The sequence below is a fragment of the Brienomyrus brachyistius genome, chromosome 3 (genome assembly GCF_023856365.1).
Source record: "Brienomyrus brachyistius isolate T26 chromosome 3, BBRACH_0.4, whole genome shotgun sequence".
NCBI classification, from domain to species: domain Eukaryota; kingdom Metazoa; phylum Chordata; class Actinopteri; order Osteoglossiformes; family Mormyridae; genus Brienomyrus; species Brienomyrus brachyistius.
In genome coordinates, this window is record NC_064535.1 from 5,357,544 (window position 1) to 5,622,713 (window position 265,170).

Below are 265,170 nucleotides of genomic sequence, written 5' to 3' on the forward strand. Positions count from 1 at the left end.
ACCATCCAGGACCTCTACAGACAGCGCTGTAGGAGGAAAGCACAGCGGATCCTCTCTGATCCCAGCCATCCGGGACCTCTACAGACAGCGCTGTAGGAGGAAAGCACAGCAGATCCTCTCTGATCCCAGCCATCCGGGACCTCTACAGACAGCGTTGTAGGAGGAAAGCACAGCAGATCCTCTCTGATCCCAGCCATCCAGGACCTCTACAGACAGCGCTATAGGAGGAAAGCACAGCGGATCCTCTCCGATCCCAACCATCCAGGACCTCTACAGACAGCGCTGTAGGAGGAAAGCACAGCGGATCCTCTCCGATCCTAACCATCCAGGACCTCTACAGACAGCGCTGTAGGAGGAAAGCACAGCGGATCCTCTCCGATCCTAACCATCCGGGACCTCTACAGACAGCGCTGTAGGAGGAAAGCACAGCGGATCCTCTCTGATCCCAGCCATCCAGGACCTCTACAGACAGCCCTGTAGGAGGAAAGCACAGCGAATCCTCTCCGATCTTAACCATCCAGGACCTCTACAGACAGCGCTGTAGGAGGAAAGCACAGCGGATCCTCTCCGATCCTAACCATCCAGGACCTCTACAGACAGCGTTGTAGGAGGAAAGCACTACAGTCACATTAAACTCACCTTTGTACACAAGCAGGATTGTGAAAATACAGGCACTCTGTTGTACTACAGTCTTTTACAAGTACTTGCAAATCACTGTGTACTATGGACCTTGTTATTTTACCATCTTATTTTACTATTTATTACTGAACTATTTTGCCACTTCGGTTTATTTTCCTTAAGTGTTATTTTAGTGTGCAAACTTGTGGGAACTCTGAGTCCAAGAAATTTCATTGCCGGTAATAATGTTCCCTTGTTATCTGTATATGACAATAAGCTTGAAACTTGAAACTATTCTTATGCTTTGGAATTGACAACAGGGGCTCACCACAGCACACCAGCGCAAAGCTGCGTGTCTGTCATATGTGACATAGGTATATCGGGGTGGGAGGGGAGTGCCAAAGGCCCCGAAAGATGCATAAATCTGCCCCAAGCCGCACTTTAACCCCAGGGTCTATTCGACATCATACCTCTGGGATAAGAGATGGGGGCGGGGGTACAATTCCCAGGAAATGCCACAGCTACCAGAATTGTTGTCCCACCCGCTTTATGCCTGTAAATATATCCTCTCCAAGGTTCACCGTGGCTGGTTCGCACCGACGGGGGGGCTGCGCCAATCCTGGTGAGGCACGGCGTCCTGCAGATTTCATCTCGCAGGGGTAAGATGCCATTGCGATGTTTATATATTCACATTTATTCATCGCCTCTTTACCCGGAATCCCTTATCCAGTGCTGGGTCGTGGTGAGACTGGATCCTAATCCAGGAAGCACAGGGCATAAGGTGCGAGTCCATAGTGACCCACAGACTCCCCGAGAGACAGGAAGGAGCGGGGAGAACATGTGAGGCTCATGCCCCCCCCCCAATTTGGATTTATTATAACTACTATTTTAAAATAGAGCCTGGCTCCCATGGCAACATGGCGAATGCTGGCACTGGCCACCAAGGGAAAAGGGTTCGAGGGCTGCAGGGCCCAGCGTGGGGGTGGGGCTTCTGCACTGGGGCAGGAGAACTTTACTTTAATGGAGACGGGCAGATCCTGAGCAGAAGGATGCTGGGCTGACGCTGGTAGTTTTAAATCCTGCGGGGGCTGCAGTGGGAGGGGGTACGCGCAGTGTGGTTCTCCGGCTGATTTACACACACACACACCTCACCAGAACCGGGGCCTCAGAGAACGGGAGCACAGTGTCAGCAAAGCGGGGTTTCCCAGCCTCTGTCACCTGCCAGGGGGGGCTCACCACGGCCAGTCACCCCAACCCCACAAGCTCTTATCACCATCTTCATAATTTTCGTCACCGTGGCTAAGAGAGACCAGCGTCCATATAATGCACCGAGCCTATAAGCTAACACACCTACAGTGTGGGGGGGGGGAGTTATTTCAGGTGTGCTGTTGTCGTCTGCAGCAACGACAGTGTTTGTGACAAAGTTAAAGGACCCGTTAGGACTCCTAAAACTCTAATTAAAAACAAATACAATCCAGTGAGGAGAGATGAAGCCTTATCTAGTCAGTCCTGCAAACAACGCTTACGCTGCATCTCAGGAGCGGATCACACTGCGAAGAACCTAAACAGCGTCAGACTTTGCGGAGATCACACTGTACGCGGTAAGAATAACAGAAAAATTTGTAGCGTTTCTAGGGGTTTGGTTCTGCAGACAACAGTGCTGATCCTAAATCAGTTGGTAAACACAGCTTAGCTTTAGTTAGCATGCTAACACGACTGTATCTAATGATCCCCATTCTGTTTATGGCTATGGCAAGTGATGTAACTTACCGGGAATATTAAGTGAGATTAGTCCGAATCTTTTTGACACTGACATATTTGCCTTGTTGAGAACAGTACACACAAGTCCATATAAAACATTAAACCGTTCACTAGATAGGTTTCTATTTGTGATGCTAAGGGGGTCTCTTAATGCTGTTCTAGGTTTTTTTTGTGAGGTAGTTTCTGCGAAAACGCATCTTTTCCTGCTCCTGAAATAATGGATTTTTGGAGATATATGGTGATCATTGGACCTGGATGATATATAACATACAGCGAGTAATAAAATCCTGTGTATTTATTTTATTGATGCGAACAAAGGCCTCGGTCCAGGCACCGTGCTGATCCACCGTCATTCGGTGCACATCTGCAAGGCAGACGCTGATGCTGCCATGCGGCTCATCGGGCAGCTGTGTCTGTGACCGGAAGGTTATTGGTTCAAATCCCAGGGTCACAAAAGTGATGTCACAGTTGTCACAGCCTCTCTTAACCTGGAAATTGCCTAGTGGACCCTGACTCTGCCTGCTCCACTTTGAATTAATGCATCTCCTAAATAAATAAACCGCAACGTAATGTAAACCTGCCAGTTAAACAGTAGAAGAGGTACATCCCTGCTGCAGCGCATCCACAGGGTGGTCAGTTTGAGTGGAATCAGGCCGCGGAGCAGGAGACTGATTATGACACCAGGTATCGACACCGATGGCTTTGCTGTGTGAGCAGATCATGGGCACGGAGAGCTGGGGTCAATGCAGCCAGCAAGCCAAACAAACTCATCAATCATACAGTAATATACTCGTTGCATTAAAACACAGCCCAACAGTCATAAAAGAGGCAGCAAATTTCAGCACTGCAAATATACACCATTAAAATTTACACTTAAATTTTCCGAAAGCACTTGCACAGCCGCTAAAACTGGGATCAGGCTCAAATGAGCCAAAAACAGTATGCAAGGACAAGTTAGAAATGTCTTAAACATGTAACACAACTATATAAAGTCTTTACCTACTTTAAATTCCACTTAAAATGACATTACAATGCTGGTATCAGATTGCAGTGAATTACTTTGACTTGCGTGGCATTTTAAAGGTTGCAGGTCAATGGTTTGCTTTCTTGGGAATCGACTGTAAGAGCCTGCTGAAGGTCTTTGCTATTGACCCCGTTAGAACATTCAGGAGAACTCCGCTGTCATGAGACATTAGGCTGGCTTGGGTGTTGCTGCACTGTCCAATTACAGCTGATGGATTGGCCCAGGAGTATGCCTTTGCGTCTTGTAAGAGAGGCATCCGATAAACAGAACTAGCCTAGCGGTTATACTAGATCTGGGTGCTTGTGAGATTCTGGGTTGCCTTCCCTAGCTGTGTGTGTCTGTGGGCAGTTAGGCGCCGCTACGGTTTTTGTACAGCCCAAAAACGTGTGCTGGTGATTTTTGGCTTTAAATTGCCAAAAGGTGAGTGTAATTTATTGGTGGTTAGTGCACAGAGGTATACAGTAGGAGGTGGAATCTTCCCTGTTTTTGAGATACTTGTTTCTTACTGTAAATAACTCATTATTCAAATGTTAGTGATTTAAAAACACATTCTCTTCTGTTATGATACTGTAAAATGTGTTATTATTTTCTTACCGCCATGATTTTTTTAGCCAGTGTAAAAACACGCCTTTGGTTGAAGGACTTCCCAGGACTTGCCTGCTGGCCTCTGTGGAAGGAGGGCTAAAATGAACACAGCAGGAAAACAAACTTTCTGCCTGTACCACAAACTCACGAAGCGAAAACAGCCTCACCGAAATCGCCGGGTAAAACCACTTCAGTTTCTGTCTGTGATGGGATGCATCCAGGACCCGGAACATTCTTGTCGGAACACGGGAATAAACAGAACAGAATGTGACAGAATCTTCGGTTGCTTTGGTTATGTTCTCCGCCTCTGCCTGGCCGATGGGTTGTCTGCTATTACCTTAACTGGCAGTACCCTTCAAAATGGGACGACCGATGACCGACATGCTTAATTAAAACATTCCGACAAGGAGACTACAGATGAAGAGTTACAGACTAAGATTACAGATGAAGGCGTGGGCTGTTGTGTCGCTGAGGGAACCGGCAACAGTCTGCCGCGTCGGAGTGAATCGCTAAGGTCTGCAGAATCTCTGGTTAAAACCTTCTGAGCTGGAATCGGCTCCAAGCTTTAAGCATGACAGGCCATTTAGTACGAGCGGTGCACAATATTGCTGACACTCACAGACACCTACATGCTGCTGCTATTTCCTGCAAGGGAAAAAAATGTGCCAGTTACTTTGTTGCTTTTTTTGTGAACCGAGTTCACTAGTAACTAGATAAAGAATCCGGGCACCAGTTCAGTGACGGCGGGTCTTTCGGACTCTCCTGCATATTGGGGTCACGTTCCAGCATTCGCTGCTCTACATTTTCGCACCAGTAAAACGACGACTTAATTAAAGCAAATATCACTCTTCCAGGGGTGTGACCCCAATCCATCGAGTGATTTTGCAAGCATGGATTTCCATCTTCATTAGGATCGCGGAGGAGAGGAATTATGGGTAATGGGCGTTTGTCTGGAGCACATTCATGAGCGTTTCGGAAAGGTGCTACGTGAAGAAAACTGGATGGACGGGAGCTGATGGGGGAGAGAAGAGAGTGGATGAGGGTGAGCTTTCAGTAGGAGCCACAAACGCCTCCTTTGACAGCACTGTCCAGCTGTGACAGCATCTTCATCCCATCTAGGCAGTGTAATCGCGGTTCACATTAGCATAAACAACGTCCCCCGTGGCCTATCTGTCAAACTATTTTTTTAAGCCATGGGGAAAAAAAGAAGAAACCTCCCCCCCCCAGAGTTTGTCTGAATTATTGATCGACCACGAGGCCACCGTGAGCGATGACACGCCAGGAGAGGAATACCCAGAATCCCCCTCAGCGCTCCTCTGAAGTTAGCCGTACGCTAAGAAATTGAAAAATGCAAAAATAGTGCAGATGAGATTAGAGATAATTGAAATCACCTCCCAACACCCCCTGCCCCCCCCCGAAAAAAAAAAACCTCAAACATGAAATACAAGTCAAAAACAAAATGCCCTCCATGTCAGGGAGCCCCACAGCTTGGAGACTGGGTGAATTTTATTGGAGAATTCATTGTACTGAGATTGGGCTGTGTCAGGGCTGCCGTGAGTGATGGCGCTGGTGCTGAATTGGATTATCTGCGTTCATTTCGGGTCTTTTCACCCGGGCCGACGGCTCATTTTGGATTCAGGGGTCGAGGCGCCATGCCGCCCGACGTCAAGCACCTGGGATGGGAAAAACCAAGTAGCAAATATATTTCACTTGGAAATTGCAAATCAAAAAAAGAAGAGATGGGGAGGTGAAGTTCATAATGGGAGGGGTTCTGTGAGGGGGGGGGGGGCTGAGCCAGTGAGAGAGAGATTATCAAAGGTGTGAACTTCAAAGACGGCAATCCAAACGTGAGGTAAAAGCTCAGCCACACTTTTCAAACGGTGGCTGACCTGAGATACCATCAAAAGAAAAAGAAAAAAAAAAATTTAAGTGAAGCTATGCAGCCCTGCTGCACTTACACAGCCTGACCAGCAGGGGCAAAAAAACCCGTCAAGGTGACGTTATCGACTAGCTGCCAGCAGATAGCATTTGATTCCTATGATTCACCTTAAACCCACACAAGGCTGCAACATAACATACAGATTACTCAGTACAAGGCAGGGAGCTTGTGAGCGTAGGACATCAGAATAGAACACATAGAAGCAGCCTGCCATAATAAACGTTATAAATATCAAGAAGACGGGATCTAATATTAATATTGTGAATTATAAACAACAATAGCAATGAAACAATTAAAAACAACAGGTGGAATTAGACCTGCAGAAAGATCAAAATTGATTTCCAGATCTGCAGGATATCCATCGAGGTACCGCACAATTTGGTAACTCCAATCAGGCGCCGCGTGTCTTTGGACTGCGAGGGGAATACCCAGAGGGAACCCCACGATGACACGGAGAGAACACCAACGTCTTTGTGATGGAGTGACGCAACAGCGTAAGATTCGGGGGGAGGGGAGGGGCAGGATGTTGCGGGCCAGACCCCAGATTCCCACCTCGGCAGGTGGGCCCATTCCCAGTCACCCTGTCCAACCCCCCAGCATCTGATTTGGCTTCCTGTGTATTTAGCTTGTGCTGAAGTCCAAAAACGCTTATTTTCCCTTTTACACTCTCATTCCATTCCTGGTTCCACACTCTGGACCTGACTGGAGCAAATCTGACTCATTTTATTTAATACACACTCTTATCCAAAGCAATGTACAGGGGATGGACAATGAAACTGAAACACCAGGTTTTAGGCCACAGTAATTAATAATTGTGGTGTGGGGGCTCCATTTGCAGCTATTACAGCATAAATTTGTCTTGGGAATGACAGATACATGCTCTGCATAGTGACCAGGGGGGGTTTGACCACAATGTGATGCTGGGGGAGGAAAACGTTTCCTGAGTCGCTCCCCCAAAACACCCAAAAGTAGCTCAAAAATATTCAGATCTGGTGACTGTGCAGCTGTGGGAGATGTTCAGCTTCACTTTCATGTTCATCAAGCCACTTTGTCATCAGTCTTGCTGTGTGTATTGGTGCAGTATCACGCTGATACACGACACCATCTTCAGTTTACAGGGTTTGAATTACTAGGTGAAGATGGTCCTCCAGAACGGTTCGGTAGTTCTTGGCAGTGGAACTCCTACAGTATCTAGTATGTAGTGGGCCTAGGAAACGACATGATATTGCAGCTCATACCATCACTGATCGATCCCTGTGCTGCAGTCTGGGTACAGAACAGTCTGGGTGTTAAGCCTCTTTGGGGCTTCTCCACACTGCAAGAATCTCTGATGTGGGTAAGACAGTGAAGGTGGACTCATCAGAGAACAATACATGTTTCGCATTGCCCACAGCCAAGATTTGCACTGCTGGCCCCATTGAAACCGATGTTTGCCATTGGCACGAGTGACCAAAAGTTTGGCTACCATGCGACCATGGACATTGACCGGTGCACAGTTCTGGCAGTAACAGGAAAGTTGAAAAGCACATTTAATTCTGTATTTTAATTCCTATATTCTGTTTTTTTGGATAGAATCCGGGTTAGTGCATCCCTTACAGACAGCTTCCTCTTATATCCAGGGTTCCTCCTGTGGGATGTGGTCCATCCTTCGTGGTGGTATGCCGACTTCACCCTGGATACCGATATGGCTCTTGATACGCCAGTGAGACACGCACCAAGAATTTGTTCTCTCTTGAACTCTGATATGTCCCCTGTTATGTTGTGTGGGTCGCAATATAATACGTATTACTGTGCTATTGCTCTGCTAATTCAACCTTCACACTCTGCTCATACCGACAGAATGTGCAATCAGGGAAGATTGGCCGCCAGGCCGCGCATATATAGGCGTGACACCTGAAACATTGTTATGGCCAGTGTTTCAGTTTCATTGTCCAAAACCAGTACATTTTTTAAGAAAGCAGGGCCTGCTGACCCAGGGATTTGAACCGGCAACCTTCTGTTCATAGACACGTTAAATCCGTTGAACCACACCCCTGTGACTCAGCTGACTGTGCGTTTTCAACTGGATGGATACAAACAACAGTGTCTCCACGCTTACGACAGTTCCGCTATGCGTGGCTTCCCTCAGGAAAACCACCACACTAATTAGTTAATTGAAATTAGAAATATATGGTAATATGCTCATTGTTCAGTCGAGCTTTGTGATTGGACAGTCAAGCACACATTTGCATAATAGTTACAAGCCATCTTCCCAGGGTGGGAAAAAATATATATGGCAGAGCCATTTAAATCTGATTTACTACTGATTGTTAAAAAAAGATTCATGCAAGCCTTGCTCTTCTCGTTTCCCTGTCACCGCATTGCAGCTTCAGTTATTATGTAAATGATCACAATAAATCTCGCTTTATACGGCGTCCCCGCGGTGGGAAATGAAGACTGGATTTCCAAAACACCACACATTCCTGCGCATTAACAGAATCTAACTGGCCAAGCTGGTGCTCCCCCCCCCCCCATTGCTGTTTCAGAAAAGCAAGTACATTGCGCTCACTGTAAGAACAGTCGCACGACTGGCCGCTCAGATGCCGAGGCTCGGACAGGATTGGCTGCTTTCCAGAAGTAGCTAATCTGGTGCCTGCTTTTGACAGCGATGGGCGGAGACTAAGGATCGATAGGCACCGCCCAGGCCATCCACTGTCAGCCACCCTGTCCAAATGACTGATAAATAAGTCATAAAACCTACATCAGTTATTTATGACATTATAAAGAGACTGCCTACACCACCCTCAAAGAAAACAAACCTCCAACCACCAGAGAAAATCACCCCTATATATATATATATGAGTGCAGCAAGTTAATTACAGACGCAATCATGTGACTCCGACCACCGGCCACAGTCAGAGACACTGGTAACGTTATAAGACTGACACACTCTCTGCTCACCCTTCCCTACATACAATGGCTCTCCACGGCTCCCAGCATATCCCATCATGCTCTCCTATATCATATCTGCCGACACAATTAGAGCCAAGAGCAAAACTTGGGGTCTGACCGCAGGGTAATCCATCCAGCCAGGCGGTTAAGGGCTGTGCTCAAGGGCCCGATGGGATTCAAACCAACAACCTACCGATCAAAGACACAGAGGCCTAACCTGCTAAGCCAATCATCTCCCCCAGAGGGTGTGGGTCACATGATGTCCTGCCCACTCCTGTCTCCCTTCCTTTACAGGAATGTGGTCTGGGACAGAGTGCTGCATGCAGAGACCTGATGTATAGATTGTGCTGAAACATATAGCTTGTCACCATGACAAATGTGGAGTGGGGGTGACTAGGGAAGGTCTCTCGCTGCCTCTATGACAGGACAGATTTAAAGTGCAGGTCCCATCCCAGGGGTGAGATGCCTCCCCCCTCCCCCACTGTCGTTCTCTTGCCTGGGGTGTCTTCAGTCTTTGCGCTTCTGCTGAAGGTTCTCAGAATTTCGTATTACTAGGTTAAAATCCTCTCTTTGCCACAATCATTAAAATCCCAGAATGCAACAGGATCTGCAAGTGTCAAAGGGGAGACGTTTGTGAGCATGTCAGCGCTGTCGGTTTTAATCAATCAAAATGTAAATTAGGGCATTACCAGAACAATCTGGAAAATCCTGCTTTAACTACGTAAGGGGACTAATCTGCGGAATATTGCTGAATGAGGATTGTCGGGCACACTGCAGATCTTGGTATGAATAGCAATGCACAGAAAAGCTTTGACTTTGATTCTTAAAATTAACTCCTAGAGGAGTGCAGAGCTCAGTGCACAATTAAGCTCGTCGTCAGGGAAGACCACCGCGAGCCGCCACGACCTCGCACTAGGTGGCGCCCACACCTGGCAACCCCAAAGTATGGCAAGAGCGCCGTCCAACAGGGCAACCCGTGTGTTAATTAAGTCACCCACGGCAGGCAGCGTCCATATAATAGCCTTTAATAAATCACCCACTAATTCGGCACTGTTGCCCGAGACAAGCCGCAGTTCCTGCTGGTCATTTGCTTCAATTTAGTCAATCAGCCCCGTCGTTTGTATCAGCGGGACTCAACTCACACATCTACCAGATTCCTTCTTGCTGAATTGGATATAAGGCAGTTAGGGTAAGAGAAGCGAGTACAATGAACACGTAGGTAACTAGACGGCAAGGAAATCCAGTCCAGCTCCCGGAGTGGCCACATGCAGCCTCTGCTGAGAATATAATCCCAGCTTCATCCTCCAATCAGAATTCACGTTAAATGTGTAAATCTTCAGGGGGAACCTTCATTAGGCGGCACGGCCGTTAAATGGGTGGGAGGTGGAGTGTCAGATGTGTCAGGAGATGGATGTGCAGTCATCACCATCAGCTGTTTATTAGAAAACAAACAAAAAAAGAATCATTCTTCTTAATTACCCAGAGGTAACAGGGAACGGCTTGGCAGTAAAATTTACAGCCCCGACCGCAGCTTTCAGCCGCCACGCTTCCCCGAGCCGTTCCACTTTTCTGCTTTTTCCGCTGGGAAGTGATCATTTTATCCCCCAAACTCTGCACGTTTGCTAAATTTTATGGTTCATTAAAGAGCTGAAGTGACGCTGGAGCCGTTCCAGCCTCCATAATGAGTTTCTGAAAATGATTGTTTTTAATTTAATAATTTACTATTTATTATTAGCCTCTGATGTGCATTGCAGGCACCCGGGTTGTATAAACCCAGAAGAATGCGACAGTTTAAATGTGGCTCTCGGAGGTGTAGTAACCAAAGCCAGACTGCAGGGGTCACTCCTCAGGGTGGCTTATTAAGCATCCTTTTGGTTTTATGAGCATAGCGAGCAAACTTCTACCCTGGGACTACATGTTCCTATAAAGGTGTTGAACATTATGGGATGTTTTTTTCCCTCTGCAGTTGGCATAGCAAACCTGCATCATTCAGTCAGCTGCTATTGATATACATATAAGCCCTGCTTTGATCTCCCAGTGACTTCACTGATTATAAACTGGGTGTCAGCCACACATTCCGGGGTCCTGCTGTTTATAATGCACACCTCCATATACCCCATTCCTTCACGGAATACAGGGTTCGCCAGAAACCACTGCTGCTTCCTCCCGCTTAACAAGCCTCCTCTTCCTCCTGAAGATGCGGCAGCTTCGCAACGTCGAAATCTGCGGCGGAGCGAGTGCACATGGAAATCCCCTCTGCCGTAAGTTCCATTATGTGGAAATGGATGCGTCTGTTTGCCTGGCACCGAGCAGGTCCCGGCTGAATCGACGGGGGCACACGGCTCCGAGAGTGAGCCTGAAACCTTAGAAGTACATGTTTCACAATTATTTTCATCTTAAAGAACGGCGCCTCTGGACCTCAGTTCTTCTTTCGGGGTCATGAAAATGCCTAATTCTGAGCTTTATGCGTCATTCTCAGATCGGGCGATCAGGAGCACCAGCTTGAGCACGCCAGGCCCCGCTATCACAGGCTGATGAGAGCTTTGAACCAAAGCGGCTGGTCTAAATCAAACCGGCGCTCGCTGCCACCTTCGTCTCCCAACCCAAGTCCTCATCCAGCTTTCCTGCTTCCTGGGACCTCCTCCAGGAAAAGGAGCACCCCATCCCCACTGCGTGTCGATGCTCTTTTCCCCTGCACGTCCGCATGCAGGGGGGGGGGGGGCAGAGGTGGGGATTAGTATTTAGATTTCCCTCCGAGGTAATTTTCCACATCAGTTGCCACCCGCTTCCTCCATCGCCCAGGTGCGCAGCAGCCCCGCCCTAGCTGTATGTATGACGTCCCCATGAGTTTCTCTCAGGTCCTTCTCATCAATTTGAAGAATGGGTACCTTCCACGGTCGTAGTTTGGAGTAAGATAGTTTAGCATAAGCTGCCGGGGGAGGGGGCGGGTCAACACGGAATTCAGGAAGTCCCCGGTAAGCGCTGAGGGGGGAAGAGGGGCGTGTCGGGCAAGGAGCATTAATCACAGGGAGGGGGTCTGTTTTCCAGAGCCATTTCTCAGTGCGTTAAAGCAATTGCTCTCCACAGTGTTACCCCCCCCCCCCAGCTGGTGTGCCTCTGGGAAGTGGGGGCAAGGCAGTGTGATTCTGCAGCGGAGCGCAGAGCTCAGAACCTCAAATGGGACGAGTGAAACAAACACCCAGCACCACCCAGAGAGGGGAGAATTCAGGCCATATAAACCATGTGTGGGATTCCAAAGGCACCAGTCAGGAGACTTTTGTCCTCTGAGGAATTTGTGGTCTCTCTCAAACCAGGAAATCCACAGAAAACATACAGGGATGTGTGATGCCTTAAGTGTCTGATGTTCCCAGAAAATCCCCTGTTGGCTCGATAAGTAAGAATGAGCTCTCCCATGTTTCAACTAATTAAATTAAGTAATAAATCAAAAGCAAAGGCTTGTTTCGGTATTTAGCCTCATTCAGCGGCCAGACTACTAACTGACTGTTACCTTCATCGGCTTGAACTGTGAATATAGAATGGGTGAGGAAGGAGGGGGCAGGACCCGGGCCTTCCGCCAATCACAGATGCTGTTGCTGCGTTTTGGTAGCCAGTAGCATCCTGTGTAGCATCCAGCCACAGAGGACAGGAAGCCATGCAGCGTTAGACAGGAAGTGAGACCCTCTGCGAAAGCCAAAAGGAAAAATGGAATGAAATGTGCGAGATGGAGAGAAAGAGGGAGAAGGGGATCCGTATGGCAATGGGGGTATCTCCGTGGACAGGGCCTGGTCCTGCTGTCTACAGACCCTGACAGCGTGTGGCCTATTCGGGGCCCGAAGAATCACTCCGACAGTCAAAATGCCATGCAGCCAATAAGAGGCTGTGTCACCACTCATTTACTCATCAACATAGGTTGCCCCGCATCCTCTGGCCGCTGTTAGTGTACGAGGTGACTATGTCCACTGTTGAGACCCTGGAGAGAAAGATCAGCTCTTTCCTCCGAAGATGGCTGGGCCTGCCACGCAGTCTAACTAGTGCAGCATTATACAGCAGAAGCAACAAACTCTAGCTTCCTTTCAGCAGCCTGGAGGAGGAATTTAGAGTTTCTCGTACAAGAGAGGCACTTGTTTATCGAGAATCCAGCGACTCCAGAGTTGCTTCAGCAGGCATTGTGGTGAAGACTGGCAGGAAGTTCAGAGCTCAAGAGGGGCTAGAACTGGCAGAATCTCGTCTAAGGCACAGGGCTTTGGTGGGCACGGTGGCCGTTGGACGAGCAGGGCTGGGGTCATTCCCACAGCCACGGTTCCACCGGGCCCAGGGAAAGGACAGACGCCACCTTGTCCTGGAGGAGGTACGGGCAGGTGTTGAGGAGGTGAGGACCAGCAGGATGGTGAGCATGCAGCAGCAAGGAGCATCAGCAAGATGGGAAGGAGCGCTGGGGAGGAAGCTGACCTGGAATGACATCTGGAAGGCAGAGCCACAGCGTATCAAGTTCATGGTCCAAGCTGTGTACGATGTGCTACCAAGCCCTGCTAACTTATACGTCTGGGGGAAGTGCGACCTTTCAACGTGTCCCCAATGCCCAGGAAGGGGCACATTGGAGCACATCCTTAGCAGCTGCCCAGCAGCCCTTGGAGGTGGACGCTACCGCTGGCGCCATGACCAGGTGCTGAAGACAGTAGCTGAGACCATAGCTACTGCAGTGGCTAACAATATACACACCCGAAGCCGGAGGGTAGTACCCTTTGTGAAAGCTGGAGAGAAGCCACGACCACAGTCAATTCCAACATCCAGCCTACGTTCATCGGCATCAGACTGGGAACTGCGAGTTGACTTGGGCAAGCAGCTCAAGTTTCCAGAGTATGTTATATCAACCTCATTGAGACCAGATGTAGTGCTGACTTCTGTCTCTTCTAAGCAAGTCCTCTTATTAGAATTAACAGTCCCTTGGGAGGACCGCATGGAAGAAGCCAACGAACGGAAGCGGCTTAAATACCAAGAGCTCATAGAGGAATGTCGGAGAAGAGGCTGGAAAGCCCGCTGCGAGCCAATAGAGGTGGGATGTCGAGGCTTTGCGGCTCGCTCCCTATGTAAAGTCTACACCTTACTTGGCATCACTGGAGCTGCAAAAAGAAAAGCCATCAAGTCCACCACAGAGGCTGCAGAGAGAGCCTCCAGGTGGATTTGGATGAAGAGGTCTGAAACGTGGGCCAATGCTGCTGGGACACAAGTTGGGGCCTGATCAGCCCTGGCTGGGTCGCCTGAAGGAGGGTGTCTGATGTTGCGAGACCCGAAACACCCAAAGATCTCAGGAAACATCACTGATGATGTGTCCCAGGGCATCTTCGGATGTATCTATTCACCTTTTTAACTGGCGTGACCAGTGACCCCCAGGAAGAGACTGGGTGACAACCAAGTAAGATTGGTGACAACTGGAGAGACAGTGACAGCACGGAAAGACGGCAGTCGGGGCAGGAAGGGTTAGCAGCCCAACCTGCATCTCCTGTGAGGGAGAACCCAAAATAAGCTACAGATCAACCCACAGATAAACACCCCCAGGGGAGCCCGAGAGGGGGGGAGGATGAGCACCCCATTAGGACGGACCTAATGACGACAACTTCTGAAAACGGAATATCGACGACGAGCAGATGCTTTTGCGGCAAGGTCTGCAAGAACGCCCGAGGCCTAAAGATCCATCAGAGCCGGATGAAATGCTTGGAGCAGGAGAGCGCAGCACAACGCACAGGAATAACGCCTGGTGAGACGCAGGAGGAGCCTGGCCCGGAGACAACCCACAGTGCCCAGAACCTCCAAGTGCCCAGCACTCCAACTCCCAGCAGAGTAGTCCAGAATCATCGTATTAAGTGGCCTCAAGCGAAGCAGCATGGGCTGTGGCAGCAGTTTGATGATGATACATCTAGAATTGTCAACTCAACAGCAAAGGGAGGCGTAGAAAGCCGACTGAAGTACCTGACCACCATTATAACAAGTTTTGGGGCCGAAAGGTTTGGCGTCGAGCAGGCCAAGTCCAGTAAGCCCACTTACATCAACAACCGGAGGGCAGACAAAGTCCACCATTTACGAAAAGAACTGCGTACACTGGCAAAGCAGTTCAAGGTAGCAGATGAAGAGGAAAAGCCACCTCTCGCGGAGCTTCGACACACTATCCGGAAGCAGCTTAAGACCCTGCGCAGAGCTGAATGGCATAGGAGACGGAGGGTGGAGAGAGCCAGGAAGCGAAGTTCCTTCATAGCCAACCCCTTTCGTTTTGCTAAGCAGTTGTTGGGTCAGAAACGAAGCGGACGTCTCGAGTGTTCCCAGGAAGAGGTGGACAACTTTCTGCACAACACCCTCAGCGACCCAGTCAGAGAGCAAGGACTTGGACCACAGACAGCCCTTAGGGTCATGCCAACCCCTACAGTGGAGTTTAACACCTCAGAACCCACTTGGAAGGAAGTCCAGGAGGTGGTAACAGCAGCCAGAGCCAGCTCCACTCCAGGCCCCAGTCAAGTACCCTATAAGGTGTACAAGCGCTGTCCAAACCTCCTCAGAATTCTATGGAAGTTGCTGCGAGTGATTTGGCGGAGGGGAACCATTGCAGACCAATGGAGACAGGCGGAGGGTGTCTGGATACCAAAGGAGGAGAACTCAACCAGGCTGGAGCAGTTCCGATCCATTTCACTTCTCAGTGTGGAGGGGAAGGTCTTCTTCAGTATCCTTTCCAGAAGGATGACAGACTTCCTCTTGAAGAACAAGTACATCGACACCTCAGTACAGAAAGGTGGCATTCCTGGAGTTCCTGGCTGCCTAGAACACACCGGAGTAATTACCCAGCTGATCAGGGAGGCACGAGAAGGGAAGGGGGACCTGGCAGTGCTGTGGCTGGACCTAGCTAACGCATATGGGTCAATTCCCCACAAGCTGGTGGAAACCACTCTGGACCATCATTACATACCCGATAAGATCAAGGACCTCATCCTGAACTACTATGGGAACTTCAGGTTGAGAGTGACATCAGGGAGCATAACATCCAATTGGTATCGGCTCGAGAAAGGGATTATAACTGGTTGTACAATCTCAGTTATCCTGTTTGCCCTTGCCATGAATATGTTGGTGAAGGCAGCTGAGATGGAGTGTAGAGGCCCCCTGTCCAAGTCTGGAATTCGTCAGCCCCCCATTCGAGCCTTCATGGATGACCTGACAGTTACCACTACGTCAGTGCCTGGATGCCGGTGGATCCTTCAAGGCCTGGAAAAGCTCATTTGTTGGGCTAGGATGAGCTTTAAACCAATCAAATCTAGGTCCATGGTCCTGAAGAGAGGGAAAGTGGTGGACAAGTTTCGCTTCTGTGTGGACGGTGTAACGATACCAACGATCACTGAGAAACCAGTCGTAAGCCTAGGCAAGGTTTTCGACTGCAGCCTCAGAGACACAGCATCGGTCCGAATTACCATCAAGAAGCTTGAAGCCTGGTTGTCCACAGTAGATAAATCTGGCCTTCCTGGCAGGTTCAAGGCATGGTTATACCAACATGGCATTCTGCCCCGCATCCTCTGGCCGCTGTTAGTGTACGAGGTGACTATGTCCACTGTTGAGACCCTGGAGAGAAAGATCAGCTCTTTCCTCCGAAGATGGCTGGGCCTGCCACGCAGTCTAACTAGTGCAGCATTATACAGCAGAAGCAACAAACTCCAGCTTCCTTTCAGCAGCCTGGAGGAGGAATTTAGAGTTTCTCGTACAAGAGAGGCACTTGTTTATCGAGAATCCAGCGACTCCAGAGTTGCTTCAGCAGGCATTGTGGTGAAGACTGGCAGGAAGTTCAGAGCTCAAGAGGGGCTAGAACTGGCAGAATCTCGTCTAAGGCACAGGGCTTTGGTGGGCACGGTGGCCGTTGGACGAGCAGGGCTGGGGTCATTCCCACAGCCACGGTTCCACCGGGCCCAGGGAAAGGACAGACGCCACCTTGTCCTGGAGGAGGTACGGGCAGCTGTTGAGGAGGTGAGGACCAGCAGGATGGTGAGCATGCAGCAGCAAGGAGCATCAGCAAGATGGGAAGGAGCGCTGGGGAGGAAGCTGACCTGGAATGACATCTGGAAGGCAGAGCCACAGCGTATCAAGTTCATGGTCCAAGCTGTGTACGATGTGCTACCAAGCCCTGCTAACTTATACGTCTGGGGGAAGTGCGACCTTTCAACGTGTCCCCAATGCCCAGGAAGGGGCACATTGGAGCACATCCTTAGCAGCTGCCCAGCAGCCCTTGGAGGTGGACGCTACCGCTGGCGCCATGACCAGGTGCTGAAGACAGTAGCTGAGACCATAGCTACTGCAGTGGCTAACAATATACACACCCGAAGCCGGAGGGTAGTACCCTTTGTGAAAGCTGGAGAGAAGCCACGACCACAGTCAATTCCAACATCCAGCCTACGTTCATCGGCATCAGACTGGGAACTGCGAGTTGACTTGGGCAAGCAGCTCAAGTTTCCAGAGTATGTTATATCAACCTCATTGAGACCAGATGTAGTGCTGACTTCTGTCTCTTCTAAGCAAGTCCTCTTATTAGAATTAACAGTCCCTTGGGAGGACCGCATGGAAGAAGCCAACGAACGGAAGCGGCTTAAATACCAAGAGCTCATAGAGGAATGTCGGAGAAGAGGCTGGAAAGCCCGCTGCGAGCCAATAGAGGTGGGATGTCGAGGCTTTGCGGCTCGCTCCCTATGTAAAGTCTACACCTTACTTGGCATCACTGGAGCTGCAAAAAGAAAAGCCATCAAGTCCACCACAGAGGCTGCAGAGAGAGCCTCCAGGTGGATTTGGATGAAGAGGTCTGAAACGTGGGCCAATGCTGCTGGGACACAAGTTGGGGCCTGATCAGCCCGGCTGGGTCGCCTGAAGGAGGGTGTCTGATGTTGCGAGACCCGAAACACCCAAAGATCTCAGGAAACATCACTGATGATGTGTCCCAGGGCATCTTCGGATGTATCTATTCACGCCATGGGTAACGGGAAGTGATCTCCCAAAATTGCTAGTATTTTTTAAGAGTTTTTTTTTTTTGCCCCAGTCTTCCCTACGGACGGACGTGTCTGCACTGACTGGCCCTATTTGCCGTGTGGGAAAAGGTTATTGAATATAATTAGACGTGCGTGAATTAATACAGCCATTCCATCGAGCGAGCAGGGCACATTCGGCCAGTTAAATATGGCCCGTACATAATCGTGACAGCTGTCATATTTATAGAGCCGATTCTGACCTCAAACTTGGTTTTATAAGCTCCGTTTTATGAGCTGGAGGAAGCGGCACAATCGTCACATCCCTGGGGACCGACACGCTGCTGTCTGACTAGGGCCTGTGGAAGCAGGCGATGCCGCCATATTGAAATGTATTAACAGTATCTAATGGTACCGATTGCCAGGCTGAGTCACAAAATGACGCGATTTGAAACCTTTTAAAGCCCGTTTGCTTCTCCCGAGTCCCAAAGCCGTGCCCCGGCTGATTATTAACAGCGTTGCTTTGTTGTGGCAGACGCGTCAACACATTAGCATTTCCGATTGATGCACTCGGCTCACGGCAGGAAATGCTTGAATTGTTTTAATAGCACCGTATTCCCCAGACGAGGCGTTTGAAAAGCCATGTGCCATATTTTTTTGTCTCGGTACATGACAGAGAGGCCTTCTTCTCAGACAGCACAATAAATATTCATAATGGCGGCATAATGACACAAACAAGCTAATATAGTGAGATACATGACCAGACAAGCGAACTCTCATCAGTGTCTGCTTTAAACAAGCCGTCTCTAAATTAAGAGATGGATGGTAATGTAAATAAATCTGTTCCGAGATGGGAAACATAATGAAATCCCACCAAAACGAGCTAGACTGCGACGGCAGCCATGAATTAATTAAAAGGTAGCTTAGGTAGAATGCGAGATACTGAAGCCGGACACGATGTGGCTACATGCGAGTGGCATGAGATTGATAAGTAAGCAAATGACCGACACGGACAAACAGAAACGCCCGGAACGAGGCCCAGCCCTTGAATGTCCTCTGCTGGGGAATCAACCAGGATTCCATGTAATAACATCCAAAGCAAGTAACCTGATTAAAATGCTACAACACACACACACACACGCACACACACACACACAGAGTCGCAGACACTCCCTTGCATAAAATGTAAATTCGGAAAGCAAACGATGAAATCTGCAGTGTTTTAGTACAGCTGTGCATAGAGAGGCTTTACGTCAGACATGTAGCTCAAAAACGTCTAGAAGAATAAGCAGTGCGTTGCGGCACAAACCAAGCTACTGGATTAAGTACCTTTCGAGTTCTTGGCGTCTTTCGCAGTGAGATTATACGGCAATATGCAAATGACTGCCTCTCATTAGCGCCCTTCCAGAAGGAGACAGACGATCTCGCTCATCTCACACTGTACGACTGTTTATAAAACCGGCACTCGTCGCTGACGTGGCGTTACTGCGTTTTAACGGGCTGCTTGGAGGCCGTCCCGGATCGCCAGGCCGTGGGAGGTGATATCCGGTGTTATTTCCCCAACTAAATGAATTTGAGCAGAAGACCCTCTCAAAGGCAGACACGGTGTCACAATTATCGAAACGTGGAGTGTTCCCCAGACGCCTGACAGACACAGGCACCGCGTTCGTGCTCGGACTGCCCCCCCCCCCCACTCAGCGGTGACCCGGCAGAGTGACATCCACGTGGCGAATGGCAAGTGTTTAAAAATGATGTGACTTCGCCATGACAACAGAGCGCTGACAGAGGCCGCCAGTGACAGACGCTCTGCAGAGAACAATGTGGGCGGCGGCTAAACAGGGCATGGATTTTTGGGGGGGGGTGGCGGGGGTAAGTTAATGTGGTATAATGCTGAATATGCACGGCCTACAGCAAGAGTGATATTTAAATCGCCTTTGAAGAGTTTCTCCTTCTGTCCTACGCAGGAGAAACGTTATGTAACCACAATCTAATAAAGGAGGGGATACTTCATAGCTCTAAGCTAACAGCAAACACTTAGAACAAACCTCAAACTGCAAACTGCCCATTACGGGTCATTTTAAGGTCTGTACCCACAGCCGAACTGGCTGTTCGCTGTCACTGCCGGTTTTGACCTGGTTTTGCTGGAGATGCCAGTAACCAAAGGGAACAGCTCTTGGTTAAGCCCCAATGCAGATATGCGACGGCCAAACTAGGGCCCCCATGGGCAGCATGGGGTTGAGGGGAGGTTCTTTCATACCCTGGGGTGGAAGCAAACCTGCCCGTTTCAGTTTAAGACAGTTTTTATGGTCGACTTAAAGCTATGCGTACGGAGAACATACAGTACTCTCCCCACACTGTTCCATCTGTCACAATGCCCTGGCTTCAGCTGGAGACAAGACCCCCAAGCACCCCTCTCTGGTATTTCTAAAGGGGCTGTGAATGTTCCTCAGCATTGCAAAGTCTCCACAGAGCTCAGGAGAATCTGGCTGGGGTAACGGGGACGGCTTCTCTGCTTGAGGGCCACCTTTACTCACAGATGAGTTTTATGTGGCTGGTTATTCCAGTAAATTTCTCAGTAAGATCCACTCACCCAGTTGTGACTATAACAGGCAGTATCGGGCATGGCATGGTGAAGCCACTCTGCTGATGCTGGGAACTGAACCGACAACCTTCTGATCACTGACACAGCATCCCCTCTTCAGGCAAGTGTTCAGCTAAAACAGTGATTTTTGGGGTTTCATTAATTTATAAAACAAGAAGTGGGTTCAGAGGATTCCACACTTATTTTTAATAACATTGCATTGAATAAACCCTGTGAGAAAAGGCACCTGCACAGAAAAACCAGCCCAGATACGCAGCTGCCCAGACACCCATTTATCAGCTGCTCTCATTTTTAATCAGCGGGTGAACAGAAATAATAAGGAAACGCCTTCTGTGAATCGCATCCAGAACGGAAACAAGCGTTTTCCATGAGGGAGCAGCTTTCATGCTGCCTCCCCAGAATACAAGCTGCTGTAACACTCTAAATGCTACACCTCAAGTTAACACCCAGACGTTGGAATAGGCAGGGTAGTAAATAAATAAGTAAATCAGCTCCGCGGTTTGGGATGAAAGTGCTTAAGTAACGGCACGCGAACAGTCTTTTGTCTGAAGGGGATGCGGGGACACTGAAAAGTGGCTTTATTGTGGAATTTGAAGACGAGCTTTTTGAGAAATCACAGAGCGTGCCGTCAGAGCTGCGATGCATTATTAACGGCAGTGCGCGCAGTGCACGCAGTGCGCCGAGCCCCCGGTTCGTATCCGTTCCCCCTCTCTGCTTCAGCTGAATTTGCTTTGCTGCTGATACAAAGCCAATCATTCAAGCTTTAAGCAGACAAAAGCAGGCTGCAGAAGCACACTGGGAAAGGAAAACAAGAGCATTTTCTATCTAGCTTTTTGTTTCTATTCAAAACAGAAGCACGAGCTCTGCAGTGGGTTGGTGAATGGCGTGCCTTTCCTGACAGACACTAACCAAACGTCCTGCGGAGACAAAGAAGGTGAAAATAGTCAGCTACATCTGAAAAAAGTTTACATGGCATTTCCATTTTTTAAGGAGGGTGGTATTAGAGGAGCTATAATTCATACACAAGGGCCAACCATGTAATTAGCCAATGGTACATTCTGAATTGCTGAGTGACAGGGGAAGAGGAACTCCAGGAGCCAATCACTTTCGCCACTGCCCCATGTGGTCCCGCCCCGGTGTATATCCCTGCCTGCAATGTTGCAGTTGGCGTAAAATTAATATCCGGGGGATAGGCTCTGGTACCTCTAATGCACTCTCTGTCTCTCTCCCTCTCTCTCTTTCTTGTTCTCCACTTCCGCTCACATGAATCAATCTCTATTACAAAAAAAAGGGCCGCAGATAAGAATTAATCTGACTTACAGCTGGATTTAACGGGCGGTTAAATTACGGCCCCAGAAATAGCTACAGGAAGCACCTGGCTGTATGAGCGCCCTCCTTCTCACTGCCAGATGGGATGAAAAACGATTATCTCTTATGGTACTTGAAAAATTCTCCCTCACAGCTGTGAGTTACTCTGACATAATTAATTTGGTCCTAAAAAAAAAAAAAAAAAGGTAAGTGTGGCAGACAGCAGGGAAGTAGCAGATCCGGCAGCCCAGGACAGTGTGGTGATATCTCCCACGAGGGCATTTTCGGGTCAATCGCTCCACAATACTTAATCATGTAGCTAGGGGGAGGGGCATTTTCCAGTGTTAACCCTCACTGTGGGCTAATGGATAAATTGCTAACCTCCCCGGAGACCAGTAGGGGGTGCTCTCACAGCAGCTGACAGCCAGGTATATCTGGTCTGGCTTAAAACTCTCACGCTACAGTGGATCGATATCAATTATGTTCTAGTTCAATTTCACAAACTCGGTTGGTTGTTTTTTTAAGACTCTTAAGCGTGGAACAGCACAGCTAATAGATGTAAGGCGGGGGCGGGGTTATATGATTCATGCCCGCTACACGAGCGACGAGGTCGGCCTAAAATAGAGCCACATGGCGGGAGATCCATCAGCAGCCTCTGCGGATGTACCGATGTTTAAGTTCATTAACGCCATGCAGCACGCCAATGCTGCTCAAAGCCTGAGGCCCTGCTGTCTAGAGCACTCCGGGCTGCCAGGGACCCCATTAGCCAGCCACGAGAACGCCGAGGTCCGCTGTGCGTGGGCCACACTTTCTGCTGCGATGAGCCGCACAAACACGTACCACACATCCATACGGATGTAGAATTATTACTCCACACAATTACTCCACTAGATGCATTCTTGGAGACAACACTGGCCTATAGGGGGCGCAGTAGTTAAAAAAAATCTTAAAATGTCAAGATCTGAAAGACTTATATATCACACTACAGGCAGCATGTGGCAGAAAAATCTAGCAAACAATGTGACAGTGATTAACGATATAACGAAATGCTCCAGTGGGTTACTGTAGCAATTCCCTGCATGTACACAAGTGCAGGGGTGATTTTTGACTGATGAATTTCACACCGGCATAGGCGTACCCACAGGCCAGTTCCTCGTTATCCGTTCACACCTAAAAAGCACACATGGTCACTAAGGAGACACACTATTCTCACATCGTGTTGCAGTTTCCATGGCATCCAGTCAGTGCTGGTTAATTGTTAAGTTTTGAGGAGAGGATTGGTACGACATTCGAGATACGATTTCATCATTTCAAAATATCATGAGTACAAGTACAGCGGTGGGGGTGAAGGTGCGGGAATTAATCTCTCTTGGAGAACTTTCCCTTAACCTGCCATGTTAAACACAAGTAACACAAAAGTATGAACATATTATTTAAAATACTCTAGATTTTTTTCATTGTTTGTTGTTTAAAGATAGAGCAGATGATTTTTAAGGCGATAGCACATATTGAAGGCTGGTGAATTACATACCATTGGAAGAGCAAAAAACATGTTTAAAAATATACATCTTTCACTATTAGTCCATTAAAAAAAAGCATTTCAAAGCCCAGAATCGAGGTGCATTGATAACACAGAACATCTTTCATTTATAATACATCAGTCCATCTAGCTATCCATTAATCTACTTATCCTGGACAGGATTGAAGGTTATTTAAAATACATTTAAACCTAAATATTACAAAGAGATTTAGCAATCGACTGTAACAAAGTCAAGATTCCGGCAAGTCCCTCATAATTAGATTATTGAAGATTTTTGAAAAACGTAAGCGTGAAAATCAATCACTCTTTACGCTCGTGAGGTGACAGTGAACTTCAGAGCTTCGAATTCATCGCACAGCCGTAACATGGAGGACAGGGATGAAAGTCTCATTCATGTAACATTTATACATATAAACAGTAGTCCTTTAGTTAAGTCCTGTTCATAGTTCATAAAACAGCTGGAAACCACTAATCACAATCCTGCTTCGGGCGTTCAGTACATCGGGGGTGACCACTGAGTAAGGAAAAAGTTCCGGGTATTTATCCACAGCAGCGAGGAAACAGCCTTGTTCGAGCGTCATATCGCTACCTACTGTTGTGTCCAACTAGCATTGGCAAGGTGGAAAGCATACAGGCCTTAATCGGTGTGCTAAAATAGCTTTGTCATGCTTCAGAGTAAAGCTTTACGATAAAAGATTGTAGCTGTGGAAACAGGAGGAACCAAAAATTAAGACGCTTAACACACATGGACAGTGACATCCTCCCCGGCCCACATACCGAAGTGCTACGCGATTCAGATGCGGCTTTATATCAGAATCACAGAAGCACACATTTCCGCTTCACGCGAGAGAACGCACTCGACGCACTGTGGCTTGGAACGCTCTGCAGAGCCGGCTGCCTGGCCTGTTACACGGTGCGCTGCGTTTGACACAGTTTTTCCAGCTACAGGCATACGGTAAAAACGCCGTTGACGAATGCAAAGCTTTTCCTACTAATATTTTGCTTTAACACTTTCAGATCTTTCACTGGCCACCTTACATATTTGCAGTTTATATTTATATACAATACCGCTAATATTTTTTCTAGAAGAAGACAAACATACAAACCCAAGTCCTTTCTAATGTCTTATTTTCTGTTACTGAGCCAGTGTGAGTGGCATCATTGGCTGTGGAGCTGTTTGTTATTGACTGACAGGATCTAGCTCGTTCGGCACCCCTCCCCCCCCCCCCCCCCCCTAGCTCCCAGCCTTCCAGCGGAAGTTACCAAGCTTGACTGAGCAGATGAACATGATAGCACCGACAGGGAAAGTTTGGACTGGGCCCTTTGATCAGTATTCGAGTCAGACACATGTTCTCTCCACTCCATCAAGCTGGGATGTACACAAATCATGCAGATGCCAGCCAGTGCAACCACAGGCTTGTGATGGTGAGTTAGATGCTACAGTGAGTGGAGGATGTCAGCTCCATCCAGGCTTCCTCAAACCCGGCTTCACCATCCCAGTCCCGAGTCCAGGCGCATGGTACTGGTCCAGTCTCCCAGCATTAATTCTGCCCGGTTCTGTCCAGCACTCTTCCAAGGTGCTACTGCAGGATGTCAGACCTGAATCTGAACCCAAGCTCTTTTCTTGGCACCTTAACTGTTAAGTAAACAAACCGTCGCTTTGGGTAAAGCGGCAAAATTAGATTCGGGGTTCCTCGCCAAGATGTCACGGGTCTACGGCACCGAACCGAACCGCAAGAGAGGTGCCAAGCCTCTCTGCTGTTAAAAAACATCATCGGCTTAATTAGGAGATAAAATATAAGAACCGTGAAAGTAGAAACAGAAATATTGACTAAAGCTTTTTACTAAACTGTCAGTAAATAGTTACGATTTAGTTGAATTCGTTCAAATTGTCATTTATTTTTCAGTGGCAAACCCACGCAGAGCAGTTTGAACCCCTGCAGTGCATTATAAATAGTTCTGGAAGCACAGAGCAGGTACAGAACTCACATCTTTTCCAGAACCACAACCGGAGAATCTACTTGCTAATTAGGTTTATATATTATTAAGGCGTATAAGGAGCTTCAGGGTAGACTTTCCTTTTTTATTTCGGCACAGAGGCTCATTTTATTTCAAAAGAAGGCTGTAGGCGCCCTGGAAACGGCTCTATTTTCGTATAATACCCACACTGCGGTGGAATAGCGCAGCTCTGCACACCAGCATGGGATGGAAACAGGGAACACTTCCTAGGACCCCTGCTTTAACACGAAACGAGCTGCCAAGCATTTACCCACAATCCTTTGCAGCTACAGATCTCAAGCAGCTAAGATGCTCTAGGGGACAGGATATTTATGCCAGTCACCCCCCCCGGCCCCACTCTGAGTCACATGTCAGCAGAAGGTAACCTCCTGCTTTAAGCGGGGGTGTGGGCAATGCCCGTGTCATGCCCTGTTGTATCCATAATTGAGTCTCTCAGCCTGAATCCAACAGCCACGTCCCTCAGGGCGGGGCAGACTGATTAGCACCAATTAGCATCCACACCTGGCTCATTCTCTTTATTGACCCCCCTGCCCTCGTGTTCAGTGTCAGCCATTGTTGCTTCCCTTTGAGCTCTGTTTGCTGTCCTGCCTTCCCTGTTCCCTCCCTCCCTTACCCCTTCACTCCTTCCTTGTGTTCCTCATTCTTCACGCCTCCATAGGACTGACCCCCCCTGCCATCTGACCCCTTTAGACCTGTGACCATGGCTACAAACTTTGCCTAACAATTCAAATACCGTCTGCCTGATCTGGATAATAAAATCTGTCAGCTCTGCGTTACGTGGGTCCCCCAGGTTTATGTCCTGGCTGGGTCTGACACTGACTGCATTTATAGGTCAAACATCCATCCATCCATCCACCCATTTTCTGTAACCGCTTGTCCTATTCAGGGTCATAGGGGGTCTGGAGTCTGTCCTGGATGCTACAGGCACAAAGCAGGGAACAACCCAGGATAGGGTTCCAACCCATCGCAGGACACACACACTCACACACCGTTCAGTCACACAGGCACACCTATGGGCAATTTGGTAATTCCGATTAACCTAAGCATGTTTGGGGGGGGGGGGGGGGAGCCGGAATACCCGAGGAAACCCGCATGACGACAAGAGCAGAACATGCAAACTCCACACACATGGACTCCGTGCAGAGAATCAAACCCAGATCAGTGCTAGACACCTGCATGCTGCCCCGAGGTCAAACAAATATGACTTTAATATTAAGATTGACTATTTTGATCCTTGGGGGGAAATTCTGGTGCATACAGCAGAAGGAACATAATGCAGAAACAGACAGTGTCAAAGACGAACCAAGTACTGTAAAAAACAATGTAAACACGGTACAAACAGATTTACAGGGTACACAGGTGAAATATCCTGAAAAACAGAATATTGAAATACTACAGAAATAATTATTATCTAAAGATAAGTAAAATACATTAGCACTTTGGATAAAGGTGTTACCTAAGCAACAGAACACATAGGGCTTCTATCACACTGCACCTTCACTGAGTGCAGAAAGGATCATGATCCAAGTCTGGTATAGGAGCGTTTTTAGCAGATTACATCTGCGTTTCAGATGATGGCCTCCATGTTATGCGCTTCTTGGGAAGGGGCTGTGAGCAGAACGGGGTCACCTCCACCCGAGACACCGCTCTGCCGGGCGACGTCACACCTGCCCCTTCCCAAGACGTCGACTGAGATGCAGGTACGGCAGCAAAGCATTTTCACCCCGGTCACACGGCCAACATCGTCCGAGGCTTTCATGCGTGAAGTCTGGAGGACGCCAGACGGACAGTTTAATCAGTGAGGCATTTTAATATGCAGACAGAATCTTCCGGAAACAACGCAAAATATGAGACGAATAAAGAGGACCTTGTGGGGGCAGAGAAAAACTCTCTCACCGCATAACACATTGAGTCCTTGGGGGACGTGTTGTTTGTTTATTCAAAGCAGAAGAAACACCCGCCAGACACTGTAATTCAGCTCCCAGAGCCGCCTGATTCGCTGTGAACAGTGGGGCTTCCTGTCACATGACGTCCGATAAAGGGCGCCGACCAATCACACTCCTGGAGATGACCCTCCAATCAGAGGTTTGCTCAGAATTCCCACTGAGCAACTGCATGTGGGAATTGGCCTGGAGTTGTGCTTCTCAAACTTACTGTACCTGAAGGCTGGCTGGGAGACAGAGGAGGGGGCAGGGTGGGAGGGGGCCGCGGGGCAGGGGGGGAGGGGGCCCGCGGGGCAGGGGGGGAGGGGGCCGCAGGTCCTGGCTGAGTTGCCAACTCTCATGCATCTGGCGTGATACTCATGCTTTCAGACTCTCATGCTCACGCAAGAAGTCTTACGGCAAATCTATATTATTCCATTATAAACATAAGCTACATCACAAGTGTTGGGGTAGTTTATAAACCCCAAAGATTATTTGCAAGGTAATGAAACTGTTATGCATGTAAATGCGTGTGCACGTGGGTGCAGACTCGTCTCGAATTGAAAATCTCACTCCAGCTGTCTGACCAAAGTTGGCAGCCCAGTGATGGTGACACGCCACCGTGCCCTTTGGAACAGTACATATCTGACGGCCTTGTTGGACCGAGACAGACAGAAAGACTAAGAGATGATGCTAAAAATAAATGATTGAATAAACAAACAAACAAATGAGCGCCCTCCCCCGCTGTGAGGGAAATGACACAGCAATCAGAGGGCGCAACAGGACGCGACGGTGATTAACACTTGCCATTTTTTGGAGGCGTATATAAATGTATAATTAGAACATAAAAAGGTCTGAAGTACCTAATGCATCGCCGTACTTCCAATTAATTCTAATTCATTTATATGGGCATTTCATTCCACCCGCCTCTCATTACGCACCGGCAAAAATAAAACCCGTATTTTTTCAGGAAACTACACGAGCCAACTTCAGCGGCTTGGATGGGCTACATGCTTGCGGTAATGCGACTGCTCGCTCGCCCCCCCCACCCAACACCCTATATCATCATCATAGCGGCAAGGGCAGGCGTTAAAAGTTTGAGATAACAGAAGTCGCTGGGAAGCAGCGGAGTTGGCTCGAATTTCAGCGGTGAAAAACGTGGCGTTTTTCGCACTTGGACTGGCGCCACCCAGCAAGAGCCTGCGCGATGTGCCCGAGCAGTACGGCGCCCCCTCGCTGCATTATATCGCGGGCAGATGCATCGCAGGTTGCACAAAACAGTGGGGGGGGGAAAGGTTGCGCTATCCTGGTCCATTTTCATTAACCGGAATCACGATTTGCATCTATTACATAAAAGTTTAATAACCGCTGCACATCCACGTCTTTAACCGGCAGAGATAACGGTGAGGACGGACTTATGAAACACAGAGCCGTATTATGCAAGTTCCACCATAGTTGACACAGCACAATGCATCTTTTATTCAATAAATAGGTCAATGCAGATGAAAACTGAAATAACTAAAGCATCTGATTCATTTTAGACTCACTAACTTCGCTGCAAGACAATGTGCACGACTGGACCCCCCCCCCCTTCCCCGCCCCCAGATGTACGGACGTGCTCCTGGCTGGCAATCAAACCTGGCACCTGCAGAAAGTGGAATGACATTCCGAAGTCCATTTCCCTCTTAAAATTCACATTGTGCCATTTGGGTGCTATTACATTATATAAAACAGACGAAGGTGGCTTTAGGGGTCAAAGCAGTGTTCCAGCCCGTAAATGCGCCATGAAGGCCAATGACAGGAAACCAGAGTGAAGAGTCAACAGATTCACAAAACAAGCTAAAATCAACGGAAGGTCAGAAATGTCTGTCTGCAGTAGCTGCAAGCCCTTAAAAAATAAGACAGAAGAGTTTCTAAGCTAATTAGAAGGATAATGGCCCACAGGAGCAAAGCGGAGGTACAAAGGCAGACGCCAAGTCATCATAAGACTTTGTAAGTCAGGCGCAGGTGTAATTTCGGAGAAGTTCCAGTCTGGCTTCACCACAGAACCCCGAGAGAGTCAGGCACGTTTTGGAAAGGTCAGGCTTCCTGCGGGGCGTGTTTAATGAGATGTATGGGTGCCGGCGCATGTTTCAACGCAGCCGCAAAGGTCATCTAAACACCGGGCCAGCTGAACAGGCCTCTTTTCCCACAATGCAAAGCACCACAATTAGCGTTTGTCACTCCCCTACTGGGCTCGTCTCCTGCAGCATGTACTGTTCAGCAGTTACACACGTGTCGAGTCTTCGCCATGATCTACGGCGTGACCCACAGCGTGACCTACGCTGTTGGAAGCATCTGTATTTGTGTACTGGTGCGTCTGTGTTGCTCGGCCATGACACCTCCGACGCAGCAGGTGATACACTCACAGTTCTGGACGTTGCATTTATCGTCTTTCCTGCCATGTATTCAGCTGTTGAAACATGTAGTATCCATTTATCTGCTGCTGGTTATATTTGTACTGCTCCAACTTTACCGCAGACAAATTTGAGAAAAAGTCGAGCTACGATGTTGCTACGCTGCCTAAGGTGGTTTAATGCCTGATTCTATGTATCAAATGGCAGATATAAATAGCATTTTGATCAGCAGTTCATCTGTGTATCACCCTTCTTATGGTCTGAGTCTGCGAAACGTGTAGGAACATCTGGGGAGATGCGTGGTCAGGTTGTGGCGTTGGTCTGCAGCAATGCCGTACATACACAGAAGTAAAAATCAGCCTTAAGACAGGGATCTTCTTGAAGACCACGGCCGTTTTACCTCAACCGGGAAAAAAAAAATGGTTGAGAATTGTTAGGTCAGTGCAGGGAAATCATAACGCAGTTTTAACCAGCAGAACTTCCCCAAATAAACCACTGCAGTCACATTAATGGGCAATTATCCTTCTGAAACCCAAACGCTGTAATTATTGTGCTTGACACTTATCTTCCCCTAGAGGGCGATATGGTTAACGAGGTCAGCATCGGTCAGTAATTCAGTTAGCATGTCGAATATTTTTATGTGGCATAATTCCCCCAGAGAAAGCACTACAGCAAAAGTACTTCCTATAAGTCTCTGAAGCACGTTGGTTGGTACTATTTGGTTGGGTACGGTACTACACAGATGGTAAATTTCTGTGAGCAATGTCACACCCAGGGAAAAACCAATAAAAACCCTAAATGAGCCCTTGCAGAGGAGGTGGCCAAACACGAGAGCAGAAACCCGTTAAATAAAACGACCCTCCATCTCCACCACAGCTCCCCCACCGCCAGCCTATTCCCCAATTTTCCAGTGGGAGAACCTTCATTGCGGGCCAGTTAATGAATAATAAATTTTAATTCATTCGTATGTATTAAGCGAAGTCGTACCCGACCATGGGAGAAGGTAGTCTGATGCGTGTCAAAGGAGATTTCTTGTCAATGGCAACATTTATATGCATTCCTATAATCGGCCCATTCCGCATGAACAGATAACTTAGTTATTAGCCTGATTACCACGACTGAACAGCTCAATTCCCCAACAGTGGAGGATAGGCTGGAGCTCAAACCCACCAGCAGAGTGCAAAAGCCCTCCTTTTGTGTTCAGAGTTATCAAGGTGTAGGGTTAGGGTTTGGATCCGCTCCAGTCAGGCTTGTCCTTAAAAGTCTTCGACTGGCTGAATAATCACACACCCCCACCACCTCGACGGAATGGCGGCTTCCCCGACTGTACGGCCGTGATGAAGGGCTGCAGTAAACCCCCAAGTAAGCTATTAGGTCCTGAAGGCTGGCAGACGACGTTCCTGAACCGCCGGCTGATTAATGGGTTTGTTCTGAGGTCATGCCGAGAGGATGTGATGAAGTGTGGAGGCGGGACCAAGCTCCAGGAGGTCCGGGGAAAGGGTGGGGCTGACCTCGCAGGGGCAAGCAGGCCGGGGGTAGGAGGACACACAAGCACGCACATGCTCGGGGGGGGGTCTTGATGCTATTGATGAAGCAGGATCACCTTGATTCTCGGAATAAAAAGATTCCAGGATTCCAGGTCTTGACTGACATGCAGGAAATGCATGCGATTCCTGGCGTTCCGCTAAAGGGCCACAACCCGGAAAAAAATTACCTGCATTCTGTTAACCTGCCAGGTGGAAACTCTGGAGGCCCAAGGTACTGAAACACTCAATAACATCACAGCGGATCTACGTATCGGTGTCTGCCTGTCACTTCTACTGAATAATACTCATACATTTAGCCATTTATATGGCCCATATAGCTTAGCAAAGTAATTATGGCTAGACATTTGGGCTACAGCGGAACACCTTGGGGTTTTCAAACCAGCTGTCACTACCTACACTGAGGGGGCCGAGATGGTACAGCACAGGGGGGGGGGGGGGGGGGGGGAGAGAGGCAAAGTAAGAGCCAAGACATTCTCTACTGCATGACATTAAACAGGAATTACCTGCCACTTACACCTCAAGGGATCTGAACTTCAACACAGAGGTCCAGTCAAAAGTGACACTGCTGTGTAGCATCTCACTAAGCAGCCCCTGAAAATTCCCCCATGTCAGCGACTAAAAGTAGACAACGAGATGCATATTAATAGGTTTTAGATGAAGCTGTTCTTAATGGGACTTGTACCTTCTAACTCATTTTTCCTTGTCAGGCTCGTTGGGCGCCCAGGAGGCGAAACAAGGTGAAAGATCTTGAGGTTGGGGTACATCCTGGATGGGGTGCTACTCCATCACAGGGACACATACATAAATAATTATACACTCCGGGCAATTTAGAGAGAGCCTGTTAGCCTGACTGCATGTATTTGGTCTCCAGAAGGGATTTAGGGTCCCAGGCAGGGCTGCCCATAAGGGCGGGGAAAGAGGAAAACTTTCAGGCGGCAGACACTAGGGGGAGCCCATGAGAGTGCAAGCACAGAGAATGATGCTACCGCAATAGGACAGAATAATATGCATCTCTGAAAGGAGACCGGGCAAATATTATTCAAGGCCAAAATGATGTCAATAGCATTGTTACCAAGCTTGTAAAATGTAATTTGCACATGTATTAAGTATCTGAAATTCCCAGAGGTAGAAAGCAGGAAATTACAGGTTATCAATTTAAATGGCATTTAACTGATGCCAAATATGGAATGAGGTCAGTTCAGTTCACACCACAGGGTGTTCGATAAGGAAGCGGCTCCTGGTTATTATTAAGCCAGATTTGCGGCACATCAAATCATGACTCGGTTAATCCCTCGAAATAAACATTTACATGTGAATGGAATTGCAGGATTATGCTAAATTAAACTAGTAAGAGAGGTCAAAGCCCCTTTCATGCTGTCCTCTGTTCCCATGCAGCGAAAGGACTGATGATCATTACTTAGCCAAAAACTGGATGCATAAACTAGGAAACAGGCAGGACCTGTAGGGGGCGATATAAAAGCAGGCTGCCAGTATGCATGGTGCATCTGATTCATTGGCGCAACTAGCAACTAGTGTCGACCAATCACATTCCAATTGAGCTTCCCTACAGTGCTGCTCTGCTTTCCCTGCGTGCAGAACTTTAGCAGAAACGCTAGTGGCACATGGTGTTTAACGAAGCCACAGAACGGAAAAGATTTTAAATTGATGCAGGAGAAAACGGCACAGCCTCACTAAGCAGGCCCCTCGGTCTGCAGGAAAGCGATTCAGTTCAGTGAACTAATGGCACACGTGGGAGAGCCCCACACAAACATTTTGTGCTGAAGGTAAACAGCAGCACATCTGTAGAACAGTGACCAGCAGCGGGAAGGCAGCCAACGGGCCTAACGGGTGCCTGGGGTCAGTGATGGGCAGTTATCCACTCAGCCAGCAGAGGGCACTACACAGGGGTCCTCCCTGGATGGGGTGCCAGTCATCTGTGGGGCACATATACGTTCATGCACTAGAGAGGCTAAATAACCTCACAGCATGTCCATGGACTGTGGGAGGAAACCAAACATAAGACAAGGAACACATCCAAACACCACACGCAGAGAGAGTAGATGCTGGATTCGAAGTCCTATCCCAGAGGAGTGAGACCACAGTGCTACCAACCGAAGGACAATAACAGCCTTAAGTCACCAACATCACGGCAAAAAAATAAATGCACTTGTTGGGAGGCTGAGCAGTGAAATTCCATCCATCATCACCTGCTGGTCCTGATGTTACTCCACCCGAGAAGTTATCAGCCTTGGAGCTCCGAGCTTCTCCAAGCAGAGGAACTAATCAGTCCACCCCCGACAGCCAGTGATATCTCTGACCACACAACCACACATTCTCAACCCCCACTGTTAATTCCCTCAAGTTGCACTGAGAGGTTTATTAATCATTCAGACCCCCCCCCCACCCAAAGACCCACTCTTGACTGGTAGCAGTATTGGCGAATACTTGTGCTGTCGGTGGTGGGAGTGGGCGGCACAAGGTTCATCGGTCGACCCCATTGGCCAGGAGCCTGCCCCCCCCCACCCCAATCAGAACCACTAACAGCATCTTAATCATCGATTCCTGCTGCCATCCAATATAGTTGAAGGATGTTCAGCATGTTCATTCCCTCCATTTCCTGGGTAGGGCCACGTTCCCGAGTCACCCAGGGTAACCTGCTCGATACGCCCACTGGTTGTACAATTTTGGAGGCTATAGTTGGAAGTAGTGGGAACGTGGTGGTGGGGGTTGAGGTGTTGGGTGACTAAGGCTTCCCCATCTCTAGCAGAGCAGGAGACCTCGCAGGATCACGTGCAAGTCTGCATTATTTATTAAGCACCTTGCAGCCGGAAGACAAGGCCTGCGAAGCGGAGAGCAAGGGCGTCCGCTCCACCCACCAGAAAAAAACTCTCCCCACCTTCCTGACAGCCGGTGGAATTCGGTGAGCTGTGGGCGTTGGTGAGAGGGAGGCAGTGCCTGACTTCGGTGAGAGAGGTGAGTGAAAGTGAATCCAAAATAATAAATCAAAAGGCTCCCACCTCATCACAGAACTAACACATAGAAAGTCAACGTCTGTCGAGGTTTATGCTTCACTGTTCATGACAAACCCTAAACATACACCTATCTAACCGCTTATCCTGGTCAAGGTTGTGGGGTCATTTTTTAAAATATTTTAACAATTATAAATACAATGACTATAAAATTAAAACTACTGACCCTCTTATGAAGCGGGTTGAGGTTTCTCTGATCCAGACGCAGTATTTATCAGAACATCGATGTCAAGACGTCATCACACTCAGAATACACATTCAGTGCCCAAACAGAGAAACGTGACGCGAGGTGCTGGAAAGTATTCAGCACAGTTGGGAGGGAAATTAACTCCTTTGCGCTTCCAAATAAAAATAAATACCTCAGGCACACAAGTCAAGCATATCTCCGCCCACATCGCCGTGGCAACACCCTCCACCAACAGCACTGGAGGGTATCGGCAAGTTGCTACGGCGATAAGACAAGAACGATACAAGGATTCTTCCATGGCTTGGGGGGGAGGGTTGTAGTGCCTATGCAGAACGAGCATCGCAGTACATCACAGAGGGACTACACCTGTTGCAACACCCTCAGGTAAGTAGCATTCACATTAGCATGGAGACCAGAAAGCAAAGACTGCATGGATGCATGGAACTCAAGTCAGTCAAGGCCCCAGAGTAGGAAGCTGCTCAAGGGCCTGCTGCCCCTACAGTGTGCAGTGGGGCTCGTGGCTGCAGGTCCGATTCTGCAGACTGACAGAAACACGTCCAGGAGATGAATAAGTAATGGAGGCCAAACAAAGACAATCACATGCCGTTCTTCAGCGAACGGCAGCAAACCCCTAAAAATCTTAAATGCATGAGCTTGAGGTTTATGGAGGGAGGCGGAACCTAGAGGAGGTCGTGTTCTGCACATATTATTAAAGGGTACATGGGCTCAGACCACCAAGGGAACTTTAGCTGCAATTCAGTGGGGTGGGGGGGTTAGGGCATTGAGGTCATCAAAATATCTCAAACCATTCAACCATTCCCCTGGTACTCTACCAGAGTGTGACTGGAAAACTGTACGCTGTTAAGTCAACCGCACACTTGAGGTCAGTGTAAACCCAGCTTCACTCACACACACACACACACACACTCTCTCTCTCTCTCTCTCTCTCTCACACACACACACACACACACTCACACACACTCACTCTCTCTCTCTCTCTCTCTCTCTCTCTCACACACACACACACACACACACACACACGGAGGGAATCCATCTGAAGTGCAGCCCCTGGAAGCCACAGGGAACTTTCCCACCGAAACAAACACACAAGCTCAGGCAGTGCTGCCGCTACATAATGAGGCCTCATCCTACACACTTTTAAAGAGAAATGTGGATAATCTGTCAGCCTCTGTAGCCGGGTAAGGAGCCTTTCTGTCACCTGTTAGAGTCTCCCCACTGTCACCCTTTAACCAAACCACAGCCTACAGAATGTTCCGACGTTCCAGAATCCGCTCTGGGGGAACGACAGCCATCAGTGTCAGACTGGCAACAATGGGCCGCTGAGATGAAGGTGGGGCGGTACCTCTGGTCCCGCAGAAACCTACTCAAGTAGCATCAGCGAACACGCTTCCGATGCGGCAAGTGCCAAAAAAATAAAAAATCAAACCATACCATTCCCAGTCATTCAGATCCATCTGCCTTCCTGTCAGCTTTGTATTGCCCACTAGCGAGATCGACGACGACACAGAAAAATACTACAGGTCAGTTCATTCAGTGGCATTCTGTCACATATTTAATGTTCAAGTACCAGGTTGTAAAAGAAGCACAGGCACAAAAGCACAGGATCGTTAGACTGAAGCTATAATATTTACTTTGATCCTGATAGTTTCGCATCTGTCTTATGAAAGAGGCCCTTAACCTGGACCCTACCAAACAGATCCCTACTGAGGGGGGTGTTCTTCCAGTTTGAACTGGAACGAGTATAATGCAGGCTCATCAGACTCCCCTATGATGGAGGCTACCATCTTAAAACCTCCGAGATTATAGTAAAACAAAAACAACAAACTACAGACAGAAGGAACAGCAAAAATCTCTCACAGCCTGAAGCAGCGCTTCACTAATGCGACAGCCGAGGAAGTCTTCCTCCCATCCTGCATTCAGCGCATTTCCATAAATAACGGCGCACCTCTTAATTCAGCGTAGGATCAACGCGCTGCGCTGATCCGACAAGCCCCGCTGGAGAACCTTAATAAGAAACATTATGCATTTTGCCAGTTTCTGGCCGTCCACTCGTACATTTGACCCAATTATGCCGACTTCAATGTTTTGCCGACGAAGTCGAGGCATCTGGGTAAAAACACTTTTACGCCCGCCACAGAGATAGCGCGCCCCCCTGGATTCACGGTCTGTCATCATTCGCCCCCCCGGATTCACGGTCTGTCATCATCCCCCCCCCCCGGAGGAAGCCACCTGGCAGAGGAGTAAAGGAGTAGAGGCAGGCCGGCCAGCGTTTCGTACCCGATACCACATTCACAGTGGAGCCACATGCCCCCCCCCCCACCAGGAACCAGCCAGCTAATAAACGAAAACAGAGTGTTTCCACCTGAGGCCTTGTCGACTCTAGCCAATAATATCAAATTCAATTTGGGTTCCAGCATTTTCTGGTGCTGAAGGGTGGGGGGGAAGCAGAGACATGGAGTAATTCTATCCATCTTCTAACCGCTTATCCTGAGCAGGGTCACAGTCGGGGCCTGGAGCCCATCTCAGCTGTAGATGGAGCAGCACGCCCCGGATGCAATACTAGCCCATTGTAGAGAACATACACTTATAATCATATTCGACAGCCAAATCCCAGATAAAAATTAGCTGAACTACACATCTTTGGATAGTAGGAGGAAACCCAAGTGCAGGAGGGCATATGAACTCAGAAGTGCGATTTTACCCCCCTACTCTGGGTGCAACTCACTGCGTCTCTTTGGATAGCTGAGAAAGGTCTTGGAAGGTTGATCCCCAAAGTGATTTTTACTTAAAGCAGTGCAGGCTACCTGCCCATCTCCCTTTCAGGACCTATTCTAAGGACACTCTCAGGCCAGACCCCTGATCACAATGTGTCACAGTGTAGCCAAGATCATTTTCATCCAGACTGGATGTTGGCAGACCTCACACAAAGGACACGTCACAAAATGGAGAAAGGTTGACAGTTGTATTTGTAAAAGAGGGGGGGGGACTCTACAATTACCCCCACCCCTTACTAGGAATATACAGTCATAAAGGAGAAAGATTTTGCGATTCACCCCTTTCAATTTTCACAACAAAGACTCTAGAGAATGAGTCACATACTTTATAATCCCCCCAGTTTAATGATCACTGAGAAACAGCGAAGGCAACAAAAGCCCCAAAAATCCTGAACCTCGATGGGGGGAGAGAGAGAGAGAGACATAAGTTAGGGTTTTAACAGGTTTTCTTTTCCTGGATGGATAATAATCGTGAGGAAGCTTCTCTTAAGATGAAAGGCTACATGCACAGATCTCATCGGCACTTGTACAGAGTCGACCTGTTGCCGCATTCCCCCACAGTAAAACACATAAGTCTTAGTCACATTAAGCACACACACACACACACACACACACACACACACACACACACACACACGCAGTTCTTAGGCGTTCTCGGCCTCTTGGGGAAGGGCTCTCTTGGCGTCCTATATCTAAGAGCTTATGCCGGCCTGGATACCATCGGCATGTAAACGCCTAGAGCAGCCTGATCCTTTCCCAGCGCTTGATGGATTTGTCACGGCGCAGGGGAAAATTATCGCTACTTCAGGTGACAGCCACCGATGCACGCCAGATAGCAGCCTAACAGCTGCCCGGGCTGACATACTGCCGAGGACGTGTCAGACAGCCTTATTTACCATCGCGGCATTCAGCGCCTCCTAATTAAAACCCCCTACGTGTCAGCGCCATCTGGGCGCTGAAGTCGCGCCTGTAATTTGCTGACAATGTATTACAACCCAAATCGGTTGTGTTTTGTCTCTTTTTTTCTCCCCCCTCGGTGCCTTAATCACTACTGAACGGTAAATGTCACGCTGCGACCCGAATTGCGGCTAATTCATTCGTATTCATACCTAAATATCATGCTCTGCTTTGCAGGATTGTGGCATAGGGGATCTCTCCTCAATTATTCAGAAGATTTATGTATAATTAATCCAAAGTCATGGCAGCTGGAATTATTACCTATGTGCTTAATCCACCGGGAAAAAAATGAAATACGACGGGCAGTCAAACGTAACTGTGATGATTAATTAAGTGCAGCAACGCAAATCCCGACAGTGACCGTATCCATTCATTAAAACAAACAGGGTAGTTTGTAATTATCTTATTTTCAATATATTTGATAACATATAGTGTTTGTCAGTAAGCACAATAAATCAGTATTAATATGAGATAATATTTAACAGGGGCTATAATCATGACATTTCATAAATTCTATCCCATTACTACATTAATTTTAAATTCATTTCGGAACTAGGTTTACTTAATACTTTCCATTGGAACATTGTTTGATGTGACACGGTGCGTCCTACTTACCTCTCGTACTATTCTATTCCAAAAATCTCAGTTAAAACCTTGTAACGACAAACAAGCATTTGGTCTTTGGATCTGGGTGCCTTTCATAGGCCTACGATAAATGTAATGCTTAGTCGCTGTCCGTGCGTATTTAAGGGAAAGGCTTGAGCCGGAGTCCTTCAAGTGACCGTGATCTAGCAAAAGCGATTATGCGAGTGTAAAGAGTATTTTACGCTTTATTGATCATCATCCTCACCCTCATCAACGGAAATGATATAGCACTTTTAAAAACAACATCAGGCCTACTTCTTAACAGTGGTGCAGCTATATCACATCAGCAATTCAAAGCTGAAAATAAAGTCGATACAGGTCTCTACACAGGGCTAAGTAAGCTCCGAATTGGCGGCGTCGGCGCACGCATCCTTTTCGAGACGCTTCCACCGTTGAATTTATTATTAAATGAATTGAAGTTTAACAGGACAGCCAACTCAAGCCTCGGCATGCGACGACTCGCCATATTAGACGAAAACACAGGTTCCCTCTTGATTACCAGAATTAACGTTTCATCTGACTCACGATTACAATTAAAATCAAGTGTGGGGTTGGATATTTCTACATTGAAATCATTCGGCATTTCGTGGTCTCATCATCAGCTAATTCCCCACAATAGGCCCAATGTTTTTCTCCCAAATTAAATGAATGACAGGATATAATTATTAGTACAAACGCATCGTGCGCCCCCAAGTTTCGATAAAAGCAAATATTCTAGTTTGGATTTATACAATAGCACCACCTGGTGGCCACATTTGGTCATTCTACATTAGTGTAAAAGGAGATACCGATTCACTTCTTGCCGTGACTTAACTATCTAAAGAAAGCACTGCTTTTATCTCTATCCTTAACTAATTCCCACATGCCCGTGTGTATACAAATCGAGGGTCTTTATAGTAGCCTAGATCTTCGGGGGTCGGCGTGAGCAAAGCAGCGGCGCAGCGGGACCCCCCCTCCCCCCGAATTGGGTAATTCAGCGCTGATAACCTTCTGGGTCGCCCCAAGTGCACGCGTGTGGCGCCGTTGCTGCTGTCGACTGCGGCGCAGATGCTCCTCGGGGACTTACAAATGCATTGTGCTGATTATCAAGTCTCTACTGAACGGGGGGCGGCTTATCTTATTACGTTATATCAGACAGTCCGCTGATAAGGAACTGCTAGTATTACGGTTATGGTTGGTGGAATGTATTTCAGAGGACATTGAAAGAGACAGACTTTATTTATTAAACGAAGTCATAAGGTTATTTCCCTATAATGGCTAATTTTATTGTCGTTTTAGTTTCCCACGGGAAAAAAAATCTCTCATTTCCTGCAAAATAATGCCGGAAATATACTACTGTTCAGAGGACTCACATTAATTATAAAATAATATACATTTTATGTTATGTGTAGAAATTGAGCACTGGTCCCCCTGCTGGAAAGGACAGGTACAGCACCAATGTAACGAGGCAGGCTAATCAGCGTTAGTAGGCTAGTGCTATTTAAATTCATTATAAAACTGCTACCAAAATAACTACCCGTCAAGGCGATGGCATTCTCGATGTGCTGAAAATCACCACATTCTCCCACACACTGAGCTCCATACCCCCCATACCCCGCCAGTCACCACACAGAATCACGCGTACATACATAAATAGAATTAATACAGGCATAGACTTAAATATGATTAGTACAGTTCTTAAGCGAGGAGAAGTAGGTAAAACAACTGATGGAAACTCGGAAGGCAGTCAGTAAAGACAATTTCTGGATCTTAAATCTGAATCTAAATTGCATCCGCTCTCTTTTGTAGGTACGTAAAAGTGCACAGATGCCCTAAGGAAAGAACCGTAAATGAGCATTCGACTCTGAATGATCTCAGTTGCTGCGATTACTAACACGGAGGAACTTATTAGTCTTCTTAAATGGTTCCTTAAGTGGTAAAGTTAATCAAAATCGTCAGTCGCCGTGATAATGTGATTCTCCGAAATTTTCCCGTTCCAGTGAATCCTAGAGAACTTGGCATGAACGGTCTAAGCGCTGCACTTTAAGATTATCTTTGCATAAGTTTAAATACGGCGATAAACGGTATTTAATAAACGAAGTTTAATAAACGAAGCTGCTAAAGAAATTAGACAAAATTAACAGCGACGAAGCAGTTGTTAAAGAAACGAAAAATAAACAGGCGTGCAATGGGGCAGTATTGCGATTCTAAAGTTCCCCCCACTAACAAATTTACAGCGGAGAACGAACAAATTAGTTGGATGGTTTGTGAAAATTGGAGAAAATTGGATGGTTTGTATTCGGGCTCTTCAGACTCTAAGAAAATGTATACATTTTACATAGTTTATTGCAAAATATAAAACTGTTTTTGTACTATTTGAATCAAACTGAAATAATCCAGTTTCGCAGTAAGAAAGCTTTAAATTGTCTAATACAATAGGGCTTTTTCATACAATACAGTTTACCAACGTCAAATAACAGGATTTCAGTAACCCATAACGGGATAATACATCCCAAAAAAGGCTGTTTTATCTCGGTTTCCACATACAGCATTTACAAGGGGAAATTTCCGGCAATTATTCTTTTGGGGAGTGAAGCTCATAGAACGAGCGTAGCATGTGATGGGGTCGCGGGGGGGGTGGGTGGGTAGCGGGCTCTTTATTACTGCAGGCGGAGCTGTCCCGAGTGGTCATGTAGATTAAAGAGTTTCAGGCTGAATAAAACAGATTAACACCGAATCAAATAAAATTCTATTTTTGCCTGGAGTGAAAAAATAGGGATACGAATGTTGGGAGACGGAGTCAGTGACTATTTCATTGAGGCAGTTATATGACAGTTGTCGCATTTGTTTTGTCTGTCCACCGAAAGTAATACACTGCACTCTTCTGTTAAATAAAATGTTCATTTTTAAGGTACAACAATTCATAACTAGACTTACTAATTTGGTGCCATTTTAATAAAATCGTAACATAAAAAGCAATGATTTCGGTAATTGCGATTTTGAAATCACGGAGAAGTTTGTTTAAGGTCAAGTATGTGGCTGAGAATTCAGGAATTACTGCTATAGCACAGTAGGTGGCGCTGATGTGCGAGATGCTATGCTGGAGAGCTGTCCGGTGCTGAAACCGGCAGACTAGACTGTCTAATTTTGGGATTCTCCCTCCTGGTAGATCTAAGGTGATTATATTATTTTTCATGATCCTTCTTCTGTATGGGTGTCTTTAGCTTTCTTTAGGCTTTAGTGTTATTTCTGTGTCTAGCTGTATGACCCGAGGTTAATTGTTGCATCTTAAATTGTCTGATACACAAGTCTTGATACAGTTATTACTTGCACTAGCATGTAAGATGCTTAGAAGAAAAGAAGACTGACAAATAAATACATATAAATGTAATAAAGTACTCCAGCTAGCCATTTTAATATTAATTACTTTTATTAACCATGTTTTAAGTACAAAAATATAAAACAGAAAATGTGAATAAAAAAAGAGATTAAGACGAAATGAAGAAAATGAACTCATCTACAAATGTCCAAACCAACATATACTATCAAATACGACAAACTGTCAACACAAACTGTGAGGCTGCTGTAGAATACATGTGTTCCGGCGTAAATGTCCCACATTTATTGCTGTTAGTCGCAGAGAGACTTAGTCACACACAGCAATGCAGTTCCAGACCGACACCAGAATAAAAGACTAAGACATGCTGTCCGAAAGGCACGTGAGGTCTAGGTCCTACAACTAACGTTAAAACGCGGCAATAAATATACAGCAGAGTCGAGTTAAAGCAAAATGAAATAATTCTTCTTTCATTTTCAACACGGCGAAGAGGTAGCAGGTTTGAGATGCATTTCATTACATTTAGTTTCTGTCCTTACTTTTTATTCTTGGAATTATCAGAACCAGATTTGGATGATCGGTGTCCATTTTGCACCAGTTGGGTTTTATTTTTTCTTCCACAAACATGAAGTAAACGCGTCTTTCTCTAACTTAACATGAAAACAGACTAAGTGCTCAGAAAATTCCCTTCGTTGTCCGGCCAGTGATATAAAACACACCAGTTCATGAGTATCACGTGACTTCAGTACAGGAAATATAGCATAAAGAACAGCTACCTTAATCATATAAAAATAATATCATACAAAATGCTTCTACAAATTGCGCTGCGACTACAGGTTTGGTCCATGAAATACGAAGCTAAACATAAACCTATTTTCTTCACGTTTCATCAATTATGGCTTATTTTCTTGCCTTCTCTGTGATTGTTGGAGTTGCGTGCTGAAAGCCAGTTCCGCTAGAGATCCAGTCAGAAAGAGAGAGTTCTCGGCATGGTTCCGCTCTGGGTCCGGAGAAGGTGCCGGTGGTTGCTATGACAATATGCCATACACAGTCGTAGGGTAAGTCACGGACTTATTTCAGTACATGGATTCTTCAGCAAGCTCATCTGCAAGGAGAAGTAGGAAAACAAGCCATGAGAACTTTGAAACACAGAAGCTACTGTCACCTCGACTACAATAAGAAGAAATATGAGAACGTTCTCGTCAGGTGTATTTACCAACCTTGCTGGAGGCTACTGTGCAGGTAGCGGCTGAGTTGATGCAACTCATTTCCATCCTCGTGGCATCCGGGCCTCACCAGGCAGGGACCTAGTGCAGGGTGCATGCTGGGAAATTGGTCCAGGGAGGGTTCTCCCAGCAGGGCGGTAAACAGGGCAGCAGATGCCTGGGAGATCAAGGCATCCAGGGACTGCTCCCCGTCCTCCACGTGCCCCTCCGTGGAGTCTAGGTCTCGTAAGATGCTGTAGATGACACCTTCGTCCAAGATGGGCTCGAGTCTGGGCGGGTGTGAGCCCACGTCTGGCCAGTCGCAGGGGGGTACTGGGCCTTCGCTGAGGGCGGTGGGCTTACCGCTTCCAGGGGCCAGACCTATGCTGCGATATGTGTCAAAGCTATTAGCCAGCGAGGAGATCTGCCGGGCCAGGATGCTAATTTCGGCCCTCTCCCGCTCGCTGTACTGGAAACGGCACTCAGTCGTGGGTGAGGAATCAGGGGTCAGCACAGGGGTGTCTGAGACGTCCTGACGGACTAGGAAAGGGCTGTCTCCCCCTGGTGGTGGGGAGGAGAGCCCGAGGTCGTCAGGATGAAAGGCACGGTCCGACGAGCCGTCAGCCACATCCAGCCCCTGGAGACCGTCTGGGACCAGATGACTTCCTACGGGGCAACTGGGAAACTCGTAGGAGGGAGATGGGCAGGACTCCGGCGACTGAGCCGCAGCAAAATGGCGGAGGCCAAATGTGGAGTCCATTGCGGCCTGGAGAGGATCTGAGGCAGGGAAGCAGCCCGATACCCCGGAAAAAGTGGCCTGACCAGAGAGGTAGGGAGGAGAGCTCTCTGGAGGGGAGGGCAGGGTCTCGGCGTAGCTGTAGGCGTCCAGGAGGAAGTCGGACGGGCAGTCCTCCTGCGAGGCCGGAGAGTGGGAGGAGGCTGGGCTGTAGGGAGGCGTGGCGGGGAACACAGTGCTGCTCGTCAGCACCCCCTGCTGGCTGCCGTCTTCTGCCGGATTGGTGCAGATCAGGTAGCAGGCGCTGCTTTCAGAGACCCTGCTTGTCTTTGGCTGTGGCTCCTCTCTCACGCAGCAAGCTTCCCTCTCCCTCTTGAGGACCTTGGTGACGGCATTTCCGTGACACTGGGGGGGGTCAGAGTGCGATGGCTGAGGCTGTTTCGGAAGCAGGGGGGTCAAAGCGCTGGAGGCATCGCTGTAGATCCTCTGCTTCAGAAAACCAGCCTCTGTTTCGCTAAAAACAAATTTTTGAACAAATAATGAATCTTCCACTCACCTTCATCGCAATATGATACATCAATCTGTTCATATTCAGTTACGTCTTTCTTACCTGACAATATAGTTCATGCAGCTCACTTCCTGTTTCCCAGAATCCTTTGTAGCTCGAACATATAGCCACACCCAGGAGAGGTTCCTGTGTTGTAGTCTGAGGACCATCTCGACCAATGTGCTTTCATCACCTTCCACTGCAAAATGAAAAGGAAAACATTGTCACCCACATGCTACCTTATTGCTACACACCAAATAAATGTCTTAACCACAATTTGGCTGTCAGATGATGTAGTTAGACTGTTGTTTTTCCTCAGTTTCTTTTTGCAGTACAGTAGTCAGATAATAGTACTTACACAGACTCTTGTGTTTTGATGCACATGAGGAAAGATCTTCTGGGTGAAGCAGGCCGTACCAGGATCGACCAATCACCTCGCCCACTGAGTAGCCCAGGTGAAACAGCAGACTGTAGAAATGGTGAGAGGAATGTTTGAAATACTACAACCAGGATCCAGGCTGTAAACCGCAGTGTCCGGTTGTGTCATGCACCCGGGGATGCTGTGTGAGATGCTCACCTCTCAGGCACGTAGGCGAAGGACATGTCAGGTCCATGGAGTGTCCGGAAGGGCTCCGCGGAACAGCGGGGGTTACCGTCCCGCCAGCGATCCGCTGTGGGGGTGCAGAGGGCCACGAAGGCCAGGTCGGGCTCCTGGCCAGACGGGGAAGCGCGGGGAGCAGCCTGGAATCGGCCCCGGACCAGCATGGAGCAGCTGCTGCCGTGCCGGAGCCGGAACGCCTTGGACATCAGCATGCGGCACACAAAGGTCCTCTCTGCGGGGGACAGGAGACGTCACCGTGGTGATGAGGGGGTGTTGATGAGCGGAGCGATCATGTCGTTCATAGCAAGCAGGCAGACATGTCGTACCCAACGAACGCCTTCATAATGTGGTTGTTACTATTTATTACATTGTTACTCTCTATTATATCACTGTTCTGTACTATGCGGCTCCTAGGATTTCAACCCTCCTTAAATTGCCTTTAAGTTTAACCCACTGATTGCAGGTTTAATAAACAGTAACTTGCTAGCAATGCAATGTGCTTTAGGATTTAAAAACATTAGCTTGATCATAATAAACAAAAACGAAAGTGTTTCCCGCTTTTCCTGGGGGGTTATGTTACCTTTTGCTGGCAGGTCTTCAGTCTCCAGGTTAGATTTCACAATCTCCACATCTGCGTTGTCCACCATGTCGTAGACAGTATCTCCCTGAAGCACATCCACCTTAAGGGAAAGTGAAATCATGTAAGTCCTAATTAAATCTAAATAAAGGTATCTGAGATTGTTTACCCGCCATTTGGTCCACCTACCATTGAGTATCCCAGGTAATCGGCCACATTCTCAGACACATAAATCAACTTCCCCTCTCTGGAGGTGACCACTATGAAGCCGGACAGGGCTTGCAGGAAGTCCTCGTAGGGCAGGAAACACCTGGACCCATCAGGCTGCAACTCTGATGAGGACAAGAACCTGAAGAATTAGCCAAGCCTATGGATGGCGATCAGGCAACATGACCCAGCTTGCAGGAGGCTCAGCGTACCTCGGAAGAAGATGGACTTCCGGATGAAGGTACAGATGGCCGACATGGAGTGCAGGTAGGAAAGGCGCTCCTGGTCCTCCAGCGGGATGGGCAGGAGGGCCCGCATGCTCCGAATCTCGCTGTTGATGTGGTCACGACGGGCCTTTGATGCCCCCTTGGTGGACCTGTGAGAGACCAGCATGTCACGTGATGCCCGAGGGACTCGCACCGCTAATGCTACCACGTCAGAAGAAGACATCTATTCCTCCTGGAGGTTGGTCCGGGACAGTGGGCTTGCATCCCACAACCCCAGGCCGGGCTGAAATATTTTTGTCGGTGAGAAAGAAATTGGGGCGGCTCTGGATCCTTAGGACACCATCCAAGCCAGGAAGCCCCCAGGCAGAGTGGAGAACAGACTCACACTGATGTGTCCAGCATTGTCAGAGGCCGCTAGCTTTATGTAACGGACGCTGTGAGTGGGCGTCACTGGTGTCGCTCTTGCATGCCCTTAAAAGGCGCCCCGGACCCTACGTCACATTTACGATGCAATGACGCACCTCCAAGTCCCCCCCCCTCATCCAAGTGACCCTCGCTTCCCAGTTTTGTCCAGGAGAGGAACAGCACTGAGTCACAGTGATTTTCAAATCACTCATCTAAGGGGTCCAATACAACATATCACCATAATCTCTAGCTCTCTTATTTTCAGGCACTAATTTCCTGCTATTTAAGTCGTCGGGCTGATATGTAAAAGTCAAAAGTCATAGCAGAAATAGTCCATAAGTAACTGAAAGAGGAATCTTCAGTTTGTGATCTAAGTCGAGATTTTGATAGCGTTGTACCATTTTGGTGGGGGTACACAGAATTTTAAACTAATCCAATACAAAATCTATACCCCCACTTTAAAAAAAAAAAAAAGCAATAGTCAGTTATAACTGTTACGCTAGAACGGTGCGGTTTTAAACGGGCGGTTCCGGCACGGCCACTAGGCGGAGCCTCCACCATGAAACGGAGTCGCCGTGCACATTCGCCGCGGACTCACCGAAAGCGCTTGCAGGAGACTCTCCGGGTCGCCGTGTAGCACCGGGACGAGCAGTGCGCCGGTCCGGGATTCGCGCTGATCGGACTATGGCAGGACTCGCAGCACACCGTCATTTTCACTCTGTCTCTCTCTCTCTCTGATTTCCTTTAAGCACCAAAGTGAAAAAAATAAACAGGACAAATAAGAAAACATTCCCTCGCATAAGATGAAAGACCTTTAACTGTTGCAATATCTGTTGCATTCCTTAAATGTTTTTTGCACAGGAAAAAAAACACATTACATTGAATTATCCCCCTTAACTAATGATACGGGAACTGAGCTTAAAAAAATATAATCATAACAGCCTACATAACTGTTAATAAGCATCAGCATGCAGCAGCCAGAGCGCAGAGTCCCTTACCTTCGCAGGAAGGCTGCCCCGATGCCTCTCTGTCCTGCCTCCGTTGTCTCCTCCCTTTTATAGGCAGGCTCAGGATTAACCTGATACCTTTGTTTTAAAATCTGGCGGTGCGTAAGAAAAAAAGCGCCTAATGTTACTTCTTGTGACGTAACGACAACTGACGGTGGGATATTTTTAGTTATCCCGACTCTAAAAATAACTCCACTCAGACGCTAACCACCGCCTCCCCTTACAGAAACATAGTGGGCATGCAGCTCCAGTAATAAAATGCCCATTGATCATGTGTGCAGAATCGGTCCAAAATGCAGTTTAAATGAACACCCAGAAATGAAAAGGCGCAAGTTTAAAGCTCCTCACCTGCCCGTAAGAAGCTGCTGTGCCGCCATATCACGTAGGTAACGAAAGAGGGACACAAATTAAGAATGATCAATCATGGTAATTCGCCGGTAAACTCTGATCAGAAGTTAAAACAACAGGTCACTTTAGCTCGTCGGCTTAAGGCAAACAAACACGCAAGATGCATGCGAGTGAAAATCGTGAGTTAGTTAAGGACGCGAGTATCGAGTACAACAATATTGTTGCTGGGGGTCCAATTTCATGAAATCATTTAGCCCAATTGTAATTTGCTGGTTTAACTTCTTTATATGCTTGCATAATACGATAGGAGGCAAAAGCTTGATGAATGGGTTAATTTAGTTAAAAATCTTGCAAATGGACCCAAGTGAATAGGATGCTACGACTAAATGATTCAGTGCTTATCATTATTATTATTATTATTTAAATTACTTAATTTATGTCATTAATACACGGAGTATGTTTGTATAATGGAATAAAATTATTTAGCTTCAAAATTAACGACCTCTGACTGTGTTCTTAGAATGGAGGCAGTAATTTTACTTACTGGTATAAATCAATTTTGACCAGTCGTTATACAGGCAATAACGGAGATAAGAGACACCGTCGCGAGATTCCTCTATTAAATCTCATTGTGACTAATCCCGTCCGACAAAACCGTATTTGCAAGTTTGTCATGAATCATTCATCACTTGGCTCAGCATCTGAGCGCTATTTTTAAGCTAATTTCATACCTGGCCTTATTATTTGTGATGTCATCGGATCGCTGGTGTATATCTACCCTAACCGAAGCTGTCCCATTTGCTGAATCAGTGATAAGATTCTTTCATGTCATGCAATCTTAGCCACTGGAGCTGATAATGGTGTGGTGATGTAATACCAGTATGTGATTTATTAGTGATTTACAGGGCTCACAGCACACACAGGGCTGGTAAGTCCATTAGGGGGTCTAGCTGGCCGTCATTCTGATGGTCTACATGCTTCTTGCACTGTTTTGTGGTCACAGGTTGGGGTTAAACTTGCTTCAGGGTCCACATGAATTTCAGTCGACACTGGTGACACACGTATCAGACCTGCACCCCCAGTCACGTCAGTTTCCCTGTAGAAAGGTGGTGATTTTGGGGGGCGAGGGGGGTTGTGGATGACGCTTTATAGGGTACTCACAGTCAAGTTTGTTTCAAGTGCCCTCAACAGGCAGTGGCGTCGACGGGCAGTCACCGCCAGGTGAAGTCAGGTCCGACGGTGGGGTCTGTAAAATATCAGAGTGAGGTGAGGACAAGGATGAGGGGTTCACGAGTAGGAGAGGGGGCCCCCACAGGAGCCCAGGGGGTCACGGCTGGGATTGGAGCTCAGGTGGACGCTGGTGTGGGTCATGGGGCTAGAGTATTGGGTTAATTTCATGTTACGTTTCTTATTTGATGTACATACAGTAACAGACATGTTCATTGCCATCGGTACCATTGATGAAACTGGAAGGTTATGACAGAATGGAAGTAACTTTGTTACAAGCTCTATTATTACAAGGCACAGTGCTATATTAAAGGTTAATAAGCTTTTTGCTTATGAAATCCACCAGGGAATATCACCTATTGCATATGTACATCTCTTAGATACAGAAGTACTTTTTTAGTATTAATCTGTAAGAAATTCCACCGGAATAAAGAAAATACAGAGAAGTATGACCAAATCTACATCGCCTTATTGTTTGTCTGTCGGTTTCAGCATTTGACAATCAGAGTCCGAAGCACTGATTCACAGCGAAAACCCAGAAAGCATCTCAGAATCGCCGTAGCCCCTTCCTGACTCACCGCCGTCATTTTTCGACAATCGAAATTTCAGTTCCCAGAAAAGCATGCGGGAGGATGTGCCCACACTCTCAAGTATCTGCTCCTCAGAAAGTCTGACTGAAGACAGAAAAATGGAAGATGAGACATCAGAAGAAAGAAAGAGACAAAGGTGAGGGTAGGGTGAGAGATAAATGGCTTTTTGCGGACGCTGGAAGCGCGTGGCTACTACAATGGCCAGGCCTGCAAATTGACTTTCAAGAGTTCTAATGGTTATTTAAACCAAAAGGGAAATTGTCAGGCAGTTTTGCGGGCCGTCTCCTGGCAGTAACACTTGAGCCGACCCCTTTGCTCCGGGGCCAGACGGGGCAGCAGTGGACCCGCTTCCTGTGCGCCAGGCCGCGGGTCCCTGGGTGACCCGTCGTCTGCAGCCTGCACTTAACGCCGGAGATAACGGGACCTTTATAGCGGGAGTCTGGTGACAGACATGAGCAAACTGCCAGGCCGGAGAGGGACAGGGGCTCTAGGCTCGCTGGGATTGGGGGCTGGGGTCCGTTTGGGGGGTGCTCGGCCCACCAGGGGCAGGCCAGGGCCCGTGCCAATCTGCATGGCCAGACAGTGTGGCTGCCTTGGGGCCCGGGCTCAGATAATGCAGCCCCCTACAACCTGCAAGGACACCTGGGGTTCTGGCGAGAGGCAGCACAGAGGTTGCGCAAGCGGAGTGATGTACTCCATCAGCCTGGGGGAGAGGGCCAGCTTTATCTTTACAAGCAGTACAGCGGCATCAAGCCGAAAAACAGAAAAAAGGGTCATGTGACCTAAGGTGGGATGAAATGCTTTAAAAAAAACAAAAAGTCAAGTTGACTTACAACGTAACTGGCTTTTCTGTTTATCTGCAATCTATTTGCATGCTAAATTAAATTATCAGAGAACACTTCGCCCCCTCCCCATTAACATATACATTTTGCTTAGGCGACAGCACCAGCCCAGATTCTGCCCCCCCATAGGGTGTGAGAGCTGGGGCATTAATGAAGGGGACAGAGCAGGCTTGCGCACTAGGGCCCCCGGTGACAGCAACTTGCACCATCCAACCAGCCTGATTTATTACCACACTTGAAACGTCACTCAGACCATCCACGCTACCCCCCCCCCCCCCCAGCATGACGCACCCCACGCTCCTTGCCAAAAGTTGGCGGAGACGTGACCATTGCCTGCCTTTCATTTGATGAGTCCCGTCTGTCGAATCCTGCAGGTCGATCACAATCTTTTGGATTTCCATCTTGCTGACTCCGTCGTGGGAATTCCAGGTCACAACAATCCATAACTCACCCATACAGCAGTGATTTTATCCAATCCGCTAAACGGCTTCCCCTGAGGGTGCCGCGTTTGGGGCCAGCCACCCTGTCGCTAATTTCCCCCACCCGCTAGTGTCAATTCAACACCCAGTCATTAAGCTGACAGAGGCTGGACCCTTGGCCAACTTGGGAGGGTAACACGAGACCCCTCACAGACGAGGTCTGTCAAGATGCACCCCAGGCGTCCACTTAACCTTTAACTTCCATGTCCTGGCCCCAGCCACTGTGGTGTGTGCTCATGAGCGCCGCCCCAGTGGGAACAGTGCTACATACCCCCCCCCCCCCACAAAACCACACCCATTCCCAAACATGGTACCTTTAGAGGAAAAGTAAACGCACACCAAAGTGCAAATAAAACCGCATCCATTTTATTGACACAATTTCAAGAGCATATTGCACAATAAAAGTTTTATTCAATCTTGGTGGGACATATCTCATTTTTATTATATAAATGTAGAGCAAAAAGCCTGTGACCGCACACCGAGACCCTGTGGGACTACAGAATACCGCCCACTTCCTGCCCAAGAACTGTTAATGCCTGTCTGTGGTTAGAGAGTCATTACTAAATTCACATATGACAATAAATCTTTAACAAATTCACCCCACACATTTTCCTGAACAAAAATGTTTCAAAGTTGCCGAGCACCAGTTGGTTAACATACTCACAGAGGTACAAAACACACACTACAAATTTCAGGGGATAAGGATTAAAATGGGGAGGAGAGGGGGATTAAATTAAAAAAAAAAGAAAAGAAAAAACCATGCCAACCGCCTGGACGACTTGAGCGGGGTCCAAACGGCCCGCTCATTCTTAGGAGGAAGTCTTACTCGATGTTCCCTCTGCCCAAGTCCACCTGGCCTGGGCGGCTGGTCCATCGCTGTGGGACACTCACGTTTCCGCCGCTGACTGCCCACTCCTCCGCTTGTCTGAGGTGAATGTGCAGCCGTATACATGGCCAGGGAGGCAGGTGGGGCGCGATGGTCTGTAGGGGGCAACACTGCTAGGAAATGCAGGAATAAAGGGAGCAAATCATTGAGCAACACAGGTCTTCAGTCTCATGGCACGTGCGCCCAAGGACTCGGTGGTGCACAGCCAGTCCTCATCCTCCTGATGCTGTACCTGCCCTCATGTGTTTGGCTGAAATGCGTTTCCATGATCGAAATCAGAGCAGGAGATTAATCGCAAATCACTTTCATTTGGACAGAGAATAGTCTGTTTTGGGGGGGGGGGTTGGTGACACAAGGGCAAAATAAATGGATTTACATGTAAAGTGCGGACCAGGGTTTGCATCACTACATGCCAGACCATGGGTCACGGGGAAAAAAAAAATTAATAAAAAGCAAACAGGAAACAACACCAGCATAGGAGAAGGTCGCCACGGTGACCGCAGAACCAAAACAGGATTTGCCGCGATGAAGCAGGAAAATGAGACGGGTGATAGACACAGCCACCCGGCGCCTTCGAAGGCAGCGGCGGCAGGTTGTCATGGCGAGTTTGCATGACTCTGCCTCTATATGAGGGTCATCGGCTTCAGGAGGTAAGGGGGGCGGAGCCAGAATTCTGTGGCACCGGCTGACTTGCAGGAAGACGCCCTGCAAGATCTCCACGTCCAATTGAAAGGGGGGGGGGGTCCCCTTCTGCCCGCCAGTGGCTACCAAAAGCTGGTAGAGGTAACAGGTTGAAGGACAAAGGCCCAGACTCCAGAAGCAACAGCTGGACGGCACCAGTCTCACGTTCGGCACCCCCCCTCTGCAGAGGGCGGAGCAGCGTCTGCGTCCTGGTGCTGCCGATGGTGCACGAGGGTGACACAGTTTGGAAGATCGTCTCACTGAGGGCAACAGCCTCCAGAAATGGAAAATCACGGTGCGGTGGAACGTGTACTGCTATTGGACAGGAAGAGGGTGGGGTTTTCTGTGTGCTGCCCAATGAACTCACACCTGGTCATTCAAAACACACCTTGCTGCTTTAAAAAAAAATAATAAAAAAATTAAATAACACATCCACTGGCTACTTCATCCAAAGACATCTGCAGGCGTCTGTGAGAATGAGGAATAGAACGACATGAAGCACTTCCACCGACATCCCTGGTCCAGTGTCCTCTGAAGGGGGACGAGAAATACTGAAGGATTCTGCAACACCCTACTGATCCAAAGACCCGCAAACTAGAAACAGCGGATGTGAAATGAACAAAAAAAAATATAAGAATAAAAATAAAAAAAAAATTAAAAAGGGACAAGCTCCACGACCGGCAGCACGCAGACAGGCCTCGTCCTGCCAGAACCTGAGGTGCGGGTCGGGTCGGCCCGGGCCGCTCAGCCGTGGGACGAGAAGATGGGTCTGCTGATGTTGCTGTTGGTGGTCATGGCCGTCAGCTCCCACCTGGGGAAGGAGCAGGGGGTGAGAGGAGGATCCTTATTTACAGCTCCGCCCCATGTCAGGCTGGAGGGGCCAACCTTCAGACGGCCCCCGGTAAGTGTCGCCGCAAAACCAGTACATTGAATTATGAAACAGGTTGGAGAGCAACATCTGGAGGGTGGTCCTGACAGCACATACGTATGTTTATCAACATCAACACCGTCGAGGTCCCACGAGAAGCACTTATCACCCTGCAAACACACACACATACAGATAACTGGCAGATTTATGATGCTGGTGCTCGGCGTGTGTGAGTCTGCTGTGTCATATCAGTGGACCTGTTTGCTTTGCTATCTGTCTGTGAAGAGGGCCGCCCCCTCCAGGCCAGGAAGGCGAGGAGTCTGTCTCTCTCTCCACCAGGGCTAGCAGAATGGGTCCCAGTCACCTGGCAAGTGGAGACTGAGCGGCAGGCCTAGTGTTAGCCCGCGGTGGGCTCAGGCAGGCATCCCTTCACTTTGGACTCCCAAAGTTCTCCCGAGTGCCATAAGGAGGCCATTTGTACTTCAGCATCAGACATCGAGCCTCAACAACATCACATTACAAAAGTACCCGCTGAAATAAAGCCGTGGCTGGGATGTAAACGGGCAATAAAGTTTAAGGGCAGAGCTCGCGGGCGCTTCCATCTTACCGGATGTCATGTGGCAGAGCCGACTGATCGAGGCTGTACTGAATAACGGCTATTTTGCATAATGTCTTCAAATTAGGGCCTGGAAAAAAAAGAAAGCCAATAAAAGTGAATGAATCATCTGCACAGCCTTTTAACAGGCTATTTTTATCACGCCAGTCTTTCATAAGCCCGGCCCATTTATTCCGGTTCGTAAGCAGCGCCGTAAACCAGCGGTTCCGAGAAGGACTGGATCGAAGAAGAGCTCAGCTATACCCCCCCAGCCTTGGCCCAGCCCAGTCTGGCGCTCTGCCTCCCAGAAGGAGGCCACGGAGGCTACCGACACCGGCCCTTCATCCCAGCATCCTCTGGGGGGGCAACGGGCAGATCTCCAAGCTGCCGCCATATGGAAGGCAACGTGAGAAGTTGGCACAAAGTGGCTGGGGGGAGGGGGCAGCGGTGGCGGCACGCACAATGTGTTCTTACCCCACCTGCCACCTTGCGCCCGCAGGTTGGTTTCCTAACGCCCACGCACAGATACGCTACCCCCACCCTCACCCTGTCCGTGCTTCTGGCCCCGCCTCAGGCTTGCAGGAATTGGCTTTATTTGGTAACGGATCCTTCCGGAAGGGGGTGGGGTCATGTGCCTGAGAGCAGGTGACCAGGAGGTAAAGAGAGGGGAGGGGCAGCAGGGCCCAACCCCGGCTGCAGGGTGGGAACCGTCATTGGACCGTTAGACGAGGACATTAATAACCAGACTACGTCTCACGGAAAAGCGCATCCCTGGTAAGAGCCAGGAGGAGGAGGTGCAGGTACTCACTGAAGTCCAGGATGTACAGGTCCGAATGGTCCATCAGGTTGAATTCATCACCCATCCCTTGTTCCGGACACGGGCTGCAGGGACACCGGAGTGCAATGTGGGTCAGGTGTGGTTCAGATGGAGCCACGTTCCGCACCGTCGCCACCGCGCCTTGCCGGATAACCAGGTGGATGTTGGGGCTTGTCACAGTGGTGTCGGACCCAGTAACACCCGGCGACCGCGCTGATTAATGGAAAATGCCCCCCCCACCCCAATCTCCAGCCGCGTATTCTGAGTATGTGTCAACCTGGCAGGACAGACAGGAAGCGAGTGCTTGGGGGGGGGCGTGTCCACATCCTGTCGCTATCTTTCAGAATAAAGTATGTGTTCTTCTGCTCCTGAAACCTGCGCGCATCCCCCCCCACCTCGTCCTAAGCTGTAGTGACTCACAGCGCCACCAGTGACTGCCCAAGCATTTGCCCAGCAGGGGCAGACATGAGTCACCTGGAAGGTCCTTTCGGAGGCATGCAGGAACTGGAGTCATGTCCAGACTCACTGACATATACATAGAGACAGACACCTACAGGGGAGCAGCCAGACCGACTGACACAGACAGACAGGAGCAGCCAGACCGACTGACACAGACAGACAGGAGCAGCCAGACCGACTGACACAGACAGACAGGAGCAGCCAGACCGAATGACACAGACAGACAGGAGCAGCCAGACCGACTGACACAGACAGACAGGAGCAGCCAGACCGACTGACACAGACAGACAGGAGCAGCCAGACCGACTGACACAGACAGACAGGAGCAGCCAGACCGACTGACACAGACTGAGAGACAGACAGACTGACTGACACAGACTGAGAGACAGACAGAAAGGACCGAGCAGGCTCACTGACACAGAAACACAGAGATGAACAGCCAGGCTCACTGACACAGACAGACAAGAGCAGCCAGGCTCACTGACACAGAGGCAGACAGAAGGAAGGACAGATGGACACACAGACACAGACATACACACATACATACATACATACATACACACACACAGAAGTAGCCAGGCCCAGCTGTCATTGATGACCGCTCCAGTTTTAACACTCTGCCCATGAAGATGAAAGGGAGCTCTGGTCAACAGCCACATGCTCCTGTGTGCCCCCCCCCCCCCCCCATCCCAACAATCTCCCAGCCGGCTTTTATCACCCAGGTACAAATTCAAGAACAAGCGCCAGTCAGAATGAGGGAGTGGTAGTGGGAGGTCTGTTTTGGGTCCCCCCCAGGGGAGATCAAACAGAGAGTGTGGCCGTGTGCTTATCTGGTGTGCGCCCTCTCCCAGCCCAGTTGCGTTGTGCAGGAAGCGGGGGTCCCGGCCACATGGTAGCCTGTGGCCGGCTGATAGGCCAGCCTGTGCCATTATCGCAGCACATCTGTTTCCTGCCGAAACCAGAGGAGAGCCGGAAGACAGACACCTGTGTGGATCCAAGAGGGACCCCCCCCTCTCCAAACGCCACAGCGGGAAGGCTAGGAAGTGCTGTTGGGATCACCGCCATGGAGTTACATCCAAGCACTCGCAGAGAGAAGATTTCAAGCTGTAACGGACAGCCAGAGTAGCGCTTGGTGAACTAGCAAACATCACCAGCCAGTAACCCTGACCATCTACACCACAACAGTTCAGAGACCCCCCCCAAGCAACGCATGCAGAGATGCCTCCTACACCTAAGAGACAATTTGCTTCCCTTTACCACCATGTTTTATTTGACAATGCTGCCCATCACGCTGCCCCCTGAGGGGAATCTGATCGAGGTTGGTGGTCGCCTACAGCCATGTTCCTACGAGAACGGCTGCGGTCACAACCCCGCATCGGACAGGGCAGCCAGCACTTAGGGCTTCGTTCATTAACTGCCTCTGTGCCACCCCGTGAAACCCATGACATCCAATCCACTGACAATAAATACGGCTGTAAATATTCCCCCATGACACGGAGCACCTGACGACTGTGCCATAAATTGGAATTTCTAATGGACGTCATTCCCTTGTCCCTACGGTCGGATAAGGAGGCTATTTATAAACATGACACCTCAAAGCGATGCAGCTCAGAGGCAGGAACACAGGAGACCCAGGCACGCGTGAATCAGGGCGATTCAGGCCCTCGGAGGGACGCCACTCCCTCTGCCCCAATGCCCCCTCTTTCAGTCTTACTCCAGGATGTTTTAAGGCTTTTACGTCGCTAATCTTGCCTAAACAAATGGGGGGGGGGGGGGGGGGACCTTCGAGTTAAGCGGTCCAGTAAGAAGTGGGGAAGGGGGTGTCCCAGGGGACCAGATGGGGAACTCATTACGCCTCACCTCCTCCAACACCCCACCACAGGAGGTCACCCACCCCGGATTACAGCAGGACCTTTATCAGCCGCGCCCTGAGACTGTGGCCCTGCGCCGGACCGGTGCGGCCCAGTGGGGTCGGGCGCTGCATTAGGGCAAGTGGGTATTTATTTAGCCTTATCTTCGAGGGCACAGCGCGGTGTTAATCAAACGTGCCCTATGAACTCACTAAACACCCCCCCCGAATGTTGTTCTGCCCCGTAACCTTTCAGGACAGGGGGGGGGGGGGGGGGCTGGGAGAGGGGGCACTAAAGGAATTTATTGTTGTTGCAGAGGAAATTGATGCAACCCCACAATAATTCAAGCCTGTTGTTTTAATCCACTAAAACTATGTAAACAGCGGTTCAGCACATGCTCCCTACGTCCACTAAGCATGGTCCAACATCATCCATGTAAACAGAACCAGCAGCAGCATCACCATCCCCAGCATGACGTCATAGCCTTAGCAGAGTACCACCTACAGCAGTACTCTCAGCATGCAGGGCTGGGGAACGTAGCATCCTATCTGCATCGCACACGGTAACACGCGCTCCCCTTTACACCAGAGGCGCTTGGTTCAGTCCAGGCACAGCGTCGACACTTTGTGGAACAGTCCTGAGCAGTCATGCAGCCATCAAACCCGTCAGAGTCACGGAGGAACGCCTGAAAGCCTGTGCACAGCCCTGCTTTCACGGGCAGGACCAGAATCTGTGGAGGTGTACCTGAGATGGACCAGAGACAGCTCAGGGATGGGGGGGGCAACAGAAGCAGGAAGGCCGTCGGGACGCACTGCTCACGCCCGTCATAAAAACACCGTTAGATGTGAAATTGACCAGAACGTTAACAACACGTCATGCAGGACAGTCACCGGTCACCCCCCTTCGGTTTCCCCTGGCTGCTGTGAGAAGCCCCCCAGGTGTGACTTTCCTCTCTCTCCTGGTGTTTGATGGCCTGTGTCTGTGACGTGATCAGAAGAGAGCCATCGAGCGTAATAAACGGTGCTCCCCCAGGGGGGACACAGCATGGCTGGGCTGCCACTGTGAACCCAGCCTTCAGCATTTCACACACAGCTCGGGGAGGGAGGGGGTCTAACCAGGACTTCCAACTACAGGCGATTCCTTTTCCCAGCCAATTTCCAGCCCATTAGGCCCCAGCGATGTTTACAGGGACCTCAGGCAGGCAGTGGGACAAAACGGGGAGGAGAATCACCATCCTGCTCAGGGCCGTCTCGACCCGACACGCTCTCAAGCTGTTACTCGCCAGCCACATCCTCATTCCTGCAGCAATGTGATCCATGCCCCCCCCGATGACCTGTGCCCCCCCCCCCCCCATACACTCCAGCTCTAAGGAAAGTCATCATGCCCAATAACTTCCTGTAGAGTGCCTTATCTGCTGGCCCAGACGTACACTGTTTGGTGGCGCGTGTCCTAGTGCTGTCCTCATGCTGCACACCGGCAATCCGCAATACACAGGGCACGTGTGTGGAAGAGCAAGATCCTGGCAGAAAGAGACATTAGTCATGGAAGTGTAAATGGGAATGGCTGCCAGTGGCGAAGACTCTGACTGGTCAAGTGAGATCCTGGGCATGGGGTGCACAGTGCTGCACTGGGGTGTCCCTTACTGCAGGCCTCACCCATCACACTCTGCCCCACCACATCCATTGCGTCCTCATTACTCTGCATCCGAAGCCACATACTTGTTTGCTATGTAGTAAGTGAAATATAGTATGCAATGTGAGCAGTATGCCTGACTCCTCGGTATGGATGAGACCAGTAGAGGATCAGTACAACTGTAGCTGAAGTACAAATGTTAGTAGAAAACAAGTTACATAAGTTGACTTGAATAGGTAGTTTTTTCTTTGATAGAAATTAAGAACAATCTATTTATTTTTACATTTTGGGGGGCTCAACTTATGTCAACTTACACATCTGGGTCAGGCAGTATGCAAGATGGTGACCACGGCCCAATAACATGCGTACTGTTGTCATGCATACGTATAGTACACACTATATTAACGGCCGATTAGCAGGCTTCTAACAAAATTCAGTATACTGCGCAAGTATGTGATTTCAGACATACTCTACATTCCTGTTTTAGAATGTGGTCATTGTTGACACACCACAGCACACAGTGCACAAAAACATGTTCTCTGCAATTAACCCATATGTGACAATGTGACATGGCAGGGGGCAGCTAATTCGGCGCCTGGGGAGCAGTGCTTGGGGACGGTACCATGCTCGGCGTACTTCAGTAGTGCCTTGCTGGTCAGGGATTCAAACCTGCAATCTTTCAATTCCCTGTGCTTCCGTAACCATTAAGCCACCACTGCCCACAGTGTTTTATGGTCAACAGTGGTCAAAATACTGTTATTGTAATGGGATGGCTGGCGTGCAGCAGGAGGGCAGTTGTCGAAGAGGTGCTATCAGACAGTATGTGTATCTGGTCTAGCAGATAAGGCACTAAGGTTTTATTAAGTGCTCAACTGCTCAAGACAGTAATTATAATGTCTTTCTCATTCGGTCCTGTTAAAATCAAAATCGATACAAACCATCCATACACAAAGAATATTACAAAGTAATAAAGTCACTGTTAAAGATTTTCAATTACCATAAAAAACAAAACAAAACAAAACAAAAATGGGAACAAAACAAAAACAAAGAAACCATGTGACTCTGGGACAAGACCCACCCTCTAAGTTACGCATCTAATTTACTGCGTCTTTAGAACTCGGCTGGGTATCTTCAGCCTTCTAAGTTAACTCTCCTCCCCTTCACATTCGCCACCCGGACTCTAATATTGTTGTAACTTATCTTTTCATGCTTGTATTCACTTTGAGTGACTGTCATGTCATTTCTGATTTACTGGTGTCACTGTGTGTGTTGCTGCTGTATTTTGTGATGTTCCCTTGACTGTCCTGAAAGGTACCTATAAACACAATGCAGCGGCAGCGAGCTGCGTGCCAAACGCTGCTTCAGACACCAGATTTCTATCCCCTGTCTAACAGATGGCGGTCTTCCACAGCCGTGCCTGGGCCGAAACGGGAAGAGACAGTTTTCCATCGTAAATGATCTGAGCCGTACCCACGCTGACATGGCGCTGCTTACTTGCAGGACCGAAAACGTGATCACATCAAGCTGGTTGCATCACCACCCTCTCTGATTGGTCGAAATGCAATCAGTGCATTTCACAGATACCGATGATCTGCGTCCGTATGCATGAATTACAGGGGCAATATGTAAAAAATTACATATTCCATTTTGTATTCATTATTAGTAGCACCATGCATTGTAATGTATCGATGTATGAACATCCTACTGAAAGCGCAACACAGTGATTCTCGTAAACATGCTAACAAAAATGAATGAGAATAATGATATATACCCTGCGAACAGTAGATAAGCATCTCTTCGAAATGTCACGTCACTCCGTCCTCTAAACCTGGCAACACCTTTACCGAGCCAAGCCTTTTGCAGTGGAAAAATCAAAGCCAGCTGGAACTGTACTGTAACTAGTGTCTCTTCAGAGTACGGCTCAGGTACGGTCTGGTTCCCGTATGGCAAAGCGCAGAGAAAGGCTTAGGCCCTTGTCTGCTTCCCCTTGATATCTGGGCTGTGCAGGTGAAAGGTAGGTGTCAGAGTGTCTGTAATTTTACTGCAACGAATGCAAGACATCTTTCCGCATTATAAGTTAGCGCCAAGGGCAAAAGCAAGACAATAAAACGTCATTATTAAATACTAACTTACTATTGTCCGACCCAGATTTATTCTCTCAATCTATGAGGCCCCAAAGCCTCCCTTGCTTGTCCTATCTCTGCCCCCCCACCAGGCCTGGACTGGGGAGTGGGGGGGGGAGGGGGGTGGATTAAGGTGCCGGTGTGGAGTTAAGCTTCAGATGAAGCCAAAGATGTCAGCTGTGGGCAGACACATGGCTGCGGGGTTAAGATTAGCGAAGTCGAAATGACAGACAGGTCTGAAACTCACGGCTCGGGGTGAAACCTGAGACCCGAAATGGGGTCTAGGTCCTGATGTTTGCTTCCACTGCAAGTGGGAAACAAAAGGGAAAGACGGAAACACCGGGAAAAAGTCGGGGGGGGGGGGGGGGGGTAGCGATCTACAGCATTTGTACGACATCATTTCTCGGTGGCTGCTTTATCAAAACATGGAATGACATGGTCAGGAAGTTTCAAGTAACAGCAAGTCTTGCAACTTTATGGAGGAAACGGTGCGGTTTCAGCGACCGCCAGGCTCACGCCGGGCCGAAGCAGGAGGGCTAGCGGACATCCAGGCCACCGCTAAGGATGGCTGCGTGCAGGAAGTGGAGGGCGGTGTCCTGACGGCAAACAGAGCTTGTCAGCCTCTGGTCGGCACGTCACACACCACTGGCGTGAGCTGGACACGTGTAGCTGGGCTTTCGCAGACGTCTCATTTAGTGCCGCATTTAAAACCTCGTTAGCGGGGGGGGGGGGGAGTGAGTACACATAACCCCACCAGCCTTCCCTCACCTTCACCGGCACCACATATACACCCACTTCCTGTACATTGAGAAGTTGAGGAGGGGTGTTAAAGGCTGTACGGAGAGAGCATCTGGGGAAGAAGTTCCCCGCCCCGATTTATCCAGATATCACCTGCATACATGATGGAACTTCTGTCACTCACAGGCTGACCCAGAGGTCAGAGCCAGGCGGGGTGGGGGGGAGGCAGGTGATGGTTAAGACAGCAGAGTTTTTTTTTTGTGCCAGACGTTTGCTTCCTAAGGCTGCAGCATTGCTGTCCGGTGGGATTAATGAACGACAGTAGAAACTGAAGATACGAAATGGAAAACTCCAGTCAAGGTGTAGAAAGTGATCCGTCCCTAGTTCCCGTTTCCTCAAATGTAAACAACACTTGGGGTGGGGGTGGGGGGGGGGGGGGTCAGAGACCAGCTGCCTTACAGGCTGCAGCCGTGCGTCTCCGTTACATTCACAGCACGGTATTTTATACACGTTTTCTTGAGTCACGCTACCCTGTTGGACCAAAACTCACCTGACACTCATTTTGTGCAAGCTCATCAACAGGTCAGGTACTCCCAAACAAGACATAAAGTCCTGGCCCCTCTTATACATTCCTTATGTTATTAGCACCTCTGTTGCAACATCACAGCGAGCAAAAAAACTGCAGAGAAGACTCACTCGATGAGCCCTGAGTGAGACACGTCAAACTCGCCTCTCAGGATGCCCAAGAAATAGTGGGCCATCTCAAATCATCTCCCTCTGCCATCTAGTGTGCAGAAATATGCGACACAAGAGGCGGCGTCCGGTGACGAGGCAGTGAGTCACAGTGGCTTCACCCTCTGAACCACGTCACCGCTGCCTCTCTGGAGAGCGTGCGGGGCGCACACGTGGCTCTGCGAGAGTGCCTTGACAGATTTTTTCACGCCCACGGACCTGGATGCGGCAGATGGTGCCCCCGCAGCCCGGAATGGCAAAGCTGACCCGATCGCTCCCTCTCACACACCTTCTTTCGTGTCTATTTTTGCCCAAACTGCAGCACTTTTAATTCTCTGCAGGGATTGAGAAGGGAGTGTCAACGGATCCCTGATACAAACTCCGCCAAGGTGATCACCGTCTTCACACGCCACAGGTGCCGGCACTAACAGCTGGTCACTGCTACACAGGGATGCATTATAATTGAGGACTGACATTCGCAATTCCACCTGAAAACAGCGCCCCCTGTACGGCCACATGCTGTGTGACAGCACTAACTTTGCCATCATTGCTGGAGTCTAATTTCAGAATAAAAACACAAACCGAAGAAACAGCCTCGTGGTAAACTGAGGGGCAAGGTCACGGGGTCACCATCGCAGAAGCGACACAGCACTCACAATCCCAGGGTCACGACGGCGTTGACAAATTAGCTGGACAATTCGCGGCCACAAACAAACAAAGGTCGCAGAAGCAAGGCATGCGGCTGAAATGCATATGGGAGTTAACCGATTGCACTGGACTGGTCCCAGTGGCTGGCTGGCTTTAGATAAAGCCCTGGGGCTTGGTAATCCAGGAGTTCTTAAGGCTCAATTTGCAGCTTTCATCCGCTAATCCACCATTAGTGCCCTCGGCCCAAAGCACACAAATATACAAGGAGGCGCACAGTCACTATGGCCAGCGAATCAGCGGCGGTAGGAGCAGGTCGCAGCCAACCCCTCGATGATGATTCTGCTAAAACTGGTTTTTAAGCGAGGAAAATGAACAGCGCACTAACAAATCACAGCAAATTAAATACATTAAACTCTAAATTATTACTGAATTCAGCCAATTTGAACTATTTCCAGGACGGTCTTGTTATTTACAAGTGTTTCCTGTCAGACTGGGCCTCCCGTTCCACCTCCAACTGTGCCTCGATGCAAGCTGACGGCTTTGCTAAACATGTGACGTGCTGACGCAAAACCCCGTCGGTACGTCTTTAACCGGCACAACGACACCCTCCCTGCCATGATTTTTTCACCGGAACGCCAGGAGTAATAAAAAAAACAAAAAAAACAATAAAAGTCCCAGGAAGAGTGACCCAGCGCCGTCGCGGCCAAGCTGCCCTCTCACAGCACGCCAATCTGTCGCGTCCCCGACAAACATCCTGTCGGACAGAGAATGCCCTGTTCCCAACCCCGCGGAGACCAGGCGGGGCTCCTGGCCTCAGCACCACGTGAGGCGGCGCGCAGGAAGGGCGATGACATCATGCTCACACGCGTGTGTGTGTGTGTGCACACCCACGGCACACTGCACAGCGTGACAAGCAGGGAGCGTATCTGCGAGGTTATCGCTGCCCGCTTTCTGCGAACTTGCACTATTCCAGATTCGGGTGCTTTGGATTAGACTGGTAAATGGTCCTCTCATACCTACGGTTGAATTACGTTAAAAGTGTGGCGTGGGTAATGGCCGCTTTGTGCTTTGCTAACTGTTGCAAGACTGTATCAGTACAGAGGTTATGGCAGCATGGCTGAGGCCAGTAAAGAGCAGCAACTCACAAAACCCCAAGGGTAAATAATGGATTGGCAGATACCACGCATCACTACAGTAAACCCCACCCTCTCGCCATGAAGGCAAAGCGCAGACAAACTCTAGATGGCCAGTGTGTGGTCAAGCCGAACGCGGAGTCTCCCCCGGCCATAAACGAGTTCAGCAGAGCCCAGGCCCCGCAGCTGGCTCAGGTTTCGCGCTCATGGGGAGGGGGCGACTCCCAGGGGCAATAAATCAGGACGTCCGGCAGAATTTCACGCCCCTCCACTGCTCAGCAGGCCTGTTTACACTGCTGTAAGTGGCGCTGAATGGCTGCCACTAACACCTAGACTGCTCAGGCCCCATAGGGACTGTGAGCACGAACACACACACACACACACACACACACACACACACACACACACACACACACACACACACACGACGAGTCATTTATATTTACTGAAAATGATAAGCAAGAACACTTAAAAATAAATCAACCCTTTAATTACACATGTACAAGCCAAAAAGCCCCAGCTACAACATTAAAAAAATAACCTGACTAAGAGACTTCCTGTCAACTGACTACAGGTATTCACTTGCACAAAGAAGCTATCGAATAGTGCATAAACCCACCCCCCCCCCCCCCCCATGCCCCATCTGCCGCGGGCACCGAAGGCCAGTCACCGAGCTGCCCCAGGTGCTGTTCTGTTGGGCCTCGATCTAACCCCTTTGAACACAGTGGGCTCGCGGTGTTAACGCTTTTATTGTGCTTCACTAAAACAATAAATTATCGCGCTACAAATTCCTGCGCTTAAGTAAATATCATAAACAGCAGTGAAATATCAAGCGAGGGCGCTCTGTCTTGTATCAGTCTGAGAGGGCGGCGTTCCCAGGAAACAAAGGGCCAAAACGTAAATCTGAACGAGTGTCGCAGGCCGACCGGACGCAAGGTGCCCGCAACGCGCTCCTCAATCGCGGGGTCGCGCAAACAAGCTGTTATTTGTCCGCCCATAATCGCTTCGCTTATTTCAGTGACGTTTCTCCAAACACAAATAAACACCCGATGTGGTGTCTGGACTGTTTCAGCTGTGGTGGATGTAAGGAATTATAAATACAGAGAAATAATGGAAGCACGGTACTTTTCACAGAAATTTAAACGTGAAACAAACGAAAATGAACGACACACACCCCTGCAGTTCAGCTTGACGACACACAAGCTTCCCCAGGTGACAGAAGGTGAGCAAGCAGACCAGGTCATTTAGGCAGGGGGGTGGGGGTGAGCTTTTACTTTCTCAGCCCCAGGGTAAATAAACGGTGGAGCTGCAGAGCCTTGTGCGGAGCAGTCACCCCAAAGGAAGCAGGCGGGCGGGCGGGCTGAGCCTCTGTGTGGTCCGCTCACACCGGGCTTGTCGGGATCGTGTTCTAATTTGTACAGTAACTAGAAACAACGCACAAGCAGGAGAAGCACGCGGGGAACGGGGTGACAGACGCACGGCTGGGACCTGCCGCCCCACACGAGGCCATTCCCAGCCATCTTTCCAGCCAAAAAGTGAGAGTTTCTTCAGAATCCTTAAGGATGGGATTCCATGTATCACTGCTGAGTGATGCATTATAGTTCTGAAGGATGTACCTAGGAATTCTAGGACCAGACAAAATGACATCTTGCATATGATTTTATGTATTGACTGTAAACCGTAAAACCTCACCACTTTGATTTAAGGGCCTGCTGTCAACATAGGCTTCACTGTCTGCTGTACTTCACTGTCCGCTGTCACAATTGGCCTGATAAACTTTAACTTCAAGAGTGTGCTAGCTTAAGTATAAAGTGAGCTGCTAAAAAAATTAATTGTGCTCGTTGAAAATTATACTTAAAAAACCCTCTACATTGGTCACTAAGTTTATAACACGCAAGACTGAGATAATTAACTAACCACTGAAAAATAAACAAATAAACTGCCAATACAGGACTGGCTGCTCAGCAGACTGCACCGGCAGAGAGTGCTGGAAAAGTACTTCTCAGCTCACCCATTAGGAGAAGCTTGCAATAAATCTGTGGGGTTAAAATAATCGTTTTCTTTGCCTCGTCAACTTAAACCCCCCTGCTGTCACTGTTGGACAGGAAATCATGATTCCTGAAAACAAACTCCGCTCTAATCCCAAGAGGAAGCCATCAGGCTGAGCCAGCCCCAATTAATAATGCCCGAGTTTCACTCTCCTGTCCCGCCTGCCCAGACCTCACTACTTTCCCTAATCCTGTCCAAGCAGCCCGCCCCCGCCCCCGGCCCCCACTCCCCCACAGCATAGTTCCAGGTGTTCTACACTAACTCCACGATCCAGTTTCTCCTCATTACAAAACGCAAAAACCAAAATAATCTTGCCCCCCCTACTCCAAACACTTTAAGATTCTTACACGGGCCTGACTCTTAGAAGAGCCTGACTCTTCTTAAAGGCTGAAAAGCCCAGCCTGACTACCGCAGGTTGACCGTCCCGCCGTTTCCATGACAATCCCTCTCACATAACAAATAGTCGCTGTCCCCCAGCAGCCATTTTCCCAGGCTGCTCCGGGCACCAGCAAACAGCCCACGCACAGGAGTTTCAGGTTCTAATCGGCTAATAACGAGGGCTGCGAATGGAGCAGGGGGGCTCCCTGGGGGGGCTTATCAGGGCGAGCGTGCCATGGCGGAGCTGCAGACAGCTAATCCCAGCACCGCTGGGCCCAGCGGAGCGCCCGGCTCAGTGGGGCTCAGCTGATAACCCCACTACGCGTCCATGGGCCGCTGATAACGGGGGTCTCCTGGATGGTGCCCAATGAGGGAGGCAGGGGGCCAGTCAGAACTCCGGGGTGGGGGGAGCTCTGCCATTAGCTACCTTGTTACACGGCTACTGGGCTATCAGGGCGTCGGGGGGGGGGGGGGGGTTCTTAATTAAGCCTTACTGAAGACACCTTTCCCAGCCATTCTGGAGGCAGCAGCTCACGCCCCCCCCCCACCCCTGTATCACAACTTGAACAAACTTCCATACTCAGGTTACGACAAAAGTTTAAGAGTGAATACAACTGAGCTAAAATAATAATATATTCTGTACAATGTTGTAAAAAAAAAACAGGAGATTGTGGCACTTGGAGTCACCAGAAGGAATGATGTGCAGTCTGCATATCAAAGACTGGCCAGCAGGGGGTGTCTTCAAGTATGGCATAGTGCACCTATGAGCCCTTTACCTGGTTCCACCAAACAGGATGATCTTGTCTCCCACCATGCAGCAGCACTGACGCCTGCGGGGGCATGGACCTTTCCCCTTGGGATCCACCTTCTTCCAAGAGAAGCTTTCTGCAGACAGAAATGTACGCACACACATTTAGCGTGGAGCCTGGGGGGTCTCTGACAGCGACGGGTGCTGAGTGTGTGAAGGAGTCAGACACCACAGCCCTGGTCGCATGGCACAGCTACTGCACACCCTGAATCGCCCATGCCCCCCCCCCCTAGCATCGACGTCACACTTCACAGACGGCTGCCCTTTTGCTGAAATGATGCAAAATGACTGGGCTGCCACTCACCCAGCGATGCCAAATAAGGGCCCAATGTGCTTAGCCAAAGCAGCAATTCGGCGGCGTCATGCCATCACCATGGTAACACAGCATCTAATCCAAGAGCACGTCACCGAATGAGCCCTGGGCATCCGTGGGAGCTGCAAAGCTACAGGATGACTTACTTTGCTTAAAAATGGGTCATGGGCACAGGCATTTGCCGAAGGCTACAAAAAAACCCACAAATAAATAAAAACACTGGCATGGGACACTTGGAAGAGAACTATATACACCAGCAAACCATTTAGTGCTTTTACATTAAACTGATTTAAAACAAGACAGGAACAAAAGTAGGTTCTATCTACAGGTCCGCGGCATGTAACAGAACAAATGGGACACCTGTGCTTTTAATTCTACACCATGTTCAAGAGCAAAGGGTGACAGAGATTGGAGGGACTCCATCTTTTTAATAACGCGTGGGCGGGAGTCTAAGTCAGCAGAATGAGGCCCGGAGTCCGGCGGCGCATCACTGCGAGGGACCGCAGCGTCCAGCTAAAATTCTTCTGAAATCCAGAATGTTTAACCCAGTGTTTAACACATATTGTGCTCTTTTAACCCGCTGTAAAACTCTTGGAGCATCAGGGCAAAATGCCACAGCTAGATCGGCGCAAGGACCTCACGGTGCCAAACCCGCCAACATAGACACTCACAAATCGAAGATCTCGCAGCCGAAAGCCGAAGGGGCCACGGCGACTAGGGGGGCAGGATTTTAACGGGAGCCTCACTGACCTGGATTAAACTTCCAGAGGTCATTGAAGTGGCGATCCAGGCGGGCGTTGTAGCCTCCAAAGATGAAGAGCTCCCCGTTATAAGCGACTGCAGTCAGGGAGGAGAGGGAACACAGACAAGAGTTACCCACTCATCCTCAGAACGTGGAAACAAGCAACAGGTTAAAGAGGCCTTGGGCAGAGCCTGACTGTATGGCACTGGGTGACCGAATGTCTGTGAATGGGCAAACAGGCCCAGGTTATCCTGCTGATCACCAACATACAGACAAACAATCATATGCTAGGGGCAAATTAATCATGTCAATCACATTTACATTTATTTAGCCAACATTTTTATCTAAAAATGCAAGCAGGGTCAGACAGTCTCTATGGCAAATGGGGGACTTTGTTCAAGGGCCCAACAGTGAAATCACTCTGCCAACTCTGGGATTTGAACCGGTGATCCATCCGATCCACCTGATCGTGGGCACACCACCCCTACAATTACCCTAGCTGCAGAAGCTGGAGTACCCAAAGTCGTCCCACATCACATAGAGAGAGTCATCTCAAGTCCAAATACACAAACCGGAGGCAAGATTCGAACCCCTAACCACGAAGAGGTGAGGCAGCAGTGCTATCCCCTGAGGAATGCCGAAACAAATTAAGAGAGACCTCAAAAACTGCAGCGTAAAGCCTGTGCCCTTCGTCAAAGAGGGATCGACACCAGCTATCTGACACAATCACATGCGCCGAGTCCTCAGCGAGGCGACCCTTTAGATGACCTTGTTGGCCTCACAGTTCAGGGTGGGCAGTGGTAAATCTCAAGGAGCTGCCTCACCCAGCCCAGTGATGGACCTCGCTGATCAGAAGGGTTTCAGATAAGACGAGGTCGACAGACCAGCTTCAGTTATGAGAACAAGGCTAAGACGCAGTCTGGCCGACAAGCAACAACCCCTCTCCTGGAATTTCACTGTATTTTCTAAGGCCAACTGCACAAGTTACCCAAGGTTACACAGTAACTAAGAGTTTTAAATTTATATGTGCACAAATTGACCTTTCTACAGCAGCCATATTTCTCAGAATTATTCCTAACAATAACATTGACTATTACTGGTAATGACTTTTTGGAGTAATCATCTGTGCCACTGTGGTGCCCCCTAGTGGTGAGACTGTTTTGTATTTACATATCGATCTAAGTGGCTTTGAAGAAAGCATCTGTAAGTACGAAATGCAATTCCAGAAATTAAGTCTCGCGAATGAACATAAATCTCAAACATGATCCAGGCATTGTATGATAAATATACATAACTGCATGAGTGTGCATTTGTACACGTTTGAGCGCACGTGTGTTATTCATGAACAACAGCATATTTTCTGTGCATGCGTTGCGCCACCCACAGGCTGAGTGGCTCCGGCGTCCCTCGGGTAGCAGCTGTGTGGAGGGGGAGTCCAGCCAGCAGTTGGTGTCTGTGTCAAACACCTTGATCTTGTTGCAGTAGATCTCGTTGTTGGAGTGGAAAGGCCCGAAGCGGTCGGCCCGGCCCCCGAACACAAACATCTTGCTGCCGATGATAGTGGCAGAATGAAAGTCCCTCCAGCGAGCCGGCGTACCCTGGGTGAGAGGAAAAGGAGACAGGGAGCATTTTCACCTCACTGTTAGCCACCTCCAGCTGTTAGACGCAGGCCGATCAATGCAGAGCCATTTATATCATCCTAAACTTCATAAATCATTCTTAAAACAACATTTACACTTCATAAGAATTCATCGTACATTATACCTATTTTCCAGAAGAAGAAAAATATCATACACGTTTATTCTCTCCCTAGAAATAACATGACAGACAGTAACTTAGGCAAACAGTGCCATCTGGTGGCCTTCTTATGTAACAAACTTGGCAGGAGACCAGGCCTAGCTGAATAACCTGTCAACGAAATAACCGGCCACAAAGCAAACGGTCCACGCCTTTTGTTTACTGCTTAAATAGACCCATATTGCTAAAAAGATCAGCCATTTCCAGAAAGGACGAGGAATATACATACAAACAAAGCATAAGGAAGAGTGAATCCATGCAACAAAGACTGAAGGAATGTAGAAACCTGTATCAGTTATAAAAAAGAAAAAAGAGCCGCAAGATGTGACAGCCGCCACAAAGACATCTTAAGACATGTCACAGAAGGACCCTTCCCATGATGCCGTGTTTCCTCCAAAACAGCCCAGCGGCTGCCGGGAGCAGCCAGACCTACAGTAACGAGCTGCAGAATGGCCGTCAGGCGGGGCAGGAACACGTGCTAATCCGTTCTGACAGACCGCCAGAGCCCTACAATCCCACACAGCACTGCGGACTTCAAAGCCTCAACCAAGCCCCGCTGGAGCCCCAGACCCAGGGTAGTGAAAGGATCCCAGACAAGGGATGTGATATCTGGTCGCAAACCTTCTAGGCCTCAACTCTATGGTGACACCACTTATTGGGAACCCTCCACACCACCACTGCCAAAAAAAGCTGTTAATATTCTTCCACAAAAAGACACCTCAAAGTTTCCACTTTCCTGCTGCAGGTTCTGGAGAAACAATTCAATTCTAGTGCCCACCTTCTGATGTCAAGTAACCAGCTTAATTTGCTGGTGCGATGGTCCACACTGCTCACAGGCTGCGTAATAACCTGTCTGCTCGTGTTAGTTTATCTCCTCCGTTGCGATTTTTAAGTCTCAATGAAAAACATATTTTTATTCTTTTGGCTTGTTGCCCCTTTAATGTTCTGCTTAATTTGCGTTTATTTTCATTTTATTTGTTGTCTTTTTAAATGTATTTTCTTTCTTGCACTTTATAGCACTTTGGTACAACTTTGGTTGATTTTAAACAGGTCATTTAAATAAATCTGCCTTTGACCTGCATTCAAAGACAGGAACAAACCGGAGAGGGCCTAGAAATACCGTGACCATCCCCTGCCGGATGACCGCTTTCACCTGAACCCTGGTGACACTCACCTTGGCATTGACCAAAGACCAGGTCACGGTCACTGTGTCTAGCTTGTGGATGTCATTAGAGAAACAGTCAGCCTGTAGGGGAGAGAGAGGCATGGGAATAAACTGACATGTCTTATTCCCTCTCAGGATATTCTGCGCTGTCAAACATCATCAGTGGGCGCAAGTTATGCCCAAAATCTACCTACAAGCTGCTCATATCCACCAAAGATGTACATGGTCTTCCCCAGGACACAGGCCGAGTGCCCATCTCTCGCTCCTGGGATCGTCCCGGAAACCTTGGGTGTGGACCACCTGTGATTGTCTGTGGCACCAAGGAGAGGGGGGGGTGAGGGGGAAATGGCCTTGCATGATGTGAAAGAACCTGTAGGTCCAGTGGCTTCTTCCCTGGGGCACCGCTGTCTGCCATTCTATTCTACCATGCCTTAAAGGCAAACAGAATCTTGAACAGATTGCATTGTGGGTACTGGCAGAAACTCACTGACGTTGAAGGCGTAGAGCACGTTGCAGGCCCCCTCTGTGTCGTTGCGCCCCCCCCACAGGTAGATAGTGTCGTCCACCAGCACGGCTGTGTGGCCGTAACGCATGTAGGGCACCTCCCGCGCATGCTCCCTCCCGCCAGTGCGCACAGGTGGCAACTTCATCCAACGCAGTGACACTGAAAAAAGAAAAAACAGAGGAGGAGCTGGGTGTGGGGTCGTGAGCACAGCTACACCCACATTCACCTGACACACCACTCACATTCCAAACATGTCTCTAATGAGGATTCTAATTAGCAGGGAAGCTGATCAAAATGTAAAGAACAGATGTCAAATTCTTGTACTTTCAGAAAAGGACACAATTTGACATGCACTCGAGGACAAACTGGGTCACAGGTAGCTACTGCTGCAAATCGACAAGCCAAAGCTAAGACATCTGCTGCGGCATTGAGGTTTTAAGGTGGGGTTTCTGTGCTGAGCAGAGGTGGAAGGTGGGGGGTTGGGGCGAAGACACAGTCATGATATGAAGGCAAGTCGAACCAGGGCCCCAGACAGAACAGCAGCACCTGCACAGGGTTGACACCTGCAGTGAGGCTTGGGGACGGGGCGGCTGAGGCCTGGTTAGAGCAGGAAGCAACTTACGAAGTCGAGCTGGCTCACCTGCATTGAAGACGTGGACGTCGATCTGTCGCAGCGTCTCGTAGTCCTCGCCAGAGCAGTAACCCCCGAAGGAGTAGACTCTGTGGCCCACAGCCACCGCCGCGTGGTTGACCCGCCGCGGTCCACCCTCCAGGTGCACCGTCCACCGCAGCATTCCACAACCCTCACCCCCTCCCTCCCCCCTGCTACGCTGGCTCTGTGTAGCCACTGGCTAGGCCATCAGCTCCAGGGCGGGCCCACACATCATCCTCACCGTTGACCCTCAGAGGCAAAGATACAACGGGAGCCAGCCGTGTGCTGCGTTGTGTAAGTGCAGGAAGACTGGGGGTGTGCAAAGAGATTACTGCTTCCCGCTGGTGCCTGCCCCTTATCTGCCCCTCCTGGGTGAGAGAGCGAGAGAGAGAGAGAGAGAGACTGAGAGAGCCGTCCTTTGAGGTGATGTCACAGGAAGCCAACATCTATATAAACTTTCGACACCGCATTAATTTGCAGAAGCGGTGTGCACACGGGCTAACGGGCACCTTGTCGATCAACTGCTGTTTGCCTGTTTAGGGAGCCACATACACAATCCTGCTCTGACTGGGGAACAGCAGCAAAGCTGACATTTTCATGCTGGGGGGAAGGAGCTAAAGGCCAAAGGACGCACCGATTTAATCCAGTAAAAGTAACAGCTGCGGCATCTGGGGCAGCGGACCAGGGAGACAGGGGGACAAAAAACAAACAAAAAAAAAAACTGAGTATCAAATCTTACACGACAGATAGAAATAAAAACAAGCCCACAGGGCTTTTAGAGAGATGACTTCGGGTGCATAGATGCCACCGAACTGCGGAAAGTCCACTATACAATGTATTACAGAGTCAAAATCAAACAATTCTGAACTAGGACATTAAACCTGAAAACCATTTTTCTGATAGGTGAACGATCCATGAGCTGGATACTGTTCTTACAGAGACTGTTGGGATTCATTATTTCTGTTCAGCTATCTGCACATGCACAGCAGCATATTATATATATATATATATATATATATATATATATATATATATATATATATATGAGAGAGACAGAGAGAGAGACAGAGAGGGAGAATGAACCTAATCGTTCATTGGCATAAAATGACCCAACAGATCCAAATTGCCAGCATTTGGAACCAGTGCCCGTTGTTCAAAGCAGCCTTGGGTTCCACGGAAACACAACAACACAGGACAGAGGAATGAGCTGGTGGCAGGCCCTTCATTCTCAGCCGTGGGAGGCAGAAGAGACCCCATGGCCTAGGACAGCGTCCTTAGGCACACGAAGAACAGCTTCATGTAAAGGGGCTCCACACAAATCCACACATAGAAAAACATCTTATTTGTTACTGAGCTAGCAGTCGATTTTTCAGCACTGCACCCATACAGGACCTAAAATTTCCATACTCATTTCCACACAACAAATCTAGAACGAATAGCTCTTGTGCTAATAATGGACACCAAACTATTCACCGGCTAAATAACATGACACAACCAGAAAAACAAACGCCAAGGGACTACAACCCTCCACAGCACCCCTTAACGGACACTAAGCATATAAAATCAAGCCTTGGTTAATAAATATCCGTGCAGGCGAAGCGCCTAAACTAACAGATCAAAGCTGGAGATCAGTGAGGTCGAGCGTCCCTGCAGAAGCACCATATGAGCACCCCCCTCCCCCTCCTCCCAGAAAATTGGAGGCAGATGCTTAAATTACACACGGGCGGACTTACCGCGAGTTCAGCTGAAAAGCGGAGCCACAAGGTGACCAGAGCCCAAGAAGGAGGGAGGGGGGAAAATAGCTGACAGCGGCTGTCAGGTCACGAAGCAGCCTCGCTACAGACAGGTGGAGAACACGGGCTGGCACGAACCAACTGTTCAAGTGAACCTCAACCTTCTCAGTGCTCTTAAAAATAAATGCTGGCAGCGGGCGTTTCGCGGGCAGACTATTTCCAGCACATCTACCAGGCTGTCCTAACCCATATCACAAAAGCAAGCCTCGAGCTGACATGTGACATGAAACGTAGGCTTGTCCATCTGTACAACGCTGTGGAAAGCCAGTTGTTATTTCCTTATACAGACTACGCACATACACACCCCCTTGGGTTACACCCTGTCCTAAACGTTCTTTAACAGAAACAGTTTATCGCGATGTGCCAGAGTTCACTTAACTTCAAATTTGATAAACCCGTCCTTAGTGAAAGACCTGACAGCTGACCTGACGTATTAAACAGTACTGCTGGGAATTTGACCAAAGAACCAACTGACGTATTATACACCCGATTATATTTAACCGACCATAAATCGCTTTAATCCTCCAGAAAAATGCCACCAGACTTCAGTAACCCTCTCCTGGCGTTGTATGAAGGTAGGGAATAGGATAGGAACTGGCTGATTGTGAGGGGTGAGCAGGGTATCCGGACGCTGGTTTTAGGAGATCACCCGCTGCTGGTTTTGGCAGTGTCACGCCAGACAGCTGACCAGGCAGTAACGTAAACAAGAGAAAGTATCGTGTGCCCCCCGCCTCCACACTTAGGGCGGCATGTAGCGGGCTAGGCGGTAACCGAAGACTTCAGCTATTCCCCAGGACCTAGTTATCCGCGGCCGCAGTCCCGCAAACAGCGCTCACTCGTTCGACCACGCTAACTAGCCAGCTGCTAGTTACCGACGGGGTTTCATTAGGACTCGGCTCAAAATGCCCAGTTAGCCGTCTAGCGAGCTAATGCTGCGCACGCGAGCTCCACGGCTAACGGTGCGGCTCCCACGCCACAGCGCGAGATACGCGCACGAAAACCGGGGCATAAAATGCTTACCTGTCGGTCAGCCGCGCTCTCCACCAGCCGCCGTGTCGCCCGTGACGTTTTGTTTACCGCCGAGCTGTTGGCAATATGTAAAGTTATCGCCAAAACAGAAAAAAATCAATATACTACTAGCACACGCTAGCGAGCTAAGTACCCGGAAGGCTCAACTTATCCTTTTGAATATCATATCTTATGAACGTTTATTCATGTGTTATTTTAAAGTCACCATCGACTGAAATATTTTTATTGTTTGAAATACTTAGCAACACAAATCAATTACAATTACTTTTTCATGGAAATCGGAATACTTCACAAAGAGTGTGCGCGAGCAATTCAACGTTGCATTATGGGTATGTATTTTTAGCGACAGCAGAGTAAAGCGGGAGAATGAATTTCAGAGCGGGTAAAAACTACAAATACAGCCGTGCCTCGAAACAAGGCACACGTGACTTGACCCACCCACAAACCAGGAGAAACGGCACAGTTGGATTGGAGGAAAGTGACGAGTATGACAGTAAAGGCGTTTCGTTTATGAATAATTTGGGCAAAATATTAATTATGTGTATTAAAATATTTGGTTATGTTCAATAACCTGAGTACTTAATTTTCATAACGATGTTACTTATATGATAATTACTTGAAAATGTTTGGAAAAATGTATGCTTTTTTAAGGTGATTTTTTTATGTCTACAGTTGAAAACGTTCATTTTAAATAAATATTTAATACTTATGAATAATGAAGTTATTCTGGATATTCAGCTGTTATGGAACAGTATGACATGGGACAGATGTCAAGTTCCTGAATTTTCTGAAGAAACATGAACAAACCGGACATGAATATGACACTGCTGTTTCACACACTCACCACTAGTGGTCTCCCAAATACAAATTGGTAATAACGATGAAAGTTAGTGCACATGAAGTTGTTTTTCGTTATGATATAATTTATTATGCGCAGTCATTAGATTAAAATGTAATGGCGTAATATTAAAGGTGGCAGCGCATATAACTCGTATATTGTTTTTAATCAATAACTGCACCCACATATATGCTAAGCTTATTCTAAGACTGCTTTAAGGTCACTGTCTTTGTGTCAATTATATATAACATATATTTAAATATTTAACACCCACTATTGAAACTAGGTCAGCATAAACCTTGCGCGTCACGTTGTAAGTTTATTCTTTTGTTCGTTTTTGCCAACAATAATAGCATCGCCATGAACATTTCATATTGCGTCAGTTCACCTCGGTAATGTTGCTGAAATTCAGAAATAACATGGTTTTATGCGTCAGCCAAAGAAGTGCAGTAATAAACCGAAAACTTCAGCGGCAAAAATAAACCAGGCAACTAATGAAATAAAGATTAAGCGTGAAGCGATTTTTGAGATACCATCAGGTGGTTCTTGCTTGCATGGTATGTGGTTCCTGCAATAACTTGCCAGCGGTAAAACCGGCACAACAGGCAGAGTTCTTGATGCTCTTATTGTGCTCATTCCAATTTCATTCCAAACCATTCTGATCTGCAAGTGCTGATATCTCAGTCAGGCTGACTTGCATTATAGTACCGTTTTCCACTGTGTTAAACTGACTGGAAAAATAAAAAGGCGGGGGACCTATAGTCTTTGGTAATCTATTTTTGGTGTTGTTAATTTCATCATTTCCAGGGGTTTTTAGTTCACCCACTCAACACATTGCATGAATTGCATGACTGTGTGAGCTAATGGCATTCACATCACTGCACACATGTAGCAATTTACGCTGGAGAAAAGCACCATTTTCAGACTCACAGTTCTCTGTCTCCATCACAGTCATGCACTGTTTTAGGAGAAAATAATGTCTCTACATAAGAATGCGGGATTACTTCGAAGCGATCTTGTGATTCACATGCTGTGCATGGTGTAACACTAATTTTATTTTATTTTATAATTTTTTTTTTTCATTTTATTTTGAGGCAAAGCCCACAATTACCAATGAAATGCCTGGATTTCAGGGTAAGTTGTAGCAAATCAAAAAACAAGTGTGGGGCGAGGTTGAGTTAGGGAGGTTCAGCTGCCCTTGGGGGAGCGATCTGGCAGTCCCCACCCAGACTCGCTACCCGCAGGCGGCTGCCTCATTGTGCCCTTGCATTCCATCCCAAGTCAGCTGCATGCCGCATATACAATGGTCAGATTGTGCTGCTGCCCCACCCCAGACAACAGCCGCCCGCATCCTCAGCCCCGGCCCCCTTGGCCAGCTCCTTCTGCCATAATGCTGACACAAAAAAAAAAAACAAACAAAAAAAATCTGTAAAATATCTGGGCGCGGCATTCTGCCCCTCTCACCGCTACGCTGCCCACAGTCACGCAAGGCAAAGAGTCAGCGGTAATCAAGCTAATTAGTGCACCACAGATTCCACACACACACCAACCGAAACTACCCTCACACATAATAAAGCTCTGTAGCATGTACATCTACAAAATGTACATCTACTCTGCTAACTGATACGTTGTATATAACATAATATGAACATAAAGTATATATATGATTCTTTTATTTTTTTCCTGAAACCCAAACTAGGTTAAGTGTTTGAAACACGGATGAATGAATGCATAATTTAACCAAACGTATAAACACAAGAATAAGCCATCATAAAGGCACAGAACTTTAAGTAATTCTGTGATTTATGTATTCTGTATTACATACCCTGCAATGGTTTGTTTGACCACCTAGAATATTTAAACAGGTTTTTTTTTCTAAGACATTTTCTCCAAGCATGGCTCATATTTTCCTGCCATAGACTCTTGTGTAGCACACAGCTGTCATCTTAAACTAAAGTGAAACGTGTTTTGATATTTTGTCTGTAACAACCCAGTAAAGTTGAAATTAATAAAATATTGCATTGGCTTATATGTTCACCCAAAAGGTGCACAAGGAAACCAAGTAATTAAGTAACAAAAAAATAAATATGGCAGCAAATTAAATGGGGATAATGCTTGATTAAAGGAGGTGTGTGTTTTGCAGTGCGGGCAGATGGTTCACAGTTGGTATGTGGCTCCTGCAATAACTTGTCATATTTAAAGCAGGACGAACTGAGGATGCTGATGCACCCTAGGCTCGTCCTCCCCTGCCCTGCTGCAAGGTGGCGTCCCTGCCATTCCTCAGCCCTCCAGCTGGTGGCGCTCTTACAGATCCCATCTACTTTTCTGCGCTAATGGGCCAGCCCACCTGCTCTGTGGCACCTGTTTCATTTTTGTGTGCTCTCCCTCACGCTTCACGCGTCTGGCCTTGGTGGGCTGTGACAGCACATGTGCCTTAGTGTCCCTTTAAATGCGACAGATGCGATACTGCCCCCCCCCACCACCCCATTTCCCAGCAGCGAGTCCCTTCTGCTCACCAATCGTGGATTCCAAGGCAAAGTATGCAGAAAAATAACAACTGCAGGCATGACAGTTGCTCGTGCGCATGGGATGCCTGTTCCCTCTGCAAGCCCGGTGACGAGAGACCTCTGAAATGCTTTGTGGCAGGGAAAAATACAGCCTCATCTCTAAAACGGCCGGTCCAGTTACCCTTTCCCTCCAGCAATAAAAGGAGACTTTCACCACAGAGGACTGTAAATATCACAAATAGACACTTTCACGGAGATAGCTATTGCTTTCGCTCTCTTAGCGAGGCTAATTTTGTGGGTGAGTCCAGAAATGATGAAAAATGCACTCCGCAATCCACCCCCCATTCGCGTTTTTTGAGCTTCAGCTTTAAGGACCAGAGCTGTCGTGGGTCTTGACCCAGCTAAATACTCACATCTCGGACTGTAAGGACCCACGACCGGCGCTCTGCTTCATATTGGATCATTCGCTGTATGAACTTTATATCCTGTGTTTTTAAGGTTATTTACACATAGACGACTGGGTCAGAGCATCTACAAAATGGCAGGTCTTGGGGAGTGTTCCCGGTATGCAGTGGTCTGTACCTACCAAAAGTGGTCCAAAGAAGACCAACCGGTGACCAACTGGCAATGGAGTCATGGGTGCCCAAGGCTCACTGATCCATGTGGGGATTGAAGGCTAGTCTGTATGGTCTGATCCCACAGGAGAGCTACTGTAGCACAGATTGCTATAAAAGTTAATGCTAATTATGACAGAAAGGTGTTGGAACACACAGTGCATCGCTGCTTGCTGCATATGGGGCTGTGTAGTCATAGACAGGTCAGAGTGCCCATGCTGACCCCTGTCCACCACCGAAAGCGCCTACAGAACTGGGCAGAAGAAGGTGGCCTGGTCTGATGAGTCATGTTCTCCGTTACATCATGTGCATAGCCGGCTGTGTGTGTGTCGTTTACCTGGGGAGGAGATGGCACCGGGTTGCACTATGGGAAGTAGGTAAGTCAGTGGAGGCAGTGTGATGCTGGGTGATGTTCTACTGGGAAACCTTGGCTGCTGACATTCATGTGGATCCTACCTTGATGTGTACCACAGGAGACCTTCGGAGGTCTTGTGGAATCCATGCCTTGATGGGTCAGAGCTGTTTTAGTGGCGTGAAGGGAATCTACGCAATATTAGGCAGGAGGGTTTAATGTTATGGATGATCAGTGTATCTTCAGTTATAGGTTTGATTGATATGTCGCACCATCACTTGCACCAAAAGAAATTCTTTGTACTTTTTTTGTACTTTGTGAATAAAGATTGTGATTCACTAAGACTCGACCTGGAACCCCATCTGACCCAAAGCTACCCTACCAGAGAAAGATGTAGGTATAGAAGCAATAGTCAAGATGTAAAAATTTAAGAGTGGAGCGAGAGTGATGCATCAGATGTGATTATCCAATCACAGTCCAGCCCTGCTATTCACAATCCCCCCCCCCCCATCTCAGACAGGACATGTGGGAACATCTAGTGCAGGTCAACACAGAATGGAAATGGGGGAAAAACATACAGAGTTGTAGTGATTTTATGAATCAGAGCTGCAGGAGCCTGTAGCCAGATGTTCCGTAGCGCCAAGGCTCCGCGTGGGCTGTGTTTGCAGTGGCCCGGTCGCACTTGGCCACGCTCCTCGCAGCGGAAGCTGACGCTGCGGTCAGAAAGGCGGCGGGGGCCGACCATCTCCCCAGCAGGAAACGATGTTTCTCCGACTACATCTGAAGAGACGACGAGCTGCTTTCCAAAATAGTCCCTTGTGTTTGAGAGCGGCGGGTGGGCGGGGCCAGCTGCCATTCGGGTCGCAGGGTCACCGGATGGGGAGCCATCGAGGGCTCGTGTGACAATCATCTGCATTCGGTGCCCCGATCTGACTTTGCCTAACTGGGTTAAGTCGAGAGACGGCACAGTCCAAGATGATGTCATAAAGCATGATCTAATTCTAATGTGAAGGGATTAAATCATACATTTCCCTTTAATTCTGGGGTAATTAAATGAACAGTGCCCTTTTTTTCATTTCTTTTTGCGCTCGGTCTATGCGTCAGCTTCTTTCACACGGAACCGCATGACCCTGTGCCGTTTATGGAGCCAAACCTAAAGCCACACTTGAGGAATCTCTTGAGCGCCCTCTATCGTCACCAGGTGGCATCACTTGTGCCGAGGTTCCAGTGCAGGACAGAAAGGCTGTTCAAGCTAAAGATGAGTAAAAGGAACCTGGCAATGCAACAATAGGATCTGCAGAACACCAGCGCTACCCCTGATAGCCTAAAAATACATTGGCATTTATTTAAATAAAAATGGGGAATCTATTTTGAATTGTTTAGCGAGGCCACACTGGACAATGAATGAGAGGGTGGGGGGCAATGTTCCTCTCAGAGGTGTTAATATAGTTCTTAAATTATGGCGGATGCCAAAGGCGTAGACTGAGTCCATAGAAAATAACAGTTTTGCTGAAAGTGCATGCCGAGGCACTATTCTGTTTCGTGTCTATGGGACCCTCCGCCCCCCCCCCCCCCCGGCACAGCTGCTGAGAGAGACAGTTGCTGCGGGGGTCACTGGCTCACCCTGCCATCTGTCCCAGGCCAGACTGTGACCACCGGCCACCTGTCGGCGTTGCTCCCAAGGGCTGTCATCATCTCCTTCCTGCCTCATTATGACTCCCAGTATTCCTGTGCAGGGGGGCTGTGGGGGGGGGGGGGGGGGGGGGCTGTGTTCCGAGCCTCGGGGTCCCACCTCGGGCCGGATCATCTCAAAACGGCATTCCTAAGAATTCCTCCCTGATTCCTTTCACGCCCATCTCCGGTTTTTCATGTTGTCTAATACTTTTTTTGTGAAAAATACAAACAAAAAAAACCCCACCCAAGCGCAACTTGCAAAGCCAACTGAAAGAGGGACAGTTTAAAATGTGCAGGTAGCCTCTATGAAATACTAGAAATACCACAGTAAACACGGCGGATGCTCCACACAGGGTGAATCTCATCATGCCTACTTGACTGTACCTGTGTTCTCATGTACCCATTTTACATCGTCTTCCGCTGCCGAAGACCAGTTCCAATACTCAGGAACAGAAGCACAGAGGATGGTAAAAATCCCCGGATGTCATTCTTGCTCCGCCCCAAATATCAAAGATCCATCAGTTGCATCCTCGCCAAACGAGACCAATCCCATGATTCACTGCACCCCCAGTTTGTTCTTGGGAGGTTGGCTAACAAGCCTGGTCTTGCCAAGACCACAAGTACAGTCTTTGCGTTCTTGGTATTGAGATTCACCCATAGATTAAAGTCACAGGGGATGTCCTAAGTATGGCTCCTGCTTTGAAGGGGTAACTTCTGGGTAATCCCCCCCCCCCCACATTCTCCCAGTTAGTGTTGCTCTGGGAGCAGAATGATGGTGTTCCTCTCTGTTCCTTCCAGGTTTCAATGATGTCAGACACTGGACTGTAAAGCACGACACACTCCAGACCCCATCACGGGGGCCGTGGGCTTACGGCTAATCCCCCCCCCAGAACTTTCTACAAGGCGCTGACTTGTCTAACCCCCACCCACCCCCATCCCCCCTTGCCTCCATACAGTATAAAATGAATTTCGGCTTGCACATGTCTGTCTGGAGTTTGCATTTAAGACACACTTGTTAAAAAAATATATATATATATTTTAATGAAAGTTTATGACCCTCATTCCCGGCTCCAACTGACATAATAAATGACATAATAAATTAATAAATAACAGAATTAGACTAATGGTGGTTGGTTCTGTATGGTTCTGTGGTGGTACCAAGTCATGCAGACTGAAATCCGCATCAGGCTGGCATCCACATCTCCTGCCCTAATAATTTGAAACGTACGGTACCAGACGGTCCGAGATGTGCAGGTCTTTGCAGTCGGTAATGGCGGATGGTTAACTCCGGTTACCTTACCATCTTTACCACGGAGGTTTAACGCTTGCTAAAGGAAACGCCGCCATGAAGGCTGCAGAAGAGCCATGTGGCGGTTCTGCGGAAATGGGGTGACGGTAACGGGGTAAGAGGGCCGAGCAGACTAACACAGCTGTGAAAGTTTACGCGGTTCCCACCTATTTACATATAATTGGACGCTTAATCCCCTTAAGCGCCTTGGCTGTGCTGAAGCATTAAAAAATATTTGCGACACCCCACTAACACAAAGCCATATATTACCTTATAAGCGGCCTATCTGTCTCTCATAACCTCTTATCCGGTACTGGGTCACCAATGGAGGAAGCACAGAGCACCAGTGCATTACTGTATACACAGAGAGTCACACCTTATAGGCTAGACTGCAGTGTTTCTCAGCTTAGTCCTTGGGGACCCCAGACAGTCAATATTTTTGCTCCCTTCCAGCTCTCAGCCAATCAGAAACACAGAATACCTGTTACAGGTATGTTGGGGGCGAGGTTGAGAAACACTGGGCCAGAGAAAACCCAGGGGAGCACAGAATGAGCCGATCCACACTCAGAGCCGGGAATCGAACCCACAACCCTGGAGGTGCTAGCCATTGAGCTAGCCTCCTTTACAGGGAGACACAAAAACGTCACGGTGCTCAGTTTCAGCAGCGGAGAGCAGGGAAGTGCAGTTACACCTCATCAGTGAGGCCTCATGCCAGCATTTCTGCTCCTAATTAAAATTTCATACCTGTTTCTAAAAGGGAGCAAGCAAAGTCGATTTTTTTTTTCATCTTCCTCAAGCTAAAACAAATGTCTATAACACATGCTGGTTCCAGGAGACATGCCCGTGTGTTCAATTACCGGCCAATGTGGAGTCCGTAAATCATCTCCGCATCAGGAGTAATGCCGCTTCATAAAAGCGCTTAGCGTTTTCCCCGCCTACCACAGGCATGACATCATGGGTCAAAGGCTAAAGCCCCCCTATCAAAGTGATTCATGTAGTGTTTGGAGGGAAATAAGGTACAGCTCTGGCTCTTGTTCCTGCAGGCGCTCCACCTCTGATATGTCAAATTGCTCCCTGCATCCGGAGCCTCTGCTGTTAGCCCATGATGTCACGCAGTCTGGGCCCCAGGGTGCTGTTTTAAGGGAGTAACTTCATCCGTCCAGATTTCCTTTCTGCTTGATTGCTACCTGAAGCCTCCCTTCCAGTCGCGTGCAGTAGAAACCTCTGGGACGATACAGGTGTTTGACACTGGATTAGAGTTAATAAGCCGTCCAGCGCTGGGGAAAAGGCTGCGGCCTGTTAAATGTACCGACTGTTCCGATTCGTTTCAATTAGACGTCTGCCTCTGCAGTGAATGCCACAGAAAATGTATGTGCAGGGTCTTTCCAGAAGGGTTTGTGCATGCACACGCTGTCATCTGTGATTTAATAGTTCCACGGGGCCTGGCTACTGCACCCCTGATCTTATGCCGCTCTTACTGTTTACCTGATAGGAGAGAGGACTTACTGGCTTTCTTTCCAGCAAAACTGTCCACGTAGTACAATGAAGGTCACCTGATCACTGCTTATGGGGGCCTCCAAGATACACAGGCTGGTGTTACAGACTGAGCTGTCTTCCAACATTAAAGGTCTTGTTTTTTCTTCTTAACTTTCGGTCACAGGACAGCATTGTCTGAGACAGGGTTTGTTTCCTCAGACATTAACTTTGCTTGATTCGCACAGCTCTTGCTGCCTCACCTCCACAGATCAGCTTGCTCATGTAGCCTGAGACTCAACCACCAAAAAGCAGATGCCCCCCCCCCGCCAATGGTCTCATTATGCTGGTGCTGGTGCCCGCCGAAGCCGGGAAATGTTAAATAATCAAACCGGGTGGTCCCTCGTCGTCACAAGGACAGGGTACCCCTCACTGGCACAAGCCGGAGCTGCCGATTCTCATGCACTGGTGCCGCTGCAATTATGCTGTCAGCCCCGAGTGCACTGTGGGTGGGTCTGCGGGTCTGTGGGTCTGGCCGTCCCCAGAGCGACGGGCCCATAATACCGACCTGACACTCAACCTCATGTACACTGTCCCTGATCCTGCCCGATAGATAGATAGATAGATAGATAGATAGATAGATAGATAGATAGATAGATAGATAGATAGATAGATAGATAGATAGATAGATCGATCGATCCAGAGGGAAATAACAGAGAACAAAGCATCAGAATACAACGAAATTAATTACCTTGACATTTCTGCATAGATGATCAATAATTTGAAAGATTTCGAATGTGAGATCTGTATACAAATGAGCCTGTACAGCAATCAGTACATTTTCTCTCTGTGTGTGTACATACATATGTGTGCTCTACAGAGGTGGAAATTTCAGGTCCAGAGAGTACAAATCCAGTCCAGGATTTAGTTTCAACCAACCAGTGGAGTCCTCTGTGACTGTGACTCTTTATACTCAGCTGTTGGTTGAAACTAAATCACGGTCTGGATTTGTACTTTCTGAAATTTCCACCTATGGTGCTCTATTTGCAATAAGGGTGCCTGTTAGTTTGTCTTGTATCCAAGACACCTTGAATTTGCGCCTTTCTGAATTGTTTGCATCCACATGGCCCCCCCAGAGTGCTGGACGGTCTAGAGGCAACTAAAATGGTGCAAGATGAATGCCGTGATGGGTTTACACTCTGCTGATTCACGAGGCCCAGGCCAGGAAGGTGTCTCACTCAGCTATGCCTGTGAACAATAAGGTATTACAGAGTGCTGTGGTATTTCTCTGGTGGATGATGTCACCTCTGTGCCCCCCCCCCCCAAAATAAAACAAAGATAAGAAGAGCAGCCGTATGAAATGAGATCCCACAGAACTCATACTACAGGTGTGTGACGACGTCAGCTATTGAGTATGCTGCCCCCCCCCCCATGCTGCTGTACAGACCCCCAGACCCTCCGGCGCATGATCAAACGGTGAGGTCATGGTCAAGGTGGTCTCTGATGCAAGGGTTTCTGCAGAGGTCCATCTCGGAAACAGGGACGGTGCAGCCAGACTGTCCATCAGCATCTTCGATTCTCCTCCCTGTGAAATAACGTTCTCGGCTAGCTTGGTATGACATAACGCCTTTTGTTCCTTTTCAGCAAAAAACATTCCTCCTTCTTCCTCCCTCCCTAAGTCACAGCATAAATTCATAGAGGGAGTAAGTCACAGCATGAATTCATAGCGGGAGTAAGTCACAGCATGAATTCATAGCGAGAGTAAGTCAGAGCATGAATTCATAGGGAGAGTAAGTCACAACATGAATTCATAGCGGGAGTAAGTCACAGCATGAATTCATAGCGAGAGTAAGTCAGAGCATGAATTCATAGGGAGAGTAAGTCACAGCATGAATTCATAGCAGGAGTAAGTCACAGCATGAATTCATAGCGGGAGTAAGTCAGAGCATGAATTCATAGCGGGAGTAAGTCACAGCATGAATTCATAGGGGAGTAAATCGTGTTTATGCTCCACGGCCGCCCTTGCAAGGAGAGGAAAGAATGTTAACATAGGTGAGGATACTAGAGGGCTCTCAGGGTCTGGACAAAGGGGCTGGAATAGAGATTTTGGAATTTCAGACAATGTAGGTACTTGAGATATTTCATCTGCAAGCCCAGTCCCCACTTTCTCCGGCGTGGCTGTACCCCCCGGCATCCTGTTTTTGCAAACGTGGCCTGGCTCCACTGCTCACGCCCTTGACAGACCGAATTACCGCCCCATAGCCCCGCATTGCGTGAGCACTTGCCGTTGGCAGGCAACACTTAAAGTCTGGCTCCTCGCCGTCTGAGCGCCGAAATGAAAGGTCCCGCAACTGCCGGGTGCTTGTTTCTCGCCTTACACTGTTTTCACGAGTCCGAAGCCAGGCCGTGCAAAAAAGATCACATGACCACACACGTGAAATATTACTTATGCATGTGTAATTCTCTACCACTGCAATGTAAATAGTGGCCCAATGCGTATCTTTGTGACCACGCACTGGTTTACTACCCAGAAGATGGTTGGCTCCCAATTCAAGGCACTATCTGACTGTTATATTGACTATAAGTCTAGAAATTAATTTGTAAATCACAGTAGTTCTGTAAAAACTGGATCAGGTTTTAGGGATTTTTACAGTAATTGTTTAAAAAAATCTGGGCGGTAAGAGGAATCATTTTCCCTCGACATCTAATTTTCATTTGAAAAGCCAGAGCTAAGAAGCCAATGACTTCCGAAATCACTGTGGCTACTTGTGGGAAAAGGTGACCACAACGGGGTGAGGCACGGGCGCCGGTACTGCAGGACTGAAATGCTTTTATTAATACAACCATACATAAATCCTGAGCTGGACCTTTGCAGAAAGATTAACAAAGAGAACTTGTGAAAACAGAGATGAAAACACAGCAGAAAAACCACTGCAGAAATACAGCAGTGCACTTCACAGCAGCTCATGGGAGTTTTACTTACATGTCTGAGGGCAGACGGGACCAACCAACCAGAAGCCTCCTCTAATTGCTTGGACCCGCCTCCTCTACAATCTGATTGGTTATCTCTCTGAACCAATCACTTTTAGTTCTGCCCTCCCATGAGCTTCACACACAAAGTGTCTTACTCTCCTTCTTCCTTTACCCATTTTTAATCTCTGAAAGTTAATGACCAGCTGTCATTAACAGACAGTTTGCATGAGCTTCTACATGTTCTTAGTGGCAAGTCCCACTGCTTCATATAGGAAGACATCCCACCTCCTTCCCACCTATTGCTTTCAGGGAGACAGATGAGGAACAACCATGTAGGGGGGGGAGAGGCTTGGGTGTCATTACAATAATTTTCATTCCAAATAACACCCCCCGCTTGGGAAATTTTATCGGGAAATTCCAGAATAGTTGCTTTTTAAAATGCCGCAAAATATACTGCGCATGGTGATATAAAGTCTGGTATTACTACTTTGATGGTATTAAAGATGACATGCTGCCCAACCCTAAGGCTGGCTGAGGCGGTAAAACCTTTTGCCGGCTATTTTTACTGCCACTGAACGATAGATTTCTGGGATATTGAGCATCATCTGTGTCAGGAGGCTGCTGTCAGTTTGTGGGAACTTCTGGGAGAGGTGGGATGTCTGCGTATGTGAGCACACATCACAGGAATGTGTGGCTGGGGGCGTCTGGGAGGGGGGGGGGGGGGTTAGGATGATTCCAAGGGACCTTAAGTGACAAGGGTGCTAAAAACAATTTGGAACTTAATCCTTAGTGGCACCCCTGTGTGTTACTTGGCGGGCAGGAGTGCTGTGCCTGTGATCAGATGGTCACAGGATCAAATCCCAGCGATGGCCGTGTGATGTCACCACTGGGCCTTTGAGCAAGGCCCTAAACACCCCCCCCCCAATAGCTCCAGGGACTGCCTGACCCTGCTTTGAATAAAAGTCTCTGCTGAATAATGTAAGTATAACAATATGCTACAGAAGTGAGGTGCCAGTGCCCTACAGCCGTCTACATTATGCTTCCATTAGTGCTTCACTTGCACCTGTAACGGGGGACTTACTGGGACCCCGAGGAGTCTGGGTAAAAACCATCACACCTCAGGGCTCCCGAGACCCAGAGATCTGCGTCCTTTATAGAGACTGAAATCCGTCACTTTAACCGCACAGCCTCATTTCCTGAGTGCATTTAACTATAAGAACATGGAATCTATACCAAGGCTTCACACCCAAGAGTGAGAGCAAAAGGATTGGAATAAAAAAAATGAAATAAAATGTTGACAAACTCACCCCCCTTTTCTCCACAATTTCGTTTTATGGGGGTCTTTCACCATGACATAATCACTTATGCTGTGCGTTCGATGGCAGCCCTTCGGAGTAGCTCCATAAAGCACATCTAACAGTGCCTACCGCCAGCCAGGCCTAGGGGCAGTTTAGCGTGCTTTTACGAGCACTCTGTGGCAGAGCCTGGCCGCCTTTCCGCATGGTGTGTTTCCCCCATGGCCCCCTCTACCCAAAGACATAAATCCCCCCCTTAATTATCAAACGCCCTGCCCTCCTGACTCCTCCACCCAAAGCCCACACTAGGTGCCTTTGAAAGCTTCATTTAAAATGCAGACTCGCAGTAGCGCACTACCGCCATGTCCCTCCCTCGTCATCCCGCGGCACTGTAGGCGGGTGTGTCCTGTTTATTTTTTTTAATTCTCTCCTCTGGTGGACCACCTTGCGCACCTGTGTCATGTGACCTCAGGCTGACACAGGTAAACCCCCCGCCTCCCCCCCAGCCATGGATTTAATAAAACCCACGCCAGCATGGAATGGCGTCGAGACCAAGAGCTAGGGGTTACGCCTGGGCAGGGGAAGAGAGCAGGAATGCGAGGAAACACACTGTCTGGAAAAATCCGGAAGGTGTTACGGTGGTCCAGAGCAGAGTGAGCGCTGGACCTTGGCACCTGGTTCACATTAGGTGCTGTAATATCCTCACAAGCTGCAGGAGTGTACTCCCCTGCTTTTCGCCAAATGTTTACGTGACAAATGTAAAAATAGATTCCCGTCTGTTCTGAATAAATGAGGAAACACTGCTGGTTATTTTAACACCACATTAAACCATAGGACCCTTAATTTTTCAGTCCACAACCCCAGAAATAACAGCACCACAAACTTGTGACCCCCATTTTGCCAACTGGACATGGGCAGCGGGGGGGGGGGGGGGGGTCCTCTCAGTAGATCAAGCGCAATCAACTGGCTGCAGTTATGGTTAAAATTAATGAGGGATGATGCATTTTGCTTTACAGTTTCGAATATTTTATTAATGTATTCTGTATTCTGTAAATATGCTTGCAACCCCCCCACCCACACTTTGTCCAGCAGCACAGAAAGATACATGGCAAAGGATAATGCAAGTAACATTACAATTAAAGGTTAAACAGATTAATGAACAAATGAGACTACTTTACAATAAGACTCCCCTTATAAAGGGTTTATGAATGGTTTATAATCAAGTTATTATTTGGGTTATAACACTGTGTGAGTTACTCCCATTTATCAGTGTAAAGTGGCACAGAATAGATAATAAAAACCCCGTGTGATTCAGTGTCTCGCTAAGGTCCGGCTCTAAGAATATTCAACCTTTCATTTCTGAGTAATGCTCAAATTAATTCACTGACTAATAAAACTGTAATGACTACGCAACCAAAACCAGCATTTTACAGAGAAGATCACACTTAGTGCCACTGGAGCATCTATATCTCTATTTTTTTTCTTTGTCAATTTCAAATAACGATGATTATGGTAATGATGGGCAGGATTTTGTTTTAAAGCTCGTTTATAATGGCAGAAAGTGAATTGTGTCATGCAGTCAGTGGGATCTGGATTATTTGATCTGAATTGTTTGCATCATCCTCTGTTATGAGGGTCAAATTAGTTTGTATGGATTTTAACTGTGACTCGGATTTAGATTTGGGTGGCCTGAGAGGAAGACATGCAGCCAACTTTGGTCGGATTGACGTTTGGGTTTGAAAGAAAACAGACTTTGTACATCTCTGGATTTGGCTATATGGCAACTGACAGAGCTGAAAATAGCCTCAGAGTCAGCACCTGGAGTAAGGAGATGTGATCTACAAAAAGGGACCTATGGTCCGTCTGTCTCACTACAAGCACACACGGCCCGTAAATTGAGGCTGTGGGTGACTCAGTACTGAAACCAGAGCTCCTTGTAATGCCATCGCCAAGACGAACTCGATCACATGGTATACTGGTGTGATTCATCTCTATGTGGCTCCAGCCATGCTGAGGGGGTCAGCGGGTCCAGGCCCACGGGGCCCCGCGGTGACTCCACCGCAGAGACAACCTCATCTGCAATTTGGCACCAAGAAAAGCCCGGTCTGTGTGCATGTTTATTGCACCGAGTGAAATGGATTCACATGCTTTAAATGAAGGTTGCTCTGTCTCCTGGTAGACATGGCTGTCAGGGAACAGGCTAATGTCTCTGACCATAGCATTCTTTCAGAAAGTTCTAGTTACCCCCAAGCTCGTGTGAAGGCATTGGGCTCAAGCTACCCTGTCAACTGTGGTCCTCCTGTCCTGGTAACACAAAGAGACCAGGTGCTCACACTGAGCTTGAAATGAAGCAATGCTCCAGTCAGAGTACAGTTACATACTTCTGCTTTTGTATCTTGTGTATCTTGCTAAAGGTCCAAAGAGAGACATTACTATTCTGCTATGGATGGGATTCAAACCAGTGACCTTCTGATGACATTCATAGAGGCTTAGCCCACTGAGCCACCCAACAACAAAAAGAAACCTAATTAATGGATATTTTGTTGGATGTTTCTTTCCGTACTATTTCCACCCCTGTATTCTCTCCTATGCAAGCCCCACTTACCCCCCCCCCCCACCCAAACACACACACCCAGCACCGCTGCCCCAGTTAGGTCCACAAGTGTTCTGGTGTGAGCTCGGCCGAAAGTGTCGTCATGCGGGAGGACAGTGGGGTCAAAGCTATCGATTTTCCCCAACATTTGTCCTTCCAGGCAGCCTTTCACTTAAGGCTGCCAGCGGAGGGGGCTTCGACCTTACATTCGCCAGAAGCACTCGACAACTGCTCCAGGGTCAGGGGGTGGGGGGCTCGCAGCTGGAGAAGGAGAAAACCCAAGAGCAGGACGCAATCTTCTCCTGCAGAGTTCGTGGCCTCCCGTAGAAGCAAGACACGCTCTTCAGGAGCTCCTGTGCAGTGAGTTTTCTGTTGTGGTTTTGTTCAGTTATCATAAAGAAGATTTTTTTTTCCATTTTAGAAGAGGCTCTTTTGTCGCCTACAAAAAAATGAATAGCTTTCAAAAGATTGATTTGTCGCATTTTAAAGAGATTTAACAAGACATACTTTCCCAGCATATTTTATTTTTCAGGAAACTTTCCGTAGTGGCAGATTTCTTGCCGCTCAGTTGGCATAATGATGTTGTTTTGTGTTTATTAGTTTGCCATTTTTCGTTGTGTTCCTGTTTTCATTCTTGTTTTTGGTGACGGTCTTTAAGGTATTAACTTTATCAGTCACCATCCCTGCTCGCCTCTTGTCGTCTATCCTTCTGTTCTTAGTTACCGAGGAAGTTTTGACAGGCAGAGTTTACAATCTCCTCCGCCTCAGTCACTTTGCACATGCTCTGACAGAAAACAGTGACTTAATTCCTCTCTCTCTCCATTCGAAACATCCCCCACCTCCCCCCCCCCACCACGTTTTTTCCCTTTTTTTTCACCCTGCGCAGCCAGGAAGCATGCCAGCAGTCCTGCTCTTCGTCCGCTCCCTGCTTATCAGGCTGCTCAGTAGCAAATTAGCGAGCTCGGCCGCACAGCTCATCCGGCGAATCCTGGCCGCCGCCGCTGCCCACCTCGGCTCCCTGCTGCGCCGCATCTGGGACCGCATCCGATCGCAGGAGTCGCGAGAGGCCATCCTGTCCTGCGTCCTCTGCATACTCAGCATGAACAAGAAAGTGGATAACTGAGCACTTCTCTGGTCATCCACCCTCTGCTTGCTGTGGACTTTTGGAGGGAGAGTGAGGAGAGAGGCGGACGTTTATTTTTAAATTTGCTTCATTTTTTGTTCTTTTTCGGGGTCTCCTTCGGAGGTGTGATTCAGAAGCATGTCTGAGAGTATAGTGCGAAAGGTCCAGCCCTTCACCATCGGGACCAAGCTGTCCATCCCAGCTGTAGCCAAATGTCCAGAATTCACTGATCCCTTTTTGCCGAGCCAGCCGCTGGATAACCGGAAGCTGCCCCGCAACCTGAACGACCGGGTATCTCTGTTTCTGGGCCAGGCTCGGGCGCAGGGGGGCCACGCAGAGAGCCGCTTCTCGCCTGTGGCAGCCAGGGTGGCGCAGGTGGAGCGGCAGCGGGAAGAGCCGACCGAGGAGGACGACGTCAACAGGAACGCCGTTTCTCCCACGGTTGCTTCCAGATCCATCCGAAAGATCACCATCTCGGGAAGTGGGGAGACTTCTGGGGATGTGGCCAAACTGCCAGGGGCGCGGGCGTCCCCAGAGCTGGAAAAAATCAACAACAACAACAACAACAACAACATCGGCGTCAAGGGCATCCCCAGGATTATAGGGGTGACCTGTGAAAACAAACCTCATTCTCACTTCAAGGTACAGACATCACACTCTTGTTTTCTGCTGATTAATACTTCAGTTTTGCGGCTTCATCCCATTACCTTGTTCACACATAAACCACATGGCTAACCTTTGCCAGAAACTGAAGTAAAGTATCCTATAAAATATAAAAGATCAATAAAATTCTATATGTGTTATATATGTCAAAAACGAAAAAATATGGATATTTACATATTGTTCTAGAGTTGTTTTACAATAAAGTGGGAAAATATGCAACACGTACTATGTTGACAATATGGTCTATGTTAGGTTTATTTACCTGGGACCGGTATACTTTTATAACTGGTTGTAGAGTGCTTTTATCTGTACCTGCCTGGGAGGGGGGGGGATCAGTTTTTAATTAAGGAGATAACAGCGACTGTTTGGTGTATGTGTGTGCCGAACTTGTTCATGTTTTTTGGCTTGTTATGGGCATTTTGTGTGCAGCTGCGTTGTGCTGGTAGAAAATCATTAAAGCTATTCGGAAATTGAGGATAATGCATTTTGACCTTATTAAAAACGTACGGTGCTCAGGTGAACAGCTTAATAAAATTACCTTTACGGAAAAAATGACCGAAACAAGTAAAAAGCGATACTGTTCAATACATTAAATACGGTGGTGGAGAGCAGAGAGAAGCCGGACTAGGGGCACCGTCTACCCCACTGCCCGCTGCTGACCTGGTGCCCGGTGCTACAGTTTATTACGCTTGTTTTCTTCAAATTGCGGCGGGATATTTAATCGCAGCTTGTTTCGGGTCCGCCGGAGGGATGAAAGCTTCCTGCGCGCAGATTTGCTCCCGAAAAGACGCGCACCATTCGGTAAATCGTGCCTCACACACCCGGGGCGCGCGATCTGTCCTGTTTCCCCCTCATCCAAGCTGTCTAGCAGACATCGGGGAAAAGGCAGCTGCGAAATGCCGAGGTTCCCCGATGTTCACATTGAAAAGCCATGTGTTGTGGAAACGATATAATAATAATAATAATAATTATAATAATAATAATAATAATAATAATAATAATTGTCAGGATAATAAAAACAATAACAGAAAAATTAACGATATCTACGTTGATGTAAAATATGAGTACTGTAAAGGATGAAATGATTACACTGACGTTATATAAACTAAAACAGACTCACACTAATTATTAATAAATACCATAAATTGCGACAAATTATAAATCGTTACAAAGAATTATGAAAGTTAATTAATTAATATCTAACATTTTCCTAAAAGTGACCTTATTTAATGTAAAATGAAATTGGTGTTTAGACCTGTCCCTAGGGGGGTTTGGAATAGACTGCAAGCACAAACCTCATGCCTACATTTCATATCTTACATATTCTCAAGAAGACAAACTTTTGCGTGGAGCCGTATCAGTTAGTTACAGAAGCCAGAAAACATCACATCCTTGGGATTTGCTCTGTTTTTTCCCACCAAGTTTCCCAAAGCAATAAGAAGTAAACACGAATAGAGAGGCAACTTTCCAAGAGCTGAAATTTAGCCACAGAAATACACGGATCGTCGGAGCGGGTTGAATTATAAACAATGCTGTCATTGCGATGAGATCACCGGTAGGTTTTGGATATTCAAGACAACAGCACATTCGAAATATGTGTAAAAGCCCGTAACGCACCACGACACAAAGACAAGGAAGTTAAAATAATGACGAGATCGAGCTTAATATTAAAAGACAGATCAGGCGCGTTTATGGACGTTAAAGGCGAACTGATAATACGCAATCGGGTATTTCCCGAAGTTGTGAGTAAATGGGTAAAATTTCACAATTGGCTTTTCCTTTATTTTTAAGGACATTTTCACGGAAACACACTTCTTGGAACGGAGCTCAAAGAATTTATTTTCTTTATATATTATCTTTTTCGCTGCTCATCCAATTAACCTACGCAAAATACAGCTTTGTGTCCGATGTCGTATGATTAATAAAACAAGTTAAACTGAATTGTTACACGGAAGAGAAAAATTCAAAAGGAGAAAAAAAAACATCAGAACTACTTTTGCATTTACTGAAACATTGACAATCACGTGTCTATATGTTAGGCTTTAGGTTTTTAATTTTTCTTTTCTGTTATCTGCATATTGAATAGAGCATTCTCCACAAAAAAAGGCCCGTAACGTCTTCAGTTAAGTTACAGCCCTTTTCCATTGAATATACTGACATCCACGGGACATTAATCAGTGAAGATGTCATGCTGAATGCACATTTGTTTCACAGGTTTTACTCAGGAAAGACGCTAAAGATGAGCAACAGAGTCCGACAAGCCAAGGGGGGATTGGATTACAGCCCTCTGGGGATAAAGCCAATAAGGTACAGTACAGCAGCACTGCACTGGGGCCAGAAAGTGGCACAATATCGTTTTCACCACTTTATGTCATGTGACTTACAAATAACCTCACAGTATTCAAATATATCTTTCATCTCCACCACAACTTTGACATTAGCTTTTTAAATATATACAAAAATGTTATATAAATATAAAATACTTTGAGAAGGACAGTCATTATTTTGTAGTCAAAAGGGACAAGCTTTCTCCCATGTTTGCGGTATGTCGATGTTCTGGATCTTTCCGAAGGAAACATCTGTGGACTCAACCCTAGCACAGCTTGCTATGTGTGTGTGTGTGTGTTTTTTTTATTTTTCTTGATTAAACTTTTCATTATATTGTGGTCTTCGCAATCACAGAGGAACGAGCTGATACCTAATGTCTGGCTTGCTGGCACGGGCTCTTGGGTTTCCGGCGAATCGTATTCAAAGTGAGCACAGCAGAATGGCTTAGTGGGCAGCACTGTGGTCTGACATCATCAGGGTCAAAGGGTGCAAATCTTGCCCCCCCTCTGTTGGGTTTGCATCTCTCCATGTCATGTAGGTTGGCTCCAGGTATTCAGGCAGCCCTCCACAATCCAAAGGTGAGCAGTTATGTTACTTAGCATGCGATTGGCCACATTGCGTTCACCCTGCAATGAACTGGCCGATCTGAACTGGGATGGGGTCCAGGCACTTCTGACCAAGATAAGGAGCTGGAAGATGTGTGTTCAGTTATAGCCAGGTGTACATGTGATCGTGGCCTTTAGGAATGCAGGAAGTGATGTAACAGTTAGGATCAGCTAGCAGGCTGAAGAAACGCCAACTTTTCAAAGCTCTGAGAGACGGGACTCTGTGGTAAACCAGTGGTGAATGCTTGTGGTGGTCTGGAGGGAGAATTAATTGAAAACAAACAGTTTGCCCTTTGATTGCTGTGTGCTGTGGTTTGACCACCTGTGATGCCATTGGAGGAGGGGCCTTTGGCATGCAGAGTGTCAAAGGCAGGATGAACTCAACAGGACGCCACTGAGAATCCGGGGCTTGAGTCATCGGCGACCCGAATGAGTGTTTCCTTCAGGCTTTACTGTGTGCCACACTTGGAATAGGGATGCCTTTCTTCCGTACGGAAAACATGATGTCAGGATGAGTGTCTAAGAAGGACAGGACACAGTGTGACTGTAAAGGAAGAAAAAGAGGGGGGTCGGACCCAACTTCGTACAGAAGCATGCTGTATGGCGGCACAGTAAAATGCTTAGATTCATTCTAGAACAAGGGGATCCATTTTCATTCCCTAACACGCAAGGACGATGGGCAGGCACGTGTTCACCACCTGCATTATGGGAAAACACCGAAAGGCAACCGCTGAGCCAAAATGTTGGGTATAAAGTGGCGCTCTGAGATGTCGGACTTTGTGTCGTGGTGCCAGATAGCTGACAGATATGTGCACGGTGCTGTATAGCTCTGGAACCTGCCTGTGTCACTCAGACCAGATGCTTCCTGCATGAAAAAGCCAGGCGAACTCAACAAAGGAAATGATATCGGCCCAGTTAGCTTGTCCCCAGCAACCTCTCACATGGCGTTGACAGTAATTTCTCCTAAGTAGGACTTGAGGCCTGTCTCACACATGTTAGCAATGCTGTTTGATTGTGCAAAAGGTGTAATTAAGGGTTTAAATGGACGTTCTAACGTTCCCTCCCATCGAGGTGATTACGGCCGATGCCTGGCTGCCCTTCCGCCTTCCTGGGTCGGCACTCTGCTGAATATTAGCAGCCCTGGCTGGGCCCCCCTCTCCGGAGAGGGAGGTCGGGGCCCATCTTGACCCGGCGTGTCCTCTCTCTCGCATTTCTCCATCCCGCGCAGTTGCCTGGGCGCAGATGTGCAGCTCTCACGGCTCAGAAATGCGTGCTCCTTTAATATTTGTGGAAACCATATGCGGAGTTTGACAAGGCGCTGGGGTGGCGCGCAGAAAATCTGGAATCTCTCACCGGCCCCCGTCAGACGGACCGGCCCAGCCTCGGGCAGGAATGTCGGCGTGTGGGAGATGGGGGGGATACAGGAGAGGGTGTCCTGAACTTCTGGGGGGGGGGGGGGGGGGGGGTCGCATACCCACAGTATAAATGGGGACATTCTGAAGTCCGGCTAGGGAGTGGACTTGTTACTTTGACAGTCCTGCTGTGCAGCTCCTGAGGTCGGGCTTGACTTGCATGCGTCCATCCAAAACCGCGACCGACGGTCCTCAGTGCGGTTTGTCAGGCTGGGGTGGCCTGCTACCGCGGGCTGGAAGGATGCAAGACCTCAGCTTGGAAGAAATTCAAAAATAGAATCAAAGGAAAATTAATAATAATAAAACAAAGATTTTCCTTGCTGCTTCTCCGTAGCTGAATTAAGCAGTGGAGCGGCCACTGGCATGAGCCTGCCGGATGGCGAAACATCGTGGTGGAAAGTCACTGGGTCCCGTGCTGCGAGAGAGCGCTGTGTACCGGCGCCCACTCTGCCGGGCGCTCTCGGGCCCCCGTCCGAGCAGGGGGGCACATCTGGAGAGGAGATGGATCCAGTTCGCTTCCGGCCAACTTGGAATCCAGCGCTTTTCTGGTGTAAACGGTTGTCTGGTTAATCAGGGGCGAAACACGAGCGGTGGCTGGGGGGGGCAGGTGTCAGTCTAGGCGTACGTGTGGCCTGACATCGCGATACCGGCCACCCCTGTCAGTCCCCCCATGTCCAAAATTTATTTGCTGGACTCCTTCTTTTGGTAACTTTGAACGGGAGTTTATCAATTTAAAAGCCATTGCTTTTGTAGTCCAGTTCTTGGGGAAGCCCAGACCGCTCACATTTTTGCTCTCTCCCAGCTGGGAGGAAGCAAAAATGTGGACTGTCTGTGGGTCCCCGAGGGCTGGGTTGAGAGACACTGATAGAGCCGACCCGCCCCCCCGCAGACACCTGGCACTGCAGCACGGAGGCAGAGCCAGCTCGATCTCTCGCCCGCTCTCAGGGATGGCGGCATTCCCACGGTCTGTAACAGCACTGAAAACCACGCTGGCACCGTCGTGCAGCTGGTAACCAACCCAGATGATTAGCGAAGGCGAGCGTGGCTTAGCCGGTAGCCGGCCGTGACATCATCAGGAAGAGCCAATGACGAGGGGGTGGGGGGTCGCAGCTCTTTGGAAAAATCCCCCCCTTTCTCCTGCACGCAGAGCTTTCCTTCTCACCCCCCCCCCCCAAACCAATATCCCTTGTCACAAGCCCTGGCTTGTCCCGGGCCGTATGACCTCATATGTGTGTAACTGGATACGTATCCGTCGCTCGTCCCGCTTCCCGCCATGGCCGCAGAGCCAGAGTGACATCATCGCACCCCTATGGCTTTGACACAGCAAACTTATTCTCAAGCTCCTTTTGCTCTTTGTCGCTATTTTCCACACCGCCCTTCCGCTGCGTCATATATCACCATGACTGGCCAGGCTCGGCCCCCGGTAATCCCACCTTCATGTTTCGAACAGGCCCCCGTGCCCAGGTCAGCATCACCCAGGAGATGCCCACCGAAGAGGGAGAGTCCGACCTCCAGAAACACGGCCGTCCTCTCCGGCGTCAAGCCTGTCGCCGCCCAGACTGACTGCAGCTTCACCAAGCGCAACGCCCTCTTCAACAAAGAAGTCCTGCAGGTATTTGATGGATGGCACTCTCAGCCAATCAGCTGCGTCTTGGGGCGGCCCTGAAGCCCTGGGGGCCTCTGTATTGGGTATAGAATAGCATGTGTAAGTGGAAGGCACTTCACACAGGCCTACTCATATGCATGATTGAGAGGATAATGAACATACTTCTACTCATCCATCCATCCGTTTTCTGTAACCACTGGTCCTATTCAGGGTTGCAGGAGGTCTGGAGCCTATGGGTGCAAGGCAGGGAACAACTCAGAATTGGGCGCCAATCCATCACAGGGCACACTCACACACCATTCCCTCTCTGTCTCACACACACACACACACACACACAGGTTTGTAATTATATCTTTGTGGGGACTCTCCATTCATTTCTATGGGTAAAACTCTAATCCTGATGACCTTAACCCCTACCCAGCCCTAACCTTAAGTAACCAAACAAAATACAAGTCTTTTGGCATTACAATTTTTGATTGTATTCACAGATCTTTGTGGGGACCTGAAAATGGTCCCTACAAGGTCAAAAAACAAGGTTTTCATCAGAATGTGGGGGGCATTTGGTCTCCAGAATGTAATGTAAACCTAATCCTCACTCCCCTCCCCCAAAAACCAGGTAACTTGAGTACCCAGAGTAAACCTTTCTTCGACACAGGAAGAACATGCAAGTTCCACACACATGGAGCCCTGGCAGAGACTGAAGCCCAGGTCTCACAGGTGTGAGGCAGCAGAGCTAACCACTGCCCCACTGTGGTGCCTCTATGCCGCTGTCATCGAAATCATTGTAGAACTCAGGAATACATTCATATATACATAAAAAGTGGTTTGCAATTTGAGTTCGTGGCCCCATTTCATCAGCTTAATAATAAATGTGCAGATAAATTAAAGCTACATCTGCCAGAAGGTAATGCCCCCCCCCAGGGGTCCATGTAATCGAACCAGCCCATGACTATTCCATCCCTTTTTTTGGAAATTGGGATTTGCCGCATCCTTTGCTGCGAAATTCCATTTCTCCTTCCCCTGTCCCCCTCTGCCTCGGATAGATATAAAGAAATCCTCAAGTGACTGCTCGTCCTACCACGGTTCCGCGTGTAAACCGGAGGAACATGGTGACGAAGGGGGCGGGACACCAGCCTCGTGTTCAGGGTAACGGCATGCGGCAGGCCGCCGGTGACAGAGCCTGCCATCCGAGCTGATCCTCAAAGCGAACGCTGGCTGAAAACCATGAACTCTTTAACAGATCCTTGCCTATTGACAAATGAGGTACAGCGGCAGAGGAAAACAGCGAGGGAGATGAGCTGTTTCTAGAGCTTGACCCGGCGAAGAGTTTCGCGTTATTTGTACTGAGCCTGTGAGCCGAGTTGGGGGCTGGGGGGGGCGGGGGGGGGGGGGCTAGCCTCCAGAGGAGCAATTATTTGGGAATGAGATCATTGTTTGGCTCTGTTTCTCCAAGCCTGTGGCCCACCAGAGACCAGCCCGTGCAGCAGGAGCCTCATGTTATCTCATCACAGCACACAATCCCGTACACAAGGACATATTTTTTTCGTTGCATGGGTTCGGACTGGGGACAGCAGGGCCAGCTGCCGGCGTGGACACCCCCTCCAGCCATCTCCCATTTCAAAGGGTGACTTAAGTGGGTGCAAGATTGTAGCAATGATACAAAAACGGTAAAAGACAGTTTCTGAAGCGCGGAAGAAAAAAAAAATTAAAGTAGCCCGACACTTGCATCGATACCAGCGGCATGACGGTTTATTATCGTCCAGACCGGCCGTCGGCTCTTACTGAATGCTTTGCACGCTAAAGCAGGCAGGGCTTTGGAAAGAGTCGAATTGAATGTATTTGTTTTGTATGCACTTCAAACCACCAGCATGAACTAAGTACAAAAACTCCTTTACGGTGATATGGTCTGCTGATACAGCTGATGAAAATTTGTTTTCATAGCATTACATAGTAGGAAGAGGAAGCGATTGTAAAGGCTGGGCTTCTTTTCCAGTTATTTTGCAAACAGAGCGGGGAAGGCCAGCAACACGGTGTAAAATGACCGTTCACAAGCTCTTGCCCAGAGACGGCCTTGAGGCTCTGCTGTAAAACATCTCAGGTTCTCCATATCTCCGTCCCAGAGCGAACATCCTCCGTGACTCACGGAAACCGGACTGTTGTTAATATGGCTCCAGTCGTCAAAGACAGGATCTCCGACGGATCTTGATCTTTAATGGGCCCGAGTCGCACTCGTTGAATATCACCTCAGAGTTTGATTGGAAGCCCTTGTGTGAAGTTACTTTGCTCAATATCCATGCCAGGTCCAGTGATGCAGTTTCTATGACTATGACCTGCGTTCAAACCCAGTTTGGGACCTTCCACATCCTTCCTTCCACATATTAGGGGTCACATCCTAGAAGATTGTGGTCTGCGTCTACGAGCAGAGACTATCAAACTACACTACTTTAGCTGAAGAACATCTGTCAGGGTGTATATTCCATGTACAACCCAGCTGACATTTAGTGTTCTCCAAGAATGCCTCCAGTCAACGTGAAAATACATATAAAGACTTAATGCCAATTTTGATGACCACTGGACACTTTTACCCAAACCTGTCCAGGAACTGGTAACTTTTGGAGCATCATTAAGAATGCATAGATGAACAATCACGAAAAAATACCTTTAAATAATATAATGCAAACCAAAAAAAAAACATTCTTACTAAAAGCTGTGCTATGTGCATTTTTTAAACAAAAATGTGAGGCAAAAAGAAAATTGATATCTTCAGATCAGCTGTATTTTTAGACTGTATCTGAGTTTTTCAAAAGTGGACATGCACCCCCCATGCGTTCCACGGTCCATGGGCAGGATGATGTATCACTGGTAGCTGTAACGCTGCTCATATCAGTACTAGGTAAGGGGATGACGTGAAGGGGCTGTGTCTCAGCTGCAGTACCATCAGCATATCTTGCATAAGAGTCCTGAAAGTTCTTGTTGCTAGCTGAGCAGCGGAGATGGGCTGATGTCAGACGTTTACGGTAAGGTGTGTAACGTTCCTGATAAATGGCCCATTGTTTTGAGGGACAGGAACACACAAAGGCACAGGGACTTCCCGTCTGAGGTCATCGGCGCGGGAAGCGGCACCATTGTACCGGGAGCCGGTGGGGGCCGATAGGAGCGGCCTGTTTGTTCAGCAATGTTGTTTTTTTCCTCCTGCTTTCAGGATCAGGAATACCACGATGCCGAGGGGAGCCATTAACGCTAATGAGCGCTCAGAACAAATGAGATGACATCACGTTTTAATTTCATGTAAGGGCTGAAGTGTTTTACCCGGGGGGGGGGAGGGGGGGGAGGTTTCGTCTGGCACAGTCAGCGGTTTCCAAAATCCTTCCTCCAGGGTGGCTGGGTTTTCTCAGTCAGGATTCATCTCACGTAGCCCACCCCTGAGGAGGCTAAGGATGCATGTGTCATCACTGCGACGAGGCCAGTTACCTCAGGAACAGCAGCAATCCCAGAATGCCCCTTGCCTAAATCCCACCAGGTCCTATTCGTTTTGTCAGGATGGCATGAGAGCTGCATGGTGTAGATAGACGTGATGAGCGCCGATGCACAGACAGCCTTTGGTGAAGATCCCACATGTTCTGTGCCGCATGTGACCTTGCAGGCTGTAGTTAAGCTGTGGGAGGCGCCGCAGTTCGAACAAACAGACCCGTGTGGGACCGGCTTCTATTTCACGTTGTCCGTTTACAGGCACCGAACGAAAACAAAAGCAAGGATGCCTCACAGGTCTTCCCGGGGAAATCAGCTTTGGCTGTTGAGAGAACGAATAAAATAAATCAGAGTTTAACGCTGCAACGGCCTCTCCTGGTCTGGTCCCATTTACTGCCAAAGCACACAACAGACGCACAGATAAAAAGGCAGAGGCATGGTGCAGGTGGTAGGAATCAGACCCACCTGGGACTGTCAGCTGACTCCTGATGGACGGTGACCTTCCGTCTCCCACACACACATTCAAACAGGCATAATTAAGAATTGCAACACGTGGAAAAGTAGCACTGCAAGTCTGCCCTGCTGTCCATGCCTGATGGATTCTCTTTTCCACTGACCCTATGTCTTCCTGGGCCCTGGAATGCAGGCGAGTGGAGGGGGACCCACGCCACATGCCACAAAATGTACAGTGGGGGGTCCAGAATTTTTTGCTACCCCCCTGCCCAATGGAAGTAAGCCTCAGCGTAGTCTGATACGTGGGTCGTGTGCTTAACAGCAAACCTTGAGAAAAATGTTTAGCAAAACCTTTTCAGGACACGGTCAACAGGAGGGGAAATGCGAGGTGTCGCCACGGCGACGCAGATTGACTCGACCTCATGTCACATCGCGGCGGCTCGTGCACGGCTTGGAAGCCGCCTCGAGCGACGGGCCGCCGTAGCCGAGCCGAAAAGTAAATAGTGTCATGTGCTCGTGAAGCGGCCTGCGCTGGTTTCTATCATCTTGTCGTTGTATTTGTCCACTTGTCGTGTTTGGATGTGCCCGCTCCATGGCTACTCTAGGGGTGGGAAGGATGAGACCAGATGTTGGCTGAGTTCTTAGTGCTGTTGCCTCTGTTTCCATGACAACAGTCTCACGTGTGATCGTGTTATGTCGTTTCTTAAACAGACACTGAGCGCAACCGCCAATGAATGTGGCACATATGGGTAATATTCTGGTATACAGCAATGGCATGATGGGTAATATTCGGTAATTCAACAATGATGTCATAACACCTGAGAGATGAAGAGGTTGGCCTTCAACAAACTGTGTGCTCTTCTGTGGAGTTCAGCCAAGTGTCCTGCATGCCCAGTACCACCTCCCTGGGTACCAACATTTCTCTCCCGCCTACAGGCAGAGGAGTGGATCAAGGCCAAGCTGAGGGACCTGAAAGATGGCTGCAGTGTACAAAGGTGTCCGTTGCAGGACTGGGAGCAGGTGTCCCAGACCCTCCAGAGGGATCTCAAGGACTTTGAGAACAACCTCATCCAGCTGAACCAGGTGAGCCCCCCCCCCCCATCCCCTTCCCTGCCTCAGTTCTGCGCATGAGATTTTTAAAGTAACATTTAAGTAATTCTTCAAAATTAAAAGTCATTCGAGTGTACCTTGCATAATAGAAGTTTAACACATTCTACCATATTATTTACAACAAAATCAATTGCAACTTAAATGTTTATAGCTTAAAATCTCCATCAGACAGAATCCTCCAACTGGGCCGATTTGTCATGCAGAGGGTGTGGCCAAGGACCGCTTTGGGTCAAAAACGAAGTTTCTCTTTCTTCATCAGCTGATGTGTGAATCAGAATGACATGCCTCTGCACCAAATTAGTTTGGTGTGGCCAAGCTTTAGGCCTGGAAGGAGGACCTCCTCCCTGGGTGTGTATCACAGGTAGAATGATTGAAGCCATTTAACCTTCGAGAACATTTTATGAATGGAGTCATTTTAGAAAGGCAGGCCCTGTCATTAATGCGATCTTCAAATATAACTAAAATAGTATGACAAAGAGAAGGAGGAAAAGTCACGTGTGACACTTACTGTAAAATGAAGAAAAAGGATTTAAACTGCAGAACTGATTGTGTAATAACAAGTAACGTCAAGTGGGATCTATAGTCGTACCACCCATCTGTAAGTTTACAGTGGCCTGAGATAATGCTCCCCCAGGATCAGGGTGTGACATAGAGACAGCAAGTGGCAAAAGGAGGGATTCACAGTAACGTTAAAGGGCAATGCAAGGCAATGCAAGACAAGGGGCGGCTGGACTCAAGGCTGTATATACAGTAGATAGTGCCAAAGTAAATGGAAATAAATTATCAGCATATAACAGTAAAATAGATACAACAACATCGGGAAGCTGACAATGCAAAATGTGTTTTGTGCTTTGCGAGAACTGCATCTTTGCGGAACTGTGGATTTGTAGAACGGCAGATTCCTGATTATTCTGCTTCTCCGGAGATGGGGGAGCAGCTGGTCTGCTGGGCGAACCCCACCTCGGAGCTGGTGAAGAAGCAGCTCGCCCAGCTACGGGAGCAGTGGCAGGCGCTGAAGCAGATGGCCGCCGGCCAGGCCAGGGCGCTGGGCGGGGCACGCAGCCTGCAGGAGTTCAACCAGAAGGTGGACCGACTGGAGGTCTGGATAAAGGAAAAGGTACTGCGGCTTCTGTCGACATGGATCTAGATGTTCCAGCGGACGTACAAGAGCATATCCTGTCAGAAAGTGTCTCTCTCTGCTATGCTTGGTCACCCGAGGTTACGTAATGCGGAAAGAAATCCGTGTTTTGGGTCTGCGAGACGTCATAGAGCCTTGAAACCGAAATAAAATCCACGAGGAGGGTCTCCTGACAGTTTCCTTCCACTCTGTGCCGCAGTCGAAGCGGCAGAATCATTTCGGTTTTTATTTTTTCACTCGAGTGCACGCATCCTGTCGGCATGGGCTGACTCATCATTTTTACGCCCGTGGAAACAAATGAGAGACAGAGAGGAAGGCGAGGATGGGAGAGGAAATGCGGGGCGTGAGCTGCAAGGTGTGGCCCGGGAGATTTTTCCAGGGGATTTTCGCGAGAGGGAACACACCACCCCTTTCTGACCCATGTGCCCTGACAGCCGCCCAGTGCTGGAGACTGCAGAGTCTCAGAGGAAAGGGTTACCTATCCTTGAGAGACAGCCTACTCACTCTCTCTGCTTATTTGGCCAACCTGTGGTGGGTCTAAGTGACAAAATGCCTTCATATCCTCTGAAAAGCAGAAGGTCCACGTGCCGATGCTTGCGGTTAGCATGCGGACGGCCGTAAGTCTGGGGTAAAGGGGTGGGGTCGGCACTTTTGTGAATGAACAAGGATGGCTATGTGACTTACCCATGATGCCTTGCAAATGAAATGAAATGATGCTGTATTTGCCATTTGCACAAGTACATAGGAATGCTTCTTCCATCCAGCTCTCCTTTGAGACACACAGACATTCAGGTGTGTCTGAGCACAGGGTCGGCCATTTATTCAACACCCCCCGAGCATTTCAGGGGATCAAGGGCCTTATTCAAGATGTGACTGTTCTGCCAATCCTTGAAAGGGTGACCCTTTGATTGCAGGGCTGACCCACTGAGCCACACACCACCTAGTGGTGGTGCGAACCATTGCATTTGTGCGTTACAAAAAATGGCACAGTGCCTGTTTGCTTGTAAATACCCACAAACCGGGTACGTGTCCCATCTCCCTTCCTTATTTTGAATCTCTTTTAACGTCTCCATCTGGTCACGTGACCTGGATTTGACGCCCGTCATTCACTTGTCGACCCCCGACCTCCTGTTCCCTCTGACATCCCCAGGTAGCAGGGATAATTGAGAATAACAACCTCGCTAATGAAAAATTCATGTTCCCAGTTAAGACGGGCGACGGCTTTTAAGTCTCCCCTTTTATATGTGAGCAGCAGGAAGAGGAGCAGTCGCTGGTGAAAGGCCTGGGGGAGAATATCGACAAAATGCAGCTGACGAGAAGAATCCTGGATTTGAAACAGGTGAGTGCCGTTAAAAGACCTCTGCTCCCCACCTACTTCAGCGGCGTCTCCTTACCTTGTGTCTGGGCTTTTATGGAAGGCAACCGCAGTCCGTGTTTGTTTTTCCGCGTGATCTGTGAGGTCTGAAATTTCGAACGAGGCAGACTGACTAGATGATAAACGTTTGCGCTTCGTTTTTAAGAGTACCAGAAAAATTGCCTAGACCGTAATAAAACTTGGAAATGTACAGCTCCATATCAGCTGAAACTGAACAAACTCGTATCATCCGAAAAATGTTTATATAATCATGAGTAATATAATTATCTGGTAAGATCTGTATGCCATCGGATTTTCTCACAAAGTCCGTCACTTAGCTGTGACGCTTGTAGCACCTTCTGAGCTGTGATGGTCCCGGTCTGGTCTAATTCACTGGCAACCGATGGGGCAACCAAGTAGAAGAAAGTCGTAGCAGCTCCCATGTGGTGGTTTTGAAGCCTTGTTAACATTTTCCACAGGATGAGCCACATTACAGGGCTCTGCATGAGGAGATCAATCACTTGGCGTTAAAACTGGAGAAGCAAAGCAAGACGGAGAGTAAGAACATCTCTGTCAGGAGGAAGCATATCAATAAAATGTATGTGCTTTCAACTATTATTATGTTGAACAAATTACTGGTAATTTTGCCAACAGTGGATGGGAGTGTCCCAAAAATACTGAGGGACGAGATTTCCTAAAGATCATGGCTCAATCGTTGGAGTCAAGGAGAGACTATTAGGAAAAGTGGGATGCCTGTATTATATTATGTGTTACATTTTTCTTGAATTAGATATAAACTGACTTGTAAACTTAGCGCCTCTCAAAGGACATTGACCTAAAGGACCTGAAATGGCACCTGACTCCTGTATGCTGATTCTCCGCTAATGATCAGTGCTGACCTCTTATCCTCTACTGACAAAATAATTATGTCAAAGTAGATTAAGTAGTTGTTCAGCTAGGCCAGTAAGCAGTAGGCCAGGGCACCTTCAAGACTTCATGATGTCTCCTCACAGGTGGCTGAAGGTTCAGACTCTTCTTAAAGACTACCATGAAAGTCTGCAGCTTGCCTTGGAGGTGTCTTCCTTCTACCAACAGGCGGACAGCATCCTCTGTGCCATTAGCGATAAGGTAAAGACGGCAGTGGTTTCCTCACCCTGGGCAGCTGTTGGTTTTCCCAGCACATGTGTTCATAAGAGGGGCGGCATGGTGGTGCAGTGGTTAGCACTGTTGCCTCACACCTCTGGGACCCGGGTTCGAATCTCCGCCTGGGTCACATGTGTGTGGAGTTTGCATGTTCTCCCCATGTCGTCGTGGGGTTTCCTCCGGGTACTCCGGTTTCCCCCCACAGTCCAAAAACATGCTGAGGCTAATTGGACTTGCTAAATTGCCCGTAGGAATGCATGTAAGAGTGAATGGTGTGTGAGTGTGCCCTGCGATGGGCTGGCCCCCCATCCTGGGTTGTTCCCAGCCTCGTGCCCATTGCTTCCGGGATAGGCTCCGGACCCCCCCGCGACCCATTAGGATAAGCGGTTTGGAAAATGGATGGATGGATGGATGTGTTCACAAGGGTTGGCAAATACTCGTACTAACGGTATCCCATAAATAATTCACTCATACACTATTGGCATTTTCAGGACAGGATAAGGGTACAACAGTTCCCTGGTATAATGGCTTATGAGAACTGGATCCCAAGGATTCTTGACCCTACAGCCTTTCAGTGTCCACTCACCTGGCCAGTACATACACTGTGGGGAGGGGGGGGGGTTCCATCCTATCTGCAGCACTGCTCCATCATTTGCAATTGCCCAAAACGTCTGGAAACCCCCCCGTATGTTGATAAGATTCTCTTCCTCATCTTATCTCCATCTGCCCTTTTGTCCTCCTTTCAGGGTAAGAGCATTTGTGCCCCCGATGACTGTGGGAGCAGTGGAGACCGAGAGATCAGGGATATTGCCAGTCAAATCATGGTGAGTGACATGGGCATTAACCACAATGAACCATAACAATCACTGATGAAAAGTGGAAGTAATAGGAATTTCACAATACTAGCCTCACTGAGCAGGTTGCATTTGCTAACATCCTCTGAAGGGTTTATGCTGGTTTGGAACATTCTGGAAAGTAAGCCAGGCAGGCTGAGAACACTCTGCTGTGGTCAGCTTATGGTTCAGCGTGGCTGACTCCCAACCAGGAAAATCCAAACTTAATCTGGGCTTTGTGGGGTTTCCTCATTCCGCAAGACTCCACTGTGGATATGTAAAAATGATTCTTTTCCATCTTTATAATAGCTGTGTTTGACCTAAAGTTTTAAGAGCATAAAGTGTATCTTGTTCCAGGCCTATAAATCGACACCAAACTTGTTGAGTAATTTCCTTCCTTACGCCGCACCCCCGACACTCACCCCACACACACACACACACACCATCCATCCTGTCTCTCCCCCACCTATTTTTTCCCAGATGCTGGACGTGACCGTTTCTCAGTTGTCAAACCTCCACCCAGCCCTGGCGAGCAGGGTGGTGCAGAAGCAGAGTGAAGTGAGGGACGCCTGGGCTGTCCTCCAGAAGGCCATCAGGTAGGACTCTCCCTCTGCCCCGCGGTACCATACACATGGACCACACCACGGACATGAACCATTTCACTCCCTAATGGAATCTTAGTGGTCTCGACAGACCGGGAAGTGCTTTTCAGTGTGGTTATTATTGTACTTCATCCCCTTCAACCGCCCACAGAGGTCCAAGGGGACCCTGTCCAAATAATAATTAGACCCCTATAAAAAAAAAAAGTCTGTTTACTTTTTGACTGTTACCAATAACTTTCCATCCATGATTAGTTCTGTGTTTGGTTTGGGTTTTATTCAGAGAAACATATACAGCATTTATTTCTTTTTTTTTGTGAGCTCCGTGAAGAGCACTGGGGAGAAAATCTGCCCTGAATTAAGTTATCGTTGATATATGAGCCTACTGATGTATTGATCCTTAGACCTCAGCACAGAAATCCTGCCTGAGTCTTAATGGAATTCTTCGGCCGCCTGATAGTAGATCATTATGGATCACTTTGTTGAACCCCCCCCCCCCCCAACTTTTAAATACTAGTGACGGGCAGAAAACCAGTTTTATTTTTTTCCCAGTTCACACTTGATGACATGCCCTGAAAAGCACTTCCCGTCTCCTGACATGAAGTGAATTGTTGGCATGGATGTTCCTGTTATTCTCGGACTTCCGAAGCATCGCTGTTGTATGGTTTCATCCTTTCGCTTTTTCCAGTAAACAGTCCTTAGTGTTCTTAAACCCAAACAAGGGCTGTTTTCCTCAAACATCTGACCCCTTTCAAATCATTTCCTGAACACTGACAGAATTATTTAAAAAAAAAAAAACCAGGCATCTAACAGTACCGAACATCACATGTAGTAAAAATAGCCAGTTTCCAGGCAACCGTCCTGGGACAGGAAGGCGGGACCCCCAACATTCATGTGCATTTGTAAGTTTGGAGGTGATGAGCCAGTATTGGGATTTCCTTCTGGTGCATCTCAGACGTAGATGTGGTCGGGGAGACACCCTAAGTCAGTCAATACCTGCCCCGCCCATAAGGGGAAACACCTGATAGCCAGTTCTGGGCACATAATCGAATTTCGTTTCTGGAGTATTGCTTCATATCTGTCGAGGTTGCTTTTAGAGCCATGAGGTGGCCGTCTGCCTTCATCGCTCGTCATAGCTGACCACGTTTAATTAGCGAAAACCTCCAGATTCGCCTTGCAGACAGATGCTGCCATTTTTGAGTCACACTGTTTGTGCCAGGTTGTCAGGTGCTTCGCTTGCCAGGTTTTATCACTGCTGAAGCCTCACCGGGGTAGTATTTCCCTAGTGTCGCCGTAGGCTGTCACGAGCAGGCGTCTCTCACCTTCTTTTACACGCCGTTAGTTTCTCTTCTGCAAACAGGTCGCGTGCATGTGCTGGAAAATATCTGTCAAGCACATTCATGGAAAGAGCGAATGTCTAGATAAGACTCTGCAGAGCAGATTTATTTTTGTTTACACTTTCGGTTTTTTTTTGTTTGTTTTAAACACGAAACTGAACAAAATGCTACGGCTGTAAAAATAAACTGCGGCTTGTTCCGCTATCGGTTCTCGGCATTGTAGGGGACATTCCTGCACTACATCACATGCTTTTATGGGTAGATAGCACCCTGACATGACATCACCCTCCACTCTGTCAGCCGCTTGACTTTTAGGCAGACGGGAATATTTGAGAAACCGTTACGTGATTAGTCGACGCCCTTGTCCAGGGATGTTTAAATAGCAACCAAGGTCAAGCGCTTTGCCCCCTAGCATACAGAAGCGACGTCCCACCAGGAGTTTGAACCTGCAAGCCGCCGGTAACGAGCTCGCTTCCCTTTCCACTACCTCATACTGCTGCCGAGTATAATTAGAATCAGCCAGAGGGCCTCCATGCGGTCTACTTGCGCTCACATGCACTTCTGGGTTTAGATCACAGCCTCCTTGCCTCTCCCCAGGAAAGAGAAGCCGATCCCTCCCTCACCCGGCTCCGATTTCACCAGGGAAGATGGTGACCCCGCGACCCCAACCGGCGAGTCCCAGGGCAGCGTGGGAACGGAGACGCTCAGGATTATGGGAAAGGAGGTCAAAGAAGAGCAGAACCGACTCAAAGGATGTGTGGTCAGTTGTCTCTCCCTTATGTGGTCGCTTTCTGTGTGATGCCCCCCACCCCAGCCACCACCATTCACATTACAGATAGATGAACATCACAGACGCTTTCACACTCCTGGATAATGGATAAAAGCCTCCATTTATTTTGCTAGATGACAAAGTTGTTCTCACAGCTCAAGACCGTTAAACTGCCTCATTACATGTGCAACACAGAGGAAGAACTTTTAAAGGTGATATTTGGACTGGCACATAGGATCCATGTGCTTCCAATCAAACAGTATGCTCACAGACGGGGTGCCAGTACAAATACCCACCTCTTTTAAAGTTAAAATCTAATAGTTTTTGTATCCCCTCGACTTGGGTAAATATTATGGTTAGAGTAATGTCTCTACGCGCTCGCCTCAAAAAGGGAAGCTCACCAGGGCAGAAGATTTGGTTCTGTATGGAAGTAAGGAGGTGGTTCTCTTTCAGGGCATCCTCTGGATCTCCAGCCTTTATATGACTGCTACCACACAGTTCCTGGACCATGACTGAATATTAACAAAGATTTTGTGTTGCTAGCCCGGTCGTTTCGCCTCCAATTACTGCTGGACGACTGGCAGGAAATGGAAATGTTCCTGAGATGTTTTTTAAGGTTGGAACGTCTGCTCGCAGCCCTGCTAGCTGTTTACCCGTAGGGACATGTGTACACAGAGGGAAGCAAGGCCAAGCACTTTTCGGAAAGGTACAACAAGGGGCATCTGTCTGTCTGAGGTGTTAATGTGCAGCATCTTGGTCACGTGTGTGTGTATCTGAACCTCGATTTATCCTCGCTGACCCAGAACGCCCTCTGAGCTGGGAATCCTGCTTCCCAGTATAGATGTTTTACTCTCCTTTTATCTTTCAGCTTTGTGTCCGTAGCTCACTTGTATCAGAATCACTTGGTTTTACGTCCCATTTTTGTGCCATTCGTGCCTGATAGACCCAACCCACAGCCCCGTTTCCGCCATTTACTCTCAGTCATGACGAGCCGTTGGTCGTGTATGCGGCGCCTTGACCCGCGCTGCGATCCGCACCAGCGCAGCCCATGCCGGCAGCTCAGGAGCCGCAGCAGGTCGTGGGTACGAACATCTGCTCATAGCTCTAGGAAGCCGGGGGCTGCGGCTGGAATGACCTTTGCGCCGGAGAGAATGAACACTCTCAATGACCTCTGACCGGGTTGGGCAACCAGCTCCTTCTTTCACAAGCATCTCCACCGACCTTCATCCTGGTGCCGATTTCTAACCAACTGGGGCAGACGGGTCAGCCGGGCATAGGGGCGACGGCAGGGCCGGGCTGCGGTCGGGACTCCGCGCCGGTGGCGTGGCGCAAACACGCTGCCGGGCTGTTTTTCCTGCCTAATTGTGTCCAGATGGGCGAGCCTGTACCAGATGGGGCGTGAGAGGTGGGGGCCGCGATGCTTCTTGGCTGACATCACCCCACAACTTGACGCTGGGAGAGAGAAAAGACTCAGATGGAGCCTGACCACGATTGGACAGAACGTTCGCTCTCGGGGGCAGAAGAAGTCAGGGAGCTATTTTTGCCTCCGGCAACATAATTCTCTTTTTTTTTTTTTTTTTTTGCTGCTTTTCTGCGGAGAGTCAAAGAGCTTGGGGCCATCATTTAGAAAAATGCCTGATGTTGTTTATAATGGAAGCCAAGGGGAGAGATGAAGGATGTGAACGAACGTCTGGAGACCAGGCATCACAGATAGTAATCGGCACTTTTGGCCTAGCTGAGCACGACCATTATGTTTGGATTTATAAATAGGCCAATGTGCCCCCTTTTGCAATTAAGCACCAACGATATACGGACTGGCGTGTTCACAAATTGCATGAGACCCCATACATGACACCCTTTCCCAAAAGAATGTGCTCATTCCCAGCACTGACTGACATCAAGTTGGGGAGACAGAAGATGTCCCCCTTGGAGCACACTCTTGCAAGACCTTGGTACCGAAGCGCTGGTACCTAGTCTAACTTGACTTTTAAATCTCCAAGCATTATAAACTATAAATATATTGTCAAAGGCTTGCTGCCTTTTTCGGGTTGTTCCTGCAGCTTGCATTGAGCATTGGATTGGTAACCTGGCTGCGTTGCCTTGGGTCTCATCAATGACATCAACTGCAGCCCCAACCTACTTGATCTTGCTGCATCCAGCTGATGGTCCTGTTGTCAGGTGCCAGGAAAATGGATATTCAGGAAAATCCTTGAGTGTGTAAAATTATTCATAACATCAGGCGGGGGGACCAGAATTTTTGTCAGGGAGTCAGAATGTCTACTTGCGCTCCGGCGTGCAGTACCTACTTGACAGAGAGGGAGTCCACCAGGGCTCCCTCACTTTGAGCTCCTGGAGCCTCTTACTGCTGGCAAGTGGCTGGTAGCAGCACCAGGGCTGTGCAGAGACTCTGGCTCCCCTCCCCATCACACGACCCATGACACCATTAAAGACTGAAACCCGGTGCTCGGTTACACCCCCAAACGCTTCTGAGGAAGGAGTACAGTCCAATCAAGTGTTATTACGCCCACCCAGTTCCCCCTGGCCTTCCCTGACCCCCTCCCTGCCGAGCCAAGGCCAGGCAAGGATGGAAAACGGGAACGTGCCAAAGCAGAGAACCTTCCGGCTTGGAGAGAGGAACGGGCAGCCTGTGGAATCCGTGGGGCATAAAGTACGCCGTAAATCTGCCTCTTCAGACAGGCACCACAACGAACCCTTCTCAAATCACAGGGAAAAAAATCAGTGCTCCCTCCCACCCAGGAGAGGGACATAAACACTTAGATGTCCACTATTTGAAAAGGGGTGTGAAGGCACTAATCCACAACTAGACAGCCCTAGTGATTCCTACACCAGAGACGTCCGCAGAAGAACCAGTGGATATCTTGGACCCCAAAGGCTGAGGGTTAGAGTCCCAGGAGGCCCCCGCTGAGTATGGCTATCGAGAGCTTCCGTAAATATCCTGTCAACAGGGCAGAGAAGTGGTAGGCAGGATGCTTTAAGTCACTGTAATTAGAAGCACATGAGCCAATGAATCACTTAACATGACAGCCTGGCAGTTTCCTCTCGGACATGCGCGTGCGTTGGACGTCCCGAGTCCTGGCTTGTTAAATCTGTCCTCGGCTGTTCGAGCGGGAGGCTGATGTAATGTTTGATACGCATTTAAAGGATCCCTTCTGGAGATCAAGGCGACGTAAGACGCGCTGTTGAAAGGAGGATTATAGGGCATGTTTAAGTTAATAAGTGAGACGGCCTGCTGCAGTTCTGCCTGAAGCCTGCAGGGGGCTCCCTTTGGCTTTCCCCACAAAAAAAATAAATAAATGGCAGCATCACACCTGTAAATGCCAGTCATGTATGCAGTTATACGGATTACCCACTTACATTGGCGGATGGTTTTTATCCACTGGTCAAGATATTTCCAGTACCTTCCACTTTAGTTTCACTCCAAACAACTTCCAGGCAACAGTGACACCAGGTTCGCTGTTCTGTCTTGCAGGGTGCGAGAGACGTTGGAAGTGGAGAAATGCCGGTAGACAGCCAAGAAGCGGAGGCATTTCCGAGGAGCTGCGCCACTCAAGTGCCAGGAAGTGGCTCCGGTCACGCAGATGATGTCATCAGGAAGAGCCAAGCAGAAGGGGAAAGGTGATGCATTCCCATGCCATATAAACAAACACACACTCACACACACACAAGTGATGTCATCAGGAAGAGCCAAGCAGAGGGGGAAGGGTGATGCATTCCCATGCCATATAAACAAACACACACTCACACACACACAAGTGATGTCATCAGGAAGAGCCAAGCAGAGGGGGAAGGGTGATGCATTCCCATGCCATATAAACAAACACACACTCACACACACACAAGTGATGTCATCAGGAAGAGCCAAGCGGAGGGGGAAGGGTGATGCAGTGGTAAAATCGAGTCTGTTTTTGATTTGCAGAGCAGTGCCAAAGGAGACCAAGCCCGGAGTGGCAGCTGCACGTGGCCAATCACAGCTGTATACTCAGCTTCAGAAGTTCACCGTGTCTGCAGATAAGGTGCCCGATCTGGCTTTGGACCCCACACGTCTGTCTGAGCAGGAAAGTGAGGGAGAGGTTAGAGTATCTTGGCTTCCTGCTGGGCTGCCTAATTGTGCCCCGAGTTGAGCCAGCAGCCAATGAGATGCAAGAGAAATGAAGTCATACAGGCCAGGACTATAGGGGGGCGAGTTGTCACCTAATACAGAGTGATATATGCTTGTTTGAGAGAAACTGAGCGCCAAGGATCTCCTGGTTCGGTCAAGCTGTCTGGCTTCCAGGAATTATCCTGGCATCAGAGCCAGGGCGGTAGAGAGAATGTTTCTGGGGGGTGGACAAGCTTGGGAGTGGGGGCAGAGGAGCAGATTTTAGGAGCAAAGTTGAAGAGGTTGGACCATGGTCCCCTCCCAAATAAGCCAGATGGCAGCGTAAAATATCATCCCATTTGCAGAATTTTGGCCTGACTGCTGGTCCTGTTCTTTCTCTTGTCCATTTGGCCTCTGTAAGACTCTCACTTGGCTGAAAAACAACGTCGCCATGGCGACCCACATCTGCTGTACCGCCAACCTGGATGGGTTCGAGGCTGCGAAGAGGTGCCAGGCCGCCCTTGAAGAGGAGATCCTGTCCAACGGGGCTAGAATTGAGGTGGTCAAAAAGGTAAAGAGTACAGAGGGCTCTCTGGAACTGTTTTACAGAAATTAGGACAAAAATCATGCCAGAATATTATGACCTGAATGCTGTTTATAGCAGCTGGGTTTCTAAAATGCTTTCAGAAAGGTATTTAATTCAGTAGAACTTGCAACATCATACCGACACAGGCCAAATATCTCAATGAAGTTCATCATCAGGTCAAATGCTAACAGAACATAGCACAGCTGCCTGACTCCCTCTTTCATGTACGAAACATTGGATGGAGTAGACGTGAATATAGACCTTTGTAATAAGACACATGTTGCTTAGCTAATCCTTTAACCCAAGGGGGATCTTACAAATGAGCAGCAAGAGTTTGCAAATGTGACTGAAACACCACGCTCTGTGGCCCAAGAGCTTTGCTTCATCTGTAATTTAAATATAAAAATCAGGCTATCCGGTTCCTTAGTTACTACCATGAGCTGCCACCTCCACCTGGAAGACGATCCTGTACACGAATGGCCTTTTACAGGAGGGTCGGAGTCTGGTTCGAGCCCAGCATCCCGGGAGTGCCAAGATCGAGGAGTTCCTGGGCCAGCTGGAGGCGCTGTGGGAGGAGCTAAAGAGGAGGCACCAGAGGAACGTGGTAGTGCTGCAAGAGTCAGAGAAGCTCAACCTGAAGGTAGGCTGACCAGCAGCAATGCACTGTTCATGTCATTCTGGCACTGCATCCAGCTGTATAAGAAACAGCCCGTCCAATACCAGTCTAGAGCAGCGTTTGCCAATCCGGTCCTCGGAGACCCACAGCCAGTCCACGTTTCTGATCCCTCTGAGCTCCCTTCCAGACAGTTCACATTTTTGCTCCCAGACGAGATTGGGAAACACTAACCTAGAGGAAAGCCCCCCCACCCCGAAGACGGCGCCTGGCCTTGCCGCGACGCCTTTATGCCATGGGCGTTTTCCACAAAAGTTATTCTTTTTTGGAGGCCAAGTCTACCAACTGGCATTACACAAAGTTTTTATGATGGTGTGAGGAGGCAGACAAAAGCCGGCCAGCCCCAGTTCTGACTCAGATCAGGTCGGGTCCGGCGTTTTACTGCAAGAAAAACAGAACTTGACCTTGATTGCTCAAAATTTGCTTATCTCTCTTCTCAGTCCTCACTTGAACCTCCATCTTCAAAGACGAATTACAAGCCCTTGGCTTCGCAATAAAATTAGAAGAATTTTCCAGTTGTTTGCAGAATGAGGCATGTGAGCAAACACCTCTCAAACTTCTACCAAATATCCTCCCTCCCACCTTTGCTCCTCCTCCCACCCCCGAACAGGCCATGAACGTCCTGAAGGACCTGAACACCCTGGAGACTTGGCTGCAGTCGGTGGAGTGCTCCATCCGGCAGTCCTCACTCGCTGGAGACCCCGAATCCATGAGCGCGGCCGAGCGGGAGAGCTGTCTGCTGGAGAGGGAGGTGTCATCCCGGGGCCTGGAGCTGTGTGTGCTGCGGCAGGAAGTGGACAAGCTGCGCTGCCGCCGTCACGCCCACGCTGAGCGGCTCCCGGCACGCATGGCCGAGGTGGAGGAGAAGTGGGTACCTTTACAGTATGGCGGTAGTTAGCTGATCACACCCCCTGGAAAGGCGAATAATACAAACCTATGACCATACGATGTAAAAAGGATGGTGTCCCGTTTCGTGGTTACAGCCAGGGTTTTCGTATCTCAGAAACTCAGACATCCATCTGCAAGGAGATCGGTGTCAGATCTCGATTTCAGCGGAATAGAGGTTAAGAATTACGTGTTCTATCACTCCTTCCAACGACCGACCTAAATCCGTTTTGGCCTAAATCCGCAGCATGAACCGTAGACTATAGATAATAGTTGAGCAGATTCCAGGACACTCACATAACAAAAAAATTCTCTCTATGAAACTTTTTTTAATTCATACTCTATCATTTATAGTACGTGCAAATAGGGTAATAATTCATGCAGTTGGCACTGAGTCTCCTGTTCTCCCCCATACTGAGAAAGTAACTCATCCCAGTTTTCTAACTGGCTAATATATCTCTGGTAATCACATAGACCATCAGTCGTAATGGATTCATAAGCTGTTCATCAAAGATGGACGGTCTGTGTTTCGGTGGAGACGGTGTTCGCGCATTTGAATATTACGGCGTTGAGTTTGGTCAGGAGATGTTTATCTGGTGGCCCTTGTCACAGTATACAAGGCGAGGTGTTCTAGTAGACACATTTCTATATGGGCATCTATAAACACAAGACACGCTCTGTTGGAGACAGAGACCGTCCCAAAGAAAACAACATGGAAGAAAAGGCTCCATTTATCGGTTTCCAGGGAGCGCGTTTGAAAAAAAAATGAAGGAAAAAGCCACTTCAGGATAGAATTTTTACATGTGGATTTTTTTTTTTTGGATTTGGTCAATTGACGTAATTTGTTTGCCGTTTCACCATCCAGGGACCTCATTGATGCGATTGGCATGGTTGTCATAAAGCTAATCCCGGACTCGGGGATTTCCCATCATGACCTTAGATTGGCATGACGCAGCTTGCCTCTTGGTCAAACTCAGAATAAATATATAAGATCAGTACAGGAGGAATATGAAAGCAGAGAGTGGGAGGGGCTTATTGTAAAACTGTTGAGGGTAATGTCTCACAGCCTGTGCAGCTTAGGCGTTCCCCGAGTAAGTAAAAGAAAAAACATCAGGTGCATCTCACCTTGAAGGCGAGTACGCCGAAATGTTCTTGCCTTTAACAGGGGTTTTCCAGGGGTGGATGGTGCCGCCCCATTGGCTGATGGATCTTGGCCTCTCATTCAGGTACCGCAGCGTGCACAGCGCCCTAACACAGCAGAGTGCCGAGCTGCAGGACACACGCATGCTCACAGAGTTCCTGGAGCGTGTGGAACTGGAGGAGGGCCAGGCGCTGCATGGAAGCCATGGCGACAACCCAGGCCAGGTGGGAGGAACTTCTCGCCTGGGGATGGGATGACTGATGGGAGGAGGGACCTATTACCTTGTTGTTAATCTGTTGAACCCTGTAAAATGGTAAAATCATTACTAACCAGTTGCTAATCACTAAGAATAAAAGTTCTCTCAGAAAAAGGTGTGGCAAGAAGGGAAGCAGGAATGTTAAGTTGACTAAGTGCCGTACCCCTCCTAGCCTCTCCAGCCTGACCTGGAGGAGCGGCCTTCCCTCACAGGCCCGGCTGGCGTCCCTCTTATGGAGGACATCGGTGACCCCGTGGAGGAGCTCCGGGAGGCCGTGGTGATGCTCAATGACACAGCGAGGGAGAGGGGCCGCTCATTGTCTCAGGACCAGGGAATTCAGGAGCTGCTGTCCCGGGTAGGAGTCTGAGGGGGTTGCGGTCAGGATACCTGCCTCATCACCCTTCCTCAGCTGGACACTAGAGGGCCATCAGCCCCTGTTGCTTTCTAACAAGGAGAGATATTGGAAGCAGACATGATGACAGAGTAATGGAGACTGAGAGCTGAACACATTGCTGTACCCAGTGAGAACTTTAGCCTCTGCCTGGCCAAGCGAGGCATCCCTGCTACTAAGGACACTGTCACAATACATATTGACCTGAGAAGATTTGTTAGAGAACCTTCACACAGTGAGACCATTGTGTAAAACCAGATCAGAAGAAACTGGTTTCTTCCTTCTAGGGAGTTTTTCTTTGTCACTGTCGCCGCTGGCTGCTCACTGGAGGCTCTGGGCGGGGATAATGGGAAGCGCTTTGAGGCAATGTAATATTGTGAAAATGCACTATATGAAGAAAATTTAATTGATAAATTTAAATAGCAAATCCAGACCAAGATGTTGTTTCAACCAACCAGTTGAGTACTCTGTGACTGTGACTCTTCATGTGCAACTGGTTGGCTGAAACAAAAACCTGGTCTGGATTTAAACTTTCTGAACCTGAAAATTCCCCCTCTGTATTGCAGATGGTCATGAACGGTTTGTATGCGCATGACACGGGGGGGTCTCCAGCAGTACACCGGAGCGTGTGTCCCCCCTGCAGTCCTAGGGGTACGAAGGAACAGTGTGCGGATTCACACACACACACACACACTGGGGCTTTTGTGTCGCCGCTGCCCCCTTGTGGGCACCGCGCGGCTGCTCAGCCTGGCTGTCTTGGCTGGGAGCCGCGGCTGTTCCTCGTCATGGCAGTCTGCACGCCTCACCCTAGTCTGACCCACTTCAAAGCTTTTCATTATCACTAACGGAAGGACGATGTCATATACTCACCACAAAACGAAAAAAGGCGTTTAACTTCATCATCTCAGTCCATTACGATCCTCATGCACTCAAGCTAGAAAAGCGTTATAAAAAGCTGCATAAATAGCTGTACGAACTGTGCAAGGGGCACCCAGGTAACTTGCAATTTTGCCTGTTCCGCAGTACTCCTCCCTGGGCGTGCGGATCCAGCAAGGCCTGTCGCGGAGCGAGGAGCTCAGCGGCATCGTCCAGGAGGCCGAGACGGACATGGCCGTCAAGTGCGAGCCGCACCGCTGTGGCCTGCACAGGCTGCGGGAGCAGCAAGATGAGCTGGAGGTGACCTCCTGACCTCTGACCCTGTGAACCCTACTCCACGACGCCATGTGCTGTCCAGCATGAGCATTGGGTGTTTCTGCTTGGGGGTCATTAGTGCAGCGAGAAAAATGAATGCAGATGTGTGAGTGGGAACAGACACGCTTGGGGAAGGACACAGGACATGCGTGCTGGACCCCTGATCCAGTCGTTGGCAACAACATGATTGGAGCTTAAAAGGGACTAGTGCCGTGATGGGGGGGGGGGGGGGTCGGTCTCTTTTCATATGTCTTTCATGGCCCACAGTCTGTTTCCTGTTGCACCGAAAGTCCTTCCCATCCATAGAGGTCCAGGCAGTCCACGCTTCGTTTAACGTTGGATTCAATTATGTAAACTGCTGCATCTGACCCTACGCAGAAAGAACCCAATTTAATTACCCACAAAGGACTGCATTGTGCATGCATGAGGGTCTCTGGGATGGAGGGAGGTGATTGCGGTGGGCCCCGTGTGCGTGGTGGGGGGTGTATTCTGCATGAGTCATATTTGGGCAATGTTGTGTTTATCACATGCAGGCACAGCTGTTTGGATACGATACCATTAAAGAACAAAAATGATCTCATCTCTCATACGAAAATAGCGCCACGGTCATGGAACTGGCATCTAGAGTCCCGTGTTGCTAGGGTGGGGGGTAGGGGCGGGGTTACATGCAAACAAGTAGTGAATCGCTCTCTCCCCTTCCCATCAAAATCACGGCTCTGTTAATTACAGTCTAGGATGAAAAAGATGGATGCATCTAAAGGGTTGGGTCTTTTTAGCATCAAGGGGACAGAAGTGACGGTGTGCACTGGTGGGGTGACACCCAGCATCTGGCCTATGGACCGTGGGATGCAACTGAAGGGGGGGGGGTGTCACGTCTGCTGACTCAGATGTAACGTTTTGTTTTAAAAAAGCACAGATATCATTCAGGCCTTAATTAATAAAGTGCTATTGATTTGCATCAGACTATTTGTAGGTAATTTTTTCATGATTATCCATCCTTAATGATGCTCCAAAAGTCCCCCTAGTTCCACAGTCCAGAGCCTGGCCCTTCACTTGCAGTCATTTCCACCAACACGGAGCCGGTGCTGGTTCCGGCTTGGTGCCTTTTGAAAACATGCCTGCGTTTCCACCGACTTCAGAAAATAATGGAACCGAAATGAGAATAAAGTGAAGGTTGATGGTGGGGCGACGAAACCAGTAGAAGCTGGCAGTGCTCAGGTCAGCGTCCATGTCCCGGTTCTTCCCCTCCAGGTCGACTACGAGGTGCTCAGAGAGGACGTGGAAGAGGCGCGGCGGTCAGCAGCTTGGCTCCAGGTGCTCTGCCCGGACAGGATGCATGCGCTGGACGGCGAGGCCCGAGCCACACTGCAGGCCTGGGAGAAGCTGGGTACGGCCATGGCGGAGAACCGGGCACGGCTGCAGAACTTCGCACGGCTGCAGGATTTCTTCCAGAACTACCTGGCCATGATGTGAGTGACTGAGGAAGATGGCTGACACCCCCCCCCCCCCTTTTACGAAGGTTCTCGTGAGCTACAGCAAATCCTGTGCCAAAAACTGAATTAGGGCCCACGCAGAGGAACTCGCCTCTCATGCGTCCCACTCAGAGAACAAAGCATTCTTTCACCGTGACTCAGCTCATGTTCAAGGACAACTGTTTTTTTTTTGGTCAGACGACACATAACCCAGTCTTTTAATTGTGTTCCAAGATTGTCATATTATTTTTTATCACTCGTACATCAATTATTATTTTATTAATAATGCAATATTACTCACTTCAATGTCTGTGAATCACTGAAATACTATTTCACAAATTAAAATGGTAATGCATGGGAGCACCTATGTGAAATACATCATTTGAATCCAAAACAGAGCAGAATCTCACATTTTTAGTCAGCCGCCATTACGTTCTGTAGGACATTAAACTGATTCTCTCTGTAAATCAGGTTGAGAAGTGGGGGCCTGATTTATTTACTTGATTCGTTCTGAGGCTGCTGATTTCGTAACAGCTGGCTTGTGATAGAAATCCTGGGAGCTAAGGAATGGGTTAGCATTAGCGTGACAAGGTTTGCACCAAGTGTTCACCAACCGTTTCACATTGATCCTGCTGCAGCTCATGGACAGAGGACACCCGGGCACGTATCTTTGACAACGTCGGGCATCGTGGGAGTGCGAGCCAGGAGCCGACCGTCACAGAACTGGACTTGATGATCGAGCAGAAGTTTGAGGAATTCGATGTCCTGGCTGCAGCTGGGCAGGAGCTCATCGATGAAGAGCATCACCTTACCAATATGGTAAACCTCTGTGCTGTGCCTGATGAAAATACATAACAAGAATTCACTCAGAATTTACCTCAGAAATGGAAGAGTTACCAGCTAATCCTAAACAAAACATATGCTCTCAAAGTATTAAGAGATCTACCAAAATAGGTTGAGGGTTGCTTTTCTGTTGTCACATACATTGACCTCTTTATTGTGTGTGACATCTAAAGATCAGAGAGAGGACAGAGGAACTGCAGAGCATGCTGGGATGGATCCTGGTGCGCTGGAGAGCACAGAAGCACCAGTGGCATCTTGGGAAACCAAAGTTGGAGCCTAAGGAAGATGTGATTTACTCAGAGGCCACAGTTTGTACTCCAGCTCAACAGGTAGAGAGATACTCTTACAAACTCAGCCTCAGCCTTCCAGGAAACAGTCACCCTGGGATGCTGGCACTGTGGAACTGGACCTCTGTCAAAAAAGTTTAACATTTCCATAAGGGGAAACTCCATTTTGTAACCTTGGCGAAGTTAATTGAAAACCTGAGTTTCCTCTTAAAATTTCCAGCTGTAAAAGTGGGTAATACTGAACACTGAAAGCTGTGTTGCACCAAGTTAAAATTAAGTACATGCAGAAAAGCAGAGGGTCTTAATATAAACACGAAAAATGGGCAGAGAGTAAAAAGGAGAGGATTGTTAGCTAATATCTGACTAATCGTCTTAGACAGCTGGCTTTAGTTTTTCCTCCGCACATCAGATTCCACTTTCCGTCCCACACAGAGCGTGTCTCCGCATTGCGGGACCCAGCAGACTGCCAAGGTGGCTGCCGCCGGAGACACAAGTGGCCGGCGTGAAGGATGCGGCTGGGAGCAGTCAGAGAGTGGATACGAGGTTATGGGCAGCATCAGTCCCAACGAGAAAGGAAGCGGTGCAGGCTCCCCCGCTGAGACCCATCAAGATCCAATGGCCATCGAGACATCTAGGTCACCCTTCCTTGTCATGAAAGAGCCAAGCGCCCCTGCACTGGGAGGCACAGTCAACCTCATCCTCAGTTTCAGTAAAATGGGGGACAGCCAGCTGCAGGTGCAGGAAGCCATGGAAGAGGCAGAGGTCACTGAGCCGGTTCATAGGGTGAGTATCCTGGCTGATATACTGCAATCCACTGAAAATGCTGGACAGGAAGTGAAACAAAAGGAACAGAGACAACACTTAAGCGCAACATCAAGGTTGTGCTGAAAGTGGAGTTTCAAGTGAGGAGTGTGCTTCACGCCCCATACTCACGTTTGTTGCTGAGGATGGTTCGTTGCTCAATATCCATAACCCATCCGAGAACGTCAACCAAAGCCACAGTGAATGCAGCACAAACTGGGGGAACATTTCCTGCACATCAAAAGCAGTAAAAATTCTTTCATATGTCATTCTTGCGGAGCAAATAAAAACAATACCCTTCCTTGCTAGCGAGAAAATATTCTCATAATGCCTCGGGTTTAATAGATCAAGAGCTTGGCGTTAGGTCTTAAGCTGACAGTGATTGGTAGGCCAGATAAAAACATGTTTGAGAACCCGAGGGCATCCATGGATGGTTCTGATCTGTGCGTTAAAGGGGAACCAGGAACATCACAGCCTTTGGGTATCGTGTTGATCTGACATCTGTATGTTTTTCTCTGTTCAGTGATGAGTTTCATCATCTCCACAGCCCCTCCCTCTGGCCGCCCCTCCACCCTCGATATTCTTTATTTTGTTCTCCCTCTTCTTCTCTCCCTTTCCCTCAGCCTGCTGAGTCTCCCTCCTCTGCCTGTAAAAACTTTTGGAGCCGTTGCCAGGGCCTTTTGGGAAATACGTTCGGTAGTTTAAAGCGAAAGAGAAAGATTTACCGGCAGAGTGCAGACGAGGTAAACAGCGTTGCTGCATGTCCAGGGTTGGTGTTGCATGGGCGGTGGTTGAGGGACGGGGGCTTACTAACAGGGTGAGGGGGAGGGTGTCTCCTCACCCCGTCTTTGTCGACTGCATCTCTCACAGCCTCCCTTGTCCAAGTGTTGCCACACTTTTGCTCTGCCATGCATGGAACAGCAAGGGCGAAAGTGGACTATTGCTACACTTCAGTGGGGTCTCTTGGTCATTAAAATGAAGGTTGATTTGCGGTCAAAAGAACCTGAAAAATGTGTATTTAAAAACTTAACAGTTACGCATCAGTAGGGTTGACCGTGTTACTGTTGGGTAGGTTAAGGTGCCAGTGACTGGTTGTGTTGTCTGTTTCTGTTGATGAAAGCCTTTTGCTTGCAAGGGATGAACTCAATCCATGGTGCTTCTATTCCTTTCAGACTGACATTTCTATGACATGTGTTGACTCACCAGACTTCAAAACCCTAAAGCCCACTTTTACTCAAGTGTCTCTGGCACAGTTATTTCTACTCCTGACCTGTTTCCTTACCTCAGACAAAAAGCACAGATTTAAAAACGGGCCTCTCACACTGAGTCTCTCATAGGTCACAAAACACATACTGCTTACTGTAAGAACTGCTTTTTCAATAAGCCATAGACTTGGTTAGCAGTTAAGAGAAAACCCATCGCCTGCAGGGGGCAGTGTATCCCGCAGATCCAATGAACGAGATTCCCAGTGTGTTTCGACAACACAATGGTGGGAAAGCACACTGCTGTAGCCTTTGGTCGGTCCACAACACAACAAGGCCTAGCAAAAGAAACTGAAGCCCAACTGATGGCCCAACATACCTGAAAATATCATCAAGAATCATTCGTTAGAAAACAACAGAAAGTATGTACCTTGGACCAGTGACAGTAAACTTCAGATTTATAAAATATAACGTACAAACATGAAGTCCGGATCTGTTTTAAATGTACTTCACAAACCGGAGTGGTGAGAAAAGACCGTAACTTATGCACATGTTTTTCTTACATTCTAAGCTTGCACAGCTTACAGTTCAACCATTTACATTTCCTGCTGAAGAAATCTGGTTTAAACCCCATCAGGATTTAAACATGCAACCTGTCAGTCTTGAATCCAGTTCCCCCTACACTATGGGTCCTTGCGGTGGTGCAGGCTTCCACATATATGTGATATTTGTGGTGACCCCAAATACATGACAACACAGAAAGCGGCAAAGACAACCACAATTACTCCAGGCAGTTTTTGCCTACAAAGTTCACCACATGTCAGTTCCTGCCTCAACCACTGTTTTACGAGCATTTATCTCATATTGTTTTATACGCTTGGCCAAAAAGGTTCCGCTTGTATCGAATAGCTGTTGTTCCGGGGAAGAACTTCCACACATCACTGCGACCGCTATGGACATGCCAGCATGGCAAACAGATTCAGTCACATTTTGGTTACTATACTTATCGTCTGTCATCAAACCCATTCTATTCAGTCCCCAGGATGTCATTCCTACGAAATGCAGACACGGGCCTGACGTCAGGCCAGAAGTGCTCAGTGCGCCGTCCTGTGGAGTGACTGCGTGCATCACTCCCCATGAATAGCACCTTAACATGGTCCTTAGCAAGAGATGGCCAGAGTGTGATGTCAAGATGAGAAGAATATATGGGAAAGAATATCATTTATAATTTAAGAAAGTGAGCTGCCAGGATAACACAGACACAATCAAAACAGACTGTGTGAAATGCTGTGGGTGAGGTTCTGATAGGAGACTGTTGAGTGACTTCCACTGGTGTCTCTGTTCAGTTTTACAGCAGACTCGCATCTTGACTTGGGACAGAACAGCCTGTGTCCTGTACTTTTCTATTCCGTAGTCGCGGACATTTCCAGCCAGTTCTTGTCTATCTTACTCAGGTTCTCGTGTCTTGTACAGCAGTGTGGCCAAGTGTTCCTGTTCTAGTCTGATGTGTAATAAAAACATGTCTGTGTCTTCGGAAGAATGCAAGGCTGCTATTGTGAGCATGGGGCTTTTCTTGGATAACCCGGAATAATCGCATTCACGGTAGTTATCAGGAACCCAGAACGTCAGTGCTGAAAAGTGCTCTTTTCTTTCCTTTTCAGGTGAGTACCTACTTGCATGTTAAGGACAACAAAGCCGCCTCTTCTGAGTACGAGAACATTACTCTGCCCCGCAGTGCCACTAAGGTTAAGGTGCCAATGGCTTCCTCATCCTCCTCGGGCTCCTCTTCCTCTCTGCTTAAGAGCAGCCCCAGCTCCGTCATCGACAGCCTGAAGAGGAGGAGCAAGAAGCGGAAGAGGAAGGGCGAGGAGAGGAGGCACACCATCCAGAGGGTAATGGGGGAGGAGCTGGCAAAATCTGTGCCCCCCTCTTTGGTCCAGCAAGTTATACACAGCACAAACACTTGGCCTCTAAAGGAGAGGAAGAAGGTCTCAAAAGAAGTAGCCTCCTCAAGTGGCACGGAGACCCAGGACTATGTGAAGAACCCCATATTGAAGGACATAGATGCTGAATGTACAGGAGACTCACTTCCTGTCCAGCCTGGTGTAGAGAAAAGCCCAGGTTCAACCCCGGCAGAGCATGGCAAGAACCACTGCAGATACCTGTCTCTGGGGTCCATACTGAGCTTTGACCTGCCCAAAGATTTCAGCTTGATCCCCAGCATCCCCGATGTCATAACCATTTTCCCTGCAGATCCTAAAGGAACAGACCACCTCAGAAATTACACGGACCCCCTTGACCCCAACGGCCGCTATTCTTACACGGAGAGACACACGACAATGACTACATTCAAACAAACACGTTCACCGCCTGTCTGCCGAGGAGAAGCATCCAAACCCAGCCCAACAGGGAAGTTGACCACTCCTGTTATATCCCATGGCATTCCACCTCCAGAAAGAGTTAAGCCTTCTCAGAATCAGAGTCAGACCACAGTCAGCAGTGACCTATCAGATCTCCAGTTGAGTTGTCTCTCAGATGTCAGTGGCCAACATGAACAACTAAGTCAAGAACAGGACAAAATGGCTGTCATTCTGGACTTCAGTGAACCCATGCCCAGTGAAAGCTTTATGCCATCTGTGCTTAGAGAGAAAGAACACCTTAACAAGGATGTTAATTGCGACAAATCTACTGTAGTTTCTGTGAACCATATGTGTCCAAGTGTCCACACCAAAGTTCAGGACCTCAAAGAACATCGGTACCACAAGAATTCCATCTCAGGCGCAAATGTAGCCTCCAATATTCGCAAGAGCCCCAGGGGTTCTGCAGGTGGGATGGAGAGTTCAGTAGGCTTGGGAGCACATAGATCAGAGAACATGAGGATCTGCACTGAAGCGGCACACCAAGTGCCGTCTAACCTCCTTAGGGGGGTGGTGGGTAAAGCAATATTTGTACAGACAGATAACTGTGATGGGGATCCTACTGGCTTCAAGATGAAGGTATTACCCACTGCAGAGGACAATGTCCATCCAGACCATCAGCAGTTTGAGGAGGAGGAAGAAGAGCTGCAGGACATCTGGAATCAGACCAACAGCTACCGGCAGAGCATATGCTCTGACATCATGTACCAGACACACCAGGAAGAGACAACAAACTCTCCAGCCAGCCAGCCCCAAGAAGCACGCACCCAGGGTCAGGCCATGCTCTACAGAAAACTTGTGACTGCCTCAGCACCCAACCTTCTGGTAGCAGAGTTCAGGCTACCACCTTCGGTCCAGTCTCTATTAGGCTACAACAAAGATCCAAAAAGAGAGAGCAAGAGCCTTTCCAAGGGGGACAGGAGGTCCTGGGCTGCATTCCCCGAGAAAGAGCCAATGAGCAGGCAGGTATCACTGGTAAACGAGACAGCCTCCCATTCCATGAAGCTGCCTGACACAGAGGACCAGGAAAAATACATCTACCATTACAGAGAGGAGGAGGAGGAGGAGGAGGAGGATAAGGATTTGAAAGAGGGCACAGGTTGTCCGAAGGTGAGGGCCATCTTCACAAAAAGAAAAATCAATGAAATCCCCACATGCTAGTTGATCCACCTGCAGTGTTTCTGTGTTTGTGTTTCTGTGGCAACAGTTCACAACACAAACACAAGAGGACGTCATAACAAAGGTGTTGGTTTCACTAAATATGCCCAATTGCCAGTAAAGGTTCTAGGTCTATTTATATTTTATAGCTATACAATTTCAAGTTTATCAATGTAACCATATTTATGTCCAGGACATACTGCAATATTTACTCTATCAATGTTTTGTATAAATGATTTAATGTTTCGATGTTTTACCTAAATATTTGCTCTGTTCACTTTCTATATCCTCACCTATTCGTAATGCACCTAAAAATATAATACTCGACTATTTAATCTCTGGCCCCATCTAGTGGTCAAACAAGAGACAGATTTGACTGAGCATTTTCTATTTTGACCTTACAAGTCAAAACATCTGAACACTCCACAGGGCCAGTCCATGAGCCTGTTCTCAGTTCACATGGGTCTAGAGGAAGATCGCTGTCCGGCAATTGGCTCGGACTGTGACAGAGATGAACACGGAAAAACAACCAGCCCAGGAAGGCGCTGTAACTCAATGGTATGAAACAGCTTCTCGCTTTTCTGATAGACAATACACTTCTACAGTGAAATTTCAAAATAAGATTAGAATAAGAAAAATTTATTTGAAGCAACCCCCAATTTCAGATTAATGGATTAGAACCGTTCTTGTTCCCTTAAGTGTGGTACCAGCCAGCCCAAGTAGATATCGATCTGTACAGAAGGCAAAAGAGGCTATGATTGGCCATATGCTGCTAACAAAAAAATCATATAAATAAAGTTCTGCATACAATCCTGTTTCAGAATGGGAGGAAGCCTGAGTTCCAGTCAATGGAGGGGACGTTGGAGAGGAAGCACAAGCTGCAATTAGGAGGGAAGAGGGTAAGAGGAAGGGCTTCACAGTTTTGGTGGGTGGGTCCCATGGGAGGAGCCTCAGTTTAATACAGCTATATTTTATCTCCAGTGATTCTGAAACCTCTTTGGTCTCTTCAGCCATTTGTCACTGACCCGATGCTCTACTCCTTGCAGGCTCCATGTCGTGCCTGGAGCACATACCATGCCATCCTGTTCAGGCAGACACTTTGCTTCTACCAAGACCGGAAGGACACACTGAAGGTAAATCTGATAGATGGGGGCTGGGGGGACCGTGTGGCCAGGGGGTGTGAATCCTCATGCTTCATCAGGAGCTGCCCATGTACATGTATGCCCACAATACACAGAGTCCTTATAAACATAGCCACTGTGACTGTGCAAGGGCATATAGACTGAGTGGGTATTTCTCAATACCATGAATGCAAAGATCATACTTGTGGTCTTGTCAAGATTGGTCTTGCTTAACTGTCTTCCAAAAACAAACTTGGGGTGCAGTGAATCATGGGATTGGTCACATTTGGCGAGGATGCAACTGATGGATCCTTGATATTTGGGGCGGAGCAAGAATGACATCCGGGGATTTTTACCATCGTCTGCACTAGTGTTCTTAGTATTGGAAATGGTCTTCGGCAATGGAAGATGACATAAAATAGGTACACAAGAACACAAGTACGCATAACAAAATTCACCCAGAGTTTCTCAGCTCCGTTCACGTGGACCCCCAGACAGTTCACATTTTTGCTCCCTTCAGCTCCCAACATACCTGAACCAAACAAACAAGTAATCAAGAAAAGGAATACCTGGTACAGGGGCATTGTGAAGACAGGAAGAATGTCTGGGGGAGTCCCCAAGCACTGGGCAGAGAAACACCCGTTACAAAAGTTTACCATAAATTAACATTCATGAGCTGATCCCATAATCAGAACCCGGTCTTGTCTTAAAACATGGCTAAATTTTAAAAAACAGCTTATACAAGTCTACACACCATGTCTGTAACTTTCCCGTGCTGTGGTCATCGCGCAGAGCTCCGTGGCCGGGCTGCCCCTGAATGTCACCGGAGCTGAATGCGTGCCAGTTCCCGAGTACAGCAAACGGGCCAACTGTTTCAGCCTACGGTGAGCGAATGAAACTTCCCTCAGTCATCCATGACCCTTCACCACGTCGTACACCAGGCTCACGCTGTGTTAAGCCAAGTCCCTGGGTGCTTCGACCCTCCAGCCAATATCACTCTCTGTCACCCCAGCCTACGGGATGGGTCTGAATACCTTCTCAGTGCCTCCTCCCGGTTTCTGATGAAGAAATGGATGCTGAAAATCCAAGCAAATTCAGGTACAGAATTATCAAATCACAAAGCCATCTGTGACCGCTGTACTGTAAAGTTACACAATAATGTTCTACAGCACAGGACTTCAGTTTGTCTAAATGCTGTTGCATGAATTAAATACCACTAGTTTTGTATTTTACGGATCCAGCATTCTTATGTTTATGTTGTCGAACTTGCACAGCACATGCACTGACTAATACAGCTCCTGACAAACTTACTTTTTGGAGAATTCTTTGTAGAAGAGATCTTTCTTTCTCAAAGAAACCAGGCACCTTTGTGATTCACATTCACCTACTTTTGAATTTTTGCTGGAGTTAAGTGCATAAAAACGAGGCAAAAAACATCAGAGCAAAAGTGTAAACAGGCCTTCCTGTGTGTCTGACAGTACTCAGTGAGGCAGACCCCCCCAGACCTCTGCACCCAGCCTCGGTGGAGGACCGCACCCTCGAAACGTAAGAGCCAGGCAACCTCCAAGATACTGGCAGCCTCCTGCCAATTGCCATGACTCGCCACGCGGCACACCTGTCACCAGGCAGCACACCTGTCACCAGGCAGCACACCTGTCACTCAGTGGCACACCTGTCACCAGGCAGCACACCTGTCACCTGGCAGCACACCTGTCACCTGGCAGCACACTTGCCCAGTACAGGACATAAAAACAGAGATGCACCTGCTGCATGCAATACACCAGTGCACAACAACTGAAAATTAATGTGCATAAAAATTTGGCTGTTCATTCACATAGGTGATTGTTCCGGTTATTTTTAATGCCAGTCTTTCAGTAAGGCCCCTTTTAAGTCTGTTTAACAACAATGCAATTCACATACTGAACACTAGAGGTAGTATGAGTGCTACAATTCCGTAGCTGACGCTTTCGGAGTAAGACATCATTCACCGTCTGAGCTGACGGCTTGATCCAAGTTGACTTCTCTCTATTCGTGGCGGCAATCGCGACCGAGTGCTTTTCTTTGTTGGAGATGTCAATTTGATTTATGAGCGGGGCGGCTTTCAAACGGACTTTCATCCTGCTTCAAAAAAACACCGCCGATGACATCAGGGGTGGCGTCGTGCCGACCTCTCCGTCGGGGTGCAGCCAGGCGGGCACAGCCAAAGGAAAAGAAATCGTGGTCCTACCCAGAGACAGCACTCAGATTCCAGATGGACACCGCAGGAACCTGCAGGACCTGTCGTCAGCCTCCTCTCCACACAAAGGTCATCATACAGTTAAATATTTAACACTCAAAGCCGTCAACACACACATGACGTGTTTAACTGTCTGCCACGTACGCATGAATGCATTCTAGAATGTAACTGGTCCATCTCTCTGCTCTGATTGGAGGAAAACAGTACCTGATTAGTCCTCATTGGCTGGCAGGTACTATAATGCCGAAATGTGACTGATGACCACTGAACCCTCTGCCCCTCCACAGGATATTACTACGGCTCCCTGAGGCCGAGGCTGCCTCAGAGCCCTCCAGAGACTGCCCCCTCAATTCCACGCACTTCTTCCCCTAGCAGTAAACGCCGCTCTCACTCATTTACCTCAGGTACCCTCATTACCGCCAACACCAAACCACATAAAAAACAGCACAGACACCCTATCCTCTCTACAACTCTCAAGTAGAGCTACCCTACACCACAGCTGATTTTTACCTTCCAATTCTTTATCATTGAAAGCTACGGCTGGACAGTTACCTCTTACTCCATGCACTTGCCCCCTTGACAAAGTGGTACAGCACATGTAATTCATCCTTATACAGCAGGGGGCATAGTGGTTAGGGTAAAATTCCAGGCAGTACTTGGAAAAACTTGTTTTGAGGCAACAGCCAGCTGTAAAAATGGGCGAAGTGCAATACTGTTGCCCTGGGTTCTGCTAGACAAATAAATGCCGGAATCTGATCTCCCTTTCAGCCACATACCAGAAGATCACCCCCGTGACTATGCCCCCAGGCAGCCGCGATGGCGGCTCTAGCTACACAGTGACTCTGTTCATCAGAGACCAGCTCTCGGAGGCTGAGCCCGCCAGTTCGGGTCCAGATCTGGCCTCGGCGACATCCTTGACGCAGGGACCGCTCACGGACTCACCCCACGGTAGGAGCTACGCGTCCCTCCCGTGGCCACGGAACAAATCCGTCTTCAAGAAGTTCTTTGGGAAGAGGGAGTGACCGCGGCGGGACCATCCACGTGATCGCCAACCTTTGCAAGGGAAAATGGCGAACGAATCCATGTTAAATCACTGATGCCGCTGAGTGTTTAAGTTCCTGTGTGCAGAGCACATTGAGTTGCCTTGTTTGTTCTTTGAATATTTATGTTTGACAAGGAAAATGGTTGAACCCACGCATTTGCTGTTGCTCTGTTGTTTACCATTTTTTGTTATTCCTGCAGTTGTCACTTGTTTGTTCCCTTTCTTGACATACACTCAAAATGTTCACTTTGCGTGTACAAATTCTTAATTCATTTCAAACGCATACTCAGCTAGCTACTAAGTAATCGTGAAACTCGATTTAAATCCCACTGAAAGACTAATTTAACAGAATAACGTTCACTAAAGAAACATCCAGTACAGCTTCATCGACTTGCCGTTCTTTTCTCATGTTTTTATGACGTTTTGTTTGATGGATGCATTTTCCCAAAACTGTGCGGACCAGTCGAATTAAATACCAGATTTGTATAACAGAGACTACTTGTGTGTTGTTTTCTGCCCGAACTGTCTAACGGTCACTTCAGTCTGGGCATTTGAATCAGACTTTGATCATATAAGATCCAATGATCGCAAAAAAACACCTTCCTCTTTGTGGGTATGAACGGACCCCCCACCCGTCCCATTATCTTCTTTGAAATGCCGAATTAGCTTTAGCTTTGCACATCGTAAAAAAACAAACTGAGCAATGTAGGTCTCACGTTGCCGTTGTCTGCTTAGGCAGCGCAGGCTCCTGCCTGCAGAGGGCTGATTCATCACTTCGTAGCTATGAAAGTCAAGTTCCGGGGTCACAGCTGGCCACGTCTGTTCAGACACGACATGCAGTTAAGAGGTCATTTTTAAGCCAGTTTGTCGTGTTTACATGAAGCACTCGGAGTATAAACACACATACAGGAAGTCCTCCAAGGTACCACCAGTTAACATGACTGAGATTCTGCCAGAAGTTTGTACAGAACATGAGCCACTCTATCTCCAGCTATGACACACATCTCCTTACAGTGAGCCACTCCAGTTCTCTGTGTACGTGGCGGTTCCCGGATCATTTAAAAAGACAAGCTGCCTCTTGCCCATCACACCCAAGGTTGTCTGTTTAGCTGTCTGAGTTGAGCATCTGACCCGGAATGTCATTTTAATTTTCAAAACAATGGGTCCCTGGATATAAGTATGAGTCAGAACCTCCATGCAGTGATTAAAGAGAGCTACAGAAGAGAGGGGGGGGGGGGGGGGGCAAGAAGCTTGCAAGAAGAAACTAGCATGGATGGGGGCGGAAAAGATCCATTTTGGTACTTGGAACCCCTCGGACTTGGAGATGCAAGCAAAACGTTGGGTGTTGTCAGGCAGGTGAAACAGCAAACCGATCAGAGAGGCAGTGAATAACAGGACAAGACAGCCTGTGGGGACCTAGTTGACTAAGAGCGTTTTTGTTTTGTCAGCAAAGGATTAAAAGTCTTGGGGAGGTTGTGACATAAGCTCAATTGGAATGTCCCGTTGTACAAAGAAAAGCCCCTACCTGGCAGTTTTTTAGCGGTGGAGGCAATCAATATGCCTCAGCACCGCGAAAGCAGATGTGCATCTCCCTGGGGGAGGACGTACTCTCTCGGAAAGGAAGGCCCGCTCACACAGCCCTGACGTGGTGAGAGTCAGGAAAAGGCAGATTTGTCAGGACAAACAAAGTGTGACAACGACAGCTGGGGAAAGATGGGAAAAAAACAAGGAAACAAAAAGAAAGGAGAAGAGTGATGACATTATACCCCCCCCCAGGATGCAGCCTCTACACCAGTGTTTCCCTGTCTGTGGGGACCCATGGTTGGTCCATATTTTTGCTCCATCCTAGTTCCCAGCCAATTAAGATACTAAATACCTGGTACGGGTATGTTGGGAGCTGGGAGGGAGCAAAAATGTGACCTGTCTGGGGGTCCCACAGGACCGGTTTCAGAAATATCGCCCTTGACGGCAATGGTACAATGTGACAGCCTTACTGCTCCAAAGCATCTCCTTTTCTCACTCATCACCCAGAAATATAAAAACTGTGAAAACCGACGAGACGACTGCAGCACAATGTATTAATCCAGAGGCCATCGTCTGACTTGAAGCTGCCTTTTGTAAACCCAACTTAGAAAAGGTCACGTCACATCAAAGCCAGGCACCGTGATGATGGACCTTTCATGTCTTCAGAGCCTGACTGTCCCCAACATACATGCACTGTCTGCCGTTATCTCCACTCCCTTTTCTTTTCTTCAGGTTAAAAACAGAATTGCATCTCTGCGGCTCTCAGTGCTGGAGATTGCGCCACTTTTTACGGTGTGTGAAATATGGGATTGAGGCAGCTTCCTGTCCCATCTGCCAAACGCCCAATCTATTACCAGCAGGAAAATCGGACGAACACAAGCATCCTGTCAAATCCCAGCTGTTGGACCATCATATACGTTGGTAAAAAAAAAAAAAAACAACAAACAAATACTCTGCAGAGCTCTCTGTGAGTGGACACCATGCCTCAGCGTGCAGTTTTCTACTTGACTAGTAGATTTTCTAGGAGAGCCTGGTTAGGGTGCCTGATGGAGCAAAGAGTTAGATTCTAGTCACAGTTAAAGGTTAGTTATAGGCAATCTAGTCCGGAGCAGTGTCCTTACCGCTTCCCATAATGCACGGCAATATAACCCCTGACGGCAGGCAGAATACAAAGACCTGACTTGAGGGCAACAGCGGTGGGGGGTGGGGGGAGTGGGACCGAGATCCTGATAGACATCAAGCTTGTAGTTTCGCCTGGGTTGGAAATGAAAAAGTAAGAGGGCAGGATGGAGTGGGGTCACTGAGCTTGACGGTAAGACGACTGATGCTGTCAGACAGTCGCTCAGGAAGTGAATGTGTTCTGTCATCTATCGGTCAATCATTAACACAGCCTGCGTCAGTGAGGTCAGTCCACTGATAAATCAGCGATTTTGGTGAAAAAGACAACAGCACAACCCCCCCCCCCCCCCCCCCCAAAAAAAAAAAAAATCTAAGGGCACAAAAACACAGACAAGCCTGACAAGTCAATACCTCCAAAACACAGGCAGGCTTTTCATGGTAATGACCTCTGCTTCTCCCAGTACAACGTGCACACTCATCACAATCAAGGAATTCTCTCACTCCCGAAGGGTACCAAACGACATATGCTAGCTATGTCATTGCATGGCAGCACCACTAGGGGGCAAAACTTCACTTCTCCAACACAATACTGGTTCAGCGCGCTCTCAGAAGGCTCGCCCTTTATTTAAACAAGGAATCAGCTCTGGCTGCCAGAACACATTGTCTGGATCCACCATTCAGAATGAGCAAAGCAAATAATCATAATTACACATCAGCACGACCTTACTGCACAGCTATCGTGCCGATGTATCTGAGGCCTTGTAGGCACATTCAGAAATCCACTTGGATCAGCGGTAGCTGGGTAGCCACAGCCGCCACCTGCGGTCACCGTAAGACGGCCGCTCAGTGAGATCGGTGACCTGATAGAGTGTCTGATTGATTGTGACAGACAGGTGCGCTGTCATATGGAGAGGGGAGTGGGGGATGTGTTGGTTAGTACTGCAGACTCCACATTCAAACTATTCTGGATCAATTTCAGAGCAGGAATCTGAGCAGAGGCGACGATGTCTCTGTGTCTGAACGGTGGTGGCGGCACTGGGCGCAGGTCGAGCCATTCCCTGCGGCCGCACGGATGAATGCGACATAAAGGATCTCGTGTGTTCGTGGGTGTCACCCCTATGGGGGGCTGAGCATGATCGATGACCGCCTGGGAAGCGTAATCTATGCCGTCATCCAGCACCATGACCCTCTGTTCCTCAGGATCTCCGCAGGACACCCTAGGGGGCCTAGAGAAATGGCCAGGATGGAGTAGAGGGGTAGCGAAAACAGCAGTCATCAGTTGACAGGAACTGTCGAAGACCTCTGGGATAGGATGACAGCGATTAGAGCTCCGGAGGTCAGATTTAAAGGGACAAGGAGGCCCCAGGGCACCTCCTGTCTTCCTTTTCTCTGATGATAACCACAGAAATGTCCCTTGAAGGTCCACAAACACTACGGTGATACGGGAACAAAGCCCACGATCAGAAGCTTGCAGGCTTAAATCCAACCGACAGTTTAACTGACCTGTTTAACCGACCCATGCACTTAACCTCAGTTTGCTCAGGTGGGAAGACATGCAAGGTGGTATTGCCGCATAACTCAATCAAAGCCTTTGAGCTGTTAGACTATCTGCTCTGTCGTTCACACGGCACAGAAAAGCCAGACCCTCTGAATTTAACTGATAAACCTTATCTTTGGTTATATATAAAAATGGACAATATTTAACTTCCCACACGGCAGGTTTTTGAATACCTGACCGATGGAGAATGCAGACACCAAGAACAATACCCTATTTGTTTAATTCTGCCCACCTCTTGTAGACGGGGGTGGGAGGAGGGGGTGTATGCCTGTGAAATGTCCATCCAGGACCACCCAGACCCGACTCAGTATTTGTTTAACCGACAACACATTCCAGCAGCCTATCACAATCATGCATTGCGTGTTGCCCCTGGAAACGAAGCTCTGAGCTACGGGGGCTTGTGGGACCTCTGACGCCACACAGACGGGGTTGGCTCTTAAACTGGGTCGCCATATCCTAGAATCCCCTGCTGTTCTGCAATGCGCCCTTCACACAGCTGACAGGTGGATGTCACAGCAATGTGGACACTTGCATGTTACAGGGAGAGGCTCTGCAACACCAAAAACACACAACTTCAGTCTCAGAGCAACGATTAACTCTAATTACTGGTATAATGACACAATTAAAATCACTTTAGCTCAAAAAAGGCAAGGTCGCCTGCTGCTGGTTTAACCGAAGCAGCCTGATTTCCCGCAGACACGTCAACGAGACTTAGCCAAGATTCCCACAGTTTTGCACCATGCGTGCAACTCTATGGACGGGCATGTTAATAATAGATCCTCACAACACGTCTGACTAATTAGGGCCCTGCTCCGTCATCTGAAGGCCCGCTTAATCACCCGCCCCTTTAAACGCAGATCCTTCAAAATGCTTCACGCACACACAATCGCACACGGATGTACACACGCGCCATTCAGCGGAGCTGCAGGGACCCCACCCAGCATACTGTTCTCAATCCCCAACACGGATTTACATTTAACTCTCCTGTATACTGGGGGAAAAAAAAAGCCATGGGGTGTCCAACCTGTGATATTACCCCAGATGGCACTTTTCAAAAGTCCTGCACACCTTTTTCCCCGCGCAAACTTGTGCAAAAAGAGACACAGCTGGACGTCGGACACCATTAAAATCTCATCCTGTCTAGTTATGGCAATCCAGCTGTTTGCAAAGCATGACCTGAGCAATCCAAACAAAATCACCTCAACTGTAATTTGCCACAAAATACGTTCCTTGTTTTGAGTTATTGTGTTTTTGTCCCTCTCCCGCCCCAAGGTTCTATACACCACTTGTCCACAACTGCATCTCCGACATATTGGAGCAATTTTATACGAACACACAGATACAAACAACATTTATGCAAATACCGAGAACAAAGGGAGCCCTTTAAAGGATGCATGTTTTATGCATGCAAAAATCAAGGGGTGTTTTGTAACAGTACTGACATCCATATTACATCAAGCTAAAGCATCAGACAGAATGCTGCATGGATTCCAGCCCTCGACCACAGAACTGCTGGTAATGTTCCTGTATGGTGGTTTGCGCACACATATTTTTAACCATTTCTTACAAAACAAAACCACGCTCCTCAAAAATATTAAAAAAAACAATCACGCTAACAGCCACAATATTTCTGACTTTAACTAATCTGTTAAGAGGTTTTAATTAACCTGTGGGCTGGTTCGTGAACATGAACCAACTTAAAATGTACTGCCTTCGAAAGTCCTGGGAGGTCAGTTAAATGTGCAATTTCTCCAATCATAAAAAAAAAAAACACACTGACTTTTTAAATGATGAAAACCCACAGGCTCTGATGATTATGTGAAGGTCAGGTCACTGCACTTAACCACCTTTTGCCCTCCACGCCCAGAGCAGAAAAACTCATCCCTCAGTTGGGAAAAAAAAAACAGCCAGAGATTTTCTGACAAAATGCCTGTGTCAACAAGTGGTTTATCGGAGTCATACGGGGAGCACATTTCTTGGCTTTAAACACCAGCCGGCCTGGTGCCTCTCGAGTCTCACGCAACCAATAATTCATCATCATGGGGCGTGAAGTGCCCTTCGAAAACAAATAATAAACACACGTCACATATTTTGTAAGTGTGACATGCAGACTAGGTTCCGCATACAGGGGAAGATTTTTAAACCTGTGTGGCCGCTACAGCTACACATGAAGCCATCAAGCTATTTGCTGCTCACATGGCGGATGAAAGCCTATTCACACGCCTTACAAAAAGATGCAAATCTGGGAAAGGCGTCAAGCACTCGACTTCTCCGTTCTTCCTGTTATTCACACCGTTTGTCCGAGACACTCCTGCAGAGCTGCCACAATGTCTTGCAAGATATGGTTTCTGTTTTCTTTGGTTACCTGGAAAGAGGGGGAAAATGCAGAAATGTAAGCCTTGTCCAAATGTTGACTCCCATGTACTGTCCTTGTCTTAGAGTGCCTGGCTGGATCATAGCCCAGTATTGGTCGGACCAAACCATATCCTTCACTACCTGCGCATGACTGGAGGTCCTCACAAAGCGAAGTCAGAAGTGCCAAAAAACAGAGTGTGCAGTGGTTGGTCATGTTTTAACAAACATACGAGGTCTGGTGTGATCAGGAGCCAAAGCCTAACGCTGCATGACCCCCATATGAGCTGTCAACATCCCACAGAAGCGTCAGCCATTCAGACGTTCAACCAACCAGCTCCCACAAACCCACATGTGCGGCTACCAGTCCATGAAATAGCCAGAAGTGGCCGCCTGCTCTGTCTGCAGAGGAATGGGGGTATGTGGTGAAGCACAAATGCTTTTTCACTCCATTTCCCTGACAGCTATCTTGCCCGCAGACATCTGAACAGAAATGAAGTTGCTGGTAAGAGACATCGTGGGTATCTCCATAAGAATTGTGTAAATCTAGCCTGATGTTTCTTCGCCTTACTAGAATTAGTACCAGAACAGGACGTAAATTGACTTGGAGCTCCAGATCGGGCACCAGCAGAACCTCCAAGACCCTGCAGATGCAGAGATATTCAAGTCCATCACAACCTAATTACCCACCAGCAGTATTTTGACAGAATGACCCTTGATTAAATGTGAGTCTTGTTATCCCAAAATCAAGCTCTGACGAGCTCAGTCTCGGGAGACATCGAATAATGAGCCAAGCTTTCTAATGATGCACTGGAATAGGGGCTTTCTACATTTCTTAAACCTGGAACCCCCAAATAAAATCTATGGACCTCTGACCAGCATCACATAAGAAAAACATTCACTAACAAAAGAACTCCATTCACTTACAGGAGCGAAGTTTTCATTTATGGAGATCTGGTTCAAAATAAATTAACCATCAGGAGCTCAAATAACCTTCTAACACTGGAAGCTGCACAAGGGCCCTTCTGCTGTTACTCCTACATGCCAGACTATCCGCATGAACCTCCAGAAGTATCATTTCCCCTGGTGTTAAGTGCACCCAGCTTTTGTGATGTCCTACTAGAACATAATGGATTACATTCTATTTGTCTCTCTGCGTCTTTCTTTTCCCTCCAAAATTGCACTCAGAATTACTGACGACGGTTTCATGCATTGTTCCCCCCCACGCCACCCCACCCTCCCCACAAAATACTAGACATTCAAGCAGCTACGGAGATCGAAGATGCTCACAGTGAAAAGTTTGACGTCCGCCCTGCCCCGCACCTCCTCCACCAGCCCCAACGGTCTGCCCTTCGGAACGGGAATGGTGCCAAGGGTGGGACGCCCAGAACTGTCCAACATCTGCCTCACTGCCCGGATGAAAGCCTGGCTGAAGAGCTCCATCTTCCCGATCTCGTCGATCACAAAGACTGCCCGGCCCCCGGGACTTGCCTGTGGGGGTCCCAAGGAGGCGTGAAAGGTCAGCGGCAGACGGGGTGATTGACAGACGCCACCATCACCACATAAGCACATGACGGCAGAACAGCACGAGCGTGAAGCATCAGACCGTAACAAACACGCTGCTCACTCCACATATATTAACACATTAACACGCCGGTGCTCACCAATAGCATGACTCAAAGCAAACAAAGAGTGAACATGCCACGTACACACAGGCAAATGAGTCACCCCTTAGAAGACCCCACTCCTATCACCACCACTTAAGAGCTCAACCCCGCATTAATCACTGTGCAATTTTCTACTGTCAAGATGTCTTACTGCCTGCACATCACTGCTGCCCAGGATTAACGGTGAAAAGAAACGTGCGTATAACATGTCCGGCTTTCACTTTATAAAATTAAACTCCTAAAAGCTGGATAAAAGCTCAAAGTGTAGGTTGTTTATATACTGGTGGCTGAGTTTTTTGTTTAATTAAACACCGGGAAAATGTTTTTAGAGGCTGAAGTTAGTAGGGTTTCTGTCCACATCCAATAGTGCCTGGTGGGTATAAACATATTACATTTAAAATATTAAATAGTACATTTTTCCGAACAAGATAGAAAATGTGTTGTTTAATGACTATAAAATTTTACTTCATTATTTATTTTTATTTCAAAGTTACTTGTTTCATAATTTAATCTCAAAAATAGAGGAGGTTTTACCAGCCTCCGCTGATGTCCAATGTTGGTAACATGATGTTAAAATGTAGGTATTGTTTTCTGTGTATAATGGGGTTTCCCAACCCAGTCAACGGGGACTCCTAGACAGTCCACATTTTTGCTTCCTCACAGCCCCCAGCCAAGCAAGAACAGCAAATATCTGGTAAGGGTACAATGGGAGATGGGAGGAATCAGAACTGTGGACTGCCTGGGTTGAGAAACGCCGGTCAAGAACTATGGCGGTTGCATGTGGTTGTAGCCTGTAAAATAGATGACAGGCAAGCTCAACCGCGGTTTTACTGCTGGGCTGGTCAGACGGAGAGAACCTAGAGTGGACGTACGTTTTTGAAAAGTGGAAGTGCCAAGCTTTCAAAAGACACCAGATCTACCACATACTGGCCAACCATGTGCTCGCGTCTCCCTGCAGACGAGCCAGACGAACCCCTGGGGGAAGCAAACACAGCGTGAAGGTCAACCAAACTGAAAGAAAAGTTCTGTCAGAGACAAAAAAGAGTAGCAAAGGAGAGAGGGAAGGTACCCAATCCTGGAGAGGATCCCTCTCTTTCCTGTCACAGAGACAACATCAAATCCAACTCTTCTCCCTCCTTCCCTGACCTCCTCGGTGTAAAAGCCTTCAACAGCCACTCCAGATGATGTCAGGGCTTCACAGGCCTTCTGGACCAAGGTGGTTTTACCCACACCTAAATAAAACAAACACGCCATAAAAAATGTATATCACATTTATTGCAGTCACTTGGCTGTTACAACAATTTTATCCAAAACATGATATACAATTTCCAATTTTGATATACTGGTACAGCTGTATATTTTTACTGCTGCCTCGGAGATGCTCCCGGCCCAGGATAACCAGTTATAAGATGGACGGACTGATACTTTTTCTTCCACACTTCAGGTTAGATAACCAGAATGTATCTTTTAACAACACAGATGACTTTTTCATCAGCCACCGTATAAAATGTTACTGGAAACAGAAAATACTGTATTTATCAACATTGTCTGCCATACACTAAATCTAAAAATAAGTTAGTATTTTGTTACTGCTTATTTGTGATGATGGCAGTGTTTGCATCATATATTTGCTATCAGGAAAGGTCACCCGTCAACACAAGTCAACAAATAGGGAACCTAATCGAAATATTTCAGATAGGAATCAACACCATTTCTGGATGGAATCCGAGCAAGCCAGACGTCTGGTGCCGGCTACACAGCGGTGCAATAAACAACACCGGTCCGTGCCACGGCGCGCTGATCACGTACTGCTTCCAGAAATAACTTCCAGCTGAACCGTCATTTTCCAGCATCAGAGTGTCATACTGCTGCCTTCGATTCGCCTGAGAGGGTCCAAAACGGAAACCAGCATCGACCACGGGTCAAGAGGGAGATAAACCCAGATCACAATGCTACGGTGCCAATGTGACAGCGATAGCAACTGTACAAAAACACTTTCCATGGGTGCCGTCGGAGCTGGGGGAGAGTCAAGGCAGATAAGGGAACCAAAAAGATTCCAGTCTGTGATTATTGCACAACTGGTGTCTACAGTTTACAGTTAGTGTCAACAATGAGTAAGGTAGGACTGGAAGTCAGGGTACAGTCACCTCTCTTCCAAACAGAATGGATTTAAATGTTAAAAACATTTTAACTTTCAGTATTTATGATTACAAATGCAAGGTTAATAAGCAAAATTCACTTAGTTTTTTTCTCCACAGAGAAATTACAGTTGTTACAGGTCACTCACTGGAAGCTTAGCTTACTAGCACTAAGTTGGCCGAGTGACGGCTGCATGCTTGTTATGTGTTATGCGTCCGCTAGTATGTCACTTCTGGACAAAAGCATTTGCCCAGTAAATGTAAAGATTTGAAATATCTTAGTTTCTTGTTGTGCAGATGGGTTTTCTCTGACTCTTCCCTTTCCAAAGGGGATGGCATTGAAGTCGCCAGTAACACTGATGGCGTAGAAAAATCTTTTTGTCAAGAGTGATCCAGACTTCTCTAACTTGTGCAACTGATCACACTAACAAGTAATTGCCAGCCAGTCTGGTGGACATGAAGATGTTTTTCATTACTGTGATGACATCAGAGCCTTTTGCACAACACACAGGGCACGAGGTAGGGCACACCTGAGACAAAATGCCAGTTCATCAGAGAAAGCATGCAGTCATACTCCACCAAATGATAGGTGTCTCTGACTTCGCCCTATCTACCCTACGGTATTAGCCGCGACACATTATATCCCACAATAATGTTAGTGGCGCTCGCGCTGGTAACTCCTGAAAAACCGAGCGCGAGCGAAGCTGTCATGTCTTAACGCTGGCTAGCAGCTGAAGTTAAGTAATAAACGTAACCGACGTTATATCTTTTTTGGTTAATTAATCAGCAACAAACTCCCAACGAGCAAAATGAATTGATACAATTCTGGTGCGACGGCTAAAACATGTTAACATCATTCAGGAGACTCATTCACGCGCATACATCTTCTAAACGCTTATCTTGGTCTTGGTTAGGGGGACTCAAACATGTAAATTCAGCAAAGCCTGGGTACCGTCCCTCCGTAAACCACGGGAGGATCGTATTTACCAGGGGGTCCCGTCAGAAAAACGTGCTTAAACATTCCCGTCACCAAGGTCTCTGCTGCCACCGCTCCTTCCCGGAAGTGCAATGCGCGGCCGCACCGGCGGATCTATCGGGGGCGCGCACGTACACGTTTTTCTCGTTATGGGTTGTATTTCTGTATTCGAATACGCAGGTTAAGGATTTTCTCCTAAGTACACTATGATGTATCTCAGCTGCAGTATTGAGTACTTCGTGTGTTTTATAGTTATAATAATAGGAAATCGTTTTCCCAGACACATTCCCTAAATCATTGTCAACTCCTTTTCCAATGAATTGTTTGACTATTGCAAGCAGTCACGTGGAATTATGTGCAAGTATGGAACGTTTTTAGTTTTCAGGTACCAAACTTAAAAATTGTGCAAAGTAATATATTGTATGTATATTTCAATAATATAATTCAACGTTTGTGTTATTGAAATTAAGATGCTCAGTTTATTCTCAGTGAACTATACATATGTTTAATCAGAAACAAGCCTACAAATCAAAACAAATAAATGTAATTATTTATAACCCCTTAGATAATTTAGGCCAGTACCATACGTGTAGTATTTCATATCGATGATCATGCATTCTATCAGCATAAAATAGATAAATAGACACCTGTAGAAGATATAAGAAAATTCCATTACAGGAGACTTATTTATATATTTATCTATATATATTTAATTTCAGTAAAAACTCACCATTCACCAGGAAAATGCATTCACTATAAAGTTCTATTCATATTATACTAATTCATTTGGAAAAATGTTTCCACCACAAACCAGAAATTAGATTTCTTACAGTAATAAAATATCTAATAAGACAATTCAGTATCCATGTTTATTAACACAAAGACAATACCTGAAGTGATGCTGGTCATGACTTTAATATTTGTAGCAAGGGTTTGTTAAACCGATATATTGACCAATGACCACAAACAAAAAGGAAGAAGTCAAAACAGTCTCAAAGAGTATACCCTGGGAGCTTATTAACTATGAGTTCTGAGACATGGTGGTATTTGCTAACAAGTCCCAGCGAGCCAAGGGCATCTTCCATTTCCTCGTCTTCGAGATCAATTGAGGTCACCTTTGGGTCAGGTGAGGAAATAGATTCAGAAGTGTCAGTGGGTACGGAGGAGTCTACCATCGATGGGGTATCTCTGGAGTATCTGGCGAGCTGGGTGCCGGACCGCTTGAGAGGAGAGGCGGAACGTTCCGGAGCAGCAGTGGAGGGAGCCTGGACTACCTGCTGAGGTCTTAACCTACCAGAGTGGGTGGAGGCAGATCTACTCTCACCATCGTCCGATGAGAGGCTGACAGGGAATTTCTGTGTGCGGGGTTCTAAGACATGGGTGCCTTTCAGAGACCGTTTGGGGGAGATGTCAGCTCTGATGGGGACAGGAAGGGCTGCTCTTCGACGACTCTGAGAATCACTATCTGAATTAAAACAGTGCATTGAGACATCCTGTCTTTCGTTGTCCAAGATAGGATCAGGGCTGCTGAGAAGATCAGGAGAACAACTTTCACTGAGATCAAAGCTGTTAAAATCATCGGGATACTCAACTGGCTCTAGATTGCCGCTCTCAGAATGAGAGCATCGCGGATCTGGGCTGCTAACTATGCTCATCTTCTCAGCTAAGCTGGTACTATGAACTTTAGTTGGATGACCAACACCGCTGTGGGACTCCTCTTCATCACTGGTGTCCGAGATCTCTCCCAGTGCAGACGGAATGTGGACGTGCACATCCTTGTCCTGGTGATAAGTTAACATTTTTGTCTCTGGGTTACTACCGCAAACAGCACGAAGAGGTGAAGATGGACAGAATTGACCTCTGCCTTCAGGTTTGGAAGAACCATTCTCTTGTCCGCTCCTGGTTAGGGAAGGAGCACAGTGCAGCTGGGGAGCAGCTATTGCCTCACTGGAAATTCTCTGAACATGTTCAGCCATCTTATTTCCCCTATTAAGAACCTCTCCCACCTTCTGACCGCCTTTGGCTTCTGCCCGAGAATGACGTTGGTTGTTAATACATTTTAACTTGTCCACCTGCCCCTTACGACGCTGCTCCATGCGCTCCTGCACCTTCAGCACCTCAGGGTTGGTCTGCTGCAGTCGGAGCCGGAGTGTGTTAGTCAGACCATACACCAGTTTCCTCTTTGGAGGCGACTGCTTGGGGGGGTTGGCAGTCTCTGAACTCTGTTTTGCCCTCCTTGTTTTCTGAGTGGAAGAGGATGGAAAGGCTTCAGCGCACACTAGGCATGTGCTGTGCCTAGCATTGGGACCACGTGGCATCTTGCTTCCATGTGTAGGTGATGCACTGGCATTGGGGGTCCATGGCCTGCACTCCTCATCTGCAGCAGCAGCACCACAAGGTTGGTCAGCAGTGGGCTGGCACAGCCTGGCCAGCGGCTGGATGGGGATGGCTATCTGCTGCTGGGTCTGAATGTATAACTGAGAGAGTTCTGCCAGAAGACTGTTCAGTAACGGCATTTGTCTTAAGGCATCTCCAAGTGCTGCTGTTGCAACAGTAGTCTGCTGAGCTAATGTGTTGCTTGTAGATATTCCCCTGGAATGACATGCCACGCTCTGGGCATGGTTACCCTTTTCATGCTCTTGAGTTTCATCTTCAGAATTGTTCTCAGCCACAAGAACTTCCCTTCCGAAGTTTCCTGACTGGTATCGGTTAGAATTGCGTTCCTTTTCTGAACGGCTATAATACAGTGGCGGAGGACAAAAAATATCGGGATTCATTTCATTTTCAAAGGTGGTTTGATTATAACGATGGTTAACAAGCTTTGCTTTCTTTTTTGTATGTTCAGTTTGTGTCCCGGTTGATTTAGCGCGGCCAGCTTTTGACTTTGCGTCCGATACGATGAGGTCGATCAACTTTCCTTCTATTTCAGCTTTTGGGTTAAGTACTGAATATTCATTAACATGTGGTTTAATCGCTGCAGGATCGCTTTCACTATTTACCTTGGTATCAGCCGCATCTGACAATAAGTTGCGTGTAGGTGTCCTTTGGGCAGAACTTACTTTATAAATCCTGCTCTCGGGAATGTGGGGTATCAAAGTCGCCCCCAGGCTTAAAAGCTTATATCCTAATGAAATATAACCTATTTTTTCTCCCATTAGATTGCAAATTGCAAACAGACTGCGCTCTCCGTGACAAGACGGAGTGCAGATGCCATTCTCGTTAACGTCCGCTTTGATCCCGTCTGTCAGTTTATCTAAAGAGATTAAAGACCCTCCTAAAAATTTAGGAACATTACTTCGTAGATCTAAGACCATTACATACAGAGGCGTGTTGGATAGATGCGCATGAAGTGTATCAAGGCGTATTTTGAACAAACATGACTTGCCCCTTTGGAAACTGTACTCAGTGCTTGCGGACTGAGGTTGATGCAGACCGTCGGAGGCTGATATGTTTTCCTTTTCACTGTCGGAGTCGTCTTGGGACACGGATTCCTCACTATCTTTCGGATAAACGAGTAAAGTTGGGAAATCTAGAAGCCGCACCCCTACCGCAGGCTTCAGCTTCAGTTTGTCGATCCGTATGAAGTCCACCATCAACTCGAAGGAAAACAGGGTTTCCAGCGTATCAGCCATTTCAAGAGATCTGACTTAATAGTTAATAAAACACAAACTAGCTATATAAACACTTCGGAAATCTAAAAAGAACTAAAATCAACAAATCACATTTGACCGGTGTAAATTCCGTCTTGTGTGATTCATCTTATTGTTTAATAAACGATATTTCGATGAAAAAAAATCAGATGAGCACCTTGGCAACATTAGCCGCTGCGTCGCGTGTTTAATTCGTACCCTAAGCGCGCCTTAAGGCCATCGGAATTCTGGGAATTGTAGTTTAGAGATTAGTTTCAGATATTTACAACCGTGGAAGTCTTGTAAGCAAGGACATGGTTGAGCATTGGAACATTGGGGGGGGATCTCCGCCCATTTAGGAGAGTCGAGGGGGTTGTATTGGATGGTCATTATTGGGGGGGAGTTACACCCCCCATAATTAACACCCATGTAAGCGTACCTGAAATTCTGTGGCAAGAGATATTTCACTCTGTGAAATAGCGAAGTATCTATCGACATAATATTGACTGATAGACTACTTTACTGGATTCTATGCTAAATTATGTCATGTCTGCCACGGATACGAAGTTGTCTACTGCAGTTTATGCACATGTGAACATGATCTATATTTAGACCGTGTCTAGGGCCAAGTTGATAAATTTAACTTTTGGTTGAGAATAGCGATGCAATTTTACTTGTATGTGTTCCTTTCTGTGTTGCCAGTGCTCTGATCGTTTATTTTTTTAATGAATAATGTTTTGCTAAGTAAATGAAAAGTATTAATGACATATAAATGAGCTGGACATAAGAATATTTTTGTGGTATTTTTGTAAAAACATGATATTATATTAGGATCAAAGCATGTTAACTGTGTTAGGAGAAGTCTAAACATCGTTTTTATGATATATTAATTCAATGATTTACATGACGTAAATTTGCATGTAAGATATTTAAGGCATACAAACTATTCTTGTGAACCGTGCTTTCGGTGCTTCCAGAATTCCTATTTATTCACCTATGCGCGAGCAAGCTGAGCACTGCCTGCAGCTGCAGAAGCTCAAAAACGGTTTGTAGGACCGCCGGAGGAGGAGTCGAGGGCGGGGAATCTCGGATCCCCCCAGCGAATCGATGCGAGCCATGGGCGGGGATCCAGTTCGACTCCGCTGTCAGCTCGGCCGTAGGAACTAGCTCGGGATTGCGGGGTCGCAGCCGCGACGGCTGGCTGGCCGGCAATGTTGAGTGTTGTGGAAGAGAGACAGAAGCAGTGACAGATTTACAAAGACTCGCACTAGCAAGGATAGTGAAAAAAAACAAATAGAAGAATATATTTGTTTACTGGAAAATATGGGATTTTCCATGGCTGAATTGCGAGGTAAGTTTATAAATGCGGGTTTTGATTCGGGCTTTATGTGGTCAGATGGACACTAGAAAGTTTTGGGCTGTCGGAACGTTGATGTCAAAGTTTTGTTGCGCCCTTTGTCAGCTACCTGAATGTGAAAGTGGCACAAAACGGGTTCATATTTTTTTTTTAAATGCCATTGTTGCTACTTAGAAGCTATACAGTAGATTGAAACAATGCATACAAATACAGCGAAAAAGCGGAATTTGTGTATCTCTAAAGGGAAATGATTTGAGATGATAGTTCTTTATTTACAGTCCTTAAAAACGAAACAGATAATAAACGGCGGCTAATACTTTGCGAATTTATAGCCTAATATATGCCAACCAATTATGTTTGATTTATGGACTGATTTACAGAGTTTGTTGAAAACAACTAAGCGCTTAATTACATTAATTTAATTTCATTCTGGGATTCGAACTAAATAACAGCAGTATGTATTTAATTAAGCTAGATGAGTAAACAGTTGCTTTCGATACTTAATCATTATGGAAAATGTGAATGGATTACAAAGCTATCTAATAAGGACTTTTAAGCTACTTTGACATCTACATCAATTAGACCAATTAAGATGAAGGTTTTCACCCTATGTAAGGATTTGCTACAAGTCATCTTCAAGACTTTTACAGGACCACAATCGGTTTGATTCTTTAAATCGGTCTTCAAGAGTAAAGACGTTTTGAAACTGTGATTCTCACATCCCACTTGCAGTTAAACAGTACTGTATATATATGTATATCCCCGTTTCCGTGAAACTGACTTGTAGCGAGCTATTGTGTGTCAGATGAACCGCCGTTAGAGGGCTTCCTTATCTCACACCTGCAAAAAGATATTTGCAAATTTACTTAAAAAACACAGGACTTGCGTTGTTATCTTTATATAATTTTCAGTCAGATAAATTCTAGGGGACACAAGGATTTTGCATAACTTCTTCACATGCAAAATACTGACAACGTTCTATTCTAGTAAATGATTCTGGTCTAATTTGTTTGAGCTACTCGGTTTACTAATCCGCTTTTGTGTGCAACTGCTCGTTTCCATTTTTGATTTATCAAATACTAAGACAGCTGGCAGAATTTTAATTATTTTTTAAACGTGGACCGTACACCTGCCACCGAGCGCGATTGTCCAGACATTGCTTACTGGGATGTGCTGTCATTTTGCCTTTTAGGGTGTTAAGAGATCTATGTACTCTAGAGGGCGCACCGTTTCTCACACCAGCTGCTGTATGACTGAGGTCTGCTGCAGTGTGTGCCGTGTTTATACTTTATCAACATATTGCAATCACAAGGCGTGTAAAGTAATCAGCAGTTTTTAAATGTTGTCGTGTGTTCTGTCTGGTGGGCATGTAAATGGCTACACCCGTTAAAGCTGCCAGACCTGTTTCGTTCCAACCGTTATTGTGCATTGTATAGAAAGAATGCAACTTTGTTAAAAACCTTATCTGATTGTTGAATTAATCTGAGGAAAACAATTAATATTTTAATTTGCATGAGGTTGCATGAGGTTTGAAATGTGATTTTAAAACATTTACAGGTGTTTCGACAAAGATTGCTTGATTGCACTAACTGACTAACTGGTCTATATGGAGGAAACGGTAGAGTCTGTAGGACGAAACTGATTATCTGTATTGACGTGGGGGACTTTTTCTTCTCTAGTAATATTATTTATTTGCAAGTATTTTTTTATTGGACACGCGCGTGCCAAATAAAATTGGGTATTGGTCCGTTTGAAAACTGGACGTGAATACGCTTTACGGCCGCGGAAATCGGGACGCCAGACAACAACAGAAATTACCCCCCCCCCCAAGAAAAAAAAACAAAAAAAGAAAATACAAATTAAATATGAATGAATCGTATCGTCGATGAAGGGGTCAGGGTGTCTTTCTGCGGCATGCAGAAAATATCAGATGCCACCGTGCGACACGAATTTAAATATCTCCGCGAGGTCTGGAGCCTAGATGCAAACTTCTGAATATTTTTAGATATGGTTTAGGCCCATTAGGGAATCTGTAAATACGTTTCAACTGACAGACAAATGTTGCTATGGGACAGTCGAACACTATGCATGTCCTTATAAGTCACAGTTCCGGAAGTGGAAATATTTGTGGTGGAATACTTGACATGCATGTATTTTTAATTGCTTAAAGGATAAATCTGTGGGTTGTAGATTGAATTGATGGGGGGAGGGTCCAAGTGTAGTGTAAAGTTTTAATAGGAGTTCTGCAGCCTTGGAAGTATCAGTCTAGACCCTGATGCTTTTCATTGTGGACAAGATGGGAAGCTTGGTGCCTACAGACGCTTACAGAGGTTATCCGCAGGTTAGCGAGAGGGTCGAGTGGGTCCAAGGGGAGATTCCGAAAGGCTGTGTGTGACCAGCCAAATCAGTCTGGCATTATGGGGACAGAAGCAAGGGGGAGGGGGGTGGCCTTGTTAGCATCACCTCCCTCGATGGGTCGCTCCCAGATGGACGCGAGATTGGCGACGTGGTGAACTTCTGTTATCGTCGTGGCAGATGACAGGACTGCACTGTTTGTGTGAATCGCCGGTGACCCAGCAGGGTGCGACAGGGAACAAGAGACCACAGGATGCGGAGGTGTGAGGGTGGGGGGGGGCTGATCATGTTTGTCCCACCTTCCCCTTGGCACTTTGTCGAGGTCGCGTTCATTCTGCAGGTGTCCCTGTTACAGTAGCCAGCAACGTCACATGTTCTAAACACCTTATCTCACTGGCTTCATCTTCTTTCTTTGGACTTCTACTCCCGAATCTACAGGGACAGTCCTGTTTTCACCACAGTGAGCGGCAGCCTTTTCCTTAAGTCACGCATTTGTGTGGAGGCCCTCTGTTGGCCATAAACAGTCACTACACTGGGGCCCCAGGAATGACAAAGCCTGCACTGGCTCATTTGGGCCTGCATCGCCTTCATCGCGGCTCCACAATGATGCATGGATTTCCCAAAGAGCAGGGATTGTGGGGTCACACCTGACCAGTATTTATTTTTTAAATCAATCTGTTGCCGCATCCCTCGGCGGCTGGACCAAAGCCGCGGGGCCCAGTGCGCACAGCGTCCCGCGTCTCCTTGCATTGTTGTGTGCCCTGCGCTTCCCGCTTCCTCTCCACGGCTCCGGTTTCCCCCAGGAGGGCGAACGGATGAAACGCGACAGGCGTTTCTGCCCTTGAAGCGGCCAGCCTGTTAATGACTCCTGAAGGAAACCGGGGAGATGTTTGCCTATTCGAAATAATGGGGGCGGAAATCTAAACCTCTGTGTTGTGTATTTCTCAGAACAATGCGGAGATAAGGGGCCGCGTGTAGAAATTCCATGCCTTCATTGTTCCGAGACAAAACGAGAAGTTGAGCTTTAACCTCCGTATGCACTTCAAGTATAAATCAGTTTTAAGATCACCTTTTATGATATACTTCTTGTATTGTGTGAAACTGACATCGTATTTGCAATAAATGCATGACAATTGAAATGTCCTGTTTTTTTTGTGTGCTGCAGCATTCATATTAAAATCATGCCAGACTGAAGGCTCCAGCACCGGCGATGTCATTGTGTACCTGATTGTGTCGGATTTATGATAATTTTATTGGGGTTGGCTTGGAGCAAGACTGGCGGATCTGACAGGTGTAGGACAGTGGGATCCCCTTTGGGGGGGGGGAGTTCTCATCTGGGGGGTGGTTGCCAAGGTGACAGTTGGCTCTTGTTGGTATTCAAAAACGGTGAGCTGAAGTTTTATGGGGGGGGCGCTGCCGAGACATTGGGTCACTGGGGCACTGGACTGATAATATGGAAGAGGGGCTCAAATCATATTTCGGGGGGGGAGGCGGTAAGTTGAAGTAAGGCTTTGGTGGCATCGTGAGGTGCTGGAAGTTCTCGGTTTGCGGCAGTAGCCTGTGTGAACAGGACGGCGCCCCCTGTTGCATCCATGAGGGATACTGATTGTGTGTAAACTGTCAGTCGCATTCGTTTGCGTGACTCCTGCTCATCATCAGCTGGAGTGCAGTTCTTTGCAGAGCTGCTTGGGTGGGGTAGCGGTTGGGAGGAGGGGAGGGGGGGGGTTGCTGGCAGGTAAAGCAGGATGTGCCCACACAGTGTAAACACAGCCAGTAACGCCATTGCTCTCAGTTACGGGAGCGAGAAGCTGATGAGGCTCCCTGACCAGTCTGGTTCCCAGTGAAATGGGGAAATGGGGTGATTTACACTGGGGCCAATTAGCAAGCAGCTACACTGAGGTTATGATACGCTGATCCCTGCATCGAATGCGCGCCGTCAACAGCGGCGGCATCCTTGCCTGGCACCCCTTCCAGGCCTTCCTAGGTGCGCCGGCTTGTTTCTGTAAACGAAGCGAATCGTCCCGCGCCCTCAGACACGGTCTCCTGTCGCCGCGGAAACGGGGCGCGAAACAGCTTTGAAAAGCAGACGGCTGTCTGGTGCTCCTCTGATGGGCGGTGTGACAGCCAGGGAGCTATTCAGCCCTTATATTTGCTTGTATGTGTCTTCTTTATATATTTATGCAACAGCTGTCATTCTGGCACGGATGCGAGTTCCACCGAGTGGAGTGGAGCGCAGTTTCCGGTTTTTTAATGCGACTCCTATATTCGTCTCCTGATGCTTAGGGGTCCTGATACTCTTGTTAACAGACTTGCGCTACAAAAATTAAAAAATTAACAGCCTTCTGGCACCATACGCCTTCCTTTCATCCGCTTGGTCTCTGAAGGCCGACGGCACTAATGAACAGTTTGGTCCAAAGACGTGACTCCTTTGATTGCCACAGCTGAAATATCACTGTTGCACAACTGCGGATCTCATTTGAGTGCTCGCAATATTCTTGTTTGTTTAGGATTCAGCAGATATCTCAGTTATTTGGCTAATTAGCAATCGGGGATATGTCTTACTGGCGTTCCAGGGCCAGTAGAAGACCTCGCTGAGTTCATTTACCTGCCACTTGCTGGAACGGAACTTCTAAAAAGTTGACCTAAAAAGTTCTTAATGGAAGCTATCAGGACGGTAAATCGGCGAATGTTTCTTTCTGTGAGAACCTGGGAGGAATTTCCGGATCCCTCTTTCATGTTCCGTAGATAATGCTGGCTGAAAACCAGTCGCTCATGTCCGTCTCCTTTGTTCCTCTACGCTTGTTTTTAGAGGTGGGGAAAATCGATTGTTTGTCGACTGGCTATCGAGCTGCGTCTGTTGGCAAGCGAATGTTGGGCCCCACCCAGCCTGTAGGGGGCATGCGATTATTCTGAAGGGAATTTTCAAGCCCTGTGAGGTGGATGGTCACCGTTAGACCCCCTTTGTGCCCTGAACTGCCCCACACACACCACTGCCCTTGTCCCTCGCAGGGATCACACTTGAGAATAATTCACTTTTTTTAATGTTGCTTGCTACTGATCTACGTGCAAGATCCTGGGGCCTTGGGTGCGGTGGTTGGGCAGTATGATGTGTGCAGTTGTGGGTCGTGGTGTTTGTGTTATTCATTCATGATGGCGGGGAGTGTGATGGTGAGAATGAGAGACTTGCGGTTTGTGCTCCAGGGGAAGCTCTGCTGTACTTAACCTGAATCGCTCCGGTAAAATATACAGGCGTGTAAATGGGTCAGAGAACCATCAACGTAATGATGCCAGAAAGAGTTGGGCACCCCGTTAGTGTGCAGTGGGCTGGACCAGTTCTTGTTCACACAGCTCCGCGACACCTGCACCAGTATCCAACACGGCAATTATTAACATCCTATCCCATAATTTGTTTCTTCCCTGCCGCTTCTCGGGGACAATAGAATAATGACCCTCATTAGTACTGCATCCTACGGTTGTGGAAGTGCTGTGTAGGGTCATTGTTTTAGGCTCCCTGATTGCTGGGTGCCAGGGAACCTTTAGGATTTCCATTTGCCGACCCATCGTCCCACACATGACCCCCGTGATCGGCTGTGTTTTCCAGCTGATGACCTTGTCTAATGATAAAAACTCTGCCTCATTTGGCATGGTGCCTGGGAATGAAGCCTGCGTCATTCAAGGTTCGTTTTGTGTGTCTAATCTATAATTCTAAGTCTTGTTGGCAGCTAAAGGGATGGGGACTGTTATTGTATATTGATTGTTCATTTTAGGGCTTGAACCCAATGAGGTCCGATTCATTTCTCATACCAGTATCCTGGGAAGGGACCGACCAAGCAGATAAGGTGTGATGTCCAGTGCGTGACTTGAAAGATGGGCAGTTTGGGCTGGCTGTGATGTCTATTTCAACTTGGTATTGTTGAAAGTTTTAGGGTATATTCACACTAGACGAGCTGTACTGAACCTAAGCACATTTAATCCCCAAAGTCCAGTTCATTTGCACTAGTCTGATCGCTCTGTACGGTGCTTCACACCACGTCACACCATTGCAGTGGCTGAACCCAGACACTGTTCAGTTGAACTCGAGCATCTACTCCGATTGCTCACCGTGCCCGAGCACGGAATTCAGATACGACTGGCCATTTCACAAACATGACGGCAAAAGGGTCACTTTGGTCTGCGGCAGAGGTGCAGTGTTTGTTAGAAATTTGGGCTGACGAGAGTATCCAGGAACAACTGGATGCGACCCACAAAACTCCGAGATGTTTGGTAAATGACAGAGTGAAATGATCTTATACATGCAGCACGATAAATCCGTAAGAGGGCCGTGTGTCAGTGCACCCAAAACGATCCAAATAAGCCACAGAATAAAGACATTAATCATGAAATCCATTGTGCTGTGCACTTTTCTTCCTACATTTTCTTCAGCAAAAAAGTCACACAGTGATGATGAAAGCATGAGTGCAAACCAGCGGGCGGAGGGGGAGGAGGGACCGTAGTACTCAGGTATGGTCCAAAGCGGGCCTAGTGTGAGCACGCTCACTGGTGGCATTGGGGGTGGTGGATCTTGATATATTATTTCAAGCAGGGTGTAAATAAAATTTAGGACTGTCCTCCTGTTGTGTGGCATCTCCTGTGGTGTTTTGTCGTGTTGCCTTTTCAGTCTCAGGTTCTTTTTCTCTATGACTTCTGAGGAGGTTCAGCAACTGCCAAAGTCAATAGCAAGCGCTTTCTCCCATACATCTGCTCTTCACTTCCATTTCCCAGTCGTGCACTATCAATGCCACTAGTTTGCAAAGCTCCTGGTGTGAAAGGTTGGAATTCGAAATCCCATCTGTCTTCAGAGTTGGCACTTGTGATTGAATAAGGCCCCCCCCCACCCGGGTCCTCAGGTTTGCAGAACACCCCCTGCTGTTGAAGACGCAACTCCTGGCTTTTCTCTTTGCTGTCTTCCCCTGTGTGGATGCATGTCATGTACATTTAGCGATTGGCACCGTTATAATGAGTTAGCTGTGTGGCTCAAGCTCCAAGATGTCAATTGTACATTGTTTTCCAGTCTTATTGCATTATTGCAGCCTGGTTCGCAATAGTTATGTACCATTCCTGCATGGCTTGTGAGTTGCTTTGGAGAAATGCGGCTGGCAGTGCAAGCAGAACTTCGTTGTTCAGTGAGGAAATGTTAAGTGGTTCGGCATTTTCTCACAGCTGCCCGGAACAGCAGGTGTTCGAACCCCATGGGTTTCGGCCAGTTGGGCACAGACTGGGAGGTGCCCCCTTCTGTTTTACCCACACCCGTGACTCTCTCTCTCTCTCTCTCTCTCTCTCTCTCTCTCTCTCTCTCTCACTGTCCGCTAGAAGGAGAAAATGATGCACGGCAACAGTTGCACCGTGACTTCACTGTGCCTGAGGGAGATCCTTTCATATGGTCTCGCCGCTTTGCAGACGGTGTGGGTTGCAGTGAGGATATGGCTTCCATAGCAAAAAGGGGTTTCCGAAAGCAGCCCTGTCCCAGTACTCTTTTGATGCCTGGTATTTATTTGGATAGCATTACCGTAAGTTGCTTGCATTAAGGTTTTAAGCAGAGGCGAGTTCCAACATCCTTTCAGCTAATGGACTGGAGCAGCAGAGAGGGTGCATGAAGCCTGGCTGTAATCTCTGTGATCCTCGGGCATAGCATTGGAATGCGGGGCATCTGCAGTTGATGATGGTCTTGATTACATTGAGTGGAATGGGAGAAAGGTGGTGGCAGGCGGCGGGGAGCCGGGTCTCCTTCGTTGGACACAGAGTGACGGTCTTTGATCAGTCTTGTGAATAAATAAGGTTTGGTCTGGGTGGGTGATTCAGCAGAACTGATTCAATATAGACAAATTCCCTGTTGGTCTTCCTGTATCTCCTCCTGCTGGGTAAGTATCCAAGCTTGCTTACCTCCCGTGGCCCAGCTATATTAGGGGAACAGCAGTGAGTCTTTTCTCTAAAGGTAGTTTTAATTTTCCCGTGCTGTAAATAGTGTGGAAGCTGCTCCAGGCTTCAGCTTAATTAGATTATATGTAGAAAACACAAGCATTGCACAAAGTATATAAATAGATGCTTGAATCGGTCACTGTGGTCAAAGGAGCTAAAGCAACAACAACGCGCACGTGTCCCAGATAGTATCTTTTTCTTCTCCCCCAGGATTCGAGCTGCTTTTTCAGGCTCAGGTGTGGAGAAAGTCGCTGATACAGCTGCATGTGTGTCGTTGACCTGCCTTTAAATCAGCAGTCGGGGGCGGGGGGAAGCCAACAGTCAGTGAATTAATTAGCGGAAGTCAACCACGGCCAACCCCTGGTGACACAAGGTTAAGGATTAGGGTGATCTCCAGCGACAGAGTGCTGTATTCCTGTGTAGGTCAGGTCTGAACAATGGTGGGAGCTGACCTTGGAGGGCCTGAAGCTGCCCTGGATGCAGATAAGGGGATATTTGCTCTCTGGACACATTCCTCAGCATTGTAGCCAAAAAGGACACGTGAAACCAGAGGGTCTCTGTCTAATATAAATCATTCGGAGGATCGAGGTTCCCACCTCAATATGTGACTGAAGGAAGTAGAGGGTGGGCTTCTGTCTGCCGTATAAGCCAATCAGAATACTCACCAAAGAATCAGTGGTCCAATCACATGCAGGTTATGCCAGTGGTCAGGTACACTGAGAACTTGACCTTCATGGTCAACACAGATGAAGATCTCCAGCTTTTTCTTCTGTCCGCCTGGCCCGAAGATCCTCAGAGCTAGAGAGAGTCTCTCCCTTTATCTTGAAATGTCATGCGCCTCAGATCCAGATGGATGTAGCATAAAATAAGGAGCTAATTGCCCTGACCGCAGCTCTTCCTCGGTGATAGCCGGGCGGCTGTTCGTTAATGGAGATTGATAGTAATGAACAAATCAAATGGCGCACGACCGTGACAGATGCGGCGTAATGTGCTCGCCGATCTCATGCATAGTATTAAAGCCTGGGGTCATTTTCGCTGTGACCCACTTAACCTTTTATGCACCAGGATGGCTCCTGCTATTAGTATGGGGCATCTCATGGAGGGGATGTCATTGTCTGATATTATATATACTGTCAAACATCGGAAATATCTTGGAACAAATTATGCATTTTGATCCGAGTGTATTTTTAGCCTAATGTTTCTTAATACGACGTGGCATACTTTCTTTTATTCCCCTCTGTAGTGGTGCTTCCAATGGTGTAGCAGGTCTTCCGCTTGTCGTACACGCTACACGGATCACGTGATCAGTAGAAGTGACTTATCAAACAAATCCTAGAGGCTTGTGGGTAGAAACCGCTCCTTGAGAACCACTGATTTAATCTGAGGTCATCACAACCAATCGATGAAACATTCAGAGGGATGTAAAGAATGTGAAGGTGTTTGAAGCCTCTGTGGCCACGCCCCCCTCCTCCCCCCCCCCCCCCCCCCCCCACCGTTCCCCCAACCCGGTTTCCATCTGAGCGAGAGCCCTGAGATTATCTCGTGGCTATGATGTCCTTCGTTGTGGTTTCCGAACAGCAGGATCCATGTGTCGTGGGAGCATGCGTGCGTTAAGGTGACCCCTGTGGTTCAAGGTTAATTGAAAATGCTTTTACAATTACCTGTAAGTAAAGAAGCTGCCTGATCAGTGTCGGATTTTATTTAATTTCGGGAGGTTTAATTAGGAGCTACGTAGATGAAAGTAAGGAGAGCAGTGTGCCGAGAACACGCCATACCTTACCTTTGCAGCTTGGTATTTTAATCTTTTGTGGCCATTTTAATTAAAGTAATGAACTCTCTTCCAAGACTGAACGTCTTTGTTGGGTTGTTGGCTCAGCGCAGAAAGTTTCCTCATGAGATGTGTAGGGCTCGTAGCCTGTACTTCGTCATTTTTAGTTCCTTTTGTTAGACTTGCGAATGCTAGTTCAGAGCCGGGGCACAGATAGGTGTGTGGTGTGCGCCTCTTTGCATGAAGTCGCTGTTTTCTGCACTGTCGGCTCAGACGTGGAGCGCGTAAGAGATGCTAGTACCTCCTGGGGAAGGTACCTTCCGCTCACGAGGCAAGTGGGGTGGTTGTTTTGGCTCGGGGGCCTTGAGGGGGCGGTTTCACAGCCGCTGGGTGGAGAAAATGCCCTTGTGAGTCGGGATGATTGCATTCTGATGAAGTAGAAGGAATGCCTGGATTACAAAGGGATGACCATGCAGACCTAATGCGCCGTGTGGACGGTGGGTTGCGTCTGGGCCCGGTCGTTCCTGTGTGTGTCCCTTTATTTGCCCTGATGTGGTTTTAAATGACGTCCCCTTTATCCAATTTATAAAAGCTGTTGACTTTAGACAATAATCTACAGTGACAGCAGTATGTATCTTATCTCCTTTTTTGTCCAACTTTCCCTTCCAACAGCAGACAAAAGCTAATCCCCTGCTCCTTTGAAAAGGCGGGGGGGGCGGGTAGCTGGGGGGGGGCACTCTGGATAACTCGTTCTAGGGTACTGGGGCAGTAGTGGTGGAGTCACACAGCCGACTGTACCGTTAAGGTGGCCTTCTGGAAATTCCACTTCAGCTCGCAGATGCCGAACAAGGATTCCCAGCAATTCTGTATCTCCCCCCCCCCCCCCCCCCCACGGCACCCGCTAATGGTCCAGGCCAAAGTCCCAGCTCAGACGATGCTAAACTTATGCTGGCTCCAGGTGTGCTGGAGCTGAGCTTTACCAGGTGTCCCAAGGCCTCCAGAGGTCCACGTTTGTGATCGTTTAACCCGCTTGTGGGGGGCGGGGGGGGGGGGGGGGGTGTCCACGTTGGAGCCAGTGGGATTTGTTTACCTTGGGATGAAAGGATGGGGCCCACGCAGCATCGGGGTCTGCGCCATCCCAGCCCGCGGCACCACCGCGTCTGTGACGAGCGGCCGTCTTCCTTACCGCTGCTGCTGTGGCAGTGCCATGTTTACCCAAGGGGAGGTTTACAGTGGCATATGGTCCCAGGATGTAAACGGAGCAGCGACTTCAGTTACAAACCGCCCTGCTGCTCCTACTTCCCTACTTCAGAGTGACCCAGTAAGACCTTCAGCAGACGTTGGCAGATGCTTTTATGCTAAACAACTTGTGTTCTTGATTTAAGCTATTAAGAGCTAATTCAGGCTGCACATTCCGCCCAAAGGTACGACGGTCGGCCCATTCTGATAATGAGAATTTGGAATCGTCTGCTGCCCTGCATTTCTGCGACCTGGATAAGGTCTTTTTCCAAAGGTATTGTTCCATTTGCTTTAGATGGTGAGTCGTGAGAGTCGTTTTTTCGTTCTTTCATTTTCATTCTTCCTTTCTTTCTATCTCCTTCTCCTTGTGATTGCATCAGCAGATTTGGCTTTTATTACCCCCCCCCCCCCCCCTACCCGTCGAGTGACTCTAAGGCTTTAGTAACATTCGACATTCCCAGGACAAGAATGGTAGAAGAAAATCCGACCGGGTGACTTCCTGAAATCTCATCTAATTCTCAGAGAATGACAACTCCCCCCCGACACATTTCCTGCCCACAGTGGGGACGGGAATAAATGAGGACGGGCGATAATGAATTAAGGTGCCACTTGTTGGCTAAGCTAACTATGGTGTTAGCTACAGAGCCCCGGGGCAGACCAGAGCCTGGGGTGGGGGGGGGGGGGGGGGGGGGTACTGACAGGCTCATAATAACCAATCTCAAAGGGCCCAAACGGAAGGCAAGAGTCTGACATAGCTCAGGTTTAGCGAATGAAGAAGTGCTGCCTTTGTAAGATGGTGGGGGGTGGGCAGGGCCAGGGTGTGGTGGGGGGTGGGTGGCACAGAAGTAGGCCCCTCTTCTGAGGGAATTATTCAGAATTTAAACCCTTGCATATGGATGTTTGTGCAGACGGGAGTGGATGGTTTACAAGGTGAGCGATTTCGCCTCCCCAGGTCTGCACGGCAACGCTGGCAGTGGATTGTCAGAACTGGGACCTGAGCCAGACTATCCATGTGATTGTCCTGATGGGACCGGTTAATCCCCCCCCCCCCCCTCGCTGTGCACGGCACTGCCTATCCTGCGGCTCCCCCCAGCCCAAGAGGGCTGCGATGCCATCCCCACTCAGCCATCCACTTTTTCTGCGATCCTCACTCTCCATATAAGGCCACCCTGCTCTGCACAGCGCTGCCGTGTTGTTTGTTCTGGCCCAGGGGGCAAAGAGGAGATGCAGCGTTCCGACTCCGCTGCCAGGCAAGCTGCACGGGTCTCCGCCCTGGGGCCCCCCCTCCTAGGGGGACCCCTGCTGCACGTGAGACGCAGCCTGCAGGAGGCAGGACACACGGACACCGGTCAGGTCCGTGCCGGCCCCTGCAGTCAAGTACCTGACTCCTCCATCTCTTCATTTTTCATCCGGTGACCCGTCGCCACCGGCAACCGGCGGAAGTCCATTTCCGACCGTAACTTAAGAGCTATTTAAGTCGGATCGCATTATATAAACATTTATGGAAAAAATTCCTTTGTGCGTTTACAAGGCCTGTTTTTTTTTTTATCCTTCAGCTGGGAATGACTGTGTTCCGGGGCTATCTTTGTAAGCAGAGGGTTTTTCTTTCCTCTACCCTCCCTTTTTTGCCATTTTTCATCTGCCGTTACAATACTTTCTTTAGCTCATGGGACTGAGAATTGTGTGGCTAGAGACCTTCATCCATTATCAGGGCAGAGTCACGTCAAATGAGCCCATTCTGCTCTTTGGACGTCCTTAGAATTCTGGGAAGGTGGAGCTGGGGGGCGGAGCCAGAGGGGGGGGGGGACATCAGCACCTGTGGACATAATTAGCCTGCAGGACTTGGGAGCCCCTTACCGGCGACGGCAGTGCATACCAATCCCGGGCCGGGACTGGAGCGAGCAAAGTGGGGTGGAGGCTGGGGGGGGGGGGGGGGGGTAGATGTCCAGAGACAGCAGCTGCACTGAACTTGGTCAGCAGACACTTCAAAGGAGCAGCTGTTTCATCTTTAAGCCCAATGTCCTGTCCCGGGCTGCCCGTGATGAGAAAAGCTCGTCCTGGGGAGGGACAGTTCCACAGCTGGGGCTGTCCTAATGGGCCCTGGTGAAGGGGCCCGCTTTCATGCCTCTGGGTCCCCATCCTGCCGGGGTGGAGCCTGCTGCTCGCCTCCGTGACCCCCACGGATGCCATATCCGAGCGGCGCCCCTTGATTGCGGTCCCATTTTGCAACAGGGTCAGCGGCGAGATCTGTAGGAATCCTAGAAGCCCATGTCGGAATGTATTCCGACACCGTGGGTGGAACCTGAGGATCGGAGGAACTCAAGGAGATCATGTGGTCCTTCATTGTCTAACTTTCCTCTCATGGTTAACAGCTTGAGTTCCTCCACTGTGTTCCGGGGCTTGGTTTATGGTGCGAGAATTTGCGGCCCAGTCTGGAGACCCCAGCCCTGCTCCTCGCTTCCCCACGATATCTGCTCACCCAGAAGCGGCTGGTCTGTTTTTAGCAGAATGCCTAGACACACGAGTGCTCTATGCCCTGCAAATTAAAGCGTTTGTCAGGCAGGACTCGGGTGCCACAAACTCAGCCCTTAACTCTTTGTTTTCTGGCTTGCTTGGGGAAGGGGAACAATAGCCTTTTAAGGAAAATCTAAGAACTATGATTTTTTTTTTCTCTGCTGATTGAAGTTGCGTTTTTAGTTCCCCAAAGGCAAATGCGTATATTCATGTGTATAACATGTAGCCTTTTCTCTCTTCCTGTAACCGGGAGAAAATACAAGACAGAAAGCAGAGCTTCACAAGGGGAAAAGCCATGGCACAGATGTCATGTGATGCCGTCATGTGACGCTGCCATGGTTTTGTTGAACCTTTTTTTGAAAAATGCTTTCACAATAGAACCAGACAGTGACATGTGTACAGAACTGAGGCAGCTCTTTGTCATTTCAATGCTGATCGCTGATCATTTTTATTCCGAAGCGATTTTATTATAACTGTTAAACTGTGCAAAGCTGACAATGAGTTGAATGTGATGAAGATCTGGTTTTCTCGCTGCTCTCGGCGTTCCTGGTCCTCTGGATCTGTTGCCATCTCTGCTGTTCTGGCTGTCTTTGCATATCTTGCTCGTCTCCCCATCGCTGGCCTGAACCCAGCTCAGGACCCCCAGTGTGTGTGTTTATTATTATTATTTTTTGTGAATGGCCAAGGGAAAAGCCACAACTGGGGTGATTTCATGACGCTGTCAAATAACGAGCTCCATGGGGTCCAGGGAGTGGACCCCTGCTGTGACCTGTGCCCTGGTTGGGGGGGGGGGTTAAAGCCTCCTTGCTGTCAGCATCAGTGAGGGTTTTGTGGGAGGGGGGATTTGGTGAGCTCTCTCTGCCCCTGGACATGATTAAACTCCATTACAGGGTCACAGAGTAATTTCCCAGCACTCGATGAAGAGGACAAAGGGTGAATTACTGTATTAATGTGGCTGCGTGCTGATGTGCTGTTCACTTTGGCTGGCGATTAGTGGCCCCCAGCCTTCCAGCTGTTTGTTCAGACCTCCTTCGGGTGTTTTCTTCTCGTCCGCAGAAGTGCTCCTCTCCTTTGCTTTCCCGCTTGTCCTTTTCCACCTCTATGTTCCCAGATTCTCCAGCACAACCCAGCCCTGTGATTCAGTGTTTTTGCTGGGTTTAACTTGAGGAGCTCGTTGTGGTGACGAAGACTTAATCCACCAGTGGCTGCATGGGTCTTTTCCTATTACGGGAAAATGCTGTCTGACTAACACAACTCTTGAGTCACCACTGTTTGGTTCTCTGAGCTGGATTTTTGTAGAGTTTGCAGGCAGTAGATCAGCCCAACTCCTGTCTGACCATTCTGTCCTATGTTGTGTCAGTACCCAAACATCTGTATTTTTCCCCTGATTAATGGATAATGTGATTGGCATAAAGGAATGGAGTTCTTTTTAATCATGTATACATTACAGTTAAGTGATGTGCCTGGGACCAGGCTGTATCTCCAGCATGTGACTGTGCTGCATCCAGGGCACAGTCAACCAACGGGAAGAAAAAGCCAAACAAACTTCAGGCTGTTAACGGGTTTGTCTCCATAGTGATAAGCAGGCCCAGAGGCACCTGGGTTTGCAGTAGCAGCTGGACCAGCTCCGCAGCATCCATCTCCCTCCCTGCTTCATGAATGGCTCCATTCCATTCGCCAGACGTCTGCCGAAGCTGACATGTGTTACTGACCGTCAGGAGGTCCTTTCCCATGAAAGGTTTTGTCGTCGGCGTAATTGTGCATCGACGGTTGTGGAGGTGTCGCGGCGGGGGAGATCGGCTGCGGCTGGCATTCTGCAGCCGCTCTGAGAGCTTCTCTGTGCAGGCAGTGGTCCCAAAGCTCCAGAGGAACATTGCTATGGCTGTTGTAGACGAGTGAGCTCTGCAGCTGGTGTTTCAAGAGGCACCAAAGATACGTACCTCAGTATGTTCTGCAGACCGGACTGGTGCTGTCCGTCAACAATGCTAGCCCCTAAACCTAACCCTAACCCAATGGCATAGGATAGAGTTTGATATTACACAACTTTATAATTTAAAAACAAATATCTATTTATTTTGGTGGGGGGGGGCGGGTTAATGAATCTAAATTAAATATTGGGGGTTACATGCCCCCCCAGTCCCAGTTCCTACGTCCCTGCCCTAACCCTTGCAGATTCATAGAGGGGGACAGCCCTAAGGTCGTAGTTCTTGAACGTACTGACTTGTATCTGTTTTGCTCTTTATTTGTTAACGTGTGTATAAATTTATACAGCTGGGCTAAATCTAGCTAAGCACTTCCTTCATGGCTGCAGCAGTGCGATCCCGCCTGGCGGCCTGGCCGCCACACGTGACGCTCCCACCGCGAACCGTAAATGTAGCCGCTGCTGTTATTTGCGTCTACGTGACGGCTGCAACCCGAAGATGTGAAAATTACCACCTAGCTGTCTTTTTATATAAATAGTGCAATATGCTGGAAAACAAAATGACAGTTGAAATTTATCCTTCTGCCCAACACGTGTGGTGACGCATTATATTTACTCATCTTGTTTTCAGTATGAATATTTTTTTGCATCATTTCACTTGGTTTCATATTCTGGGGCTTCTGTGGATGCGTATCCATGTTTGTTTTTTCCAGTGCTGCATTTATTGCAGCAGTGTAGGCGTTGTTATATGTTTGGATCATGTTTGATTTGTTTACGGTTAGTGGAGAGCTGCAAAATGTTGGAGAATACAAGCTGTGACCATGGACGACCCTTGGTGAGGTCACCGACAGGCCAGTGCCTTTTCGGTCCGCAGAGAAGTTCTTTGTAGGTTTCTACTGTGGGGGTGCGATCCCTGACAAACCAGCCTCCCATGTAAACTCAGGGCTGTGGCTCTGAATTTTGTCCTGAGAAAGTCTGAATGTTATTGAGTCTGAATGTTATTGTCAAGCTGTATTAAAAACATACTTGTGTGCAGGATGTCTAAACAGTCATTTAAGAAGCCTGACATTGTGTTTGTGTTTGACCAACGTGAGATTAAACTTCTGTGTTGCATCCAGGAGTACGAAGAGGTTTCATGGGTCAAATGTTGTAACATCCTTCGTGAGGAAGAAGACCCAAGCTCTATATTTTAAAGCCTTTTCTAAGATGGGATGTGCACCCGGTTATGTGATTTGATAAGTTAAGTGTAAGATTTTTTCGTATTCATTTTTTTATGAGGGTCTGGTTGTTCAGGAAGCCATAGGTCCAGTGGTGAAGCTTATGGAACCTGAGTTTGTCTGCAGAGTGCACATTCCTCCATCAGGCATCCCCTGCCAGCCTCTTGCCAGTCCCTCTCCCAGATAATTTGATTTACAGCATCCCTACCCCCGCCCCCCACATTAGCCTTTGAAGGTAGGTCGGGTGGGTGAGGGTGCTGGTAAGCAGAGGGGGAGGCACCCACTGAAAATGGAATTCCCATCACAGGAAGCCTGATACTCCCCTAAACCATAACTAAACTGGTTAGTGAGTCATAAACATTTGTTTACAGGGAAATGCTACCTCAGCGCTGCCTGCCTCTTGAAGTAGCCTTTTTACTGACTCTGCATACGGCCTTTAGGGGGATTATTCGAGCCGTTGAAAAGTTGGGACTTTTGTTTGGACAAATACACTGGGCGTGTCACAGAAAAATGGAGCCCTACTGAGAATTCTCTGGGTCGGAGTGCGTGTCAGAACTTTTTGTGGGTGTGGGGCCATTCACCTGGACGACTGGTTGGGGGCACCGGTGGGTAATGATACTAGGGTAGTAGTTACTGTTATGTCTGTCAGTTAACTACCAGGGGCAGAATGAGTTTGCTCTGGAAAACCTGTGGAGAACTCAGGTGCAACCAGGTCTGCTTCTCTCATGTTAGTCTGTCCCCCGTAGCTGGTGAAGGAGATCTCAGTGGCCAGTGGGCAGGGAGGGAGTTCAAAGGGATGCCAAGCCAACTATCAAGCACTAGTGAGAATTCCTTCTTTGCTACTATTGGATAGTTCTGGCTAATTCAGGTCCCATGTGGGTTATCAATGACGTCTCACATGACTTGAGCCAGCGCACCATTTGCACGTTTGTTTGTTTGATTCATTTTTTAGGTATGTATCCCCAGGTCCTAGTGAAGGTTGACTTGAGTATTGGTAGGAGCCCAAAAGACTCATTATCATAACCCGATACCTGATGCCCTGGGAGATGCAGTGGTTATGGCGTCGTTTTTGATTGAAGTTGATGTATTTGAAGACCACTCTTAATGTGTCACCCCCCCCCAGGGTTCAGTCACACTGCCAAGGCCACCCCCATCACTGAAAAGGTAGAAAAATGGCCACCAAGCTAAAGCACATTAGCTGAGGTCAAAAACATTTAGCCTACCTGGCCGTCTCGGTGTTGGGCCAGTATGCTGACTGTGCGCTGGGGTGGGGCCATGGAGCAGGACATCGCTGAAAGCTAGGTTACTGTTAATTTAAAAAATGGTGGGGAGGGCTTTGGTTTTGACCTTTAACTGTCTGTAGCTAAAGGATACAACGGCAAGGCTGTGTCCCAAGTTCAACCAGTTAAACCCCCACAACAATTCACTAGATAATGTTCTGTTTGCCCTTTAAGCACAGTGACAATATGTTGTAAAACTTGTTTTGTTATTTTTCAATTTGAGAGGGATCCATCTTGAATGGTTTGGGAGCAATAGCAAGAGTTTATCACGATGAGTAGCAACCGTGAAAGTTCAGCGAGGGTGGTAGCGTCTTCGTCTACTTCTAACAAAGAATCGGCCCTTGTTTTCGGTGAGTCCGTACTTGTTTAGCTTTCACGTCTTATTGCAAAACCCACACGACCTCTGGCAATCCTGAGCAATTTCATTCCCCCGTTTGGAGCCCCAAGAGTGCTTCTCTTCGGTTCATTTTCCACACCGTGCTGGAGGCTCGTGGTTCTGTGGGGCCACCCTGCTTATGATGCCAAACTGAGTCTTACGTCTCTTTCTTTAATGGTGTGCAGCTCTGAGCCATCACCGTTTCCAGCTTGAGATTTATATCCAAATTGAATGATGGTCACGTGCCTTCCTGGCTTCTTCCAGCTGTGCACCAGCAATTGAGATGGAGGGTTTCTGCCAGTATTTGGTGAACCTGGTCGATAAACATCCATGCATCCATCCGCCCACTCTCCACTGCTTTTCCAGGTCCAGGTCACAGGGCCAGCAGAGATACCCAGACCTCTCTCTCTCAAACCACCTCCGGCACCTCCTCTTTGGAGATACCAAGGGTTTCCTTCGCAGGTCAAGAGATATAATCTTTCCAGTGCATCCTGGGTCTGCCGCGGAGTCTCCCCCCAGTTGGACATCCCCAAAGCACCTCCCCAAGGACATGCCCAGGAGGCATCCAAGACATCCTCAATCTGCTAAACATATTGGAACATTTCGCTTCATATTGGGACACAGGCTGAAACCCATTGTGGTGCAGTGATGCAAAGTTTATTCCATGGACAGGCACAAGTTAACAGCAATCAATGAAACTGGGGAGAGACACCCTCTTCTTGTGTATCTTCTGCCAGCAGTTCTCCATACATCTGTCTTGCAATAATGTGGACATTTTTTGTTGCAAGTTTGCCTTCCCTGTTAAAAATCTCAAGGTGTGAGCGTGGCGGCTCTGCAGAAGTGCCATTTTCCGGCATCCAGGTTTGAAAAAGCGGTAAAAAGTGTAACAGCAGCTGGGCCAGCAGAGTTTGCCAGCTGCCTGGGTCACATCCTCTCTCTCCTGGGCACTTTTGCTGCTATGATTTTGGGCTGAGAGGCGAGACCTGTGAGCCAGTAAACCCGTGACCCACCCCTCCCAGGTACGAGGCTTTTCTAGGCCACTGAGGGCTGTATTATATTTGTGCGTGAACCTGCAGGCCTCTGCTTATAAAAATGAACCTTCCCTAGTGGCCTGTGGAGGTTAATTCTCATTCTGGAAGGATAAAGATTAACTAGTAGTGGCTCAGCAGCTCTTGGCGATATTACGATGTTTTTCTTTAACACAGCTTCAGATTTCTCCCTCGTCTGGTGCCCAGTGCACTGTCTGACGTCCCTGGAAGTAACTCAGCCTCCCCGGAGTGAATGTCAGTTTGTACCAAGAGATTAGAGAGTGTTGACGTCCAGAACGACTGTGTATTAATACTCGATTGCAGCAAAAGCTTGGACCTTCTGTATAAGGGGGCATAAACATATCGCCTATCTTGTCCTCATTCTCCTCCAAAGAAGGTATTGCAGAGAATATGTTATTTTGAAAGCTCTCTCCACGCTGTCAGCTGCTCAGAAGCGATGATGACCATAAGTGGTTACGTCATGCCATGAATAGATGGAGCTGGGGACGTGTTGGCAGGTACTGGCCCCAGGCCCCTGTCTTTCATTCTGTCCTGGCATGGTTGAGCCACTGGTTTTATTTGAGATGTGGCATTGCGAACCCCTAATCTGGTGGGAGTCTGAAGCTAGTCTTTATATTTACGGTGGGGGGGGGGGGGGGATTCTTAGCATTTGGAGAATGGCCAGAGCCCCCCCCCCCTCCCCCAACTGTTTTCTGCTCTGTCTGAAGGCAACGTTTATTGCTTGAAACTGTGTATGACCGTGCCTCCACGTACCCCCAAGTCCAGGATGTACGCTTTTCACACCCCCATTCTGCCAGTCCAGCCCTCCCCACATTCCCACAAATCCCACAGCAAATGCATTTGCTCTCAATCCTCTGCTGTCACCGAGACAATTTGCTGAAGTGGAGGTGAGTTATGGGGGAAAACAGTCACATTAACAGCTGGCAGTAGATTGTTACTCCAAAGAGATTCGCATTGTGGTTTCCTGGGACTCAGTCACTTTGTGCTCATCACACCGTCACGTATGTCTGGGTTCCAGGGAAAGCGGCAAGCTAAGAGTTCTGGAACCGCTCATCCTCCTTGCCGGAATATCTCGTCCCCGATTAGGTTCGTTCATCCTTGCTCTATTCGGAACCTCATTTGGACAGGTTACCGTCATTCCAGTGGTGTGTTCGACTTTTCTCCATCGCTTGCGAGCAGTTGCCCTAAGGGTCCTGCACGCTGGCTACTTGGCAGCTACTGGCACGGCCGACCACACGATGTGTAGGAGCGGCGGATGCTGGCCCGGACGGGTTATGCAGGAAAGCAGTGAGGTTCCACCATAAAGGGCTGCAAGTCAGGCCCGGTGCTGGGGAGAGCCACTGCCTATGACTGTTGACCCCATGCTATCATCTGGTTTTCTTCAAGATCGTGAAGGCCAAATAGACTTCAAGACAAGTTTAACATGGTTAATTTAGGGAATTGTTGTAATTTTAGTAATTACAATAATTGTAATGATAATAAAAATATACTGTTTGCTCCCAGATGTTTTATACAGTTTTACTTATACAGCTTACGTTTTAATGTGAAGAGAAAAACTATTCAGTCAGGTTCACAAAGCAGCCAGGCTTTGTGAGAACCAAGTTAAACTTGTTTATCGAATATGACGGGTAAATATCGCACCGTGGACAGTTTTGTCCTTCCTGACAATGTGACCTGTGTCATTGCGCCAGTTCAAGGAGCCTCACACTGCAGCTAGCTGACACGCTAACAGAAGGATGCTAACATGGATTCCGGATCGTTCGCTTTCGCCCCGTCCATGCCGCCTTGTCACTTGTCACAGTCTGAGTGTTGGGGGGGGGGAGGTGTTGAACTGAACAACTTGCATCCCCACACACACCCCTGACCGTAGCCAAAGCGTGTGGGAGCTCCAGCCCTCAAAGTCATTCATTTAAGTGTAACTTTCCCAGGATCCAGTAACTAACACAATAAGGATAAAGATCACCAAATTAATAGGCCCTGTGATTTTCATTGCAAAGATTCCTTGAAGCGAGGTTTGGCAAGGCTCCCAGTGCCTCCCCCCGCCCCACACACACACACACCCTGCCTCTGTCCTCCCATCCAATCCCATTTTCACCTTTCTTTCCCCTTCACAGTAACCCAGTTAATGTCAAAGACTCACTTCAGTGGACCAGAAATAAGGGAGCTTATGAAGTGGGGGGATCCATGGTGTTCGGTCACGGTCTGTGCAATGGCCTTTGTGACCGCAATTTCGGAGAGGCTTAATAACTACTTGGCTCACGGTTACGGGCTCGCTTAGAGGTGATAGAATCCAGGAACCTGCCGGGGTTAATTTTCAGGCTCGGTTCTGCTGAGAGCAAACCCCCCCCGCCCCATATTAACATAGTTGTTTCTCTTTCATTCTTAAATGTGCATGCGCTTGTTTATGAATCAAGTGGCAAAGGGTTAAATTCCTCGTGAATTTTCCTCTTGCGTTAAGCTGTGAAGGACCGCAGTGCTCTGCTCGCACACTGGCGGGGTTCGGAGCCGGCGAATCACACGTGTAGAGGAACCACGAGTGGCCGACACATAATAGGTGTCAGAGATCTCTGGCTGTGCGATGAATCAGAAAGCGGCGAATTAGCCGGGGTGGGCACCAAAGGGGCTCTTTCGGAAAGGGAGGGGGGGGGGGGGGGGGGGTCTTCCGCGCTAGGCTAAGTGGCTACATTAGCCAAGCAAGGCTTCCCCAGGCGAATGAAGGAACCTCTTTCATCCCGGTCCTGCGTGGAACTCTTCCAAATTGATTATTAGCTTAAATGACAAGTAGAACACTCTGCTTTTTCATTTAAGGTTCCTCAACTATTTCCTTCCCCTGTTCTATAATGTGCCCTGTGACGGTTGCATTAAACGGTTAATTACATCGATCAATTACAACTGTCTAAATTAGTACAATTATCTATTTAAAAGCACATTTCCCTTGTGTTTAACTGGGACATAATTGGCATTAAAGTTACATATTTATGAAGTTGATATATTTAGATATGTATATATATGTGTGTGTGTGTGTGTGTTTTTACAGGCCAAATGTGGATTCTTTTGAAACACTGATAAATGAGTTGCCCAGTACCTGTCAGCCCCAGCTTGCTGGGGGTGTGATGTTTGACTGGGTGTCCCAAAGGACTCTGCAGCTGCAGTTAATTCCGCCTCCTGTCACGTCAGACAGGAGGCTGATGGAAGCCATTGCCTGAAAAGTGGTCTAATTACCCTTTTTTCTTTCTGAGACCTGGTTTCCAGGGTCTCCTTCAGGGTTTTGATCAATGGCACCTTCCGTCTACCACTAATATGATAGTGTAACTTTGCAACTCTAGATTTTGCAGTTAACATCATTCAGGAGGATTGCCAGTGCTGTATTTAAATACCATGTTCTCATACATTTTTCATTAAAAATCAGACCCCCTAGTAAAGGCTTACCCCCCTTCATCAATCTCGAGCGATGCTCCTATTATCATTGGTTATTCCCTCCCCGTGGAATATTCTAGAAGCTGGCAGGAGCCCGCAGCCTTGTGGTGTCCTCAGCGGCATCTGTGATCCTTCTTGCAGCGACGTCTCTTACCCGTGAGGTCGCAGAGAAGAAGCATGCGAGCAGACGCTTTGCCTGACATTCTCGTTTCATGCTGTCGTGAGCCGCGTCTGCGCTCACATGACTTGACCTGAAGGTCATGTCTTTAATGAGCTTTCTCACTCCCCTCCCTTCCTCCATTCCTTCGTTCCCATGTCTCCGTCTCTGATATTCTTTCTGTAATTTATGATGGCATCTTGATTGAGGATAATAAATCGTCCCGGACCGGGAGGAGGCGTGAGGCTGATGTGCTGGTTGGAGCTGGGTTTGATCCCGTGACCTTCTGGGCTACATATTTGGGCCACGACCGGATTCCTGGCGACCCGCTGAGTCGTAGACTAAGATTAGGTTGATCGGACTGTGCGGGCAGCGAAATACGACAGGAGGTTCCGTTGTTCTGCATCCAGAGGTCTTTGTCCCCTCGTCCCTCTGTTATTCAGTGCCCTGGCTCGACCGTGTTTAGGATCCTGCGCCAAAATAAATAAATAGGACTTTCTTTGGCTCTCCAAATTAATGAGGTGGTTTGCTCGGTTATCAGGGAGCTATAATTGCCTGTCAGGCTGTTTCACGCCAGAGAAATCAGGCTAGGTTCCAGGCCTGGCACAGATGCCACCTTTGCGTTTGGGGCCAGTGGAAACCTTTACCATACATGGCATTACATCGTAGCCGCTCTGTGACTTTTTATTTCAGAAGTACAGAAGTTACAATCGGCACCGACCATTTCCAGCGGCACCACTGCTTTTCTGCATCCTGCCAGTGAATGAGTTTCTCCGCAACCTCTCTTTGTGTGTGTGTGTGTGTGTGTTTGTGTGTGTGGATTATGTTTATATTACATTGTGGGGTACTAAATGTCCCCCACAATGTGATAAAAACCTGCTTTTTTGACGCTGTGGGGACCATTGTTTTGGTCCCCACAAAGATCCGCGAAAGCAAGCAAAATACTAAACGTAAAAGCCTCATATTTCGCTTGGTTATGGTTAAGGTTATGGCTAGGTAAGGGTTAACGTTGTCATGTTGGGATAAGCGTTTTCCCCACAGAAATGAATAGAAGGTCCCCGCAATGATATATTTACAAACATGTGTGTATGCAGACTCACGCTGGAGGTCAAAGGTCAGTGGCAGATATATTTTGGCATCCGGTGCGATGAAGGGTAGTCTATCCGTTACCTAGAGAATGAGCAATGAATTTGTGACGAATTATCCTTCTGGTTTAATCAAGCTTGGGTCAATCTAGAGAACAGAGTCTCTCACCCAGAAAGTTCAGGATCAACAATGTACAAAAGGTACCAATGCGATTATTTCGCCATTTGTCTTAAGCCATATCTTAAGAATAATCTAAAGATTTGTGTATATACTGTATAATGAGTGTGGTATAACAGAGTGGGTCACCATCATTTTACCCTGCTGTACCCTGCAGTGGGTACCCTGCTGTACCCGCACACACTCGGTACGCTCTGCGACTTCTATTCTCTGTGCCATTCTGCAGTTGCAGTTTCAGGGAGTTGGGTTTGTTAGCCTCGAACCCGAGGTGCTGTGGCCTCTACTACTGCTTTCTATTTGTGGAACCCATCCATCCATTGTCCAAACCACTTATCGTTCTGCATCGCGGGGGGTCCGGAGTCTATCCCGGAAGCAATGGGCACGAGGCAGGGAACAACCCAGGATGGGGGGCCAGCCCATCGCAGGGCACACTCACACACCATTCACTCACTCACCATTCACTCACACACCATTCACTCACACATGCACTCTTGTGGGCAATTTAGCAAGCATTTGTGGAACCAATTTGCTGTTTAGTCCACATTGCAGTCATCGAGTTTTCACTGTTCCATTATGCTATGATATACATTAAGTTAGGACTTCAGTCGTGTGTCAGTAAAAAGTACTATGGTAGTTATACAACAGCTAGTTTTTAGATTTTAAATTATTAAAAAATGTTTAGACACTCTGTACTTTTCAGTCATTCTTGTCTCTCTGTCACCCTTGGCAGCGAGTTTTACTTCGCTGTTGTGATGGACATTTATAAGGTCAGATCGCCCTCCAGACCTCCTGCAGACCTGGGCCCAGATGTACAGTACCAGCGTGGGGGGGAGAGGGGGTGTTCTTGCCGAGGATTAGCCTCATGTTAGGTTTGCAGCATCGCTGCTGTTAGCCGGGATGGATTCCAGTGGGCCCGTGTGTCGCATTCAGCCAGAATCATATAATCCCAGCTCCTACTGGGCTATTAAAAAGTAACCATTTATACACTTGAATAAACATATTATTTCCATAATTGAAGTAACACGGCGCAGATTCCCGTGAAGCGGTTCCAGGAGAAGATGGGGAACCCCGCTCCACGGTTCCAGGAGAAGATGGGGAACCCCGCTCCACGGTTCCAGGAGAAGATGGGGAACCCCGCTCCACGGTTCCACTCCCGCCATGTCCAGGCTGAGGAAATGCTGTCGTTCTCAGTCTGGACCACTACTCTGCTCGGGGGGGGGGGGGGGGGTTACCCCTGGACTGCTTTTAAAGTTTCAGGCAGAGCCTTAGGACTGTGCCCCTCACAGTTGAAAGTAAACCACTCACGAGGACGTTGGACTGGAGTCATGTTTGTGTCGGGGGGAGGCATATTTAAAAAGCTGTAAATATAGACCCTCTCTGCTGGTAGTCATTGCTAGTGAAGAGAATGAATGGATGAGCTTTTTTTTTATTTAGAATCGCTGTAGCTTAATTCCCCTTTGCTCCTTCCAGCTGTACACAGCTGTGTTGTTTACTTAAGTTATTTGTGTATTACTCTGGAGAGACTGGCCCTATTCCTGCAATCTCAGCAGTCTGTTCATCATCATCCTCTAATAACTGCAAATCATCAGCAGCCAGAATTCTGTCGCTTTGCAAAATAAGAGCATTAACATTCAGCTTGGAACATGTCAGGACTCGCCATGTCTGACCAGCATGGAGTCTTTAATAATAACGGCGGACATGGGATTCGTTTTCTCCATCACGAGAAGCCTTGTTGACGTGTTCGTTTGTTTGTTTTTTTTGTCTGCTAGAAGGTGCATCTGATCTCGGAGAGAGTGTAGATAGCATGATCCGGATGGATACTGTTTCAAAATATACCTCGGAAATGTTGTGATACTCCTGCGCCTCGTTTGAGGGGAACCCAGACAATAACATTCCCCCTGCGTGGCACTTATCTTGAACCGTCCCCACATTCCCGACGCCACTTATCACGCAAAAGCGTAAAAGGTTGGGTTGAAAAATGCAAACATCGTGCATGTCTTCACCTGACAGCCTCTGTGTCTATTGGAGATTGAAAAGGATTGTTACCTTAAATTGGCAGCCTTCTCCATTCTAAACTGTGAACCAAAAACACCAGCACTCTAAAAACTTGTCTCAAGGTCCATAGGCTAACTTCTGCTCCGATCCCTTGACTGGCTTTAATTATCATTATACTGCCTACGGAGAGATTCCCATCTTTGCCCTCGAGTTTTGGTGTTTGCGTTTCTGGTTGCTATGGCAATGCGGCTTAACACCGGCCAGCTGGGTACGGGTCGCCACCGTGCAACATACTCTAAGTGTCTTCTCTCTGTGGTCTTCCATTTCTCCTTTGGTGTCTCAAACCACAGGACAGGGGTAACCATATGAAGATGCCTGAATTTGAAACCGTGTTTAGTGATTCATATCATGATTGCTCTTTTTTCCTGTAACCGGGCCGTTAAAAGTTCCCTTGCCGGCAAGAGCCATTGATGAAAGCCATTCAGCACTGGCCACACTTTATTAAACATACGTGGTGTTCTTCCATGTAATAAATCGTAGGCTTGATTACAACACAAGCAGTCCGAGAAGACATGGACCCAGCTGTTTATTTGCAACTTGGGCAGTGAGGGCTGGAACCTGGGGAAACAGACTTCGTAATCGCTCCCTTTGGCTGGAGCTGGGTAATACAGACCCTCTGTTTGCATTCAGCAGGTCATATTGTTAGGTTAGTGTAAAGTGAGAAAGGAGGGTTCCATCTCTGCCATGAAGCACGGCCCATGCTATAAATATACACACGATGTGCATGCTCAGGAAACCCCCAATAAGACTTTGCTCTGACGACGTAATGTTATAGACCCCCCCCCCCCCCCCCAGTGTCTGGATTTTGGGGGAAGAAACTGCAATAGTTGACCCAAGGTCTTGCTTTGATTTTTTTTTTCCATCTGAATGTTTATTTTCCCCCTTTTCCCCTACAGGCTCTCAGAAGTGATCGACTTCCCCAGCTGTTGTCCCATGTTAGCTGTGGACTGTAATGAATGCATCGACTACAGTGCCTCCTCATTTCCTCAGATGCCGACCACTGTCCTTGACTGGCTGATACTGCTTGTCGGTCATCACACCGGCCCCTGTCTGCCGACGAAGGCCTTCTGATAATGGTAGCACCTTTACTGTGAGGCTTTTGCTGCTGTATTGGGATAGCACGCTGGCCCCGGTCCTCTACCGACTCCGATAAATGACATTTTGACTCAGCAATGGAAAGAGGGTCTCGAATTGTTGCTTGATGTGGCTCTGGCACGGGGGACTCGACCCAAGCCTAAAGACAGGCAACAGAGATTGTCCAGCCAGAGTTGTGGGAGGGTTCAAGAACTCTTGAAGGCATGCAGTCCGACGAGCTCTTCAGCCGAAAGCTGAAAGCCTTGAATGGAAACATGGGACCTCCAAATAGCGCACAAGGGAAGGTCGACGGGGGAGGCAAGAGCAATGGGACGCCAGTTATGCCTAAGATGGGTGTCCCGAGCAAGGGTGTCAGAGTGGCCCCCCAAAAGGGAGGGCTGGGAAGGCCGTCTACTTCTCAACTATGAAAGTGGAGTAATGGGTTTTCAGAATGGACAGGTAGGCCAAAGGAGGAACATCCACGAGCTGGGAGATGAGGCCTCCGTGGACTCAGAGGAGTTCCCTGGTGAAAACAACTCACAGATCAATGTTATGAGTCCCTTGCCCCCCAAGGGGCTCAACCCCATCCGGCAGCGCAGCAACAGTGATGTGACCATCAGTGACATCGACACAGAAGACATCTTGGACCAGAATGCTGTCAACCCCAATACAGGGGCCTCTCTGCACCGTGAATACGGCAGCACTTCTTCCATTGACCGGCAAGGGCTGTCTGGGAAGGTTTCTTCACCATGTTGAAAGGCTACCGAGTGGACCCTCTGGATCACCGCAGTATTCCTCCACTGGGTTTTCCTGAGCTGCTGCACTATGACATGTCTGTGTCCCCCAGCTTGCAGACAGCTGCTCAGATTGCCCGTGGAGAGATCATGCAAATCTCGAGCTTGGACTATGTGGATGGCTCCCTGCTCTATAGCCGCGAACAAGAAAGGTCCTTCATGCGACGCTTCAAGTCTGAAACTTCGGAAACTTCCCTCTTCCGGAAGCTTCGGACCATCAAGAGCGACCACGAGGGGCTTCGTCTTTCCATGGAACAGGAGGACCGCCGGCCATTCAGCTTCCAGAAGTGCTTTGCCCACTACGACGTGCAGAGCATCCTCTTCAACATCAGTGAGGCCATGGCTAACCGGGTAAACCTGGGCAAGCGGAAGAACACCACCACGGGGGCCTCCGCCGCCTCCCAGCACCAGGTTTCTGGGGGTGCCCCGACAATCGAGTCCCCCTTAGGCAGCCGTGAGGACCTCAATTCCAAAGAAAACCTGGACACAGATGAGGGGATGGGAAGAATAATGACCTGGTGCTCAGTTGCCCGTATTTCCGTAATGAAATTGGTGGAGAGGGAGAGAGGAAGATATCCCTCTCTAGAGCGAACTCGACCAATTATGGGTCCGGTGAGAACTGCTCTTTTGAGTCCTCACTCAGCTCCCACTGTACGAATGCTGGGGTGTCCATTCTGGAGGTTCCCCGGGAGAATCAACCCATCCACCGTGAGAAGGTGAAGCGTTACATCATCGAGCATATTGACCTAGGAGCATACTACTACCATAAGCATTTCTACGGGAAAGGTAGGGCATACAGAGTCTTGTTTGTTTTCATAACTTAACTGTGATCCTTTCCAACTGTTACTTAATGCATCGCTCAACTAAATGCTCAAGTTACATCATAAACAACCTGGTTTTAGTGAAAAAAACGTGGAATATTTCTAGAAGCTGGCAGGAGCCCGCAGCCTTGTGGTGTCCTCAGCAGCATCTGTGATCCTTCTTGCAGAGGTGCCTCTTAAACTAATATCAGAGGTGAGTCTGATATTAGTTTAGTATAGAGCATCTTGTTTTCTGGAAATAAGGCCAACTGTGGGGTTGTGCACAAACTCCCTGACAAGACATCTCACTTGGTTTTAATGCAGTCTTGGTCTTTAATAAAGCAGCAAGCACCATTTGTTTCCGCATGTATTCTAGGTAATGTTTTTATTTCAGATAAAAATGCCTGAAAAGATTCCCAGCAGTTGAAACTGACTCCGATCTCATTATTGCAGCCCACTGAGGCAAGTCAACATGGGACATTTGAGACTGGCTATGGACCAGAGGAAGGGCAACATTTTTAACATCTAGAACAAGAGTTTATTTCAGTTTTATTTATCTCAAATGCCATCTTCTGCCCTTGGCCTAGAGGACAGGCTTTGTGAAAAGCACTTTTGTGTCCCGGCTTCCCAAAGTAATATGACTGATTGTTTTTGTGCACAATTCCCTGGTTGGAATTAAGAGCTCTAATCTGTTCTAGGTCAATGCTGTTTGGTCTGATGAAGGATTCGCTTAACCCTACAAATTCTCTAGGGACGTTAGGGCAATCGACTAAGATCACCAACCGGGGAGTGCCGATTTCAATTTTGCGTACTGGCAGCAGAATGAGGCGAGGTATCACATGACAGTGGACGTGGAGTTCATCTTCGCTTGCGACCGCCTGTCGTCATCAGTTGTTTATGAGTATTTTTGTCTCCGTCCTCCTTCCAGCAAAAGGCCCTCGCAGAAATAACGTCCCCTATGCTCCGATTCCCACGGCGGTCGCGCACGTCATTAAGATTGACTGCCCTCTGATCGTTACAGCATGTGAGCCTCAGACCATCTATTTGCGTTGCCGCGAGTGTGAGGGAAGGGAGGGAGGTGCTCAGCCAAACAGCAGCGGCGGATGAGGAACGGCTCAATGTTTAGAGCTCGCCTGATTCGCTGACTGATGGTTTAATCCGATGTGTCGGCGTGAATAATTAAAGGGAGGGCGGCGGATGAGGAGTCCCTGGTGACCACATCACTTCTGGCTCGTTGGCATCTTCCTCCCTGTCCCATTTTTGCCTCGTTCCCACAGTAAAGAGGTGCAGTGCTGGCCAGGACCCCTCCCTCACCCAGCGTGGCAGATGGCCTATCTGCTGCCCCCCCAGCATTGTTCCCAAGAATCACATGTTGTCCTCTTTTAAATACGGGTAGCTAAATGGTTCCTTGCAGACTCTGATAGTTTGCATTTATTTATTTTGTTAGCACTTAAAAAAGCTATACATATATACAGTATATACACATATAGCTGTATTAATTCAAGGATACGTATAGAAGTCATCCCTTAAATTACTTTCTCTGTGGTACAGCAGCCTGCTGGGTAGTGCTACTGAGAAATTGCAGTACCAGTTACAGTCTGATGGGAGCGCAGTGACGCAAAGGCCTTCAGGCAAGCCGGAGGACAGGCTGCAACGGGCTTGGGTCAGGCTGGCCCGCTTCAGGGCAACATGTCTCTGGAGTGCTACCGGAAGAGGACTCTGGAGAGTCAGCTGTGCTGATGTTATATTTGATTTGGGTTGTTTTTTTGTTGTTTTTTTCAACCAATAGAACATCAGAATTACTTTGGGGTGGATGAGAACCTGGGGCCCGTGGCGGTAAGCGTCCGTCGGGAGAAAGCTGATGACGGGAAGGACAAGGATGGGAATCAGTACAACTACCGGATCACATTTAGGACCAGCGAGGTAATGGCAGCCCATGTCCTATGTTTTGCAAAAGTCCGCCTTAATATATCCGCCGTTGATGTAGCCTAATTTGAAACGAGCTTTTCCGGGATGGGTTATGTTTGTGGTGTTTTCATGTGATCGTCGTCTTCTTTCATTTCATGTTTCTTTGTTTTGCTTTGATTTTAATCTGGTTTTAATTCTGGTTACGACTGTCTAGATTCAGGCTACCCCAAGTATTTTGGCTCTAAAGCAAGAGTCTTTATTTTATATAACTCCATGCATTAGGTTCTATTTTTTTAGCGTTTGTCCATCATACACACACATCAAAGAAAAGCAAAATAAGAGCAAGTAAAGCTGGTAATCAGTCAATTATGGGACGTCACATTCGATCATGTCTGAGACTGTGAACGTGAGCGGTTATCTGAGAGGGAACAGTGGGAGAAAATGCTCTCTTTCTGAATGGCGCTCCCACACAGTCGATGGCTGGGACGTCTTGTAGATCTCGTGGTTGGGTGGGGGTGGGGGAGGGAATCCAGCCCACATGTGGATCTGTCCCGTCTGACTGTGATTGGGTGGTGCGGGAGCTGAGGCATGCTGCTGGCAAATAAAACCAGTCTTTGGGGTTGGGGGGGGGGTGGGATCAGGGACAGGACCTGCGGGCTCCATACTGGTGTTCACTTTCACCATGTTTATCTACTCGGCAGATAAGTTTCTATCTCAAGGAACTATAGATGTGCTCAACCTTGCCCCTTAAGTCACTTTGAATTCTTTGAATTGTGTCTGTGTTTGAGTACAAGTACATGTAAGAGAAATAAGTTCACTATTTGGTCTGCTAACGTTCGGTGTTACACCTTTTCTGGGAGACTGCTTCAGCTGGCTCTTTATTGCTCCGCTCCTCCCCATTGGCTCCTTATTGCTCCACCCTTTCCCATTGGCTCATTATTCCTTGATTCCTACTGGTCCTCGTACCCCTCACCCTGCAGCTCACCACACTGAGGGGGGCCATCCTGGAGGACGCCGTGCCCTCCACCACGCGACACGGGACGGCGCGGGGGCCTGCCACTGAAGGAGGTACTGGAGTACGTGGTGCCCGAGCTGAACATCCAGTGCCTGAGGCTGGCCCTCAACTCGCCGAAGGTCCCTGAGCAATTGCTGAAACTGGACGAGCAGGGGGTGAGTGCAGCGCCAGGGAGAACTCGGCCAGTGGGGGCTGACTGTCATAGCTACTGCACGAAAGAGGAGGTACCTAGCAGTGGGAAATGTGTGGCTCAGCCAGTTAAGATGCTGCCAGTGTGATGGGATCGCTGGTTCAAATCCCCGAGTCAGACATGTCATCATTGGGCCCCAGAGCAAGGTCCCTAACCGTCAGTGGCTCCAGGGACTGTCAAACCTTTCTTGGTCAAAAATTCATGGATGTTGCTATGGATCAAAGCGTCCACTATAAAAAGGAAGAGTAAATGCTATAGTTTATTAAGTTTTGATTTGTCCGCCTGTATTTGGCAGCCCTGGTGTAAGATGTGTCTCATTTACATGGCTACAGTCTCTTCCCATCATTCTACATGGGGGGGGGGTGTTCAGTGGATGCTGGGCTGCATGATCAGTGCTGGTCCCACTCAGAATGTGTCGTGGTCACAGCATCACTTTTGATCCAGCGTTTTATTCCAGTTGGGGTGCAAATGCAGTAAATCGAACAATCGTCATTAATTAATTTTTTCTCCTCCTTGCCCTTCATCGTTGAGAGTAGTAATTACTGGAGCTGGAAAGGCAGAATTTATGCATGCAGATGTGATTAAGGCCACAGTACAGGGTTAGAGGACATCTGGGTTAGTGCCTCATTGGTGAATCTTTATTTTTTTAATAAAAAAACACATTAGTCAAAGCTGCGTAGCGTTTAAGTACAGTGGGTATTATGGTGTTTTGCGGAAGGGAACACGGCTTTCATCCATGTGCCTGTTGGCATTTATTAGCATTCCGCTACTGAAGAAAGCACGTCTTATCAGTATTACTTGGTGTTAATGGTTCCTCGCTATGTCACGTGACAGATAGCTTCGCGACATGCAAGGCTCCAATGCCCCATATCTACATGCTTCAATGTCTGGCAACGCCAATGTTACTGTGGCCCTCTGTGATACGAAGAGTCATTGCAGGCCTGGGCAGAACTGTTTGGGTTTCGCTAGCACTGAGCCAGATGAGTGGGAACCCGGGCAATAAGGGGGAGGTCGTCATGGTTGATGTTTCGTGCAGATGCCACATGTGATCTATGTTTTTTTCTTTTCATGTCCTTGGCCGTCACTGGCAGTAGTAGTTAAAAGTATAACACTCTGTACCCTGGCCTGGGGAATGAGATTTTGTTGCCTTTTTCCCACTTAAATAAAAGCAGCTATATAATGGAAGAAAACAAATCAAAAGCCCAAAGAGCAATCACAAGCGCGTAAGGCAGGGTTGGCCAATTTTACCCAGAAAGGGCCGCTGTGTGCAGGTTTTCTCTGCGACTAATTCGAGGACTGATTGGCTGAAGAGTCCTCACACCTGGGTGTGAACAGCTGACCTACAGGTTATCCGAAAAATCCGCATAAACACCGGCCCTTTACGGATAAGATTGGCCACCCCTGGCGTAAGGAGTAGGAACAAAACTTTCAGACAGAATTCCCTACCTTCAGATTGTAGATATAGTGTTACTTAGGGAAGGGCTAGTTTTGTCTCTCCATAAGGGTAGATGCCTCCTCCATGAGTCAGGGTCTTTGAGGGGGGTGGTGTTTCGCAGGGGGGCAGAGATAACGGGAAGGGGAGCTCAATGGAAGAATGTTCCGTTACTGGTCACTATAAAGCTTGACGTTTCATGTGTCGTCACTCATAAAGACAGATAGACATATTTCCAAATGTTCCGGAACCTCATTACCCGAGCAAATGATTACCCGAGCAAATGATGCTTTTGGAAAAGATGTTCTTGCTAAAACTGGAAGTAGTCAACAAGGAAGTCTATAAAGATAATGTGAGGGACAACGGTCATGTTTGTGGCAGGCCATTCCGCACTGCCTGTCCCCCCCCCCCCCCCCCCCCCCCCCCCCCCCCCCCCCCCCCCCCCCATGTAAAATTATCCACAATAGATAACAAAGCTTACGCCGGGGGAAATGCTGTCGCCCCAATACCAGAGACTCATAGATCACCCTCTACGTGATTCACCATCTCCTCATCTTCTTCTCGGGGAAGCAAAGTGAGCTTACTCTCTTGGGTTTTTTGTGAAAACCTTCCTTCAACGCCTAAGGCACAGTATGCCATTACTAAAGCAGGAGTCGGTACTGCCATAGGTTAGTGTGAGCCTAGCATCAGGGCTCTGTTTTCATGTCTTCATTGGTGCTGTGAAGGCTGTATGGTGTGAGGGGCCTTGTTGGGTTGTAAAAGGTCAAAGATGGGATGCATCACTAGCTCCACAGGCTACTTATAGCACTGTATTCATGCCACATTCCGGCAACAGTATTTGTCATACTTTTCTTGATATGCCCCAGTTGTGTCGATGACATATTGGTAGGAAAGTTCATAGATTATACTGACGCTGCAATATTAAATTCCTAAGATTCTTGCTTATCAAATTAATCAAAATCGGGTATTTTGCGCGATACCCGGCCTCAGCAGTGCGTGGCCCTGCAGCAGCCTAGATGAGGAAGTCAAAGAGCAGTATCACCATGATGACGCAGAGGCATGCTGGGACTGTTTAGCCTGTGGATTGGGGTCACTGGGCATGGAACTCGCAGAACCTCTACGGGAAACACCTTTTGTTATCTCACAGATACCTGTTGTTTTGAAGTTTACTTCAAAGTGTCAGTGAACTTGGCAATACACATTTTTGCTAGTGTTCCTGAAGCTTGGCAGCAAAGGAATCTGAAACTCACAAGGTTTAGATGGGGGGCAGGCAGCCATTGCACAAGTCCCTACCAGCAACCACTGAGAAAAAATTATACGCTAGTTGATATATTGCATAGCTCTCCTTCAGGATCAGGGTGTTGCTTCTTTTTACTTTTATCCAGGAGATGAGTTTGTCCAAAGTAACGCGCAAGTGAGGTAAACTTCATGTTACAAACATATGGCGGCCAAAGAATTGACTAAACATAAGTGCAGCTAGGCTGAGCTTCCTGTGAAGGCACAAGTACAGGTGTAAGCGGAACAGGAGCTACACAACTGCTTCCAAAAAAAGTAAGAACCTAATAAGACCATTCAATGATGTGCAACGTTAAGAACATACCTTGTCTTTTTTACTGCTGGAAGGTGTCAAGGTTTTTCAGGCCTTTTAAGAGGCGATGTAAGCTGGAGGAGAGATGAAAGCCTGGCCAAGGTACCATTCTCATTCTGCAGCGTTCGCAGTAGGCCAGACTTGCAGCTTTCAAAGGGTAGATGCAGTTTAGCTGTACAGTGTATTGATTTCCTAAGCCAGTTATTGGGGGATGCGGCAGACGATCTACGTTTTTGCTCCTCATAGCTACTGGGAGCTGAGAGGGAGCAAAAATGTGGACTCTCTACAGGTGCCCAAGGACCGGATTAGGAAACACAGGGCTAAGAAGTTCAAGCAGAATGTTTTCCAAAACAATGCAGTGCAAGCCAGGGGACAGGATATGACTGGCAGCTGTTCAGTGACGCTTCCTGCGTTTTGTGGTCGTAGCTGAGCTTCCAGCACAAGGTGGGCATCCTGTACTGTAAGGCGGGCCAGAGCACGGAGGAGGAGATGTACAACAATGAGAGCGCTGGGCCCGGATTCGACGAGTTCCTGGACCTGCTTGGACAGAGGGTACGGCTGAAGGGCTTCACCAAGTACAGAGCGCAGCTGGACAACAAGAGTAAGGATGGTCCATGCACACGCATCGTTCCATGGTCTATGCTTGTCCAACGGTTGCTCACTTGCTTCTCCATTGTAGCTGATTCCACAGGTACCCTTTCTCTCTACACCACCTACAAAGACTATGAGCTGATGTTCCACGTCTCCACACTGCTGCCCTACACCCCCAACAACAGACAGCAGGTAAGTGCTCTTGTCAGAAGAGTCTGTGCGTGCACACGAAGGCCGAAACCATGCCTCCGCCCTCCAACCAGCATCCACCTTATCCACTCTCCTCTACAAGGACCCTCTGTTAGCTGGCAAGCAATGTTGCTGTGGCAACTGCACCCAACGTGGCTGTTAATTACAGCTTCTCTCAGGGGGGAGTATGCGGGGGGGGGGGGTATAAGTCTGTTGTGACAAATGAAGCTGACTGCACCCCCTGAACTCCGCGCCTTTCTGCGGCAGTCCTACGGACACTGACATACGACAAACCGGCAAGCACCTCGACATCTTTGCTTCAGAGAACTCAGCTCCTGCCCAGGAGGTCTGATGTCTCCTGATCTTCACTGACACAGCAAAGTGGCACGAAGGACAGAGGCTTTGCCTGTCGGCGTTTCTGACCCCCAGCACAGAGATTCGTTTAAATCTTTGACCTTGATTGGCTAAATTACGGGATTTTCGTCTGCTTTTCTCTCATTCATAAACTATGCTTCATCATGTGGGTTAGTGCTCATCCTATGGCAGCCAAGCTTCTAGAAGGTTCCCCTCCCCTTGGGTCACATCCCCGCTCCACCTTTGATTCCATTCACCTGCCAGGCCACGTGCCAGCACACGAGGTAGCGTGTGGCCCGGTTCGTCATCACGTAACAGTCTATGCAAAGCCACCCTGGATGTACCAAATATGATATTGATTCATGACCCAGGTCTACAATGAGAAATATGGGATGAGTTTGTTCTTAAAGCGAAGACGGCATGTCCACAGAAATGGCACCTCCAGTATGCTGTCCTCACCGCTAATCAAAGGAGCCAGTCAATATATCGGCACAGGGATCAGCACTAGCTGTAGTCCGATGTTTGCATTTAGCCACTTAGATGACACTTTCCATCCTTAAAGTGATAAAAAAAAACATATTATACAGCCCACTGTTTTATTAATAAGCAATTTGGGTCAAATACTCACTCGAGTATCGCAGTAGAGTCCTTTGACATAAGGGTCTGCATCTATGCTATACTATACTATACTATACTATACTGTCCCTTGTATGTTCAGAGTGGGTGATCTGAATGGGTTGCTCTCTTAAGGTGTAGGATGGCTAGATAATTCAGGCTTTGGTGTTTCATGTTGACAGTAACTCTGGCAATGAGGAGGTATCTGTTGGATTGGGGCAACATATAACTGTTGTCATATTGCCCTATCTCTTTCCCCTCTCTCTCTCTCTCTCTCTCTCTCTGCCTCCTATCCATTTCTCATGCAGCTCCTGAGAAAGAGGCACATTGGGAATGACATAGTCACCATCATCTTCCAAGAGCCCGGCGCCTTGCCCTTCACTCCCAAGACGGTCCGCTCCCACTTCCAACACGTGTTTGTCATCGTGAAGGTCCACAACCCCTGCACGGAGAACGTGTGCTATAGGTGAGCTGCTCCCAGCCTGGCCTGCAGAGAACCCAGGAGGGAGAACTCAGGAACCATGTAGTGAACAGAGGAGAAATGGTCCCATCTGGACGCTTGCAAAATTAATGGTGTCAAGTCAAAATATCAGTTATGGTTTTGATAATGGAGAGATTTCCGAAGCCAAAGTAATGAGCTCAGACTCTTAAAGCATTTAGATGGATTCATATGATTTTGACGTCTATCTACCTATAAATATTTTTGGCACTCAACTGCTTTTCAGGGGATTTCAACAAAAAGCTTCTCTTAGGTTGTCTCCGAATTGATGGGACCTCCTCATGCATGAAAATTCAACATCACGGAATTTACCTCAAAAGAAAACAATTTATTCAGAAGCTATCTGATTCACATTGTCTCCTGTTAACCGTTTTCTCAGAATGAGACACATTGTTCTTCTAAAGCGTTATGCATTGTTGGACTATGAAAGATCAGACATGTTTTCATCTGGCTCTACTGAATATGGATGATATGATTGTCTTGCGTTATTTGCAATGTGTTGATGCATTGAAGTGTTATACGTTTGATCCACCATGATTCTAATGAATCTTCTCTGTCTCCTCCAGCGTCGCTGTCTCCAGATCTAAAGGGGTTCCGCCCTTTGGACCACCTATTCCCAAAGGTGTGACTTTCCCTAAATCTGCCGTGTTCAGGGACTTCCTCCTGGCCAAGGTCATCAACGGCGAGAATGCTGCCCACAAGTCTGAGAAGTTCCGGGTGATGGCCACACGCACACGGCAGGAGTACCTGAAGGATCTAGCCGAGAACTTTGTGAGCACTACCACTGTTGATTCAGCAGTGAAGTTCAGCTTCATCACGTTGGGCGCCAAAAGGAAGGAGCGCACGAAGCCACGGCATGACGCGCACCTGCTCAGTGCCGGTGCCACCACCTGGGCCGTCGTCGCCCATGACTTCAGCCAGTCGGCCGACATGGACTGCCTGTTCGGCATCTCCAATGAGTTCATTGTTTTGATCGAGGAGGAGACTAAGGTCGTGGTGTTCAACTGCTCCTGCCGTGACGTCATCGGCTGGACCTCAGGGTCCACGAGTCTCAAGATTTTTTACGAGCGTGGAGAATGCATCATGTTCTCCACCCAAGAGAACTGCACTGAAGATATCAGGGAGATTGTCCAAAGACTGGAGGTAATGCCAGGTTTTAGGCTGTAGGGTATGGGTGGAGTTATTGGTATCTAATGCAAGTTTTCTAGTTCACATAGTTAATTGGCAGTTTAGCTAATAATCAGTGTGTTTGACACACTAACAATTTGCAGTGTAGACTGACTTGGGCTCCGTGGTTGCAATAGCTTTATTTCCCCTTATTTTGTGGCCCTCGCTTGTGTTTGTCTGGTCTGTCATTTCAGGGCCACAAGCCAACTTCCTCCTGGGAAACTGACAGGAAGTCGACCAGTGCGGAAATTTGATCCTATTTTTTGGCTCAGTCTCAGAAATGCACTTCATAGATGAAGGCTGGTTGGGTAAATATAAGTAGGAAAAAGCCAGTCTGAGATATAGGGCCCACTGTGTCAGTGATTTGTTTCTTACTTGATCCCCTTATTGAAAGAGCATACATTATTTGGTATCTAGTGTTTCACTTATATTTGTGAGCGTGCCTTACTGTGAAGTAAAAAGTTAAGCTCCCAGCATGTGACTTTCTGGCACGAATCCAGTAGTGTGGCCAGTGCATGGCCTCTGGAGGTCATAGATTCAAGCATAAGGAAGGTTTGTATTTTGGGGGCTTCTAGTTATTTATTTACGTACTTTTACAGAAACTAAAATTTATAAAGCTGTTTCAATTCTCACGGACAGCAAAGAGACGAATAGGGAAGAAAATAAATTGCATGCCATCCTGCTTACCTGACGGGTGCTTTTTCTCAATAACTTTTTTGTCTAAATGAATCAGATAGATACATTAATAAACATCCATAATATTGTGAGGTGGCCAGGCTGGCTATCTGCACTCCTGATCTGTTAGGATATCATATTGACTGGAAAATATCCGTGAAAGTGAACTAATGGTCTACAAATTGGATAAAATTTTCCATAAGGAGTAATCGAACGTATAAAGGAGATATGTACTGCCATATGGAGCTTCTGACTACAAAGTGGAGGTCAAGCTAACTTTTAATGGGAAGTGCATGTTGGCTTGCATATCAAAGCAGTTTTTCCTCAAACTAGCACCAGTCATTAAAGAGGGTTCCTGTCAAATGTGAAATATGTTACGTTAGGTTGGTCAACTATCATTTTTTGCTGCGAGACACAGCTGGCCAGCTCTGATGAGTGGCATCTCATTACTGAAACTTCGCCAGGGACAGCAAAGCCCCTTGTTGCAGTCCTTCAAATAGCGAAAATATTCAGCAGCTCTCCTCGGTGCACATTTACATTCTGCCACTTAGCTGGCACTGTCAAAGGTACAAGTGAGTTTATTGTAATCTGTTCATGTCAACGTGCAGGGGCACGTCAGGGACTTTGTTCAAAAGGGACTCCAGTTTGGTCGTTCATGGACCTTGAGCCTGTGGTCTTCAAGTTATAAAGCAGCATCTAGGAGAATAAAAGGCGTGGATTAATGCATAGACTATTGTGGGCTACAACCTAATGCCCCAGCGAACATGAGGGCTTGACCTGCCTGGGGAAAATTGGACCGGCAACACCCGAGTATCTATGCTGAAGCCCTGGTTAAGTTAATCCTCCTCTGCAGAAGAAGCAGACCTGTCCGTTTGTTCATCCTGTTGAAAGAGTTATTTGGTAACTAGGTTCCTCCTCTGAATGCTTTCTGCGAGAACCCAGTGCCATTTCTGCTGATCTGTGACACCTGATGTCTGGTAGTTGGGCAGCTCATTTGCTGAAGTCTTGCAGTCAGAAAATGGTTTTCTGAGTGACATCTGAGTTTGTAAGGATGCTTTCTTTAAATCTATCGGTGATATTTTTAGTTTTGTGCTCAGTGCCTGTCTATTGCATTCTGGGTAGAGCTTTGTGGATGTCCTTTTTATAGCTCTCCCCTGCGTTTCCTCTGTTGTCCCATGTCCTTCTGGGTTTCAGTGTTGGGGTCCCTTGCTGCTGGGCCAGCTTTGTGTTCTGGAGTAGGGCTGGTGGCTGCCGGCCGGCCGCCCATCCATCCTGGAGGAACGCCCACCACGATGTCTGCCATCTGGTCCCGGGTTGAGGCTCCTAGTTCTCTGCTCGTTAGTCATTTAATGGCCGATCGTCTGTGACATTAACGGAGGCGACAGCTGGACCCACACACTCGCGGGTCACTCTCTGGCCTCAGCCATGGTGTCTGGCGTAAGTTGGACAAGTGGAGGTGTTGTGAGGCTGTCATCACCTGGAGGTCAAGGATGGACCTGTGGGGGGCTGTAAGACAATTCAAGGGATGTGTTGAGGCAGTAAAATTTAAAGAAGGGGGCCACAGAATCCCCTGTAGGATTCAAAGCATGCCGAAGGCTCATAATCCAGAAAGGAACCGAATGGACAGTACCATTATTATAGAAGCCATTAAAACCAGAGGTCATGTGACCAATCCTATGATGAGTGCTGTTTCCATCTGAATGTTTGGTAGGGGGAAGCGTTTACAAAACAAAAGCCAAGCTACGTGTGACCCTACTGGCAGTTTCGAAGTAGCCTCATGTGGAAATCGGCTTGGGTCGTGACCTCTTGGGGCCTCTGCATTTACAACTTTGCCTGATGTAGACGTTGTGTCACTTTGAAGTGTGAGAACAGAAGGTGCGCCACACCACATGCTCTAAAGTTGACCCCTGTCGAGGGGCCTAAGCTCGTGTTTCCACCGTCGTCCCAAACAAGAACATGGATGAAGCACCATGGGTTTGCGACCGGGCCCTTTGCAACTGGGATTGCGAACCAGCGTGATGATCTGTAAGGCAGGGATGTTAATGCAAGCCGCAGAGTTCAACTAGTTAAAGCTAGCTAAATTCTGCTGTAGCGCTAACTGAACTCGTGGCGTAGGATCTATGAAACAGATAAAAGCGCACCAGAGAAACCGCGACCAGCAGCTACAGACTCTGGTCCGGATGGTTCCTAATATGAAGCAGAGTTAAGACACTGAGAGTCTGATGATTTAATCACATGATTGACGATTTAATCACATGATTGCAGCTGCGACGGCACTCTTCCCGTCTCTTTTATGCCGCTAAATGGGCTGCGTAAACAACAAGCAAGACCCAAACAAAAGAAACCCCAAAAACATTGTCTTCATTCAAATGTTTAGAAATGATTTATAACATTCCAGAATGAATAAGCAGTTCAGATGGCATCAGTTAGCTAGTTAGTTTAGTAAATTCATAAGTTTGTCTGCTTCTCTCCTGCCCTCCACTGAACATCATGGTGGCTTAATGCAATAAAACATGTGTTCCATTCACACTCAAAGTAACTGTAAGGTGGAAATCTATAAATCAATCACTAGTAAATGAGGAATTCAAACATCTAACAACGTCTTCAGATCACGAATTTTAATTGAGAAGAAAAAATTACGTCAAATCTTTACACTGACATCAGTGGCGGATCAACAACTGTTCTCCCCTGTAGTGGACTGTAACCAGGAGTGAAAATGCTATTTTCTGTTATCCCTGTTCTACAGGCACCACCACAGTCAGCTGTTTTTGTTGCTGTTGTTGTTTTCCTCTTTCCTATTGGCCAATGTCACCTGCCCAACGGCGCTCATTAGCTGGAATGCCAGATTATGTGGGTAATGTGATGAGTTTGGGCGTTCCGGCTGGTCTCCAGGCATTTGAGTACAGGTACCGCCAAGGAAGCCGCAATCCGCTTAGCGAGTTGTCCTAGCGACGGGGTGGGGGGTGCAGGCAGGCGGATGGGAGACCGGGCAAAAAAATAGTGTCCGAGGTCTTGCGGTGGATGTGGAGATTATAAATTGGGGAGTCTGATGAGAGTAAAGGTTGTCAATTGGGGAGGGGGTCGTGGTGACTGACGCCAGGTTAATAGTCAGAAATACCCTCTTAGTAGATCAGGGACTGGGGGACTGAATCAGACTTCGAGGAGGTTGAGACTCGTCATTTTACTACCTGCTTACTTATACCTTAGGTCCGTCCCGCAGCCAAGTCTGCTGCTTGGATGTAGGAGAAGAGTAGTGAAAGTAAAGCTCTTACAAACGCACACCGAAGTGCTGCCATGTTTATGCGAAGCTCTCAAAGCCCTTGAGTCTAGCATGTATTTTTTTTTTTAAAAGAACTGAAAATGCATGTGAGGGTACTTTTTACGCTGTGTTCCGCCATGGGGGGCGCCACCAATGCCTGCTGTTTATAAGCTTTGGGCATTGTCTCTGAATTCCCATTCTTCCAAAGAGCCGCTCTTCCGTAGGTAGGAATTCCATGTGGGCTTTGAGAGGAGACCTAAACGCAGGGGTTTCTGAGTGCCACCCAAGTCCTCACAAGAAGGGCAGGATGGATTTGTATTTAAAGGAAACCAAATATTAGCCAAGCAGCAACATGATTTATCTCCTCATTAATTATGGTAATTATGTTTTTCAATAGGCTAACCCCCCCCCCCTGTTGAGGTGAAGATGCACCAGTTGGTTTGTAATCTGCTGCTGGAGCTGGGTGACGTAGCTGGCTAATTAGCAGGTGGACTTATGAGTGCAAGAGTTTGTATAGGGCTAGAATATTGGACAGTTGGTGCATGGTCTGGTCTGGCAGCCGCCAATCCTTGGCAGAAGCCAATCCCTGTCGAGTGGGCAAGGCCTGCTGCTGTCCTTTCCAATCAGCTCGGCCAGCTTATTTCCCTCCCACCTCCCTGTATGACAGGGGTGGCCAATCTTATCCTCAAAGGGCCAGTGTCTATGCAGGTTTTAGGGGTAACCTTTAGGTCAGCTGTTCTTACCCAGGTGTGAGGACTCTTCAGCCAATCACTCCATTAATTGGTAATTTAATTAAGGAGTTGCAGTGAAAACCTACATGCACAACAGCCCTTTCTATGATGTTGATTTAACATGAGGTCAACACTGTCTCGCTCAAAATCTGAAGCCTAGGAATGGGACTCTAATGACAGTTTCGTCACATTAAATGCTAATATAAATTGCCCTTTCATGCTAACAAGGAGAGATTATGCAACAGAAAGAATGCTTTGACCTATTATTGCCTTTGGCAGTCTACCCTGGATTTTTATATGTGCTGTTTGAACCCTCGGCCTCTGCAGCTTTCTAACATCCGGGAGTATTTATAGGTAATTTTATTGTCAAATAATTAAATGACTTTGATTTTTTTTTCAGTTTCATTGAATATTGTTTCAGTTTGAACATTTCAGGACTCAGCAGCCTGGTCAACAGTGGCCAAGGGTCTGAGCTTGGGTTTAATCGGAACAGGAAAGTTCAAATAGTTGAACCGGAAGTTGCTCCTAAGAAATAACATCATTAGGGGAGCAGTGCCTCGTGTTTTACGGGGTTGTCCTTGCCTTGCCAAAAAGATCAAGTGTTACCGCTCTGTTTCCATCTGGCAATATGTACTGCTGAAAACTGATTAAACCATTTAATTTAATGGATGGTTGGTGCTCATAATTGAAGCGCTTCGTCTTGGTTTTGAGGTGCTTCCGAAAAACGAGGGTCTTCCAAGGTCGAAAAGGTCTGCGGGGGTCAACCACGGGTGGTGGCTAATCCACAAGGCTCTGAGAAGCCTACATAGGCACAGAATGGTCATTCCTTACGAGTGTATCTAGGGAACAGAACATGGTCAGGGCTTAGGAGAAATCTCACTGTGGGCATGGCAGAAGAATCAGGAAATGCGAGGCAGACATTGTAATCAGATACACACTAGTCATCTTATAAGAGTCTTAGAAGCTTAACTTCCTGGTTGTTCTAGGTGTAGATCCAGAATTGTATAGCTTGCATATATAACTGATTCAGCATTAGAGCAGATTGTGGTAAAAAATAATTCTATTTTTTCTATTTTTTTTGGTCACCCATTCAGTTCTTTGCCCACTACTGCAGCTGTTACCTTTCTTCTCAGTGTCGTGGTTCTAGAGAGGTATTCTGAGCTGTTCTGACCTTCATGGCTAAAGATTCTCATGATGCACCCAGGCAGCACTGACAGTTAAATTCAACTGCTTCTGTGTTCCCAAACATATTAATTCCCCTTTGTTGAGGAAATGCAGTTGCTGCTGTTTTTAATTAATAGTAAAGCAACATTTCTTTGCTGTGTGCTTGTGTGTGTGTGTGTGTGTGTGTGTGTGTGTGTGTGTGTGTGTGTGTGTGTGTGTGCGTGTGTGTGTGTTTTCTTGCCTGTGTGTGGACTTGGCCTAGGGGAGATGAGGAGGTCGGTATGGGTGAACGTCAGACGCCAGCTGTGGAAGGAGTAGTCTAGCAGATCCGGCCAAATGAGCTGAGGGTTACAGAGGGACCTTGTGTCCTCTATTAGGAAGCTATCAACTCCAGATATCCGTCTCAGTCTGGCAATGATATTGACCTCAATGCACCAAGAAGGACTCTTATATGTAAAATTTTCCCTTTTGAACAGGAAGCTAAACACCTTGCGGCACTGACTGGGTGGATGGGTTGTACTTTACTTATCAGATCTAAAGTAACGTTCATATAATTATATTTCACTTTGTACAAGGGTAGATCTGGGATGTGAATCTGCATCTAATACCAAGTTACAGCCTTGGGCAGATATTCAGTATTTAGCTATATGAACATGTAGAACCGTGACTCCTGTTGATTCATCAAACCCAAAACTGCCTGGTCCAGTGCCTCAATGACCTTGCCCTCTGTTGGTTGAAGAGTAATCATCCTGCTTCTCTGTTTCTCTGCCCTTCTGCTAAGATTGTGAGTCGGGGCTGTGAGACGACGGAGACCACGCTACGCCGCAACAGCCTGGGTCAGCTAGGCTTCCACGTGAACTTTGAGGGCATCGTGGCTGATGTGGAGCCATTCGGTTTCGCCTGGCAAGCAGGCCTGCGGCAGGGCAGCCGCCTGGTGGAGATCTGCACCGTTGCTGTGGCAACGCTGACGCACGAGCAGATGATCGACCTACTGCGCACCTCCGTCACTGTCAAGGTGGTGATCATCCCACCTCACGAGGATGGAGTCCCCCGGAGGTAGGGAGGCCCCACTACGCAAACACACACTCACATTTACCTTCTGTGTATCTCCAAGTGATTGGTTGGTTCTTCCACTGGCTGTAGTGGTTGTTAATTTCGTAAATCACAGGCAACTTTGGGCTAATGAATGTCACAGACGGTCACCCTGGGAAAATGACAAGAAAAGAATCTTCATTTATGATGATTGACAGCTCATCATTGTGTGAAACAGATCAGAGGCATGTAATTATGCTGCAGGAGGTCTGCAGTGTTGGTGAGTTTTTGTTGCTTTCTAGTGCTCCGGTCATTTTATTTATGGCGTCTTAAAGACAGCGGTGAACATCTGGATTTCCAAGTCATTTGCTGGCTGCAAAATAGTCCAATTTGCAGAATCGCTGGTAATGTTCCTGTTAGTCCAAATGATGACATTGACAGATGACAGACCCAGCCGCCCTCTTAGGGTGACACACTGCTGGTGTATATCTGCTAGCTAGCGGCTGGCTAATGCTCTCCAGACTAAGAAACATGTCTGCATGATCTAGCACTCTAGACACGTGCAATGTACACGACAGGGGTCTTTCTCAATACCAAGAATGCAAAGACCATACTTCTGGTGAAGGATCTTGCTAACTTGCCTCTCAAATACAAACTTTGGCGTGCAGTGAATGATGGGATTGTTCTTGTTTGGCGAAGGTGCCAACGACGTATCCTTGATATTTGTGGCAGGGCAAGAATGACATCCGGAGATTTTTGCCGTCCTCTGTACTTCTGCTGTTGAGTGTAGGAGCTGGTCTTCGGCAATGGAAGACGACGTAAAACAGATACATGAGAGCACAAGTACGGTCAAGTATGCATATTGAGCAACACCCTGAATGTGGGGGGAAAGCAGGAAGCCCAAGCACAGGCCTGCTCTCAGCACATGTTTATCAAAAGCAGCCAAGGTCTAGGCTGCCGTAGACATGGGCAGGTGGGCACGAGGGCGCCCACCACTCTTATCTCAGCGCAAAGCTTCCTGCGGCTGCCCAGGGTTGACGCAAACGGATGAGTGACCATTTTCCTTTTGTTTCCTTACTGAGAAGCGTATCTTGGGGGCTTTCCCCTCTATTTTCTCAGGGATCCAAGATGACAGGCGCGTCATGTGTGAGCACCCAGCCCCGCACACACATGCACACGAAGCAGCAGCCCTCTCCATCCTGCCTTTAATTCCTGCTTAATTGTCCCCAGACATGGCCGCTGTCCAGGCTCATTCAAGATGTTGCGTGCGGTATGGAGGGGGGGGCAGTTGCCACAGCTTGTTTGTTCCCTGCTTTGTTGGATTGTCTCAGAAAGCCCCCCCCCACACCCCTTCAGTAAATAACTACATAATTGCTTAGTAAACATTTTTATCCAAAGTTCTTTCCAATCCGGGTCCTATCAAGCCCTTAGTGTTCACAGTTTTTGTTCCAGCTGAACTCTTAATTAGCGTCGATTGCACTGTGAATCACAGGATTCCAACCAAAACTGGACTCCAGTTATGTTCAAACAAATGTGTCTTGGTTTAATAAGCTTCTTGTTTTGTACACCCACCTAAATGACACTTTCAAGCAGTTACTGCATGAATAAAAATAATTGAACAAAGGCACATATATTTAGTTTAACTCTTACTTAGTTTTTACTTGCGTTCCCTAACATCCATCCATAATAGAGTCTTTTGTTCGGTGGAGCAGTCTGAGAGTGTTGCAGTTTGTGGCAAGTCCTTGACCTCATTCTGTTTAAGTCAACTGGAATCATCTGGCATGTTTGACTCAAAGCTCGGGGCTAAATAAGACTTCAGTTGGGACAAAGAGTCGGTGTGGCTTATCAGGATGAATATTGGGAAATGTAGTTTAAAATTCACACCAGTCATCATCCAGCCATCCATCCAGTTGTCCATCATTTTTATTTATTTTTTTATGAACTAGTTGGTCAACGGCAGGTCTGCAGTTTCTTTAAAGTTCCTTGGGACCCTAAATGGCTGCTGCCTCTCCCTGCTTACTGAGCACCATCCCTGTCCCCATGGCCACGCTGTCCCAAAGCGCAGAGAGCTGCAGATGCTCAGGAAAGCAGCTGACGTGACAGTCTGCGCTTTGCCCTCTAATGACAAGACGGCTGCCGTGATTAATGGCACAGTACCTCCTGCTCGCCTCGATGGATCTCAACTCGCCGTGCCAAACGTCCGGTCCGAGAACGGGCCGCCGTGCGAAACAGGAAGCAGCGCGGGGGGGGTTGAGCAGACGCGTTTGCCGGAAACCTTCTCCTCACTTACTTGCTCTAAAGTGGTCCTGTGAAACTCAGTTCGGTTAAGATTACATTTCGAATTGGAACTAGAGTTAGAATTAATCTGAACTTTACTGATCCAGAGGGATACAATACTGCATACAACAACAAGCATGTAGAGCACAGGTGCCTGACACAGCTTAATGTCTGAATGGAGCGGGAGGCTTTAACAACTGCTATTACGATGTTAGGAGCGATTTCCTGGACGTTCATATTAAAACAGGATTTTGAGGTAAAGAGATAGGGGACGACCCCCCACGACCCAGATGGAAAAGCGGGTTGGAAACATGATGGATGGAGATAGGGGACATAGAATTCCATGGGAGCTCACAGGTGGGAGAGTGTGTTTTTGCTCCCTGTCCACAGGTGTCCACCTCCTCCATCCCCAACTCACTGGCTGGCATCAAAACACAGAGGAAACTGACCCGAGGTCGGAGATAATCCTCTTATTTTAATTGATGATGATGATGCAGCTGTAAACTGCTTTGGTGGCCCGAGTTGCTGGCTGAACAAACAGAAGTCCCAAAGCCATGGAGGCCAGACTCTGTGCTCCCATTTACCGCCAAAGGCCGGACATTAAGGGTACAATGGCCGTCACGTCGGTGTGGTCCAGGGTCCCGGAGGAACAGGTGTTTGTGTTTGTCTGATACCCAGAATGCACCTGGCGAAGCATTTAAATGTAGCCAGAAGGACAAAAAACATGTGGAACCTACAAGGTAACAGCCCATAAATCTATCTGATGCTAATGGACCTGACAGGTCCGGCCTTTTTCTGCTGTCATAAGCAGAACAGCAGCTCAGATGCTGTGTGTGTGTGTGTGTGTGTGTGTGGTGGGATTTGTAGCCCGGTCTGGATCCGGCTCTGCTTGTGCAGTGGTTCCCTGATGTTTGCCTCCCCTCCCCTTTCTCCTCTTCCCGCTCTCACTCACACACTCTCACTCACCCCCAGGGACTCTCCCTCGTCCTTTATTCATCACGCATGGCTGTGCTCACAGCTGGCCAAATCTGGGGGGGGTGGGGGGGTGGAGGAGGGGGCATGCGCAGTGCGGTTAGCGTCATCGGCCCCGGCGGGACCAGGTCCCAGGCGTCCGCATGCCAGCACGGGAATCTCGAGGGCATTGAAGAGCTGCACTCTCCAGGGTGCAGAGCGTCCCGGGCGACAACAGCCACTCCTGTTTCTTTGCCATTATGTCAACCCTAAGGAATTTGTGGGAAACTTTCTGGCTGCGACTGGCCTTCAAAGCCAGGGGTTGGGGGAGGGGGGGGGGGGGGGGGGGGGAGAAGCAAAACAAAGACTACTGACCACAGCTTTATGAAAAGACAGTGACCTCAGCGCCGAGCGTGGAAGCCCTTTGCATATACAGCAGGGCTGGAAACTGTGCGCATAGCCCTACGCTGGGCGAGAATATCGGGGAATCCTCGGCAGCTTACAGCGTCGTTTCTGGTGAGGCACCTTGTCCAAGAGGCATTTCTTTTGTCCTTTTTTAATGTCCTTCATCCATCGGGCTGCGTTCCGCCCCCAGTCAGCACCTTTTCCTGAGAAGGTGTTGAAGGAAATGCAGGTGTTGTCACATCAGCGTTCGGGCATGAATGGGCACCTCGGCCGTGGCCTGACATGTGTTTACGTGGCACCCCAGATGTCACCTGCCTCCCCGCGCTTTCGGTCTGCCGTCTGGCAGACGGCGAGGTATGGCCCCGACACTAGCTTAGCCACCACTGTCCCAGCACATTTACTGTGGAGGAACAGGACACGGGAATCATAACCGCAGAAGGTCTCCCCTCCATCAGCTACAGGAGAACTGCCTTTAATGTGCTACATGTGAGTCAATAGCAAAAAACCGCATCAATATGTTTTCTTCTGTAATTATGCACACGGTCTCACTCATTACATGCTACACTATTTGAGATGCTTTTGCCATGAAACACTAGTATTTCTCTCCCCAACATTTGACGTTGCCTGGGAAGGTTTACCTCACTCACATTCAGTGAGCCAAAGGCCATTTGGCTATTAATTTTTGCACAGATTTCCAAAGCTGGTCAATTACAGGCTGTGCCTGGTGATCTGGGTTAAGAATCGTTAGATCTTGCTGAACAGTACCGGCAGTGTTCTGAAGGCGTCCGACCTCTGTTGTACATGGGGAGACATGAATGGTGCTTTTCTTTTTCAAGCTCATGCTCCTACCATGCGGGGAAGGAAGCGACTGGAGAAGTTTCATCTGAGGAGCTGCTAGTCATAATGGAAGCTCATTGGATGGTGACCTAATCCTCGCGTGGACCGCCGGGCGCGGGAATGAGCTTGATGGGGTGTTGATAGGGTAACTGTTCCAAACCTGTCAGTTCAGGCATAATTTAGGTGCAACTCACACATGATGTCAAGGGCAGGACCTCAGCTGACCTGAGGCGACTCAGTAGATAGGTGCTGACTCAGCATCCACCGTCGGCCGGTTAGTGTCCTTCCCAGGTCCTGCTGGCATCGTGAGGGGACTGAACATGAGGGGGTGTCATGGCCGTCTGCTTTATCTGTCTAGCTGTGAGAAACCTGAGCAGAGCATGTCAACTCCAAAAGTCAACTTTCTGGTCCAGAAAGTCTCAAAATCCAGGTCAAAATTCTGTTACAATCAACGAGTTGAGTATAAAGAGGCACACTCCCCGAGTGCTCCGCTGGTTGGTTGAAACAAAATCTTGGTCTGGATTTTTTAATCTCTGGACCAGAATTCCACCTCTGGTCACCTCCGCTCATAAAGTAAGACCTCTCACATTTACATTTCGTGAGCGGAGTGAAGTGTGGAAGTTCAGCCAGCTATTTCCAGGATGGTTTCTGGGTGTAAATGTGGGTTACAGCAGCCTGGTCATGCATGGAAGAGCAAGATGATCAGAACGTTCTGTTTAACTCTCCCTAACCGTATTAAGTCTGTACTGGATTCAATGCAGCATGACAAAATGCTCAATTAACCACTTATTGTATTTAACAATAAAGGTAGCAGCCTCATTAAATGTATGCTTTAACCACTGCTCTTTCCTAATTTATCTCACATCTGGGAAAATCGAGATCCATCTAAATGTTTACCCCAGAGAGCAAACTGCAATGGCGATGTTTATGTTGGTTCAGATATGTTCAGTGATAAGTCTGTCGTTATTGTTTGCGTGTTTTTCTTCCCTCTCTGCCCTTGTTTACTCGCGCTGCGGTTCCACCACACTAATCAGAGATGCTTTGACAAAACTCCATCTTAGTTAATGTTTCCACCAGCGTGCCCACTTTAGTAAGATTAAACACCATTCTCCCTTCTGGGCAGCAGAGCATAAACCATAGGGGATTAACGTTAAGCAGCCTGACGAGTGCCCCTCACAGGGGGTCTCCCCTGAAGATCCGCGTGGTCTTTCTGTTTGAGGGGGTTTATAGGACCAGCCATAAACAGAAGGTAGCTGGTTGGATTTCATCGTTGGGCAAACATTTGCTGAAATCCGGTAGTGAGTAAAAATGGAAGCTTCTGCATTATGACGATGATTGAAAGACTAACGACCTCTTTCTGGTCCAGTTGGCGGAAACACTGGTCTTACTGGTCCTGATGGTGGGAATACTGGTGTGAGACCCTAAGCACTTAACACCAGGTAAACATGGTGTGTATTGACATGAAGCAATGCTGTTCACGGACAGTCCGATCTGACTGAGTTAAGTTCTCTCCTCTGTTTTGGGTAGCATCATGCCCCTTAATTAAAGGTTAGATTACTTTACATCACATTAGATAAACTTTATTAATCCTGGGGGAAAATACTTGTTCATTCAGCAGCAAGGATTGCAGAGCACAGATGAACATACATTTGTGCAAAGCAGAAAAGGTGGCCAGATGGTACACAGTGCAAGCAAGCATTAAGTATAGTTGATTAATCTGATCACTTCACAATTCGTAGTTGTATGGCAGTAACATACAGAGGAATCCAATTACTAAATTTGACCCGAATTTCTTGGCTTATTCCTTATTAGCATAGCCGTGCATCAGTGCTTCGAAATATTTCAGAGGAGGTGGGTTAGAGGGGAGAAGCCAGTTCATACAGGGGGGGGGGCCTTAAGGTGTCGGAGTGTCTGGAATGGAACATTCTCAACAACGGGGCTTTCAATTCGCGGGAAAGCCACGAGACATTAAGCAGCACGCTACAGTGAAATTTGCTGGGCCTATGCGTGTCTTTTCAGTATTTTCTCTTTTTTTGTTATTTCTCATATTGAGACAAATGTGTTGACTTTTGTGCCATTAAGACGTGGATATTTCTGTGTGTGCAGTTGTGCGGACAGACATTAAATAAGGCTGCTTCAGCACCTACAATATATCTCACGGTCTCGGTTGCCTTGGAAATAGCAGGGAATCCTGCCAGATTAAATTTATTCTCTTTCTCTCCCCGCCTGGGTGTCCCCCTGCATCTCTGGGTCAGCAATCACTAGAGGGCGAGGCGGAATGAGGGCTGATGCGTGTGGTCTGCTTTCCGACACGTTTGCCGATAGAGAGACTGCCAGCCGAAAAAGTTTTACGCTCCAAACTGCCCGTAGCGATTTAATGCTAATATGCCACCTGGAGCATTTGTCTAGAAACAGCCCCCCACCCCCTGCGGTGCCCTGACACCCCGTCACGGTTCACACACACGCGCCCGCAGCCAGCCTCTCATCCGGTCCTGTCCTGTGCTGTCGCCCTTGGCAGGGGCTGCTCTGAGCTCTATCGGATCCCTATGGTGGAGTATAAGCTGAACAGCGAGGGGACGCCCTGTGAGTACAAGACGCCCTTCCGCAGGAACACCACCTGGCACCGCATGCCCGTCCCGGCTCACGCCACCGCTGCGGCCGGCCCGGTCCAGTGCTGCAGCTCGCCCGGCCAGGACCCTGAGCGCCCGCCCGGCCAGCCGCTCCACCAGCAGGCCCCGCCCATTCCCCGCAGCACCTCCTTCGACCGGAAGCTTCCGGACCCCTCCAGGTTCCCACCCACCCCCGACACTCTCCTCTTCATCGCTCCTCTGCTCTTAATCACCCTCCATCCTTCCATCCCTTATTCTTTTCCACTCTTTATCATCACTGCCTCTTTCTCCCCCTTGTCATTCTTCCTCCTCTTTTTCTTCCCCTCTCTCACTCCTTTTCATCCATCTTTCCCCCTGGCTGCCATCTTATCTAATCTGAACCCTCCTCTCTGCCCATCCCACTTGACCCCCCCCCTTCATTTTCTCCATTCATGTTTAATACCCTCCATTCATGAAACACCCCCACTGTACCCCTACCTCTCCCAAATGTGAGGTGGTCTCATCCTTTTCGCACTGTAGACTGGTTTTTTATTTTATTTTTTATTTTTTATGAAATTCATCGGCGGCACCCAATGCTGAAATGAAGGTCATGACTTGGTATTTTAGCGATGTAGAATGTAGAATGTTATGGGGGCTGGCACCCCCCGCCGCCACCCTTTTACATTCTTGTGTTTCCCCCACGCTGGGGCCACCCTTCAGACTCCTAGGCTCGGCAAATCGGTACTTGGCAAGAGCCAATTTTTGGCAAGAACGTAAACAAAACACTTCTCTGCCATCTTATCTTGTATATTTCAGTCAACGTCGGCCAGTACCTCAGAGCAAGTTTAATATACTGCTCTGTTTGAGAGTTATAGATTTCAGGCTTATCTGTAAAAGACTGAATCCAAAGAATGTTTCTTTTTTAATGTCAGCTTTGCTTGACAGTCTTTAAGCCTACAGCCATTCCTGGGATGATATGAACTCCAGAGCCATCAATATCTGCTTTGGGCGTCAGCTCGCTTGATCTTTAGCCGCGTTAATCGTTCCAGTTGGCCGTCGCCAATCGATGCGACTGACAGACGGTTTCAATGCGTTGTGTTTAAAGAAAAAAAAGCGGATGTACTACAGAGGACGTATAATGGGAATTAGGAGCCGTTTCGCTCACTAAAGCATGACAGGATTTGATGAGCTAATTGTAGACATGGAGCGGCGAGTGTCATTCCGCTTTTGAAATGCAGAATCGAGTTTGATCCATTTAGCTGGCTATTAGCCACGTATGTAGGCTTATTATTAGACTAATGCTTCGGTTTATAGGCTTGATGTCCGTCACGCTGTGGAGTCCAGGGGCCCCAGAGTGTAGCATGATGCGTTTAACGCAATAAACGCTTGTCAGCACTGTGAGTTTATGCTTCTGCTTAATGCTTAAAGCCCAGAGCAACGAAAAAAAAAAGGCCTTTAGCTTTTTTGTTTCTCGTTTTTGTACTTCGAGGCCTTTGCGATGCAGACACGTGTTTGCATGTCTCGCAGGATCAGTGGCGTGAAATGACAGGCTTTTGGCCAGGGGTGATCTTACCACCGCTTCCATCGTTTGACTGGTCAGGTGGGGAGGGGGGGGGTATGGGTGGGTGTCGAGAGATAGCGGCTTTAGCTGTCAGCATTCAGGCAGAGAGAGGTTTCAGTCCTCCACCACACGCAGAGACGAATTGCCCCCCACCCGAGGGATGTCACATGATCACTTCCAGGTGTAGGGGGGACGGGCAGGGGCATTGCGGTCTCTTGTTTCTTTGCAGACTCCATGCCCTCATTTTTATGTGCGATAAGCACCTTTGGATGGGTTGCTGTGGTGTGAGGTTGTAAAAGTTTTTGCTGCTTCTGCAGTTGGGCTGCCAGCCGATGATGTCATCTGGCCTCCTGGCAGAAAGTTGTTGTTTTAAAAATGAGCAAACTAGGCTGGATTCCTTAATGCTGTGTGGGCATTGACTTCCTCAAGAGGGACGGGCTCCTGTGGGGCTGGGGGGGGCATTAAGGATTACCAGTATGCAGCTTGGAGTAGGAATGGGGGCTGTTTCTCATTAAAGGTGTTGGAGGTGGGGGGGGGGGGGGACTGTGGAGAGGTGTGAGGAGAGCAATAACACCTCAGCAGGAGGAAATACAAAAAGGAGGGGACCGTGCCAGGGTAGGAAGTGTGGCTGGACGGGTGACAGGCCGGTGGTGGGAATCCCCCGTAAAAGACAGGGGGGTGCAGATGTGTGAGGGCGTAAAGGAGAAGTGAACTGAAGTGGGGGGGTGGGGGGAGGGGGTGTCACTTGATGGCTGGATCCGGGCTCTCAGACTCTCCTCGTCTCCCCTTTGTGTCTCTCGGCGACATTGCCAAAAATCCTGGGGGTGTTGGGTTTCGCCCATGGAAACAGATCACCTCTGTAACATTCTGGGGGGGGGGCTGCAGTCCATCTCTGTTATAAATAGGATGGGGCCATCTGTTTCCGCTGGAGGAATGTTTTCACCCTCCATCTACTGTAGATGGGAGCAGGCCAGCTTATTTGTCCTTTCGAACCTGGGCTCCTGCCGTCTTCTCCTCAGAAATGATGAGGAGCAGGTGCATTTCTTGCCCCGCAAGGTTCGGGCTTCTCATTCCGGTGGGGGGGGGGGGGGGTGCACAGATCCAGCTGGATAGGAAAATGGCCATTTCAAAGCCGGCGTCGCAGGTGGACCAAACAGTGCAGGAGCGAGCTTTGATTTCAGCTGCCTGCAGTAATTACTGCACCGGTGCGATGCACATGTGCACAGGAGCGTCTGTTGCAGGTTTTTTTTAGATCATCTTACTTTCTAGTCTGATGAGTCTTTATGTAGCTTTTTTGTAACTCGCACAGTTTATAAATTATGCATTTGCTGAGAAAACAAACATTACCATCATCCAGTATCCAAAAAATTGTATTTATACTCAAATTACACTTTAACTACAATTATACTATACAATTATACTCTATATACCACTGTTTTGTTTTGCTAGTGATATGATCTTATTTTTAATACTCTCTGGGGATTTAACCTTTGACCCCATAGTCTTCAAGATACTGATCCCTGACTTCGTCATGCCTGATGGGCAAGTTTCAAGATCTCTGTTTGATGCCTTGCAGGACACAGGACTTGGAGAGCTCACCAGCGCCCCCATGCTGCAAAGGGGACCCTGCACAACACTACCGCAGCTCCCCAAGCAACCAGTCGTCGTCCAGCGATCCGGGACCCTGCGGCAGTGGCACATGGGCACAGCAGGGGGGATACGAGGGGTAGGGGGCATCGCCGTCGTGGTGGTCGCTGTCATCACGCCCTGCTGGAGCTGGGTGCATGGAAGGGCATGGGGGGCTAGTGTGGGTGCAGGAATTCCTTCTTTGGAAGGATAATGTTTTAGGGTCTAGAGTTGTTCTTATCACCTCCCAATAAGGATTTGCTTTTCCAGTGTGGAATTTGACCTCAAATGGGAATGCTGGCTGTATTCCGAATAGGTTAGGTCATCCTGGACACTCTTGTCATTCAGTAGCGCTTCACCTGAAACGCAGAGGATTCAGTGGCCACTGTGGCCCCGCCCCATCCTGACCACGCCCCCTTTTCCACAACACCAGACTTCACATGGGTTGCCCAGTGGGCCCTGAACGTGGAGCCCTTCTCTGACTGGTGCAGGCCCCTTGGGTGGGCCATAAGGGGGGTGTAATGATGCATTAATGTGTTTGTATCACCTCGCAGATGCCAGTCCCCAGCAGTCCATGAACGGACTGGCATTGAGGACACGGATGGGCCGAGGGAGAGGGACCCCACGCTGGAGAGGAATCGCTCTGCCGGTGAGGGGGCGACGCACAGACGCGGCCCAGATGCAAAATGCTGAAACGAAAGAGATCCCTGATTTAAATGACGTCGTTATTGTTCGATTGTTCGTTTATCGAGCTACTTTCAAGATCATACCCGACATTCATCGGGCGTCTTTTTTTCACAATTGTCGATCTTCGAAACTCTGACTCTGTGGGAACGATGGCCGACCGTCTGCACAGATGCCAAGTGGCAGGTGCCGTCCACGAAGATCCTCCACTCCCTGAAGGAGAGGAGTCTGCAGAAGGATGCTGGGAAGGACTCCCCCAAGCTGTCCCATGTGAGTACACCCCCACCCCAGGGTTACTGCTGATGGATGGGGCAGGCAGCCTGGGAAGGCGGGGCTCAGCATCCCTCCTGTCAGCCTACATATGCTACGTGTTGACGGAAGGCTCTAGAAGGTCAGGCCCCCCTTGCCTGCAGTGATTCTGTCAAAAGTATAAAACCCAGCTGGTTAGTTTTTTTTTTTTTTTTTGGTTCCATCTCCTGGGTTCTGTCATCATCATGCAGGCTTGTTTCCGGGTATTTTTAAACAATTAAACCTTTTGACAATGAGATGCACCCATTACAGGACGATGGGCTCATTAAGCACGCATGGAAACAAGCAGGATTCAACTTCAGCAGCCAAGAACTGCGCTAGAAAATCAATTCTGGGTAATGGGACAGAATGGAAAATTCTGTTCGTAAGCCAATTAGCTTTCACTGCCATACATTACTGTTAACAAACGCATATTATAGTCATATTATTCAATTTTGATCAATTTATTTTTATGTAGTGCTTTTTCCAGCATAGTTCTCCACCAAAGAGCTTAACAAAGAATCATGTGAGTACATTGAACAGCTGCTTTTATTCAGTCCTGCACATTTGCACAGTTACATGCTTTACTGTAAAAAATTTGGGTTAAGCCCCTTTTGCAAAGGTACTACAGGGCCTTGGATCCAAAGGGGAACCTTCAGGTTGCAGGATCCATCGTTAGCGGTTCCGCTGCTGGTTCACACATGCCTCGCTGCCTCTTTGGACGTTACCCATGTCCAGGTGTTTTTCTTTTGGCACAGCAGCTTGGAAAAAGAATCAGAGCGCTGAATATAGTCATGCAGGAATCATAGCGCTCTTGCTATTTTTTTTCCTGTCAAAGGCTTTAATTCTTCTTTTGTTCATTGTGATTTAATCAGTTTTTCATCATGGTGGTGGGGAGGGGGATTCCGAAGGTTTCTTAACTGAAAAAAAGCTGCAAAGGACGGAAGGATGTTGAAAAGCATGCAGGAGAGGGTTAGCAGAAGACGCAAGCAATTTTTCTGAGGCCTGCAGGGGGCGTGGTGATTAAGAAACGTAACCTCAACAATCTCAATTGCCATATGGATAAAGTTATCTGTCTAACCTACAAATAATGAATTCAAGATGTGTGTTGATTGGAGGATGACTTTGTAACCCCGCCCCCTCATTACAGATGGGCGACAAGGGCTGCCCCAGCCACTGCTCCAGCCACTCCAGCAGCAACACGCTGTCCAGCAACGCCTCCAGCAACAGCGATGACAAGCACTTCGGCTCCGGCGACCTGATGGACCCCGAGATGCTGGGCCTCACCTACGTCAAGGGCGCGTCCACGGACAGCGGTATCGACACGGCGCCCTGCACGGCGCCCCCTCCAGCAGGCACGCGCGGCCTCCTCGTGCAGGGCTTGGAGGACGGGGTGCCGATCCAGGGCTTCGCTTCGGCTGTTATGGCCGGCCATGCGGGTGATGGCAGCACTGGCGACCTCAGCGAGATTTCCTCACACTCCAGGTAGGGGACACCCCCCCCCCCAGCCAATGCAGATACAGATAGAAGTATAAAGAATTATAAGGTTGAACAAAGATTAGTATCAAGCACTGGGAGGGGCATATACAGGAGCGGAGCCACGGAGGTACTAGCCTGAGCTGAAAGCTGATTGGCCCCCAGTGTGCCCCTCCCCTTTCATTGATTTAAAACATGTCATTGGCTAATGAGAAGGTTGGCCCCTCTTGCGCTCCACCCACTTTAAAATAATCCTACAATCTCCCCTGAGTGCTGGTAGGTGGTAAAATATTATAGCAGTATAGTACCATTCAAGGCATTTACTGCTACATACTAATAACAAACATATAGAGTATTCTCATTATAAGCATAATCCCCTTCCCCTCAAACCTCAAGTCTGTCTCTTGTCTAACTCGCACATGAAGTTCCCCCTGGTGCCCCCGACCTGCTAGCCAATGCCTGTCCTTTAGCGTGACCTTCTCACACAACTGTGTGAGCTATTACCCATGCCCCCCCCCCCCCAACCCCTGTGCTCTGTCCAGCCGCCCTGAGCAGGCCCTCAGAGCCATGTCTGCAGCCATGATTTGTGTCACCGTGTCCTCTCAATGCTGCTTCGGAGCATGTAACTCATGGCTGTGGTCACATGACTCCATCTACACCCCCTCCCCCCCTCATATTCCCAGCGGATCCCACCACTCAGGCAGTTCCTCCACTCGCGGCTCAAAGATCAGCGCCTCGCTGGACTCCTCCAAGGTGTACATCCTCCCTCAGAGCAGCGGGGCACACGGCACCGGTCCCGAGACCCGCCCTTACTCCCGTCAATCACCGAGCACCAAGTATCTGATTGGCTGGAAGAAGACGGGGGAGAGTCCCCCGCCAGTGGACCCGGAGAGCCAGCCGTCATGCAGGTGACTGACTCGACCAGCTGCGTATTTCGTCGACTGAGACCTTGTGGCTGAAAGATGGAGGTCTGTTCTTGAAAATAATTGGTATTTAGAAAAACATTTGCATGAATCTCCTCCAGTGTCACTCACCACGCAAGACTCAGGGTGCCAAGGTTAAATTTCATGTTTGATTATACACATTTGCCTCAGCTTACAGATTGTTTACAGTGTCAGGGGGGCTCCAGCTAATTGTGTATGTGACCTCTGCCACCAGGCCTTGTTTATTTTAACAGTGACCCCCCCCCTGCCCCTTCGCTTCACCATTTGTATCTGTAGCATTGAGAATTGACTCATTGCACATGCTCCCCTGCACATCGCCACGGCAACATGGCCTCGGAATCTTGACCACCTTCTTAGTCTTCCCAGCTATTGCCCACCCAGTATGGGTGCTAAAATTCCAAGATAAGATCCATATAATCCCAGATTCAGCCCAACCCTGCATGTCACCCCCCCCCCCCCATCATCTATCCTTGGTTGAAGCCACCTCCAACGGGAATGGAGATCCTTCACATCGCTTTTCTACACGGCCGGTTGGGCTTCATCCTCACGCTCCGATGCTCCTCTCTCACGGCTCTCATTCTGGGGTCCATCACGCTCTCGTGAAACGTGTATTTTGCAAAGGTTTGCATTTCAGTTTTTACGTCCCTTGTGTTTTTATCGCCTGTGGCCGCGGTGCCTCTTTATCCAGAGTGACTTTCAGATTCAGCGTAAACAGCGTAAACGTAAACAGTCATATTATTCAATTTTGTTCCAGGCCTTTCACCGCAACGGTTCACATGTACACCAAAAGTCCGATGCGCTAAATTGCAAACGCTCCAAGACGGTCCTACCTTGACGCTGAGGAGAAACCGGCCAAAACAGGAATCTGGAGGTGTCACCTGTGGGGGGGATCGATCGCGTGTATTTTATTTATACAACCATGATTATAATTCATTATTATATCAGGCCGGCAAATTGATCTTTCGATTTCACAGAATAAACAATGTAGCATTATACCGCTAATAAGCGCTGGCAAATTTCACCGCCATACCGGCGGTATTAGACAGGAGTGTAATGGTTATTAATAGAATTTTCCAATTTAGAAATATGGAGATGCAAGCAAAAAAGGTATTAATTGATGCATTAAATGTAATTGAGGTACAAAAATAATTCCATCTGTTCAGTTTTTGCTCCATTACTTCTATCTCTTTTCCCCAAACTTCTGGATAATTTCCAAGGTAGCACCGAAGCTTGTGGTCAACCAATCAGCGCGCTGTAATCACCTCCACAATAGTGTGCGTTTGAAGTACCGAGTCTGGAGTATAAGCTAAGAAAGGGTTCCGGAACTGCAGAAACCACAATCAGGCCCAGTTCCTACTGTGTGAAGTCCCTGGTTCTGGAAAAATGTTCTGATCCTTTAAAAAATTTCCTGTGGTGTGAAAGAACCCATTGTGCCTTATAACTGCTGTCAGCCCATTCCAGGTACTAACCCGCCCTCAAGCCCCATAGCGAATCCCTGTGCCCCTCTCTCCATCAGAGTGATCATCATTCTGTGTGCTGCCATCTCATTGGTCATAATGCTCTCCCGCCCCAAAGACACCACTCTAATCTCCCCTGCCACGGTGCTGCAGGAACACACATCAGACGCATTAACGCGTCAGTGAGAACCGCGGTTCTGATCCGGTACGCTCCGGCATCCGGCTCTCACTTCTTTTCGCCACAGTTGCTTCAGGGTGAACAGATTAATTCCCTGTGAAGGGGTGTGACTCTCTCCACGCCCTCCTTTCCTCTGTAGAATATTCCTTGACGCACTTTCAGTTTTTGCTGGTTACATTCTCGTGCCCCCTAGATAAGGTTATCCGTCAACTCTGTAAACCACCAGCTAAACGGCAGATTTGAGAGATCCCATGCTGATCTGTTTACTGGGGTTAATTAAAATGAGCAAATGATGTGGGGGGCGGGGGGTTTGTGTGGTCATTGAGCTTTACCGGGACTGAGAAAAGGGTCAGAGATGGGAGCCTCTACACCAGGGCTGCTCCAGGACATCTGCTACCCTGCAGAGCTACCCTGTACTGGCGGCCCGAGCCGCACCACAGACAGGGACTGGTTACAGTGATCGGTAAAGGCGCTGCCAGGTTTGGAGAACGACAGTGGTGTAAAACTGAAGAGACGCTTATTTATTGTTCACACGGTGCACATCATGATTTGCTACATGCAATTATCTTTTTCTTTTTTTTTTTTTACTGGGTGCTAATTTCTGCTAGCACATCTGTGATAATCGCCATGTTATGCAAGTATCAAATGCTAGCAGAATTAGCATTTGCATGCGTAAATTTCCATTACGGATCCATTCCGCTCAGCTGTTCTATAGTATTTTTTTTATGCACAGCGATGTGCGATAATATTAATAATGAGTAATATATAGAACATCCTTCAGATAATCCATGTGCAGAACACTGGTATCTGTGCATTTTGACCAGATGATGGTAACACAACCAGTTAGGTTCACATTAGCGTGGTTTTAGCGCGGGTATGGCTTGGTTCCTGGTACCAGTGGAAAAGCCTATTTTCAGCATAGCCCTTCAGCATAGCTGGCTCTAATAATGAGATGCTACTGAAGAGCCTGATTATCTCTATCAGGTGTGTTAAATTTGGGCGACGCCTTAAGCTCTGCAGGGTGGGAGATCTCCAGGAGTAGGGTTGGGAAGCCCTGTTGTATAGCTTGAGCTGTTGGGAGCCCAGCCCCCCAAGCCTGTTACGTGTTGGACTCCTGGGCTGCCCCCTGGGAGTCATTTGTGTGCCTCCAGCTCCCCAGGACTACTACCGACGGCACTTTTCTTTTCCGCCTGCTGTGTGTCACCCTCCCATTTGTTACCGGAGTGGAAAACCCCTCCCAAGTGCTTTGATCGGCCTTCCCCACCATCTCCCACTGACCACCAGCTGTGCCCCTCCCTTCCATTAGCTTTAACTAGACGTGTCACTTCCTGTGTACTGACAGCTCAGACTAGGTCATTCAGCCATAGTAAGCAGGTCTGTGTGTTTCTGGTCGGTGGCCTTCCATTGACTCCTGGCAGACTCTCAGGTGACTCTGCTTTGACTCTTCTCCTCTTTCGGCTTGCGTGACCTGTGCTGGGCAGCCGTATGACGTACCTTGTCAGCATGATTCCTAAATAGAGCTCGCACCTTCAGCCTTGAGGTGTGATGCTTATACACCTCCCACCGCGGTTTTGGCTCGCAGCGATGAACACACTGTCCTCGTTCCCCTCCCTCTGCAGGCGGCTCTACGCGACCGCGGCCCCCTGCTGGACGCGGCCTGCCGAGCACGGCGCCCGGCTTCAGCGCAGCCTCTCCAAGGACGACCACCCAAGGGCGACACTGCTGGAGAGACCCCCAGGGGACAGGGGCAGGAGGATGGTGAGTCACACCTGTGCACACACACACACGCACACACACACACACACACGCACACAAACACCCACACACGCAAACATTGTTGACACACCACAACACACAGTGCACAACAACACAATTCAGCACCTCAGGGTACCTCAGTGATACCTTGGTGGTTGGGGATTCAAACCGGCAACCTTTCAATCCCAAATGCGTGTCCCCAGCGATTGGCCATCACTGCCTCCAAACCAAACAAAATACATGACTTTTTAGTTTTTTGATTGCAGTCACAGATTTTTATAAAATTGAGCTTCCCCTGGTGGGGACTGAAAAATATGGTCCCCACAATGTAGTATATACATATCCCACCTCCACACACATCTATTTAGCATCTATGTTCTCAAAATGACATGTGTAGGTTTTTCTATTATCAGGCAAACAAACAATAGATACAGTCCCTCCTATTTGAAGCATTACGGTAAGAAATGCCTTGAACCTGCCACTCTCCTGTTGCCCTGAGTAGGGGGGTGCAGGGGCACCGCTAGACATTTTGGACGCCATGAAAACGTATTTTATTGGGCTTCCAACACAGACCAATCGAATAATGTTACAAATTATTTTAGGGCCTCTTGGAATTGTACTAACCCCCCCCCCCCCCCCCCCCATGAGTAGGGGGGGTGCTTCATCTTCCATGATATAATTTCCTAGGACAGGAAGGGCACCTTCTGCATGGTGGGGGAAGGCGAGTCGTGCCACCGGCCCCCAGACGGGTAAAATGGAGAACATCTGCAGCTTATCAAACCGGGCCTCCTCTTTCCCCCTCCCTCCTCACTCGACATCATGAATGAGGGGGCACAGTTCTGCACAATCCCCCTTAGCGCCCCCAGGTGCCGGAGAGCCGGGAAGTCACCGCCATCTGCAGCGTTTGATGTCCCTGCCCCCCGCCCTCCCCCTCCCCCCCCCCGAGATGCTCAATTTTGCGACTCAAAGCCGTGGAAACCAATGGTTGCACAATGGCGATATCTTGATGCATATGTAACGCCCTGACGCAGTGACTCCTGTGCGCCCCCTGTAGGCTGGGCGGCGCCTCCTCTAGACGCACTGCACTAATTCCAGGTCAAAGTTTCCTCACACTCCGATCAGGCCTTGGGTAGCTCCAAGGCCCTTGGACCTGAGTCCTAGCGCTCCTTCTCTCTCTCAGTCAGCTGATCCACATGCCGAGCGCAAAGTGAGACGTACCGTGATGAAAAAGCACAGTCTTCCCCCGCTTAATGAATTGCAGATGACATTACAAGTGAAAGCAGGCAGAGCCCGTAACGTCGGCCCACCCTTCCCTGCTGTCGGGACGCCGGAATCCACCAATCGGAGAGCAGGTTTTAATGGGCTCCATGCTTGAACTTCGGTTGCACTAACTCCATCTCCATGGGTGGAAACGGTGCTGGGAGTTGGGATAGGCAGAAGATGGGGCGTATTCCCAGTAAGCCAGCACCTCTCTCCACGCTGTCCGTAATGGAGACGGCCGTCTGGACCCGGGCCGGACCTCTGCCACATTTCTATTGTTGTTAATATTAACAAACAGAGAGCGGACACACCTTCGTCTTTTCTGTGGCCTGCTGGCTCAGACAGGGAGGTGAGGGCCAGGCCTCCAGAGCAGGAGAGTGCAGACAACTGTGCGAGCGTAAATTGGTCTAATCTGAGGGCTGGCAGGTCGTTACTCAGCCTCTTCCTCGGGTATGGGAGCCATTGTGCAGGAGGCGTGGAGAGGAAATTGCCGTCTTTAACAAGTCATGTGTTTTTTTTTGTGTGTTGCTTTTGTAACCCCTCTGCAGCAGAGGAAATGGGTCCCGACTCGTTCGGCGTGATGAATGCCCCCTCGAGCGCTCCATCCCATATACCGAGGAGTGTTGGACGCCAGTCAAGTTGTCAAGTTAAACTAAATAAGGGAGGGGGGAAAAGAAACCGCAGATTAAACTGCTAGAAGGTCCCAAGAAAGCGGCCCTCGTTAGACACCAGCTTTTAATGAAAGTGTCAACCTGAAAACAGATATCGATGCGCTGGTGTGTTGCTTAGTGGGTTCAGATCGGGTGCCTGTGATCGGAAGGTTGTTGGTTCAAATCCCAGGGTCATCAGCGCAATTTCACCATTGGGTCTCTGAGCTGGGCCCTTAACAGCAGATGCTTAAGGGATGGTATAACCCTGCTTCCTCAAAATGAAATTTACATCACTTTCAACAAATGCATCTGCCAAAAAATGGACAGATTTCCACCCACTGCTGTGCCCTGTAGGCTTATCTGAATGTAAAGCTTAGTGCTGGATGCGCAGTAGAATGACATAGTATTTGTCTTTTTGTTCCACAGATTACTTAGGTTTCCTTTCAAGTGCCTGTAATAGGTGATGGGGGGGCAGCATCTGATTTGACACAAAAACTGTAAATGGGCGTGTTTGTGTTTGGTGCATCTGTTCTGGGTCCTGATTTCTGGGTAGCTAAATGATCCCCTTGAATAGCAGGTCATGGGTTTATGTCTGGTCCAACTTTTGTTTTACCCTTAAGTGAAATAAATAGCTGGTTTGTAAATGTGCTTCCATGAATACTGAGTAACTATTAAGCAAATCTTTGTCTTTCAAAAGAGCTTGCAGTTGTAGAGTTTTGTGATGAAGGGTGTGGTACCGCAGGTGGCCATGTGGGGGCCTCACCTGTGAGAGCTCAGTCAGCTGTATAAATGGAGTCTTTAATGTGTGTCTGCGGCCGGTTTGATGCAGGGAGTCGCACAGGGTGTTAATCTGTCAGAAGGTGACGGAAAGAGATCTCGACCCATGGGCTGGAGCCAGCGATCGATCACTGTCATTAGGATGCATCGGCCCGGCTTAGCAGGCATGTCAGGGTGGATCGTGGTGAAGGAACCAGATCAGGGTTTAATTACAGACATTAGCGGCCAGGAGAAACCCATGACTGCAAGTCTCTGCCTACGTAAAAATACACGGAGAAGACGGTGATGGCAGAGGTCGATGTTCTTCGTGGAAAGTTCCTACTGGTGAGCGAGTCGGTTGTCCTTGCCAAGATTGGTTTGCAGCCCAGAGCTGCCTCAATATTTATATCAATATTTATATCAAGCTAGAAATTTGACCCTAGTGCAGCCTCCTAAATTGCATCTAGGCGCTGTGTACTGAATACAGCCAAATGCACACATGCACATATACACATACAAACAGGCATGACATTATAGGCACAGCATATAGGACCTTCTCTGTTTGTGGGGCGTTTCCATCTAACGCAGTTGATGTTTCCTAATCCCACCCTGATGAGTCTGAGCGAACAGCCGTAATGCTTCTGGGACAATGAGGAGAGCCTTCAAAAGTCCATGTATGTGTGTGTTTAAAACCGTGTGTTTAAAGTGATCAGTTTATAATTACACGTTGGGCCAGTGCAGCCTTTTTTTAATTATAACCTAAAGAAACTCACTCGTCCGATGAAGCGATTAAAACAGTCACGTGACCAACTATACAAAGGGCTGGACCCTCAGTGCTGCCAGTTAGACGCCGAATCGATCTTGCAGGGTTGTTTGCGGAAACTCCCCCTTCCTTCTCCTGAGACGTCCCTGTGCCTTACAGGATCCTATAGAGTCTCAAGCAGGACTTCCTAGCCTGTTGTTAGTCTCGCTTTTTCTACCCAGAATGCCATGGACTTGAATCTGCCATTTGATGATTGTTTTTTTTTCCTTCTCTCCTCCACAGATGTCACCACGACGCTCGCTGTACCGCACCCTGTCAGACGAGAGCGTGTGCGGGAACAGGAAGTGTACGTCCTTTGCTGGCTCCCGCTGTTCGATGTTGGACCAGGTGCTGCCCAGTGACATCCTCTTCAGCACCGCGCCGCCTTACCACAGCACCTTACCGCCCCGTGCGTTCCTTGGCCCTGGGGGATCCAACCTGAGAAGTGAGTACCCCCACCTTTAACCTACAGCCAGCTTTTGCTATCCAGCGTGAAGGATTACATGATGGATGGTGGCCCTCTCGAAAGCAGCTTATCTCGCCGGGTTTCCAAAAAAGTTCTAAACCAATCTGGATCGCTCACAAGTATGCGTACTGGTCCAACTACAGCTACAATACAGATATTTTGGTGACAAATGCAGACCAGTCTGAATCCAAAGTCTTATTGAAGAATGTTCTGGAGCATGAATGCGTTCTGACCAGCTGAGACCAAAAACCACTAAGGGTTTGCACTGACTGTCTTACTTGTGGTGATCACATGCTAGCTAACCACAGACATGCTTAATAATATGGATCTCAAGCCTGACCCAACCAACAGACCACAAACTACCTATTAAGAAATCTGTTACTTAATGATGCTGTCAAGTCCACTGAAAAATAGTCATCACAGGTGTTCCTGTGCATGAAACCAAATCATGGTTTCACACTGCAAAATCAGAGCAGTCCTGTTGCTAAAAAAAAAAAAAAAAAAAAAAACAGAAAATAGCCACCGTGTGTCACCTGTCCAGCTGAGACCTCAAACCTGTTTAGTGTGAGATTCTCCAAACCAATGGTGACCTTAGAGTCTCAGAAACTGTGTCCACATCTGCTCTGACTAAATGAAAACTGCTGATACCCCAGCAATGGGAGGCCCAGAATCACACACATCAACCGCGACTTTACTGTAGCTCCGCTGTTGAACATGCTGGTTTTGCTAGGGATGCAATGCATCCATGAACGCTTCGTTTCCTCGATCACTGTCTGACATTGATGACATCCAGGCCCCAGCTCTCACTCATGTTTTCTTTGGGCCCTCAACCATCTGCCTGACACTAGCAAAAGGTCACGATTCACCAGAAATGGACAGGAACTGACGAGGTTGAGGACCTTGGGTTGAAGCAGGGTTCCAGTACGGATCTAGCAGTTGAATCCCTTTGAACGAGGTGCTTTACCTGAACTTCTCTGGTGGAATACTTGGGCTGATAAATGAGGAAAAATAAATCTGAGTTGCTTTTTGGACGTGTTGGCTAAGAGGCAGAATGTGAAGAACTGCAACGAGGCATCTGACATTTGCTGTCCCTGGCAGAGTTTCGGTAATGAGTTGCCACTTGTCAGAGCTGGCCAGATATTTCACTGGAATTGGCTCACCGTGAGTTCTGAGCATGTGCAGCAGAGTTGGGGGGTGCAGGGGGGGGTGCCTTGCAGGGCCAGTGAACAAGAGGAGCAACCATTTGCTGGCATGGGGAAAATCAGGCAGACTATTATTAATAGCGTGTTTCTTATCTCCCCTGTGGTGGGGGCCATCTACGCATGGTGGTCTTTTCTAGTCGGCGAGTTACAATGCCCTCCCCCCCCCCCCCCCCACATAGATGTCACTCGACATAGACAGATTCCAGACTGTCTGGAAGACTGTTATAATACATGTCATGTTTTTCCACAACCACAGAAGGAAAAAAAGGCAAACAATCCGAGGGAGTTCTCAGTGTTCGGCTGTGGGATGGAGATAAATTAGGTCAGGGGGGGCATTTTCCTGTCTAGCGTCTTGTTTCTTGAAATCCGCGGCACTGAGGTGACAGTTTCGATTCCTGATGGATGAAGGGAGGTGGAAATGATGGGTGGATGATGACCCTCCCCCCCACGGCTGGCCAGTTGCTGGTCCCCTGACAGCAGCACATGGGGGCCCTCAGCTGTCAAACGGCACATGTGAGAACGGCTTGATCAGCTTGGGATCACTGCAGCCATTTTTCCCAGTCATGTTCAACGTTATTCTGACCCAATCATCTCTGCCTCTTTAGACTCTACCAACACTACATAACCATCTAGCCGCCATCTCGGCCCAGTCCCTCCAATCATGCTCATCACCAGAGAGAATCATGGGTGTTTTTTTTTTTTTTTTTAAATCTTTTTCATTTCGCCGAATACGGCCAAGTCACCGTATTGCTGTTGACCTTCCCACGGGGCACGGCTGCTTTGGGCTTTCCTGTGCAGCTGCGAGTCACATTCAGCAAATGCTATGCCTGAGCTCAAAGGTCATTAGCCGGCTGTCAGCTGTGACGGGTGCGGGGTGACCAGTTCGGGAGGAATGAGGTGCGAAAAGAGTCCCTGTGATCCCTCCTTCCTTATCCCGCCTCACTACCTCCCTTTTCATCAAATCTCTCTAACGGGGGGTGTCCTTAGTGAGAAGTGTTCCTGACATTTTAAATACTCAGTGAGGCTCATTAATGAAGGCTGTCCTTCCCAAGGTAGAAGTTAAACCCCTAAGACTCTGGTGTTGAAGGTGGCAGGATGGCCACCTCTTTGAGGGAGGGAGAGTTACAAGTTCACATAATACCCAGAGAACCACCGTTTACCCATTAGCCTGTATACTGACTTCTGTGATTAACCAGCTGCGTAAATAGCAATTTTATAAATCCTTCTGCTAAGCTTTAGATAGCGCTGTTGATTTTGTTGGCTAAAGCCCATGAGGACTGGCTCAGGTTTAAATAAAGCGGACCTGGGGTACGTTCTGTAGCCCAACCTGGACGTGCTCCCAGAGGGTGCTGGAGTTTGGCCAGCCAGGCTGGTCGCTGACCCCAGGTCCTGTCTCCACAGATGAATTCTGGTTCTCAGACGGCTCCCTGGCAGATAAGCCCAAGCTGACAGACCCGGGCCTGATGCCCCTGCCGGACACTGCCTCCGGCCTCGACTGGTCTCACCTGGTCAGCGCTGCCCGAGCTTTTGAAGGTAGGGTTCAGTGCTGGTTCATTCCCCTCTTGGCCACTAGGGGAGCAGGAGGTGGTACCCTGGAGAACCACTCCACCGGCTCTGTCCGACAGTGCTTCTAAACTCCTTAATGCTGTTTTTATGTAAACCTGGATTTTTTTTTTCTCTATCCGTTTTCTTTGCCCCCCCGGTGGTTCTCAAAGGTGCTAATTTAAAAAAGAGGGCTGTATTTTCTGCAAAGAACTGAAGCCATTTGCACGCTGTAAACCCAGCAAGCAGCCACTCAGGAAAATGGCTCTAACGACTGCTTCCTGTAATTAGGCGTTTGCCTGCCAGTTTTCGGCAATTACAGTTGTTCAGTCCCCTTCATCCATTTGCATTTGAAAAGGAAGCTCTCACTGCCTCTTGGTGCTGGTAACTCCAAATGGGTTAAGGCTCTTTAGCACGCGGGCGCTAACGTCTTGCCCGTGAATCATTTGCGAAAATGAAAGACTCGCCGTTTTTGCAGTTACAGTTTGGCTCGTACAAATGCGGTTTCCCAGTGAGATTGGTGTAGCATAGTTGAGATACAGCTGGTCGTGGCTGGGGCGCCCAGTGCCGGATGTGCCAGATACGGGCCACACGCAGGCCGCTGGCACCGATATCAGGAACCGTAGCTGTCAAAAGCCGGGAGGTTGTACCCTTGCTACCATGGCGACAGCCTTTTAAGACACAAGCCAGCGTGGCATTAAGGATTGATAAAAGGATGTTTGGGGAGGCTGCTGAATCGGTGTGTCAAATTAGCACAGACGGACTGGTATAATTTGCTTGTCGGTTTGATTTATGCATCTTGCCTCATGCTCCCCCCTAATACACACTCACAGTGACATGTCGTCTCATGAAAGGTAGACTGTGTGCACAGTCTCTCCTTTAGCAGGCTGACTAGGCTACAAGACTAACAGCTATGCTACAAGGCTAAAGGCTAAGCTACAAAGCTAAAGGCTAGGCTACAAGGCTAACGGCTAAGCTACAAAGCTAAAGGCTAGGCTACAAGGCTAACGGCTAAGCTACAAAGCTAAAGGCTAGGCTACAAGGCTAACGGTGCCTTTCAGCTGCGCACCAAGGTGTTCAAGGCTCAGAGAATCGGTGCACGTTTTCTAGCGAGTCATCCAATGCACAGAGCTTCCCCATGAGCTCCACTTTACCTCAAATGGATGTCAGACAAAAACAGAGAGGAAACACGATCTTCCCCTTTGGTTTTGGCTTTCTTTGTCTTTAATTGCTGCCGCCACCCTTTCATTTTCTGGCCATCCAGCCGCGTGTCGCACGGGCAAATCGCTCGATGGAGGAGGGGGCATAATTGCTGTAGAGGGTATGTGTACCATAATGGGGGGCTCTGTGGCTCAGGGCAGGCAGGAACATGGTTAAAGTTGTGCACCAGGCCCCATCAGTGCACAGAAGATGGTGTATGTTTCACTGTCTACTTTGCGATTGCTAACGTCAACCTGAAGGAGTTCCTTAGTCTAATTGAGCTAACTGTGCTGCGTGGGAAAGTCGTCCATCGGTGAGGCTAGTGAATTGGCGAGTGCAGAAGCCTGTTTCTTGACTTTGAGCGTCGTGTGGCCACGAGACACTTGACGTCCATACACTTACACGAACTACAAGAAGGACAGACAAAGATATTGGCGAAGGGAACGCAGAATCTGATGCTTGGTTCAAAGAATAATATATTAAGGGGAGTTAGAGAAACCTTGAGAAAAGGTAACAATGGTAGGTTTTGACTGGAGCAAATTCATTGTGTATCCAGTTAAAGATTTTTTGATCAAAAGTGAGAAGCATCCGTGTCCCAGTCATGGAAACATAAGGCAATTATTTCTGCAGTATTATTGCTGAGGATGCCGTGGGATCTTTAATGATCACAGACATGCCCTGGGCTTTGTGCCCACTTCAAAGACAGAAGCTTTGATAAATGACCTGTGAGTCCATAAGGTTGCTCTCGTACTTGCAGTGCTTGTGTTCTCATTCATCATGAGCGGTAAATTAGTGGCTGAGTGAGTGTCTCACCTCCCCGCTCCGCCGCAGCAGCGCTGAGCGTCCAAGATGCATTCATTGGTGCAGGAGCCATATGTGATGTCAGTCAACTTAGCCTTGAGACCAGGCATCTGCTAGCCTCAGTTCCCCTGGTTTGGTTTATAAACCCACTCGACTAGTGAGCCAGTACTAGTCAAAGTCGATACAGTCCCCTAGGCAAGCTTCACCAGCAGGTGCCCTGGAAAACTTCACTGCCCAATTTTACTTTGTTAAGTCGGCTCCCCCTCAGAAGATTTAACCATAAGGCGGGCAATTATGTCACATATATGGTGGACTAGCTATGCTGTTAGAACTTGCTATCACTTGGGCCTCGCAGGTTTGATAGTTCAAGAGCGCTTGTTCCGCTATTGGTTTACACAGGGCTCTCGGGATGGTTCTGGTCGTTTTCTTGCGTTTCCGTGTTTGATTTCTGTTCCCGAGGGCTTCCCAAATGAATGGAAATCCGATGCTTCAGGAGGAATCGAAGAAGCACCCAGGTTATCCGTCAGCCGTGCTTCTTGCATCTCTCCGTTTTCCCTGTGTAATTCAAGAAAATCATCTCCTCTGGAATCCATCAAAACATCCTTGTATCCTGATTAAAATCTAAAAAATACACCGGGAGAAACAATGACTGTTTGTGCTGGGTCATGTCTGTTTCCACTTTACCGGATCTCAGGATTAGCGTGACGCAACTTGTAATCGCGGGAGAAGTCGAATCCAGGCATGCTGTGTAGCGTCCCGGACTCTTTGGTGTTTGCTGCGAATTGCGAGGTTTTATTTTCCTTGTTCCTCTTCCTTCCTCCTGTCCATGGACCCTTGCAGTTTCACAGAAATCACTATTCATTGTACAATATGGCAGCACGTGTAATAACCTGCGATAATAGTCACTTGTCACTCCTACACTTCATGTTATGCTATTGCCATAGTCTGTCTATCTTATAATTCCCCCAAATCTTGAAGGTCCAAATTATAGGCATAAATAGCATAAATTATGCTATTTATTTTGGGATTTGCACTGAATACCTTTATGGATGCAATGTGAATCCCCAAGCTCTGTTTTCGACTTGTGGGGTGAATGTGTGGATGTCAGTGACCCGGTGATGTCCGGCTGGACAGCCGGAGTGGTGGCGGCTGGCTTGATCCATGATGTCTTCACACTGTAGCTGAACCATCAGTGTTTGCCCCCTGGGTCTGCTCCTCCTTCAGAAATGCCTCCTGTCTACCTGCAAAAATGGTCAAATTTAGCTGATCAGCGATATAAATACAGAAGCCTGGGGGCCTAAATAAAGCGAAGAAATGCATGCTGTTCCTGACATGAGCTGTATGTTCACCTCCAGACCAGCGGGTGGCCTCCTTCTGCACCATGACGGACACGCAGCGGACCGAGGTGCTACAGATCACTGAGGAGCTCACCAGACAGATGGCTGCCGTGGAGGGCGTGGCCCTGGAGGCAGGGTAGGTGGGGCTCTGGCCATTCATGGGTGAATACTGCACCCTGCTGACTTTTAATTGGTTAACTACATGCTCCACCCCTTATCTGACCCCTCCCACAACATCTCCGGCTCTTTGACCATCAGAGAGAGCACCCCTGCAACACTCACCGGCAAAGTTAACCAGCTGGAGTTGATACTCAGGCAGCTGCAATTCGACCTACGAAAGGTATGGCGACGGTCTCCATGGAAATTAGATTGGCTCACTGGTGTCAGAGCGATGCATTTGTAATGCAGCTGTAGGTGTGATGGTGCAGTTTTAGCGCTGACGTCGGCCATCTGTCAGTACTTTGGTTCCTGTTTTGGTGCAGGCCGTGTCTCTTCTGAGTGTCCGTGTTCTTTGTCGATTCCCCCCCCTCCCCATAGGAAAAGGAGGACAAGGCCATGCTGCAAGTGGAGGTACAGCACCTGCGGGAGGACAACATGCGGCTGCAGGAGGAGAGCCAGACGGCAGCGGCGCAGCTCCGCAGGTTCACTGAGTGGTTCTTCCACACCATTGATAAGAAACCATGAGACCCAGATCAGGAGACACCAGGCCGGTGTTGACGGGGCAAAACCGCAGGGTTCCGGAACTGATAGCTCACTGTTTACTTGGTCGTCTTCAAGTTGAATGGGTGCTGATGGGGGACTGGCTTGGGAAACCCCCCAGCCCCACAAAGACAAGCTAAGGACAAAGATCGGGCAGGGTTTCCCGTGGTGGACTGTCACAGCAGCAGGGACGGACACCAGTGAAAACACAGTGGTAATAAATGAATGTAACCCACTCCATACCTCTCCTCCCACCCCCATTACCAGGAACAAATCCATCTCTATCTGTATGAAAAAAAACCCACCAAGAGAAACCCCAAAATAAAAAGGTGCTCTTTTCCCATTTGCTTTTATGTTGTTTATGTCCACTGTCACCTCGTTCTAGCAATAATCAAGATCTGTAGTCTGTAGTCTAAACAAAACTGTGTTTAACAGTTAGCACTAAAGTCACAATCCTGTTGTGTTAGAGATTTATTTTACAGGAACCGGTGCCTGACGTTAACAGTGTAAGACTCTTTTCCATTATGTTTTATCTGCGTTCTTTCGTGTAAAAAATTGCCTTTGTCCATGACTGGCTGAGATTATAAATGCGTATGTATAGTTGAGTTCAGCGAAATCAGTTCTTATGCAGTCAGTCTAGACCAGAGCGTGGGGGGGGGGGGGGGTGGCCAGGTAACCGCTTTTCATAAATGCCAAAATGTGTGTCCCTGTACAGATCCTGCTGTATTTAACACCCTTATTTAAGCGTATTTAACCGAAATGTGTTTATTTTGGTAAGAGTATCTGTTTCATTCTTATTCTGCACTACGAAAAGAGCTCCATGTGAGCTAATGTGTATGTAGCTGCCCAGGGCTATATATAAATGTATAAATATATATATAAAATATATATGGAAAGGATGTTTTTGTTTTTGAGACTCCAACATTTGGATGCTGCTAGTTTACAGTTTGTTGGTTTGTAAGCTTTCACAGATGTCTTTCTTGGTAAGATTGTTTCATTTCAAGACGGGACCTTCGTTTGTTTGCCTGTTGTTATGTTTTGTTTTTTTTTTTATTTAAATAAATGTAGAGGATATGACTACTGGCTCGCCTCCGCCCTGCTTGGGAAAAGTACACGCTGCAAAGGACGGAGGTTAATATTCATTTTCATTTGGTTGCTGATTTATCTGCCTGAAATTCATCTCCAAGCCTGGCTTCCTAATGTGCTGTGTTTACCCACTGGGACCTGTGGGGACGATGTGCTGATCGTGTGTGAGTGTGTGTGTGTGAGTGTGTGTGTGTGTGTGTGCCCTGCTGTACAGGGTCCTCCTTATCTCTACCCCGTGCTGCCTGGGACAGGCTCCAGAGTCCCGACAACTCTATCAAATGAGATTTTTCCACTGACATACAGGAACCAGGGCGAACCCGAGCCATACCGCGGAGAGAGAGACTTATTATAGTGCAGTTCCAACTCGCTTTGGTTTTCCACTGCAGCAGGGTTGGCTCCGTAACGGCGTTGTTGGGTTTGGAGAGGGACAGTGACGTAAATCCAAAGAGGCGCTCATTTATTGTTCACACTGTGCACAATTATTATTATTATTATTTCTGTGTGCTAATTTCCACTAGCATGTCTGTGAGAATCGCTGTGTTATGCAACTATCTAATGCTAGCGGAATTAGCATTCAGTTGCATAAATTTGCATTACGAATCCATTACACTCAGCTGCTACAGTATATAGTTTTTTTAAGTAGGAGGTTGGACATTTTTAAGTTCCACGTTATCAGCAATGCACTGGTACATCACAAACTGCAATACTATTAATAATTAATAAAATAAAAATTTTTTCTTTAGATATTCCATACGCTGCACATCGGCAGCTCCATGCATTTCAATAAATCAGATGATGGCGATGCAACCTGCTCAGCGATATAAATACAGAACTGGTTACTCTAGTAAGCAAGGAAATATCAGTATAGGTTTGGCTCGGGTTCAGCTTGGGGCTTTATAATGGAAAACCTCCGGTTCACAGTACAGTTCGGGTCCGGTTCAGTTCTCGATGTCAGTGGAAAAGCTAAGAAAGATAAGCAGTTAGAGGATGGATGGATGCATGGATGAATGATGGGTGGGTGCATGGATGGATCTTCAGAAGATCTATTGTCTATTCCTCTTTGGTTTTCACACTGTTCTTGAGATCACCAGTCTGAATTGTAATACAGGGCAGGAAAAAGGCGGTGGGAATTGTTACCATAGAGATAATATTAACATGTCGCTAACACACAGACTTAGCAGCTCTTAATGATTTATTTGTTGTTTTTTTCCCTTAAACTGAAAAACATGGAATCACCTCTCATTTCCAGTAACACTGGGCATTAGACATTTAGCTAACAGCTGCTTAGACTGCAAACACTGTAAAGCACGTTTGAAACCTACGTGTTGCTTCTGTGATATTACAAAGTCAGAAAACACAGCATTGCATTATTTATCTGTCATTCTGGAGAGTGAAGGTCATTTGCAGACGACATCGTATGATTTTAGGGGAGCCGGGCAGGTAGGAACAGAGAATACTGTTTTGTTTAGATGATGGGGAGTCACGGCAGGTGGCACAGACGCTTCTGGGACTTACAAACAACCCCCAATGCATTGTGGGGGCAGGCTGAGCAGTGACCATCTCCTTTCAGCCGCAATGACACGAGGTTCTTCAGAAAAATGTACATCACAACTTTTAAATCTCAGATATCTTACAGGGAATTTCTGGACTCATTTAACCGGATCAAAAAATGTTCCTTAATCTGCTCAGCTGACACGATATTGATATAATCTGTCAGGATGGCATGGATAGCTAAGAACGTTACGGAATTCCAGAGATGGAATCTGCTCGGAATGCAGACATGTGGGAGTCCCACTTTCCCATGGATTTTTCAGGGGAAATAACACGGATTAAGCGAAACGCTCCCATTCAGCACATGTGGCATCAAGCTGGGCTGGAACAGCGTTTGATGTGCTGTGAGGGGAATCTCAGACTGGGCTGCCTCCCCACACCAGTGTCAGCGAGGACGACAACATGAGCAGCATGTACTGGAGACGCACTGCCTGTCACACATTTAATTGGGACATTCTATAATCCAAAAAAAAAATAAGTAATTGATTTGTGCTCATTAAGCATTGCTGTATTAAAAACGCTGCAGAGATTTTGGAGAGAAAAGCAAAAGTCCACTAGAATTCCACATGAAGTGCATGTGGGAGTCATTAACATGGTGACGATACTTCCATTTACGTCTGTTATTTTAAAACGTGCATGTTTAAGCTGCTTGTTCAGTCTGCAAAGCATTGCATTGTGGGACATGTAGGCCAGGCCCTTAACCTTTGTAGTGCATTTTCCATCTCACTTCCTTCTCCCTTATAAACCAGGCCGCACCCAATTCGGTTTCTATACAAAGCTCTCCCTGGATTCCCTGGAAGTCATGAGAACATCCAGGCCTCAGTGGCAACAGCGCTGAGCAAACACACATGCGCAGTGTGTGGCCTCTGGCCAGGAATGCACTCTGTTCAGCCGGTCTGGAAGCAATCTTGACGGCTTTGAGTTTAGGAGCCCCAAGCTTCCCATCTGTGAGTTTTTTTTGTTCTTCTTTAATTATTGAGGGCTTCCCTCCCTGCATTCTCTCCATCTTTTATGCCAGCAGGCAACAGCACTGCCCATATCATCACCAACATGTACCAGAGTGTAAATACCCCTGGTTGAGTCTGTGAAGGGAGGGGTTTTGGGGAGATGGGGGGGCACGGTCTTGGAGTTTTGGAGACCTCTAGTGGAGGGTGACCCTGAGCAGAACGTCCAGGCTGGTTGCTCTTTTCTCCAAGCAAAGTTTCAGCCAACGGAAACCTCTGGGCACGCGCAGCGATGTAGATCTTACAGCACACCAATGGCAAACCAACCTGGGGGTGCACTGAACTGAAGGTGCACTCCACCTTACGGATTAAGGCGTGAGCTGAAGGCGTGACAGTCCTTAGCTCTTCATCCATCAAGCAGATCCTCCTGTCCAAGACCTCATCACCTCAAGTGCTTTAATCTGAACACAACACAGCTGGGTGAAATGGCATTGTTGGGGGAGGGGGGGGAACAGAGTCATGTAAGGGAGCTTAAAACAAGGGGGTCCAGGAAATGAGACAGACAAGGGGGCAGGGGACTATAAATCTATAAAAGAGAGTAACGCGTAGGCTACAAGCACGCAGACATCTAACGCGGAGAATGGAGACTTCTGCACTCTCAGAGTTGTATCCTTCTGAAAACTGAATTTACCAGTCATTGTGCGGATGCAGTCGTGCCTGTTGTAGGCTAATCTCTATGTCATATACGTTTTCGCTCATTTGAGTTTATATGGAAATACTTTCATAAATGATGTGAAAAAGCCTGAGTGGATAGAAATCGTTTTCGTTTGAAACCGAAACACGGTAGTGTGGACGTTGTCGTTTTACACCACAAAGAAATATAACTAATTGCTTGATGAGGCAATAGGAGACAACTGGAGACAACTGCTGAACGAGGTCAGTTGTTAATGCACTTAAAAAAGTCAAATAAATACTGCTGCAAGGTTTAAAATGTGACAGGCAGTTATTCCACATGTGTGAAACTCACATCACTGATCTGAATTAATTTCAACATGTGTTAAAAGTCCATTCGACAATTGTCTCTGGTTATTTTGGAGCCTTCTGCCTTTTGCATATTTTTTTTACAAAAATATGTCACAGTAGTTAAAACTGAAGGAGAAGTGAGTGTGATGTTTTGACTTTCCCCAAACAACAAGCCTAACACTGAGTCTCTGCCCCACTCAGTTAATGCAATCAAATCAACTACAATCTTGTGGTTTTTTCCCTGGGATCGCCAGGTGTGAAACAGAGAATGCCTTTGCACATTTTACTATGTAATATTGGCAACATTAGTCAGTTTAGTGAGAAACTATTTGCTAATTGCATTTATATTAATTGTGCTTTAAAATCTGCAGTATTGTCCTTCATGTTACTAACTATATTAAATGCAAGTTTCAGAATCTTCTTGGTTAATTACACCCATATTGTTAACTAATCATGGACTTTAGTCATCTTCACATCTTGTCTTAATTGGCAGGTTTCGTTCGAGTGAGTCGTCTAGCAGATGGTGTCTTAGTTCAGCTTCACCTGACTGGATGTAAACATTTGGTTGAGCAGAGATGTTTTTTGTTCTAAGGTAACAGCGAATGAAGAAATGATGCTGCCTGAGTGAAACATCTCCAGACGGTGGTGGTCACAGAACCGGGCGTACCAGATTCCCTCCATCCATCCGTATTCGTCACACACGTTGCTCATTTATTCTATTTTTAGTCAGTTTTCTGCTATATTTAAGCCATCCCCTTTACCTGAATTGAAGAGCAAATTTCCAAAAGTGACTCAGTCCACGCGACATGTTTACAAGAAACCTTCTGTGGACTTTTGGAAATTTCACAGAAGTGCTTCGTTGGGATCCATTGGGACTGGGCGAGTTTCGGTTCCCGATAGCGTGACGTAGATAATGAGGAAGCCTGACTTCATATCTCATTTAGAGAACATCAAACGATGCACTGAGTCAGTTTTGGAAATATGCCCTTCAGTTGGTTAGCACATAGTGTTATGAGGTGTTTTACAGTTTACCAGCGTGAGGAAGGGCTGTTCACGAACAGCCAATATAATCGATGATTTGCGGTAGTATATTCATATGTGAAACAGGACCATAGTGACCCATCCAGAACTTTTTCCTACTGCTTAGAGGTCCTAAATTTGACATGGCAGACAGTGCAAGCCGGGTCAACACCAGCTATAGGTAGAATAGGCAGTTGTCTAGGGCCCCTGAATTACCTGCATTGTAGAGGCAGTAAAATTATCAGTTTTCTTTTCCAAACTTTGCATTGGGCTCCTTGGTAGAGCCATCCCAGATTTCAAGCAACCGTCTCCTCACAGCACACAGGTTTCCTAGTTGCGCTTCCCAGCCGCGATCGGTTCCTGCGGTGTTGCTATGGAAATAAGCATCAGATCCCCCGGAGAAGTGCGGCCGACGCCGCTCCCGTGGGCCGAGGCGGTTTTTCGGCATTGTGAAAAGACAGGAAGTGTGGTGAGGGATGCGGGGGCAGCAGCCAGGGGGTGCGCGACCTTTGAGTCGCAGACCGCGACCTTGCCTCAGCGTTATACACACCATGGCTCCGACAGGCCAGCAGAGAGCAGACAGACAACAGCTGGTAAAGAAGCGGGGAAGAGGGTCGAGGGTTAGGAGGTCAGGAAGCAGGGTGGTCTGCAGCTAAAAAAAGATGGGTTAGGGGGAAGAGCAATCTTTCCATCTTTTAACTGTTTACAAAGCAGAGGCACATGCAAGGGCGGGGCTGAAAGCTGATTGGCCCACAGAGTGCCTCCTCCCCTGTCACTCACCAATTCACAATAAATCATTGGCTAATGATAAGGTTGCCCCCCATGGTATGAATTATACCTCTTCAGAACCCCACCTAAAAAAATCCTAGAATAACCCAGGGACCTGGAGTCTATTCCAGGCAGTATAGAGCACAAAACTTGGATTCGACCTAAACATAGTGCCAGCATAGAAGGGAGAATCCGGATTGTTTTTCTTTCGAGGAAAGTCGTGACAGGAAACGGATAGGAGAGCATGTCCGTGGAGACGTCTTCATCGCCTCCTGCAGCATCCCCGCCTCTGAGAGGCGGGGGTCACATCGATTTCCGATGGGGTCGACTTCCTGGATGATAGCCAGCGGGCCCCTTGTTGTGTGTGTTGCTGGCCCATCGATTATGCAAAGTGTTCTTCAATCCACTAGTAGATGCGCATGGGGGTGTTGGAGGGGTAAGATAGTAGAGTTTGAGGGAGTCAGTGACCTCCACATGACCCTGTCAGCGGCAATGAAAGTTTAAGAGCTGATAAAGTGAAATAACTTGTGAATTCAGGGCGGAGTCTCCAAAACGTAACTATTCTGTCAACAGGTGACAGAAAATGGGCTTTAGCTTCCCCAGTTAAACAGCTTGCTGATGTTATAAATTAGTGACTGAAGCCAGGGGGGGCATAAGAGGGGCCCACCTTATCATTAGCCAATGATATGCTTTGATTCGGTGAGTGACAGGGGAGAGGGCCAACCAGCTTTCAACTGGGGTCAATGCCTTTGCAGCTCCACCCCTGTCCCCAATTTGCACCGCCGGTGTATATTCAGATCTGGTTGTTATGGCAAGGAAGGGTGACCCGCCCATTCAGCCAGCGCCCCCATGAGGCAGCCTGCGTGCCTTGGCTGTGCTGCAATGTCCGTGTAATTAGGCTGCTCCCAGCTGTTCGTCCAAATCACAGAGTACTGGCGAGGCAAACAAGAAAATCGTTAACATTGATTTTCACTAGGTTGGAGCAATAATTAACTGATGTGTCAGCTGGGCCCCGGAAGATGTTTTTATATTTTCTCCGCCACAGGCCCAGATTTGCCTGGAAAGGCTGGCCGAAGAGCCATTTAACTGTTAAATCCTACGTCAGATGTACATGTCAGAAGTCATCCAGATGTATAGGATAATATAAACAACTCATGTAATGGTAACTTTGGCATCGACCATCTGCTTTGAGCCACTAGAAGTAAATGGAGGGATGACTAGTGACAAATGAGACACACTACTGCAAACTGACCTCCCCACTTATGGTCTGCCAGTCCGAAATGAGATCACTGTGGGTGACACAGGACACAGGAGAGCACCTGGCAATGTGTATGAGCAAAGGTGACATGCATGAAAATGATCTTTCTGTGTGTCTGTGTGGAAATCAGCATGCATCCACAGAAGCAATGTATAGCATGAGGTTGAACAATTTTTTTTACTGTTGTGCTCGAATATTGTGTTTTTTTTCTAACCATTAAACACTTATGAGGATGAGGGGGCACAGCTGAGCTGAGTCACGAGGTAGATTTGTATCCATTTCCAGAATTCATCTTCCCAGAATGAATATTCCCAGAATGCTTCTTCCCTCGATCGCATACTCCCAAACTCGATATTCGCGTGGAAGCGACACTGTTTACATTTCTTTGTTTACCTTCCCAAACCCCCCCCCCCGACAAAGAACTCCCCAAGAACTCAAATAAATGAGAAAGCACACTGAAAAGTCGACATGAAACGGAATAGCCCGTCGGGCAAATTATTTTGATGTTTGTCCTGCCGCTGTAGTTTAGATTTTTCGGTTCCCGAGGAGGATGCTGGCTGGGCGTCCAGTGCGCAAGACATTCGTCCCTGTACCCATTCAAAATACAGCCGAATTTCAATAAGCTCAATGGGCTTTTCTCAAACATCAATATGCACGGATGCACGGAGCCTGGCATGCCCCGTGAGAACGGTGACGAATCGTGTGCACCCTGTCACCCCACGACCTGTGCTTGGCACAGATGGCATAGCATGGATGAGGCCTGTAGACCTACAGGGTCATTTGCAGAGGTGTCTGGGGACACCGATCTCGCCGAGTCATGCATGGACGTGCGCCCTTTCGGGCAGGCAGGCCTGTCGATGTCTCACCCTGGACGGACATGCACCCATGTGCATATGCTATATGCTAGTGGAACAGCTGTGTCACTCCACACTCCAGTCGGCTTGCAGATCTGCTGGCTACTGCAGTGTTGACGGCTGCAGCATCCCCCTCTTTTTCACTCCATCTGGTCGAACAGCATCCAGAGATGGCTCAGGTACCGTTTTATGGTACAGAAATAACTTTGTGATGCTGGCTTTCCGGGAGCCTGTTTCAGATGAAACTTTCCCTGGTTTCGCAGCCAGAATCAGTGGCTGCTATTATGGTAGGAGGCATTGTCTACCTAATACGTTACATATGTTTTGTTTATATTCAACAGCTTGAAAGCTGGAGGCTCGTGTACAGAGAACTTTCTGCAGCAGGGGAACTGGTACAGGCTGTGGCTGTTCTAGGTTTTTATGCGGTGGGAGGCATAAAATGGGCCATAATTCATCGAGAGGGTCAATCTTATCATTAACCAATGGTATCCCTTTAGTCAGTGAGTGTCAGATGAGGTGGCACTGCCGAGGGCCAATCGGCTTTTAGGTGAGTGTTTCCTTCAAATCGGTGACTCTGTTGGCTTCCAGCAGGGTGGAGACTGGGCGGAGCCCTGCGTCACCATGGCACCTTTGCTAGCTGACTCCCATACGAGCAGATGAAAAGCATCTTTTGTCTCTGTTAGGCTCGGCGGAGGCTTGGGGTACGGCCGCCTCGTTTGCGTTTCCCTGCTGGAGCCACAGCTGTGTTTACAGACAGGTTCAGCCAGGGTGAGAGTGACGAGACTGCGAATGGCAACGGGTGCATTCTGGGAGTGATTTGTGAAATTCTGGCCCAACTGTGGCATCCCTTCAGATGTGGTCCACACCCACGCCAGGGGTTTATGGGAGCGTCATGGCAGCCGTCTGGTAGCTATAGCACGAAGCTGCTCACTCCCCACCGCATACCACGCAGAACAACGTGTTCCTCCCGGTTCTGCTCATATCTCAGAAACACAGATACGCCACCGCGGCGAGTCCGGGAAGTTCCTCATTTTGTGTTCCATCGCTTCGCATGTTTTCTCGGAAGCATGCCGGCTGTGCGCCAGGAATGGATTGACCCGGGCTTTTAACACCAGGGCCTCTTGTTTTTCAGTCTCCAGGAGCCTCCTGATCTTTTGGCGTGGTTTGGCATGGTTTGGCATGGTTTGGCAGGAGGCGCCATTCCGTTCCGTGCCGTTTGATCTGCGCCACATTCAGCACCTGCGGAGCAATCTGACTCCCTAAGGCGGACCAGGCCGGGCCTCACCATAGCATGTACACCGACACATGAAGAGAAGATAAAAATAATGTAGGTAGGGTGACATTTTCCTAGAGCTGCCAGTGGACAAAACAGCAGAAGACGTCCGGATCGAGTAAGAATTTTAAGGCATCAAATCGGAAAAAATCTTCATGTCATGTTAACATTTTGATTTTTTTTTCCTGCGTAACCGGCAAGAAATGTCCAGCAAGGGGCTTCTTTTTTCTCTTTATCTTATCCAAACGTTTAGAACCTTCCGGAAGGCGTGCGGGATGCCAGGCACATTCAGGGGAGCCCCCCTGGCTACAGGAGCGCCTTACGGAGGGTCCGCATTAGCAAATTTTCTGCTTGGCCGTCTTCCCTCAGACAGCCTCCTCATCATGTGACCGTTTCCACCAGACCCTCCGTCCCCCTGAGAGCGACCAGGTACCAAACCCCTGCCTCTCCCTGTTCCCGGCTCCCACTACCTCTTTTACTCATTGTTTCTAAAAAGAGTAGAAAGTAGAAAAGCCTCAGGGCGAAGAATCTAAAAGGCTTGACAAAAGTAAATTATTTAAACCATCGTCTTTCTTGTAGATGTCCGTCCTTTTCAAGCTCCCGTTTAGTTGCATAAATGGCATGCATCTGGCAAATCACCCGGGGTGTATACAAGGGCGGGGTTACACAGGCATTGGCTCCGGCTGAAAGCTGATTGGCTCTTGGAGTGCTCTCTCCCCTGTCACTCACTGATTTGAAACATATCATTGGCTAATGATAATATTGAGTAGTAATAAATCCTAGAATTTCCCCTGCATATTGTTCATCACTGTGCAGTCGGAAATCTTGAAGACAGGGTTTTGTCTGCCTTCATGTGCACACTCCTGGGCCACCGGATCGTAACCTCTTTGTGGGTGGTACCATCACGGACAGGGAGGAGCTGTTCCATCATCGATAGGCAGTTTCTTCGAAAGATGCGAACAAAGGAAATAACATGAGGTCACTCCTCTCCTAACAACACCGCAGTACTTGTATATTCTCTGCGTGGATGCTGCTGCTGTCCATTCTAATCCCTTGAGATGTGCTCAGAATATGTCATGTTTCAACTTTTTTTGCGATTTTTTTCACGATTCAGTTCTGTTTCACCACACCATCCCTGATGACACAGGCTGAAACAGTCCGGGGAATATCTGAAGTACATTATGTGTGACAGCATCAAATCCAACGCGCTTGTATCTCTTAAAGGGGCACTGCTTCAAACTCCTTCATTGTGCAGACTGTCTGGCATGACGTACTTGAGAGTCGTTGAATCTCCCAGCACTTAAATGGCCCCGATTTCCAAGGCTGTGAAGTTCAGCTGCCCTTGAAACGTCCCTCCAGAAAAGCCCCCAGGTCTTTGAGGAGGCGTGGTCTGGCCAGCGTGCTGAGAGACGCCTGTCCTTCAAGATGACCTGCCTAGCTGGACCACCTTGGCAGCAACAGCCTCCGGTTGCTGATTATTATTTTGTGGAGGATATGTGGCAGCCTGACCTGTATAATAAGGCTTCATGTAGGTGGTTATCGTGAGTTTTTAGTACAATTGTACACCTTAGAACTCAGAACATTTTATCGCCAATATATACAAACATACCAGAACTAGTTGTGGTTCGGCAGTACAGGACAGTATCACAGGAGAAATACTTCACAGTACAACACAGTTGCAGAAAATAAAGTGAATCATTTGGAATGACCTGGTCTTCCGTGCCAGTTACATTGGTCATAAAACGTGGTCTGACCATCATTTAAGGTACAATAATGGACAAACACACACTACACCGATAAGAAGAAACTGCATTGCATCGTTCTTATACCTAATAAGTACATGAGTCAAACATTTCTTGCAAGTGTATACGCAAAAACTAGAATACAGAAAAAGAATTCAATAAAAGTTGCACATTTACAGAAACACAATACATTTCAAGTAAAACAATAAGTACCATGTGCGAATAGCTGCTTGTGCAAAGGAAACAGTTGGATACAAACAAAGTGCAAAACAAACACAATTGTTCACTGTAGTGCACGCTTACTGATAGTGCAAACAGACAATGGAGAGAAATGTTACACATGCGGAGAAGGGAATCGTCCCTGGTGAATGGATCACACACAGATAGCATCTATATACACTTTATTGAAGAATTTCCCCCTGGGATCAATAAAGTATATCTTATTAACACTTAGTCTTGCAATGATTATCTTTTTGAACGCTGTGTTGTGTTTATCGCATATTGTAATGCGCCACAGTAACAGATGCACCGCTGGCAATAATTAGCTTCTGCGCTAATGTTATGAGGTATCCCGCGGCTCGTAAAACAAGCGTAGGTTTACTGCCAAGCCTCGTCATAAACAAGTCCAGCCGGCCGGGCAGTCAGCCTTGGCTTCTGTCCCAGATATTTAGTGCCAGGAACAGGTGGCAGCTCTCAGTTTTTGAAAGTTCTATCCCAAGGTAGTTTTTTGTATCGTACCGATTTCCTTGTATTAAAGCTGCTGCCTAAATTATTTTATGGATGGGTTTTGATTGGTGCGTGACGATCGATATGTTTAATCGATTGTACACGCACTCAGCCTTTATCAACCGGGCCAGCTGGATCTTTTATGTCCCGTCTGGGGGAGCGACTGAAGGAAGGAGTGAGCCACATGCTGAACATTTTATTAGCCATCTGTTAATTTCATAGTTTCGGTCAGTAAAGTGTAACTAGAAGTATGAGGACTCCCAGGGAGCAGCACCGGTGCAGGACAACATTTCCAAAACCACCTCTGCAGGTCAACACCTCCTCTGTGAGGAACCTGGGGAACTCGGCGGAAGTAGATACAAGTAGAGACAAGAATACACACGATAATAAAACACACGGACTGCAGATGTGGAGGGTGCGTCTATGGATGCTTCCAGGAGTAGGCAGTGGAAGGAGACAGAGAGAATAGGGGTGAACTCAACAGACGCATGTCTCACGTTCTTTGTTTGTTTTTAATTATTATAATTATTTAACCTTTACATTCATTTTAATAATAGGCTGGGTGAGTAATAATGGGTTTTGTAATGGTAGAGAGATGGAGGATCGCTTATCTGTGCTGCTTATCGGTGGGTCGATCCCGTAATGGCTAATGGCACCAGCGAAGGCAGATGTAAGTGATAATGGAAGTGAGTGGTATTCAGGCAGTGTGAAAGCCAGGCGTAATAATCCGTCATTAAGGCGTGGTGGGCCAGCCTCACCATCCGCTATTTTCTGCTGCTTCCAACGTCCCAGTCACTAGCCAGATATATTATTTATGCTTCTTTAATATCTTTGAGGCAGCTGCATTGTTCTCTGGCCCTTCCGGTCTCCTTAACCCAGGCCTGATTCTAGGATATTTTTTTGGGGGGCGGGTATGAGAGGGTCCAACCTTATAATTGGCCAATGAAATACTTGCATTCAGTGAGTGACAGGGAAGAGGACACTCTGGGAGCCAATCAGCTTTCAGCTGGGGTCCCGCCCCCATGAATAAACCCCTCCTTTAATGACTCTTTGAGGCCTGCAGCGTGCATTTATCTGCACGCAGTCTTATCCATGGAATAAACAGGAAAGCATGAATGAATTACGCTCCGTCCTGATGATCGCATTTGCCTTTCAATTGCAGTTTGGGGTTAAACTATGGCTGGGGAGGTGGGGGGTGTTTAGCTCACTGCTTGCCAAATATAGCTGTCTTTTCTGGATCCCCTCTGTGCTGTTTGGCCCGGTTGGCATGTGTCAGCTCCTCGCTTTCAAAGGCGGCTGCAAAGAGTCCGCCTTTGTCTCTACGCGAGAACATTCTCCAGAACTCTCTTCTCCAGAACATGCACCCACCTCCCACCCAGCCCTGCCCGGTTTTGGTCATCGTTTCGCCCATCGTTTCGCTTTACACCGAGCCTTATTAGTGAATTCCTCTCATGGCTTAAAGTTCACATCAATTCCAGGAATGCAGATGACCGAGTCTAATTAAATCCTTCACTAAATACTGCATAAATACTAGTTCCGAGGCACCACATCCCCCGCCAGCATAATCCATATTTACTTGTCTTTCACTGTTTGAAGTAAAAACCTTCCTAACTGCTTATCGAAGCTTCATTTTCAATCTCTCCCACTGTGCCGAGACAGAGGCCTTATCCACCACTTCCGTGCAATTGATATGATTGATTCCTTGTGTTGTTGCATCTTTTTTTGGCATAAAAAGTGACACATCACCACCACCTATCATATCAATATCAAAGACAACTAAACCAATCCATCCTTCTGCCGCAGATGATCAAAAGGTGATCAAGTGGACATGACAGCTCACCAAGAAAGACTGTATTTTTTGGGGGGAGTGGCTCTTGCTTGGGCTGTAAGGTGTCTAACTTTCTGTTCTTGTCGGTCTTGACCACACTGTACCATATACTACCATATAGCTGCTTTATTAATCTTTCATAATCTTTGTTTATGAAATCTTTGTTAAACTTACCTGAACACCCCACTCCCAACGTTTTCTTCCTGATTATGTTCTTCTGTTTCTTTTTGGTGTCCTCCAAAATATTTTAGTTCCTGGCAATGGGGAGGTAATGGGTGTTGCTGGATAAGTGTTGATAAGGTCAAAAAATGGGGTCTTCAGCTATTTCATATTTTTGTTAATAATTCCCAGCATCGTCTTACCCAGCTTGGGTACCATAAACCTGAAGGTCTAAGTATTGAATAAGTACCCCCCCCTCCCCCCCCAACTGAGTGTGGATTTATGTTTGAAACAACCGATCTGCTACTTTAAACATGTAAATCCCATATGAGTCTTCTTGACCTGCGTTAGGTCATAGAAATAGGCATTTTAGTTCTTATTTACTCTTTGCTTTCACTTTATAATCCACGTTCTGAGGTGGGATTTAAAGCTAGCTTGTCATCAGATTGCTCCTTCACATTTAATGGTGAGGGATTTAAATCATTATAAATTATTTGCATGTGCGTCATGGATGCACAATGTGACATCACCCATATCAACACGTCCAACAATCCAATCACCTGAAAATTCCCCCGAAAAACGTACTTGTGGTATATTCAACCACTAGATCACTACATGTTACCGTTACTGGATCTCTGGATTGGGGATGGTTACATGCAAGATGGAGGATGCCATGGACAGCTGGCCAGATGCTGGGGCGAAAAAGCCTTTTACGGGAACCGTCAAGACTTCAGCTAGAGGAAGGGCATGAAATTGAACTTGCGGCGGGAACTGGAAGGGCTGTTTCTCTGTCCTCTCCAGAGGGCGACCTGATTAGCAGCCCAACAAAGCATGTAATTGAAAAAAAAATCCCTGAAGGCCACAGCCGCCGTTCAAGGCCTGATTCTCCCTCCGATGTGTTTCACCATTTTAAGGGAGAATGTCTCCACGTTGACTTTGCCTCCTGTTTCTGGGAGCCCCTGTTTGTCATTGGAAGGCGCTTTATAAAAAAAAAAAAACAAAAAAAAAACAACGTTCTCCTGGAACATTTAAATTCCATTTTAGCTTGGTGTCTGCTATGGCATTCTGGGATGCCCGAACAGAATCACCAGCCTGAAATCCCTCTAGGAATGGATGAGGAGGGTTCACATGTAAAACACAGAATGGATGTTGTGCCCTTGATTTCGTAATAATAGTCAACAACGGGATCAAATGCATTATGATGACAGCCTGCCCCCCCCCCAAATTCATAGCCCTATAGCTGCTGGATGCTTCCTTCCAGTAACCTGATCGGGCTGCGATGGTTTTGTGGATCAGAATGATAATACCGCTCACTGATATGACCACAGACACAACTCCAAAATAACGCGCATGACAGCGCTGAGCTTCATGGGAGGCTGCAGCTTTCTCACACTGTACTGAAGGCAGCTGGGCCTCCTGCGATGATCTGTTTTGATTGGCCGTTTCTGGCATCTCCATGAATGAGGAGCTGCAGCCAGGAGCTGCAGGAGTCGGGATTCCTGGGGCTCCAGGATGCGGATGACCGCTGGGTCAAGCAGCTTCCTTTGGCCCACGAGAGGATTTGATTGGATGTGAAACAAAGTCCCGAGTTCCTCCACCCAATCAGCAGCCTTACTCAGAGTTTATGTGTGTGTGGGGGGGGCAGAGAGAGGTAATTCAGGTGCAGAGGGTAAAGGTCCAGACCAAAAATTTGTTCCAACCTACTAGTTGAGTCAACTGATTGGTTGAAACAAAATCCTGGTGTGGATTTGTACGGTCTGGACCTGAACTACCCGCTTGTGGTGGGGGGTGGGCTTTCTATCACCTGGCCGTCATACATCCCCATCCACAGAGATCAAGAGTCCAACATTCTTGTAGCTCGCGGCAGAAGCGACAGCGTAGGTGGCAATTAATGACGGGATGGGGGACCTTCGAGGGAACCATTGTCACTACAGGAGAACAAAAGAAAATCGCCGGGGGCGTGACAGTGAGGACACGGCCTTCTAGAGGACTGACAGGGTGTGTCCGTCCTACGGTTGTCATCTACAGTTTCTTTTCCCAACATTTCCGGCAACAGCACACATAAAATTCAAAAGCACACTTTGGCTTTTTCACCCCTTAAGGGTATATAATTCGAGGTCAGTACAGCATGAACCAGAGTTAATTCCAGCCGATGACTCAGACACTTACATCTCTGATTGCTCACAAAAGACACAATTAAATGTCTGGTAATGACCACAGACATCTTTGTTTTCCTCCTGGGGAGGGAACCCACCGTGGAGTGGGGGCTGTCAGTAAGTTACACAGTGGAGTGTGTGACGCACCTGACGGTGTCCATCACGGAAACTCCCTGGGAGACGACTCAGAGTTTGGGAACGCATCCCAAAAATCCTGTGTTTTGCATCATCCTTTAAAGGTGTGTTTTTCCTTCCTTGTCCTGAGCTCAGACAGAGCCGGTGGAAAAACATGCACTAATCGTATTCCCTAGGCGTGTAACTATGGGCATGTGGATGAGTTACGATGTTGACAGCAGAAAATTTCTCATAACGGAGATGTTGCAGCACGCCAGCCCCCCTGACTGTCAGAAAGCCCCCCCACCACCACCACCTGCACTGTTGTGTGGTTGGGGGGGTGCCTTCTTTTTCAGCGCCCCCTCCCCACACTCACCATCATGTGGCATATTGCCATCTCCTAATGAAATCAATCTAACGGTTGCCATTCCCACCCATCCCTCAGGCTCGTCGCTTGGAAAGCCTGTTTCTGGGGGGGGGGGGGGGGGGGGAGGCGTGGCCACAGACGCCAATCTCCCATCTCCGCCACACGCCTCCTCCTCCCTGTTTTGATGGACACCGGCCTCCAGAGAAATGACTCGGCCGGTGGGGACAGGGAAAAAAAGTCGCAGGGGCGAGAATCAAATCAAAGACGCCCGCAAGTTAAAACCAGTCGGGCTAAACTGCTTCTATGGACGGGTGCGTCACACCGGCGGTTTATGGAAATGAGCCCTTCTGGCAGAAGCCAATCAGCCACGTGGCACCGATTCCCGGCCACTCCTGTAGCCTCCTGCGAATTTACCACCCAGATTCTCTCCCAAACGAAATACAGCCAGACAAAACTACCAAACGAGTCAGAATGTTATCAACAGACAAAAAGAAACTGTGGCTTTTTGGACACACTCCCAGCACAGTGACAGACTATTTTATTTCTTTTTAAATTATTTTTAAATATCAGCCCTTCCGCTTCCAAATTTCTTCTGTCCCGTGGACTCGCCATTTCCATGGAGTAATGGGAGGCTCCCTCCTCTTCCCCAGCTCTTCCTCTCCACTCTGCCGCTTTCTGACATTCCATTCGCGCAGTGGGCTCATTTGTTTAATCGCATCCTCTCTGGATTTTATTTGCCCCCTCGTCTTTATTTGGTTGCCATGGTGCCACTCTGCTGATGGTGAAAATTCTGCCTTTTTTTTTTTGTCTATTTAATTTTCACTTCTCAGCCTGTCACGCTGGGGTCTTGTGGTGTTTGGTATCTCCCTCCCGACTTTTCTGATTAATTATCGTTCCTGCTTAGCTGAGGCATTACAGAGGCTCCACCACCCCCTCCCCCTGATCCCCGCATGGTCTGTTGACACTCTGCACGTCCTGGTTTATCTCAGCTGGCGTTAGGTACCCCTGTTATATACAAATTGCTTTTTGCCAGGGAGATTTCCCTTACGTTTACAAGGGGATTTGTAGCAAGATGGACACCTCCGTAGATGCCGAATGGGGGTTGGTTTCATTAATCTTCCATAAATGAATGATTGAACTTCTGGGTCCTTTTGGGCTTTGGTGTATGCAACGTTTTTAAGGGAAAATCCTGTGAATGTCAGCAAAATGTGGATATTTGGATTGAAAATCTTAATTTTAATCTTTAAATGGAGCCGGAGGTGAGGGGGGCCTTTTCCGAAGCTGCCCCCTCATCAGGAACATGCCCAACATTCATCAACATTTCAGGTATTTAAAACAAAAACTTAACGTGAGCATCAACTGCCAATTTTTGCTACCTAACTACCTTGTCCATCCATAAGCGTTTAGTTGTCTAGATCTGGACAGATCCACAACTTTTTTTAAAGAGAAAGCTGACATATTGAGGCGGTGGGGGTCTCTTTATGTATCTCACTGGAAAAAAATATATATATATATATAAAGTAGATATATGCCAAAAAGGAGTCTGGGGGGGAGGGTGACAAAAGGTTATAAAAAGAGACACATGGAAGCAAGCGATGGGATGGTTTTGTGGCCGTGTGTTCTCTGGGATGACTGTCTATTAAGGATATTACCCACGCGGAGCTCAGGGCCGTGGCCAAACGAGCTGTGTGACAGTGATAACACAGATGTCATTCACTGGATGTGGGGGAGGGGTTGAGGGAGGGGGATCAGAGCCTGGTAAATAGACACACGATGAGTGAATGCGTGAAAAGCAACATGAGGTCAACTCGTGTCCCTTTTGGCCAAACGCCCGGTGATTTGCTCAGCTGGGCTCTGCACAAAAAAGCCAAGAGTGGAGGCCAAGGTAGAGAAAAGCTGGTCATTCATTCATAGAGGTGATGCGGCTTTGGGGCCAGTATCCCTGGGTGTGGAGCAGGGGGTGCCGGGAAGTTCTGGTCCATCTCTTGGTGACCGTGGGCCGCATCTACATCATCTATCCACATCCCACTCGACTCGTCGTGCTACGTCAAAATGTGTCCGGTCCTTTGAAGAGTCGAGACTCTCGCCGAGGGGGGGCCAGTTTCTGGTGTTTGGGGGGGGGGCTGAAACGCTGCCAATAGAAACTCTTCAACAGAAACTAAGAACTCATTATGTCACTGTCGCTTTCGTCAGGACACCGGCGTTCGTGTTCCAGCCCACTGCGGCGCGGGGCTGATGGGATACGCCGGCGTTTGTTTGGTCAGGGATGGACACAGGAGAGCTCAGATCCCACATGCGAGGTTCGCTTTGTAGGTCAGTCTGACCAAAGCATGACAGGGAGGAAACACAGTAAATTCCTTAAAAACCAAAACCGGAGAGTGACATTTCAGAGCTATCCGTCACCACTGTGATTTACATTACCCTCTCAAGTGTTTCTCTAAATAGAACATTAACAGCCCTTTTCACTCTAATGTGACTGAAAAGATAAACTGTACCTCAAAGAAAAATGGAGCGAATAACTAACAGGGCTTAATATGATGAAAAGGTGTAAGAAAACAAACATTGTAACGATCCCATTGAGCCACACGAACCCAAAGTAAATCACACGCCCTCATTCTCTGAATCAACAAACTTCAGCCAAACTTCACGACTAAAGAACTTGGCTTATAACCTTTAAGCTCCACCTTAATCCATCTCTTCAATGCGCATAAACTTCCCTTGGAAGCCCCGGCACCCTCTTCACACAGGTAAGTACACTGCATTTGTTTGTTCATTGGGAACTCTGAGCACGGCAGGTTGTTCCATTACAGAACGTCACTTGGATGCAAGAGTGTCTTGCGTTCCTGCCCCAGACACCAAACTTCAAAAACACTAATGATCCAAGAGATCAAACTGAAGCTGCCCGACAGATGCAACATCGAAGACCCGCTCAGTCCAACAGACCACTTTGCAGCACATATAGCCACATTACCACCCACTCATGTGAGAGCATATGTGCACAGCTATCCATGGGCCAAACACAGAGGATCGGAGCTGGTCAATTAAGGATTTAAGTGTCTGCATTTTTGCCAAAGATAATTCCCTGGAAGTCCTCGGGCTATTCCCCAAGCTTTCCTTCTCTCCAGCATTGTGCCATTTGCTAGAGGTCTGCTCAGTGTTTGCTGATAATTTGCATGTCAAATGAAGGTGCATTGATGGCCTCCAAAGCAGCAATGCAGCTTTGACACTTCCTATGTCTTCGGTGAACAGATTGACAGTTGGAAAGTCACAAACGTAAACGCTGTATCTATACGAAGGCAGAGAGTGTCAACAGCGTCCTGCCATTTGACACAGATTTTAAATCGATTTTCTTTTGAAAATTTTTATAATGAAAAGTTAGGAAGGAATTATGGCGATTGCTCCGTAAAACTGTTAGTATCGATGCTGGTAGCTGAATGAAGGTGAGAGGTGTGACAGTGATGGACTGTTCTTTGTTAGAAGGTTAGATGACCTGCACTGGGTAGACGTGATAAGCTTCTGTTATGGCTTTAAGACATGGATTATAGCCTTAACACTAGATTTACCGAGTTTTTATTCTCTGCTGAGAGTCCCAAGGTGTTTGTCACCCCTGCTGTGATTTTCGCAGGTCTTCAGCCCCATCCTCCTCCTGCTTTTGTTGTGCAAACACACCCATTACCTGTGAGGCCTGGCGCATTTGCATTTTTTACTCAGAGTAGCTCAAATCCAAGGCAGGCTAAACCTCTGTGTGTGACATGGAAACCTTCACAAAAGTCTGCCATATCTATACCAAATATCCCACACGCTGACTGACCTGCAAATATGAAAGACGCACATTCACAAAATATATGGAAACACAAGTCTGTGTTATTTATAAAACAAATTGAGTGAAAATAGAATGAAAAGTTGCTAATAGAATGAAATGAATAAAATGAAAACATGCTAACACTTCAGTCTCCAATGCATGTTTGTATATAAATGTCATAAGCTGAGTGAAGTCATGGTCCATGGTTTTTGACATGCTCATACACATACAGAATAAAATGTCATTTCATTTTCATTGGCCATCACTGAATTATAACACCAAAAGTGAATTTTGTTTTTGTGTGATCTCTCCAGCTTTGCATGTTTGGCTGTTCATGTAAAAATTGATGTATCCGTGCCTCAGTTCCAGGTTCATCTCTTCGTCATCTTTCTGCCTTTTGTCTCAGTGGTTACTGTCCCACACAGTCTGTCTATCTTTCAAAGTCTGTGTTTGCAGCGTTTGAAAACCCAGTGACCATCATCCCTGTATTTGGCAATGGAGTTCCTTGGCTAGAAGAATCGGAAACAATCTTCTTTTTCCTTTCCACCCTGTAGATGCTTTGTACAGAACGTAGGCATTCACCGCCACCAAGTCCAGCATGTTGTAAAACACAGCTACTGGCCACTTGCTTGTTGCTGCTCGTACTGAATACATGCGCGCCATTCTAAACACTGACGTGGAGAATTCCTCTCCCTGTGCAGTGTCCTTTGCCAATGAAGGAAGTTCACGGCAAACGTTATTCACCATGCCCAGTAAAGTGAAGCAGTCTGTGTGACAGTGACAGTGAGGTGAAGAAATTGTCCATTGTGACATTTCTCCCGTCATCCAGAAATGACTCCATCAGACTCATGACCACGTTCTCTGCCAGCCTTCACCAAGAAATGTGCTGAAAGTTTCACTCCAGGAGAACACATGAACATAGATGTACAGCTGTTCTCGACCAAGGTTCATTGTCCATGCAGTATATTTACATTTACATTTACAGGATTTGGCAGACGCCCTTAGCCAGAGCGACTTACATAAGTGCTTTGAGACTCTGCAATGAATTTCCGATGCTAGCTCAATAAGGACCCCAGCTACGAATACTATCTCTGAGAACGCCATTGAGTAGTGCAGAATTTTTATTTTATAAAATTTTTTTAAAACACACACCAGAAAAAGAGTCGAGTAAGAATATAGAAGTTCTACGTCAGGTATTTCTGAAAAAGAAAAGTTTTGAGTCGTCGCTTGAAGACATTCAAGGATTCAGCTGTTCGGACATCTAGGGGGAGTTCATTCCATCAATTAGGTGCCAGGACAGAGAAGAGCCGAGATGCGTGTCTTCCTTGTGCCTTGAGGGGAGGTGGGACCAGTCGAGCAGTGCTGGAGGATCGGAGAGATCGTGGTGCAGAGCGGGGTGTGATGAGGTCCTTTAGGTAGGATGGTGCCAGAGAATTTTTGGCTTTGTATGCGAGCATCAGTGTTTTGAATCTGATGCGTGCAGCTACAGGAAGCCAGTGGAGGGAGCGCAGCAAAGGAGTGGTGTGGGAGATCTTGGGAAGAATGAATGCAAGACGAGCAGCTGCATTCTGAATCAGTTGGAGGGGACGGATGGCGCTCAGTGGTAAACCCGCTAGAAGCGAGTTGCAGTAGTCAAGGCGTGAGATGACGAGGGACTGGACGAGTATCTGGGTAGCCTGGGTGGAAAGAAATGGACGTATCCTCCTGATGTTAAAGAGGAGAAACCGACAAGAGCGAGAAAGACTGGCGATATGTGAGGAAAATGACAACCGATCATCTATGGTAACTCCAAGGTTTCTAGCAGAAACCGAAGGACGGATCAGGGAGTTGTCAAAGGAGATCGCAAGGTCCTGGAGGGGGGATGAGTCAGCCGGGATGTAAAGCAACTCAGTTTTACTAGTTTTGAGTTTTAGCTGGTGAGTGGTCATCCAAGATGAGATGTCTGCCAAGCATGTAGAGATCTTAGTGGAGACATGAGTGTCTGAGGGAGGGAAGGAGAGGATGAGTTGAGTGTCATCGGCATAGCAGTGGTAGGAGAAGCCATGTGAGGATATAACTTCGCCAAGAGATTTAGTGTAGAGGGAGAATAGGAGAGGGCCAAGAACCGAGCCCTGAGGGACACCGGTGGAAAGACAACGTGGAGTAGATGTGGATCCATTCCATGTCACTTGGTATATCGCATCCAAGCCGGACAAATTTGGGATCAAGTTCTGGATGGCCACGGATTTGGAGACCAAATACGTCTGCAACGTGTCCCCCTAACTTGGGAAAGGACCCCAGTCACCAGAAAAGGGAGAGGCTGGCAGAGAACATGGTCATGAGTCTGATGGAGCCATTTCTGGATGACGGGAGAAATGTCACAACGGACAATTTCTTCACCTCACTGGCACTGTCACACAGACTGCTTCAGCGCAAAACAACACTACTGAGCACAGGGAATAAAGTTTGGTATGAACTTCCTCCAATTTCAAAGGACACTGCACAGCAAGAGGAATTCTTCGCGTCAGTGCTTAGAAGTGGCAGTGTCTCCTTGACAATTTATGCACCTAAAAAAACAAGATTGTGTGTGTTCTGAGTTCCTTGGACCAAGATGTGGCGATCTGTGAAGGCAGAAAGAGGAAACCCAACACGATAACAGACTATAACCACATGAAGGTATGTGAATGTGTGTATAATTTTACATCAGTGCTACAATGTTTTCTGATATGTACTATACAGGCCTATATAGAAAGAAGGTAGAAAAAAAGCAAATACACTCATGACTCTCTCTCTCTCTGCTGTTATAGTGTGGTGTAAATGTGTTGGACCAAATGGCGCGCATGTATTCCGTAAGAGCAGCAACATGCAGGTGGCCAGTAGCTGTATTTTACAACATGCTGGACCTGGTGGTGGCAAATTCCTACGTTCTGTACAAGGCATGTACAGGGTGGGAAGGCAAAAGAAGATTATTTTTGAGTCATCTAGCCAAGGAACTCCATTGCCAATTTATGCCACAAAAGGCTATGGGGACAGAGGAAGGCTGCTGCTGTGCCAGGACTTGTATGGACAACTCAGTGTCAGGTACAGGAGAACTGCAACAGAAACCGCAGCAGGTTTACCAGTGCAAAGTGTTACAAATTCACTTGCGCCAAATGCAGGGATGATGGTCACTGGGTCTGCAAACACTGCAAAGTTTGAAACACTAAATTTTTTTTATAAATAAAACAGACTTGTGCTTCCATATATTTTGTGAATGTGTGTCTTTCATATTTGCAGGTCAGTCAGCATGTGGGATATTTGGTATAGATATGGCAGACTTTTGTGAAGGTTTCCATGTCACACACAGAGGTTTAGCCTGCCTTGGATTTTAGCTGCTCTGAGTAAAAAAATGCAAATGTGCCAGGCCTCACAGGTAATGGGTGTGTTTGCACAACAAAAGCAGGAGGACAATGGCCCAAGAAACTCTCAGCAGGGATGCTAGTAGGTGTTAGGCCCAGGGAATTTACGCAAATTTGCGTAGATTTGGCAGTTCTAGTGTTAAATGGGGGTGAAATTTACACGTATTACCTGTCCATGTGTGCAGATCCATTTTAGCATTTCCTGGGGGATGTGAATTGAATAAGGAACCTCGTCCTGGATAAGGTATTTCTCTGGGAGCCGTTAAAAGGTGAACTATTTAAAATGGTGTAAATTAAGTTTTTTCCTACATTGTTTGCTTTAAGCTATGGTCGCCCCCTCCCCCCCCCCCCCCCCCCCCTCTCAGGAGGAGGATTAAGATGTGATTAATGTCTCTGCAGGTCCATCTTAGACACCAGCTTTGTGGCGGCACTGCGAGATTCTTGGATGGGGCTGGCGGCAGCCATTTGTGTACTTAGGTGATATCTAACATTTCAGTCACGTCTGAGATCTGCTATTCAATGGCCATGTAAGACTGCATATATAACTGGGATCACTGGGAGATCTCTGTATCCTACGGCATGCGCTATTGAGAAGGCAGAGAATGTGCCTGCAGAACACCCCCTGGCACGCTGTGTTCCTGTCCAGCCCAAAGATGGATTAGAGGAACAGTCTCTGGGATGAGGATTGTCCTCTGATGAAATGAAGCCCAAATTGGCAGAAACGTTTGGTAGTTTTGTATTTAAAGGGCCAAATGCATGACTCAAGTGGCAAAAGGTGTCATTTGGTGTTATCTTAACTGAGCAATCTGGGATATCCTAGTGGCACTGGGTCGCAATCGACACCGTCGACTCATTGACCAGGCCTTGACCTCGGGTGCTGCCTGACTGCGCTCTCTGACCCCGAGTTTTCTTCACTTGTATGTTGCTTTAGACAAGCAGACCTGGAAAATAAAATACTCCCCAAATTTCCATGGGACTCAATTAGTGCCTGTATTCTTTTCTGTATGAAATAGTTCACAGTTTCATGGAGTCTGTCGGTCATTCTGCAGTTATTACTGACATGGGTGTCTTCATAGCACACCTCACACATCTGTCCATTCTGTGAGCATTTTATAATTTTGTCCCAGTTTTCGCAACAGTTTCACACCGTAAATTGCCGCTTCGCAGCTTGACTTCTTTAAACTGCTTCTTTTAATATATGACGACCAACCTTGTCAAACATCAAAGTGCTGAAGTGACACACTCCTGGGGGGGGGGGGGGGAAGACGGGACTCTCCGGCACTTTCCAAACCACTGCCAGTAATTCAGAGTGTCAAGTAACTCGCCCGGATGGATGGAAAAGCCATTGTGTCAGTTGCTTGAGCAGGTGTGGCCGTGGGAATCTTCTAAGTCTCATTTGTAGCGAGTGCTTCAGTTTAGCATCGATGATGATCCGTTAAATTTTGCGGCGTCTAGCAGGGCTCAAGTGACTTGGCAGATGAACATTGAAAATGGAGTACTGTCAGTTAATCACGGTCAGACGTTTGTTAGGTTAAATATCTGTTGCTAACTTCACTCTGGGCTCCTTTATGGAGCTATACCATTGATGTGACACACATTCGGGGCTACATTTCACTTGCATTTTTGGACTTTGCTCAAGAGTAAGGAAAATGGTTCTCAAACGATCTGTCTGCTCCTTAAATGCTCCACACTAAACGAGGTGGGAGTACTGTAACGTCTCCTTGTGTTGTCAGAACTACACTCACATTTTCAGTCATTTTCTCAAGCCGGAATTTCTCCAGAAGGATATTTTTAGGTAAGTCTTGGTGAGAGTTGTGCTCCAACTGAGTTTAGTAAACAAACTACTTTATGGAGATCGTCCTCAGATGTTTGAGAAGAACTTAGTGTCACCTTGCTCAGCAGGGCTCACGTTTTGCAGAAGGTCTTTTAAGACTGGTAGATCAAAGGCTGGAAAGAGTATCCTACAGCCAGCACTCACAGACCTGCAAAATCCATGCAACAGCTGTTGCATGTATTGGTGCAGGAATATTGCCCCTCCTCCCCCAGTCAAATCCTGCCACCCTTTCAAAATATGCAGGGGAGGGGCTCAGTCTCACCCTTGCAATTTATTTTTTTTTTTAATTATTAATCATCTCTTAATGGGCTGGTTTCCTGATAAGCCAGTTTAAGAATTAGCTATTACTGCTTTAGTGATGATTCTTGTATCAGGTTACGGTGTGCGTGCAAAAACACGGCCGTTTGTCTTCCTTAGTTTGACGTTTGATGAGCCAGGGGCAGCGGGTGTATCATCTTAGCAAAGAATCATCAGCGGAATTAGCCCTGCAAAGCACACGCCCCAGTGCTAGTCAACATTCCCCCCTTATGTAGGTCATTCTATGTTTGCCTGTTGCCAGGCAGCTTTTGACGTGCATTTTTCAGGGTGTGCTGTCTCACGCTTTTCCCCTAAGTCCTCGAGCAGCATCCACATGCTCCCAGAATGCCGCAGGTTCCTGTACTGTCCTCCTCTGCGGCCCTCCATCGTCATTAGGGTGCTGTCAGAGAGAGGCCTGAGATGATGAGCTTCTCAGGACCTGAATGGGTTCTCTGGGGTCTGAGCTGTGGACTTCCTTTGTCAGAATAATGGATAGTGTCCTATCCAGCCTACATAGACAAAACAGGGTTTTTATTCCGAACTGTAATAATGTCCTGTCCTGTCATGGGGGCAAGAGATTTTGGGCCCCACAAAAGCATATCATGTTGGGCCCCCAAATTTCCCGCCGTTCTGAGCACCCTTGCCCCACAGGTCCAGAGGAATGTTGTTTTGCTTCACCATTCATTGCACGCAGCTAGTTCTACTTCACTTCACTTGACTTACACCTGTGTTTGCAGGAATGTTTTTTTTAAAGCTTTTTTAATTTATTAAAAATTCAACAATCTCTACAACGCTGACCAGGACAAGTAACTAAAAGATGGAGAAATCAACAATGGCCCAATCCACTATCACTCAATAAGTGATGAAAACTATAAATGGGCGTGTTTCTTGTTTAACAAAGCTTACCGAGAGCTTAGAGAACTGTCTCGGAGAAGAGCTATTTCACCTGCGAGGGAAGTTTTAAGGTGTACTGTGTCTGGGGAGGCATTTTTTGCAAATAACACCACCTTCAGGTGAGGGGGAAAGAAAAACATGGTGTATGGTCACATGTCCATAGTTGCTCAAGCGCTTCCCGGAGCCATGAATTATAGTAGCCTGCTAATCACGTCTTCATCGGTCCAGAAGTCTGCTATTTTGGATTTGTTATTCTTTATTTATCACTCCCGGCAGGCAAGCAGCCGCACAGCAAAGAGACAAGTAGGAGGCGTCCGGCTCATAAACGCAGCAGCGCCATCTGTTTCTTGATGGGTTTTGGGGGTGGAGGATAAAAAATAAATAAATACCTGTCGTAGCGCTGGTGTCTGGGAGCGTCCGGGGAGAGCCGCTGCAGTGCATCGTGGGAGGGGTGTGGCACCATCCTGGGTCTCCTTTACATCTAAGGACATGTGATTGGCCTCCAGTGATGTTTAGTAGAGGCCGGGAGCTTTTACAGCCGGGGATGCAGACGGGGGCGCAGATGGTGAGATCCCCCAGTCTGCAGCCTGGAGGGGCTCTGCTGTTGTTCCCAGTCACGGCTGACGGGGAGCCTTTGGTAATTCCCCTTTTGTTTTGGCGTGATCGAGGAGGCCGTCGACGGATTTCATGGCTCAGATGTGAGCACCATCGTTTGACGAGGCTAGCCCGGCGACTTGGCAGGCGCTAATCGACACTGCGTAACGCGTGGTTCAATAGAGCCGCCAGACTCCTGAACGGCTCTGCTTTTGTGTCCTGACATGCCCATCCGTAGCTAGTTAAAGGGGGAAATTATTACTTCAATGTCCTCAAAACAGAGGCATCCAGCTGGTTTGGTAGCCACCGAGTCACCACCTTCCCCCAAGCCAGCGGCTGGTAAACAAATTCTGCTGGAGAAACGGTAGATGAAGCGATCAGTGGGAGAAGCCGTCCTCCATGAGATGATGGGCAAGTTCCTGCATCGGTTCAGACAACAAAAAACAAACCCTAATGTAACGAGGTGGTGGGGGCTTCTTTCTGTTTGTTATCCTGGAGTCCAACAGAAGGCTCTGGTACATGACAGATTTAACAGCAAGCAAGTAGGCGTTCAGCAAGCTGTGAGCAGACCTTCAATCCCCACTCCACATTCCACCCTTCCACTCCCACAGGCCCCCTGTCTATTGCACTCAAATCTTAATAATTTTCTAAGAGTCAATCTCACAGACTTGCAGGACACATATTTTTTTGCCATCCGTTGCAGAAAAATCTATACATGACACCACTGTAACAACATGGTTGTGTTGAAGTGGTTGAGTTGCATGATTGACTTGATTGTTTTAGATGTGGGGGTCAAGTCCCTCTCCCGAAGGCCCACCATACGCCCTAAGATGGGTCACCAGGGTATTAGGTCAAAGGTTTTCCTTCTGAACCGCTTCCTCTGAGGCTCAGGGTGCTGGAGACACTGATAAAGTTGCTGAGAATTATGGGGGTTCAGGGGAAATGAGGACTTCCTGGTTAGGGAGGTGTTTATGAGTTATTACGATGGGAAAGGAGCACAGGGGTCTGCCAGGGATCACTGATATGGCAGGCAGGGCCATTGTAACAGATGGGGAGTGCTTTAGTGCAGTGTTCCCCAACCCGGTCCTTGGGGACAATCAGGCAGTCCACGTTTTTACAGTTGCAGGCATGGATGGGTCCCCACTCAAAATGTCACTTTGGGTTCCCCTGCCAGTGTAGTGGCTTTTAGTGCCTGTACGTTGTGTAGCTCAACAAGTGAAGCGTTATGCTAACAATGCAAATGTCGAGTGCTCGAATTGGAGGGACTGCACACAAGTTGTAACCCTTTCTTCTATTGTAAGTAAGTTGCTTTAGGGAAAAGCATCAGACAAATGAGTTTAAAAAATGTTAACAGTTAGTGTTTGAGTGCTGCTGAACACCGCCGTTGGTCGCAGGAACTGAAAAATCTTTGCCAATAAGCGCAGAGGTCTCCTATGTCCATTTGGCAGGAGGATAATGGTGTGTCACCACAGAGCAGATGGACCCCACCTTGTCCGATCAGCATTTGGTAGACTGTACCCCCCCCCCCCCCCCCCCATGATGGGTTTCATGTCCAGAAATGTTATCCTTCCCAATGTCAAAGGCCATCAGACTAGAAGAGTTCTGGCTGCACTAAAACAACCCCCCATCCCTCCCCTCCGATGAATGACATCTGTTACTAAGAAAAGCACAGGATGGCCTGGGACCCTGTTCCCCAAATGTCTCCCTGCACATGCTAAACACATACTAGTTTCTGCTGCCAATGAGAACCACAAGGACAGCAATAAACATCACTGACATTAAAAGGCATTCCAGCAAGCACAGAAACATATAGGGGGAGGCACTCTGTAAATACGTACAGCTTCCCTCGACTACCTCCAGCTTTTCAGCATGTCTATATGGCTGAAGTTTATTCTTAGTCTATTACGTGGGTCCAGTATTTGTAGTCTATTAACAACAACTACAAACTAACAAATCCCAGCACACTGGAGATGGTGTTTTTGCCATTTTGTTAAACAGGAATGGTTGCTAACTTTAACCTAAATAGGTGTTTTTCTGAATACGTTGCATGGTGCTTCACCCGCCATGGGCTGTTTTATAAGCAGAATCGTCAGGCTCACACAGACCCTGGTCCTTCAACTTGTTGTCCTAGTGAACGAAACCTGCACTGTTTTCAAACATTCGCCTCTGACATTTAGAGAGATCTTCCTCCACTTGCTCCCGCCGAGGGTGATTTGCCCTCTTCCCAATTTCCCTGAAGATGGTTGTAAGGCATGTGCAATGGGGGGGCAACAGTACCATCGCTCTCTGGCATAGTTTCCGGGGGAGGGGGGGGGGGGCAGACCGGCATTCTGCCAAGATGGCATGACCATAACTGGGCTGCCTTGTTTGTGCTCGGGGGATGGCAGGTAGCCGGGGGGAGTCCGACGGCCTCGTCTGGCAAAGTCGTTCCGTGGATCATTTCTGCTGCATGTCTTTCTTTTGGCCACCTGTGTCCATGCAGAAGGTCTTTGCTGTAATGATGAATGAAGGGGAGGCAGCAGCCAGCCGGTGGCTGGGTGACCTGGTGGATGGGGGGCCCAGCTGGCCCTTTGCAGCTGGGTTTTTGGGAGGTGTGGTAGCCCCACCCTGGTTCCCTTTCACAAGTTATCTTCTCTATTTATTTCAGATTTTTCCAGAGCAAGAATCCCGCAGCAGGTCGCTGCCATGCTGTAAAATAAGAGATTACTCTTGGCGGATTACATGAATTGATCATCATGGGGCGGACTGTGGATTGTTCGGTGCCCCGGGTCCTTCAGCCCGCACTGCCGCTCACCTTGCTGTCCTGCCAGTCAGAGCTCGGATCTGTGAGTGTGACTCGACGTCTGAGACGGCCCGGAACACAGCCCGCGGAAGAGTCCTAATCCAGCCCGTTCCCTTTGGCCTGGCACACATCTCTACGTCCGCACACGCTCAGTGGGACTTCCTCACGTACCTCTGAATACACATTCGCCCCTATGCAGAGATGGAGAACAGCTCAGAGACGGCAGAGATCTCAGAGAAACGCCTTTCCCACGCCCGGAAGGAATTTCTTTACATTATAGGTTGAAGGTTGAGGTGTAGGAGAGAGTTAAATTCATGTTGATTTATAGCCCAGACCAGAGAGAGAATTTCAAAAATACAGATGTTTGTTTTTATTTTTCACGCCCATAAATAACTAAGCCTTGAATTATTAATAATTAGGTTGTAGCCTATAGAGAGGGACAACTGTTATAGATTAAACTTCCCCTTTTCAAACTTCTGATTATTTCTGTTCTTGGATCCGCAGGACATGACGACAGATGGGATCGATTGTAGACTGGCTGTTTTAATTGCCATGGGTTCTCAACATCCTAACAGGCAAGGTCGTAGACTTCGGTACTTCGACTGACTTGATCCCTATCAACGTTGAAGCCAAACTGACGCCCTCTAAAAGATGGAGATGACTGCAGAGGAATTCAGTCCTCTGCCTCCACAGCCTGTCCCACATCAGATGTTGGGGTGCTCCGCCTGTCAATGTGAAATTTATAACTAAATGTGGCCCTAACATTCTCAGAACGTGGTTAATCTGTTGCTATTCCTATAACACCGAGAGGAGGTGATGGACTTGTAACACTTTAATTAGATGAGCTGCGATCTTGCCCCACACGCGCATCTCCTGTGGCGATTGGCTGATTGATCTCCTGTTGCCACTCCTCCACATGTAGCAACCATGGCAACAAACGTAAGGGGCGCTCTGCTTATGGCCAGCCTTACTGTCACAGTTCAATATCACCTCATGCAGCCATGTCCAGCTATATTATTGCGCTCCAGGGACACGATTGTAAATATTAGCACTGTGCTGCCTGTTCCCCAAGGAATTGATTTCATTGGATTCTAGAGGCCAGATCCAGAGAGTGATTGGTAACTGCTAGTGGAGTGTAGCATCACAATCGAGGTGTCCTGTAGCTAAAGGCGATCTCTGCCTCTGGCTTTGGGTCCATGGGTCCCTTCAAATTCCTTTGGGTAGGAAGTTGCAAATAATTTGGGTCTTAATTGCCAAGTTAAGCAAAAAAGGCCTGATATTCAGCATCAGGCTGCCCGGTAGGCAAACCGCAGGCCATCCAGGTGTGATGGAGGAGGAGTTGTGATCCTGGGCTGTGTTACATCCATGTGCTCAGCTATTAGGCTTAACTAATCCAGGTCCATGGAAGCCTGAAATCAGAGCTGCCTACTCCTCATAGATCGTGGATCGTGTTTGCTTGGGTCATTCTGGAAACTTGGTTGGGAATAGATGGTAATGAAGAGTGAAGGCTGTGCTGTGTAAAGCTATTAGCTAGGCTAATATTCCCGGAATCACACCCTGATAAGCCGCCAATGTTAACTTACATTCAGACATCATTAATCTATCCCTTATAGCTCTGGGATTTGCTTCCAAAGCATTGAAAAGCACTTGGGTCAAAGCCACGTCAGTGAAACTCTTAGCAGGGCTCTCTGCTGCTCTACAGCCTTGCCTTTTGTCACTGTTCCACAGGCCGTGCAAAGTATTTCAGCGCTCATAATGAGGACTGGAAAATTGGACTCATTTTTAATCCCATTTACCCAGACGATAGTCTTTAAATTAGTTTCTGCCTGAAAACGATTAGTGAGGGTTAAGCACCCCTGGGTGAAATGAATAAGGCTGGTGAAATTGTCTCACTTCTTGCTGCTGTGCGGCTTGTGATACCGCCTGCGAAGTCACATGACGTGATGACGGAAAACAAAAGCTGTCCGCGGACGCCCTGCCAGTCACCAGCGACGCGCATTCACGGCGGTAATGCGTATAATCGCCTCTTCATTTATTCTTAATTTATTCAGAACACAGCTGTGCTCAACAGCATAGGAGAAGGTTTATATTGGGGGACAACTTAATAATTTAAATACTAAGGTTTGTTTATTGGGGGGGGAGGGTGAATGAATTCAAATTAAATACTGGGGGGTACACAACCCCGTCCGCCCCCGCCCGTTCCCTCTATTTAATACGCTGTGTTGCATCATTTTATGGGATGGCTGTGCTCCGTTTTGAGATTTAGTCATTTTTACAAGGTTGCTCGACTAGTGCTGCTAGTGAATATATGTTGTGTGTGTGTGGATTAGGTTTATATTGCATTGTGGGGATGAAATGTCCTCCACAGTGGGATAAAAACCTGTTATTTTGACCTTGCAGGGACCATTTTTCAGGCCCCCAAAAAGATCTGTGAATGCAATCAAAAAGCTAAAAATGCCAACAATCTTTTGTTTGGTTACTCATGGTTAAGGTTAGGGCTTGGTGGGGCTTAAGGTTCTCATTGTTGGGATTATGAGTTTTCCCCGTAGAAATGAATGGAGAGTCCTCACAAAGATATACTTACAAACCTGTGTGTGTGTGCGTGTCTGATTACATTACAGACTGTGGCGGAGACGCTGTCCGGCTCCGGGTCCTAGGCTGACAAGCCTCCGGAGGCCGACAGCCTGTCTCTCTCTATGAACACTCCAGTGGGGGCTGGTTAGTTACCTGAAAGCACACAAATGTGTTGGGTGCTTGATCAGGTGAGGGAATTTGGGGATGGGGGGGGTCCTTTTCACCACTCTGCATGTCATTTATTTTTAATTTTCAATTTCGGGCGCAGGGCACCTCTTAAAACTTCCCAACCTTTTGGTCTCTCTTCCCCCTGCCTCTAGCAAATGTCCTCGTCACATCGTTCAGCGGGAGCAGAGATGGGGACGGCGGTCTTTAATAGCCTTTGTCATTCACGGAATGCTGATGAACCGAATTTGATTTCCGCCGGCGTTCGGGGGCACCGAAGGCCGTTAGCCTGAGCGCTGGCGGTAATTGCCGAGGCCCTTAGCGGCTTACCTCGAGAGGCGGAGAGGGACGGGGGTGGGGGGCGGCGGCGAGAAATTGCCATCAATGTCCCCTTGCGAATGTGCACCGGAACCAGCGAATGGAATCGAGCGAATGGAAATGAGTCGCGTCTCCGGACGCTTGCTCCCAGTTCGGGGGAGGATGGGGTGGGCAGCTTTGAGGAGCGATACGCTAATGCGTAACATTACCGCTGAGTTACCGCGTTCCCCGCGGAGGTTTGCGGTCACAGGAGGCACCGTGCGGTGGCAGGTGCTCACGGCGAGGAGCCGGCGGAGCAGACCAGAGATGCCGTCAGAACTGCATACTCCCCAGTTTTGTTTATCTGCATCACACTGATGGAGAGGCACCTTTTAATTGGACTGCGAGAGCACGCCGCCCTTCCACTCCATGGGGAGAGTTTGCATTAGTGGGGCACAGACGCGAGCTCGACTTTGGATAGATGTTCGCTGGCGTAAGGGCAAAGGTCACGATCTCACCTCCATCCATGTGTCAGTCGGCCTAGTTTACTTGATATTTATCCAAAGCTGTGTACGATTGAAAGCAGGGTCAGCCGGGGGTCCAATGGTGATATCAGTCTGTCCCGTTGGAGGCGGAGTCTGTTTCCCGTTTACATGGTTGTGCTGTCGCTCTATTGGTTCTCATCAGAGCTGGGCTGTTTCCGCCTCAGCTCTACCCGCTCTACGCTTTTTCCCCAATTGACTCCTCCTGGACTAGACCCTCTTGAGCTCTGTTTTCGTTTAGCGGGCATAGATGTGTGTCAAGAAAGGAAAGAGAGTTATAAACAGTAGCAGTGCCCTCTGGGGGGCCCGTTAACTACAAATAGTCACTATACTGGGGGGGCAGAAAAAGCAAAGCCACCCCTGTTTATAATGGTCTTCTGCTTGTTCTATTTCAGCCCTCCCTGAAATGTTGCTGTGTGGTAGTTAAATGGTGGTTGTATTCTCAGGGTGCATCTCTTTACGAAGCCCCCCTTAACACAGCGCCCAACGTTCAAAACCACATTGCAATTGTCTGCGGTTTTCTCTCACGTTCCGGAGCAACACTGATGGCAAACTGACCGGCTCTGCTTAATACACCACCCCCAAAGGCTAGGATTCATTAACACTTGATGCAGAAGAGATTAGCACCATGATGGCTACATGCAGGCATTGTTGCCCACTGCGCGTGTGTGTGTGTGTGTGTGTGTGTGTGTGTGTGTGTGGTGTGTGTGTTTTTGGGACTGGGGCTATACTGGTCAGTCTTTTGTAACTCCGCTATTGACCATGAGCTGTGAATGGAACCCGATCACTGGCAATAGAGTGACCTGTTAAGCCCCCCACCACCTTAGTGTCAGGCTGCAGTTCATTACTAAAGACTCTCCACTTCAATATGAGTGGTGATTATTTCCTTCCTTCCTGCCTGCCTCCGCTAGCGGCTTACAGGGCAGGCCTGTTGATGGGGATGAGAGAGCCAGCTGGAAGATAAGCCCAAGATGCGCCCCACCCCCCACGATCCCCCCCCCCCCCCTTTTCCAAATATGGTAGGGAGAAGATATTACAGGAGTGACTGGAGAGTATAGATACTCAGATTCACACACATGATCCATCTGACGATCTCAGAGCAGGGGCACATAATTCTGGCGTACCTGGGCCCACCAGGGCTCACCTCCCTCTCTTCAGCTGAAATAACATTCCTAGGCTATTCTCCTCAGTCTCCTTTTTGTTTGATATGACTGATGGCAAATCAGGTTTGCTTTGCTTTTTCTTAAAAGACTATTTATTGGTATGACGCAGCTGAAAATCCTTCAAGGCCTCCGTCACCTGGAACCACCTCTTTGTAAACAAATGAAAATACTAACCAGAAATCATCTCAGTGAGTGTCGTGGCCTGTGTTTGGAGGCCGGAGGTGAGCCTCTTTGCGTCACAGCCGCCGAAGGGGATGACTTCATGCCTTCAACTGGAAAAGATCAAGTAGTTCCTAAAACCAAAAATAGAGGATTTCAGAGAAGTATGGAGGTCCTTCCTAAATTTTTCTAGACCACGATAGGAGTGACATCTGGAGAGAAGGAGAATGAAAGTTTCTCTTATGCGAACTACTACTGAAAGAAAAATATCTAAGACTCATCTGCAATACATAATTATGTTAAGGAAATAAATGTCTGTCTCATTTGTTTTTAATAACTGTCATCGTATGAAATCTTTGTAGATATGCAGATGTTTCTTCACACTTTGTTTTTTTTGCTGTCGGGTGTTTGTACATTTAAAACTAGATATACATTACACATTGCATGAGCCAAAACAGACCACCCGTATATGAAGCAGAACATGTCACATGTCTGGGACATATGAGATGGGTAAGCTAACATTCAGTACTTGGAGTCGACGTGTTGAATGCAGAAATGGTCAAAGATAAAGATCCGAACGACTTTGATAAGGGCCAGATCGTTACGGCCAGAAACTATAAGCCATGGTGAAAATCTACTGAGACGTTCCGGGAGGGAAAAACCCACAGTCCACCGGAAGTGTGATGGGTTGCCAAGACTCCGCGATGCGAGTCGTGGACAAAAAACAATAATTTTCTTCAGCTTCTTCTCAGAGTTTCAAATTGGCGCAATATTACGCGCTCATAAAATGCACTTTATGGATAATTATTTAGCGTATGAAATTGAAATTTGGCATCCAATAGTCCTGGCGTCACTGTGCGTTGCATGGTACACAGACAGCTAGATAGCTAGAATGATGCGTTATGGGCCATAATCGCACAGGAGTAAAGTAAACCTGTTTAATGCGAGACTGACAAGCAGCTGGGCTCTTGTTTTATGTAACTCCATTAGAAAAATACAAATTAGGTCTACTCTAAAATAATTGTCTGATTTATGGTGATAACCTGAGCTCTTATGTAAAGAGTGCAACTAAATAAAGGAGTTTACACAATTTTTAAAATGCCAAAAGCATTATAAGGACACCTGCTGTCTTTAAATCCACAAGAGATACTTTGGAATTCGCCGCGTACATGATATTTTTCTATAATGCGCCAAGGTTACCCAAACCATGGGGAACACCATACAACGCTTCATATTTTTTCTAGCAGGCTTTGACATTTCAGAATATCTGGATTGATTTTTCTGCCCAAGTTTCTCGGATTTGTTCATAGTCTGCGGATCTGCGGACATCCGAAACTCAGGCTCTGCTCCCAAAAGATTCACAGCACAACGCTGGTCTTTACGTTAGCAATAGGCCTCCTGTAGGGTTCCATTCTTTCAAATATAAACCTTGTTGCATGGCAACAGAATTGCAGTAGCTATTGGGGTTTATTTCCAAAAGGAGGGACTCGAGTGCTATGATCACACATACAGTTTTTGTGTGAATATCAGTCCGCTGTATCTCAGGCCTCCCAATTAGAATGCATCAGCTGAGTATCTCGTCTGAGCTTCTCAGCAAAGATCATCGGTGGCAGAATGAAGCAGCCATTTTGGTGCGAGGTTTTTCAGGGGCTAGAGAACGTCTGTTGTCCGTGCCCTGTGATTCTTGGGGCGCCAGACGGAAGGTTCTAGAGTTATCCTCCCCTCGGCAACTGAGGGGCTCGTAAACTGCGGGCGGCACTCACCAATTCGCTGCCGGTTCGGCTTTGCAATGACTTTCCTGCTGGCGGAACCGGGAATCTTGGGAAGGCTTTCTTGGGGTCTCATTTGTGATCCGTTTTTGCTGCTGTTCCATGTCTATATTTGCTGTGTTTCGTAGCTTACAGCAAAACCTGTATACATCAATAACTTACTCTATGGAGTCAGAACTGTTTTACTTCTGGAAAGAGGCAGGATGCTAGATGAGCGAGATACGGAGCTTAAAGGCAAGAAATCGATCTGAAAGTGGTCCCTTTTTGGCGGCCATGACTGTCAGAGGCTTGGTGCGGGTTTGGATTGGGTGGGGGGTAGCATGACATGGCGCAGGATTCCAAGGAAACAAATTGCTTGGGCCACATCCACATGCGTTGACTGCATGGTTTACACACCAAGAAACCCTTGCAGTGTAGATATGCCATGGACAGCAGCCAGCATTGTTGGCGAGCCTCCCCAAGGAAGAAGTGTCAAAATGCACACAGAAGGATAGGGATCTATCCTTGGCTGAACAGAATAGAATAGTGATACTTCATTAATCCTCATGGTGAAATTCTTTTCAGCTACCCTTGCAACACAGGTCAGTGCAGACCTGGGGAGGTTATAGTACAGGGTCAGCCAGCTTGCAGTACCCCTGGAGCTGGAGGTTAAGAATCTTGCTGGAGGACTCATGGGCATCTAACTATTCTGCAGAGGCCAGGCCTCAAACCAGCAACCTTCCGATCACAGGCACAGAGGCTTAGCCCGCTGAGCCACACACTAGCCACAAATTTTAATAGAAAAGCTAGACAGGATAATTTCTTGGCATATTAGGTAGTAATTTTGTGTGGCTCAGCAGCTTAAGAGACCGTGTCTATGATCAGAAGGTCGCCGGTTCAATCCTAGGGACGGCAGATTGATGTCATCACTTTGGCCACTTAACCCCCAGTTGATGTTACCACAAAGGCTCTTAATCCACAATTGCTTGGGGAGGGGGGGTCAAGTACATTTTCTGTTAAAGAAAAAAAAAATGTTAAAGTAAATCTGTTGGGGGGGGGGGGGGGGTCAAGTACATTTTCACCCAGATCTTCTTGCTACATGTTGGCTCTCATCCTACTGATCAATATCATATCCCAGCAAAAGCATGCTTACAGGGCAGCAGAATAAACCGTAACCCCCCCAGTTTCTGTGAGTAGCACATTAGACAGGCCAGGGTGGGGGTGTGGGATAATATTGGCTGTTAAAAAAAAACAGCTCTGAGTTTTTATTACGCCGCCGGAGGAAAGCGAGTGTTCGCTTGGCTCGCCGCTGAGACCGGCGGGTAACATCGGCTTCTCATGTGACAGGAGCTGAAAGGTAACGGCACCATCGGTTACCCCAGGAATGCAAGCGGCTGCTATGTTCGGCGTGCTTGGTATTTGGTATCCTCCGCTCCGGGGCAAAATTAGCGCCATTGCCTTCCCCGCCGCCCTCCTCCACCCCCGCTAAACTTTCATGAAAGGAATTACCCCTGGGCACTGGCTGCAAACTGGCGAGCTCTTTGAAAGCATAAGTATCAGCTTCATTATCCCCAGGCAGGGTGGGGTGGTTGTGTGTGTGGGGGGGGGTTCTCGTCACTTTTCACGTAATTGAGAATTCAAAAGTAAGCAACAGTGGTGAAACGGTCACCGACAGCATAATTATGAAGTACGAGTAGGGAGGGAAAGTTTAATCGGCACTTTGAATAAAACTCTCGATCTGCAAACCTCTTTTGCGGGGGTCCTCTGTGGCGCCTCCCTCTGACCCGTGTCCCTGTCAGCGCCTTTCTCTCTTTGTTGTGCAGGCCCGACTAGCTTCTCAATGTCTGAACCCTTGTTAGCATAAATGCCTCACTTAAAAACAAGATTTCCGGTGAAGTAAGCTGAAGTTAACGCCAACAGGTAATTCAACATTGTGTGGATTCATGACTCTTCCTGTCAGTCCACCTTCCGGTTAAATGTCCAGTCAGTAACGCTATATTCATGATAGATCCATTTCAAGTGGAAATGAGGGGGCGGCGTTTAAGTTTTGACCGACAACTTGAGGTTCAAGTGACTGAGGTACAAGTGATGGCTAGCAGCCTCACCACTAGGGGCCCCACTGAGCTGAAGGTCAGACCCTACAATAGTTGTGTCATGAATTGAATTACCTTTTTTAATATAACCGCATTACATTTGCAACCTGCACGATTCATTTATTATTCATTCATATATTTGAGAGACAAATATAAAGAGGATTCACCATCTACATAGCTGCTCTCTGCTAAGCTGCGGATTTGGGGCGATTTTTACGTTTCCTGTGGACGAAGCTAAGCTGCATGGTTCAATTCATTAGGTGATTCAGCAGCAAGGGCCCAGCTCTCCTGCTGGCTTAGGCAGCCTGTTTTCGGTCTGAGCGGCAGAAATTCTTAGCATTACAAAAACCTAACCCAAAATACACCCGAAACCACCCAGAGAGTTTCACAGGAAGGCAGGTGCTGGTCTCAGGTGAATCGTGCGTTTACGCTGTATTTGGGATGTTGAAAGAAAGGTAACATTTTTTCCACAGAGTGGTTTCCCTGACCACGTTTCTCTGAACATTCGAGGGGAACATGGTCTTCGTAATCGACAGTGTGCGACATGTCCCTGTGTGTCCACATGTTGTCGTCCTGTGGGTTGATTTATTTTCGTTTTCGCTTATTCGATTTGCAGGTCGAGGTCACCTGACTGGAAAAGCAGTTAGAAGACAAGCGGGACTGAGGTCAGCATGCCTTCTGCCACGCGCCAGTTTAGGTGAGCATGACGCCGGAGAGGCAAAGAGAACTGAGGTCCAGTCAGAACTGGGAAAGTGTGAAGAGGAGAAGCAGCTGACTGGATTGTTCTAGAATAATGTTCTGGAAAAAATTACCTTTCTTGCAGTGTTTCAGGCACCTATCAAAGAAAGCAGAGACTACCATTGGGCAATTCTGGTATATTTAAGAACATGAAAAATAAATATGTCCAAAATTGAGACACACAGTAAAAAAGGGCGGCTTGGGGGGGGGGGGTTAGGGAGTTAAAGCCCCCTCTTCTGGAGTGAACCCCAAAGTGCTTCGTTAAGGCTACAACCGGACAGCAGTTACAACAACATGCATCCGTAAAAACAGATTCAAAATATATCCGCATTGAAGGGACACTTCAAACAATATTCCTCTGCAAAGAATTTGGTGGTTTCTGTCACTTAGAACATAAGTGTGTTTTTTTTTTAACAGTGGCTAAGCATCAGAAGGAACTCTGAGTCAATGGCACCATCTAACGTGGACTGATATATGCAGATCGTGCCATTGGCATCGAACTGGACCTGAATAAGTACAGCAGTGATCTCCTCCGTCCGAGACGCGGCTGGTCCACACGGGACCTCGCGGTGATCAGTGGTTAGCCTATCAAACCTTGATCGCTTTACAAAATTCTCTCATAGAACAAGAAACACACGAAAGTTCTCTGGTTACCAAGCTGCTACAGGGTAGTTGCCACGGGAACAGAAACCCCGCCCCCCCCCCCAGCAGACCACTTTTGATGGATCTGGCTCTTCAGTCGGCGTAGCACCTGGCCCAAGCCCAGAATGGCGGCAAGTTGATAGATGACACCACGTAAAGTCAGTGGCAGTGACAGGATTCAGCCACACGTCCTGCTGTCGGTGACCGGGGTTCAGACGCCACGAGCCTTGAGTGCCCATCCTACCAGGGACAGGCCCACGTGGGGGTCGCCTCCACAGCACAGCCCATCCATGCGTCCCTCTAAATCTCCCAGCTGTCGCTGAAGTAGGGATCCTCGTCCTCCTGTCCGTCCTTCACCTCGCTGGTCTCGCCTCCTCTCTCGTCATCTTCATCTTCCTCCGCCTCTCAGTTGCTCCAGCATGGCTTGCAGCATGCTCTTCACCTCCTGGACCTCCCCCTGGAGGACTGTGCCTCAGAAGTCAAGGAGAAGCTACACTTTTACAAAAATCAACCCGCCACCCATCCTGCCCCACCCTGCTCCATCCATTCCCTCCCATCAGGAGCCAGTGACCTGTCTGGGCCACACCCCCAGGTGAGAGGCACCCGAGTCCTCCCCTCCCACCGCCTTCTCATTGTACCCTTTCCACAATCCATGTCTTTCCATGACAGAGATGCCTTCCTGACTCCACTTTGTGGCTCCCTGGCTGGAAAACCAGCGAGCGAACGACCTTTGCGGGTAATTTTCCTTCGGCCAAATTAATTTGCGTCCGGTGGTCCTCTCTCGAGAGAAAGAGAGACGCGCTTAGCATGGAGGAGTGCCGTTCGGCGCCGACTCCAGACCAAACAAACTGCCTCCCGCTGAATAATTGATGCACTTCTGCTTAATCTGATGGATCCTCCTTTAAGGGAGGGGGACTTAACTGGCTTAGAGACCAAAATTAATAGCGTGGGTGTCCAGCTTAAGTGGCGAATCAAAGGAGGGAGCCCTTCCCTCCCGCCAGATGGGCTCGGCCGTCTCGACTTCGCATCTGATGCAGACCCCGAGCAGCTTCCATTCATAATTAACCAGGCGTTAAAGAGCACTTTGAATTATAGAAGAGCCCGGAGCTGCGAGGAAGATGGAAATACAGGCGGCACGTTGGGGATATAGACTCAAACCTTTGGCTCAGTCCGGCCGACCGAACTAGCAGCCCATTGTTTCCAAAGTCACAGCCACTGCGTTCCGGATACGAGAGATGCGGATGCATTTTCAGCTGGATGCAGTTGCCATAGAAACGACGCAAATTTATTTCACTGGCCGCAAAATAAAAACACCTCGGTGTGGTTGCCCCAAAGCGAATAAGATTAGTATTTTGAAAAATAAATTTCTAAAACATTTTTTCCTACTGCTAGCTAATATGGGCCATGTGGCAACACCACAAAGTGTGACCTCGACAGCTGGAGACGAGTTGCTGCTGGGTTGGGTTGAGGTTGGGGGGGGGGGGGGGGGATCTATGATCCAAAACAGAGAGCAAAGGAAGCAGAGTCTCTCCAGCCCATCGCTCAGTGGGGCCGAGCCTCTGGGCCAGAGACGGACCAGGCAGCCGGCTGAACGCAGCACAGGGCACAAGCTGCGGGTATGAGGCGCACTGCTGCCGCCCTGGAGGCAGAGAGCAGATGGCGGCAAAGCGGGCAACCACCACGAAACCTCCCGCCTGTTTGCACACCCCCCCCCCACCTCCCAGCTGCAACTCCTTTCATTTTCCTCTTCTCACCCAGGTAACCACCCCCCATTTAAGATGGACTTCCAGTTGCCTGGATGGTTGATCCTAGTCTGTGGGTAATGTGGACCACCTCAATCTGACACGCCTCTCAGTCAGTGACTGATACACACTTGGGTTATATTGGGAGGGGGTAATAAGGTCCCCCACCCAGGGGTACTGCTACACATTTTGGGGCCCCATGTAAGGATATTCTACTGGGCCCCCAACAGAGACCAATCCAATTATGTTCCACATTTTTTAGCATTCCTGTCCATTCAGAAGCCCCTTGGAATCATCTTAACGCCCCTCCC

The 265,170-nt window shown here is 48.0% G+C and overlaps 8 protein-coding genes and 1 long non-coding RNA gene across 16 annotated transcripts; 4 read left to right on the forward strand and 5 right to left on the reverse strand.

The window, feature by feature from the left end:
• Positions 1 to 14,227: 14,227 nt before the first annotated feature.
• Positions 14,228 to 17,723, forward strand: LOC125738598 (uncharacterized). The gene has a single exon (XM_049007754.1). The coding sequence runs from the start codon at positions 14,463 to 14,465 to the stop codon at positions 17,721 to 17,723; it is 3,261 nt and encodes a 1,086-aa protein (XP_048863711.1). The 5' UTR covers positions 14,228 to 14,462.
• Positions 17,724 to 42,193: 24,470 nt separating this feature from the next.
• Positions 42,194 to 47,706, reverse strand: npas4l (neuronal PAS domain protein 4 like). Its single transcript, XM_049007814.1, has 10 exons — positions 47,606 to 47,706; positions 47,206 to 47,349; positions 46,188 to 46,351; positions 45,958 to 46,100; positions 45,772 to 45,871; positions 45,168 to 45,423; positions 44,949 to 45,058; positions 44,654 to 44,789; positions 43,323 to 44,557; positions 42,194 to 43,207 (listed from the first exon to the last, which is right to left on the reverse strand). The coding sequence occupies exons 2-10, from the start codon at positions 47,316 to 47,318 to the stop codon at positions 43,179 to 43,181; spliced, it is 2,286 nt and encodes a 761-aa protein (XP_048863771.1). The 5' UTR covers positions 47,319 to 47,349; positions 47,606 to 47,706; the 3' UTR covers positions 42,194 to 43,178.
• Positions 47,707 to 51,444: 3,738 nt separating this feature from the next.
• On the reverse strand, positions 51,445 to 75,836 carry klhdc3 (kelch domain containing 3). Of its 3 annotated transcripts, none has more exons than XM_049007825.1 (12): positions 75,759 to 75,836; positions 75,485 to 75,548; positions 72,660 to 73,039; positions 72,002 to 72,178; positions 71,709 to 71,824; positions 71,524 to 71,595; positions 69,937 to 70,150; positions 68,561 to 68,647; positions 67,466 to 67,574; positions 54,939 to 55,012; positions 54,143 to 54,221; positions 51,445 to 53,478 (listed from the first exon to the last, which is right to left on the reverse strand). In XM_049007825.1, the coding sequence occupies exons 3-12, from the start codon at positions 72,811 to 72,813 to the stop codon at positions 53,412 to 53,414; spliced, it is 1,149 nt and encodes a 382-aa protein (XP_048863782.1). In that variant the 5' UTR covers positions 72,814 to 73,039; positions 75,485 to 75,548; positions 75,759 to 75,836; the 3' UTR covers positions 51,445 to 53,411. The 3 variants fall into 3 exon arrangements, with proteins under 3 accessions (XP_048863782.1, XP_048863783.1, XP_048863781.1); XM_049007826.1 differs by lacking the exons at positions 75,485 to 75,548; positions 75,759 to 75,836 and adding exons at positions 73,306 to 73,339; positions 74,405 to 75,449; XM_049007824.1 differs by lacking the exons at positions 75,485 to 75,548; positions 75,759 to 75,836 and adding an exon at positions 74,405 to 75,449.
• A 15,435-nt stretch (positions 75,837 to 91,271) lies between these two features.
• Positions 91,272 to 92,239, forward strand: LOC125738646 (protein myomixer-like). Its single transcript, XM_049007830.1, has one exon. It carries the CDS (start codon positions 91,996 to 91,998, stop codon positions 92,221 to 92,223), a length of 228 nt encoding a protein of 75 aa, XP_048863787.1. The 5' UTR covers positions 91,272 to 91,995; the 3' UTR covers positions 92,224 to 92,239.
• Positions 92,229 to 133,331, forward strand: LOC125738638 (spectrin beta chain, non-erythrocytic 5). Of its 4 annotated transcripts, XM_049007808.1 has the most exons (34): positions 92,229 to 92,865; positions 95,101 to 95,193; positions 98,682 to 98,843; positions 103,695 to 103,841; positions 104,794 to 104,985; positions 106,259 to 106,345; positions 106,840 to 106,958; positions 107,374 to 107,488; positions 108,250 to 108,327; positions 108,817 to 108,932; positions 110,870 to 111,032; positions 114,532 to 114,677; positions 114,979 to 115,075; positions 115,562 to 115,711; positions 116,217 to 116,366; positions 117,010 to 117,266; positions 118,511 to 118,649; positions 118,854 to 119,036; positions 120,096 to 120,248; positions 121,515 to 121,732; positions 122,374 to 122,554; positions 122,752 to 122,907; positions 123,298 to 123,648; positions 124,290 to 124,409; positions 126,530 to 128,395; positions 128,873 to 129,001; positions 129,265 to 129,342; positions 129,490 to 129,576; positions 130,357 to 130,448; positions 130,577 to 130,662; positions 131,043 to 131,109; positions 131,715 to 131,869; positions 132,088 to 132,204; positions 132,569 to 133,331. In XM_049007808.1, exons 1-34 carry the CDS (start codon positions 92,362 to 92,364, stop codon positions 132,820 to 132,822), a joined length of 7,008 nt encoding a protein of 2,335 aa, XP_048863765.1. In that variant the 5' UTR covers positions 92,229 to 92,361; the 3' UTR covers positions 132,823 to 133,331. The 4 variants fall into 4 exon arrangements, with proteins under 4 accessions (XP_048863765.1, XP_048863768.1, XP_048863767.1 ...); XM_049007811.1 differs by lacking the exon at positions 126,530 to 128,395; XM_049007810.1 differs by lacking the exon at positions 124,290 to 124,409.
• LOC125738647 (uncharacterized) lies at positions 115,822 to 131,720 on the reverse strand. 2 transcript variants are annotated; one of them, XR_007396880.1, is made up of 5 exons: positions 131,237 to 131,720; positions 123,799 to 131,198; positions 122,682 to 123,688; positions 118,845 to 122,573; positions 115,822 to 118,728 (listed from the first exon to the last, which is right to left on the reverse strand). It is a non-coding gene; the product is annotated as an uncharacterized LOC125738647 (long non-coding RNA). The 2 variants fall into 2 exon arrangements; XR_007396879.1 differs by lacking the exon at positions 131,237 to 131,720 and having other exon boundaries at positions 115,822 to 117,310; positions 118,410 to 118,728; positions 123,799 to 124,295.
• Positions 133,332 to 138,348: 5,017 nt separating the features above from the next.
• Positions 138,349 to 144,301, reverse strand: ntpcr (nucleoside-triphosphatase, cancer-related). 2 transcript variants are annotated; one of them, XM_049009383.1, is made up of 5 exons: positions 144,188 to 144,301; positions 142,132 to 142,294; positions 141,935 to 142,037; positions 140,686 to 140,886; positions 138,349 to 139,408 (listed from the first exon to the last, which is right to left on the reverse strand). In XM_049009383.1, the coding sequence occupies exons 1-5, from the start codon at positions 144,219 to 144,221 to the stop codon at positions 139,331 to 139,333; spliced, it is 579 nt and encodes a 192-aa protein (XP_048865340.1). In that variant the 5' UTR covers positions 144,222 to 144,301; the 3' UTR covers positions 138,349 to 139,330. The 2 variants fall into 2 exon arrangements, with proteins under 2 accessions (XP_048865340.1, XP_048865341.1); XM_049009384.1 differs by lacking the exon at positions 144,188 to 144,301 and adding an exon at positions 142,872 to 143,641.
• A 730-nt stretch (positions 144,302 to 145,031) lies between these two features.
• map10 (microtubule associated protein 10) lies at positions 145,032 to 148,034 on the reverse strand. Its single transcript, XM_049009563.1, has one exon. It carries the CDS (start codon positions 147,806 to 147,808, stop codon positions 145,169 to 145,171), a length of 2,640 nt encoding a protein of 879 aa, XP_048865520.1. The 5' UTR covers positions 147,809 to 148,034; the 3' UTR covers positions 145,032 to 145,168.
• A 937-nt stretch (positions 148,035 to 148,971) lies between these two features.
• LOC125739039 (signal-induced proliferation-associated 1-like protein 2) lies at positions 148,972 to 223,595 on the forward strand. The gene is given in 25 exon segments (XM_049008700.1): positions 148,972 to 149,156; positions 176,625 to 177,161; positions 177,163 to 177,538; positions 177,541 to 178,086; positions 178,089 to 178,382; positions 180,186 to 180,319; positions 181,285 to 181,353; positions 181,355 to 181,474; positions 184,956 to 185,130; positions 185,209 to 185,312; positions 186,587 to 186,744; positions 187,344 to 187,920; positions 194,555 to 194,829; positions 201,794 to 202,063; positions 205,001 to 205,150; positions 205,605 to 205,699; positions 205,907 to 206,004; positions 207,173 to 207,507; positions 208,182 to 208,406; positions 211,697 to 211,835; positions 215,544 to 215,745; positions 218,370 to 218,501; positions 221,867 to 221,984; positions 222,107 to 222,188; positions 222,386 to 223,595. Coding segments are annotated over 24 exon segments (4,956 nt in total). The 5' UTR covers positions 148,972 to 149,156; positions 176,625 to 177,026; the 3' UTR covers positions 222,533 to 223,595.
• Positions 223,596 to 265,170: the final 41,575 nt, after the last annotated feature.

What these genes read in the sequence shown, in the direction of transcription:
- LOC125738598 (XM_049007754.1), top strand. Translation starts at nt 14,463, where the DNA reads ATGACGACAACTTCTGAAAACGGAATATCGACGACGAGCAGATGCTTT.
- klhdc3 (XM_049007825.1), bottom strand. Translation starts at nt 72,813, where the DNA reads ATGCTGCGGTGGACGGTGCACCTGGAGGGTGGACCGCGGCGGGTCAAC. An exon ending in CCTCTGGAAGTTTAATCCAG is followed by an intron (nt 67,575 to 68,560) that starts GTCAGTGAGGCT and finishes TTCTGTCTGCAG; the next exon opens with AAAGCTTCTCTTGGAAGAAG. An exon ending in GCTCTGCCACATGACATCCG is followed by an intron (nt 53,479 to 54,142) that starts GTAAGATGGAAG and finishes CTCCTTCCCCAG; the next exon opens with GTGGGAGCTGACGGCCATGA.
- map10 (XM_049009563.1), bottom strand. Translation starts at nt 147,808, where the DNA reads ATGGCTGATACGCTGGAAACCCTGTTTTCCTTCGAGTTGATGGTGGAC.
- LOC125738646 (XM_049007830.1), top strand. Translation starts at nt 91,996, where the DNA reads ATGCCAGCAGTCCTGCTCTTCGTCCGCTCCCTGCTTATCAGGCTGCTC.
- ntpcr (XM_049009383.1), bottom strand. Translation starts at nt 144,221, where the DNA reads ATGTTTAAGCACGTTTTTCTGACGGGACCCCCTG. An exon ending in TTTTCTGACGGGACCCCCTG is followed by an intron (nt 142,295 to 144,187) that starts GTAAATACGATC and finishes TGTTTTATTTAG; the next exon opens with GTGTGGGTAAAACCACCTTG. An exon ending in CGGACGTCAAACTTTTCACT is followed by an intron (nt 139,409 to 140,685) that starts GTGAGCATCTTC and finishes CCCTCTTTCCAG; the next exon opens with GTAACCAAAGAAAACAGAAA.
- LOC125738638 (XM_049007808.1), top strand. Translation starts at nt 92,362, where the DNA reads ATGTCTGAGAGTATAGTGCGAAAGGTCCAGCCCTTCACCATCGGGACC. An exon ending in GCCAACTGTTTCAGCCTACG is followed by an intron (nt 130,449 to 130,576) that starts GTGAGCGAATGA and finishes CTGTCACCCCAG; the next exon opens with CCTACGGGATGGGTCTGAAT. An exon ending in CTCTCACTCATTTACCTCAG is followed by an intron (nt 132,205 to 132,568) that starts GTACCCTCATTA and finishes TCTCCCTTTCAG; the next exon opens with CCACATACCAGAAGATCACC.
- npas4l (XM_049007814.1), bottom strand. Translation starts at nt 47,318, where the DNA reads ATGACGGTGTGCTGCGAGTCCTGCCATAGTCCGATCAGCGCGAATCCC. An exon ending in ATTACCTGGGATACTCAATG is followed by an intron (nt 45,872 to 45,957) that starts GTAGGTGGACCA and finishes CTTTCCCTTAAG; the next exon opens with GTGGATGTGCTTCAGGGAGA. An exon ending in TGCATGAACTATATTGTCAG is followed by an intron (nt 44,558 to 44,653) that starts GTAAGAAAGACG and finishes ATTTGTTTTTAG; the next exon opens with CGAAACAGAGGCTGGTTTTC.